This window comes from Cygnus atratus, chromosome 11, assembly GCF_013377495.2.
Source record: "Cygnus atratus isolate AKBS03 ecotype Queensland, Australia chromosome 11, CAtr_DNAZoo_HiC_assembly, whole genome shotgun sequence".
Taxonomy (NCBI): domain Eukaryota; kingdom Metazoa; phylum Chordata; class Aves; order Anseriformes; family Anatidae; genus Cygnus; species Cygnus atratus.
In genome coordinates, this window is record NC_066372.1 from 3644115 (window position 1) to 3932472 (window position 288358).

Consider the following 288358-nt stretch of genomic DNA (forward strand, 5'->3'; position numbering starts at 1 on the left):
CTTCTCTCCAGGGCTATGGATTTGCTGAGCAATAGCATTTTTCATGGATAAATGGCTGGCTGTGGATGCAGGTTGGGTGCATGCATGTTTAATTTGAAGGAGCCATTCCAGTAAAACCTCCATTGTGGGTCAAATGCTGGCGGGGAACACCCTAGGAGCTCATACATTTTCGGTGACAGTGGTGAATTAATGCAGTGTGTGTAAATATAAGAATAAATAAAACAAAAGGAGACATGCAAGCTTAATGATTTTATTCACACAGGCATTATACATTAAATAATAAAACAGAATACATTTTCTTACATCCCTGAATGCACAACAGCTGTCTGCTGTATCAAATATTTTTCGTATAACGAGTGGATGGAAATCAATTCATGAAAACTGGAAGCAGTGTGTGTGTGTGTGATTATATTCAGGGTTTTGTGCTCAAGCGATTTGGTTTTTATATTCCTCTTATTTTTTTTATGTCCTGTATGCAATTCTTCATCGCTTTCATGGCCACGTTGAAGCATGCAGAAGAATGCTGCCATCGCCATCTGGCACCTAGCAATTCCCCGATTGCTGTGGTTGGTAGCTGACCATATTGATGTTGGTAGATCAGCTGTCAGGGCTGTTAGCGTACAGATTTACAGTTGTGCTGTGTGCTCTGACAGAGCCCAGAGGTCACTGATGCCTTTGTATGAAGGGGTTCAAATGCCTGCTCCTGCCACTACTTGGTGACACACCTAAAAATTCTCAAGGGGAAGGGTACTCGTCCGTAAAACTAATAGGTGTGTCAATTGCAATAGAAAATTCACTGATTATAATGTGACGGGAAAGTGTTTTCAGGAATTCAGTCCTGATTGTTGGAGTTCTTGCTTGTGAAATCACTAGCTCCTATATTTCTCTGCCATCCATCCTATCCATTGCTCCCCAGGTACTGAAAACCTGTTATATTTGAAGAAGTGAAAGAAAAAAGGGTAGAACAGTTGCAGACGGCAGTGGCACTTCAACCTTCCATGAGCAAGGAAAGTACTGTAGTGTCATAACAAAGCTGAAAGTTTTTTCATTTTTGTATGAGTTGTGTACCACAACTATGGGTTGAAGCAGGAACAGAACCAGAGGTATTTTCTTTGTTGCGAATGAAAAACTAGTAGTTGTCTGAGCCAGCAGGTTTCCGATGGCTTTTCATTAGATGTTTTGAAATGTTTGTAAAGTCTCACTTAGTTGTATTTTCTCTAAAAATCTGCAGTTAGCTCAAAGCAGAGAACTTTTATTTTTTCCTTTTCTCCTTTTTTAATGTTGACCACATTGGTTTCTGTTTCCTTATCTGTATATGCCTATGATAGGATAAGGATAATGTAATGCATTAATTGGTTATTTTTAACCTAATATCCCTTGCAAGGAATAGGAGGAATTTAGAGGGGCTGGCAGAGAAGAAAGGCTAGTAGGTAAGCAGCGGCTTGAGAAAGGGGTTGGAGATTGAGAAGAGGTGAAAGACAGTATTATGTGGATGTAGAGTATTGTTCCTTCATGTTTGAGTGGCCTTGTTATTTTGATCAATTTTGAATAAAGAGGGGTTAAAAACTGAATAGGTTAAAGGTTCCAAATCTGGCCAGCATGGCAGAAGACGTTTGGTACACAGGAAAAAATAGGTTAAATTAGGTCAGGCTCTTAGTATGTTTTGGGCCAAAGCATACCTTCCGTGAGGCCTTGAGTACTTGCTGTCTGGCATAATTTCTGGAAACTTTATGTTCTGATCGTTGCAGGTGTCTGGAAATGAAGTTTTTTGAAGAGAGTTGTCAACTCCATAGAGTTGCAATGCAGAGGAATGGCTGCTATGAAGTGAGTTTTGGTAATGAGCATGCTTGGTGCCAGCAGCTGCATCAGAAAGTGACATTTGGACCAAAGAAAATATCTTATGGGGTTATATATATGTATATTTTAAGCGTACATCATGGATTATGTGGATGTATTATCTTCCACTCAAATTTTCTAACTACAAATAAAAGCCTACAAATGTGAACTGTAAAACCCTAGGTCTGAGGGCAAATAAAAAGTTCTATTTTTTGAAAGTAAGTTTTAATTTTAATACAATTACACATCAGTACAAATAATTGTTGGCATTATTGCTTCCAATTCATTAGATTTAGTCAGTTTTCTAATCAATGCTTGTGAATGTAGCAGCTGTAGCAATTGATGCTAAGTACCAATAGTGGTGTGTTTTCAAATGTAGTCCTTGGACAGAAATATAAATATTTTCACTGTATATAAGTAAGGTGTCTTCCTTGTAACAAAAATGTGTCAGATGAGTCCTTGTGAAATATACAATGATTGCTGTCGTTGGATGAAGTCTTATTTACACTACAAAGGGAAAAGTACATATTTATGTTCCTCAGGGGCACAGAGAATGGAAGGCATTGTGTTGATATTTTAATACAAATTGCTTCCTGCATTTCTAGGTGACAGATCTATGAATATTCAAAGAATCACAAGGCCAGATGATCATCCAGTATGTGGCATGTATGTTAGGAAAATGGACGAAGAGGCTTGAAGGCTCCAGAATCTCCATTTTGCCTGGGGGTGGTAAGTTTGGTCTCACCCTCCCCTTCCTCCGGAAGATGTCACGGTTGGGATCTGGGGATGGGAAGGGGTGGGCATGGGGCTGGGGAGGCCCCGTGGGGCTGTGCAGCCTGCTGCCTCCCCGGCCTGTGGAGCTGCCAAGCGGCCTGGGAGAGATGAACACTTGCACACAGCGTGCCTTTCCTTTCCGTGCTTAATGTCTCCCTCAAGTGTTTTAGGTTCTCCAGGATTTTAGGAATCCCTTTTCACTGCCATTGTGTGTTCTAAGTCCCCTTGCTCCAAAAGAGTAATGTGTCAGTAGCTTTTTTCTTTCTTTCTTTCCTTTTTTTTTTTAATTCTTCCTTTTGGACAGGAGGGTAGGTAGCCCTCAGTAGCTAGGGTCAAAAAAGACCAGTGTTGTGGGGAGTAGAGCAGGCCAGGACCCAGGTGGTGGCAAGTAGGTGCCACCTGGGGGCTCTGCAGGCTTGAGAGACGTGTGTTTGTAGCGAGCATCAGCCCGTGCGCGGGCACCGCAGTCCGTGCCGTTGCGGACAGTAGTCGCTTCGCCGGGCCGTGGAGCCGAGCAGCTTACCTATCCGAAATAAACTTCCCCGCAGGACAGGCGGGCAGTGCTGCTTCGTGGCGGAGGGCCGGAGCGCAGCAGGGCGGTTTATGTGTAGCAGTGGCAGGACCCAAAGGCGAGCCCGGGCTCTGCCCGCCGGTTGCCGTCCCGGCACGGAGCCCTGGGGGCGGCTCACCTCCGGCAGCGCCTGGCTGGGGGCTGCTCGGTGCGTCCCGGTGCGCCTCGTCTTCCTGCGTGCGGAGAGGTGGTGCTTTACTTTCGTGCGTTTAAGAGGAAGCGGCCAGGGAATGTTTAAAGCTTGGAATAATTCACGTGGCTGTTATTTCGCAAAGAATGTGTAAGGACATTAACATCTGGGCGTGTTTCGGGGCGCTGGGTGAGCGCGGTAACACATCGCGGAGCACGTGCAGTGCTGCCAGCGCCGCGCTTCGAGGGCTGTGCGCTGCCCAGCTCGGGGAGGGCACCGGGGGGGCCGGCTGCGGTACCGGGAGGCTGCCTCGCGCTGCCCCGCCGCTCCCGGGGCCGCCCCCCGGCCCCTGCCGGTGTCCCCGGGCGCTGCGCGGGGCCGGCGGCTCCTTCAGCCCGCCCCCGGCGCGGCAAGGGTTAAGGCGGCGGCGCTCGGCGCGGAGGGATACGGCGCCGGGGCCGCGAACGTGGTGCTGAGGCTCCGTAAGCAAAAAAATGTCTGCCTGAGGGAAACCCACAAGTTCCTTCCAGCGGGGGGGGAGCGCTCGGCTCGCCGCCGCCCGGCCCGCCCGCCCGGCCCCGCGCAGCGCAGCGCCTGGGGGGCACCAGGTAAAGCCGGGGGGGGCCGGCACAAGTTGGCGGACAGCGGCGGGGGTAGGGGAGCGGCGGCCGGGCGCTCGGCGGGGCTGAGGCGGCGGCGGCCGGGCGGGAGGGAGGGAGGGAGGGAGCCGGGCTGCCCGGGGCGGGGGGACCGGGCCGCGACCGGGGGCTGAGGGGAGGGGGGTGTATGTGGGGTGAGCCTGAGGGGCGGCGGCGGGGCCGCGCTGGGCGCCGCGGGGCTTGCAGCGGCCCTGAGGGGAGCGCGGCGGCCGCGGCCCGGCCCCGTAACTTGGAAAGGAGCGGGGCCGCCGCTCCCCCGCGCCGCCCGCCGGGCACAAGGGAAGGCGCCCCCCTTCCTCCCTCCTCGCCCCCCTTCCTCCCTCCCCTCCTCCTCGCCCCCCTCCTCCTCCTCCCGCCGCGAGCGCGCGCACGCCCCCTCTCTCCCGCCGCACGCGTATTCCGCTCCCGCCCCCCCGGCGGCGCGCGGGCGGAGGGGGGGGGAGGAGGGGGGGGGGGGACCGGGAGCCGGCGGTCCCGCTCGGGCGGCCATGGCTCTGCCGAGGCCCCGCCGGCCCCGCACCGCCGCTCCCGCTGCAGCCCCATTGTTGGCCGCGCCGCCGGCAGCGGTCGTGGCTCGCTGATTGCCCGGGCTGCGCCGCGTCAGGCGCTCTGCGTTGGGCTCTCTGCTTTGGCTCGCCCTCGGGGCAGCGGGTTCCTGCCGGGAGCCTCCGCGCTTGGGGGGAAGAGAGAGCTGCGGGGAGGGAGGGAGGAAGGGAGGGAAATGAGCCCCGGGAAACTTGATAGGAGCTGGGGAGTTTCGGGAAGCCGCCGCTGGTGCTGACCTAGTCGGTGTGCCCGGTAAAGGGGGGCTGCCCCGGCCCGAGGGGTGCTGTCGGGCCCTGAGGCGAAGCTCTCCCTGTGCCCCTTCTCCCGTGCCCCAGGACGCGATCGGAGCGGAGGAAGATGAATTCCCAGCAGCAGAGGATGGCCGCGATAGGAACTGACAAGGAGCTGAGCGACTTGCTGGACTTCAGTGCGGTAGGATATGCTTCCACGGCTTCTTGTCACTGCTCTGTGGTAAACTAAGGAGTAAGGACAGCAACGTGCAGGGCTTGGCTGTGTTCGTCTCAGCCAAGTTGGACACCTGAACTTTGATGTAATGTCTAGACGTTCAGATTTAATACTGTAATACCAGCTGGGTCAATTGGTTTAACTGGTTAAAATCAGGCTGACCCAGTGATGGCATAATCTAATAATTAACATTTGTTAAGCTGGCGTGTGGCACCGATATGCCTTCTTTCTTGTGGTTTGTTTTTGTTTGTCTTTAAACCAAAAGAACGTTTAATGTCTGTAAGTAACTTTGTCTCAGAAAATTATAGATGTTTTTTTCTTGATGCTTTTGTTTTAATAGATCTTGAAGAATGTTTGATTTATGAATGTAATAGAAAACTACTACCTTTCAAGAGTTGACTTTATGTAGTGACTTTAATTTCATAAATGTGCAAGAAATATATTTTTATTAGTAAAATTTAAGATGAATAGATGTTTTAAACTGTCATGGTAGTATTAGGCCTCTATTTTTTATTTTAAGCTGTGTTCATGCACAAAAGAGTGTAATGGTACTAATAAATTGCAAGGAATACTTTGCCTTTATGGTTCTGAATGTGCATCCTACATTCTGTTTATTTTCTAGCAGAAATAGGAATAAAATAATTGTTTCCTATGAACTTTCTTTTAAGTCTATGGACCAGCTTAATAATTCAACACAGGAGTTCAAAGCCAGCTTATGCACATCTTCTTGTTTTGCAGATGTTTTCCCCACCTGTTAATAGCGGGAAAACCAGACCAACCACGCTGGGAAGCAGTCAGTTCAGTGGATCAGGTAAGATGCATCTGAGATACATAAGAGTCATGTAACCAGGATTTGATGTTTTAGGTTACTTTTAATGTGCTTGAATGGTAATCTTTCACTTGTACGTATTCTCATATGACTTTCAAATTAGAGATGTCCTGTTTTGATCTGACTTCATAATACATCTTGTTCTTAACTTTAACCAGTTTTCCTCTGTGCCCTAGCCTACGCATTCCAGTACAGCGAAGTGTTAAGTATCTCTAGTCATAGTGACATGCAAATTGTTTATTGATCTATTGCATTGCAAATGAAGGCTTTCTTTGTTGCTGTTTGATGAAAACCCACCTGTTCAATAAGTATTTCTTAGCACCTGTATGAAAAGGGAAAATGCTCAAGGAAAATACCAGGTAACAAAGTACTCCTGATGCAGGAATATATTCTAGAATGCAGTTCTTAAGGAACATATATGATGTAGTGACTAACTTCTTAAAAAGAAACAAGCAAAACAAACACACACCCCAACCCAAAGCTTAGAATTTTAAGAATTACTAGCTAGATACCACTAGTTTCTAGATCTAAGTTAGATCTGAATTATTCTACTGTATTATTGTAGTGATTTGTCAGAAGCTGTTTACTGGCACATGAACAAGTCCTCGTTGATCATAGCATCATGTGTGTACTTCAACAAAATAATATGTAAAGTAGAAAACTCATGTATTTTCGTGTTCTTTTCTGCTCTCTCCTCTGGGAGCCTAGTTCAGTACACGATAATACAATTTTCCAGTGCTGTGTAGTTGTCAAAATTTTGACATATTTTTCTCACATTGAACCTCTATCAGTGCATCATGAAAACGAATAGCTGTAGTTACGTGTTGCATTTTGTTGCCTGCTGTTTTCATTGAAGTACACTTGATCTCTGTTTTCAGAGACTTTTAGTCTGAGCCTGTAGTACAAAATAAGAGTAATTTTTTAAAAGATGCTTTTTATTATATTATTCTTTTTCAAGGTGTATTTATATTTATTAATATTTCTAAAAGAGAAATTTAAGAACTAACACCAAACCACGTTATCAGAAAGTTCCTTTATTTTCCTTTCTATGTATGCATATTTTGTAGGAATACAATTAAGTGATATTTTTGTTTTTATGAATACAAGGAAGTGATGGTTGTGTTTTTAGTTAAGGCTAATGAAAACACTTTTAGAATGCTGGTAGAGGAATGAAATTGCTTCTCGAGGTTGTGCAGTACCATTGCCTGTTTACTTCATACGTTGTCAGAATTGTTCCTTTGAGAGTCCAAAGGATACCTTGAAGTTTAGTGACACACTAGAATTTTTATTTTTAAAAGTATTTTAAAACTTGAGTTGTATAATTTTGCAGACTCTTCAGAGACTATCTACCAAATTTGATTAATAAAATTACGTAGTAAATATGACATCTGAGGAAGTATTTTACTTTTTTCTCCTGAAATATCTAAGTGGTTTCCACTTGCTCTTTACAATTAAGTTTAAATTACTGGTAAAAGTAAGACAGCAATTCCATATGCATCATATTTAATCTTTTTCAAGCAAATATTCTAGACTTATTTTTCAAAGGTGTGTTTTAAAGGATGTCCAGACAGCTAAAACTTATTGTGCAGAGCTCAACCTGAGGTTTCCACCCCCCATCCCCTCCTATACCTTCCCCTTCCTGAACAGGTAGAATAATGTTTTCCCTGCTTTTCTTGGCTGGATCAGGAAAAGAGAGAATGCCAAATACTTAGCTTTTGGTGAGAAATAGTAAATTTCCTTAAATTCCTTTAGTGATACAGTATATCATCATAGATGCTGATAATGAGCAATATGCTGCAGGTGTCTCACAAGCTACAACCTCAAATGAATTCCCTTTGGAGAAGATAATGGTATATAGCCATGGGTTTTAAATCAAAACATTTCTAGTTGTAGAGGTTTAGTGCTTGGTGGAATTATATACCCTAATTCTTGTAAAGTTACAACAACTGAAGCCTTGACCTATGGCAATTGCTCTGCAGGAGTGAGAAGTGACAAACTTCTATATTGTGTTCTGAGTCAGTGTTGAATGTTATAGAAAGACCTTGATGAGCTCTCTGATGAAGTACAGGCATTTCCAGCACTCTGATTTAATTGTGATCTCGGTTTAATTTCAAGTGTTCTGTAGCTTATAGGATGTTTGAACACTTTATTTATTTATTTATTTTTAACTGCAAGAGGCCACTTTTTAAAGAGAAACATGAAAGGAGAAAGTATTTATTCCTTAGACCTATCTATTAACAAAATGCACAGCATGCACAGATTTCTTCTTTGACTACAGGGTGATGTAGTCTCTTCTCTTATGCAGACTTTGTGATTTTGACAGTAGGTGCAGCTGTGCAACTTGCTTCAATATCTTTCCTGTTAAACACCACTTTTTGATTGTTGTCTTTAATGCCATCTTTGCATACGAAAGGAAAGTGTTTTCCTTTTCCTAGTTGGAGTTTATTTCTTGTTACTGTAGAGCCCCCTTTTTCCTCATTTAAACTTTATAAGTAGTAATAATAAAAATTATCCAGAAAACAACTCTTCCCTTCCAAAGCTATCAGTGCTTTGAGATGCAGCTTAGTGGCCCCAATTAAGTAGTTGAAAATCAGTTGCTTGTCTGAGTGGCATTTAAGACTGTATATTTCTAGGACATCTAAATTGGAAAGGAATATTTGTTACCTTCTCCTCCCCCCCCAGCATAAAAGGACAAATTAGTTACTGTTTAAGGATGGTTAAACTGTGTTTGTGTTTAAGGTGTGGCTTTGTGAAGTGTGGAGAATACTATGGTGTACAGTACGAAGTCTGAAGTAACAAGCTTGATCTGGTGTAAATCAGCAGTATTTCTGGTGTTTATGCTGTAAAATACATGTCACAGGATTGCATAACTAAAGCAGCTATTGTGACAGCTACAGTTCATAAGAAAATGCTTGAGTGGATTAATATGTGAATGTTGTGTTTAGATAGAAAGAGAGGAAGTCTTCAGGAATTTTTGGTGTTGGGGAGGCTGGCTTTCTACTGGTCAATCAGTTGTGAATGAAAGCTGCAGATGAAATAGATGAACTAATCTGATGTATTACAGTATGTTATGACAATAAGTCACGAAAGCTGCTGTTAAAGTCAAATAACTTGGTCAGAGTACTAGTGAAAACAAATATATTGGAAAAGTAACCTGATACGTAGGTCTGAGTTAAGCCACAAACTATTCCTTGTTGTTGCTGTTAAAATTGCATCTTGTTTAAAACAGAACTTGCCTTTTCTTCCTCCTCCCAAATCAACTTGGGAAGATAAAGTGATTTCTGTCTTAGAAATTGTGAAAGCAGAAGGCAAAGGTCAGAGGTCCTCTTTATCAGGTTTTTAATTTAATTAGTCAGGCCTTCTTGCAGATTTTATTTAAAATGGAGAATTTCCATGGTACTACTATGATTAATAGCAGCATTTATGATTTACGTTGAAATGTTGCTTTCTTTTGTTTCTGTCAAAATAATACTGTGTATGCCCATACAAACCTGGATAGTTACCCATTTTGCCCTATTCTCTTTACTTTTTACACGAGTTTGATTAAAATCCAGTTAGAATATTTAGATGCCTGCCGTAGGCAATAATATTGTGGTTTTCATGTGTTTCCCAGCAGGTTTGACTTACCTTTCATTTTTTCATGATTGAATTTTTTTCCTCAGGTGTGGTACCCTACAATAAAACCCATTTTACTACTTCCGCACAGAACTTCATAGATGTTTAAAAAAAAAAAAATTAATATCTGAGACAATGTTCTCATATATGGCTTACTATCTTTAATTCATGTAGCTTCCTCGTGCTAGCAATAGCACTATTTTTGTGTGGATGTGTGCATGCGTGTGAGGTATCAGCCCAAAAACAGAAGTAAGGTAACGTGGATGTCTAACAAAAAATGAAGAGTTAAGAGTTTGAGAGGAACAGTTCAAGAGCTGAGTAGTCAAAATATGATGGTTCTGCTGCCTGTAAGATTCTTCTGAAGTACTTGAAAAATGAGTACATGCATTTGTGCATGGACAGTTTTGGGCACAAATCTTGTGTGTGTTTAGACATTTCCCATGCTAGGCTTATATGCAAAAAAACCCTTCAGGATAAATCTGTTTAGATACCTGTCTTTATCAGTTTGGTCCCCTTATTTGCAAATTCATGAGGTTGCCCTTTCCACTTGTCTACTAATCTACACAGTTAGTGAGGAATGTTCTGGGATAGTCCACTGATTACTGGCTGGATGCTAAGACCATTTCAGTTGATAGCCTGCCATTAACCTGAGTGTCCCTTCTATCTTGAGACTGCGCACAGTGGCAATTCTGCTTTAGCAGGTCTGTTACCTTATTACCAAACAATGTTCCCAAAACTAGTGAGACTTGGTTACTGTTTGTCAGTTCTCTCATTTTGTTTGTAGTATTGCGTGAGCAGTTCCTTCCTAAAACAAACAAACAACACAAAACCGAAGTCTTGGGAGGTACCTCAGTAGGCAGTGTTTAAAATGCTGTGTACATTAATCTACAGCAAGCGTTGAAGATGGTAGGCACTCATAGATGTGATAATCAAATTATAGTCAAGGAGAAAACTACAGAAAGATAAGGCTTTAGGGTATGAAAAGTAGTGCTCCTAACCTTTCAGAGTATAGTATTTTATTTTTGTTTTTATCAGTACGTTAATTCATCAGAAGAATCAATTCTCTGATACATTATGTGTTTCTGGTACAGTCTCCTTTTGAGGCACAGGAAATTCCTAGTGCCTGCTCCTAATCCCTGAATTAAGGTGTTGACAAGAGATTCTATGTAGTAACACAGTCTGGTCCTGCAATAATACATGACATGACATTTTTTTATTCATAAAAGATGAAATAGAAGGCCTGTATTTGAGAGATTTGATCTGTTCTTCTGGTTTTGTCATCAAAAATGTGTTGCAATCGTGTTTTTTTTGTTTTGTTTTGTTTGTTATTTGAAACAAAGTAAGCTTACTGTGTGTTAATGCCAAAAATCTAGAGTGCCCTGTTAAAATAAACATTAGATCATGCAGCTCTGTAGCTTTGAAATTGTTTTTAATATCTAGTTTGTCCGTCAGCTCCCTTAAAAGTGAGCCAGCGGGTCTAGTAACGTGGTAGTTCATGCTGGGTCTGAGGAGTGCCAAATTAAAAATGTTGGACAGACAGAGGGAATGGATAGCCCAGCTTCAAAGCAGACAGTCTCTCACAAAGGTGTTTATGGTCACACTGTGTTTTTTGTGATTTTTTTTTTAAAACAACAACAACAAAAAAGAATAAAATTACTAGAAAGGTAGGTGTTCTCATCTAGCCTGTTGACTGGCTAAGTAGGTGTCTGTCAATCTATTGCTGTTAGCTATGTTTTTGAAAACATGGCTGTTATCACTTAAGGTGGTGATAGCATCAGTTGGTCAGAAATGCCTTGCTGTCTTCCCAGTAACTAGTTCTGGGATTTTAGTAGCATTTGGCCTGTCTTCTGTTTAGAGAGATACTTGACCTTGTTAATAAGGGAAACTACAACTTGCTGTATTGGCATGTAGAAAGCGTTCCTTCAAAAAATGAATTTGGTATTTCCAGCAGTTAATTTTCTCTGGATGAGAGCAGTGATGTGACGACTATGTTAACAAGCGTAGCATATGACTTCCAGTACATGTATAAACATTGCTGTGTCACAACACAAGGAAGATGGCTGCGGTGTTATTTCTGTCTGACTTGAGAACTTCAGGACTCAGAGCAGTACTTTACCCTTTCCTGATGTGGAAGTACCCAGTGTGGGACACCTCCTCTCAACCCAGCTAGTAGCTCTTCGATCTGCAAAATTTTGATGACCTAGTCATTAGTAAGTGATGAGAAGTATCCAGATGGTTTGGAGAGTGGTCTTTATGACATGGTGGAAGGAATGTGATTTGAAGTGGCCTGTTGTATTTTAGATTTATTTGGACAGCAGTATTGACAGAAATGTAAACACGAAGACAAAAGGTGTGGGTCAAGTGGAGTAAGAGAGCTGAAAAGGGTCTGAGGAGAAATTGCATGTTACTTGAGTTTTTTTTTTTCTTTAAAGAGAAGTTTAGATGAGATTCTTACATATTTGTGTGTTCTGTAATCACGGTTGAACTTGTACTCAGTTCCTTAATTACTGAAGAACTGGTGTAGCTGCTGCTAAGTTTTTTTTTGGGTTGGTTGGTTTGTGGGACTTTTTTCTTTGGTCTTTGAGAAGAGAATTTGATGTTAAAGATTTGTTAGTCATACATAAAAATGATCAAGTTCCCCTTTCCCATAACTTCTTTCCAGCTGTCACACCAAGAGGACTTAGCCCCTTAGTAATTTTGCTATCAAATCAATGCGACAGCTGTTTGTCTCAGTTCTGTTTTATCCATAGTTGAGAGTATAGATACTGTTACGTTAATTTCTATGAATCTAGTATATATTACACTATAAACTTCATATATAAGCTTTTTTCCCTTGAATTTTCTAAAGGTAGAGTGTAAATTTTTATGGTTGAAAATTGTGCGTATTTATGAGCAGAAGAACAAGAGCTGGCTTGTATTGACCACGAGATGCATTACTTTTTTTTTTTTTAAACTGTAGTTTGGAAGGACTATATTGTTTGGGATTAGGATTGGGTATTTTTAAAGACTTTGTAAAGCTTCTTAAATTACCTATAGAGCCTGATGTAATCTATATGATATACTAAATCTCCTATCTTAAATTTCCTTCAAAATAAATATTAAGTTATTAGGTTTGAAAATTCAGTTTCAATAAATAAATTTAATTAATATAAATTAAGTTCTCTAAAGACCTCTTTTAGAGCCCCTGTCTAATTTAATGTAGCATGTTGCTTCTTCAGAGGTACTTCTTACACATCTTCAGAAGTATATAGCAAAATTTGATTAGTCCTGTGAGGAGGAGTCACTGAAGTAGGAAATACAAAAAAAAAAAAAAAAAAAAAAAAGAGGCATTGTTTACTTCTGCATGTGAATTACTTGATGCAGATTTATTAGTGAATACTCTTAAGTAGTATTATGGTGTACATCTTAATCACTGGTTTTGGTATTAAGCATTGTAAGAAAAGAAAAAGTATTATTTCAGTGCACAATTACTATTCTAAGGAAGGACGTGTATTTTTAATCTTCTTTTGTCTGTCTTAAGAAGTAAAGTCCACTTGAATTTATGTTTTTTCTTTCTTAGTATGAGAGTCTGGAAGTTCAGAGTTTTATTGAATGCCTCAACGTGATGATTTGGAAGCACTTGTAGACTTTTTAAAATGCTACAATCAGTTATTTACTAATGGTTGTAGGACCACGTTTTTTTTTCCTATTACGAGTCTAAGATGAGATAATGATAATTTTTTTTAATGTCTTGAATGAAAGCCTTGTTTTTTTCATTTGTGAAACAAAGCTATGTTTGTAAACACAACATTCAAAAACATAAAGGACATACTTCTTTGGTGAAGATGTTAACTGAATACCAAGAATGATCAGAAAGAGCAGCTTTTGTTATATTTAATAATGTCCCACTGTTTTCAAAGGATAATCAGGCTAAAATGTACCCAACCAATCTTTAGGACTTTGTTAGTCTTCTATGCAAGGGATGTGATTTTATTTTATTTGTTGTGTGTGTGTGTGTGTGTGAAGGAGCTGAAATCGCTGCCAAGAAAACAGTGTTCATGTTCTTAGTGATATAATGCAGGAAAAAAGTCATGATTGATCATATTGAAGTCACCATTGCTGGTGTTCCTTTTAAAGAAGTACTTGGAGTGGAAGGTGGAAGAGGAAGAGAGTTGATAAAAAGGGTTTCCTTTACAGACCAGTCACTAGTGTAGTGCTCTCTAGGAATACTACTAAAAACCTAAAAGTAAGATTTATCTTGGTGGACAGGGAGGTTTTATACTTCCATAGTAGTACTATGGGGAACTTTTAAAAACTGCTCATACCATAGAATTGCATTTAAAAAAGAAGGTAAGAAGTGCACAAAATTTTGGTGTTACACAAAATTTCTCTGTCTTGATAAGTCAAAAATAGTGTGGAGTTCTCATAGCAAGTTTAACTGCTTGCTTTCACTGTTCTGCTTTCCTTTGAACAAAACTGCATTATACCTTTTGTTTGTCCTGTCTTAGACCTCTTTGCTGTTGATGAGGCTGAAGCAGTGGTAATAGAGAAACTTGTTATGCAGAAGTGTATTCTGAGCCTTGTTTTTTCTGAAAATAACGTTTTAATATATTCCCCCCCTTTTAAATATGAAGATAAATAGACAGCACTAGCTGTTAGGAAAACATCCAGTAAAACACAGCAGATTCGGTCGCTTCTAGCTGCGTACATTTTGTACACACGCTGATTAATATGCATGTTCTGTGTGTGATTCAATGTAATGTGCATGTTTGGTGTATGATTCAACGTACTCCAGTATAAACCAAAGTTTACACTTAATTCGATGCAAAGAAGAGCTTAGTCTGTAGCATTACCCAGTATCTGTTTTTATTAATTGTAGACTATGACCAAAATATGTTGTTAATTTTTAGTATGTATATCATTGTCTTTGAAGCAGGAATTGATTTTTAATCCTCCTGTCTTCTACCTTGTTCAGGTTTTACAGTCTTTAGTGCATTGAGTGGTTCCAGGACTTACCTAACAAAAAAACTGTATGCAGATTCGTGTTTTCTATTTTTAACATCTATATATAAGTACAAGATAAGCTGTTCTTTTACTTGAATGAGGCAATTAGAATGGAACCGGACAGAAGACTTAGCCAAACATAAATCTTAGTGTGATTCTTGCTTTTTAGAATATGATGTGTCAGCAAACTGTAAAGAATCTCATTTAAAATAATGTTGCTTTCCAAACTTGGTTTCATCTAGTTATGTTGGGAAACATAGTTAAAGCCTAAAAAATACAGGTGAATCCAGGATGAAGTCACTTAATGTCACTCTTTGCATGCTGTGGGTACTTTTGCAGCTTGTAATCAAGTATCTCTTGAATTTTCTACTTCTGTTGCATTAGTGTTAGTATGATGCTGGGGAGATGAATATACCTCAGAAAATTTCGAAGTGTTTTTAGTTTTCTGTAGGAGACTGGAATTCACTGTTTAATTTTTTATTTGAATGCGAGCTGCTGTTGTGGCTACTCTGAAATGTTTAAAGCAGACAGCTTTGTTTGTTGGACCTTCTTTATATTGTGATGTTTTGATGATTTTCAGTGTGACACCTCTACCTGTTCCAGTTTCTTCATGCACTGACATCATGAGTCATAATCCTTGCTAAAGAACACAGCTTAAAATAATCACTGATTGTTTCTTTGCAATTCCATTCACTGCCCACTGCAAATAAACAAGAGCTGAAATGACGATATCATTTAATCCTTTAATGTTTGCTTTCGACATGCAAAACATTTTCTTGTAATAGAGAAGTAATCCATAAGGAGAGTAGCTGCTCTTTCATCTCTGAATGCTAAATGAGGCTAAGGCTTTTATGAAGAGATGATGATTTAATGAAGATGACCGAGTTTTGGAGTAATGAAAAGCTTTTGTATATTCTGCAAATGATGCGTGGTGCTTACTACAGCAGTTCCAGTGGCTATATTTTGTAGTATGTCTTTGCAAGATTAGCACTTGTAATGCTTAGATGCCAGGGTGATTGAATGATACAGTAAATCAAATATTTCTCTCCTTAGTTTGATTTATAAAATAAATGCACATCTATGTCACTTTATTTCTGACATTACATGTGATTATACACACGTATTCTCTGGTCTGTGTAAGACTTTTATTTTGGTAGTATTTATTTTGGCTTTTTATTTGGTAACCTTGAAAATATCTCTGATATTGTATTCACTGTCCTTGCTAGAGGATAGTGAAAAGCACACAAAAAAAGGAATGTGAACTTTGTCAATATTCTTGTGGCAGGAATGTCCAAATAAGATATTTTTCTTACAAGTGCATGTAAAATGCTGAATTTAAAAAAAAAAAAAAAAAAAAACTTTTCAACTGAAGCAAATTTAGCTTAGAACAAACAAACATCATACCACAAAAAAGTCTTTTTTCCTGTTTGTTGTTCATTTCATTAGTTTACTTTGATTTCTTAAAATAATGTATTGTATTACTCCTTGAGTAAAGTGAGTTAGATATCACCTGATACTTCAAAAGGAAGTAGAGGGAGGCTTTAAAGGATGTGAGACCTTACCCTCTCCAGAGCATATTCTCCCATGTGTCTTTCAGGCCTTCATAAATCAACAGAAGGGACTTGATTTTTTCCTCCTTGTAAGCCAACCCCTTTAAAGTGGGCAGTGGTGAAGTTCTGTAAAGGTTCACCTGATCTTCTTTCTTCCATCAAAACTTAAGGGAAGTTGTGATTCTATAAAATAAAAGTAGATTTTTTTTTGTAGTCTTTACTATGAGCACCGGAGGTAAATCTTAAAGTTTGCTCAGCTATTTTAGGTTTGCCACGGATGTGAAGAATGTGATCATGTTGTTACACTTCTCCTTATATTACAGGAAAGATGTGTCTGTCCATCTGGGATGAATGATCTTTGGTGAGCCGCAACAGGCTGGTTTTAGTCTACTTTTTGTAAACTGTCATGTAATGAAAGTGCAGAAGTGGATATGTAACTTACACTTCCTTCTTATCCTTTTTAATGTCTTGAATAACTGGCTAGTTCCTGTGTAGCTGTATACAAAGTCTTGCAGGTATCAGAGGAATGTAAGGTAGTGCAGAGTCTTCAAATCACATGTTAGGTGCAAAAAATTTCAAGACTCGTCGAGGCTGTTTGTGCATGAATTCATTTCTGGGTAAGTGGTGAAGAATTCGAAGTTATATCTTTAGAGTGATGCAGTACAACCAGAGTTTGTTTGTGTATGTCCTTTATATGAATTAAATCCACTTTCGTTTTCAAGATACTTTTTGAGTACTGAATGGCAACTTCAGTCGTCCACTTACTACGCACTAATATTTCCATTTTCGTTTTTTTCCCCATCTTGTTAGGGGGAATTGGGAGTGAGGAGGAGATAGAGGCCTGAATATGGAAGATGCTCTGTAACATGGTTTTTATTCTGTAATGGTTATATTCCTTTTGGCCTTTGAATGGTCTGTATTTGTTTTACAAAGCAGATGGCATTTTCCTCCTTAATGCTGCCACTTACTTTTAGGTAACCTAAGTGCTTTATGAACTACCATCAAAAAACCCTGTTTCATACCTTATATTACCTTATATTTCTGCAAGTGAAAATTGGTATGTATATGGTAATGTGGCTTGTGCTGCAGTGAGGAATCAGTCAGAGTTTGGACATCTCTCATGTATGTGTCATAGGTTGTCTCTGACTCGAGACTGAAGAACATGCTGTTGCCATAGCAATGCAAGTCCTTTTGAAGGCAGAATTCTTGGCAGAGCTGTTGCATCTCCTGAAGTGCTTGGTGTGTTGATCTGAAAGTACCTTGTCCGTATCAGCACATAACTGCAGTAGAAAGAATGGGAAGAACAGATTTCTTTAAATACATGAATTTCTGTTTTTGCAGCTAATAGTTGGTTAAACCCTTGTTCATCAAGCTAAAGCTTTTTAAAACTTTATGCTGTGAACGATTCTTACATAGAATATTTAGCTTGAATGCATATACAGATGAGAACTAAGCAAACATCTTATTTTTTTCTTCCAAATAAAATTACGAATGAAATAATAGTTGAAAATAACTTCTTGTCTTCTGTAGCAGTTGTGTACATGTCATACTCGTGATCTTCAGCTTGTTTTTGTTTGTTAATCCTTGCCCACTCTTTCCCCTTTCTCAGAGTAGGAAAGAAGCATAGCTCCAGCTTGGCTTGGCCTGGCCTTGGGAAGCATTACTGAGTTGCTGCTCTAAGCAGTTTAGACATGACTTGTTGCTTACGGTTTTTGCATGTGTTGGTATAACCTGGATAGACAAGTCATGGTGTAAGTGACCTTGGCTGGCTGACCGCATACTGTAGCAAGGAGAGGTCAGTATTGATTATGCTGAGAATGTGAACCAAGGGAATTACTCTGCAAGGTGTCTGTCTGTTGTTTTCCCCTTTTTAAGCAAATTTAATGCTCCGTCAGCAGGTGTATACTGCAGCTCTCTAGCCATCCTTGGGAACAAACATAACATTAATAACCTGGTTTCCTTTAAGTGTTTTGCCAGTTGGGTCTCAAGTCACATTTGGGGAAAAAAGCTCTTTCAGGGCTCCAACAGTTCTATTTATGTGCCTCTTAGCCTCGAGTCAGTCAATACTGATGAGTAGGCACCGTTTTTGATATTGTGGCAATAGGTTAACTAAAATGCACTGGGATAAACTCATTCTGAATATGTATGTATTAATATTGGCCTTGTTTCATCAGGCTTAGCAAAGATAACATTTAAAATGACTTCAGTGTGAATTGTTAGGTAGTTATCTTTTGAAATTCTAATTCTGATTTTTTTTAATTGGCTGACTGATTCTAAAACCAAATGAGTAGCTCATGTAATTCATGTAACAAGCTTCCATCTTGAGATAATCAATACTCTTCAATATCCACTGGTTTTGTTTCCAGCTACACTGTTTTATCAGATCAGTTAAATTATAAGGGTATGGAGTACTGAAATCATGAACAAAATGTGAGTTTCTCAAAATGTTTATCTTAGTATTTTTCATGAAAACACCTGATTAGTTATTTTTTTAATTAAAATAAGCTAAACCAGGCAATATCTCCATCTAAATCTTTTGCCAAGTTTGTAATATTACTTAATGAAAAGAGAATAATAATGAGCTTTCAAGGACACAACTAAGCAACAAAATTTCTGTTCATATCTTACCGCGTAGTTCCTGTGTCCCTCTTCTCTCCCCCCATTTGTAGGTTTCCTCAGCTGTACAAGGAGGGCTAATGAAAACACTCTTCTACACTGAAAACTTCCTCAGTTCATGGAGATAGTAGACTAGGAATAATAGATTAATAAGAATAATTTCATATGACTTAAGCAGTGTTAAAGTAGCTTGCATGTATTTTAAATTCCTACTCCCTCCTTTTGTGTATAATTTCTATGGCTTTATGAACTTCATTTATTTTTTTATTTACATCGATAATTTTCGGGTTTTTCTTTTTCAGTTTAGTTTTTACTGTATCTACATCTGTTCTAAATATTGTTTGAAAATGAGAAATGCAAATTTCAGTGTAGGACTTGTAGCAATGTTCTAGAAAAAAGGGCCTCTGTTATTTCAACACTGTTTCTGCACACCTTCACAAATTACATATGCTTCTTATTTCTGCAAATTTTATTTGAAGCTAATCCAAATAAGAAAGCGTGGAGAGATATATTTGCCTACATTTCTTTAAGGAAGAAAATTACTAGCCTAAAACGTTTTCCTGGTAATATAGACAGAAAACAGCCCTGTCCGTAGCTATCCTTTGTATTTAATGGATTAAATTCACTTTGACAGCTAGATATATGTACCAGTGTCTAGCCTATGGCCATGATCTAATAATCATGCATATGGTAACAAGTCGTCTAAAAAGATTCAGTAATCAAGTGTTTTTCTTGACAAAACATACTGTGACTGAAACAAGAAATGAGGCTGTGTTAAATGTGACTAGATTTGCTACTGTGCTTGTATTCTGAATACTTAATAAATACCCTTTGGGATGTAGACAGAACCTACGCTTTAACAGAAGTGGAAAATCTGATTGTGCTACAAAAGCATGTATTTTAAAATAACAAAACAAATTTGATCTAACCTAATGATCACAAAGAGCTTAGTTTCAAAACATTAATTTCTCCTTTCCCTCAAGTGCTTTTTAACTTATTTCTTCTGTCGTAAAAAGAGTTGTGTACTGTTAAACAGAGCCTTCTGTGCAATACACAATTCCTATATCATGATTTTGTTACCTGAGGTTTAAATAGTTACTGATGAGTCAATACATGTCAAAGGGAAATGCTTAAAGTGCAGCAGATATTTTGAAAACAAATTCTTTACTGTGTGCTGAATAGAGGGCTTTGATCTGGACTACGTTTGACTAGTAAAACCTGCACTGAATGTAAATATCCTTTAACAACAAGATAATGCCTTGAAACAGTCCGTTGTGACATGAAGTTAAACTAATATGCTTTGCCAAACTGCAGTGTGTTGTATTTGGCTCCAGCTTTGGGGGAAAACTGATTTATATAGTATAAACTTCGGTAAAGTACATCAGATTGAGATAAAAACTAATATTCAAAAAACTATAACTTTATTCTCCCTTCTTTTTCTTTTAGATAGAATTTTTGATACAGCTGTTAGGAATGATGTTTTAGGAAAACACTGAGGGGGAGAGAGTGGAAACCAATTTAATGAATTACACATTCCTTTAGGATTAGCTGTTCACCCTAATTTATAGCTTACGTTTCAACAACATCTGAATGTGATGCTTGTTTTGAGGTATGTGTTTTTTGTATTATCTTTTTGTCTACTTTTTCATGTTTTTGTAGTTCAAGTGATTTGACACACTTTAAAGTTGACAACGTTTTTAGTGAGAATTAGGAGGTTGGCACTGAGGCTTGCATTCGAACAGATACATGAAGCTGGGGGAATCAGAACGTAGAGGTATCTTTGGGGAGAGCCTGGATTATTGATTCAGATGAAACTGTTGCTGGAGTTAGGTTATTCACTCTTCCACCTGCTTGAAATGCAATAAACTTTAAGGGATTCTTAGCTACTTTATTTGCTGCTGTGTGCAGTGTGTATGTTCGATTGTGTTTTTGTAATGATTTTGCTTCTCATATTAAATATTAATGTCTTAACTCAAATTTTCTTAATATAATTGCAATGGGCTAGTGAGAAATCCAGTGAAGTTAACTTTTTTTTGCATAAGGTAGATTAGAATTTGGGTGTTCAGCTAAAGCTTAATATTTTTTGATTTTGATTTGGTCACTTGTGTTGCCTTAGACTTGCTTTTCTCCATGTCGTTAATACAGTTAACTGATTCTAGGAGCATGTGATTCCTCCACGCATTTATACAGTATGAACCAAATGAATGCCAGACCCGAATGCTGTATTCTGTGTTGTGTTTTTCACTTTCAGTTAATCTTTCTAACACATCTTGATGGACAAAATGTCCAGGGACAATTCAGGAACTTATTATTTCATTGTTTTTCCTGGTGCTGTGATTCTTGTTAAAATGATGTCTTGCAGAAGAGGCTTTTTATTTTTTAGTGGATTGGACAAGGAATGAGTACACAATACATGGAGCAGTAAATATTATGGATAGTGATTGTATCCTGATGTAATTTTGATTCACATTTTATATATACATATATATATATACGTGTATTCATATACACATATACATATATATGTGTATACATATGTATACACGTATACATATATATATATATACACATGTACGTGTATACATATATATGTGTGTTGTTCCAGAATCTCTCAAACTAAGATTGTTACATATCAGGCCTTTCAGTAGTTTCAAACCTTTTTCTTTTTAAAAAATCACTTGTCACAACATCTTATCACATGTATTTCTGAAAATGTGCAACTGAAAATGTAATGGGAAGCACAGCATTGTCTGTAATTGCCCCTGAATCAGCGACGAGTTCAGTGTTTTTTGAGATCATGCAATCTTAGGAGGCTAAAATAGGCTTTTAAATATGTTTTTTTGTCTACTTCTTTTTCCTCAGAAACTTCATAATTGATTTAACTTAAATGCAGGCAGATCTTAAAAATAGGAAGTTTCCAGACCTTTTGGTGCTATGATCCTCGAAATACACAAGGTATGGAATTGCCATGCATTTGGAATTACAATATTAAAAATACTTCTTCTTAAGGAGTTTGGGTCATCCTAATAATAATTTCTGCTTCATTATTTAAGAACTTAGAAATATTATTTTACTTCTTTTAAAATCTCCTGGTCAACTTCATGTTGCACTTGCTCAGAAAAGATGTAACTGAGATATGGAATGACTTAATTTCTCAGTTATCTGATGCCCAGGATTTTCGAAGGCAAGGTAGCTTTGCAAAACATTGATTTGGTAGTGCCATCTGCTTTGTTAGAACAGTGCTTTTTTTTTTTTTCCTTTCCTTTAAAAAGAAGAATATCACCCACTTAATTTAAGGCATGCTTACTCTTCTGAAAGTAGTCATAATGAACCAACTAGGAGTGAAGAAGCACTAGAAGCATTTCTGTCCTGTTTGTATTCAGAGTGAAGTATTGGCCGCCCTTTCTCCTTGGTACTGTTCTATCACAGCATGCAAATGGCCTGAGGCTGTGATATGGGTTGCTAAATCTTTAATTCTCATATAATCTCTTTTTTCAGGAGAAGTAATGTCTCCTTTTCTGTTATCCAAAATGTTTCCAGTCTTTGTGATTTGATTATTTGTAGACACACAGAATTTCAGTGAGCATTTGCTACTTCCGTGAAATTTGCTACTTTTTGATAATTTTGCTACTTCCACCTAGATAATCTGTAGTGTTATCACTGAAGTATAATATGATTGTGAGGCTTTCAAGTTCTTTTAAATTTTGCCAGGTAATGTAGTGTTAGTATTCTCAGTAGAGTTTGGGCAGTTAGTTTTTCCTTTGTTTTCCCAGACAGATTCATTGACGTTTAATTCAGTTCAACAAAAGTTTTGTCTTTAGACCACTGAATGTGTCAGGAATATCATTTGTATGGTTAAAAGTCAAACGCTTACCTAAATACCTGGTTTAATTGGGGATTTTCATTTGAACCATAGACTGGAGAAGAAGTACTGATGTTGTAAAAGTTCCTACAAGCTGGTGAATGTTATAGTTGGTTTAGTACACTCAGTAGTGTAATTACCTTTATAGAACTGGTTATCATTGTTGGAGTTTGGTTTGGATGCTGGATTTACAGTTCCATACTATGTCTGTATTGAAGACGATTGCTGGCAGTTCTTACTGTTCCCTTAGCAAACTTTTATATAAATTCTCATCGTATCAGCCATTTGGGGAATATTGCTGTGTATTCAAATTCTCTCTCTGCTTTAACGCTTTCCTCTGAGGGAAGGTAACTGTGTCGATTACTATGCGTAAAATAAAAAAAAAAGTCAGTGAACAGAGGTTATTGGCATAATAGCTCCAATTGTGCAGATAAATCTCACAGTGAACAAGGCCTTGCTCAAAGTGCCCTGCCTGATTTTCTTCCTGCATGAGACCAGTAGGAGTCAAGTTGTCAAGCAGCCGTTTGCTTGTGCAGCTAGTACTGCGCATGTGGTGGCTTGAGCTTGGTTGTGTTTGGCTTTCTCTGGATGTAATGCATTTTGGCCTTTTTGTCTTCGACCTTGCTCTTTTGACTTTCTTTTTTGTGTTTTTGACTTCCCTTAGTGTTCCCTAGTATTAGAGGTCATGAAAATAGTTCTCGGAAGGCTCTTGTTGGTTTGTCTGAAGTAAAATTTAATAACAATGTGTCTTTAAAAGAATACTGTCTATAAAATGTAACTGGAGCTGGGAATGGGAAAGTTTTGAATTAATTGTCGGGTTTGTTTGCCTTTTGGTTTTATATAATGTCCCGGGACAAGTTGTGAGTGTTTAAGAATAAAATAGTCTTTCAGAAAGGAGTTCTGCTTAAAATTCTGCCTTTAATATGAGAGTTACTGGAAATGGACACTAGCTGTAGGTTTATGATCTACTGAAAGGTCTGCATGTCTTTTGAATGCAAATAAAAAACCAATATTTTTTGCAGAACTTTTTTTTTATTTAAAAAAAAACAAAAACCTTTTAAGTACTTCAGATTACAGAAGAGATTCTTTTTAATGAAGGTGTTAGCAAGAAAGTATAACTAGCTTGAGTACGAGTATCCTTATTTTAGGTCTTCTTCCTTAGTGTACTATATACATGATACTTGCACAGTGACCTCCTGGTACCTCCTTTAAATAGAACAGAATTTCTGTGTTTCTGTGGTTTGGGGCTTAGAGAATTAAAGACCTTAATTGATATTAACTTAATTGATACTTCAAATGGACAGACAACCAGGTGTGAAGTCGGATGATGTTGCCTTTTGTTTTATACTTTTTGTATATATAATTAAGCGTGGAGACAACTAATAACGAGATATTAAGCAATACAGTATTTCTTGTATGCTGAAGTATAGCTATACAGTTATTTTAATGTAAATTTAGTTATGGAATGAATCTAGCTAAGGGTAGGATGTTAGTGGAGAAGTTCATAGGCTGTTTCTCCCTGCTGATAAATCTGCTCTGGGAAATTGGTGTCGTTATTAGTTTAGGTTATGTTCCATAGGATTATTTTCTTTTCTGGAGGAATGTTAAGTGATGGTGATAAAGAATGGCTGTGTGTGTGATAGTGGTGGGGTTAAGCATGCTGAAAGATACAAAATTGCAACAGTGAGGGAAAAAAATGAAACTGAATTTGCTTGATATTTATTATATTATTATTGATATTTATTGATTCACTACAGTACCTACTGCTGTGTATTGGTAGAAAGCTTGTGTGATTGGAGTGCAGGGGTGTTGCGTTTTGGTTTCCCTCCTCTTTTTCCAGCTATTACTGAATAAATTAATGGATACTGTTCTTGATATTTATTTATTATGCCAGCTTGCTTTTCCCTTAGAAGATCATATCACCCCTTTTTCATGGCCTTCAAGAAAAATAGACTAGTTTGTGCAGGGTCAGACATGCATATAATATTACTGATTTTTTTGAAGTGTGTTAGATGTACATGGCTTAGATTTTTCCAGTCACATGCTATTATACTGTAAATGCTCTCTCAAGTGAGATTTCTAGGGAGAAATAATATTCTCCACTAGAATAAACCTATTATTATATATGTTAAAACCTTTACATGAGTCATAGTAGCTAGAATTCTAGTTCTACCCTAAAACTAGTCACTTGAAAATGGCTTTTATAACCTATGTAAAGTTTTCTGCTACATCAAAAATGCTCTTCGGTTGGTGTTTCAGGTACTAAGCTTTGTCACAATACCTTCGTTAGGAGCTTAGGCTGGTCTTCTGGATCATATGAAGTCATCAGGCTTTGCATTTCATTTATAGAAAATGCTTATGAGCACCTTGTAATGTTCTGTAATCTTATTAGGTCAAGTTGCTGGTGTTTTGTGTTAGGTTTGTTCTTTGTATCCCTTCGTGCCAAAGGGTATTTTTGATCATAAATACAGTCTTGAGTGTTCTTGATTTTAATAAAAGATTTAGTTATAGCTTTAAATACTTAAGAAGCATGCTGGTCTTGCATTTGGCTGGGTACAAAAGGTAACGTGCTATTATATACTTACAGCATCTGGCTCTGAGTTGTACTTGCTTTGAATTAAATATTTTGGGGAATGTTTTGCTAATAAAAAACTTTTATAGGGTAATATCGATGTCTCTTCTTCAAAGGTACAAAGAAAATAGTTTGACTGATTTTCATTTGAATACTTTTCATATACATCCTTGAGACTTCTCTGTAAAGCTTTCTTTAACAGTTCTTGACATTGCTACCTCAAGGCATTGAGCCAGCATGTGCAATCGCAAGCAAGCAGACCCAGCTTTCGAATCCCAGCCTGCTTGCTCAAATCCTTAGGGGAATGTTGACCTTGTCTGCTTCAAAAAGTAGCACCTGCTGGCTAACCAGGAGGGGCATGGAATGAATTTGGACAAGGGTACTTTGGTCTTGCTAGGCTGCAATACAAAACTTCGGGGTTAGAAGGGCTGAAGAAGTACTTGACTCTGAGTAGATAGAAAACAAACAGGACTGAAGATCGTTGTGAGTGAAGCAATGTTTTTATCCATACCTGATGCTCTTTATTCATGTCTTAGCACTCATAGCATAATTTTCCTCGGTGTTACCTGTTACTCGTTTCTTCTTTTGATTGTTTTAATTAATATCACCTATTTGAGGCACTGATTTTGCACAAAAGTGGTCCAAACACTTTGCAGCATAGTGTGAATTATTTTGAAGGAAATAATTACTTTCTTACAAAGCAGAGTAACGTGGAGGGATCTCAGCAGTTCTTTAAGTTGTTAATTTTCAGTTTTGTAGAACGAAAGTAGAGCAAGGAGAAACTGATTTCTGTTTGCAAGGTCAGTATATAAAATGCTATTCGCAGCTTTTTATCTCATTTTGTAGTTTTATGGTCTGTGTGTCTAATGAGAAGTAATATATTTGTTAGGGAGCAGCAATGAGATTTCATGCTGTTATTTCCAGAGGATTGCTAATACAAAAGAAAACCAATGTTGTTGTTTTAGCTACATTTGCATAGACTTAATCACAGCTATTGTGCAGTTTTGAGCTGAGAGTTAAAATGCACAGTGTTGTGTTTAAGCCGAGTTCTTTTCTCTTCATTCCTTCACCAAAAAAAAAAAAAGCCTTCCATTGCAGGAAAGAAGGTTATCTAGAAGGAAAAGAAAATATCATTTGTATTATATATGGCTCCAAATCAGCATTTTTTAAAATTAAGTTATAGAGTTATTGAGTGTTAAATTCTAGACTGCATTTAGTAGGGTAAATTGCTTATAATTCTGGAAGCACTGATCCTGATAGGAAAGGGTGATAATTAGTTTCTAATATGGACAGAATTGCTGTTATTAGCTGTGCTCCACATGTTTGCTTTCCCCGTGGCATTCCTTGGGGTGCAGCAGATGGATGAACAAGGGGCAGAGGTAATGTGTGCCATGATCGGCTGCTGCTTACCCCCAGGGATACTTCTAGAATGCTGATCTCTTTTTTTATCATCTTTTCTCTATTTTTTACCTTTTTCAGCAACTTTGCTGAGATGTATCAGAATTAATTTATGATATTGTTTCTTTGTAGTCCATTGATTAATCCATTTACTATTAATATATTAGCTTCTTTAAAAAGAGCAGACTTTTGCATGTGTGACTTCGTAAGATTTAAGATAACAGCAATGTCGTGCTTAAATACTCTTCTCCTTTCTGTGAGGTTGTGGCATTCATAAGGTGATGTTGCCTGCAACTGTTAACTTGATCTTCTGTAACATGTTCAGCTCCTTTTAAGTTGGAAAAGGGATGTTATTGTGGCACCTGAATCATACAGTGGAGTATGCTTTTGAGGAGAATTGTCCTTTTCCTTTACATCTATCCTAGTCAAGTCTGCTCTAATTTTCCTTTCTTTCTGCTCTTGACTTAAATGCGTGAGGTGTGTGTGTGTGTTTTGTTTTACCTCTTAAAGCCAAATCTATTCAAGGTTGTAATGTGACCACCTTCCTTATTTGTCATCCAAATAAGTAGTCTTGCTTGGGTAGGAACAAATAGAGGCTGACTCTCCCCATATTTCAGTTAGGAGGAAGCCCAACATCCATGTAGCAGCTCCCACCTGGTGGCATAGCTGCAGGCTCTGAGCTTGCAGGGAGCCCTGCTTAGTGAAAGTTGTTTGTGGGCCACGTGCCTGCATGCTCGAAGGCAGGGCTGTTCATCTGAAATATTACCATGGCGCGTTCACTGAAACGGTCAGGAAGAGGAAAGGGCAGGGAGCTCTGTGTGTCTGTGCGTGTGCATATGCTGATTATTAGAAAATATTTTATCTTTGTCAAGTTCTCTTAAAGTGATACATACCTACTCTTTGGTGTTCAAATTTTTCACTTTGTTTATATCTGGCCTTTATTTTTCTTTATCCTTTACTTGTTTGTTCTCCCATCCAACACATCTCAGTCCCAAGAAGTCGTCTCTCATTTGTTCTGCAGTCAGTAGTTCTCTTCCTGCGTTTATCATTTTGTTTCTATCAGTCATTAACGAAACCTGATGTTTTCTATTTATTAGTCTAGCTGGGACCTTTACATTTGTATGAAAAAATATCTGGTGAAGTGATTCTTATCTTTTCCCACTTTGGTTCAAAAGACAGATGCATTAGATGTAAAAGTAAAAGAGAACTATATAAACTTAATACATTCATTGAAAATGTTTTCCATGCAAAAGCTGCATATAATATTTAAAATTGTACTACGGTGACACAGATATGGCACAGGTAACTGTTAGTTTGGAGGTAAACTTATATCCATCAACATAATCAAGACCAATCTTTACTTACCATTTTACATATTTTATCATGCCTGTGCTTTCCAATACAAATGCTACAGTTACTATCATATTAAAAACAATTATGATAGCATAAACCAGCATGTGTCCACTGAAAATAGCAAGTCCACATAAAAATCTGTATACAGTCATGCATTTATTTATTCCTTTAATAAATGCTCTATGTGGAGATCTAGAGACTCCACATCTAGAGTCTGTCCCAGCTGAAAGTAACAGGTCTTAATTATCTCTTTCAGACTAGGCTTTAACTGGTGAGAAACTTTTCATGTCGTTCATGCTGGGTGTTGTTTGCTAGGGTAGAGAGGTACTTATCTTTACAGAGGAACCATAGGAGGGACTATTTTTGATCGCTGTTGTAGGCATTATTTATTGGAAGATTATAATTCTCATTTGCTGTTAAGTAGTGCTTGTGTTTTAGTTTTTTCAGGCAGTTCAATGGAATAGTTTCCTGTAAGAAGCAAAGTCTGAGCTTCAAGATTTGGCTGTAAACTTGTGGACAAGATTAGATCTTCTTTACCTTTTGAATTGCGCAATGTAGTAGTTCTAAGCACTGAGACCTGTCTGTAATATTACAGAGCTCTGTAATATTGCACAATCTTGTGTACTGAAAGCTGTGAATAATCAGCTCCTTGATCTCTGCTATGTTTCAGATTGTTTAGAAATGGGATGCGGAAGTGACTGTTTTGCAGATTGACTTCTTTCTGCCCCTAAAGACTGCTTCAGAGAGTTAAATTAAGGAAAAACTGCAGTTTTTACTTTAGTTCTTTAACTGATAGCTAGTTTTTGAAATGTCATGATGCGGCAGTTCAAGCTGATCATATGAAGGTCATGCCAGTGCTGCGAACATCCAGAAGTCAAACATCTATTTGAAGTAATAACTTCTTTTGCCATTGTAGTATAAAGGTGGCAGAGAAGAGTTAGGATCCTGTTCTTGGATGCAGTGGTACGAAAAATGTAAGCACTGCTGCAACTAATATTTAACTCCCGATTCCAGGGTTGAGGACATACTCTGTGAAGTATTGCTACCTCATCTAGTTATTTGATCTCACATCAATCAGAGTTGAATATCTGTCTGAAAAGCATAAGAAAATGCTGCTTTTGCATACCTGTGTTTAAAAATTTTGGTTTGGTTAGTTGTAGTATCAGTGTTTAAAATAATACAATTTCTGAAATAAATTTCCAATTCCCGTAAGTATGATTCAACGCAGATACAGGTAGGTCAACCTTGAAGTAAAAACCAAGTTGTACTTTCCCGTGTCTCCTTTTAAAGGGTTGGATGTTAGTGTCAGGCATCTGGAGTGCTGGATGAATACCTCTTGTGCTTTCACTCCCTTAATCTTATCCTTCTTCAACATCTCAGCATACACGGTTTGTTGTCTACCAAAGTCGTTCACATATATATATATATTAAAATAAAGCATACAGAAGAATATGAGACATTATGCTTTATTAAACACTAATACACTGCTGTAGCAGGTAATGAAAACTTGCAGTTGTTTGCATTTCTCAATCATAGGTAACTGTGTTTATCTGGAGAATTGTATTGTGAACATTTTGCTGACTCTGTTGCCCAAATGTTAACGTTCAGTGGGAATATTTTTTTTAAAAAAGCTCTTTCTGGAATTAAGTGTCAGTGTCACTTGATTCTTCAATCATTTCATCAGCCACTGGAGGAGTCTTGTTGCAGAGTTATTTTCTTTTCAGTATGTTGAAGTGTGTTTCTTTTAAAAAAAAAAAAAAAAAAAAAAAAGTCTGATAGTCTTCTAGTTTATGACTTCTGTTATGGTTAAATTGCTTCTCCTGAAATTTCTAGCTAAGAAGTCAGAAGAAATCCTGCAGTGATGCAGCTATCGATTTCTCAAGTGAGATTTTTCCTAGTATGCCATATAATAATGCCTGTTGAGTGTAACTTAGAAATGAAAAAAAAAAAAATCGGCTCACAGTATCTGTAGATTCTAAGTTCAACTTTAATGTGTGTTTAAAGTAACTTTGCTTAAATGTTTTTAAATTGTTTTTGTAAAATTGTTTTTACTCTTAACTCCTTTCAGATGCTTCTTGATGCATCTGAGTTAGAAAATTCTTTGTATGCATTTGGGAAAACAGTGAAAAGAGTAATAGAATTTTACTTCATTGTGAAGACAGTCAGCTTTTCTAAGCCTTTGGTAGAGGTGGCCTGATTGGTTTGGATTGGTTTCAGCAAAATTTACCTCTTTGTGTCAGTCTAGAGCTGCTTCTGTAGAGAAGATGCTTAGGCAGGTGCACTCTTTCATAGTGCTGAGACAAACATAGCAATGAAAGTTTCTTGGTGGCACTGTGCTGGAACCCACAGCATTCTCAGAGAAATTAGTGACTTTAGGATGAATCTCCATGGTTAACTGCCAGATTGTCTCCATGGGCATCAAACCTACTGAAACGTGCTCTGTTTGGCTTGTGATGTTGGTTTTGTATTTTTGACGTTGCTGTCTAATTGTAATAGAAAAATATCTCCTGCAGTTTTAGAATGACTCGTGATTTTCAGAGATCTTTTTTTTTTTTTCCTTTCTGTTTTTACCCAGAATATTTGAACTTGAATGACTAAAGGAAGAAGCGATTCATTTTGTGACTTATTTGGTCAATAGTTCATATACACGTGCTTATATTTGCTTTCTGGACTGTGGAGCCATTTCAGGCTTTTATGTTTTCCTCTTTTTTTTTTTTTTTTTTTGCTTGTCTGTCTTTGCTACCACATATTACAGATGTGGCCATGCAGTGAAAATCTGTTGACAGGGAAATTGCACCTTCTGTTTGAGGTTTGTGCCATTTCTAGCACAGTGGCTGCAAGTATTTTTCAGTTTAAGACTTTCAGTTGAAGAAACTTCAAATGACTTTCACTTTTACTCTTCTTCCAGTGGTATGGGAGTTGGACACACATTTTAAGCCCACTTGAGAGAAGAAAGTTGTTTTTTCAATACTTAACACTTTACACTGGCTGCTCAAAACAGTCATAGTGCTGATTAAGGCTCTTATAAATTTCTTCAGAACCTGTGAAAACTCGAATCTCAGTCTATTTCTCCGAGAACTTCAATATTTCTTCTGCTAGCTAGTCTTAAAAATCTTATCTGCCATTTATAACCAGTAAGTGTATACCTAGATGCTGCTTCATCAAGTTTTTATCCCTGTATATGATTTTGCCATGTCAAAGAGAAACAGTAACGTTACAGTAGTTTGACTTAAGGAGCTATTTGAGCAAGTATGCATTAGAAAATTATTTTTATGAATCTTAAATCTCTGCAGTTCCATAACAACTTCACGAGTTTGATCTAGGTCTGCTTACAAAAGACTTCATTTATAAGATAGGATCCCAAGGAAGTTTTTGAAAATCCTAATCCCCTTGAAGATCAGAAATGGCAGAGTGCGTCCTAATATTAGAAGGTACTGAAGTCGTAGGGAAATGGTTTCTGTCACTGCCTATGATGATCCTGGCAGTGACATTGAAATATAATGCTTAGTTTCTTAACTATAATGGTGATTTTTCTAAACTGGTAGACAATTCAAAGTAGTGTGTAGGCTGACACAAACTTGAGGATGCTGCTGTTTTGATATGTGGGATGGTGACAGTCAGCAAATAAAGCTTTGCTCTGAGATAGTTACTCCGTTATTTGATACCCTCGCTTCTGCATATGAACAGAGTGACACATTAAATACTCTGATCATGTACTAAAGTAATTCCTTCATGCTCTGACTAAGTAAATAGGCTGAAGAGTATAGAGTTCCTTGGTGCAGGGAGTTCTGCTGATAAGATGTTTTTCAAAGGTTTTGTTATTCAAAGAAACTTTTGTTTTCTTTGTCTCCATAATTGATAATGTGAGTGTTCTGGATTAGTAGATGGATTCCTTGTTTTTAATGCAAAAACTTTCAAACATCCAAGAATATGACTTGTCAGAAGCAGGTTCCTAAACAAATGCTTTGTTAGATCAACCCATTGACCATTACTGCTGGCGTGTTGTGTGAGTAATTAGATGGAGTCTGAACTGTTTGTATAACTGACAGGTGGATCCACATACAGTACCTGGATATGTACTGAAGAGGATGAAAACTTGGAGAACCTCAGTGAAAACTGTTTCCCAAAGGGAAGTATTGGCATACAGGAAGTAATAATCTGTAGCATATCCTAAAGATCACATAGAATAGCAAACAAATATGAGATAATGACGTTAAGTATTTAAAAAACAGTGAGTTTGTTGGAGCCTCATTAGATTTTTATTTTTTGGCTTTTTTTTAAGCATGTAAGAACTTTCAGTTTCATAACTTAAATTGATTTGTTGCTTCTTCATTCAAGGAGCAACTGCCTCTGAAATGTCTGGGTCGACATACCAGAATTACATGTAAGTCAAAGAAACAAATCGTTTTATGTAGCAGGTGTCTTCTGTTCTAGTTTCTTGCTGAAATCAACAGAAAGTTTAGATTAAAACTGATATCTTGTCTGGTGTGTCTCATACTGTCAGAGGACAGATACAATGATATTAATTCTCATTGTCCTTTTCACTGTGTAGTGTATTAATACATATTCTTTTACATCTGACTGATTTTCATGTTTTAACAAGAGATTTGAATTGTAGTATAGTAAGTATTTTAATTTTTTTGAACTATAGTAGACTTAGAGTATCTGTGATTTGTTTTGATAAGTAATTGTATGTAGGAGTTCTTGATGTTAAATTTGTTAAACAGCTGATCACAGTGGTGGATCTTTTCTGCCACAGAAAAACGGTTTACTCAAGTACTACTCCTGTGATGAAACAGTTATTTTTTTAATTATAGATGGTTTTCATCTGCCTCCACATTACATTAAAGCAAAATCATTCCTGTGCTATTGGTCAGGAGGACAAGGAAGAATATGCGTGTGTGTATAGCACGTTAGATTATTGCCTGTTCAACAGTGTGAACTCATGGTTCATCCTAAATAGAGAACTTGACGTATGCAGCTTCGTTTTTGCTGATACACTTTTAGAATACTGACCTCTACAGGTGGTTCATTCTTCATCTTTATACTACTGGTGACCTTGAATTACTTTTATTTCATATACTTCTCAAATGCAATGTATTCTGCAGAGAGATTTTCCTTTCAAATGAGGCTGACACCACCAAAGAGAGAAGAAGAAACTAGTAAAAAGCTACCTAGAGCTGTTGGTTCTTACCTTTACCATATTTCTTGTCAATAGTATATTCTGTCTCTCCAAACTTTTCAGGGCTGCAGCCATAACTTGTGATCGCTCATTTCAGGCACAGCATTAAACTTCAATGCATTTTGTAATTTTAGAATGTTCATGAAGTTGATTTCTAGATTTGTTCTTGAAACTTCCGTTGTTTTAATAAATCCTGTCAGTGGAAACGTTGTTTTATATTCTTTTAGTATGTTTTTAGGATGAACTACTTGTACCTGTGCTATGAGCTGGTTGATATGATTTAGTTTGGAGCTCTCGGCTGCTGTTAACAATTGAGCTACTCAGACCTGCTGTGAACTGGGTGCAGTCTGGAAGCTTAACTGAGTTAAGATTGCTGCAGTTACAGACTAATTTTGGAGCTGTTTTGAAAATGGCTGCCTGAGTGATTTTTCTTGTGTAAAAAATGACATACACATAATAAGTACACTGTTATATTTGTAGGATTTTTCTTAGACCAAACATTGAGTCTGAATATACCTGTTTGAGGGAGAGATGTGTCCTTCTATTTTTTTTTGATTTTCCGTTCAGTAGAAAATTCATTAGTAGGATTTAGAAAAACTCTTGTAAGCCTCATATTAGAATGAGGGATGTGGGTATAAAAGAGATGTAGTTGAGTCTTACTTGAAAACATGTTAAGCACAGCACTAGATCAGTACGGGCATCACATCAAATTCTTCTGTTATTTGTGGCTAGCATTGTAGATGGCATTACTCTGGATTTAATCAAGTGCAGTGAGTATAGAATTTAGTCTTCAAATGTATTTCATTGCTAATGGAAAAGAAGATGAAGTAGCTTAGCTTCATCTATACTATCAGAATCTTTTGTGAACTGCTAAACTCTGGTTTTACAATGAAAGAGTTAAGAAGCTGTTTGATTGAAATCCTGTAGGAATAGGATGCATTGGTGTCTTCAAGTTTAAAGAAGTCTTAAAAACTGAACTAGGCCTGGGACAATTTAGAAGCTTCACAGATTTTAAGAGGTCCCACCATGTATGATATTTTGGTTCACTTTGAACTCTCTTAACAGAAAGCAGGTATAGATTATTTCGCCATGCTGTCTTTTATATGTTGTTCTGTAGTCTTTTAGATGAAATATTTCATGGTATTTTTTTTCCACTTGTTTCTCCCATAATGGGTTCAGCATTAAGATATTGTTATACTTTTAGCTCTTTAGGAAAATGAAAACTATGCTTAAAGAGATCTTAGGGGCTGAAACATATTCAGTGTTATGGTTTCTTGGTAATTGATTAAGGGTTAATATTCAAGGCTTAAACAAGGATGTTTAAAAATTCGGTGAAGTTGAAAAGGTAAATGGATGCAGCTTGAAACTTACTTCTTGCATTTTAAAGTAAAACCAACCAAGGAATTAAAATCCTGAAGGCAATCTGTATTCTGTAATACTGAAGTTGATATTATAATCAGCAATAGACTTCTAAGTCTAAATTGCATATATACACACCTGAGTGTAATGTATGTCTACTTCCTTTTAAGCTTTATATCTTAAGATATATGTAGTGAAGTAGAGAAGAATTGCTACTGAAGCTTTTTGTAGTTGAGTTTTTCTATTCAGTTAACATGCATCCTGGCAGGTGCCTCAGTGTGCATTTGGTTAATTTGCTAGGCTTTTATGTCACTTTTGAAAACTCTGTGAAGTACTTGTGAACGTGTTGGTGCTGCTGTCTGAGGGAAATCCCTGGTAGGTCTGTGGAAAGGCACAAAAGGACATGAACGTTGTCTAGACCTTCAGTTATGTGTCTGTCACTTCACATCTGTTTGCATTAATGTGAAGAGTTTAGTTATGAATTCACTTCATTTTACAAGTATTCCTTCATTTTCTTAAAAGTATGAGCCTGCTTCTTCTGAAGGAATATGCTCTGCATGCTTAGTTCATGAGAACTTTTTTCAAAGCTGTGTGTGATATTTATTCTGAATTCCCTTGTTTATTATGTGAGTGAATCTTCAGAATGCTATCTAGCAAGTCAGTGTTTTTTTCTGAACTTATGTCAGTAATTCTTCAAACATAAACTGTGTGGAGAGACACTTGATGCCTTTAGAACCCTCAAATAATGGAGTCTATAAAAAACATTTTTTAAAAGTAATTATGTTCTCTGTGATTGGAATACAATAAATTCCTTCCCAGATACAAAGTCATGGTTGTCCCTTTCAAAAGGCACAAGCTGTTTTTTCATTATGGATATTTTGAGTATTAAAGAGAAACTGAATAGTCTGTCTTCTGTAAAAATATTTGACAATCCTTAAAAATGGTCATGTTTTATTTTCACTGGCTTAGCAAAAGCTGAGCACTTAAAAACAGATTTTATTGTATTGGAGTGTTGGAGTATGCAAAAGTAAAGTACAAAGTGAAGTGAAGTCTGAAAGTTGTTGTCAGACGTAAAACATAAGCAGTAACATAAAGAGAACTTAGTGCATGATTTAAGGCCAAGAAAACTTAAACTTGAAGCCACCACCTGGAGAGGTGATGTTTTCAATTGGCTTGTTTTGGCAGTACTTAGGTCATAAAACACAAAAGAGAAAATGGGCTATAATAATTCATAAATACCACTTGTTTGGTACATGGAGCCCGAGACTTGTTTTGGCTGAAATTAACAAAGTACTTAAATTTTTGAATGAACTGCTTTTTTTTTTTTTTTGTCTTTAATTGCAGAAAAAACAGAAGGAAAATTCCTGCTTTTGGTTGCTATTTACCCTGAAGTAACTTACTCTTCCTCTAAATTTTGGCAAAAATTCTAGCGAAAGAACAGAGAAGTATGAGAGTGAGTGTCCTGGTGATGGTGAACCTTCGGGTAGTCTGTTTGTTCCCTAACACTGAGCAGTTCTATAACCTTTATTAAAAAAAAAATCCTAAAAATATCAGATGTTTGATATAATTCAAACGTGCACTTAGTTATTTTCTGACACACTATCCACTGGTGTGGTAAGAATGGCCTGATAAAGCCAGTAGTCCTAAAGTAGAATTTTATGCATCACTCCACAGTGAGGTCTTGCCCCTGTCCCCCCACTCCCAAGCAATCACTCAGGTTTCAGATAGGTTTCAAATCAGTTTAAATAGTCAGTCTCACATTAGCAAATGCTCAAAGAAGTGAAGGGCTTACTTCCCTGGCCTTCCCGCAACCCTGACTTTGGCCTTGCCTCACTTTTGTGCTCTCTCCCCTCCTTTTCTGCCAGCACTGGTATTCTTCTGGCCCTGTGGTGAGATACTTCTGTGAGCTGATCTGGCCAGAAACTAACCAGGTTTGTTTTTCATGGTTCTTTTTTCTCCTAGCTTCTTTCTGAACCTACAGAACATTGATACCAGTATGGATGGAAGAAACATACCCAGGGATATGGGCAGTGGGGACAGCGAAGTGTTAAGGGAAGCAGCATGGCCTACTTTGGGTGACAGCCAGCCCTTAGCTGTTAGTAAGACATGCTTGTGTTTGCATACATAAAACTTGATTCATAAGCTGTTGTTTGGCAATGGTTCCTCTATCAAAATCCCTTGTGAGAAGTTGGTAAATGTTACTGTTTGAAGGCTTACTTTGCATGAGGAGATTTTGTATTAATATTAGTTGCACATTGGCTAACAGCTCTGGTTGGAAGCTGTGCTTAGAAGACTGATGGTTACCTGTTTTCTGCAGTGCTAAGGAATTGTAGGTTTTTTAATATCCTTTCAGTTCTTATTCTTGCTTACTTGTAGTATTAAACTGTATAGTATTTGTCTTAATTTTAATGTAAAACCATTTTTTCTGTGTTCTCATTAAATATCCCTAGAAATCTGGTTTTAATTTTGAGTGCAAGCTTTATAGGAATGAAATTGTGAGAATGTTTTATGGCTTCATAGAATGAAAGACTTCAAAACATTCTGGGAGGAGAAATTTAAGAAAATAATTGGTTATTGATTGCTACTTGTGGCTTGACTAGAGAATATGCAAGTTAATGTTTGGAAGTGTTTAATGCTGTATTATTACCTTAGGAAGGATAATTACCTAATAAGGTAAGGATGCTTTTCACCACAGAAAGGCTGTCTTCTGCATTTCGTTGGCTTTCAGCATTTTTCAGCTATAACCTACAGAACTGCTGTAACAGCATACTTTGAGAAGCTGCAGCAAATTTTTTGTTTATTCAAAGTGCAACTTGTCCTCATTTAAAAAAAAAAAAAAAAAAGGGCATTGACTACATTCTGTTAACAATAACAGGTATTTAAGTTCCAGGTGTAGTGTTAGAAAGAGAAGCCAATTAAAAATTGGGTTATTTGAATATAAATTCCAGTTCTAACGTTTCCGTTGAAGTTGTACTTCTAAAGTGTGTATGGTTTCTAAAGTGCATTTTATTAACACTATTTCAGCTCATAGAAAACTTGTTCCAAGAAAAGCATTGAAAACTCTCATTTCTGTAGAAAGTATGATATTTAGGATTTAAGCAATGAAGAAATGCTGCACAGTCCAGCTGATCTATGGAGTATTGAATGAAAAGCTACAAGGAGAAATAGGAAGAAGAGTAGTCAAGTCTTCAAAATGGAGAAAAAAATGTCTGTCTTTTGGGTAAGAACTCAAGTTAGAGAAATCTTCTCTTTGCTAGAAACTAGGTATTTCACGAGTCAGATCCCATCAGATTTGGTAGTTATTTTTGGGATAGAAAAGTAAGTTATTTTTGTAGCTAGAGTGATAATACTTTGTTCAGTTCAGGATATGTGGGTGTTTCTTCTAACTAACAACGTTAAATTGTTGTAATTACTCTTAGACATTTAAATACCACAGTGCTGAGCAGGGAGTTCTGACTATTCTGGAATTGTTACTTCTGTGTTACTGATCCTCTAAAGGTGTAATTTTGTTTTCAGAAGGTAATCTTCACAGACTTAAATGCTGTAGCAACATGGATATATTAGTAGAAAAATGTTAAAACTTGGATGATCCTGAAGTACAGCAGAAATTAGTAGGTTGCTTAAATACCTGTTAGTTATGAAGGAAGAAACCAGTGAATGCAAGTATCATGCAACTTACTACTGAGGCGATTCATCTTTGTTAAATGGGAGGAACAGAGTTTTAATAAAAGGAGCTAGTGAAATCACACAATGAATGGAAACAAATATTTTCAGGGATTGAAGGTAACGAGGCTCCCTCAGACATTTCAGTTGCTGAAGTACTGCTATGTACTGGTGCAAGGCACATTAACATCAGAGAGCAATCATCTTTCCAGCTTGTCTGTTGATGTAGGAGACTGCACTGCATCACATCAGCTTTCTATCATTGTGGGCATGCCATCATTGAATGCCACTCATACTAAGGGAGCTGTCAACACAAAGCCTGTCTGCCTGACTCGGCAGGCAGCTAACAGCCCAAGCAGCAAGGAGCTTGAATTGGCAAATATTTGGGCAGATGCAATGATACCTGTGAAATTTCAGGACAGATTTCTCTCTCTCCTTTGATGGATAACATTACATTTTCTTACCTTGAGAACGTGTCTCAAAAAAAGCAATAAAATCCCTGTCAAACAAGTTGGAAGAAATGTATGTTTCTATATTGAGGTAAGAAAAAGTGGTGGGGTTTTTAGTTTGTTTAGTTGATTAAGTGCCTGAGGGCCCTGCTGGCAGCACAGGCTGTGCCAGATCTTCATAGTTGGTTCAGACTGGAACCTGACTATGACTTTTGGAAGTAACAGAATTATTGAGAATTGTTGGCTTTGAGCCTCTGTGAAAGGAGAACGTTTGGCAGGAGTTCAACTACATTCCAGGTAGCTTATGGAGGAGGAAGTACTAGTACAAGATCCATACTGGAAGAAAGCAATATTGGATACTGATAGGGCAGTGCTGACTTCGTCAGCTAAAGTTTTGGACTGTATAAACGCAGGAGGAGAGGACTTTTGAAAGCTTTTAATAGTTTACTTTAAGCCTTTTTTTTTTTTCTTCTCCATGCCTGAAATAGTAGGCAGAAGCAGCCACATTTTGCTCAGGCAGATTTTTTTGCTGTGGTAATAGATGCTATTATCAAGCACCCATCAGGACTTCATTGTGCTGCAAGGCCAACAGTGAAGTCCTAACCTTGCAAAAGCTTTCTTTCTTGGATAAAAAAAAAAAAGATCTTGATTTTTTTTTTTTTTTGTGAAAAAGAAGGGTGCTAAATGAGCCTATATTTGCTATATGATCCTGTATTTTTCCTTTTGTTTGTTCACGTGTGTTGTAGAGCTAGTCTACCACTTCTCTGGCTTAGGGGAGCAGATATGTGCAGTGCTTGTATTTATCCGTTAACCTTTCTTCACTGTTTAAATACTGAACAGCTAAACTTTGTTTTTAGAGTTACAAGATGATGATTAATGCTGACATGTTCGTATAATAGAAAGTACTTCCCAGATGAGTTGTCAGAAACAGAATTCTGTTAGGAAGATTCAGTACTGAACCTAGGTTCAGACAGCCTCTGCTACATAACTTCTCTTTTGTTCGGTAACGAGAGTTAAGCCCTCTCTGAGAGTGAGTCTGTTAGATGTGCTCTTCAGAGCAAGTAGGTGTAATAAATGTTATAAATGTTCTTTTTTTTTTTTTTTAATATGTGCCTATCTGAGGTAAATATGAAAACCTCTTTAATTTCTTTGTGTTCTGCTTGTTCTGTTGTATGAAAAGCTGAAGGTGTTAGCATGCTGCTTCGTTCAGTATAAGATGCTGTGCTGCTGTTAATAGTTGGTCTTCAAATCACAGAAGTTTTGGATAGCATAAAAACTTAGATTAAAATACTATGTACCTTGGTAAAGTATAAGTTTTCCTCCACGTGCTTTTAGAAAAAGGACTTTGTTTAGATCTTCTAAAAATCAGACCCAGACTTCTGTGATCGTGACTGCATGTCTGTAAATATTTTAAATCATAGAAGTGTAAATGTGGGATTGTGTTGGCCTCTTCTTTGTGGTACTATATTCTATACCTGTCATTTTACTTAAAGCTCAAAATACTGAATCTCTAAGGTGAAAATGTTTTGTCTGATATTTTTCATTTGGTTCATATACATGAACTAGGAAATTGAAAGCATGCTATTTTGTACAAATGTGATTATTTTTCAGCGTGGCTTCTCCTTTGCTCTTAAATTGTTTTTTCTTTTTTCCTTCAAACATTTGATAATTAATGCATTATTGATCTTCTAAATATCAGCAGATCACTTCGAATTTGTTGCAATTGGATAATTTAAATTGTGTTTTAATTGTGCTTGTTTAAAAATGTGTGACAATAATCTACGGTGTGAAAGGATACTGACCTCAGGTTGATCTTAGTTTGTACCACTCCAAGAACAGCACCTTTGGTCTTTGTGTTCATGATTAGTCTGTTTACTGATACGTTTTCAAGAGGATCAGTTTGCTGGATGCTGTGTGATAGAGTGAATGACTGAACGTACTTTTTCTTAACCTTTTTAGACTTACTTTTAGAAAAGCTGTCACACTTGGAGTTCTCTCTTTGCTTATTAGAATTAGCATCTCAGTTGTACGCTGGGCAACTTAGATTGTTTTATGCTCTGTTACTCCAACTGGCAGTTTTGGGAAATGTTGTAATGCAACCGGTAACAGTAGCTGCTGACTGTGAGACTATATTTGAGTATTTTTGGCCTGGTGTGCTCGATCTTGTGACACTGGCCATGATTTGTTTTGTATATAAATACATATATTTTAAAGGGTGTGTGGTTATATAAAGCTGTTGAGACATAACTGAAGTAACCACAGGCAAATTTGCCAGTAGAATAGATTATTCTGGTAGCTCGTATCTTAAGACGGACTTGCTTGTTGGAGCTGTTCAATCTGCTACTGCATGGTTCAATATAGGGAGGAGAATAAGCAGCGTGATGCAATTTAATAGCAGTTTAACTGTGTGTGTGTTTGCTGTGAGCTCTGGCTTGTATCCCTGCTAAAAGCTTGATCTCTGAGCTCGTTTGCTTTGTTCACGTTTGCAACCAGGGAAGTTTCAAAACATAGTCTGTGTGCACACATGTAACTATTATTTATATACAGGATATAATCTGTAAATAACAGCATTTTTATTTTTGTTTCAGAAATTTAGGCTTAAATTGGATGGAGGAATTGTGTTAAGGCTTGTCGTAGTAAATGGTAATACTTATTCTCACGGGCAAAGATTAGCTTTACTCCTTAGTTCCCCAGGTACCTCTAGGGCTTTGTAAAGAAATTGCATTTTTTTCCTCTCTAGTTTAAATGGTGTTATTTGTAGTTTTTCCTACTAGCTTGTGTTTGTACTGTTTGAGTAAACATAAATAACAAATGTTTTCTTTACATTGTATTACATACTCTATAAATATGCTCTCGTCTTTGAACTGAACCTGGTTGATTTTTTTTTTTTTCCTGGTAAGAAGGGTGTAGCAGTATGCCACTTTCTGTCATAGGACAGTTGGGTGGGAAATGCCAATTCCAATTCTGTCTTGAGCAGGCTGTGTTGTATCTGAAGTGTCTAGGCTATGTCAGGGCATTTGGTTTGTTCAATGACTTGATTTAGAGTCTAGGAAGTGTACAATATAAAGAAAGAAAAGTAGACAACAAATGATATTTCTTTGAGAGTGCTGCTACTACTGGAATTAATAACCTAATGTTCTTCTATGTAGAGAATACATGGGCATTATTACAAGGAATGAATAGAGTTGTTTGTGAAATTAAGTTAAAAGTAGTAATTGCTTTTTTCTTTTATATCCTATATCAAATTATATTAGGTAATTAGTGGAGGGGAAAAAAAACACAAACAAAAACATACTTGATAGTTAGACAGGAGCTGTGTTGCTGGTACCAACTTACAATTTTAATAGACATTGTTAAAATCAAGCTTTACACCAGTTTTTAGAACCAGATTTTTTTTTTACCAATTTATTCTGACTTTATACAGTAAGTATTTTGTTGTTAGCAAAAGTTGAAATGTACACTGTGACTTTGTCTTCTGACCTGAGAATATACCATTCTTGCAAATTTTCTCTACGAAAGTACATATTTTTTAAACAGTTTTCCATAAAGAGAATTCAAGTTGCTGATAGTTCTGAGGTTACAACTCATTTTTAACACCTGTCAATACTACTTTTGGTCCAAGCTTTGGTTATTACCCAGGCAAGTTGTATGCTTGCTGTATGTTACTCCCATTTGATTAACTTTGTTCTGAAGTTTTAATTGTGGTTGCTTATTCTGGGGATGGAAATTAACTTAGTGTAGACTTTCCTACCTCTTACTCTTAAAATAATTTCCCCAATAACTTGCATAGCAGGAGCTTTTTCTTTGCTGTGTAAGGTAATCATATGCTCTTGGATTCTTCAGGATAAACAATGTTTCAAGCATGCAAATTAATTTATTTACTACTGTTCATGATTACTGTTGGTATTTGAAACTGATCTTACAAACTGATCTTTGCAAATAAAAATAATCAAATGGAAGCTAATATTTTATGGGTCATAATTAAGATGTGTGATGCCGATTCAGGGTAGCATCAATCTCTGCAGTGCCTCAATGTGCTTTTGAATTTCTGTCATTAAACGTTTGTAGCAAACAACCTTTACTCTCACGCTTGTAAACCTGACTGGGCAGGTAGGTTAGGATATTGAAGCAGTTAAGTATAGGAGAACCTCACTTTTAGACCACAAAATGAATTAGGTGTTGAACTTCAGACTCTATGGTTCAGTACAGGGGGGTCATGCATCATAAAATGATCCCAGGAAGTTTCCAAAAGGAATTGTGGTGTCTAGAGTTTGTACCAGGTGATTTTGGTTCAAGATTCAGGGTGGTTTTTACCCTAACTTATTCACACCACTTAATCATCTCCAGAACAGAAGGTACAAAAAGGGATACTTTTGTACTACCCCCACAGGTGCTTTAATAAGTAGAAACACTGGTTATTATGTTACCAATGAGAAAATTTCCTTTTGATTTGAAGGGATGGAGAGAACTCCAGGATCTGATCAGGAAAATCACACTTGGATCAAAACAAATCAATCAAAATAAAGCTCTTGTATTCAGAGCACAAGTCAATTTTGAGATAGATGTTTGAGCACCCCTCTGGCTGACTTAGAAGGCTGGAATTGTTTGAAACTCTTTGTAAAGGGTGGGACTGACTCAGTGTACCGTAATGGGATCTTCTCTGTTTTTCTCCAAGAACTATCAGTGAGAAAGAGTACTGAAGTCCACTTAAATTGGGGTGTTCTATTTAGCTTTCAGTTATCATTGGATCACCTCTGATCATTACAGATTGAGATTTGAAGTTTCTCATGAATATATTTTCATGCTTGAAATGCTTCCCCTTGCCTTGCCTTTTTGGCGTGGGGGGTATAGAGAAAGCTCTGTAGTGTTTGAAATGAAAGTGTTTTGCCTTCTACCTAATTAGTGTTGCATCTGAATTTATCGAAATGACACTTAAGTATCTATGCTGCTCTTAGCTTGCCTAGGTTTCATTTCTCCTCTCAATTTGATTAATGCCCTTAGCTTTGTTTATTTTAAGACCACCAAATGACATGTATTGTCAAAGCTGCTTTTGTTTTTAAGTAATTTTTATGGCAATATGTGGAAATGTATTTTCTTTACTTGTTTATCTGACTTACGAAGTCTAAGTGCTTTCTTAAAATAATAAAGTCATGTATATTCTATTAAAAATATTAAGTCTACCATTAAATGAGAAATGTTTTCTACTTGGGATCAACAAGAAGAGGCTAAGAGGCTGAGAACTACTCTAACCTATTGAAACTTAAAATTTTTAATTGAGATTGCTTTGACAAAGGAAAACTGATTTCTCTTTGTGTCCACTTACCAGAGTCTAAAATTACATTTCAGGTCATAATTTGTATCATGCTTCACAATAGACTGGTGCAGTATGGGGTCTAATAGTAGATCAGTTTGCTTGGGTGTCTAAGATGCAAAATACAATCTGCTTTTACAGTTTGTGCAGGTATTTTTGCAGTTGATTTCAGTTGCTGAATCTGATCTGGAGGAATATCATTACTGTGAGACAAAATTGGATAAAGAAGCTATAAAAGATAGAAACTCATACCTTGAGTACCTAGTATAACAATCTACAATGTGATTTTTTTTGGGTCAAATCATTTTTTGAGCAACATCGTAGCAGATGGTAACGCTTTAAAGAATATTATCTTGCTTACACATACATTAGAGCTTGAGTCTCTTGAAATAAGTTTAAATATGGTCATCTTTGTCTTAAACCAGCAAGAACACCAACTTTCATTTCAGTTTATTTGTAAAATCAATTTTTTTATTAAATGAATGTTTGGACCTGTTTCTTCAGTATGAATACATATGTTGAAGTAGTAACACAACAGGCTTTTTCAACTTCTCTTCTAAAAGAGCTTGAAATGCTCACACTGCCATCTTAACAGTGATATTAACCAAAACCTTAAAATGTTTTTAGAGTTCAGTTTATAAAGCTGGGGTGTATTCTTGCACCTGTTTGGCCTGGTCTTGCTGAGGTGACTGAGGAACATGCAGCCTTTCCTGGGGCCCAGGCTGCGCTTGCAGGTCGCAGAGCTGCACAGACCACTTCCTGGGCAACTGAGGGCAGGGGAGGCGTTCTGCCCCCCTGCCCTGGAGCAGAGTTAGAGCATGAAACGGAATTGCTTTGTGAGCCAGAACCAGGCCACCAACTGCCGGCTGAATCATCTGGAGCAACTACAAAAATCACTGAATTATTCCCTAGTTAAATTATGGCATATCTGCTACAGCAGTAACTGATTTTGGTTGAAGACTATGAAATCAGCGTGTGAGTCATTTTCAGTGCCTTACTATCCTCACTGCCTAGTGCTCTTTAAAGAAAAAAAAAAGGAAGGGGTAGAACCTTGTTATACTTCTGCTTGCTGGACTGCATATATCTGCATTATATATATATATATCTGTATTATTAGGCCTTTACAACAGACAATTGTTGAATTTCCCCCTTCTTTGGATTACGTAAACAGATAAGAGATACTGGAGCATTTCCATGTGTGACACATTTTTCAGTGCTCTCTGAACACTCACATCTTTTCTGAACCCGCTAACATCCTTGATGAATTAGTAGATGCTGGGATTGGTCACCAGGTTTCCTCGTGGCAGGGGTTTTACAAAGATGATGGTCTGCCCAGTTTGGCTCTGTCTTGGGTTTCCCAGGAAAATGCTTGAGTCCTTTCAATGGCACCATTCCTTTGAGACATGTTGAATTGATATTACCAAGGGTGATTCCCACATTCTTTTTGGGATTACCGCTCCTATTTTATATCCTCTGTGTCCACCTTCCCACCCCAATCTGGAAGGTTTATCTTACGCTTCTGGTTCATTCATGCATAACTACCTTTGGCTATATTAAAGTATGCAGTATATATATATGCAGTTTATACCCAGCCTGCTAGAGTTTATCTGGGTCTCTGACTCTTGCAGCATATGACATTTTTTTCTTGTCTATATCGTCAGTGGAAAAAAAAAATAGTGTAAAAAGCAGAACAGGTTCCTTAAGCACCAGCATAAATATGCATCTGATTTCCTGGCTGGGAATTCTTGGGTAGCCAGTTCTTGTTTGGCATGTGCTATTTTGCCTGGGGGGCCAGGGGGCAGCAGGGGTATCATTCCAAGTGAAATCAAAACATCTTGTAGCAGGAAGTCACAGCGTATGTGTTCTCTGTGCGGTATATAAAATTCTTCCATGCAATCTTCAAGGAGGTTTAAAGTGAGAATGTGTATACCTCACATGCAAATTCTTATTAAACAGTTGATCTAGATGTAAGCCTACTTTTGGCTTTTAGGAAAAGAAAAAATGATCCATGAAAAAATAGGAAAAAACCACTGGTTTAAAAAAAAAAAGTTTTGATACTCCTGACTACTCTAGCTAACTGTACAGGCTTTTTTAGAAAACGGAATTCTGTGAAGAATTTAGAACATAATTTTCCTCCCAATCTTAAATGTTATATTTTTGTTTTAGAGATGTTTGTTTAAACAATCTATATGCATACTTCAAATGGTAGAATGAAAATATGGGAATTTTTAGCTGTGCATATGCTAATTAGCAGAACCTTAACATAAGTCCTTGTGTCTCACTGACACAAGTTTTTAATTTTTAAGTGAGTAACATGTTTTACTGATCAGGGGTCATGCATCTTAACACTCCATGCATAACCATTATCTACTGACTTGTTTCCTGTATAGATTATTATTATGTACTGTCTTAACTTTCACACTTCATGTGACAGTAAGATTTTTTTTTTTTCTCCTACTATATGTCTTCTGCAACTAAAGCAATGGAGGACTTGTTGTGATAGTCATAGGATTACTAGTGCTGTTGTTTCTGGCAGAGAAGAGTCACTTGTGCCAAAAGATTACTTTCGCCTTTGTCACTGCCAGCCACGACTTTTTACTCAGCTCCTGGATCAATTACAATAAAACAACAATGATGCTGTCAGCTGCAAAATGCAGCAAACTTCCACAAACTGTTGGCTCAATATAGGGAAATTTTTGCATTTACAAAGAGCGTTCTCCAGGCTTGAGGGTTCTTCCTGCAGTACAGGAAAGGAGTCCATAGTTTTCATCTGGGTGATTGGACTGTACTTTCAGTTTAACATGCTTTCTGCAGGCTTTGTTAAAACAGTATTTTATAACTTCATAAAACATGTTTCTTAAGGAAATAATGATTAGAATACTATCACTGCATAAGTAGCTACTTAAATACCAGCTTGTATTTTCTTGCATTTTATTTTGTAATGTGACCAGATGGAGATACATTAGGGAAAACTAATTTGCAATATAAAGTTTGGACTTAAGAATGATGGTGTGGAGTAACTTGCACTTAAGTCTTATTTCTAAATTGTGGTGCTATAAAGCTTCATGATTTATACCATATATCACATTAGGCATTTATGATATATTATCAGAACCCTTTATAGGATAAGTCTGGTTGAGAGGGGAAAAAAAAGAGTAATTAGTTGTGTTTTGTAGGCCAAAGTGCATTTAGGATGGAATTGTTCCTTCCTTCAAAAATAAGAAGTCTTGTGCTCTCTCTTATATGATCAGTGATGTAATTACTAGAATAGTGATCTTATCCTGTGTGAATGAATTTACTGTAGGAATACTATGGCAATTAGTTGTTTTGGAATGTGGTTTAAAAGATAGTTTAGCCAGTTAACTTTGAATAGAAAGTAATTGAAGCAAGTGCTGGCAACAGTATTGTTGGCTAGATAATACACAGGATATATATTCTGATGCTGATTTTAAAGCTCTCCCTATTTTTTTCTTCCCCTTTCTCTTTTGAGCTGTAACCTTGATTTGCATAAAGAGAACTGATTCTAAAAGAACCGTTACAGAATTAAAAAAGATTCCTGTTTTAGAAGAGCAGACATCATGAGTCTTTGTGGTTTTTCTTTTTTTGTTAGGCAATTGAAATATAAAGCACTCTGTCTTGCCTTTTTCTCCCTTATGCTAAAATATCTTGCATAGCATATAATGTAAAGACCAAATAGTGGAAATAATTTCACAGGTTTTACAATACTCAAGTGATATGAGAGCAAAGAGTAGATAACAAGTGTACATTTCACAGTATGTACTACAATATTCTGTGCTAAAGATGCAGGATAAATCATGCTGTGCAAAAAGCCAGGCTAATGTGGCTGAGCTTGTTTTGTTACTTGGGTTAACTTCTTACAGGTTATGTAGGGCTGGCACTGCAGATCTGCAAATCTTAACTTTTTCTGCTCCTGTTTTCAGCAGCTGCAGGTGTCTAAATGAGTAGGTTGCTTTGTAGCCAGCTTCGTTATCAAGGAAATTGTTCATGTTAAATTTTGCTTTTAGAAATACTATGTTAAGAGATGGAATTTGCTTTCAGGTTACATCAGAGAACATAGCTGACTTTGCTATCTCTTATTATAGGTTTGTGCTTTTTTTTTTTATTGTTAGGTATGGATGAGCGAACAGGTGCCACATCATGGGGAACAAGTGGTCAGCCAAGTCCTTCATATGAATCTTCAAGGGTAAGGTTCCCACATTATATTTGATAATAAAAGTTCATGAGAACGTACAGAGAAAATCAGCAGATGATCTGGCAATGTTTTTAAGGGTAAGCTCCTTTAAAAAGGCTAGCATCTTTTCAGAGATTATAATGACTTTGAAATGCTGCAGTAGCAATTCAGATTTCTAAGGCTAAAAGATTTGTATGTTGAGTATTTATGAAAATAAACCATGCATATCTGTATACTTGAATGATGAACATGCATTTTATTTACCGTATTGTCAGAAAATGAAAATAGAAGTCAAGATACTTGTTCAGGAGCAGAGATGTATTGGCAAAGTATACAGAGCTCTAGCCTTTCCATTGACATTACCCAGTTAAAGTATGTGCTGCGTTATGGTGTTGGAGAGAAGCTTCACTTTTTAAATGGCTTTCTTCTGTTCCTTTTGTAGCTTCATCCACATATTGATCCCAAGTTTTTTGGTAGTATCTTGTATCTGACAAAAATACTGTCTTTTTAAAACCCAACTCAGTGGTCAAAGGCAAGCTTTTCCTGTAGTAAATCGCATTACCTTTAATCTACTCAGTTTTCTTTTTATGAATACGTACTCCCTAAAGAGCCAGTGAGCTAAGTACCTAATGAATTAATAGAAATGCACAGCATAATAGTTAACCCTGATCTAAATAATCTGTTCTGAATTCAGTAGTGTCGACCCAGAGAGCTGTTAGCAGCTTTCTCCTGCTGTGGAATGTAGTGGGTGGGCTACTATGTCTTGTCCAGGTGGATATTGCTAAAACCTGCATCTGACTTTAGAGGAGAACTATAAAGACTCACTATGAAGTCTTATTTTTTCCCCATTGATCTTCAGTAAATAAGCTACAGTAAATGGATAGAAAAAAAAAATTTGGGTTGCAGAAGTATTTCTGTGCAATGTAGAAATCTGGTATCCTTAAAAACATCCTGCATTCCTGAGGCAGGAAGCCCAGCCTTTAGATGCCTTTTCTTTGTTTGCAATGGAATCTTATTATACAGCTTTTACTATTTGGTATTCTTACTGTAAGTGTTTAGTGTTTTGGCACTCATCTATGAAATTGCTGATCAACATTAATCAGTAATGAGTCAAGCTGACCTAACCGGAATTTGAGTTATGATTCAAGTTCACAACTAGGAAAAATTCATGCACTGTCCAAAAATAAAACCACCAGAAATCATATTTTAAACTTGGTTAAAAAAAAAAAAAAATGGTGTTGGTGCTTTAATAGAGGTATGCCAGAAGCTAGAATCATAGGAAGAGGTTAATAGTGTTTGCATCTATCATTAAAAACAGTAAAACAATTGTCAATGTAAACTTGTCTTGATCCCTGTGGAAGGATTCAGGAAAAAAAAAAGGTAAATTTTTATACTTGTCACGTATCTCCCTACTCCCAGCAATTGTAACTTTGGACTTAAAATAATTTATATTAAAAAAAAGACCTCTCAGCAAGCAGTTATTGCTTGTTGTTGAAAGTGAAGTAATCCTGCTCAATAAAAAAGGCTTTGTTTCTTAAACTGTTCATGTACTTGTAATGTTGAGGTGGTAATGTTTCTTCCACTTCATTAGGGGATTTTTCTTTTTTAATCTTAAAAACAACAAAAATCCTGTGTGGGGAAAAAGTACTGAATTTAATGACAGACTCCGGTACATTGAATATTTTTACAGACGTTTTTCTCTACACTACCTTTCTTTTCAGAAAGCTTGCTAAATTATATAAACTTAAGGGCAAGCCTTAGGTTAGCATGGAACATGATGTTAGTCTGTCCATGAATTTCTTCATGGAACGACCGTATCTGTGAGCTGTTGCCAGCTGTTGAGCTGGTATGGCAGTGGCTCCTGGCAGATCAGAGATCAGTTGGTGGGCAATGGTAGGTTTAGGTTTTCCTGTGGGCCCTGTATGGTTGGTTGTCTTAGGAGGCTTGTTTGTGAAAGACTGCAAAAAATCTCCATCTCCTTGGTTTTATGGAGTATATCATCTTCAAACACAGAGTAATAATAAGGAGGGCGTGTCCCACAGGGTTGGAATAGATTTTTTGCAGAATTGGTGTGAAAAGGATATCCGAAGGAATTCAGAGGGTTTGGCCAATGTGTTCAGATCTTTGTCTGGGTTTTCAGTACACCTAGAAGCTAGATAATGGGACAGGAAAAGCAAACTTTCTGTAGAGCCCTACATGAAACAATAAAGAATGGTTGTCCGGGATGTCATTTAAATAACAACTTTGTTTTAAAGAAAAATTGAATTCCTCTTGAAGGAAAACACTATTCTTGTGTTTTCCCCCGAAAGGTCATGCACAATAGAAATGTATGTTGTCTGGATATAGGATTTGTAATGGTAAAGAGGTACAAATCAATTCATTCCATGGCCAGGTTTGTCTGGAGGGAAAAAAAAAAAAAAAGTAGAACACAGGAAATTGTCTTTTGCATTGAAATCACAGGAAAAGCACCAGACTTCATTTATGAATCTAAACCAAGTTTGCGTGCATATGTTTTGGGTAAGATTTATTGTCTTTTATTTCTTAGTTTTCTTTCAACTAATAAGGCTCTCGATGACACTTGTTTAGAATTTTGAATATGGATAACTTCTGGCTACTACTTCATACTCTCACCAGAATAGATAAAAATGAGTGCGGGGGTCTGTATTGGAGGAATACAGATCATCAGAGTTTCTCAGTCAGCAGGGCAAGTGATGTGCTTTACCTTTTATGTTCCTATGTTATGTCTTCTGATGATTAACATTTAGTTTTTAAGTAACTCAAAATTATCTTACTAATATGTTTGGCTGTAATGCTTCAGAATCCAGTGGTTTCTCATAATCTCAGTATAGAATGGTAATCTTGTCATAATTGTTCTTACAACTTCCTTGTTTACAGGAAAATGGCAGTCTTCATGGAAAAAGCTCAGACCTTTCCACGGACATAGAAAAGTTAAAACCACAAGAGGTACCAATTTCTCTTTTTTATATTGTGTATGGTGGCTTGTTTATTTATTTATTTATTTATTTTAAATCTGCCTGCAGCTGACTACTGGAGTTTTTCCCTTAGAAGTCACAGTACAGTGACGGAATTGTTTAATAGTTTAAATCATTGGCAAAATACTGGCTGGAATTTCCAGAGGCACATAATAGATTGGGAATTTAATGGTAGTTAAATGCATACCTGTTACAGGATCATTAAGTAAGATGGTGGAAGACTGGGTAAAGGGAGATCTTCCTCTGATCTCCTTTCTCCCCTCCTGCTAAAGGTCTGTTTGTATCTAGTAGTAATGCTTAAGGAAAGAGTATAAATGCAGGGCAATTATTTTGCCACCTTTACTGATGTACAATCCTGGTGAAGCCCAGCACCTAGGGATTTAGGAGACTTTCTGGACAGAGCCTGGACAGATCTTTTGGACATTGTTCTTATAGCTACTGGTGGACTTGTTCTCTAAGAGTTGTGAATTTTTTTGACCATGATTATAGTATATTTTGGCAAAAATAACAAACATTCTGTGGCAAAAATAGCGATGTTTGTATGCTGACCAGTGATTTAACTGATTTCTACCATGTTCCTGCATTTTGATGAGTGGTGATGAATTGTTACTTACATACTTCATTTTTTTTTTTTTCATGAACATCTTTGTTCTACATGCCAGTCATATGTGTCTCCTCCACCAAACTGAGCAATCATAATCTACTGGTCTCTCATATTGTAACTTTACCTAGCTTCTGGTTAGTTCTTGGTATCATTCTCTGAATTTTTCTGCGTGTTCTGCAAAACTTAGAATTGGGTTGATTACTGCTGCATGTGCTAGTCATGATGAGGGTATGCTGTCAGTTTCTGCATGACATAATGATACTTCTGTTCTCTGTTCTTTTCTTACTTGTTCCTAAGTCTTGTGCTTTTTGACTGTCACTGGGCTCTGAAGAGACATTGTTTCAAAAACTATATAGAACGCCAAGATTTTTTCCTTATACTCTGCAATAGTTCCCACCTTGTTCTGTCACAATTATTTCTTTAAGCACGTTTCTCATGTTTCTTTTGTGTTTACACCAAATATTATTTGCTGTTTCATTGCCAATTTTGTAGAGAACTTGCTTTGTAAGTCTGCACTAATATTTAGTTAGGATGTTTTAAAATATTTTTTGTGATCAACAAATTTTACCATCTCTCTGTTTACCCGGTCTTCTCTATTTATTCATGCAGCTGTTGAAAAATGTTATTCTGAGTACAGCTTTTTTGGGGAAATGGGGAAAACACATTGGTAACTTGCTTTCACTATGAAAACTGGGCAATATTCCTCTGCTTGAGATGGGGTGTTTTGTCTTTTAATCTATTGATCAGTGATAAATTCACAAAAATCCTTCTCATATCCCATAACAGTTTAGTTTACTTGACTTGGAAAAGTTGGGAAGTCTGAGAATCACTGCAGACTTGAGAAAACCTTATATAATAGCCTTGTTTTTCATTGCCTAATAATGTTAAATATCCTAGCACTGAAGGATTAGTGGGTATTTGTGTATTTAGAATCGGCTGTGATGATCTTAAATTCATGAAAAGGTATGAATTAGTGACATCTGTGTGCGAAATCTCTTGCATAGACCGAATGTTTTGCTAGAAAAATGAACCACTTGAAAATATATCTATAGTGGAAAATAAAAAGTAGGAAAGCTTTATTTTTAGAGGAATAATTCAGGGAAGCTAATTAGCAGGTCAGTAGAATTCTATGAAATGCTGATGTCTGCTTTAATCTTGAATGAACGTAATGAAGTCCATTTACAATACCGTGTCAAATTTTCTATCAGTTGGGTTGATTTTTTTTTTTCTTCCGACTATTCAATCTTGATTTTACCTTGATCTGGGCAACTGTGGTGGTTTTCGGAGCGCTATCTTTTGATTAGTGTATGTAAGTCTCTCCCTTATCTGAGTGATGTAGAGCTAGAGATTTTTGCATGTGTTCGTAATCCCTTGCATTAGAAGGATAGCTGTCTCTTAGCATATGTTGCAGAGAATTGTAAAGCTGCTTTTTAAAGCCTTGCTCTATTGAGCTCTTCGAAGCCAATTCAGAGGTACTGAAGCAAGTAGCAGTGTGATTGTTACATGATAATGTCTTGCCCTATAGCTTTTGAAAATTTTGTCTTCCTGGTGTGAGATGCCTCCAAACTTCTGGCTTTTCCACTTTGTCCGGGAGTTGCCATTCATTTGCATAATCTAGCAACAAGTTGGTATAATTAGTTTTTTTTTGATAAATATAATCTTTTAATTAAGTTTTTCTTTCATTGTAGCATGGTTAATAGTGGCTTTTATTTTGTGAATAATGATGCTCTGGGATTTTCTTTCATATTTTTGATTTTGTTATAACTCTTTGTAAAATGAAAAAAGGAGCAAGGTTTTAATCTCTTTAAATTGCTCTCTCCAAAAGAGGAAAATACATAAAATAAATTTAAAAAAAATAAGACATTTCCTTGTTGGATATTTTTCATTTTTTTTCTAATACATACATATGTAGTAATTTTAACTTTTTTTTTAATAAATAAATTAGCAGAGATATTTTTGTCGCAGAATTTCTACCATGGGTGCTTTAAGTATTTTCCAGCATTTATATTGCGATGAAAGCTGTAAATGTACATTTTGACCTGTTTTAGCATAAAATCAAGTTTCAGCACCGAGTATACAGTTTATTCTCCTCTCCTTTTCAGTTGTGTAACTCTTCTGTATATCTATTTGAAGTCAGAGTTGAACCATTCAAGGTACCACTGCTAGACATAGATAATATTGTAGCACCAGTCAACAGGTTATGCCCTCTATGTATGTAAAAGACTTAGATATACATTGGAGCCTAAAATATTATATGCCCATTCTATTCTTTTTACACACCCCCCACCAGTAGTACTTTTAACTTGCAAAGAAGTCAAAAAAAATAGTTATGAGATAGCAGGTTTTGAAATAGTATTTTATACCTCTTAATCTCAGGTACATTACAAGAAAGGAAGCTGTTAAATAGCAAAACAAGACAAGAGGGACACAGAAATACAGTAAGTGTTATCAAGTCTGTTGTATTTGTGTCCTTTTTGTCCTCTGGTTTCTTTTTGTGTTTTTTTTTTTTCATTTTTATTTTTTTTATTGTTGTTGTTCGGGGAGGGAGGTCGTTGGTGGTTCTGCTGATTATTTGCTTTTCCTGATGTATTCTATAAGTAAGCAGATGATACAGTGTGAAACCAAAGCCTAAATTAAATATCCCGTATTTAGTGCACAGGATGTTTCCACAAATGCAGCTTACGTTGTAATTTAACTTATGGGCAGCTCTATTTAAAACAGGTTCCAGAATTTTAAGCGCACTCTCTAGATAGGTTTCTTAAGTATTATCTTCAAGCTTTTTACTGTTAGTATGTTGGCCTTACTTGTGTTATTTCCTGATTTATAGTTTAGATAAGAGCTAGAAAAATCTGTTTTCAGTCATAAGTTATTATTGAAGTGTTTTTTTTATTTTTATTGCATCTCCCTATTATATTGAAATTAGTGTTGGAATATGATTTCAAATTAGCTTTCTGCGTGGCCAAGGAAATGTCTTATTGCATGTTGCGTTGATATTTGTCTCACAAGAATTCAGAGAGGTGTAATTGGCCATTTGGTTTAGTTGTTTAAAATCAGATTCGTTATTCGCTATGTTAATTTCCTGGAAATGGATTTAGAACTGGAGAAAATGCTGATTATTGGAAAATAGATTCCTTGTTCAGTGTGTTGTGTTCAGTCACAAATTCCGCGTGTTCACAGAGAAGTTTCTTCACTCTGGCCCATAGAATTGTGAAACATGAAGTGCAGTTGTGGTTGCAGCATCCAAGTTAATAGTCTACGTGTAAATAACTTGATCAAGTTTTAAGATTTGTTCTTGTAGAGTTGATTGCAACTTCTGCGTTTTCAGACTTGGTTAATACAATTTGCGTGATTTTATTGTAATTAAAAAATGAAAGACTGAATTCTTAAAATGCGTTAGAAATTTCCCATGTATGTTTGGGAATACATACCTTGTGTTCTCTTGCTATAGTTTGCCTTGTTCTTAGGTGAATACTTGGTAAAATTGTATGGATCACCTATGGAAACAATGTTGTTCTGAACTAATAGTTTGCTGCAAGACTGTTAGAGGTTTAAGTTGAGCTGCGCCATGACCTGTGCTAGTGTGATGTTTCCTGGTGCTCAGTTGAGATGTATGAACACAGTGCAGGTTATTCTTGAGGCTAAAAGGAGAGGGGGCACACTGCTTTCAGAAACTGATTCTGTTATAATTGATTGGTGGTCTTACAGGTACTACAAGGTATGGCAGTAGGGTCCATTAATTAAAACACTACTCATGAAACTGATATTATTGTTCGTAACTCAGTTTTTGGTGAACCTGAATGAAAATTTAAACCACCATATAGTATACCATCATAAGGATAATATAAATTGAAACTCTCTTGTAGTGGGTACCTGTTATGGTATAAGAATTTATTAAGAATGCTTACGCTTTCAGGGTGAATTCCGACTTTTCTGGATCCTTGAAGCACTCCTTTCAGAGAATAGTTTTTTTTTTTTGCTTTTACTCTTCTTTGGATTTATTTTTAACTTACTTTCTTTTCTGTAAGGTTCATTCTTAGCTGTGTGTTCACATCTAATTCATAGTAGACTCAGCAAGGTTTTGGCTCTGTAGTCTTTCCTCTAGGAGCCACTGACAAATACGTAGATTTGATGACTGAAAATACTCTTTCCAAAAGTTTGTTTATTTCTATAAACCTACATGATCACATAGACCATAACCTTTCAAAGTAGGTAGGACACATTGGGATGTCTTCCAAAAGCTGCTTATCTCACTTTCTGTCAGTGATCACAACCACAAAGCTCACAGGTTCAGTCTGTCTGTCTCTCTCTTGCTGTCTCAACATCTCTGTAACACCCCATCCCTTTTTCCCCCTAATGTTTTTTTTTGCTTTAGTTTATTTTAGAACTCTCAAATCAGTTGGAAGAGCAGATAACCCAAACTAAAGTGGATTTCAACAGTAGATCTACTGTTCATTTACATATTATACATTCAGGTGGCTTCTCTTGGATTGATGGGATAGCAGAGTTTAGCTTGGAAGGAACCTCGAAGTTCATAGATTTTAAATGATTAATATTTGTTAGCTAAGGTCAGCCAAACCATAAGATGTAAGGAATCAGAAGCAATATTCATTAAATTTAATCTTTTAGTCTGTAACCAAGTCAAACTGTGAAGTTAACCATTCCTTTTAGTGGAATTTTAAGTATCTTAACTTTAGTGGAGATAATTGATCTGTATTGTAAGTTGCTAAATTGCAAATATTCACTTACTGATCTAGCAGCTTGCTTATGAGCTACAACTGGGTCTGATCTTTGGTTTGTTCCCAGGTACAGGTACTTGCATTGGAGAGAGGTGTTGAGGATAAGGGAAGAAGAACAAATTATGTCTGTTTTTTCTAGTATAGTGGACTTGAGCAAAATAAAAGGCTGTGCAGTACTTACAATACAGGAATAAATTATTTAAGGAAGTCATAAAGGCATAGGAAAATCATGTTGTTATGCTGCCTAAAAGCTACCATGAAGTTACAGTGCCTCCTTCATTTTTCAAAGAAAAACTGTGAAGTAAAAATAGGATGTTGTGCATTACTTAAAAAAAAAAAAAAAAAAAAAGTATGTCTATACATAAATATATATTAAAAAGTAGTTATATAAATAAACAAGCCCGTGACATGAGTTAGTGTTAGGAGTGTGGTTTTGCTTATGCATGGACAAACCGTGGTGTGACTTCAGACAATAATTATTAAAGGAGAGTAGTTTTTTGTTTCTGAGGTAGAATGAAAAGGGAGAGGATGAATCTGTGTCTGCGTTCTTCTTTTCCAAGCAGATTGAAGTTAGTTGTTATTCTGCCTTGTGTAAACGAACATGAATTGTCTTTTAGCATATGCTTTAGCAATTTTAACTGTTTTTTCCTACATCTCTAATCGTGAAGTACTGACCTTATTGAAGCAGGTAATGAGGCAGAGACTCATTGTGTTGGGGTTACTTATGGGTTACTAGGATAAACATGCCTGGTATGGAATGTTGTTTCTTAGTTGTTGTTTTTTTTTCCATTTTCTCTTTCAGGATTACCAGAACAGTTAATTCTATAAGATAATTTTCAGGTGTCTTGTATACTATTACATATGATTTTTGTAAATAGTCTCAGATTTTTAGTTGGTGTAGCTGTACTAGCACCTATGTAGATGGAAAATCCTCTTGGTAACAGCCAAAGCCTAAATCACTTGAGGAATCTTACTCAGAAAAGGTGGGAATGAAAAGTGTTACAACTGATTATATTTTTTTTGTTTTAATTGATAGAGTTCATTTACTGGAATGATTAGAGAACTTCACTTTAATCCAATGAAACGTGAAAAATGAATAAAATGTTAGAGCATTCAACCTTGAGAGTGCCTACACTCTGCAGTTAAATTGCAGCACTAATTAGTAATAGTCCTCCAGCTGCATTTCATGCCAGGCATTATTAGTTTATGATACTTGTTGCTTTTGTTTGCAGACATATCTGATTTTTGTCTTTCTGAATGCAGACATACAGTGAGACTGAAGTTTGGGAGAGGCAAACAGGCATTTTGCAACAGGCAAAATGAACAGTCTCAATGTTAGAAAATGCTGTAAGGGAACAGTTAGCATTAGCTTCCATTAGGACTATAATAAAACAAAAGTTTTGTCTTCCTTTGTAAAGGGTAAAGCTGTCTTGGGTATTACTTGTGTAACAAGTTGGAACAAACAATATGGTTTGGGGTTTACAGCTATGGCACACAAACAGTTTTACTCCAAACCAGTTTTCTTTGTGTAGGTAGAAAAACGCCCTATCTGAGCTATTTGCTGTCCCTTTGGAATAGTGTGGTCATAAAAGAAAATAAACTGTCTAATAAGTCTATTCTGCATACTTCTCACTAGCTATTTGCTAAATACTCAAACCATGCCCTCTGATGCATGCTAATCCTTCGGTAAGCTTGCTGGGGAATGAAGGTGGCAGAAATAAGGGTGTGTACTGGAAATGGAAAGCTGCCCTCCAGCTTTTCTATGTCAAACCTGCCTCACAGCTAGTGGGAGGTAGCAGGAAAGCCACCTATGGTCCAAAAGATGGTATCACCAACCTGCTCGAGGAGAGTGAGGTCAGAGTATAGATCATTGAATAGTGCTTCCCAGAGGGAGAAGAGCTTTTGGCATAACTAGTTAGCTACTGTTTATGATCGAAGCTTGTATCAGTCAAACTGTGATCAACTGAGTCCCCTTCTGGAGGCAGGTACAATAATCTTCAAAATTGCCATGTACTGGAATTTCTTTCCTGCCTCAGAAAGAGAGGATGAAGTGGAAACACCCTAGGCTATCCTTTTTCACATTTGGGGAGTATATATTACTGAGTGATTTTTTTTTTTTTTTTTATTATTTTCTTAAAACCATAATTCACATAATAAGTCACTGCACCAAGCCTTTCGGAATTTAAGAAGCGTTTGGACTGTGCACTTAGTCACATGGTCTAAAATTTTGGGTAGACCTGTGCGGTGCCAGGAGTTGGACTCGATGATCCTTGTGGGTCCCTTCTAACTCGGGATATTCTATGATTCTATGATGAGTTGAAAAGAGGGCTCTGGTATAGGTTTACATACTCCCTCTACCCCTCCACCTGTTGCCTTTGCCATGAGGGATCCATTCAGTTGACAGCTGCACGGTATTTTCTCTGAAATACAGGTGGGATGTACCTTTTAATAAATTACTGTCTTTTATTGCCATAGCAGACAGACATTTTAAAGCTCTCAACTGCATTCTTCTTTTAAGCAGTAAATACATTTTCAGTTTGCACTATCATATTTCCCAAATCTTTAAGCTCTGATTGTACTACTAAAAGCTTCCAGTAGCTTTTTTAGAAGCTATTGGAACCCTCAAAAACTCTCATCTCTGACTAAAGTTCTTTCCAGTAGAACTTTATGCTATTCATTATGTAAGTTAACAGTACAGATGTAAAAGCAAGAAATGGTATCAGGAATGCAGTTTTATTTGAAGCACAGCTTGAATGTGAAGAATGCTCTGAAATAACTCTAATTTAAATCATTGTCCTTAGCACTGTTCTCATTGGCTTAATTTGCTTTTGTGAAGTGGAACAGAAGTTTGGTAAATCAAAACTGTGCATGTTTGTGATTATTTTGTATTCCTGTGGGTGGGTTGTATGTGCGAATCAAGGCAGGATTTCTAGTCCCAGCCAAAAAACTGCTGCTTGAGCTGATACTTTGTAACTCATAATGAAGACTCTGAGGAACTGGTGTCAAGGATGGTGGCCAATATCAGACCTCTGTATGTAGGTCCACCGTAGGAGGTGGAGAAGAGGATACACTTAGCATGAGTGTACATTCTGCAATGCATGACAAAGACTGAAAACCTATCTATAGTGCTTGCATGTGCGTTAGTAATTTTTTTTCCTCATATAGTAAATGTTCCAATGTTTCCTGTGGCTTTTAGTGTTACGAAGGTCATCTTAGAGCTTTATCCACCTGAAAAAAGTAGTTGATTTGTCCACTGGTGTAGAAATACAGCTTGGACGCTTTGATAATTTCACACAAGTGCGTTCTGGGGAACGGAGAAGGTGTATGAAAAGAGTGTGCTGTAAAGGGTTGTTTGAAGGAAGTCTGATGGTAGGAGGGTGAGCATTCTGTTCTCTCATCCACCCAGTTCTTGAATCCCAATATTTTTGAGGGGAATGAGGGAATGTACAATATAAACTTGGGGAAGAGCATTATTAATCCTGTGCATTAGGTAGAGTGTGTTGCATGATGTGTAACCGTGTGTGAAATGAGTCTTACTCTTGTAGTATATTCAGTAGTTTAAATATTTATTTTGTAAATCAAGATCTCCTGAAGACTTCGGTCTCTGGGGCTCATCTAGGCACTGGTTCACGAATGCTTGAGATACGGATTCTTTTACCCCTCACTAATACTGTCCTTCTTAGTTTGTTGGGTTTTCTTTTTTGTGTGTGTGTGTGTGTGTTTTGTTTTTTAAATAAAGTTCTCTGTTTGCACCCTTTTGTTCCTTTATTCAGCAGGTTGAATTTCTTTTTTGTTTCCTTTCAACTTAAAATCAATGCCATGTGGTGACCTTAGCTAGGAGCCACTCCGTCTCCCCATTTCCTAGGCAGCTGCTACTACATGCTGCCCGTCTGACAGACGGGGCTAGGTTGTGCTTACCAGAGGACACCCTTGTGGTCATAACCAAGTTGTAAATGTCACTAAGGCTGTTCGTGAATGCCTATCACTTGTGTATCACTGATTCTGAAGTAGATAAAGTCAGCCAAAGATTCATTTGGGAGCTGGGACTCCCAGAAGATTACTTTTAAAGCAGAATAGTGGGAAGAGTTGTGACACGCATCCGTAAGCAGTTGGTGATGATTTGACAGTTATTTAGCCCTCAGTTACTAGCCCTTTGGTTGAACTGACAGCACGCCTGCAAAGATAGTGAGGCCTGTTTCAGCCCCATTAATGTTGTCTTGAATGGGAGCCTGCGGTCTGAAAAAATGATAAATGTTCAGTGATTGATGATTTTATAGTCCCGGGGGACTTGGGATGGCTTCTAGTAGCTGTGAGCCTGAGCAATTTTCCCCTGTCCCTTAATTAGGCCCCAGCTTTGGATTTCTCTCTAGATTTTAGTCTAAAGAGGCTTAAAGAAATGAATTGTCAGGAATTGTAAGCTAAGGTTTACAAAATGTGGTTCAAAACTTAGGTTACAAAGGAGGTGCAATTTTCAGTGCTAAGTCTGTCAGGTTTTGATATAAGTGATTCAGTGCACATCTGAGCAGTCTTAAGTGGCAAATACCATATTCATGCCTTTATACACAAAAGCTGAAAGCATTTTGAACTGTACAAAAGAAACTTTAATTGGTTTAATTAAATAATATGCATGTCCTTGTGCTTCTGTGTTTTCTATCTGTCTCTTCTGCCAGTGTTTCCAGACTGCCTAAGGGTCATTCCAGCCTTTTAAGTTGGCTATCTCAATATTAGAAAAGTGCTAAACAGTCTTTCAGTTTGAATGCTGCCTTGAAAATTAGATGGCAAAATTATTTGATCAGTATTTGAAAGTAAACCTGTTGTCAGAGAGCTGTGCTGTTTAGTAATGTGATAGTGTTAAAATGTGTATTAATCTGAAACTATGGAATTTCTATGCATTTGCACCAACGTTTTTTCCTAACATCAGTGACTCATTTTGAACTTCTTACTGTGGTGTTTTGTTAATGCAAACAAACATTTTAAAAAAAGAAAATCACTTGTGACTTCTTCAGACCAATTTTACTCTCACAATGATTAGTGACTTAACTCTAAGAGGATTCATATATCAATATATCTCAGTATTATTCTATTTTTAGGAATACTTTCTATGAGGACGCAGCTTGCTAAGAAATGGTGATTTATTTTTGATGGAGAGAACGAAAAGAGGGATATAAAGTAAAATGTGGGCAGAGAGTGATTTCTGAGCGATAGACCTCAAAGCCAACTTGTGTGATGAATGACCAATTGTGACTCTGCACATTTAATTAGGGAAGTGTCATTACACTCAATTAGCAGGGCTGCCAAATAATCTGTTTAATACTCTGGTCTTTTTTTTCTCTAGGGTTTTGCAGACAGTCCTCATTACAGTGATCACTTGAATGACAGTCGATTAGGGCCCCATGAAGGATTGTCCCCGACACCTTTCATGAACTCAAATCTGATGGGTAAGTAGGTAATTCTTTACGAGTATCCCCTCAAAGCCTCTTTGGTCAGAAAGAGACATTTTTCATCCCCTTGTCTAGGCCTGACATGTCAAGCATCTGGAAGTTGCTTTGTTTCTCACGGCAACACTGACTTTCCTGTTGAATTATTTGAATGTTGGGCAAATTCTTCATAAAGGCCATTGTCTGATGTTCTAGAAGAAAGAACTACCTACATACTCTCAAGTTGATCTAGAAAGCTAATATACTTTACTTCGATTTTTGCATTTCTCTACTGAAATTAAAGTGATTTTAAAGCTGTTATTTCTAACTTTTGCTGCAAAGACACCAATAGTAATCTTTATTTTTTGCACCTCAAAAAAGAGAACCCCCAACTTTTTAATTCTTTACATCAGCTCTTTTCATTTACATTTTCCAATTTATTTATTTTTATTTGTTTTTTTTAGAAACATTGTCACTTCTAAGAAATAGTTGCAAACTCCTTTTTAGGTGGGCAAAAATTGTTACTGCTTCTAGGTCTTTGGGTGCCCAACTTTTTTTTTTCTGCTATTGAAACAGGAAAAGCAACCAAGCACCCCCCCCCCCCCCCCCAAAAAAAATGTATTAGATGGTTGGCTTAGATATTGAATGTTTTTTCGGTGCTTCTTTGCCTGGATTCTACTGTTACCTGAAACGTATTAATGTACTGATGGTTGTCTGAAACTCTCCTCACCCTTATTCCAGTGCGGGGCATAAAGCTGTCAGTTTCAAAATATGTACTGTTGGGCAAAATGTGGTCTAGGTATGCTCTTTCTTGTATTTTAAACATAGCAGTGGTCCTGAATGTTTGTTTTGAATTTGTAAACTTGAAATTGTTTCACTTATATATTCTGCTTCTTGCAGACATGACCTATTTTGTGATCTTAGTATTGTCCTTTTAAGACATAGCCATGGTAATCTAAGTGGATTACCTAAATCCAAATCCTGGTGGTCTGTAATTTCTTTTGGAAATCTTTCTACTTTGCTCAATCTTTGTTTACTACTTTAATTTTCTCTGAAATGGAGGCAAAGTGAAGCTACTGCTGAAACCGGAATTTCATTTAAACCTTCCTACGTGAACCTGAAAATACGTAATTTAAAATGAGTGTCTCTGTAGTCTGTATATGGAAAGAGTTCATGTCAATTGATCAATGATTCTTATATCTGAAGTAAGGTTAAAATGTAGTTTTTATTTTAATAGAGTTTTCTTCCCTGCCCACCTCAATGCTATTTCAAATGTTGTCCTTTTTTTTTTTTTTTTTTTTTTTTTTTAAATAAAGGAGACTAAAAAGACAAAGTATCTCAACTGCCTTTCCAATATTTTGATTGGTAGCGTGTATGGAATGGCTCGAGACTTTGGAGGTGATACTGATTTTGTTTTACAGAAATAAGTACCACAGTTGGATTTTTGTGTTATATTACCAAAAGCAAGCTATTTGTTCTTGCCTTTTGAATAATTTCTAACCCATATATGTTTTAAATAGAAAAAAGAAAATCAGCGGTGCAACTATAACATCCTAGTTTTTCCATTTTATTGAAGAGATGACTAGGTGATTCCATTAGGCATAATAAAATTACATCATTAGTAGAGATTTGCAAAGAAGCCTCCATTGAGATTGCTTTGTAGGGAGAATTAATGAATTGCAAGATGTGTGTATGTCAATCACTTGCCTACAGCAGCTGTTAACTGAAATGGTATTGTAATGCTTTATGGCTAGCTGTTCTTAAGGATTTTGTTTTGCTGAAGCAATAGCACGTACTTCCTCCTCTATGCAGCAAAAATTTAGAGAAAGCTTTTATTCTATACCTCTAAGAAGTTTAGCAACTCAAAACTCTAAAAGGTTAATTTAAAAGTATTTTGCCCATCATTTTTTGCCTTGTCATAGCAAAACAGTTAATTTTAGTTATGTTACAGCATAGTATGCAGCTTTGTATATTGTACTTTGACATTATGAATTTTGGCGAAGTATCTGAAGGTGAAAGTTTGGAGAGGGGAATAAAAAAAGATCCATAAAAACAGTGAGGAGTAGTTTCCTATTTAGTAGCTGTATCTGTTGGGTTTTTTTTCCATCGCTGAGAAGAAAAAATTTCCTCATTAGTTATTTTAGACAAAAAATGTTATACAGCTCATATTGAGCTGTAGACGCATTTCCTTCAACAGAATGAAAACATCTATTTTGTTAGTTACTGGATAAGTGCTTTGATTGATCTTCATTGAATCTTCAGAGGCTGAAAGGAGCTGGAGGCCTAGAATATAAACTTGATGACCTTACAGGAAATAGCTCAGTAGGCTAATAGGAGTGATGGAGTGCCTGGGGTTCCACACTGAAGGTCTAAGACACACTCCTTCTCAACATTTTATTGTGACTGAAATGCATCTCTGGAATAGTTAAAAACTATTTATATATATATATATATAAAAAAAAGTGAGCAACAACATATTTCACCATTGCTGTCAATGCTTAAGAGCACCATTAAAAGAAAGAATTGTGTGTCAAGGGGATGTTGTTATTTTGTGTATTATGTTCAGCCGTAAGCATATTTGCCTGAAGAGATAGCGGATTATGAAGTGCCACTGTCTTTCATGATGGAGCTCTCAAACATTTTAATGATCTTGTACATTGCAAAAGAGAGAAATTTTGTCTAACAAGAGTTGATAATGATTCAATAATGAACAATTTGCCACAGAAAGATGCATTTCCATATTCATTTAGATATTTTTGAAGTGTTTTGCGGAGGAAGTGAAGCTATTATGTTGGATTGGTTAGTGTTCTTCACTAATGAATTCCAGAATTATCCTGTTGATTTGTTAGTATGAAAAAGGAAGGGCTGTTGCTTGTATTTTAAGTAAAACCACTGAATTCTCTTGGCACCAGCATAGTCTGTTAGTATCCATAGAGATACGTAGGAAATCAGGCTAAGATATATTGGTTGTATTGCAGCTCCATCCAGACTTGATAATCTTTGCTTATTCAACACTTTCTGGTTTAATTACATTTTAGAAAACTGTTCATGAGGAGGCCGGAATCCTTCCTCTGTAATTATGCTGCCTTTTTTTACTTTGTACTTGCAGAGGTCAGGTTTTGCCAGGACCCTTCAAGCGTATGATACTGTATCTTCTGTTGCGCTGTTCCCTGAACTTTGTAATATTGAACTCTTCTACCTTTGCTTAAGAAGAAAGGAAACAGATTGCTCCTGAAAATAGCTTTCAAGTGTTTTTATGTTAGTTGTTCTTGAAAATTAGAAGTGGGCAACTTTTGTTGTGTGTTTGTGTCTTTCCACAAGGAATAGGAAGAATAAAAGCGAAGCACTTACATGCTGTGCTCCATGTCCATTTTTTGTGTACTGAACAGTTCCACAGGCCTGTACATGACGAAAAGTCATTAAAAAATTAGTTGATGGCGAGTGAAAAGGTGGTGGTTGAATATAAGCTTGAATTTAAAATGCGGAATTCTCTCTCTGTGAGTTGAAAGAGATGATTCTTTCAAGTTTTCTTTCAAGTGTACTTCCCTGTTTTCCCATTAGTTATCTACTTGTTCTACAGTTTAATTGGATTGAATTTTAGAAGATCAGTCAACTGAGATAATTTGCAACTGTCATAATCAGAAATTCTGAATGTGTGGGACTGGCACATACAGAATATTGTAGATCATTTGCAACTTCCTGACCTTACCTACTCACTGTCACTAGTGGATCCAGCTCTAGAGGTTGTAGTTAATAGTGTATTTCATATCATCCGTTGATGTTGTAGCACTTACCTTGTTAGTATTCTAATGAGGTGGTGACTGTGTTCCTCTTCCTAACAAACTGCCTTCTGTTTCATGCTAGCTATAGCCACGATAATTTCTTTGACCACTATGAAGAGTATGGAGGAGCTGACAGTGCAGAGAAATCAAGGCATATATCGGGCAGTATTTATGATGGAGGGAGTAGAAGCTTGTTACAATAATTAGTGTCATAAGTGGTTCAGATTTTGCCATGCAAAGGGTGGCAGGAGAAGGAAGGTGCTTGATGGGTTGAGGCCAGATTCCACAAAAGTTTCGAAGGTGTTTTTTGAGTTACTGTAAGACTAAAGACTCATTTTGTGGGTTATTTATATAACAAGCAATCAATATCTGGATTTTGATGGGTTTGGATTTAGCATTGCTGTTCAGTTAATTGACTTGCTTGACTCATTCTTCAGATGTGTAAGAATGGTTGTCTCTGTCAGTGCTTCTTTCAAACTAGTGAAATTACTATGTCTAATTTTTATTGTAAAATCTATTGCTTGACTTGTAAGCACTCCAGTTGGCTTGGGTAGAGTGACAAGCACTTTACTGAAGCAAATACTGTGGCAAATAACTGAAACATCTGTGAGCTTTTGAGTATTGATACTGTTCTGAAAGGGTGATGCAAGTATTTAAACCTTAATTTTGGGAATGGTTCTCAGTAAAAGGAGATGGTTTTGAACTGTAAAATGCAATTAAAAGAAGGTATACACCTGAATTCTTTCTCAGTTAAGGAGCTAACCAATCTTTTGAAGTGCTAGTTTGGTTTTTTTTTTTTTTTTTTTTTACTCAGTAGCACTTCAGTAAAAAGAATTTTGAAATTGTAGAGAGTCTAAGATGAAATGATTTTATGTTGGTGAAGGCAATAGAAAGAAACCAGCAAAGGTAAATTATTATTAAAATGGCAAATGTTAAGAATGATGCCATTACATTTTTTTGCTAAGAATCCTGTTTTAACTACCTTTCAGGAAGGGAGAGGGCAGGTGCAAACAGTGAGTTGGCAGACCGTGTGTTTGTCCGAAATAATAGTTAGGTTTCTTTGAACCATCTTCTGTAGTCATCACTAATCTAACACATGGAAAAAAAAAAGGCATCATAATGGAAATGATCTCTAGAGACATGAGTAATGGCAAGATTGATGTGAAGTAATTTATACACATCATTATTAACTTATTACATTAGTGTTAACTTGGAAAATGGTCAGAAGAATATTTTGTATAATTCGAAGAATTCACTAGGAAGAAAGGCAAATGTTAAAAGAAGAAAAAGACAAAATAAAGACATAATAAAGATTATAAGTGTTTCAGTTCATTCTGTTTTACAGGAGCAGGGCAGTATGATGAACACAGCTTGTAAAATGATAGCTAATAAGCTTCACATCATGCATAATTATCTGTCAAATATTACTGCAGCCAAGAGTGCAGCAAAAAGTTGTTCTTAGAGAAGATGTAGCAATTGACAAGGTCATCCGTGGGTACAATAGTTAGGGGTACAAGTCTCCCGCTGTAAGACACAGGCGCACCACAAGCCAATAGGCTGTAAACTTCCCCTGCTGGAAAAGTTCTTCTAATTTTGCTTCACAGTAAGTGGCATCAGTCAATTTCATGGCATTATATTTACATTTTATTAAATCACTTAATGCCTTGATTATTGAAGCTAAAAATACGAGGACTGAACATGCTTCCATTCTTGGGTTATGTAAGTATCCTCAGTTCATCTGTAGAAGAAGAAAATATTAGGAAAAAAATCACCCAGGCTATTTTTATGCACGTTCATCTATATGTAATTCATCATGGCTCCTTTTCCAGAGGTAAATCTTGCCATTGCTTCACGCCAGTAAAACTCTGTTTTGTTGCTTCAGATCGGCATGTCTTCATTGTAAATTAGTTTTTGTCCAAAGTATTACATAAAATGAATTGGTAAATGTAAGACTGATGTTTAATTTTCCTTCTAAGAATGTCTGCTTTATTTTGGGGGCATGTCAGTGTGCTTAACTGCTTGATTGGCACTGTTTTTTATATAGTGTTCTAGACTAGCCAAAATCAAATGTGAATCTTGTAGTATTTTGTTGCTTATGATGAAAGCTTAATGTTTTAAGTTAAATTTTGGTGATTTCTTCCTTCTTCCAGATAATTATACTTATCATTTAGTTCAAATCTGAATATATAAAATCTCCACAAATAAGTTGAGGGAAGATATTTTTAAGTTGTTCAGGCTGTCCCCTTTACTCTTCCTTTTTTTTTTTTTTTTCTTAATGCTAGGGAAGCGTGTGTTCTTTTGCTCTGGGGTTTCCGTGCAGCCAGCTGGGTTGTGCCTGTGGCTGAGCATGTTGGGCAGAGACAGCTTCTTGTGATTGTACCTGTAAAAGCTCAGGTGTGGTGTCCTGTGTGCTGCCAGCACGGAGCAGCCTGTGCTGCCATAGTCTGCAGCTTTATAGAGTTGTAATGTTTCATATCTGTTGGTTCAGTTTCAGATTATTATTTTTTTTCCCCAGGTATTACATTAAATAAATTCTGCTCACACCGAAGAATTGCTCTCATCTGCTCTTCATTTTCCTTCTGTGAAAGCTAATGGGTTTCTGGGAAATTAAATTACACAGTCATTTAGTGACAGTGCTAAGTGCAGGGTATTTTTACCCTTGGGTTTTTGCTCACAAGAGTGTGTGTTAAGCTTGATTTCCCCTTCTGTTTACAGTAATATTTCAATCAAATAGCCTTCCTAACACTTCTTTAAATACACTAATACCTCAAGGCTTTCCACAGATGCAGCAGAGCGCTGTGTCCTTTGTGTTCCGCTGTAGCAGGTGTCCATTCGTATTCTCTCCCCCTCGAGATTTCCATCTTCTTCCTAGCCAGCAGCTGTGGCAGCGGGGCAGGAGCGAATCTCCTCAGGTGGTGCTCAGGTGTGGCTCTGCCAGGTAGGTGCGTGGCCACAGCTGCCTCCCTGCCTGGCTGGGCTCACCTCAGCTGCGGCCGCTCGTGGGAAGCGGCATGCTGGGCTACTGGCTGCCTTCAGCAGTGGCGAGGCGCTGTGCTTCGAGGGCAAGAAGGTGAAGGGGTGAGCAGGTGCAGAACTGGCTCCCTGTCAGCGATGCACTGAATTTGCAAATATGCCCGAGTGCTCAGGCAGTTTATCCTTAACCAGTAGGGTTGGTATTGTGCAAGTTGAGAAGATGAGAAAATCTCTAAATCAGTGTGGGAGTCGTTTTCAAGCTTAGTCTGCAATGCTGTGGTTCAAGGGGAAATAAACAGGTTTTCTCTCAGGAATGTGAGGAAGTCTGTCCTTGAAAATCCTTTGTACTGTTTAACGCTGTGCTAGGAAGAGATGGTGGTGTCTCTTCATTGGATGCTGCCAGTGCCCAGGTGCCGTACCAGGACTCCGAGTCTCTGCAGGTCTCCAGCATCTCCCCCAAGCAGAACTTGGGGTTCTGGTTAGCAGTTGGCAGTGGTACTGTGCATATGATACGGTAACGGGAAAAAACTGTGACCTAGTGTTGTGTCAGAGGAAGATGAAATGTCATCTTTGAAAAGGTTTCATTTACAGCTAAAACTAAAATTTCTGTCATACTAACTGTTTCTGAATTGCTGGTCTGGGAATTTAAATATGCAAGTCCATGGTTTTTAAATGTTGAAATATTTTAGTTTAGAGAAAATTATACTGAGAAACGTGGTTTTTAGCTAACACAATCTGATACGTTGAATGTTCATTTATTCACAGCGTACTCGGACTCTGAGAAGAGGAATAAATAGTAATCTGATGAAAATTTTAAGTGTTGCATTTCCTCTTTGTTATAACATGTCAGTTGAGCTCCTGTAGGGTATGTTTATCTGTTACAAGGCTCATCAGTGCATGAAATGCTGAAAGGGCATATTTCTCTCCTGTGATTCTTGCTATCCCTGGGCTCTTGTAGATGTGTTCCAGTGGATGGGATCAGCTGGGTGAAGCCATAGGATTTTAAATTTCAGTCTGTCTGAAGGCGCCAAGCTCCTTTCTAGGGACAAGGGAGGAGGGGATGTTTCTTTCCTGTACTGGTGATGTAACTTCCCCATGAGGCACTTGCTTAGGGATCTACATAATAACTATTGTTCTGTTCAAACAGGAGACTGTAGAAAGCTCATTGGTGATTAAAAGATAATTTTGTAATTTTTCATGGCTTGTCTTTGTCTTGCAATGAAGATGTTTGTTCATCGCCAGGTGCATACAAATCATTTACTTGATCTCTATTTCATGCCATTATTTTTTCATTCTCGCGTGCATGTAGCTGTAGCCTGTCAATTGCTAGCAGTCCAGTTTTTAACAAATTCAGCAGCCTCTGTCCAGCGATTAAATTCTGAACTGATCAACCAAGATGGTGTAACTAGGCTGCTTGTGCCAAAACAAGTGGCTTTTGTGATTTGGAGCATTATAGTATTTGCATTAATATTTAAAGTTGTTAGTAGTTTTCTTTAGAGACTTGGTTTTTGTGAGTCAAATGTTTGTTGCTGCTGGAAACCTGGCTTTGTTTAGATACATAGATACCTCAGAGGGAAAAGCAAAAAGGATGAAATTGACCAAGCCATTGGTCAACAGATAAAATTTTATTTTTTAAATACCTTTTGGTATAGGGCCTGTAATATTGTTGGTTTTGTGAGGGGCCACTGCACTTTTCTCTAGAGATATAAACCAGTGTAGGTGTGCAGTGCTTCAAATATAATGTCTGGACACTTCCACTTCAGTATTGCACCAAAGTTTGCTTTCTGAAAAGCAAGTGCAAGATTTTCATACAACAGAAACATGCAGAAGACCAGAGAAACGTGCATCTCTTCATGCATCATCATCACTTGTGTTAAGTGACGGTGAGATCTTGCTTTATGTGCAAGGCTTTGCTGGTTGCTGTCTCTTTATGATTTTCTGAAGGCGAACAGCACTGTTGCTTTCAAATGAGCATTTGGCTTCTGTCACTCTAATGCATGTATGTATCTCAGGTAGTCAGCTGAAAATTCCAAGCAGTCGTTTCTTAGGCATCCAGATGCAGGGTCGCTTTGAGAACTACAAGCTTTGTTATTTGAGAACTACAAGCCTCGTTATCCTTATGTGTAGAAGTTTCACCAGGATACAGGTGAATATACAGGATTAAAGAAACTGATGGGATTCCTACTGCTGTGATTCCTTTAAAGAAACCAGTAGCCTTATGTTCAACAGTGAAATAAATAAATAAAAATTAATTGAAATGGGAAAGAAATGACAGCACTTGCTGTAGAAGCAAGTTGAGATGGACTCTACTGTCTTTGTTAGAACTGCTGAGCTCTGGCCATGAGTTCTTCGTAAGTTTTAAAGATAGCTGAGAACAGAGTTCACAAAATCATCTTGTATGTTTACTACAAACAATTCTTCCTTTGAAGTTCTTATTAATGTTCCCATTCAAATGCTGGGTGCAAGTGCGAACTATTGGTTGACGTTCTGTTGAGGAAAGCTCTCAGGAACAGCATTCGTATGTACCTTGTTTCACATGGGGCTTTTTAAGCAGTAGGGTATGCCTCAGCTGCTCACTGCCTCCCAGTCACCTGCTGAAGGAGAGCAAATGATAAGCTTGTGGTTTCTGTCACGTGTCCTGCAAATTTTTTATCTGTATGGAGTCTTGCTTTTTACTCCTTTGAGTTTTTTTCTCCTGTTCTTCCTTAACTTTGTCCACAAGAAGCATTTTTTCCTCTTGGAAATGACTGTCAATCCAATTGTCGTGTATAGTATTGTCCTCAAGTGGCTGGAACTCCAGGAGTTGGACTCGATGCTTCTTGTGGATCCCTTCCAACTCAGGATATTCGTGATCCTATGACTTAAACAGCATCACACTGCTGGACAGCAGTGGCCATGATCCAGTTGTGGGAACTGAATCACATCACCATGCGTTTTCTTAGCTGTTGAACAGATGATGGAAGCTGTGTATCTGTTCCTTTCATCTGTGTATTTCAGGCTACCCTTAGAACACACCCATGTGCTTCTGTTGGGAAGTCTGCTTGCAGTACCTGCGACCTTCTTCCGCCACCACCTGCCCTCCTTTTCTGATCTGCTGCTGGTGGCTTAGCTTGTGCCAGGAACCTGCAGGGGGCTCTCTGGACTTTCTCTCTCCTGTCCTCTCATCTACCTGCTGTATGTCTGGCAGACAAGATCTGAGATTCGATGGCTGGGATTTATGGTTCCTGTTGTTTTCCTGGGAATGTTTCTTTGTGCTTAGTATACAGATGAGGAAAAAAAAAAAACAAACACAATCCTGCAGGAAGCGGGGAAAATATGTTCCCATTGTACTAGCAAATCCTGCAGGCAAAATCCCAAATAATTTGCTGTGTGGTTAGTCAGATTTGTCATCTAAGGAATTTGGATTGTACAACCCATGTGCAAAAACAGTACTATCATAACAATAGCTGTAACAAAATTTAGTTTGCTTCCCAGTGTGATAGGGCCCTGTATAATAAACTTGGCACTTAAGCACAAATGCAGTACAAATAAAACATCTTGAAATTTCTCCTCTTGCTAAAGGGGCAGAGAAGGCAAAGGACTCAAGAATAAAGCATGACTTGGTAACGCTGTTGAAGTTATAACTTCAAGACTGATCCCTGGGGTGTACGTTGAATACCTGAGTTTATGACTGCAGCATAAATACATTCATAGCACATTTAAAAAGTTCTGAAGAGATATGAAAGAGTGTACTTGTACGTTCTTTTATCATGGTACTACAGTTTTAAGTAGATTTTCCGCATAATGAGAGCAAAGAAAAGTTTTGCTTCATTATTCATCTCGGGTAAATAATATTTTGTATCTAGAGTCAAATCTTTTTCCTATGACATCATTTATTTGTTTCATAAATTGCTAGTCCATTACAAGCTGTCACCTTATTTACTTTTTTTTATTTTATTTACTTATGTACTTATTTGGAGTCCTCAGGTATTTCCCAGTGAAAAGATAAGCTACAGGTAGGTTGGCCTGCTTTAATAGAAATTTAAGAAAATGAAGTTCATTACAGAACCAAACTTTGAAATGTCCTTTATCGTAAAAGTATCATTGTCTTATAAAATATTGCAAAGAATATTCTGATCACATTGTCTTAACACTTATGAGGAGTTTGCAGCAGCTCATCTGCCTGTTAGACCATAGAAATCATTTAGAACAGCTTAATATTCTATCTACTGGTCAAAAAAAAGAGGTTTTTTTCCATATTTGTAACTTCCTCGAATTTTTGTTTTTCTTTAATTTTAGAGGCATTTTTATTTCCAGGTAATTATGTTGTATTGTTACAGAGCTTCAAGTATGGAAAATAGTGAAATTCATACAACTTCGGAGGATCAGAAACTATACTCTTATTTTCTGTGATAGTTCTGTCTGTATTTGTACTTGGAAATGTCATCCTTTTGCCTGAAGTGAATCAAATCTTTCCTCCCAATGACAGGAGAGAGGTTGGCTTTTTGGGAGTGCTGTGTTCTGTGGTAGAAGATCTGTTCAGATATTTTACAATCGCTGAAACAACTGCTCTTTATATCTTCTGGGACTGATGCTTTTAGGCTTAAGATAAATGTCACTAGCGTTACTAGTGTTTAAAATATTACTTCATAAAAAACAAAGCTGAGAAGTCCACGTGCCAGTTTTTTGGTTTTTTTTTTAGGCATCTGAGTTTGTATCACATTTTTGCATTCAGATTCTTAAGCTATGAGAGCACAATCTGAATCTCCTAGTTGATGCCTCGCTCGGTTCACCTTGCGCTGCGACGTTCTTCTTGCCCAGTGGCTAATGGCTTGGGGTGTTATTTGATAATGGAGAGTGGTAGCAGGAGGAATGATGATGGGCTTGTCTTTGTGGTGCTTGGCTGCATTTCCTTTAATTTTTTGTTCTCTGCTTTTATTTCTCAGTGACAATTTATAAACTGCACGTTTCACAATCATTTCAGTCTGGAGTGCCAAACAACTGTATGATGTTGTTCCATTGTTTGACAGCTATCTGGCACTAAGCCACATGCACAGTAGTAATAAATACTTCTGTCCAGTATATGTGTATTTTCTGGACAGAATCATGTATCCTCAAATCTATACAATATAAATTTTGTGGTAGCTGTACTGTGCAGTTAAACCTCTAATGTTTGTCCCTTGGATCCACTTGTCTGGATCCGTCTGCTGCTTCCATCTCAGCGGTCCCAGCAGGCTCCGCAGTCAGGTGCCCTTCAGCATTTTTCCTGGCTTTACCTGGCTTTGCTTTCCTCCTTTCTTCTTTTTCTGACTTCTAAGGGCCTTTTTTATTTTTGTGCAGATGTATTGCTCTTAGTAGGTATATTTTCTGTTTATTTCCTTCATCGTAAATATAATGAAAATAGTTGTAAATCTGATGGTAGTGTAATGTTATTACTTGCTGCATGGCACTTACTTGGACGTAACATCTGACGTGAAATTCAGAGCATATCTGGCATTCTTAATGTTCAAGGATTTTTTTTTCTCTGTGCCCCTGTTACTGGTCAGTGCTGTTGGTGGGTTATGTAGATAAGTCTTGCTTCTGTTCTGGCATAAGTGTTTTTGTGTCTTAGAAGTGGTCATTAAGTACCTGTTCTGAACAGGGGGCCGTGTAGAACGGTAAGTGTCCTGCTTGGAAGGACAGATGACTGCAGGCTGGATCTGGACGACCAAAGCTGTTTGTTCTCATGTTGCAGTGGAAGTGTAATGATGTGTTGTGTATTAGAAAAACTAGGGGATAATAAAAGCCATTATGGGAAAAAGTTTTAAATGGGAAAAATGATCATTTATTGATGGCCAATGTCTAAACAAATGTGCAAGGCTATGGTGTAGTAACACTGGAGGAGACTGAAAGAGTAAGTTTGACTGCAAAAGGGGTAAAAAAAAAAAAAAAAAAAAGCTTATTTCTGTGGTTAGAACAACAGCATGGGTTCACATATGCTGAAGGGGGATTTCATACTTTCCCACTGGAAAAAACAAATTTACATAGGCTTTTTTTAGTGTCCAGTATTTTGTTATTTAATGCATGTCCTTTTTACTGGGGCTTCAGAGATGTGTCGTGGATGCTTTTTAGAATGCGTGTGATCCCTTGTAGCATGTACCATGCTGCTCAAGGCAAGAAGCTTTAGATGTCACAGTCATCTTGCCACACATGATGAATCACTTTGCCTCAAGATTTTCTGCTCACAAAGCCTCAAGGGTAACTCTGTCTCCCTAGGGATGTTTGGTTTGACTAGCCATCTGAGCTTACTGTTGTGTGACCAGTTTAGAAAGTACTGAATCCAAAATTTTTCACATTTTATTTTTATGTTTAGAAGTAAAATTTGAAGAGGAGGTGCATCATATGAGTACATATGCCAAGGTTACTGCTGACCAAAATCAGAAGTAAGGCACAAAAAGGATCAGTTTGGCTTTAAAAAGCCAGTATCATTTTAAACTTTTTTTTGCTTAATTTGTTACAAGAATCATGTCAAGTGGTTGTAACTGCAGGATGCTATCTAATACATGTGTTCCTACCTTTTTTCTCTTTTCTGTCTTGAAAACAAAACACACACAAAAAATAATAATAAAAAAGTACTAATTTTCTTGGCTTTCCTGACTGTGTCTGAATTTGGATATTCTTTGGTTGTATTGGCTTATAAGATGGGGTTAGTGACTGCTGGTGATACAAACTAAAGTTTCAAGATGCTAAATAGGTATCTGGTCAACAGTTTCCGTAAAGTGTTCCATTAATTTGGTATAGGGAGCCTGGGGGACCATACAAGCAAGATTTTTAAAACGTAGCCTGATGTTTGTAGTATTTAATGCAATTTATGTTTTTTAAATGGATCAAAATTTGTAACAGGTAAACTTAAATTAATATTCAGTTCTTCAGCTTTCCCATTCAGTGGTCTAACACTAGATACACTAACTGTTTTGTTACGGTAAGATGCATCTTTACTATTTTTGCAAATTTTCAGAAACAGTATGTCAGCAGCAAGGCTTAGGAAAGAGCAAGTAAACATTGAGTTTTCTTCATTTTTTTTCTTACTTGTTCTATTTGTTTTCCTGTCCTTCCTTCCTCTTTGCTTTTCATTGTCTTTTTGATAATATGTATGTCTTTTTGACAATATGTATGTGTTGTTGTTTTATCATTCATATGTGATCAGTGAAGAACGGTGTCTCTAACTGCCTTTGTAGCATGTTCAATATCTATTGTTATGATGTTTTGGAGGAAGAGGTAGCTGTTTGCCTTCGTTACTCCCTCCCTTTAAGAAAATCCTCCTATTCTTCTTGACTAGACTATTGCAGTGACTTAAAAAGGGGACAGAAATGTAACTGTGAATTACTGGATGGCTGTATTTCATCCACTTTAGCACACAGAAAATCTCGTGCTGCCTTTCTCCTTTCTGTCCTGTTACCCTTCTTCATTTTTTTGCTTAAATAAGCATTGCCAGAAGAGCTGATCACTTATTTTCAGGTTTGAAAGACAAATCTAAATAAACGTTTTTCCACAGACTTTTTTTTTCCTCCCTATTTTTTCAGGGCTATTACTGTTTGTGTTTATTATTTTCTGTAAGAAGGATAGTTATTCCAAAAAAAAAAAAAAATTCATTACCAAGAACAGCCTTCAAATAGGGAACGTCTCTGAGTAGCATAGGTACCATATCTATTGTAATGTAAAAATCCTTCTTTTTGTTGAGAATATAAAAGGTATCAACTCTTTTTAAGAACCAGCTCAGTATATATTATAATAAAACATTAAAAAAACGCTCCTTGTACTTTTTACTTTTTTTTATATTAGTCTCAGTGTAATTTCAACTCTTCTTTGCAATGAGACTTTAACTGATGGAGGATGCTTTCTTAGTCCTTTTCCGGAATGTTTCTTTCTCATTAAAAGTTTTTGCTTTTATTAGCTTTTTAATTTTTTTAAGCTTTTTTTATTATCTGCTACTTCGGTTAGTGGCAGCTCTTGAGTATGTGTCATTTGTGTTACACTGAAGAAATTGTATTGGTATGAAAATTGTATGTAATACCTGAAAGTGCAGTGTGATGAGTCATAGAAATACTTATTTTGAAATCAAAGCCCGTTATGCCTGCCCAAGATTTAATACTCTTATTTTGTTTTTGTAATGAATTTAGCTGTGGGGCTCGAATGGAAATCAGACAGATTGATACTAACAGCTGACTGTAAGGTATGCAGTTAAGTAAAACAAAGTGGGTAGTTTCTGTTGACCATGGGTGAAGTTGAGTAATGTTGGTATAGATGATAAGGTAAAAGGGACCAGTGAAGTAGTAGCTCGTATCTGAACTTAAAAGCATTAGTTTTAACTGGGTTTGTATGTTTCTGTAGTAGTTAAAGAACATTCTTAGTAATGTTACAGATTTTCTTTGGATGTGAATATTTAAGATTTGAATTCACTGAGGGAAATGTATATGTAATTGTAGCTATGGTTTTGTTTTGTCATTTTAATTGTTGTATGTATTTTGTAAAGCTTTTTTTAAATACCCAGCAAATGATAATCTTTTACTTATAATGGTAATATATATGTTGACCTTGTCTTATTAACCTGTTTGTAGTCACAAAATTGTAAAATTCTTTGTCTTAGCTATCAACTGTCATAAGCTAGTTCTGGCACATTTCTACCTCTATTATAAATACTAATTTTGCTGTATTTCTGGTGTTGTAAGTGAATGCTTCTTACAGAAAGCTGTTTCGTGTTAACTGTGTAGCCAGTTACCATTATGCTCCCATGATGAAATTTTGGTAACTGTTTTACTCATTAACTTGTGTCTCTGTTTTCCAAACACAGTGCTGCTGCTTCTCTAGTTTTACTGAGTGAATAAATCAAAGCAGCATCTTAAAAATAGTTTTTATTAATTTATATATGATACACTCGTGAGTTATATATCATGTTTTGCTCAGTTTTGTTTCTCTATATTTTAGGGATAAGAATCATAGTATAAGCACATCTTCACAGGAGCCCTTTACTCTAGGAAATGTCTCAGGAACTGTGTGTTGTTTTGTTTACAGATTAAAATTCCAATCCAGCTCCCTCATTTATTTGAATAAACTAGTTAAAATCCTTTTTTGTTTTCTTGATGTCCTTACAGTCTATGCTATAATTTGTATATCCTGAATATTTGGATTCCTGGTACTTGTGCCATGCATTTCTTTTAAATTGTTTTCAGAAGTTCACTTAAATTCTTCTCCGGTGCATTTCATGCCTTTTTTTTTTTTCGTAGAAATCCTCTTACTAGCAAGTACTAGTACCTTTTGCTATCTTATAGAACTCTTTCTTTAGAAGTTTCTCTTACAAATCTTATCTTTTATGCTCTAGTTTCCGTGTGTTGAGCTGAGCCATCACCTTGTCTTAGCTTTTTTAGGTATAATATCACAAGAAATAAACCTCACTCCTTTCCCACCTTAGTAAGTGAGAAAAGAGGCTCAGTTTTGTCTAATGACCACAGGAGGTTTAATATCTGGGTGTACCGATGACTGCTGACACAGAAGCAATAAAGCACAGGGATTTACAGTTTGCATGTGCTTCCTTGGGTTTGCTCAGGTAGTGTTTCACACAGGGAAAACAGGTGAGATGCGCAGACTGGCCTGCACACTTGTGCTAACTGTCCCCTTGTTCTCCCTAGTGCTTAATGTTGACAGGTAACTTCAAGCTTTCTCAAGCGTGGTGTGTTTTTTTTCATTTTGGATGAGATTTTGTCAAATTTCTCCTAGTCCTTTCTGTTGTGAATGTCTCCAGCTGTTAGGTTTCTGTCTTTGAAAAGGCAATGTCAAGTCTTGTAGCACAGCCATCAGCTTGCATATCATCATGTTGCATATGAAGTGTGACTAATATTAGTACTTAATTCATTAGATTGCGTTTTTGATTTTTTTTTTTCCCCACTGGCTTTGAAAATAAAAAGCTGAATTTAGTCTAAAACTTACTGTACTAAATAATATATTCTGGTCTTAACACTGTGTGTTCCCCCAGCTACACCAGTAATTAGCATTCTGTAAGTGCCCAGAATAGAACTGGGCATCAGGCCCCTAATTTAATGATTTATTGATTAATGGGCTTTGTATTCTGGTGAGAGGGAACACTTCCTGAACTGCTCTTGGTCAACATATATTCTGCAAAAGGAGGTGAATATTTCTTTGATGTTACTCGTGTTTGTTCTTTAACCCTTGTGTGTTCTGCTGTCCAACAGCAGTGAGTCTGAATCTGCCTTTTTGTCACGTGCAGTTTTTGGGCTACAGGACTCAGTTATTTCTCCAAGTAGTTCTCAGCAGTTTATGCCTGAAAGCATAAAAGTTGATGTGGTTTGCACATCAAACTTGCATGATTTAAATGTATAATTCAGAGTCTCTGCTGTTTATATACTCAACTTAATAAAAACAAGGCTAAGCTCTTGGCTTTGATATCCCATGGCTGAGTCCGAACTACCTCGGTGCTTGCAGAATTCTACACCTGAAAACAGCACATTAATAGTTCAATTTTTTTACATTTCAGTTGTAACTCATTGGACTTCTAGCCCCAAAGCAAAATGTAATGGCAAGAGGTGATGCACTCTATCACATCTGTTTCCTGAGTATCTTTTTAACAGTGACAGTATGTAACGTTACAGTGTGATAAACTCTGGCCAAAATCCCTCCATATCCTTTTCTCGGTAATGTGTATTATGCTCGTAAGTCATCAGGAATACAAATGCAAATGAACATTTGTAATTTGCAAATTTTCCCAAAATCTACTCAAAAACAGTGCTCGGATTCAAGTCTAAATATGGCCTGAACATGTCAAATTGCGTAATTCTCTGTACTTGCTTTAAACATCATCTGTGATGCTTGCTTCAAAAAGAAATGAAACCCTTTCTTTCATTAGGCATATTGGAAAGCATGTAGATTTTCTTCATAGCTTTAACTTTGATTTTTTCATTAATGGGGGTTCTGCTCGTTGCAGAATTTTATCTAACACATCGCCAAATGCAGAAGCACATTCTTCCATTGATTTTCCTCCTGCTATGTCCTTTTTCTCGGCTCGCCTCCTATTGTTTAACAGTTGCTGTGCGGAAGGCGTGAGCATTATACACAGTTTATTTCAGCGAGAGGAGCAATGTTGCCATTGATCTTGGTCTGAAGCAGAAGTTCTCAGCTCCAGGTTGCCTCCTCCTCACCCGCCCTGCTCGGGCTGCAGCAGGAAGGCAGCCACAGCTCTCCCAGCGCTCTATTAATATGCGCGACGTGGCAGGTTCCAGGGAAGGTTATTAGAATGCTGGTTCGTATCCTCCAGTGAATGAAATGATGTGTGATTATGAAGTCATCAGGCATGGACCAGTAAGGCTCGAGAGAGCCCCCCCAGGTCCTCGGGGTGCCATTGATTGGTGACCATGTGTTTGTGCCCGATAGACTGTGAAATGGTGTGTTGCTCCACGGCTGTGCTGCACCTGCGCCCCACCGAGGTGATTGATTGGTTTGGTCATGTGGAATGTTCCCATCTGGTCTGCAGTAATGTGGTTTTTTGTTGGCTTTTTTTTTCCCTTCCTTCCTCTTCTCTCCTATTTCCCCTTCATCCGCAAATAGCGAGTGCTGGCTGGATAGTTAGAGCAGGCAGTTGCAAAAGGCAGCTGAACCTTTGCCTTCAGAACAAAGTGGAGTTGCTGCAAGTCCTCGCGTTCTTTTCATTTCTGGTAAAAGACCAGATAGTCTGTGTTGTGCTTGGGGGGGGGGGGAAGGGGGGAACACAAAACCACCCGAAAAAAAAAAAAAAAAAAAAAAAAAAAACAAAACAAAACAAAAACCGAGGGCAGACCAGCCCCCCAAACCTGTGTATTACTCTGCAGAATTCTTATTGCTTTACAAAAGCACTTTGCTATTGTAATTAGATTATCAAAGTAGCAGTGCATGTGGAAGATCTTATTTAACCTCAGAAAAGTAGTAGTTTATTTATTGAAAACTACTGATGTTGCACTTTAAATGCCAAGAAATTATTTTAGTTCCTTTAAAAAAAAATTCTATAGTTACATTGGGCGGTCTTGTTTGATATTTCTTAATCTCACTCCTTTTTCATAATTGATCTATTCATTCCACTTAATGACTAATTACATATCAGAGCACATCATCAGCAGCATTCATCATTGTAGAATGTAATAATCAATGACATTTCAACAAAGGAAAAAATAAATATGCAAATAAGGACTCATTAACATTTGCATGAGCTGTTTGAATAATCACGTTGCTGACAAGGCTGTAATTAACAGAAATTGATGCTGAGTTCAGTATTTGATAGTGTGTTTTCTCAGCGTTTTATTGTTGTCACTGCGGGGGCTGGAATGAAGTTCTGCTCTACTTGTACCTTGACTTAGGCTTGATGTGATGGGTTGTGCCAGGTAGCAGAGGCTTCTGGGAGTCCTTAATTCATCTGTGACCTATGCTTAATGCATAGAAAGATATTTTAGTTAAATTACTGTATTGTTAATGAAGGATTGTTAAATTTGTAGTAATTATACAACAGCTGAAGGAAAACCTTTTCTCCAAAGTCAGGAATAAAAATGATTCAAATTTTTTTTTTTAAATTGAGAATCTTCATGTGAGTCAGGCACTTTGAAACTATAGGATTTCTTAAGTGCATGGAATATGAGGTATCGAGGTGGGGTTTTCATTTATTTGTTAATCTGGTTCAGTGTATCAGCTCAAGGCTCCTGACACTTCATTGTAATTGAAAATCACTTGCTAAGGAAAATGTGTAATTATGAAATGCACAGTCTCTCTCCCTCCCCCCTTTTACTACTGCAACTTTACCCCCCCACACTCCTCCCTTCCCTCTTCTTCCTGAAGCTTCCTCTTTTTGTCATGGATATCAACTGAAATGCACAAAACACAATAAAGCTGTTTATGTCAGTTTTTTTGGACGACTGTAAGTGCTGATTATAACAAGTTTAAGGAATTTCCTTTGTTGAGTGTGTACCCACGCCATATGGCTCAACATGGAACATTAACTTGACAGGGATAATGGATTGTGGTATATGGAGACAATTTTGCCTGCAGCTTCACTATAACTCATTCCGGTTGGGGATCACAAGTTTATAATATAGGATGCAGCAAACATCCAGATGGATTTACTTTACATAAAAGAGTTGCATTTCTTTTTATTTCCTGCCTGTAATAGGGGGAGGAAAAAAAAAGAATAAAAAGTAGTAAACAAAGAACGTGTCTTATTCAGGCAAGTAAAATCTCAGTCAAACTGCATATACGCAGGTGAACTGTTTTGGATATACTAAAACATAGGTGGAGTTGTTCCATGTGCACACACGCATACATGATTGTTCAAATAATACCTAAACTGGTTTCACTTTTCAAAATATTTTAGTGTATCTCCAGTTCTAGAAATACATAAGGCTCGAAGATAATGTGAAAAAAGCTCTTTGAAACAGTTCTGTTGTTTTACTGAATAATGATGGCTTTTTTTATCATAAGCAAAATGAATGCTTCTCTAATTAACATTCTGCTACTTTGGTGATGCTCTGATGATACCGTTTTCTTTTAGAAGGGAAAAAAAATGAAGTCTTTTGTGATATAAGCAAGTAAAATGCTGTTAAAATGGTTTAATTTGTTTATATCAGTAATTATCTGATACAGTGGGAATTGTACTAGTTTTGATTTATGCTTCATAACATTTGCACAAGTCTGATGTTTTGTACTTGAATGATCTGTGTGCCTAAGTTTTTTCTCTGAATTTTACAAATACTTTACCATCTATGAGACTTGAAGCATGCATAATCCCGTTAAGCACGTATGTAGCTGTATGAAGGATCAGGACCATAAATCCACATTTAGGATTTCAGATAGAGCTACAAAGGGTGGCTTCGTGTTCCTGTGTGCTTGTGATTGAGTTATACTCCAAATAATATCAGGTGGTTTGCTGCCTGAAAAGCAGGCATCTTTTGAATATCTGTTTGGGAGAGTCATTTAAAACACCTGTCTGGAAATCTTCTATAGTTGACCTTCCTTACCCAAAATAGCTGTTTGTTTTTTTTTTTTCCTTTGAACCGCTATCACATGTGTATGAATTTGTTAATTATTTAATTAGCTTTTGAGGTAAGTACCTAAGCACATGGAGAGGATGTGGTTCCTGACTTGGGAAGAGGGATACTGGCTGTGTTTATAGATACTGTGTGTCTGTCCAGTCTACGTGCCCCACTGCCAACTTCACAGGTTGGCATCCCAGTTTAATGTCTCTAATTATCATCCAGAGTTTCAGCAGGTAAACAGCCAGGAAGTAGTTCATTTTGAGGAGGGAGGAATAAAAAGGATCGTTGACTATGGACCTTTTAAAATCTGAGTTAGCTTAAGATACAGGGTTTCTTTTAGTTTTTCATGCTGCACATCATACTGCGTAAAGCTCTGGGTTCATTCATCTTCCTCCTGCATAACAGGCTCAGTGTGTGGTAATCACAGCCAGGTGGGAATTTTCTATGAACTTAAAGAAATTATTGGTTGTATTCTTATTATGAAGTCTCTCATTTACCACTGCAGTTGTGGATGGACAATCCCAGGAAAACACAGGATAGGCTTTCAATGTTTAAAAAAATCAACACCGCTACCTTCTTCCATATTGGAATTAGGAGAAACACAGCATCATATCTAGTATGCCAGTTGGCTTTTGGATCCCTCTAATTTATGGGTCACTGTTCGGAAACAGTAGGATAGGGAAATATGTACCAGTGTTGCTGTAAATTTGAAGAATTAAAACCTGGAGTTGAGGAAATTCTTTCCAGGACCAGTAAAGGAAGTTGACTGTTTCTACCAGCTTCTGGACTTCTCATCTCCTTGTTGGCTTCACAAGGAAAGTAAGAGTCAAAGCCTCACCCAACACTTAATAAAATTGAAACGTTCAAGACAGACTTTATGTTCTGTATTGGTATTTGCTGACCCACCAAGGAATTTCTACAGGACTGTATTTACAAAATAGCATGGTTGTTCTTCCTAGGTTACAGTAATGACTACCTGCATCATAGGTTACACTCCAGTTAGTAGGATTTACAGTTAGTAGTTACACTGGTAGTAATATTCTGGGAATCTGCAAGTACTGCATTGGCAATGAGAAAACTGTGTGTTTGGTTTTGATTTATCTTCTGGAAAAGCTCCAAAAGCAGGCATCGCTTTTCTGATGGTTGTGACCTGTGGTGGCCTGTAGGGAGCACGCTGATGATCCAGTCGTGTTAATGCTTTAGTGTAAGGGTGTTGCAGAAGTCCAGCAGGCCTTCAGTAGAAGGGCCATCTACAGAAACGTACCGAGTAGAGCTCGGATGTGCCTGCCCCTGGGCTCTGAAAGGAAGCCACTGTAACGCTGATCCTGAGGGGCCTGCTCAGCCTCAAGCTGCAGTCAGAGGTTTGGGTGTAAAGAGCGCTGAGGCTTTCTTTTTTTGGTTTGCTGATACAATTCATTAATGAGTGTTGCTACAGTCCATCTATCATTTAATAGCTCTCACTATTGTTATGTATTTTTGCAGAACATGGTTGGGGGGGAGTCTTTTCCTCTTGAGAGGAGGAAATGCCTCTAGCTTACAGCTCCCATTGGTTTATTTATGTAACGATGGCGATGCTTTCTCTGGGACCCTGCGTCTGTTGTAGTGCCTGTGACGTGCTCCTGCCCCACATGGGGATGGCCGTCTGGGAGGCAGGCATAGCACTGCATGGGCTGAGGAAGCCCCCATGCCCGCTCCTTCCTTTCTTTGGAAAGTTCTTTTCACCATATTTCAACATTACAGGTGGAAATTTTGTCCCCTTTCTTGTTCTTGAATACACATGCCGCCATGGTGCGAACAGGACTCTGTTTCCTTGCTTGAGGAGGGTACGTTATTACTGGGTTTTATGGCAAAAATGGAAATGGATTTTGGTCTGTAAGTTTTTAAAGCCATTAGTTTCTGTCTTAAATAAAATAGCACTTCCCTTAAGTTGTAAAATGGTTATTATTGATATGTTACATTGAATTTTTTAGAAGTACCTTGAGTAGACTTAATGAGATGATACATCCTATTTTCCTGCCAGATTTCTCTCTAATCAGTCAGCAGTCCACCAATATTCTCAGAAGTGGATAGTTTAAATGATGTGAGCTGTCCCTGCTGAATTTAGTTCATTCATATATTTGTAAGTACGTAAGTGCTTAATTGCTTTACTGAATTGGTGCCTAAAAATACTTGTAATAAATATGGAGAATTGTTTAGCTCCTGTTTTCAACATGGTTTTTAGAATCAAACAACTGTGATTGAGTCAAGGTTTGTGCTACATGGTGTGAAAAGATGAGTCACAATGTACTTAAGCTAAATCTACAGCAGATGAAGAGCTGTATGATGTGGAGTAGGATTAGATTTTTAGCTAATAGGAGTCTTCTCCAAAGAAGCAGACTGTCTCCTCATGGTATCCTTCATTCTGAAGATGTGTGTGCACTTCAGAGCTCCTGTAGGGGAAAGCAGCAGGACTGAAGGCTGAGTTCTGTTCCCAGTTGCTGAACTGCCAGGTGACTTGTTCCATTTACCAGATTTAGAATGGTCCCCTCAATATTTTTATTCAGCATTTCACTTGAAACAAGTGAATTTGAATTGCAGTAGTGGGAATTTTGTCATTCTTAGGCTAAAAATTCCTTCATTACATTAGGGGCAACAGTGCCTGTTACCCAAGTTTTTGATTCTGGTTATATACTTTGTTCAGCAATTTGGAAAACTTCACATTAGTATCACTACTCACAGAACTGAATAACTCGTCATTTCGAGACAGAATACCAGCAGGGTTTGAAATGTTTGAGTTTGGCAAGAAAGGCCTTGTCTGTAAAACAATGAAATTGCGTTGGGGAAATACGGTGCCTCTGTTCACTAGAGGCGGGTTGAGGTACACTGTGAGCTGTTGTGAGCTGCAGCTGCGTTTACCGTCAAACACAAAGTTGGTGCCGATGAGTGTTTTGTTTTTAGTGTCATGGAAACTGTGAGCTAAAGAATGGCTATTCTATTCATCTGGGAAAATAGCAGTTCGCTGCATAAAACATCAGTTGCTTCCAAAGCAGTTCTTAAAATAGACTTTGTGAATATAACCCTAAAAGTAAAAGTGCAACCATTTAAATGACCTCAGTACTACTTTGGTTTTGTATTAGAATACACATGTGAATTAAATTAATGTAGAAGTAGTGAGAGTTTTAAAATATAGTTGTAGCATGGAATGCCTCTCAGTCTGTTTTACTGTGCAATTTTTAATCTAAAAATGGAGAGGCCTACATATATCAGTAACAGTTCTAGTCCTGTCTGTTGCCTTTCTTTTTCAGATGGCTTGCTCTGAGCAGAATAGTTTAGGTCATTATTCAGTGTCATTTGCTGTTCCACACAGCATAGCAGAAATGACCAAACTTGCTGCAGAGAATGGATATTCGAGAGCTCTCAAGGCAGAAAAGGAACATGGAGCTGCAAGTTGGTATGGTTTAATACACAAGTCTGGTTTAATCCACGACTGCGTTTGCAGAGTCAGTATGAGCAAGTTATATGGTGTAATGAAGTAAGGGAATTAATTCAGTTCAATTGGAAATCTTAAAATTCGCTTGGTTTTCTTACATTGTATTGTTGAGGAAAAATTAAGTACAGGATTTGAGGTAAAGAGAAAATAATACAGGAACAGAAGTATAAAGTCATTGTCGGGGCGGAGCTGAGAAAAGGAATTGGAGGAGCAGAAGAAATTTGACTTGAGTGAAAGGAAATTGGAAGGATTTGCCCGTTGCAGGATTTCAGAATCAAGGGTTACAGGGTGGACGAGATCACTTACAAAACGGATGCGTCATTGCAAGGCCCATTTCAATGTCTAGTGAAGCCAGTGGGAATCCTTCTTGCTGACTTCTTTGCTTTTTATTGTTTTAAGAGAAGGTGATCACAGCAATCATAAAATCACAGAATCATTCGGATTGAAAGGGGTCTCAGCAGGGCTCCAGATCCTTGTCCTGCTTAAAGCACGGTCAAGTTTGAGGTCAGATCAGGTTCTTCAGGACTTTTTTCAGTCATGCCTTGAAATTCTGTAAGGGTGGACTATGCACAGCACCTCTGAGTTTATAGCAAGTCTGAACTGCTCCTTGTTTTCATTTGTGTGGGTTTTCTTGATCTCCCACCACTGTACCTCAGTGAAGGAGCTGTCTGCCTGTCTTGTAAGCTCCTGGTTAGGTACGGAGGCTGTTGCCATCAGGTCTCTCTGATACCGTTCCTTACGCAGGTGAAGCAAGCCCTGCTTAAAGATACCATTACCACATGTTCCTAACCCCAAGTTAACCATTTGAGCTTTCCTGTTCAATGCCTGGGCAGACTCCCCGTGGGATTTGTGAAAGCTAGTATGCTTGTTGAAGGCTTCTGAGGTTTGACAACAGGAAGCGTTAGGGAAATGCTGGAACATGGCAACTTCATGCAGGCACCCTCCTCCCCAAGGTAAATCTAGCGAGAAAACACGAGGCTGTAGGCCCATGGCTCTGTCCTGTGCGTGTCTTTTTGCACTTGGCTGAATAGAAAGGCACCTTGCTTCCTAAAATGCAGTTCAGAACACTGTATCAGTCTTCAGTTGTTTTAATCTGCCAACCACCTCTGAATTTACAGGAACTCATTTAAATCATCAAGATAAACAAAACAAACAAACCAAAAAAAACCAACAATGCACACATGCCCTGACACACAGCCCCGAAATATCACCACAAGTTTTGAGTCATGCTTAAGTCACTGAGAAATATTTAGTGATGGTTCTCTGTTCACAATTGTATTCTAAAGCCTTGTCTGGTGCCTGACTGTTAATCCCTTAATGTATTATTATTTTAAAAGAATAATGTCTTTATTGAGTCATTCTTTTTTATTTTTTTTTGGTAAAAATATTTTAGTGTATCAAGTCAGGTACTTTACAAAAATCTGCTATGTATGAAGTTTTATTCTTTAGTACTTTGAGCAGCACACCATGTTCCTTGGTGTTTTTAAATATGGGACTTGCTTTCACCTTGGCTATGTCTGGATCTGGGATTTTATTGTTAACATTTCTTCAGTCACATTCCCATGACTGTTATGATATCTTATGGAAATGTTTTTTTCTTTCTCTATCAAGAGTGCTACTTGTCTCACCTCCCAGAATAAACAGTGAGCACATGTTTTCCTTCAACTGTTTGATATGATTTCAAACAGTCTTTGCTCCTCCTGTTTTAACAGATAATTTGCTTTGTGGTGCCTGAAGAACTTTTCTTGTGAAATAGTAGTACTGGGGGAAGAGTTGAATTTCTTAAGAAAACTGCATGCTATTTTAGCATGGGTGCTTTGTTTGTTGTTGTTTTTCTGCTCTTCTTTGTTGTGCATTTTTTTGTGTGTGTTTTGTTTTACAATCCAGCAGCTACTGTTAATCTGGAGACCACGATCTAGGAATACCCAATTTATAAACCTCAGTTTCTGTGCTTGGATTGGATTTATTGCTTGTGATGGGTGAAGCATTGATAAGTTGAGCAAGTCATCCAAATAAGTACTTTCAAAACTTTTGTACAACAGTATGCTACTGTATGTGTTTGCCCCTTGTCATATGGAAGACAGTTATAAATGCTTACTGTATTTGTGCATGTGTTTATGGAGAGAGAATGGGGGGAGAGAAAGACTCTTTGTTGACAAAGCCAATTTGTCAAGTTTAATGAGAATGAATAGATCTTGGATGTGAGAGGAGCTGTAGATACCTCCAGGAGTAACTCTTACGTTAAAAAAAAAAAAAGAAATTTAGCAATTCATAGCATGTAGTGTCACCAAAGTCTTTTAATCAAAAACAGGTGTAGCATTCTGTTGTGAAGTGTGGGTTCTCTGTTAATTTCCAATTTAGAAAAAAAAAATGTTTTTTAAGTCCTTTTCACTTTAGACTTAAGAACCTGCCTGATGTTCAAAGTCACTGATGGAAGCTGAGTAAGTTTTGTCCTTAGATCTGGGACAAATTCCATACCAGCAGAGAAGGGAGTGCTTTTCAAGTTAGCTGTAGGTGGTAACTTTGTTAGGTGCCTGAAAACTTTAAATCAATTCCTTAGGAATGAGATGAGGAAGATGGCAAAGGGAGAAATACTTCAGTAGACAGCATGCAGATGTTTGGATATTCTAGAATACATGGGGTGGCAGATGAGGTGGGTACAAAACACCTTCCTGTCACTTCTGTGGAACGTATGTGTATTCACACGCATACACCATTCAGTTATGGTGGTCTGGGTGTCGTACGTTCCCGATTTCCTTCATTTTGAGTAAAATTTTAGCGTAGTAATCGTTAGTGTGTTTCTCCCACTGGATGATATGTCTATGAATAGCATATTTACAGGTTAATAGAGCGGTAACATTATTTAAGATAAGGCTTAGGGTAGGTCTAGTCGTGGAGAATTGAAAGTAGATAATGTTGAACAGCTATTCAAGAATTATTTTGTTCACAGATAGCACACATGCTCAGGGGAGAAGAAGAAAGCTCTTTCTTCGTTTAAGAGGTTTATACTCCCTCTTTTCCCCCTTGTTTTCAGTTACTCTTGTGTATCTTCTTGCCAGACTTCAGTCCCTTACAGCATTGCAAAGATTTGATTTGTTGTTTAGCACAGTGTCAGCCTCATGAGTGGAGGGATAGGAGTAGTGCTGAGGAAGGAGCCTTCATACATAAGCCACTGATGGGACAAACATTCTCACTTTGACACGAGCATATGAATTACTAGTTCACAGGGTCAGTCTGAATACCGTGTGTGATTTAGTCCGCCTTTAGGTCTTGTGTATTTGAAGTACATATGAGCGTTAATAAATAGTTTTTGTAGCATAAGATCTGTGCAGTGCTTTTCAAACTGACAAAATATTCCATCTTTTCTTAGAAGTACTTACAAATCAATGGGATGAAAGTGTCAAAGGCATGTCTTTGTGCAGCAGGTTCTTTAATGCCACTTCACACACTGACATTATTTCTCTTTAAATTATTGCATTAAAGAAGTTGTGAGAAATCCCTTGGTTTCTGTGCTTAATGTCTCAAGTACCCAGACTTACTGCCTGGTCAGTTCCATCAGTACAGTTCTTACAGTGAAAGACATCTGCAACTGCCCTCACAATTGTAAGTATAAAAACTTGTAAACTTTCCTAAGCCTTGGAAAGCACAATGAAAAAAATGCTTTTTTTTTTCCAGATGGTCCATTCCAAATGTCTATGAAAGCAGTAATTTAGTTTTTGCTATCTAAAGCGTTGTTCCTGAATTACAGCTGTTATAATGGGAAGTTGACTCCAGGTAACTCCAGCTTCAGATTCTCCATACTTTGCATCATGGAAGGTATCAAAATATTTGCTCCAAATAAGACAAGATAGTAATAGAACTGCATAATACAAGTATAAAGCTGTCTTACAAAAGAAAATGTATGCCATGGAGAATCACAGGAAACTTCTGGCGGATCTGAGGCTGGGCATGTCAATTTAATAAATCTCATTGCAAATCATAATCTTTCACTTCTTGTGGAGTATTACAGTTGTTCTGTAGGATCATGGTCCTTTAAAATTTCGAGCAAAGAAAGAAGTAAGGGGCAAATCTGTAGTATTAAAAACAAGCTTTGCTTAACCCTATCACCTCCCTTCTGGGAAACTTGGTTTCAGAAGACGTTACAGTGTAAGGAGAAAAAGGGGAAAAAATCTAAAACATATTTTTCCCCTAGTTACAGTCTGATAAGCATGCAATTTGCTTATCCATTGTTCTAAACCATGTAGACCACCAGTCTTATGATTACCTGTATAGACTGCAGTGCTAATCATCACTTTGGCATGGCATTCCTGCTTAAAAATGTTTGTACTTTTCCTCTAATCTGCTACTTTATTATGAGATTTTCCAGTGAAGTGATTTTGTTACATATGAAAGGCTTATTAATCTTAACTCCCAATACAAAGTTTGAAATTTTTCAGGCAATTGATGTTTTGTAGGTTTACTTTATTAAGAGGTAAGACAGTGTGGATGTGTTTGCCAAGAGTTCAAGGATTATTGATTGGGAAGTTGCTTCCAGTCACAAGAAGACTGAGTTAAGATGGAGCGTGTGATGAGATAAAGGCTGGGTTAGGAAAGTGATTACAAGCGGGGACCTGCTAATCACTGACCTCTGCAGGGATCCTGTAGTTTATCACTAATCTCACTAGCACTTGGCATTTTTCTGTGTTGCTGCTTCATTGTTCATAGCCGAGTGAGTAATTTGGCTTGGGATGAACAGGAGGAGGGTGCTGCAAGTCCAGCAGCTGCACTTGTTGGCACTGGCTTGTTAAACATCTTCAGTGTCGCCAGCAGTGTGCTTGGCACACGTGAGCCAATAATACTTGAACAAATTGTTGTGACGAGAATAGGAGGTCATTTGTTGCAAGCACTGTCTTCAAATTGTGTTGCTTTAGATATGTTTCATTTCTGTGAGCTTTGGTCACAAGCATTGTAAGGAAAAAAAGCTTGTAATCTTTGTGTACGTATATGTAATGTGTACTTTTAAAATATTAGGAAAGAGATTGAAGATGGAATATAGATATTAGAAGTGTGAAATCCTCTAAGGATGAGGAGGCCTGTGGAAAATGAAGAAATAATTCCCCCAGTGCTGGGGGAAATGTCTAGATATGTAGTAGTAATTTTTGGCTGCAAGTGTCATTCTTACCTGTAAGAAGAAGGCAGGAAACAAAACTTTAGGAGTGGGGCTGTTTTTGTGTGTTTTTTTTTTTAAATCAAATTTAAATTTTTTCACCTTACTGAAATAATTCTTGAGTCAGAATCTTATTTAATGCTAAAAAAATAAAAATAAAATTTAAAAACTGTATCTATTCTGTAAGCAGCAAGGATGGCATTCTATATATTTTTCATACTTTATTTCCATTTTGTGATGAGTTGGGAATAATATTAAGTGTGGAAACTGTATTTAAATATTGTGTTGAACATTTTTCTTACATCATCCATATGCACCTGCCAGTATAGTTCCTGCAATTTCTTGCTTGTTGTGGATCTGAATACAAAAAATGATTTGAATGTGTTAATTCTGTGGGTAACAAAGACACTTAGTTACTGGGCAGGGAGGTGGGAGAAAGTACTGTAAAAATGGATTTCTCTCTGAATCTACCAACACCAATTTGGTAACATTTTAGCCATGTCGGAATCTTTTAAAATTCAAGGTAGTGAATGATAACGATGAAATTCTTTTGGGCGTTTCAAAAGCTGTCCTTTTCTTTATCCTTGCAACCAGGAAGCTGTTGTCAACATAGACCTGAGATGTGCAGGCATGTGTTTGTATGAAATACTTCAGTGCAGAAACAAAAACAGTGTTCCAGATAGGGGGGGATTCTCTGAGGTATTGAGAATGTTCTGTTAGAAAGTGGCTTTGGGACAGGCTGTCTGCTGTGACCAGTTAAGTGTTATCAGCGATGAAATGATTAAGAAGCGTGATTTAAAATGTGTTTCAAAAATCACCGAAAACTTATTCTCTGTACAAGGTGGGTAGACGTGCTTCTTGCCTGACAAATGGAGCAGCTGCCAGCTGTGGTCACTGTGGCATTCATTTCATACTGGATGACAGACGTTGCTTCATTTAAAAAACGTTGGCACTTTACATGCTGCTGAGCAAATACATTCTTTTGAAATACACAGATCTGTAGTCTCTAAAGGGTTAATTCTGTGGGAATGGAAGTAATTTTTTGCAGAGTTATGTTCTGTCATCCTCTCGTAAACCAAGCATTATCTAGAAACAGTGGGTGAATGCCGTTTTACTACTGGCAGGCATTTATAGCACATTCACTTGGAGCAGCCCTCAGCTGAGTTAATGTAGTGCTGTCTGCAGTTGACTGTCACTTTGCATCTTGCTGTTTCAGTTCATTCGGTGTTAAGAGTATTTAGGCTGCACAGCTGTTACACAGATAGATTTATGATGGACTGCAGTTCCTTGTGCAGTATTCAAAAGCTGTATGAAGTTGTGAGCATATCATATTTAAACAAGCAATTGCAGGAGGAAAACAATTATTTACTAAATGCCTATTAATGTTGGAATTGGTACCGAATGTGTCACGGTTTTAAGTTGATGACGTTAGGAGATATGTGTGGTTATAATACTTAGTGGGATTTTCTTGGTTTAGTTTCTTTTAAATCTGTAGTTCCTGGTCTGTAAGCCTGTTAGGTAGCAATTAGATCATGGAAGTTTGGGTTGTTGAAAAAGCAAGAAATTTACTAGAAAAAAATAAAAAGGCAAACTGACACCAAGTTACTGAAAGAGTCAAATGCCTTGTGAGCTGACCTGGGCGGTTTAAGATTTGTATATATAACCAACTCAATTATTTTGAGTTGGTTATACATACAGACAACTCAACAGTGTCTCTATCATTCAAATCTGGATGGAAAGCAAAACTCTGGCATATAGAGCCCACGTGTATGTAACCTGACGACAAGCGAAGCAATGCTGCTTTGTAAGAAGGGCATAGATTTTTGCTTCTGCAATGATGGCACAGAACTGCTGCAGGCTGGAGTTGTACCTGAGTGCTTGTACTGGGCATGTGTTTGGGATGCAGTCTTGTACTTGATCCTAGGTTGCTTTCCAAACTAATAATTGAAAAGGTTAGCTGTTGGAGCACAGGTTAAATGTTAACTTGCTCTAGCAGTAATTCTTGATAAATATTTAGGCAGCGCAGCATCTGGGAGCCTTGACATCTCTGGATTATTTCTTAGAACCAAGTTGATCATAGATAGGGATATTACAGTCAGCTTCTTTCTTTATAATGGAGCTACCAAACTTGTAAAGTGGTAAAATTTAAATAACATGATTTTGTGTGTTCTTACCTAGCAATTCCTGTCTTGTTACACAAATGATAATTTAAATCATTTTTTTCTAATCTCTGTAATTGACTCTTGTACAAATACTTGCTTTAAAACCTGCCTGGAATACTGCATACTTCAGTTGAAGTTGTTTATCATGTGATATAAGATTCTCATTTTCTGGAAAGAAAATGCTGAGTTTGGTTAATATGAACAGCATGATTCATGCTACTGATATAATTTTGCATGCTAGATATTTTATTTGCTTGGTGCCCGGTGGTTGTTAGAGGCAAATCGCTTCAGCAGAAAAATGTTCACTTTTTTCTTCCCTTTGTTACAGCAGTAATGCCGTTTTTTCGAGCAAGCTATTGTTGACCGGGCTACCTGTAGTTAGCAAGATCAGAGTCTTGCAGAGATGTTGCTCTAAGGGTGCCAAGTTCACTGTAACTCTCCACTTACCCAAGCTGTACTTTTTAAGTGAACAGTAAACATTTTTAAGTAAACAGTAAACTTTAGCATTACCACTTATGAAGTGACAGGAATTTTTGGCAGTAAGATAGAAAATCGGGAAAAGAAAATGAGGCCCTGTTCTAGAAGTGCAAATGCACTAGGACAGAGCTATTTATCACTTCAGTGGACGTGTATAAGAAAGGTTGCTTGCTCTTCTTAGGAGGACTGGGCAGCATACATAGCCATACATATCCAGGAAAAGGGAATTCCTTGTTGGCTAAGATGGCATTCATTTTCAAATCTTTCAAATATTTTTGCAGTTTTGAATAGATAGGTAGCATGGTTTATTAAATGCTTACCTTTGGGTAAGACTCGGGGGGGGGGTGGTTCGTAGGTTCAGTGTCATGATTGAGGACGTTATATGCAGTTGGTATTTTCTGTTACATGCATGTTTGATGACTGCCTGATTTCTTGACATGATTGAGTGGAGAGTTTAAAAAAAAAAAAGTGAAGATTGATAAACTTGTGAGCTCTACTGGAGAGCTTTCACACTGTAGTTTAATATACAGACATTTCAGTTTGGTGGCCGAACCAACAAGTACAGCACTAAGTAGTTTTTCGAAATTGGCAAACATATTACTGATGTTTTATAATCTAGCAACATCTGAGGACAGCTACGAATTTCTTTTACATATGATGAGATTTTCGAGGATTTAAGGGGTATGAGTATTGAGAGCTCAATGATTCAACCATGGTTTAAGTTTAACGTGATTTTCATTCTGAATTTGGTTTTGTTCCTTGTTCTTGTGGCTATGTATTTTTTTTTTTTTAATTTTATTGCTTAGGATATTAATTGCCTAAGATGATACTGGCTATGTGTTAGTTTCATGGAGGAAGGAGAAATGTCTAAAAGTGTTTCAACCTTTGCTCATTGATATTGGAAGTCAAGTTGTATTGAGCCTTTGCCCTTATTATTTCAACATAGTGATGGGGTATCTTAACAACAACAAAAAGATGGCGGTAGTTTGTTCTTACTGATTGGCTATGTAAGAAATGGAATCTGGTATGTAGTCTACTACAGTAGTGCTGTTTGTGATAAGCACAGATCTAGAAGCCTACTCGTATTCATGTAACATAATTTTTGTAAAATTACTATGATACTAGCAGATTTTCTAGAATATACATTTATACTGAATTGCATATATGTATGCACAACCAACTTTAAAAGGATTCTAATTTCAAATGTCTTTCTTTTATAGGAAAAGCCTCAGATAGAGGTCCATTTCCACTGTATGGTAGAGATACGGGGTTACCAGGCTGTCAAGTAAGTATGGTGATGATTGAAAGCAAATGGAATCGTTTAAATTAAAATTCAGATTACCAGACATAAGCAAGAACATGTTCCATGAATTGCAGAATGAATTTTCTGGGTTCTGTGTTGTCAAATTATCTTATACATATATGCATCCACCTATAGGAGATTGTCTTGCTGTGTGAAAGTATAACTATTTCTGTATCCGTGAGAGTGAAATCCTTTTTTTTTTTTTTTTTTTTTCAATAAGAGAGATTTTTGGAAGTGACAGTGTTTTTATCAGCTGTTGCTCTCCTGATTCTTAACACCATAGTGTCAGAACATGGTGATGGTAGAGATAATTCATCTCAAAGAGAAGAATTGGCACTGTGTCTTGTCATGATCAAGTCAGTAATGTACTAATGATATTAATTCAACAAGTCTTTCTTGTTGAAACAAGGAATTGTTTATAGGGTAGATATAAGAATTAGACTTATTTTAATATGAATGCATTTGTAAATCTGAGGAGTTCAGGAGATGCTTCCAAATGTGTTGTCTGATGGAAATGTCTAACAGGAGCCTGTCTTTTTTGGTGGCCTCTCTGACAGAGGCTTATCTGTAAGCTCTCTTTGGATACAGGAGTAAGCTGCAAAGACTACCATTTTGCCAGGAGGGACAACAAATCAGTTGCATAAGAGAGACTTACTGTGTTTTTTTTTAATTTATTTTTAATATTTTTAATTTTTATATTATTATTTATTTTTTTTAATTTTTTTTTTAAATTTTTTGCTTTTATTTCTTTACCTATCTCGAGGGGGGGGAATGTCATTAAGTTGACTATTTTTGAATAATTGTTCGTGTTTCATTTTAATTTCAGTTTGTATTACTACTATTAATTATTTTTCTGAATAAAAAGATATTTCTCACCTGTGAATGATAAATCTACTGATACAGTAGAGACTAGACACTTTCATATACACTTCCATTTCCATATCCAAAGAGTAATAGAAAGAGTTCCTATTTCAGTTACATGGACCTGTGGGGAGCAGACAAGAGGAGAGTCAGAAAACCATGCTATTTCCTCTGCTGTCTGCTTCCGAGCAGGATACTTGCTGCAATGCAGTGAGAGAGCAGATTTTGTGCTTGAACCGTGGGAATCATGAGGAAGATGTCACTACTGAGAATTATTTTCAAGCATCTTGGGGAGTGCATCCAGAAGTTGGTGTTCAGAATTAGTAGTTTGAAAATCTCTGTCTTGCCTTTTTTTTTTGGTTGTTGTTGGTTTGTTTTGGTTTTAGAATTCACCTGAACAGATTTCTCTGCATCATTAGACTTTGAAGTACGAAATAGTTGAGCTTAGACACATCTACCAGGCTCATTGTCCCAGACTGCCAAGAAAAGGAGAATATAAGTGTATTTTAGACTCCACTGTCGTCATGAATTTAACTGATTTGGGAGCTGTTGGCAATAAAATTATGCAGATAATGTGTTCTTCCTGAATTATTTTGACATAGTGGAGGATTACAATCAGTTCTGCCTTGACAAGTTAGACCCTTGTCTGGTGGTTTTCCAGCACTTTATGAAGAGACAAGAGGAAGTTTGTCATGGGCTTGGACTAGGAATAAGAACAGAATGTTTTGGAGGGATAGAGCTTACACACTGTCCACCAGGGATCAGTGCTCCTTCTGATTCGTGGTTTCTTGTGTGTTGCTTCCAACTCTTCCCCTTGTCTTTCAGGCAACCACTCTTTCCTTAGCAAGAAGTGGCTTTCCAATATGCAATTCGCATTTTTGCTGCTAGTATAGACCATGTCTTTCTGACTGAAATGACTGGATGGCTTAGTTTTTCATCTTTTTGTTTCTCAGAAAACACAATCACTGAATATAGTTCACTAGGGAGCTGTGTTACTCCTACCGGAGCTGGTGTGCATCTTTTAAGGAAAACTGTTGGGCTTTCAATTTTTAACAATTAAGCTATCCAATGTAATAACGTTTTGTGATTTTGATATGTTTTTTAAATTAAGAAAACTTTCTTCTGACTCTAAGTCATCAACTGATATTTTCAATAACATCATTCTTCTGGAAGATGAAACAGGATTTGAGTTTGCCATTTTGTTTTCAAGTCTTTCCACTGATAGTTTGGGAAGTGTGAATGGGCAGCACCATGTGGTAATGCAGGTCCTGACATAGCTTCCCCTATTAAGGAATGATTATCTTCACAGCCTTTGTAGCTCTGACAAACCAAGACCCCTTTGCAACTGTACAGGTGAGCTTTCAGTATCAAGAAGTCACAAAAAGCAGTGTAGCTCTTTCAGTATGAGTTAAGGACATTACATTATTGCCAATCTAGACAGTGAAATACTGTATTAATGTTATTAGCGTTGTTCAAATAACTCCATGTGTACTATTCTTAAATGTAATATTATAAACTTGACATTAGTTTGGAAGCAAGCTCATTTCCACATTACTCCTTCATTAAGTTCATGTTCTGTATTGCAAAGCAGGTTTATGTTAACTTTGCATAAAATTCTCTTTTGATTTGTGGTAATGAGCGTAATTTCTGTTGTGTAGTTTCTCACTGAGGAAAGTGCTTTTATATCTCCTAATTGCTTATACCTAGCACCATTTAATATATTTTTTACATGTAGTTATTTCAAAGTCAAAATCTTGCATGTATTTGTTTCTATTAACATCACTTTTATTTCTGTTTAGTACTTTGATATGCTCCCTACTATTTCTGCTCCTGCAGTTTATTCTTAAGCATTCTTTGTATATGGGAAAATATTACTGTAGGTAAACGTCACTTGGTTTTATATTTAGGATCATGGAAATGTGGGTGGAATTAACTTTCGATTAAATTTTAATTCAATTTAAAATTAGTTTAATTTGATCTTACCAGTCATATTTGGCTGCTTGAAATCATTTGCTAACTAGGAAGTGGTGGGATTTCTGTTTTTTTGTATGTATGTATGTATTATCTCAACAAGAAAGTTGATTGGTTTTTCAATATTTTGGTGGTAGGAGCTTAAGTTTGATCAGTTTTCAGTGTAGCTTAGAAATCTAAACAACTTAGGCACTTCCAGAAGTTTTAGTGTGAAATCAAATATATAGAAATTTTTTCATAGAACTTCTACTGCCAAATAACGGTGCTACTGTTATAACAGTAGCAAGGATGTGAATATGGCTAACTGAAAAATATTTTATCAGACAGGAAATATGTACTTGCAAAACATATTTCCATCAGGTGTTTTAAACAAGTGAAAAAGAAACATCCCTGGATAGCATTTTACACTGGACCCATTCACGCAAATAACACTGTAGAATAAGGAGTTTTATTTGTCTTAAGCTATGTTTATGCAATTTAGTGTTTTTAATGGTTAATGGTGTATGTCTGTGTTACATTAAAACTTGTGCTTGTCTGGGGCTTTGCCGTCAGGTTCTGAATCCTCTTTTTTGTTTGGCTTCATTTGTACCTTACTGCATACTCTCTCCTTCTGCCAGGTCATCCCTACATCCTGCACCTTTCCAACTAGTACTACTTTTGTTTGGTTTCCTTCTAATGATTCATAGAGTATGTGCACATTAAACGGATGGGTAACATGATGAATTAAGACTTACACACACATTGTTTAGATGGAGGTTAAAAATTTGTACTTGCACCAAGAATTGGCAGCTTTTAGAAGAAATATAAAGGCCATGTTTTGCTGTCAGAATGAAGTGTGTGCATTGTGACTTGATGCAACATCTATATTTGTGTCTGAATTGGAGGCTGGAGGCTTGTTAGTGGTTTTTGCGTGTAATTCCACCATTTCTGCTGGCTGTATAATTGAAGATTTGCGAGGGGCATCCTTTAACAAATGTTAAACTGGTTATAGATTAACTTTTCAGAAAACTTCTTTTATAAAGAGGGTTTTCTTTGCTATGTAATTATAATACTGAACACTGTAGCTTATGTAAAAGGAATGAGATTAGACTTTAGATCTTGAATGCATGACTGTTTACGGTATCATCCAAAAGTTATCCAGCTGTCGTTGCACTTTGCTTTGACAGCTCTGATCTGTAAGGATGCCAAGAATCTGCGTAATATTTTAAATGAAAATGATGTAAACGTGGAATACTTGTATAACTGTTAGACTAACTTCTCTGATAGCTTTTGTGAAGACCACAGTAACAAACCATCCTGATGAGCCTGATGTCTCGAAGTTCCCAGCCAAATTGGCAGACAGACTCCTTTAACCCAGCAGTGGCTGGTCTTCTGTGCCTTATGGGTCAGTCTCTCGCCACTGACTGTAGAGGAGGTGTAAGGAGATGGGCATCACTAGGCTGAAGATAGTAAATTGTTTGTGACTTCCCCTTAATGTTCTATTTTAATTCTAAAAAATCATGCATAAAAAGTAGACATTATATATTTTTGGACATGCGGAAATAACACATTTTCAATCCCTTCATGGTAATTTCAAGTCCACATAGTATCCAACGCGAGAGAAAATTGAATGCTAAATATGGTGGATGTTAGGAGCCCATGAGGGCTCCTGTTTTTGTTTGAAGTGTATCTTTTTCATAGACAGATTTACAGTAGTGTGTATATTTTATATGATGATAGGACACTTCAAATGTTACAAAACTCATTTAGAAAACTTAATTTACAATAAACCTGTAAATTACGTTACTGCCGGAAGGAGTTGTGGATTATATTTGTCTTAAATACATTTCACTTAATATATGTAAAATTATATACATAATACTGCATGAAATGTGTACAGCTCTATAGCGTATGAAATACACATACACTACCATATATTTCATGCAATGTGAAATATAGAGTACTATGTGAAGAGTATATGAAGTATTTATGTTACAGTGTGTGTTATATATGTATTTAATTCAGTAGTAGCAGATAGCTTTTTAACTCATTTCTGGCTCTTACTATTATTATAAGTTTTGTGTCTATTGGTAATAAATATGGCTGCTTTAGAATCTTTGTTTTTGCATGAATAAAAAAAAAAAAGTAGAAAGATGATCCATCAATGTTTCCAGTAATATTGCTACACCATTTTCCCTTCAGTAGCCATCATCTCTGCTATTTTTGTGAAGCTAATGCGAGGTGACTCATTTAGCAGCGTATTATTGCATCATTGGAACATGATGTAAGGCACATCAAGCATTATTAAATTAGCCTGAATTTTGCAGGATGACAGTAACTTTTTATGCACATTATCACCATATTTGGTGTTCCTTATGGGAATATATTTCAAGTAAACATAATACGACTATTTCAGACTGCTTTTCAGGATTTCCCACTTTCTTGTATATCAGGAGCAAAATATATGCTTCAATAGAATATCGAGAGATATAGTAGTCTTTGTGCATCTTTAGAGCATGTTTTGTGTTTCATAAATAGAATTAAATATATGCTGTTACTTGAGTAGTACCTTGGCGAAGAAGTTGGCTTATTGTATCATTGCAAGCTGACTTGAAACAAACGTATCCATCTTTCACCTTTGCTATGATTCAACATAGAAACATTCTCGTCATCTGGATACCACTCAGAGCTAAATTTATATATGCCTGACTCACTTGTGCTGTAAAGCATTACAGAATTTAATATGGTGTAGGGCTGAGCAATGGCAATTCATACTGTTGGCGGTTTTGGGGTTGTTTTGTTTTTACAAAAATTCATGACCTTTCTGTGTTCATTTAAGAATAACTTTCTTCACAATTCAATGAGACTTTAAGAGGTTTGCATCTTGTCTGCAAGTTTTAGCAATGTATTAAAGAACAAATGTAGTTTTTCATGATTGGAAGTTTATGGTATTTAACATCCTTCACACACCAAAAAGGTAGTTTTAGTTTTGTACCAAAAAAAAAAACCAAACACAGTTATGATGGTTCTTACCAAATGCACTACAAGAACCTTGAAATAAATCAAAAAATGCCTTTAACACCTATTTTTGGACAATTTAACGGATCACTTTGGCAAAAGTAATGTTTGCAAGTATATGTTACTTTGCATTTGCATAGAAAGTAATTTGCCTCTTTCAAATTTAAAGAGTTGAAAGCCATTTGAGCAGAATACATGCCTGAAGAGCAATACAAGCAAGAGTAATACAAACATTGTATTGCTATAGTGCTGCACAAAGTAGTGTCTCACAGGACACTCCAACAGCTATCTTGCATGAGAAGGAAGTGTTATAAAAGTTGAGCAACTCCAGAAAGTAATATTACTGTCAAGGCAAAATTAATGTAGAGAGGAATTTCAACCACAATAAAAATGAGAAAACTTAAAGAATAAAAGACTATCTGAGAATGTGATGTTCTCATGTTCTTTCCGCATCACCTGTGATTGCCTTTGGTACGTGAATATTTAATTTTAAATCCCTAGATGATGTAAGCTGTTGTATTACTATTATTTGAAAGTAAAAAATCTAGTTAATGGGAAGAAGTACCATTGAGCAAAGCTGTGCATAAGTCACAAACTGGAGAGCCTGTGTGATGTAAATTGTGACTGTGAAAGTAAGTTGTATACTGAAAGTTTTCCAGCATTGCCACTCACTGCCTAGTTATTGTGATGGGAAATGTAAGTTGTTTGGAGAGAATGTAAGAGCTCTCCCTAATGTGTGTAGGCAGAAAAGCCAATTTGTGTTACTGATGAAGTGGTGAGGAATATGCAAGCAAGAGTGAAAGCAAGTATCTATAGAAGGATGTAGATGCTAACTTGCTGCTTAAAGAAAATGAATAGAATTGTGACCAGCACAAACTGAGAAGTGCTTTTAATATATTCATGAAGTACGTAATTATAAGACATGTATATAGTAAAATGCAGATGATTAAACTTTTTTAGTAAAGCGTCGGGTAGCATGGAACATCTGGAAGAACAAGACAAAAATGTGTGTATTAGAAGTTCAGAGTGAATATATGTGAGTCAAAAATCAGGTTTACTGACAAAAATGGAAAAATGAACTTTATGAAAAATGAAATTTGAAATACACATTGTGCAAGAACAAAACTTGGAATGAGCAAGAGTGAAAGAAGTGAGTGATTGTGAATAGTGGGATAGAACAGCGTTTTAGTGGTATCTGATGGCTGAGATGTTACTTAAAATGCGTGAGTCAAGGAAGAAAAATGTGTTTGGAGCAAATCACAGTTTAAAATGTGTGTTCTTCACATATGTATGATGGTCTCCAAACAAATCTTTCTGCATCTGCAGGTGTAGCTCTCAAATAGCAGTGTGACTGTCTCTCTTTGCAATTGCTTCTGAATTTTGTTTGCCAAGTTTCTAACAATTCATTACTCTAATACAAGGGTTGTTGTACCAGACCGCTAACATGCTTCACCTTGGCATTATTTGTTAAGGAATACTGAATGCTGGCTATCTTGTTAGAAGATGACAAGTAATGGACAAGTGTGCAGAACAAATAGGTTAGGTGTATCTTCATTGTCCTAGTGAGTGCTTCTTAGTTTCTTCTTGGTAACCTGATGCATGTCTTAAGTTTGCATATGCAAGCACTGTCTTCTCATGCACACTAACAGAGTTTCAGGAGTTTTCATTTCTTTCTGCAGGAACTCTCTTCATATCCTGAAACTTTTTTTAATTGCTTGTCTGTAACACTTCCGTCCCTCTTCAGCTTTCTTGAGAGAAATAATCAGATGGTTACTCTGTGTTGAGGCTGCACCATCTGCTCCTATGGTGCTGTAGTGTTATTGAAAAGATTTATATATATATATATATATATATATATATGTGAACTAAATTAAAGGGTTTAAATTAATACAAATTTAAATAACTGTCTCAGGAATAAGAAAATTAGGCATATTTAGAACACACCTAGGCAGTAGAACGTAAAGGAAAATAATATTCTAGGAAAAGGGATGCTAGAATATGAATAATCCTCTCTGAAGAATGTTAAGCACGTTGTGTGTATCAGATCCCTTGTGTTTTTTGCTGTTTTTTTTTACTTCCAAATTTTGAAATAGCTACTGGTAGAATGAGTTACTAGTTGTTTTTATTAGATATTGAAAAAAATATATCGAATATACATATCAGTGTGAGTGTTTATAATAAGACAATATACACACTTTAAGGTAATGAGAAAGCACAGGTGCTGCAGAGGGGCTACCATTTCATAATTAAAAATAAATTAGAATTTAGTGCTAATGAAAGATGTCAAATTGCATCAGCTATGTATACCAAATGCTTTTAGTCTTTTTTTTTTTTTTTTTTTTTTTTTAAATCAGCATATATGTAACAGCCATAAGAAAGCTCTTCCTACTCACTGTTGGCAGTGTGTTTGAAGCTGCTTTAGATGGATCTTCCTGAGAGGCAGGGAAGTACGTGATGATCTGGATCTTTCTTATTTGTGGGGCCTTACAAGACTACAAGTAGTAATGCTAGTTACTTTTCTTTTTACCTCACATGGTTTAAGGAACAATTTAGAGACCATAATGTCTGTTTAGATCCAAGTAATACAGAGTTATGGAAGCATTGAAAAAAAAAAGTTAGTGTTGTGGGTTTTTTTAACACCAAAATAACTTTAAAGCTGACAAACTGTTTTTATTTTGTATATTTTCTCCTTTTAATCTCCTCCTCTCTGACCCCTTTGATATCAAGTGTCTCCCCCAAACAGATTTTTACAGCTGAACTGTCAGTTTCCTAGAAACGTGGCTTCTGAAGGAAAGGCAGATGCAATGTTAACTGAAGCAGCAGCTCTGGGTTCTGCTAGCTGATGCTGACTTAAAAGGATATGAGATGGGATATATATGTTTAAGGGCAGGTAGGATGTCCAATTGTGAGTTTAATTTTGCTCCATTTTACTTCTCAAGTAAAATCAAGTGATATTAATTTTCGCTTGATTATGATTTATTAGAACTGAATTATTTCTTGTGCTACTGGGAAAATATTTCCTGCCTCTCAGCAGATAGGGAGCCTGCTTGTAGGCAGAACCTAAAAAATGTACTGGACACAAATGTAATTTCTTTTTCCAGAGCTAGAGGTGACCACCTGAAGTTAATCAGGGAAGACATCCCCTCGAAGGAACTGGGTAGCAGGTGTTGGGAATCAGTTATGGGTGGGGGGGGATGCTATTTATAAAAAGGGAACAGTTTGGGGAGGAATCATTTTGAATGTTTTAAAGCAGACAAACTGTTTACTTGTTTGCCTTTCTCACACTATTTATCATTGGCAAATTTTCTTCCTTCCTTTTAATTTTTGATTGTTTGATTATGTTTGAGGTAATTAATATCCTATACATCAATATGTATAATATTTTATATGTTGCTGCATAAGGAAGAAAGGAGCATCCAGTTAAGTCCATATATGTATTTTTTTGTCAAATGCTATTTGCCTTTAGTTGTCTTACTGCTGAAGTTGGGTGCTTCTCAACTATGTGTTTATGGTATAATTGCAGGATTGGGAAAAGATGAGCTCACTTGTCTTCTCCCAGGCATTCCTCGATTTAATGAGCTGGAGTGCCCTTTGGATTTTCTTGCAGCATTTATTCTTTCTGTCTAACCTCTTGAGCCCCCATTTACTTTTCCTTTCTTTCTTCAGAGAGAAAGTCCTGTCTCAAACTCTTTATCTGCACAGATTACTGCTCTCAAGATGAACACAGGCCCTGAAAGGAACTGGGAAGGGGAGTTAAGAATAGTGTAAGCAATGTGTGATTTAGCATTTGCTGCCTGGGATGGGCTAGCAAAGACTGGAGCTTGAGCAGACAGGCAGTCAGCGGATGGAAAGAAGACATACAGATTTGCCATTTTGATTCCACTTCTGTGGAACTAAGCCATCCATCTCAGATTGGGTTTCAGATGTGTTGCAGAGTGCTTTTCAAGATGATAGTGCTCCTAATGCCACGGCTTTCTAAATAGCAGGGGGAGAAGGACAACATTCATTAAGGAGTGGGAGAGGGGGCGGGACTGTAGCCTAAGATAAATATTCACAGGGTTTGACTGTCCATTTGGTAACCCCTGGCTGGTATAGGGATTAACTTTGGCTTGATCATATGTGAAAACATACAGGTCTTACACGTTAAGTCCTAACAGTTATCTGTTTGCTGTATTAATGATAGTTTCTGAGCCATTGCTGTTTTACACGTTTTCTGACTTTCTGGTGTCTGAGACATTTTTCTCTTGTTTGTGTGGGAGAGGAGATAACACAGCTTCCACACCATATATACAAAACTATACTAATCGTATAAAATCTTTTATAATAATTTTGCTGAAGATGCAGGGAGAGAAGCAGATGCAAGGATACTTTGAGCTTTATAGTATCCTTTTTAGTTTGGCTTCTGTAAAATAAGATTCAGCATACAAGCTTTTATTATAATATTGATTTCTCATGCTTGTATGTTGTAATCATAGAAAAAGGCAAGAAGGCTGGTACCAAAAAATAAATAAATAAAATTAAAGAATAGATGAATAAACCCTCAGCTGCTTCTCTTCTGACGTTTTGCAGTTCTCCACAAACCTTGTGCTTCTGTATAATCACAGTAAGGAAGCTGTTCAAATTACTGTTTTCATAATGTAGCGAAGAGATTCAAAGGCAAAGGGAGGGGAGCCTGACCTGCAATCACAATGCTTAGCAATGCCTTCCTAGAATTCAGTGAGCAACGCAAAAATACCTTGCCCCGGGGAATGAGCCAAGACAAGCTGAGCCAGCATAACCTCAGGGATTGGACACCAACATCAGCAGGGTGCTGCTTTTACAAGTGGAAGACAGAATTTGTAGTCTTGCCAATATGTGGTGTTAGTGCGGGGAAACCGCTGTCACATAAGAGGGAAGAAGGTATTCATTCTACATTGTTGTATTAATTGGGTGCTTTAATTCCATTTGGATGCTGAAGAAACACACAGAGTTTCCATCCCTTCACATTCGATCTTTACCTCTCCCACTGCCTAAAAAAATGTAGTTGGATTCGTATATAACTTCTTCCAATGATATCCTCTTCTCCCTCCCTGTCCATGTGATCAATCTCAGTAACACTATATGCACACAAACAGAATTAGCCGTGGTAGCAGATTTTGCTTAGGCATATGCACATAATAAGCAGCTCCTGATGATCCAGAAAAACCTTTATTGATATATTATTGCAATATATCAACAAGCAATGTATTGATACCTTGATATTTTTCAGTGTTAATGTTAATTAGGAAGACAGTTAAACTAAATGTCTGTTATTTTGTTTACGATGTTGCATCACTTTGGTGTTTAGTACCCTAGGTAGCTGTTTTTTACTCCAGCGAGCTAGATTAGCCTGATTACACTGGCAGGATGCAGTTGATGGATGACTGTCATTATCTTCTCAAACCTGCATGATACTTTAGGCATAGGAGGTGATAATTAAATTTTCAAGAGACTACATTAAGATTATAAGATCTGAATATTTTTTTAAAATGAGAAATATGTTTGCAATTATCGACACGTTGTTAGAGAATCCTCTCCTGAGATGTTTTATTTACAACCCCTGATTTCCTTCAAATTGATCAAGAAAAAATGCCTAAGTTATATAATACTTTAGACAATTTTTTCTTAATTCTGATATGTTGCTACTCCTGAAACAGACCAAAAATGCATCTGATCAAATCTATTGGTAATGGCTTGAAGAGGTACAGGTTAGCACAATATATTTAATGAAACCTTGTTTGAGACAAAACACTAGAGAGGATCATAATTAATGCCTCATTTTCTGCCAGTTGCTATTGATTACTCATTCAGGGTCCCTTTGTTCTCAAGATGGTAACACTGTATTTCACGTAACTATTTGATGATATTCTCAGGATGAGATTCTTTAGTAACATGCTGATAATTGCAAACATATCTCTAGAATTTAAATTTAAAATGAATTTACATCGTATGTCAGTTTTTTTCCCAAGTTCAGCTCTATCTTGAAGTGCATATTCATTACAGTTGCCAAAGATTGCAGAGTTGAGTGAAGTGCAATTCAACATTTCATATCTTGATTATATTTATGGCTTAAACTGGATGACATGAAACCTGGATGAATGGTCTTTCTGCAGCCCAAACCTCTGTACTGTACCAGTATTTCACAGAGCAATTATTTCAGTGTTTTACTTTTGTGCTAGCTTTTCCTTTGGCATCGCAGTAACCATGTGCACAACTTAGGGGGGGACCTTGCAAGTTTGGCAGAGTTTGACTTCTCCATTTTGCTGTGTTCTTTGAAATTAGTCCATGCAAATTGTCAGGCTTATCCGTAAGATGACATTTAAAACAGTAAGATACATTATATATGTTCTTCAGTTCTTCATAAGTCTTCACCCAAATGGCTTGCTGAATAAAAGCAACAGAACATTAAACTTTTGCTGTGCCAGTGCAGGATTTCACGTGTATAGGCAGGCAAGGAGTGCACTTGCTGCCTGTTCTGTGTAATTCTGGGAAATGCTGAGGGAGTTTGTCTACTACAAGCATGTCATAGTGTATGTCTCTTTCACAGAATTGGTCTAGTTGCCTTCTGCAGGCTAGTCAAGAAATGGGGGGATTAGGTTGAGATGAGAGCTGCTGTGTTATTTTACTGTAATGAAGTAATGTATCTAAGCCCCAGTTGTTACCTAAAGACTTGGGTTAATTAAGTAGTTTGGTTGTTTGCCCGCCTTAAATAGGGGCAGCCTGACTACTGGGACTAATTGCATAAACTTGTTGAAAAGGAAGCTAATTCCAAAGCTAGGAAAAATGCTAACTAGTTGGCAGTTTTTTGGGGGTCCGCAGGGGAAGGAGGAGGTGTCAAGACCTAAGCTTGTTTGTAAGTTGTAACTCTTAGTTCACTTCCACAGCAGAATGCATTTTTATGCTAACACAAAGTTCCTGTCATATCCGGTTACATAGAATAGTCTAATGCTTTTATTCTCAACCATATTATTCTTTTGATAGAAAATAATAATGTAAAGGCATGAAGTTGTATTTGGATTGCACTAGTGCATAATTTGGCTATAGCTACATTAATGAAGTATTTCCTAATGTGCTTGCATTTAAAAAATAAGATGAGCAAGATTTAGACTACCAGAAATGCTGATTGCTTGAGGGAATCACAAGGCCAACTGCCTAGAATACACTGATTTTTTTGAAATGGTAAAGCCTTCCATACAGTAGTGAAGTCTGTGGAGAGGGTTCATTAAAAATGTTCATGTAGTTTGCTTTAGTGTATCTGGGCTTTCCTATATGCATATAAACCAAGCATTTGAGAGCTTCAAGGAATATTGTATAAGGACATGTCCACATTTGTTTTCGTATATTGAAGCAAGAAAATCGAAGAACTGTTTACCAACATGATAGAATTCTGCTGGCTGGTGTCCTGGAAGTTCATTGTAAGCAGAGTGGTATTTTGGCATCAGATTGTATCACTGGGATCCTAGAGGTTGGAAGAGTTGGGCTACATAAAAGACAACTTCCAAAGTAGTCAAACTTTCTTTTATTCTGAATTTCTTTGAAAGAATGAATTTATAATAATTAATTAAAATACCTTGAGCAAGGAGCATGCTCTTTTTTGTACTCCAGCCATACCATTTTGATATATCTTGTTAGTTTGAATGGAAGCTAACTTTGCATACAGGCAAGGGCAGCTGCAATGCAATATTTCTTGTTTTCTGTGACAAAGACGCATAAATACACATGGACAGAGCCATGTTGCCCCACCATCATATGAATATATGATTCTTCTTCCACCACCTCACCATTGCAGCATTCGCATACGTGTCTTCCCTGCAGTTCATTTTTCTGAGAATACTTTTCAGGAAAGGCACCCCTTCAAAGCATTTGTCTAGATACTGGCCCTTGTAGTTTTTGTTTGTTTAAAAAAAAAAAAAAAAAAAAGCCTTTTATTTTTGGACTCAGGTCATGCCATTTCCCCTGAGGCTGTCAAAACTGTTTCTTGTTATTTTGCTGCAAGAGATGAACTTGAAAAGTAAAGCAGTCATGTTTACCTCTTTTCTCTGTTCCAGCCTCTTCAGAATTAGGATTGTTGTGTTTGTAGTTGATTGTAATAAAAGCCTTTTTTATTTTTTTCTTTGGATTGGTTACTGAACACACATTCCCTAGGGAAAAATGCTGCTTTAAATAAGTTCCTGTCTATTTTGAAGTTGGAAATGTCTTACTGAAGAGGCTTTTTTTTTTTTTTTTTTTTTTTTTTAGGAATGATCCCCGTTTGTTTATAATAGTAATCCAAACAGGACTGGGCAGCGTTCAGAATAACCAGTCATTGATTATTCAGTAATTGGATCTGTGCTTGGCAGATGAGGTTCGGCGGAGTGAGAGCGTTCTCCATGGAGAACGTCGCAGCCTACGTGTGTAAGCGATCCGCCTCTGCGCAGGGACCCCAGGCAGTTAGGCAGAAGAAGCCTGGTGCTGATAATACAAAGCTTTTTTGCTATCCTCAGTGGTATTTTGTATTCCTTTCTTTATCAGATGCCCTTAGGAAAGGATCAGTCCTAATCAATATTGCTTCTCAATTGGTTCAGACAGGCAGAAAAATCAATAAGATGAACTAATGACATCTATTTTTATTTTATTCGGGGAGTCTGAGGAATAATTACGAAATTTTAAACAGATGCCTCATTTGATGGTGGGAATGGCAGACCAAGGTTATGCTTTTCTTGGGTGGTGTTTTTGTTTGTTTAATTGGTTTGGCCTTTTTTGTTTGTTTGGAGTTTTTGTCCTTTTTTGTCTTCCTAGAGGGAGAGGGGGGATAAAAATTCTTAATGAAATAGGTTATAGGCCAGGGTTGCACAGTTTGGGATGTACTGGATATGTATATTATCTGTGCACTTATTTTATGTTCATACTAGCCATATTTCTTTAAAATTCGGGTTCCAATGGAAATGTGGAAATGTCAAGAACTGGAATACATAGAACAAAAGCAAGGGTGGCAAATGGTACGAGGTGAAGGCTGGTGGTTAAGTTAGGAAAAGGCACAGATACGTGTCTTTTGGAATGGCTTGGTAGAAGTGAATTGAAGACTTTTTACTGTTTTTGTTGTGTCCATCCCTGTCCTTGCCTGCCCCTTGTGAATATAGGAACTAAACCCTCCTACTTCCTTTTTGGAGGTCTCTGTATGGATCTCATTGTATTTCCAAAGTCCCTCCTAGTGCTGGGAAGATGCTGGAAGGGAGTGTGGAGCGTTGTCTTCAGTGCGAGTGGGCTGTAGTTCCTAATTGTGTTTGACAGCTGCTCTGAGCAAGCAGGGGCTGGACGAGGTGACCTCCAGAGGTCCCTTCCAGCCTCAGCTTTTCTGTGGTGCTGTCAGTGGGGCCTTCTTTCTGCAACATGAAATAACTATCGCAGTACTTTATCCCCAAGGGCCATGCAAAGAAGCTTTCCTTCAGTCCTGGATATTCCTGGGCTGAAGGTCAAGTTTTACTTTTTGGTTAATTCTTAGGATAAGAACAGAATTAGTTTCATATTTTCTTTTAGACGGTGTTGGTTTGAAAGCAACGCTTTTCACAAGATAGTGTTTTCCTATTTAGGCCTTAATATGAAAGCTGAGGAGAATCAGAAGGAATGGTGTCTGCTCGTGTTGCAGAGAGCTAGCTACTGCAGCCCTAGAAAGCAGCGGTGTTGAAGCAGTTGCTGCTGTTACCCAGCTTGTAGATGTGCCTGTCTGATAGCGTGGGGAACCTCCTGTGTGCATCGACTTTTATCTTCATGAGTGGTTTAAGAGGAGGAGGAAAGTTGGCTTGGGAACCGCTAGTGGGGCTGAAAGGAGATGACACTTCAGACTTATTTTGGTGTAAATGTTAATCCAGCCAGAAGTTTTTGTCTTGCACCATTTAGTAATTGAAATGTTAGCGCAGTTGGAATGCCGGCAAACACAATTGTAATACTGCCATCCAACAGCTACATGTTTTACCTCACCCACAATATGAGGACTGGACTGCGTAGTGACCCAGTATGAAGAAATGAGAATCAAATTATTTGGATCTGAAGACTGCTGGTTCCATGGCGACCATAAAACACCATCTGATTTTTCTAAATATATAAAAAGCAGAATAAAGAGACTTGAGCTGTGTGTAATACCAAATGGATGCTGGTGTAGGAGGAAAGTTGTATGCAACATCTAGTGCTAAAGCTGTAGTAGATGCCTTTTTACTGCTTGGTAGCATTATATTCCCTGTACAAACACTTCTCTGAATTTTACCCCAGCTTAGGGGATTTTTCGACTAAAACAAGGTTAAGTATGGTATTGACCATGGAAGAACCTAGGTTCCCATAAGTCACCAGCAGTCATTTTAGTTTCACAGAAATCCAAATACCATAAGGCCAATTAATACATAATGCACTTGTTAACAGTTTAGGATGTTTTCATATTTACTGCATGAAAAGGAAACAAAAAGCATTCAACTACGTTGTTGAAGTTTTTAAAATGTCATAATGTTTTATATTCTGTGCATTAATCTGTTATCTCCTTTGTTTGTTTGATGTTTTGGGATGATTCTTCCATGTTTTTATGAATGTAATATAACTTTGAATTTCTAAGTATGTGCTAAAACCTAATGTCAAACCGTAAACTTCTAGCAGTTTTTATCAATTATGTTTATATTGTATAATAGATGGTGTGACATTGCAAACTAAATGAAGTATTACAATTTTTGTTTATAATTTAAGTATGAATTGTTTCTTTCAGACATCTTAAACAGAAATGGTTATGTTGTTTGGAGGCTCACAGCAAAACTCTCTCCACCTTTCTGAATTACACAGCAGTATATTTTCTAAATGCTAATTTTAAAAAGTTAAGTCTTTTGAATTCAAAGGCCTTAGCTGAAAACCCCGTAAATGCCTATAAATGGCAAGCATAGTATGTACAGTGAATAGTTTGTTAGCCTGGTATATTAACAGCTTAATTATTACAGAGCTTAATTTTACTTCTGTTTGTGTATTTTGCAGTCCAGCCTGCTTCGGTCAGATATGGGTCTTGGAAGTCCAGGTCAGCTGTCATCCTCGGGAAAACCTGGAACAGCCTACTACCCTTTCTCTGGTACAAATCAGCGCCGAAGACCACTTCATGACTCACCAGCTCTTGGTGAGTAATATAGACAGTTCTTAAACTTTCATTCGTGATGCGTTTCTGCAGACTTTATTATTTTCTTTGACAGCTCAGTTTGTATACCGGTAATTGCTCTTTACTGAGCAATTCAAATTACAGCAAACTGCTATATAAGAGAGAGATAGCAGAGTTATAGAAATTTTCTTTGAGATGCTGGTTTGAATTCTATACTGCTCAGTATTGCTTATAAAACAAACAAGAAACTCCAATAAAAACCTTAATTGCAAAAGCAATAATGACAGATGGATAGGAGTTGATGACCAGCTGAGTGCCCTTAACCCATGCCATCATTAACTCCTGGAAATGCCTGACCTTGAGGTCATTACCATTATTTAGTAGGGGAAAGATACAAAGGGGAAACAATTATCCTTTTATATGCTAAAAGTAACTTTATTTAGGGCAATACATAGTTCATTGTAATTGGTTCAACATGCCTTTAAAGTTCTTAGAAACTGGAGACTAGTAGTTTACCCTAAAATCCAACTACCTTGCAAAATAAGCAGGCAAGAACTTGCTTAAAATAGTTATACTATAACAGTATTTGTATTCTGGAGATACTTTTGATAAATAAAGCTTTCCTTTTCAATCGTAGTTACTGGTAATATTTCATAGCTTTAAAGTCTTTCTGTTGAATTAGGGAATCAAGAATGAGCCAGCTGTTCTATCATTTCTGCTGTAGGAGTATCCTAAATAGTTGGGTATGCATGTTTAAAAAAAAAAAAAAATTACAAAAAGAGAGACTGTAACTTGATATTCCAGTTCAAAAGCTACCATCTTTCAATGTTGGCATTTTATGTCATTGTGATTGCTCTAGTTCCGTGTATTTTTTGAATGTCCTTTATTCTGTGTAGCACTTATATTTGTTATGAAAATTTTGCTTGTTGGAACCATGTAACTTAAACCATACTTTACCCAAAATTTCGTTTTTATCAAATGCAAATTGTTTCTTGAAGTAACTTGAGTATTAACTAGAAATTGCAAACTCTCTGGGCATTAAAATAGTCCTGAACATGCTTGATTTTTTTTTTTTTAATCTATAATTATAAAAATGTGACTATGGAACTTTACCTATATGTACATATAAATACATTTTCATGTAGTTTATTTAACCTCTTGTCAAGACAACCACCATTTAATCTGGGGTTGCCTTTCTTTACAAATGTGTTTGAAAGTATTCATGTTCCTTAGAATATGAGAACCAAATGCAGACATTCTTCAGATCTGTTTTAGAAGAAGAATAATCTAAGGAAAGTTCAGTGAGATATTCAGTGAAAGTTAAGTGAAATGTTTTGTTTGCTCTTTGGAAGGTTGATTAAACTTCCATAGAAAAGACTTGTAATAACACAATAACAACAATAAGTTGTTCTTGTTATTAGCCCCCATTGAATCAGTTTTAGTGAGAAACTAATGTAATAGTAACTTGCTATGGTTATGGGTAGCAAGGTGTCTGTTACACAGTGACTTTGAAGGCTGAACAGAGTGACATTATGTGGGAAGAAAAGTTGAGGAGGTGTATGAAACAGCTACATATTAAAGTACATAATAGAAATTAGACAACCTGGTTTAGGATTCTCCCTCACTGATTAAGTTACAATTTCTTGTGCAAACTGTATAGAGTTTAAGTTCCAGGTATTAAATTAGACATAATGAAGGTAAGCATGGTGTTTTCAGAGTAGTGCTCAAGTTTATTTTTTGTTGAAGGAGAAACTCAAAGTATATTACCCTTTTCAAACTACCAGTAGTGTAACATTCCTCTTTCTGTCAAGGCTGAATCTGCCAGGCTGTAACTGGGACATGGGAAGGTGGATCTTACAAATTTATGAATTTCAAGTTTTTCCCCAAGTCCCAGTAAAGTGAACTTGTATCTCGAGTCTCATTTCATTTCCAGCAGCTTGAGAAAGTATGCCTGAAATACTTTTTGCTATTTTTTAAACGGAGTAGTTAAATGCTATAAAACTGCTGGCTAATAATTTAAAGAAAAGTTGAATTAGGGCTTGTCCAGGGTTTTTAACAAACTTTCTTTAAATTTGCCACTTGGAGATTGTTGAAATCAACCAGTGTTCCCTTCTAGGTCATGCTTTGTGTGCAGTGTAAATACCTCTTGCAAAAGTGTTTTTTCTTTCTTTTCAAACACCTCCTGTGGCATGATCTGAGTGTAGATATCCAGCAAATATTTTTCCAGCAGTTGTGTGGGTTTATTACACATGGGAATGAGTAATTAATTTTTATCTTGTCATATCCTATACTGAAACTGTGATTATACTCTTCTGAATGAATTCTGAATGAAAATAGAAAAATAGGAGTTCTGTATTTTAATTGAAGACTCAATCAGTCAACTGTAGAAACGACAATGCTGCCAGATACTCATCACAGAACATCCGTTAACTTCTAATTTGCATGTATAGTAAGCATTCAGATTAGTTTCATTAGCAGCTAACTAAACTGGTTCAGGTTCTTGATTCAGATAGTGCAATTGCTGACTACTTCTGTGTTGTTAAAATTATTATTGATAGAAGGAGGCTGGTTACATATCTATCTTTAATGTAACATGAAAAAAATGAGTTGTATTAACTTTTGCTTAAGTATTTAGGTCATTACATATCCTATTATTTACAACCTTTCCATAGTCTAAATGCTATAGAAATTTACATCATGTTAGTATTTTTAGCATGTAATGTTTCATAAATTCCTTTTTCATAGTTCTATCTTTACTCTGAAATGCAGAAGGGGAAAAAATGTTTATTGCTAATCAGTCCAGTTTTCTTCATAGTTATCTCAAAATCTTACTTTGTTTCTTACCAAGTGTATAATGGCATCAACATATCCTGCAATGCTACTGTTCTTAGGATTTGAAAGTAATCATTTAGGAAAGCTTTATATTAGAAAAGATCACTTGTATGTTACCTATTTAAGCACCTTCTTGCATTGATGAGAGACGCAAATTTCATTGGCACAAAATTAAAAACAAAACATGAATTTAAAAAGCAATCTGTTGTGGAAAGAAACTGTATAGAGTGGATAGTTATTTTCCATCTGCAGCATAGATGCTTGATCAAATGTGTTGTTCCTCTATGTACAGATCCTCTGCAGACAAAGAAAGTAAGAAAGGTGCCCCCAGGTTTGCCTTCTTCTGTAAGTATGACATTTTTTACTTATAGTAAGTAAAGTGGGCTCAAACTGGGTTTTATGTACCTGACGCACTAATTATTCAACTTATTGTTAGGGAGGGTATCTACTGGACATGAACAGCTAGGGTAGGCAATTGGGAGTGGTTCTTGAGGACTAAATACACATTTGATGTGTAATTTTTAGATTTCATAGCAGTGATTTGTAGCTTGCTCATATGCTCCTACCCACTTGTCCCTGTCATTTGAATTCCTCTCTTGGGAAGAGAGCTGGGCCAGGAGCTGTCAAAGAAGATCTCCTGTACAGGTCTTTTGATGTTTAATTAGTCATTATGTTGCTGAACAGGAGGACAGACAGAGATTAATAGCTGAGAATCTTAGAAATTTACATTTGTAATAATCCCAGTGGAGCTGAAGACATTAAGATTCGGAGGACATGTACAGCTCAGCTTGCCTCAGTAGGACTGAGGTTATTAATATGCATAAATCACCGAGTCAGATGTTCATTGTGAAGCCCTGGTGGATTTTAAAGCCTTCATTAAGCCTTTCCTAACTTCAGCCTAGCATCAGGAAAGCTTTCAAGCAACTAGTTTGTTGATCCCTCTTCGCTTGAAAATTTATCCTTTGAGAATAAAGGGCTTTGATGAAAAAGGTTGGAAGGGTTTTGGTGGAAAAATCATTAATGGCTGTGATAATCTAATGCTATAGGGGTGTTTTGTGGTATTAAATATGCTTTATTCTTAAAAGGAAGAAAATTGTTTATAAATGAATCTGCATTTAAAGATCCACGTGAAGTGAAAAATCCCCAGTGAAGTGAAGGACAGAATTATTTTTCTCCCTGCTCAGAACAAACAGGAGGGGAGGGGGAAGTGCTGCTGCCTTGCGGGGTACATCTCTTTGTTGTGTAAATGGATGTTGGGCTTTTATTTGGCAGTACTTAACACATGGGCGCAGGTGCACTTGGATGAGTCATAACTCAAAGCCGGATAGGCTGAATAACGCACACTGCACAGGCAACAGTAATATAGTGGGAGCGAAATGGGTCTGATCTTTTTATTTTGAATTAAGGCTGAAGTATGGATGGTGTCTTCCAGTCCTTGCATCTCCCCCGTTCTCTCCTCCCTCTCTTGCCCTTCTGCCTCCCTCTGCTCACGGTGATGCATACAGAAACCGGGATCTGAAATCCTATTTTAACCATACTTCCAGATGGAGCTGAGATAGCGTAGATATCCTGGGGCAGCTGTGCTCTGAACCTGCAGCCTACCTGGAAGCCAGGATTGCAGCTGCAGGCACTCTTAAAAGCTTTTGCTTGCATAAGCACTTGGGCCCCCACTAGAGGCTGAATAGCTGCTTGATAAACAAAATGAACACAATGCCTCAGATCATTATTCCCGAGGCCAGGAATATTCTTCTTCTGCCTTTTTTTCTCCCCTTTCTTTCCCTCCTTCAGCAGCAGATAAAAATAGTTTGGCAATTTACATTTTAACAGTTGTGTGTTATGTAGGGTGGCTTTACAGTCTAGCAGATGATTTCTGCTAGATTAACAAAAATATATTAAAAATGTCAGAGAAGCTAAAACACGTAGCAGTGCAGTTTCCATGTAATTTATTACTGTAATTCGAGGAGAGTAATAAAACTTGCATTACATGTTTAATATTTAGTAGCATTAGCCAGGTAAAGAGATCATTTTAGTGAATGAAAAATTTATCTAATTTCTCTTACTAGGCATTAATTTTAAGAAGCAGTATTTTTCAAATGTTTTTCATTTAATTTTTCTTATGAATGAAGACAACAAAATGCTGATTAAATTTTGTTTGTATTAACACTGTACCAGTTGGAGCAGTGAAGCGCAGTTACTGTGAAGAATCAAAGATTGCTATGCTGCTTTTTTAAAGCACCGTTTCTCCGTTTAAATGCTTTCAGTGCTGAATAGAGCCTTGAAGAAAGATGACAGGTTATGAAAAAAGTGCTCTGAGATGTTTTGTTTAGCATGTGGCACAAAACTAAAATTTACTGACCATCATAGCAAATTTAAATTGAGTTGATAATTATTCAAGTGTTGTCTTTACTTATTTTAACTATACTTTGGTAAGAAATCAATGTATGGTGGCAAAGATAAAATTGTTTTAGCTGATAGGCAGTGCAGAGAAGTGTAATTATAGTATGGGAGGTCACAAGAAAAGATAGTGGATTCTTAATGTTACACGATTTTTTTTTATTTTACAGTTTTCTCTAATGTTTTTGTGTTAGTATGGGACTACTATGTCAATGGGTAGTCTAGTAATTGTCTAGGTAACTAATTCAGTAGCCATCTTCTGAGATACGATTTCTTTAAATCTACTTTGTTTCTTTTTCTCTTGGATATGCATGGTATTTTCTGAAATTGCTTGCTTTGAGATTTACCTTTCCTCACGTGTTTCTGTCAAGGCCTAAAGTAAAAATAGGTATATAGAGAAGTGCTAATTAATTGTTTAGTTACTTTCTGGAATGCGACTTGGAATCCGAATTTGTCCTTTTACCATGAAAACTAATGACACCAAACAAGTGTATTTTTAAGTTCTGCTATCTTAAGTTGGCTAAGTGGTGAGTCATTGCCCCAAAACATTTTTGATGTTGACATGCAAGTGTTTGTGTTGAACTATTAACTACTAAATGTAAAGCTTTGGGGGAAGGATAAAAACTAAAAATCAGTGATTTACTTTCTTAATTAGCTCAAGTCAAGCTTGAACAGAGATTTTTGAGCTGTTTATGTTTTACTAACAGATAAAATATATTTTTTTTCAGTGGCAGTTCCATTATCCTCAGAAATTATAAACTCTTGCGGTATTTCTGAGAATTTCTCGGACAGTAGGAGTTGTCTTAACTAAGTCAAGAAACAGTAATAACATCATGCGACTCAAAAACAATTGTAACTAATTGGTGGGGGCACCAGTTACCTATAGAGAGCATACAGTCAGTGTTTACAAAGAACTTCTTGATCTGCAGAGGGAGAACAGTAAGGCTTGCTTGGAAACGTGCAACGAGTTTTTAATCAAATTACCATTGTGCTATGAGCAGAAACATGGTATTGTTTACATGTGTTGTCAAAAAATATTTCAGACCAATATTTATCATTAGCACCATGAGCAATAGCTGTTGTGTCATAATTGTAAGAGAAATAGTGTATATATTTGTCATTATTCCTTTGCCACTTAATTGGTCTTACATCAGAGGGTAGAAATACTTGTGTGTTGATTTGTTACAGAAAATTATGTGACAAATGTTTACTGTGTAGTGCCATTTCTAATAACTATTTTGAGCATTTTAGATTTTCCATAGCACCCAAGGCTATCAGTTAATATTAAACTTTTGATTGCCACTTATTTAATCAGATTGTCAAATGACCATTTTCCATCGGCAGAGATCTCTCTCTAAATTCAAACTCTTTACTAAGCACAGAAGGAGGAAACTTGGTTTTTATATGTAGAATTACTTCTGAAACGTGGAGTTCTTTTTTTTTTTTTTTTAATATACTAGCCTTTTAAAGAATGAGCTTGAGAAGTATAAAATAAAAAAAAAAAAAAAGAAAATAATACGTCTTACTCCCTTTCGTAATCCCTCCTACCTCCACTCCTCCCCAGGGTTAAAAGAGAGTACTTGAAGTAGGGGGTAGAAGTGATCTGGTTGTCTGTTTATCTGAAACCCAGTTTTTGAGATTTTAATATTTAGCGAATGTTGTATTTTTAATACAATCTAATGTGAGCAAACTTCCTTTAGAGAATTATCCTCACAATTAACAAGTTCAGCATGTATTGAAGTAGCCTGGTGTAAATAAACATCCTTGGAACAGTTTTACGAAATCAGGGTCTCTTTTCTGAATAGTATGTCTGAGTAAAACCTTCGGAGCATCCTGTGTGGATACGGTGTTGAACTGAATGTGATGTTGTGTTTACTTGTGTTTAATTTGCTTCATAAGATTTATTCCCACAGAACACTTCATGCTGGCCAGAAATGGTGCCAAAATGTAAAAAGTGGTATTTAGAGTTTGTTCAGAGCAGTTCTGAGCTGCCTGGTGCAGTCAAGTGATGCATTCAGCTGTCTGTCTTGTGTTCAGCATGTAACACGCGGGGACATGAGTAACCCCGACCCTTGCCTCTGATGCTGTGCTGTGTTTTATAAGGCATTTTAAATAATGAAAGTGAGCAAATGAATCCCTATGGATAATGCAATGCAGAACTTGTGGTTTCTTGTGAGTCAGTCTTCCTTCTGCTTTATGCTTATTCTTTGGCCATCAGATTCAAAGTCTGATGCTTTTAGGGAAGGGACTTACTTGAAATAGACCTGAAAACAGCAGTGACTTAAGATTATAGCATCCCATCTGCCCTTTGCTGTACATGAGAAGTGAAAACCATTCAGCTGTCACTGAACAGCTAAGCTGCCCATTGCCGAATCTTGCTGTGAGTGCTCAGGTGGCGTTCTCGCTGCATGAGGGTGAGGTACGTGTGTGACCCTCTCTTCACAGCAGCTTCTGACTGCAGACACATCGTGTGCCTGGGCTGCTGGCCTGGTCCTGGGCTGTGGTATAGGCCATTGCGAGGTTGCTTTACTGAGATGTCTTTCTTCTCTGTGAAAGTCCCTCATACACACAGTGGATTTACTGGTAGATTTTTTATTTTATTTTTCTTTACATTTTCACAACACATCAAAATGAGCATAGTAGATGCTCCTAAACTAGTGTAGGTCTGCACAGGAGAATCTAAAAGCAGCGCACGGCTGTAAGGCTGTTTTCTGAAGGGCAACGTGACAGAATAGCAGCTCGTGGAACTCCACTGAGAAGTTGCACGAACTGCTGCAACTTGTGCTTTACCTGGAAGACGAACGCTTCCGTTACCATGAACTAGCGTGGCACTTCACACAGACAGCTCAGGAGAACGGCTTTTTTTTTCCTCTCCTCCCTTCGGCGGGAGCAGGGAGGGCCGCCAGCGGCGCGGCCTCCGCAAGCTGGGGGAACCCCGGACGGGCAGCAAATGGCGGCGCTGCGCCGCCCCACGCGGCCGCGGCTGCCGCGAGCCCGCGCAGCGCCGGGGGCGGAGCCTCCTCGGGGGGCCGTGCGGGGGGTGCGGTGTCGGCTGCGCTGCGTCGGCTGCGCCAGCAGGTGGCGCCTCCGCCGTGCGCCGCGCTCGGCAGCCGCTGGGAGGGGCTCGGGGCTCGGCCGCGGCCCTGCGTGCGCAGCCTGTCGGGTATTTGGGCACTGAACGTTTTCGGCAAAATAACGAAGCTTTCTGAATTGGAACAATATTGATGTATTGCTTATCCGTGTGTTGGGAACAAGCCTTAGCCCCCTTTAAATGCATTGGTTTGGGGCTGATTGTGAAGCCTCTGATACACAGCTTTTTTCCCTATTGTTTCCATTCTAGTAAAATATTTATATTAAAGGAATGAAGCATCCGAAGTTCACTGTTACATGGGGAACTACTCAGAGAGGAACTCCATAACTGCAGCGTCCAGTTAAAAACATTTTTTTTTTAAACTTACAGCTAACGGGAAGTTTTTGCTAAAATCAGCAAGTAAAAAAACTCAAAAACTTCGTAATATAGCTACATAAAAGTAATGGGTAGGATTTAATATCAATTACATTGGTATTTGTTAGTAGTTTTCTTGTTTTGTTACCATGTAATTAACAATGTGATTTCCAATTAAAGCAGTAAGGACTGATTTTTGAGGCTTTTATTGTCTCTTGGAAGAGCTGTGTTGTGCTTGGTGTGTGCAGTTACAGATCATGCTGACACTGGCCTTGTTTTGGTTAATCCTAATGAATGTTTGGCTGTAAAATACATTCTGCTAGGAGTCCTAAGATGCCTAGAATTTTTTCTGAAATATTGCAAGTGGCTCGAAGTTGATATTTATATATTATACACACACGTTTATACATACAGATACGTGTGTGTGTGTGTATTTTAATTAGTAACTGGTTGTTCAGTATCAGATGACTTTCCAAGAATTTGTCTTTTATCCTTTATTCCCCATTCCTTGTCTTTACTTCAGTGAGGCGTTGGTTGGGGTCAGTCTCCTCTGTCTCAGTTTCGGGTTTTCTTAGAACTGATAAGAGCTTAATCACTTCTGAAACATCTGTGCCTTTTTCAAACGTGGTTGAAGTTGATAAAAACTTCCAACCCCGCGCAGAGTAGGGATAAAGAGAGAGCCTTCTAGGGCAGTTGTCTTAGCCTTATTTCCAAAGGCAGCAGGTTAACCTAGCCCCTCAGAAATGAAACAAATTAGGAAGAAGAACAGAATTGGCGTCCTCATCAATAGCAGGTTTCAGGTTGTATTAGGTTACCGTTTTTCAGAAGGATTTATGCCAGCTCTCTGTGAGGAAACTCAAGACTTACACATCACAGTTGCTTCTTTTGGTGAAAAAGGAACTTTGAATTATGTCTGACTCAAAATTATTGTATAAGTTTTTGCTGCTTGTGTTTGACCAGACCCATTTAAAATAATAAAGCTGTGATTAAAAAGCAGTAACACTTTTCAAGTATTATGATATTCCAGTGTTGTTATGGCATATGTTTGACCAGAGGATGGCTCTTGTCCATTGAGGCACTTACATAATTACCTTTTCTGTGGTATGAGGATAATTTTCGGTGATCTGGAGCAATTATGTTTATTTTTTTTTATAGACTCAAGTGCTGGGTTACATATGCTTACTGTGTACTTGCTTTGTGGCTCTGACAAATTAAACAAAAATGTGTTTCACAGAAAAGGTTGATTTTAGGAAGAATATACAGTTCCTTCACAAAACCTTTTATTGTTAAAATCTGTGTTCTTACACAGGTAGCTTGGTTTATTATTAGGACAGTATTTCACTTTGCATCAGATTTCATAATCTCTTTATATACTTTAGAAACAGGCAGCTTATTGTTTTTGACACACAGTACAGGGTCATGAGTGGAAACAATTCGGGCTACAAAGTGCATGTCAGTTCAGCGCTCCTCTGCTGACGGCATGTCTGTCTGAAATCAAGTTTAAAAAATTGGCCCTGTCTCCAGCTGACTTGTTTTGTCAGGCTGAGTCATCAGATTAACCCTTGACTTGTCACCAAGGAAAATGGAGTAAACAACTGTACTGCATACAGTATCACTGATCCAGCCCTGATTCATTTCATTGTAATGTCTCTTAAGAAAACAAATTTCAGAGCAGCTGTTGCTTAGCTTAAATGGGGATTAAAAAAAAATGCGACCACAAAACACAAACTTACTTGGGACTTCAGAAGTTCTTGGAATTGTTATCTGGTTGGAGTTCCTACAAATACAGAGTTAGTGGTAATGATATCGCAGTTTTGTGCTCAGCTTTTCAAATTAGTCCATTTTAGGTCTATTTTTCATCTGTTCTGGTCTAAGTAAACATCTGAGGGTTAGTTTGATGTGCATGAATTATGATTTGAACCTGTAACATGAACTGACCTAACAAAGTACTGTGAGGAATAACGTAGTAGTAAATGTAGAACAAGTACAGTGATGAATTTTAAGTATTGGACACGAAAATTTTATTCACATTGATGTCACGGAGGGTAGGACAACTAATTTGCTTTTCAGTAAAATGAAATTGGTACCCGTTTGATTTGTGGGGAAGTAATTCCAGGAACAAATTTGTTTATTGAATCATTATGGAGGTACCAGCCATTAAACTAGTTTGTCTACAAACAGCATTTGCAGTGGCATAACTCAGTTTTATTGTTATCCTTGTTGTTGTCGTCTTAACCATGTGATGGTGAACAATGTCAATAATTCCTTTGTACTGATAAATGTTAATTGTGTTAGTAAACATTACCAGTTACCATTACCTATGCACTTTTCATTACAATTGCTCTATACAGGTATTGGATGGTTGTAATGTGAAGTATGCACAGCAGTGAGTGCCACATAGAGATGTTAGTTTTCCTACTGTATGTTTTAACGTTTACCCATTTATTTTTAATACGGGTGGATAATGCTTAGTCTTGGAGAGGGGTCTTTATCATGCTCTTCTCAAATACACCTATTTTGAACATTGAGCATGTGTATGTGGAGGAACGGTAGCAATTACAAAGATGTTGACGACAGCCCTTACTTGAAAGAACTTGTAGTCACCTGGAAGTATATTTTAATGATTTAAAAGCTTGTGTGCTTGATTTATTTTAGGGGAAAAAAAAGGGGGGGGGAGTGTCCTTACTTCTCCACCCCTTGAAAGCTGGAAGTGCATTTTCCAGTGTTTAGGGGTTTTTCTAAGTTATACACTTGTCTAAATTAATTATATAAATCCAGTGCACTTTGAGAAGTAGCACATGCAAAGATCTGAAGATCTTTTAGCGTATCTCATCTGTAGAGTCCCGAACATTAGCGAGAAGCTTTAAGGAATGGCATTGTTAGTTGCAAATCAAAGCTTCTTACAGATTCTCTAGGGGCTGAAATGGGTCTTTGTGGTCCCTAGGGGAAGAAGGAAGCCGCAAGTCATTCTGTGGGCCTGGCGCTTTAATAGTCTGAAGTACAGGGATGTTCTTTTTTGCAGCTGCTGCTGTGCCTTTTGTACTGGAGGAGAGTTCGGGTGTCATTAGCTTTACTGCATAGCTAAATAGTTCTGGATGTATAGTTTTACTTGCAGTCAAAATGCAAGTGTTCTTCAGCAGATGTAAACTGCAGGATCTGTAGTCTCCTAACTGCTTGGGGAGTTCCCTGCAAAAGGATTTCAGCCTGGAAATGTGACTATTTTCTGTCAGTGTGTGTGTTTTCTGTGCGTTTACAGACACTGCAGTTGCCATGTCCCGAGATAAGGCGCATTGTACAACAGCCTACCGAGGTGTTTATCTGATGCTGATACTCTGCTGCAGTCAGTTTGTCACCCCCGCAGATCCTTTTAGTTGGGATTTCTGTGGCCGGCGACCCCCATGGCTGCAGGTTGCTGCTGCCCTGGGCCGGCCCTGCAGGTGCGTGTGCCCTGCGGCTGGCGGCGGGGAGCTTCGCAGCCCCGGCGTGAGGGGGGAACGGGGTGGGGCTGGAGCCTTTCTCGTCCCGGAGCAGAGTCTGCGCCGGCCTTGTTGGGTGTAGGAGCAGGGCGGCAGGAAGCGCTCGTTAAGAGCTAAGGGCCAGTAACGCCGCCGTTCGGCGAAGGAAGCCAAAAAGCCCTGTCGGGCACGGATGAGGGACTGTTGTGCCGGGAGCGCAGCGGGGCCGCTCCGTTGCACAGTTCCCCCTACTTGTGACACGACCCAAAGTTTTCCGTCCGCTTTCCCCCTTCCTTCCCCCCGCGGGCACGGCGCCGGCCGTCCTCTCAGCAGCGGCAGCCCGCGGCCGCGTCCCCGCCGCCCAGCGCTGCCCGGGCCGCGCCTGAAGCGACGGGCGGCGGGGCTCGGCGGGGCTGGGGGCAGGCTGCGGCCGCCCCCCCGCGGGCCGGGCGCGATGGTTCGGCCCTGCTTTGCATGCGCCGCCTCGCAGCGGCTCCACGTGCGCGGCGGAGGGGAGCCGCGGGCGGGCGGCGGGCGGATGCGGCGGCGGCAGGCGGGAGGCGGCGCACTTGGGCTGCAGCCCGGCGTCGCGCCAGCCTCGCCATGTACTGCGCCTACCCCGTGCCGGGCGTGGGCAGCAGCTCCCTCATGTACTACTACAACGGGAAGACGGTAAGGCGCCCGCCTTTGTTCCTGCTGCCCGCTCCGTTCCCTGGCCGGGCAGCCGCGGCTGGGCGGGGAGGGGGAGGCGGCCCGGGGGGGCGCCGCCTCAGGACTGGGAGCCGGGAGCCGCGGTCGGGCCCGGGCTCGGAGGCGCCCCCGGCCCCTCAGGGCGGCTCCGGGCCCCTGGTGCCGGCGCCCGGAGGCTGGGAATCTCCCTTCGCCCCCAGGGATGAGCGCAGAAGGGGGGCGATTCTCGCAGCCCGCCGGGCCGGCCGCGGCTCGGCATGGGGCGAGAACAGCAGAGTGAAGAGGATAAGGGGAGCTGCTGCCAGTCACCTCATGTTTTTATTAACTCGTCTCTCTCCTCTCGCGGGCCGCCGAGAGCTTTGTCTTCGTTAGTAAACTTTTTGCCCGGGTTTTTGTTCAACGCTAATTAAGCTGGGGATGTTTCTGTTCGTTAAAGCTGCAGCGTGTGAGCTGCTCGGGGAACCGTGAGGGTACCCGGGGGGAGATGAGAGGGCTGAGGCAAATTGCACGGTCTCTATTTCATTTCCTTTGGTATAAACGCCAGCTGTCTTTCAAATATAAAATTATTTTTCTTTCATGTCTGCTCCGAACCTAAAACGGTCTGTTTGAAGTTTTATGTGAAGATATATATAAGGCTTAAGTAAAATTAACTGTACAATACCCCTGAAGCAAAGGGAATATAACTTGCGTGGAGTTTTGATTTTATTCTTTCTAGAGCACAGATCACTCTATTACAACATTTCTCTTTGTTCTTGTAGCAGGAAAAAAGGCTTTGATCTTATTAAGTATTTCCAGGCATATAGTAGATGGAAGTGCTGGTACTGTAGGAGAGCATGGCTTGAAAATTGATAGCATGTGCCTGTTACGGGTCAGAGGTGACCTTTATGAGCTTGAAGAGTTAGTAAATAGATGACAAATCATATGATGATCCTATATCATGTTGCCCAAGGTTTTATTTAATTTTTTTTTTTTAACTTCTCGCTGCCTTTTAGTGTTCTCTTTCCCAGGAATCCTGCAAGTTGGAACAAATTATTAATTTAAGTATATAGAAGGAGGATATATGAAGCTGAGGGGAGATTTTTGTGTGTGTGTTTTTTTTAAGCACACAGTGTACACGCCAAATCTTTATATGAAACTTTCTGTAATGGAAATACTATATAACTTAATTTTTATGTCTTACTGCTTTCGATTATATTGTTTGGTCAGTTAGTAGTTGATATTACGCGTCTCGTTGCTTGAGGTTTTGAGATTATTTGAATTACTCGATTTTGGGTACTGACATTCCTTGGTACCTACTGATGTGTACAAAATCTGATTCACTTATAGGCAAAACAAGTGGGAAATGATGTGTTAAAAATATGTGGTGTGTTTATACTTCTTACTGAATGTTTTGTTCCTTTAAAACTTTTTTAATTTGTAAGACAGAAGAAAGCCTAATATTAAACAACAGAATAACTACTCAAGCACCACAGTAGATGTTGTGCACTGGCACATAAACTTAAATTTTAAAAATTAAGTCTGATTAAAAAAAAACGTTATTAGGAGAAGTTCTTTTTTTTTTTTGTAATTTCTGTATGTTTTAGGAGGGACACTTGAAAGTGAGAAGTCATGTTTTAATGGAAATGCCTCATCAAGGAGTAAAATCTTACCGTTATGTGTAACAGAAGTTATTAAAAATATGTTTCAAGAATCCTCACCAATTTAAAAAGAAAAAAAAACCCTTAATCTGTTTCATAAAGGAAAATGAAGTACTTGTACTGAAATAGAAAATTCAACCCGATTTTTCTTTTTTTGTTTTCTCATCCTCCTTCACCTGTTGATATATAGAAAATATTTGTAGTTTATGGAAGGTTTATACAATTTTATTATGGAGCTTTGACAAATTTTGAAAATTGTGACAAAAATCACATTTATCTGTTCTTTGCTTTCACCTTTTCTCCACTTTCATTTCTACAAGAGCTGTGCTGTAGACAAGAAAACAAATTATCCAACCCTAATTTAAAAAAAAATAAAATAACAGCACAGATCTAAATGATTCTTTTTTCAAGTTTGAATAGTAAGTGAAATAATTAAGGAAACTTCATTAAGTGATCATCTTTGTTTAAATTTTGTAAAATGAAATGGCATCAAGATATTCAATATAAATTTTATATCTTGATTGCGCATAAAGAATATAGACTGAAATGCAAGTTTTTCCAATTTTTTCAGTTCACCTACAAGTTTAGAAAGAAATCGGTTATTTTCTAAATGTCCTTTTTTCAGGGATCTGACGATCATACTCTGTAATTATTTCAAAATAGATTGTGCTAATATTAGTTATCACCAAAATAAATCAATTTAAGATACAGTATTACTTATGTTTTATATCATCTATGAGTATTTCACATGAGAATAAATCTGAGTATTACACATCACTGTTGTATTCTGCACATTGTACAGGTTAATATGATATGCCAGTCTATGGATGTTTTATTGTTGAGTAAACATCGCTTTTTCTCAGCATAAGCTGAGATTTCAATCATCCCTTTACGAAGATGGAGTTACTGCATCTTTCGCAGTGAATTTTTGCAATACCTATGAAAAAGTGCAGAAAAAAATCACAAGATGCAACTTTTTAATATACGTAATGCTTTGTGATTGTTTTTTGTAAGCTAGCTTGTGTATTGAAAATTTTGAGAGCAAAAGGTTATTTATAAACATGTCTGTGTATATACATGTATGTGACGTGTAGATATGGACAAATACAGGTGCGAGTATGTGGACGTGTATTGAGTACTTTTTAGTGAAGAAGCTGTCTTGTAGCCATTGCTGTCAGAGTTATAACATCAAGAAAAGTATTTAATAATTTGGAAAATGCTTAGGTGACATGACAGCATGCCTCTCTGTTGCTGCAATGCAATAAGTAACGTACCATGTCTTTTAACAGCAATGGAAAATGTTTTCGGTTTGTAAATTTTTGAGTGACCAGGTGCGAAGAATTATTATTCAATTCTGCTTTTATTAGTATTGGGCCAGTTAGTATACAGGGGGAAAAGTACAATTAAATCTGTTCTGTGCCATATGCTGCCCACAGCAACTTAGACAAGGTCAAAGCTAACATTTGTAAGTCAGGATAAATAGAAGATCATCTGGAAAATCTCTAGGGGTACGCTGCTATGGACATTGAATAAAGAGAGGTAGGAAACGCTGGTCAGCTGGATTTCTTCTGTTCCTCACCCTTCCCTTTTCCCCTCCCCTCCCCACCCCTCCAAAAATGTACCACGAGTTCAGCGCATCAGCCCGAGAGTTTTCTCTGCTCCACTCCGCTGGGTTAAACTGCCAACTTACTGAGCAGTGGTCTCCTGCCAGAAGGGGGTCTTGTCTGCAGCAAGCCTTATCGATGCTGTGGAGCATAGGCTGTGTCCATTTCCTTGGGCCAATGAAAGCAGCTAGGGATGGGCTCAGGTGCTGGGTTGGACGGTTCTATTTTTCGCAAAATGTGAGCACACCCATTTGTTCCGTGGCTTTGCTTTCATAAATGACATTCATGTTGAGGTCCATTTGTAGAAATGCAGCAGTCTGTCACAAGTCCAGAAACTGAGAGTACTAGCGAGTTCCGGGAAAAAATCATCAAATACAAAAGATACGATTGTATCTCTACTGCCGTATCTTCCTGTGGTCACTGGTGGTGAGGGGGATTCCTAGCACAGCTACAAAAGCTTTCTGAAATATAGGGAACAGGTTAAGAAACAGGCTATTTGTTTTAACTTTTTTTTTGTTTTGTTTCTTTGAAAATCTGTTTTTAATAGGAATTTTTGAAGGCTTAGTTGTATGCATTCTTTAGTAAAAGTATAGTTAGAAAAGTGTGGGGAAGAGGTCTTTGCTGTTCTAGTAAATGGAGAAGGAATCTTCAAGCATTACACACACATTTATTTTTGTTGTTCCCGTCGCCTTAAGTTTTTTTCCTCCCCCTGTCCTCACACTACAATTTAAAAAATAAAAGAACAAACCAAAACGTTTCTGTATCCTGACTTCGGGATTTGGGGTAAGTTGGCCTATTACATTTTAACATGACTTCAAAATTGTCATTTGCTGGGGAAGAAGCTAGGAAGCCTGTGTCATTGCAGTAGGATTCTGCATTTCAAAAATACCCAAATAGGCATGTATAGCACGCCTAAACTGCGTAAACATTTATTTAAGATGGAATTCAGTTTAGCTGCTTCAAGGAGTTTGAATTTTATACCATCCTTAAAAATTACAGTTGGATTTGCAGGCGAGACAGATGCTCTGTTCTCTTTGAGGACTGTTTTATTTTCTTTCTGGGTGGTGAGAAGAGGTTTTAAAATATATGAGCCTTTACACCTGGTATTGGAAACAAAAAGTAGGATTTAGGATGTGGTGTACTGATCTTGTTTGTGTATTAGAGCTCTTCTCCATTTTATCATCTTGCTTAAATATCAACTAAAAAATTCAGCTGTGCTTTTAGCAACTTCTGTCTCGCTGTAAAATAGTGAAGGGAAAAGTAGTTGCTGTTCTACATTCCTAAAGTTTTAGTACGTGGTTCTGTCAGAAATATAATAAACAAGAAAACAAGTCTCCTTTTTTCCCAGAGCTGCCTTTCAGCAGAATTAGCTTTTGTGGCAAAACCTGCAGATGATACACTGTAAAATTTTGCCACATGTACAAATCATTCATCTGCACACACTTGCTTAGTGCATGACTGATGCTGATGGAATGTAGCTGGGCTAGTTAGCGGAGTTTACAAGTTGCAGAGAAGGTTATCCATTTCTACTGGATTCAAAGATTGTCTCTCCTGCAGCTTCCTAAATATCTCCCAGGACTTCCAAGAATTGTTAATAAACAGAATTAAATGAGTAACATAATTTGTAATTTCATAAATAGTAAGCATCATGGGAGACTTGGTCCTGAGATAGCATGAGCTCATCAGAAGTAAGCTTTGATTGCTTTGTTGCTATTTTTTAATCTGCTTTTAACATTAATATTAAACATTGATAAATATTTAAGAATTTGAAACAGATTAAGGGAGAATTGCCTGAGAAGAAGTATGCCAACAGGAAGACTCTAAGTGTTGTATTTGTTAAATGCATTTATAGAACGAGACTTGGAAGCTTTACTTAGAGTAAAATTTGCTAACCCCAAATTTTCAAGTTAATGTTTGTTTACTGGCACTTGTAAATAGAAGCACGTTGTGTAATCCTTTGACTTCTCTTAGATGTATTAGGTTGGGGATAAGTTCTATGGCAGTGTTCGTTGAATATGTTGAGAACAAAGGCAGATTTGAGAACTGGACAGTGCATATGCTTTGCCTAAACTGCTGTTGTACAGATCCAGCCTGCTCAGCTCTATGTTCTGGAAGTCAGCTCCCCACCCTCAAAAAAATCTTTGTCGTCATCCTGCGTTTCCCACTGAAGAAATGCAAAACAGTGTCGGGTGCGGAAGAGACAGAAGTGGGTCTATAATTTGATGTTCTTTGCTGCTTATTTGTCCTACTTCCCTCTGCGGAGGCCATCCAGCCTCCAGAAGTACTGCGCTGTTAGGATTAATGTGTATTCTAGCACAGCTCCAAAAAGAGTTGAGTCCTCCACTTGATAAGTCATTTAAAAAACTCTTTTTGGCATGTGTTTATTGGAAGGGAATTTCCCATTCATAATCAAGAGCGTTGTGCTTGTCAGTCGAGAGGCACATCCTGTGCCTTCTGGTGTAGTGCATTTAAGGGGATTAGAAGGTGGGTTCTTCTCCTACCTGCTGGGGAGCGCCAGCTTCCAAGGAGACGGGGTGACCTTTTAACAGTATTCCTTGTCTTTGGGGGAATGTCAGCCAGGAAAAACTGGCTTGATGCCTCCTGGATGTCACTGTTATCAGTTTAATAGCTAGAAGAGGCTGTCTTGAGCAGCCATGTCATATTTATAACTGCCTTACTCAGCTGTCGCAGAAGAGAAGCCCTTTAAGTAGGGCACAGGCTGCCTCGCTGCAGAGCAGCTCGCCAGGCCTCCGGCAGGCTGTGTTCTGCTGGACTGGTCCTAATGCAAGTGGGGCTTTGGGAGTCAGCGAGCTGGTCAACCTAATACATCGCTTCCCAACTTAGGATGGCATTTTTTTTATCATCAACTTTTTTTTTTTTAAAAAAAAAAAAAAGTTATTTTGCATCTGATGGACTTCAGGTTAATCTTAGTAAATCCTCTCCTTTGCTTTTAAATTTTGTTTGTAGTAACACAACATAAAAAATTATGATTAGGTCATTAACCAGAAAAAAACCTGGTGCTCATCTGCAGGTGATCAGATGACATCAGAGGCCTGGTTTTAATTTGTGGGTAGTTCTGATTGTAACTAAAAGAGACTTGCTCCTTTTGTGGAATTGGCTGGCTATTTCCCCACATCTGGAGTTAATGAAGTCTTTGAGACCACATCAGTTGTGTTTTGCCGCAAGAGCTCTTTGATCTGAAAGATCTAGACTGGCACAAGTGCAGCTTCATAACATAGCAGCTATGTTTTTGCAATCTATAGTTAAGATACCAAAACAAGCAGAAACTCTATAAAAGTTGTGTGTCTCTGCGAGGACTTTCATGTAGCTGTTTGAAAGGGCTTCTCTTACTTTGACACAATTCATAACATTTTTGTTATGTTAATGGCTTGTACATACATATCTGTAAATGATACGTTTGTACAAGGTTTTCAGCTCAATTTGCCTCTTGAGGTGGTGTTTGATCAGTTTTTGGAAATCAAATTAATGTAAAATGTTAAAATTTCAGTCTGAAGCTTATGTTTACAAATCTCATTGATACCATGGTTTAAAAGTATAATTCATAATTGTAGATTATTTCACATTTATCAGTGTACATCTTCTTGTCAGTGCTAAATGTCATAAAGCTTTTGTTTCTACTGCTGTCCTGTGACAGTGATAGATTTTCCATCAGCTATAGCATATGCTGCGTTATTCTGCACAGCAGAACTTGTAAATTAAGCCCAATTTTGCCTAATATGTTTGCAGTCTTACGACTGTGAGTATTTACAATTTGACAGAGTGACATTTCTGTTAAAATATGTCAGAGGCAGGGAATATACATGCATTCATCATATATAGTAAATACATATGTACTGCTAACGTTGCTTATAACGTATTGTCATTCTGTCACTCAGATTTGATGAGCATCTCTATTTTATGCTTATTCGAGAAATCTAAAATTTGCAAGTAAAATATTGAACAAAAGCTCCTCGGAAAGGCTTTCTTTCCTAAAATAGCTTTTTTTCCCTCTATTTTGATTCAAAATTCAAATTTAAAAACAAACATGCAGCTCAAAGTCCCAAGTTTTGCACTTGACTCCTTTTTATCAGGTCTCTTGTTACCTGCTGGTTTCACTGCATGGTTTGTATCGGCAAACGTGCCCTAGCTTAGTTCTCTGTGCCCTTGCGCTGATGCCATCATACTGCAGCTTGATGGGTTTTATTGAAATTCTGTTGATGTAAAACGAGAGTGGTAAAGCAGCCCCCTAATATAAAGGAGTGCTGTCTGCAGGCACATGCCCAACCATTTGGTCTGACAACAGCAGGCTAGGAAAGCATTTGGGAGTAGGGAGGAGGGGTATTGGTATGCAAATGAAGGCAGGGACTTACCCACTTCACTTTCTAAATATCCGTATCAGAACATTCACCCTTCCAGAGAACAATAGTTCTCTTTTAGCAGACTTAGCTTTTTTGTTGGCTGGCTTGTTTTTCCTATCCCTTCTCTTGCTTGGTAAACACCGTGTACCACAAAGAAAGGAGAGAGGTGAATGTTGTAGATGCATACGTAGGCCTGCATTTGCATAGGAATGGATAAAAATGTGCACTGCTGAGTTTTAGGGCAGAGCGCGCTATCTGGGTTTTGAAGTTTTAAAATTATTCTTAATAAAATGTGTTTATTTTATCTGAAGCATTGTGTTTACAAGTAAGGTGAACGATTTACAAATAGAAGTCCTGCATTTTTTACTTTGTAGCAAAAAATGATTAGGGTTCCATGTTGCACTTGGATGTTCTTTGCTATCACGTTTATTAATTTGCCCTTTTTGAATAAATCTTTTCAGCTTATGCTAGTCATATTGCAGTATTTGGTATATTGACCACATTACTGTTATGGAGAAGTAGCATTGCTTAGAAAAAACAGGATTGTGGGTAGAGTCCTTGAGACTGAATGCCGGCTTTGTTGATTAGAATTACTTAGTCCTGAATATGCTTTACACGCGCGTGCACACATACATATATTTAGAGTCACTACAGTGGAAACTTCTAACCGTTATGCTTATTTGGCTTCTTAAAATTTTTGATTTGTTAAGAAAATTGTTTGCAGGTCGAGATTAGTCATTCCAGTGTGTTACACTGAAAAAAGAACGACACTGGCTTTCTTTAATGCTAGGCCAGTGTGAAAGAAGAACTAGCTCGGTGTTGCAGTTAGAAGATTATTCTGCAAGTCTTGCCTGACGTTTATTTTTGATGACTTTACAAAGGAGTGCAAGTTTTTGAATGGTTGGTAAAACAGTTGTGTTAAAAGTCCTTCCATTTGTCACTGGATGTTCTTTTTCTTTCTGATTGTTGGGATGCCAACTAGTTAAATATTCAAACAGGCATTGAGTAGTTTTAAAGTAAATTTGTTTGGGGCCCAGTTGTTTTATCTTGGTGCTTTTTTTCTTTTTTTTTAATCTTGAGCAACAAGTCTGTGCGAGTCATGCACTTAGAAAGCAAAATCAGCATTCAAGCTTTTATCAGGCCACCTGGCTGAGTTGGCACACCAGAAAGCGTGTTGTTGGGATCATTCTACTGTAGTTCCACTGTACTGTGGCAACCTGCTAAAAAGCAAATAAAACAAGGGCAACAAATGCTGCAGCTTGCTACACTGTTCTTTTTTTTTATTTAGTTTTCTGCGTGTGTATGCTGTTCTGGGTTTCTTAATGCATGACACCCAAATATTACTGAAGTGCTTTTATTGCTTTCCAATATTTAGGTGTATGCACCATCCCCAAGTTCTGATGATTTCAACAGAGAATCTCCAAGTTACCCGTCTCCTAAGCCACCAAGCAGTATGTTTGCTAGCACTTTCTTTATGCAAGGTAAGTAAAAAGATTTAAGTATATGGGTGAGGTATAACTTGTCCTTTAGGCAGAAATTTGAAGTTAGCCACTGTTACACAGAATGAGTGGGGAAACTTAAAGGTGATACACTGTTCTAGATCTTACAGCTAAGTTTTGTATACTTCTAAAACAGTTAGATGAAGGGAGCTGTCTGTTGATTTAAAGTTTTCTCATGACATTAATTGCTGACTGAAATTTAAGGGGATTATACACCAGGCCAGATGGACAGAATCCCCCATCCTTTGATTTGTAGGGGCTTCAGAGCAGCACACTGGAGTGATAGAGAAAAATGAGGTGAGGGCTTCTTGACTATTCTGGAATTTGACTGTAGAATATCAGCTAACAGTCCAACTGCTCAAATGCTTGTGTATCCAGCATGCAAAAAAAAAAAAGGGGGGGGGGAGGGCGGGGATTGAATTGAACAAAATGAGAGCAGAATTCATTTCCTTGGCCTCACGTCATACAAGTAGCTCATGCTGTAGTCTGATGGGGTTTTGGAGCATATTGAAAGCATGGCCTCTAAGTACAGGAATTTACAGAGCACTTCAGTTTGTACTGCAGAAGGAAAGCTGCATTGATATGACTGGGTTTAAGGCTTACGTAATGTAGTAATTTCAGTTGCTTAAATCTGCTATTATGAAATGTTTTCATATTTTTATGGTACTAAGGTATTTTAGACTATAAATTACTTGTTTTAGATTAATAGATGTTTTGCACTGTATGTTTATGATGAGCTCTGCTTAGCCAAACTTCTCTCCCTTCCACCCCCTTTTTATTATTTCTTCTAGTCTGGAATTTTTATCAACACTCTTGATATAAATCTGGCCCTACTGAAGGTCTGTGTAATTAGCAGAAGTACTTGGTATTTTCTCAGCTGTGGTTGGATTGCATTTCAGCTGTAAAGCCTCTGCTGTTTTTTTTTGTTTTTTATAAATATAGCAACAGTGTGGCGATAGAAAAATAGGAGACACAGTATAAACTAGCCACCATTTTCCTGCTGATGTTTGTCTGAGTATTCTTTTAAAATAATTTTGTAAAAGAAAGTAGAATTCAATACCCCTCTTCATGAAATGTGTTCTTTTTTTCTTTGTTATTAAATGTGTGTATGTATTTAAAAAAAAAAAAAAAAGATGGGACCCACAACTCTTCTGACCTCTGGAGTTCATCCAATGGCATGAGCCAGCCTGGCTACGGTGGAATGCTGGGAGGCTCCTCGTCCCACATGTCCCAGTCCAGCAGTTATGGCAGCCTGCACACACATGACCGTTTGGTAAGTTATGCAGTGTGGGTTAATGTAGTTGTGCTTGTATATGGAGATCTCATTTACAGGAATTTGTTTTTTGTTTGCTCCTCATGTATATCAGTTAAAAACTTGGTTGTCAGAAAGAAAAGTCATTTTTCTGACTTACTATGCCAGAATAATGTTCTTTTATTTATGTTTGTTGTATAAGTAAAAGTTGTGTCTATATAGTGGTCTGTTCAGAGGATGGATAAGTCCCTTTCTTTAATAAGAGCTGGCTGTTGTGTATTTAGTATCTTAAAATATCAACGTTTATTTGAAGACGACTTAATGTCTTATGTCTGTTTCTCTTTTCTCTAGAGCTATCCCCCGCATTCAGTCTCACCTACAGATATAAATGCCAGTCTTCCTCCAATGTCTAGCTTCCATCGTGGCAGTACCAGCAGTTCACCTTATGTAGCTGCCTCACACACTCCACCTGTCAATGGATCAGATAATATTCTGGGTAAAAAATTCTTCCTGCATTGTTCTTCCTGCTTTTTTTTTTAATTTACAAGAAAATGAAATTTAGGACTGCAACATGCACAAAGTTAATAAATTATGTTCATATAAGTAGTACTGGTGTTACAGTTTTCAGAGCTGCCATTTCCCCAATGTAGTGTGCTGGAAAAAGGCAGGAAGACTGTTTCTTTGGGCTTCAGGGAGCTTTATAAACTGTATCATAAATTCCTCCCTTAACTGATTTGGAGATTACTGAGTAGCCAGTATGGTGGCTGGTTTAACCTCTTCCGTGCTTGCCTAGAAAGCACGAAATATAGTAGGATGATCTGTTCCTTGTACTTACTTAAATATGACATGTTTTGATCTCTTTCCCTCCTCATCCTTTTGATCAGCTTGGGAAGAGTTAGCAGAAATGAAATATGCCTCCTGTATTCACAGTGTGCCTTTTTTTCTTTTCTCTTTTTTCTCCTGAAGATTGTAGATGTAATGATGCACTACATCTATTTAGATACAGATGTAGAAATTAAATGGTTGTAGGTGACCTTTTTCAGTTTGATGGGATTTGCACTAGGCTTCATTTAAACTAAGCAGAATTTAGTTAGAGTGACTGTATTGGCTTGGATTTGGGAATACATTTTAAATGGCAAGTGTTGGATGATTTGGATTTCTGGTTTGAATGGTTCACATTCACATCAAATACAGCTTTTTGACATTAGAAATTGATTATTGCAGAAAGGAGATTCACTTTAAAGGGTCTATCTTATACAGTAAATGAGATTTCAAAGGATTCAGGTCCTTCCTGTGTTTATAATGGTTAGGTCTTCAGACATTCTCTTGTTTTGGTGTTTGGAGCAAAAGGGCACATCAAGCTGCTGACGTGCAACTAATGACAGGAGTGGCAGAAGCTTGGCGGTTAAGATCTTTTCAGGGATTTTCTAAAATAAACATGAGAGTATAATATAGCGAACTAGAACAGGGGAACAAGGAGATGTGCAAGGAGCTATTCAATGCATTCAGCTTCTAGAGTTAATGAAATGTGCAGCACTTCAGTGATAGCAGTTTAGGAATAAGCTACAATGATATAATTAGTATTTCTGTTTTCTCTTCACATTTCATTGAAATCAGTCTGTGATCTTAGACAGCAATTTTGGTCTTTTTTCTAACTACGTATGCTTGTTGGTCCTTAAGTTATTATGGTGATATTGTGTTTGACTTTTGAGAGGAGAGCGTATATATTTAATTGTTCTAATGAAATTTTTAAGTACAATGAGAACTGGTTCTATTCACACTGACTTCCTCAGAATCTCCATTTAAACAGTGGTTGCTCAACTGTATGTGATGAATAAAATAAGAAGGAAATAGATTTTCAGCTTGAAAAATAAGTGTTGGTTTGCTTTCCATGTTACAGGAAACAGAGGAAATGGTGCTGGAAGCTCACAGACAGGTGATGCGCTTGGAAAGGCATTGGCATCTGTGAGTAAAAGTTAAATATTCAGATCTTAAATGATGTGTTTTGATCATAGCTTCCATTATTTGTGTTCATTTTGTATTATCAAATGGGCGGGGGGGGCGTCATGTGTGAAGATAATGTTCTATGCTATATATGAGATAATCATCCACAAGAAGGCAAATGAAAAACGATGCTTTTATTTGTAGACGACGAGTTTTGACTTATTTTTAAACAGCATTTGTCCTAGATTTTTTGGTCTTCTGAAAAAAGAAAGTTGTTTATACAAAGTAAAAGATAATCATAAAAAAGTTTAGATTTCAATTTTCTTTTCTATAGAGTTCTAGTTAGACATATATTTCTAACGTTACTCTTACAGCACATCTTGCCTCAAGGTTCAAAATACATTCTCAGTGGCCTTATAAACCTGAGAGGTTTTGAATGCTGTCTTGTATAACTATAACTTATGGAACAGGCTTTAAAATGCTGTATGTGCATAAAGTTTGAATTTTAACCCTTGCTGGAGTCATGTAAAACATTGCAAGTGTCTCCAGTCTGCTAACAATGTAATGCTGTGTTTACATATGCATGTTTACAATGGTTATTTCTGTATTAATACAGTTAAATGAAGAAATAATTTCTTTGAAACGGTAATTAATTGATACAGATTGTTTTGAAAATAGGTCTTGTATTCAGTATCTGACTTAATTCTCATTATATGAGAATTTTCAGACTTATAAGCGGTGACTGGGGAAGCGCTTTGTACTACTTGTGCTTAGCAAATGGACTGATTCAAAAGAAATAAGTGACTACTATGCAGCCCCAAAAGACGGTTCCTGGGTTGCATTCTGCTTCTGTTACCTCATACCAGCAAATGGAAATGTGCATAGTCGTAAAGATCCTATTACTCTGCATCCCTCAAAGGGTCAAATGTTAAATGATCACCAGATCTGATAATGGCTGTAATGTCCATATTGGGTAGGAGAACTGTGACCTGCTGGCTTCGAGGATAAAAAGGTTGTCTCTGTTGCTTTTGGGGCTTCAGCAAGTATACAACAACACACAAGCACAGAGGGCAATTAACACTCCTTTTTGTCTGAGACCTGTCAGAAAAGAACTGGGATCAGTTTGGCTCCTGGAAATGCAATGCTTACACACTTTAGGCTGTCCATTACTGTACAGATGTTTTAGGATGTCTCTTGTTCTGCAGCCCGACCAAAATTTGTGTTGACATGTCGGCCAGCAAGACCCGTGGGACTTTGTGATGTTTTCCATTGCTCTCCTTCTTCTAACATTTTTTTTCTTGTCTTTTTATTGTTTTCCTATTTGAAAGATCCCCAGGTATCTTTGCCCAAGTCCCTAGCTTGAGAAATCTAGGATGGTGTTTTGAGAAGAATTCTAAATGTATTGGGAGTGGAAGTCAGGGCAGAAATGTTTAATCTAACTGGTGGGTGGGCTTTGGTTGTCATAGAAACTTGTTTCTGTCATCCTGTGTTGCTGCTTGGCAGGAGCAGCCAGGTCATTCCATAAATCATTTCTGTCGGAGCTGATGGTGATGCATTCCATCTGCTCTATCAGTGCATGCCATAGTCTGCACACTTCAAATCCCTCGCCTCATCCATCTGCTCCCCCCGCGCCCCAACACGCACGCCCCCAGCACACTTCCTGAGCTCCTTCAGGAGGGAGAGCAGCTCGCCCGGCCCTGCTGCGGGGAAGGAGGGAGCTCCTCTGCCCCTGCCCAACAACTTAGCCCGCATCTGTCTGGTGGGTAGTAAGCCTCGGTACTTGTCCGGTTGGACAAAGTTTCAGTTAAATACTGCAGCTGTCTGGACTTCTATTGGAGAAGGCACAGTACGGCTTTCTGCTAGGATTTTGAATGCTACCGCTGCAACTGCTGAGAGGAATTTCTAGTTCTAAAATTCTGTTGGTGCACATCTTACAATTGGCCTTTCATGTGCGAAACATCAGAGGATACGACATTTGTTCTTCAGTTTAGGTATTAAAGACCATACAGAATAGTATGTGATTAAACATGTAAGGCCTGATAATACATTTGCAAAGGTTCTTTTATTTTAGGTTTAAGCCTGGATAATTGTGGTCTTAATCTCAGGGTAGGCAAGAAAGAGAATTGTACATGAAAGTATTTACACAAAGTTCCCAAAGCCCTGTGGATTATGCATTAGTTTGGATAATGAACTAGTGTAGATAGAAAGAAAGGAAAATCTGGGTATTCGTGCCATTTCTAATGTGTTTCCCTGAACATTTGCCAGACAATAACCCTTTAAGATTGTGCCCATGGAGGGTTATATGGCAGGAGAAACATCTGGTTTATTTCATTGCCTAATGCCAAATCAAAACACTTGGTCTTTAATTTAGAGGAGATCAAACAGGAGGACTGTTTAACTTTGTTGATGATATCAGAGCTCTTTGTGATAACTTATGTTTTGATTCCTACCTCAGAACCAGGGTAAAGGCCTTTGTACCATCGGGTAGTTAAATAGCCACTGGTCCCCTAACAAAAGAAAAGAAAATGTAGGGAAGTTGACTTCTAAAAGTAATTCATGAATTAAGTTTCTTTGTTGCTTTAGACTCAATAACATTAGCATAACAAAGCCTAACTGAAATGTACACTGTAGTGTTTAAAAAATTGGACTAACGGCTCCGAGGTTTGGCTCTGCAGGCTCTCAATTGTGTGGCTTTTGTCTAAGCGCCTTTTCATTAGACCCTGGCATATTGGCACCCTGCTGATTGGAATGGACCATGACTGATGGGAGGAGGAGTCTCATTTGTTGCAGTAAAATGAGTCATGTTACCGTTTAAGCCTGGCAGAAGGTGTCAGGGTTGTTCATCATTGGTCATTTAACAGTACGGCAGCCAGGGACCGCATGCAGGATGAATTCTGACTTCATGTTTTATTTGTGCCTTCTTCTACTGTGGCTGCCGCTTATAAAATACAGTGAAATAAAATGGGCAGGTGAAGTGCTGGAAAACAATCAGTTCCAAACAAAGCGTGAGCTCCTTTGTTATTCTGACAGAATTTTATTTTTTCAGTATTTTTTTATCTGTCTGTGGAACTTGACAATTCTCAGACTGGCACTGAGTGCCTGACCAGGGCTTCTTTTATAGTGATGTAGTTTGTTCTCCTAAGTATGATTTTTGTAGAATATATGAAAGGGATGAGGTGTTTTATTAAGGAGGCGATGGTCTTTTCTAATGTGTGATAGGCCAGGACGAAGCAGGTGGTTTTTTGGGTCCCCTGGTTGTCACTTCACAAAATACAATATGCAACTTAACCAAGTCCCAGTTTATTGTCGGCTAAATGTTGAACTGTCATATTGTCTGTGTGAAGAGACATCAGCCACACTGCCAGTGAAGATTTTTTTTTTTTAACTGCCATCTGATGACTAACAAATTCCGGTCTCTGCTCAAGTAAAACAGGTTTGAACTGGTGACCCATAAGAAACATGTTCTGAAGTCCATAGCTAGCTTCTAAACCTATTTAATTCCCTTTGCAAAATGATTTTCTGGAGACTTTTGAAATTTTCAGATTAAAGCTTTGAATGTTGTGTCTTGTATTTTTTATCAGGACTTTTTATGACATTAATAACAAGGAATAAATTGTTGCAGTTGGAGATTTAGTATCTTAAGGGAGCAATTGATACAGAAATAAGAGAGAAAAATTGTATGTGCTGCAATATGTAGAAACAGCAACAACATTTCAGGTGCTTTTTATTTGAGAGGCACCAGTAGTAACGAGAGCTGAATGCTTTCCCCCCGTTTCCTCTTGTGAAGAATTAATTTTTAATTTTAATTTTCAGATGAATGTGACTGATAAAAGTCTCTAAAGAGTCTCTCTCTTAAGACTGGGAAGTTGTTTTTCCTCATTTTGTGAAGGTCTGTTTGTTGTAATTATCTGTGTACTGGTAACTCATTTATAATTCCCCTTCTGTGATTAAAAAGCTGTAGTTTGTGTTATTGGTAAAGTAGGAGGAAGTTCGATTTTGTGTCATTATCAAATACGGGCTATGATTATTTTGACAACTACCTTAAAATTAAAGTTCTCTAGATGTTTTCAGAACATAGTAAAGCACAGCTCTTTTACTGTGTATTCTGACATGTACTGATATAAAACCATCTTGTCTGTTCTTAGATTTACTCTCCTGATCATACCAGCAGTAGTTTTCCATCAAATCCATCAACACCAGTTGGATCACCATCACCTCTTACAGGTAGAGACTAACTATTTGTCAATAACCTGTTTGTTTTTTGAACACAGCCTCCTTGGAATCACCATGAAATCAGCAGTAGCTTCCTTGAGTAATTACTTCTATATTTTGTTTATTTTTCCATTGCACTGGATCTAAATTTCTAAATATTTTGTTACGGGCATTCACTTAGATCCTGGCAAGTGGCTTTGAAAATTAGCTCTACTAAAACCATCTTTGAAAACATTGAGTAACCATATACTATCATAGCTATGATAATGTTTGGACAGGTATGTACCATTGGAGAGAAAGCAATGAGTTATTTGTTGTTTCCGTTGCTGTTTTTGAAACTATATGTAAAAACTGTGGCAACTTGCACTGAGAAACACAGCAGGTGTTTGTTCCCTCTCTGAAAAATAGAGTAGTCTGTGAGAACATCCATTTTTTACACAGGATAGCTTTTCATTCATATCTTTCATGAATGCTTTCATTCCACAGGAGAATTTCTGGCATTTTTCAAAATAAATGTGCTGTATTGCAGCCACCTCTGTCACCTGTGCTTTGTGTGTTACTGGTGTGAATGTGGAAAGAAGCATTCCAGCGTGGAGATGAACTGTAGGCAGCTGCCTACAGCTATTAGTGGGTTGTGCAGCTTTCACAGACACTGTGGCCTCAGCTGTCTAGTAAAAGTTGAACAGCTGTTCTCCATACAGAGAGGACTGTGAAAGCTCCATTGACTTAAATTTGTTGTTTAACAAAGAACTAGAATTACAAGCAAGATGATGTAACTTTAACCCTTTTTTTTCCTATAGTTCAATTCAAAGTTTATAAAACATTTCCCATTCTCTGTTGTTTAGCATATTCCTACGGATTCCTGTCTGTTGGTCACTGTTTTGCAGGAGTTGTTTTTTGTTTTCTTTTTAATAAAATTAACTTGTAGTGAAGGATGTACACAATGAGTGTAGCTGAAAACTTATGTAATCTAGGTGAATAAATCAGTAAAGTTATTGCATGCAAAGTACAGTCATATGCATACATATATGAATATGCGTATCTGTGTATATAACATCACTCAAAACTTGCATCATTTGTATTTCACCAGTGTTTAATGAGGACCGTTCTGGTTTTCTGTGGACTTAATGGATTAGTGAATATCTGACATGGCATACCTGAACAGCTGCTTTTGGCATTTTTCCTGTAACTGGAAAATCCATGTTAAATTGAGTAATGATGGGATTAATGGGGTTTTTGATTTAGTGATTACCGTTGGCAAAAATGTCTTGTGTATCCTTATTGTGCTGAAAAGGCAGGTCAGACCAGAAAAAAATTATTCTTTTCTTGCTAGCATGAAAGCAAATGTTGTAAATAGCTCTGTGGCTGGAAGAAAAGTTCCAACATTTCAAAGTATTTGCAAATTGAAGCTCCCAGTTTAAGTTTCCTGACTAGATACCACACATAAATTTGAGCATGAAAGAGCTAACTAAATTATGTTTTTAGAATTTAGACCTCAGGTTTTGAGGTCTCTAAAACATGGGGTTTCCCTTTGTCTGTTGATGTGCCTTTGTTGGAACCTTTATCAAACATAAAACTCAACAATTTGCACATTGATTTGCATTCTTTACTCTGGATTCTGGTGGCTAAGACAGTAGTTTATAAAAGCAAATAATACTGAAATCCTTCTCAGCCACAAACTTAGCATCTGCTTTACAATTACACACACTCCCCTCCTCTCTCCCCCCTTTAATTTCAGTGATACAGAATTTATCAAGCCTTTGGTAAATTGCTCCAGTAGTTAATTACCTTCATTTATGAATCTGGACTTTTATCTTTATTCCCAAATGAGTCGCTAAGAACACAGTGAAGCACAATGTAAAGTAATTACTACTATATTTATTGTTATTTATACTCCTGGTAGCCATTTTCTGTCCTGACCCAAAAAATTGTTGCAGATAAAACAAATGTTCTATGTATACTAAAATAATATATTTTGGAGCATTTTGTTCTTCATGGTGATTTTCCTGATTTTACAGTTAGTTCTTTGTTTACCTGGCATTCTTAGTATTTTCGCTTTGACTAAGTCATACTTCATTTATTCCCCAATTGTAAATTACAATAGGGAGATAGTAACTTTGTGAGACATTTAAGTACATAAGTTGATGTTGTAGTATTTAGCAGTTTTGTTACGGATTTTTTCTTAGCATGCATCAGGACTAACAATTTTTTTTATTAATTGAAGTAAAAGCCTTGAAGACAGCAGGATGAAAAGCCCCAAGTACCCTCATTTAACTTCTAATTTTACATAAGCACGCTTAGAGCTTAACTTCTTGCATAGTTTTAATGATCGTGTAGTTTCAATGATGCGTATGTGAAGTTTATATACAAATTGGGATGGTGGGAGCCGTGGTATTCTAAGAATCCTTCTCCCAGGATCAGAGGTATTCAGGAGGGTTCAGGCAGTTTGGAGGATGCAGAAGCAGCCCCTTGCCACCTCTGCTGCGTGTTTGTTTGAAAGGGGAGCGAGGGGATTAGGGCTAGGCAGATTCTGAGGGGTTGAACAATACTACAGTGATTACCATCGATGACCCCTGTAAATCCTAGCACTTGCCCGGCTTATTTGTTTTTTTTTCATGCTGCTATGTTGGTTCTGCGCTAAGAGCTGCAGTTGTTAATTGCAGGGCTTGTGGTGCCAGGATGCTTTTTAACATAATTGGTGGATTTCATGCACAAACTTCTGCGAGGGGGAGTGGAATGAGGAAAGCAGGAAATCAGTGCCATCTGGCAACCTGCACAGACGTGGAAACAGAATCTGCCACTGCTTGCAAAGAGCACTAGCGTTACTAGAGGTGTGATGAGAAACTGCAGGTTGCCATTGGGTTTTTCGTTTGAGAGGAGTTTGGGGTTTGGTTTGGATTTCTGTTTTCGTAGTGATAAGTCCTACTCAGTTTTCTTCTGTACTTTCCTTAAGGAAATCATACCTTTTTCCATTAAAAAAAAAATCACCATCAAACTAGGTGCACAGGCTTACTGTTGTCAAACATTGCAGTGAGCTAACGTATTCTTAAGCTATTTCATTACTACTTTGTAAAAATAAGCTGGACTCTAGGCAATATTTCCAAGTTCAGGATTGACAATAATGCAGAGGGAGACTGTACATCCAGACCCTGAGTAGCTGTGTGAAGTGAAAATTTGTAATTATAACCTTACTCACTGACGTAGTTGTATTTTAAGAGAATTTGAGTGCAGTTACGGCAGCTTTGGTCTTCTATGAAACTGGGGAAGTTTTATTTTTATTTTTTAATTGGAAAAGAAATATTTGAGTATTTTAATGGCTATGCAAGCTTTATTCCTTTTCATAAGTAAACCGCTTTCTTTAAAAGGTAACTACTTGCAGCTCTCTGAACAAAGGAACTGTAATGTTATTAAACCTTTTCCCAGTTTTCCAGACATAGAGCTCTGGCTGTTATTGAAAGAACAAGCCCACAGGCTCTTCCTTTAATGAGCTGCTTTGGATTGTATGTCCATAATTTATTAATGTAATTGCTTTATTATTACATTTGTATGGCTGAAAGGAAGCTGTCTCTAATGGACATAGAATTTCATGTAGTATCCTTATAAAAGATGCATTATTAGTTGGTGACAAAAATACATGTTATACTACTTCAGGCTTTTTTTAAAAGTACTGCTTTATTAGTTATTGTGTTTCACATGTAATTATTTCTAAATTTTACATGATAATAAGTTTTTTTCAGATTAGAATTGATATGTATTTGAAATTGCAGTGTATAGGTAACGTATATAATTATGGCTTTGTTGCATGATGATTCTTAAACTGAAATGAAATCTGTTCCAATTTGCCTCGCGTATATCTGAAATAAGGAATGGAATTAACTTGTGTGTACTTTTACTCTTTTAACCTTGGAATGCATTATGATCTAAAATTTATTTTTCTAAATGGATAAGTAGAAATCATACAAAAGAAAAGTAAACAAGATAGAGAAGCTTTTAGATCTAGTTTTAAGGTTTCTTCTTTCATAGAGGATTGTCACGTGAAAATGTTTTTTCAGTTATTCTTGATTCAGTGTCCATTTGATTTCTTTACATATTTTAAATGTAAATTGTAATGCTGTTAAAGATATACTTACATATACTGAACATAATCTGAAGAAAAAAGAAATCAACAGTCTTCCTGTGGTGAGATTTGCAAAAGACAGGTATTTAAAGTACTATGTGTTGTTTACTCCATGTTTTTTAACATTGAAGTAGTTTGAAGATGTCACTGCTTTGTCATCAATAATGTGTCTAAGTCTACAGATGCCAGGATATAAAAAAAAATTATCCCTTAATAAGGCAGAATGAAGGAATTTGTCCTCCTCTGTAAACCCATATGTTGGCTTACCTTTATGCAGAATATGTTGGTTTTAATTATGTGAAGAAATATAGCATCTGTTTCCTGCTTATGCTGCATAAATCTGTGACTTAACCTAGACAATTTTGACAGGTGCCAGTCAGTGGTCTAGGAGTGGAGGACAAGCCCCCTCATCTCCAAACTATGAAAACTCTCTACACTCCTTGGTAAGAGTTGTTGAAAGCAGCATAGTACTTCTTACTTAAGAGTTGAAGGCTTGTTTTTGTGTAAATCCTGCATATCATTAAAGGAAGCAGTAGGATAGCATTACAAATGAATTCTTTGCTAACAAATGGCCTGTTCAGTTGAACAATATAAGACGTGCAGGGTGTGTCTTTCACCATCTGTTCCTTGGGCATGAGGCTTCTGTGCTGAGGACAGCTGGTGCTAAAGCACTGTTAAGAGATTCTGGTACCTTTTCACAAATCCATAGCTAATTCTTATCTAAAGTTCGGTCTGCAGAAAAGATAAAGACTTCATGCCTTCGCATTTACTTGTCCTTCCCCCACTCTTCTTGAAATGGTAATCCCTTGGGCTTGTTTTCATTACACTGTCATTAAAGTATTAGTGTATTTTATTATTATTATTATTGGGGAATGTTCATTTATTAACTAGTGAAACATTTTTCAGAAAAAAAAAAAAACAGGAAATTACACTATTGTAAACTATGATGGATTTGAAGATTCAGCAGAGGATTTAAGTTACTGACCAATTTCTTAAATTTCTGATACAGCATCGGGAAGAAAAGGGGAAAATTTTGAGGGAACACTGAGAGGTTTTAAATACCTGTTAATATTTCTAGTTTCCACAGATAATTTTTTTTTCTGCCTAACGAGAATAAATTTAAGCTAAATCAATTCTCAATATTTTTGCAATTTAATATAATTGATATGTACATCTTAGAATCCTAACACAACTGCAGTGTTAAATATTAGCCTTTTCTTATCCTGATATAATCAGATTTCTGTTGCATTAACTTGACTAACAATTTATTGCTGACATGCACATCAGCTGTTTCCTCACCTCTTTTTTGAATTAATCTTAACCTGTGCTTTGCTTCCTGTTCTGTCTTGACTTTGCCAGAAAAATCGAGTTGAACAGCAACTTCACGAGCATTTGCAAGATGCAATGTCCTTCTTAAAGGATGTCTGTGAGGTACTATTTCACTTTAGATGGTGCCTTTTTGTGTTTCAATTAATGCTTCCTTCAGATTCCCCATTAAAACTTAAATTAGTGTAGCATATGACCCATCTTTTGACTCCAGCATTCTGCTCTTTCAGTTTCTAGAGAGCTGCAATGTCAGAATCTGTTTTGCTTTGCTTTTTTTGGGTCTTTTTAAATAAAAGTAAATCGAAGACAGAGACCTATTCTGCAGTAACATATAGAACTTGGTTTTATTTCTGAGATATCTAATCTGTTTAAAGATCAGTTTTAGAAAAACAATAACTTTTGTCCAGTCTTTTTGTAATACAGCTTCTCAGAAAGCCACTGACCTCTCCTAATTGTTACCGATGTGATGAGGCTGATTTTATGATCATTCTTTCTTGTCCTGTATTACACAGCTTGTTTTGTAGTACTTCCTTTTTTCTTGTTCATGCCATGTAATAGAAGCTAAGTAACATTAACCTTATAATAAGCTTCACTTTAAAAGCTGCCACCTATTTGTGGAATGAATGCTATCTCAAGCAAAATCTCCAGATACCTTTTCTTTTTTCTGTTTGTTTGTAGTGCTGGTAGGTGCTTTTGAAGTCTTTTGATACTGCTTTTCATCTTCTGTCTTTTATGTCTCCAAGGTAGAAACTGTTCCAGAGTAATGAATTTGCAGATTTATTCAGTAATGACTGTTGGTGTTCCTCTTCAATCCCAACAGCAGTCTCGAATGGAGGATCGCTTGGACAGACTTGATGATGCCATTCATGTACTACGAAATCATGCTGTGGGGCCTTCAACAAGTCTATCAGGTGGCCATGGAGACATACATAGCTTATTGGGACCATCCCACAATGGGCCAATTGGGAGCCTGAACTCAAATTATGGAGCGTCTAGCCTTGTAACAACCAACAGACAAGCATCAATGGTAAAGATGTTTTTAAACATGTATATAATTGTGCAGGGCAATTACAGCTGATGCTTTCAAGTTATCGTGGAGCCTGTTGAGTTAAAACTGTACTGTTAGATTAATATCTATCAAAAAAACTACTAGGGATTCTCATAGAGGAAAAGGTGGCAGGCAACCTGCACCTGCTATGGGTTTCCAATTAGAGGGTTGGGTGAGGGGTGGGCAGAAATGAGGGGGAGGAGAAAGATGCGAAAACTTAGGCTTTGGCCTGGTCAGTGGTCCATAAAATCCTGCTGTGACCATATGCAGAAAGCTGAAACTTTCTGCTGAGAGCATTTCAGCTTATACATGCATTTTTTCCAGATGTGTAATAATTGGCAGAACAGTTTTCTCCTTGAAATGGTGAATAGGGAGATTGAATGGGAAAAGCAGTCAAGAAGGACTGAATTTCAAGTGTTCTGGTCTGGAAAAGCTGTTTATTGTAAATTGGAACTAGTCTTCAATAGCAGATGCTGGCAGAGGACTGGGAGGAAGCTGTTGGAATGTGGAACCATAGTGTGTGCAGGCTCAAAATTTAAACTTCTTTTTCTAAATGGAGTTTGAGCACAGCTGTAGTGTAAGTAACAGTGAAGAGGAAGCAACTTTTAGATTAATTCCTAAGAAGAGTTAAATAATTCAGTCCATCTCTTTTAGTTTCTTTAAAAATGTGAGCTATTCTGGAAAAATATAGTTAATCTTTCCGTAGATCAGAAATATGTTAAAAGAGTTATATAGTAAATGAAATCTCTTTGTAGAGTTACTTACTTCCATTTTTCTTCCTTTTCATTCAGCCCTTCTCAGAATGCTTACTGGAAAAAAAGCTTTTTAAAAACATGCTTATTTTAATGGTGCCATGTGTTTGCATGTTTACAGTGTAATTTTAAAGACCAGTTACATGCTGTGAAATTTTCTGTTATAAAACATATTCACAGCTGGGTACTGTGTGATCAAGGGAAAATTTCACCTATCATCAAAATAATTAGGTACCCCAATTGCTGAAGGGTTTGTATTCTATAAAACAGAATTAGTTCCAGGCTCTCCTATTCACACGTCACACATCTATTTATATTAATATCAGAACCGCTGCAGTAAACATCAAAAAGAACTGGCTACTTTCTATAAGCTGTGTGTGTTTGGGGACATTTGGGAAAGGAGGTACTTTCCAATGGCATATCCAGCTTTAGGTTTCTATGCAAGTTCACAGTTGCTTTTAGTAATGAAGGAAATGATATGTAAATACTTCAGAATTTTTTTAGTGCTGCCTCATAGTTAGTATTTAATGATGCTATTAAAGGGAAAGTTTTTACAGTGTTCTGAAATTTAGTCATACAAAAGAAAACCTTTTTTTCCTAGGTCTTAATGGTGTGGGGTAAAATGAGTGACTGAAACTTGCAGTGACAAAATTGTTCTCTGGTTTGTTCTCTGGCCTCCTCACACTGCTGCTAAGTCAGATACACATAATGCCCAAATGTACATAAATTTCTGTTTCTGTTTTAGACTAAGCTGTGGTAATTTTTTTATCAAGTCAGTTTTGATTGAAATAGGTGACAGTAGGAAATGACTCTCCAAAACAAATAAAGGCTCCTTGGCCTGCTGTAGTTTAATGTAGTTGTGTAATTTAAATGTAATGTAGACTTGATTTATCATGTAGTGATTGATTTGCAGTTTTGATTGAAGGATGCTTGCTGTGTGTCAGAAATATACTTATGTTAGGAAACTGGAAAAAAAAATTGCTTTTGTATGTATCCTCACTGGGTGAAACAAACTTGCAGATCTGTTTTATCTTAAAATGTGAGTCAGCTGAAGAATTTCTTGGATTAACCTTAATTTTGTTACATCAGAAAAATTGGCTCCAACAGAAGGCATCCTGTTGTGGCCTTTCCCAATCCCCAAAGAGAGCCCTTTGACATCATTTGCAATCACAGGATCCCAGCACGATTTAGGATGGAATCCTGAATTATGTACAGAGCAGAGACTGGCACAGCTGGCTGTAGCGGTAACTGGTTTTATTAGTGACAACTGCATTGCAGTGATGCCCCAGAAGTATGAGGTGTAATTCTCCAAGTATTCAGTTCTTAATTCATTTCCAAGTACAGTTGTTCTAGTACTTGCTTTTCTTGAGATTGAAAATGTAGAAGAGCAAAAAATTTGACACACAAACAGACCTGTAGGAGATTTGGTTCAGAAATTAAATTCCTCTTTATTTTAGAGTACATACCATGAAGTTTAAGAAAATACTTAGTATTGGCTAACAGAAATTTCAACATCGATAAGCTTGTTTCCCTGTTTTTGTTTATTTGATGTGCATGTAAGGCTTTTCGGTCAAGAAGTGTTTAGTGGGATTTAGCAATAAATGAAACTTCCTTGTTTGAGGGGGAGATATCTTTATACAAAACACTTTTGTTTTTTAGCAACAAGAAAATAGAAAAATAAATTTAATTTCCCTTGAAGAAGATGATCTTGGCAGAAGGAGCTAGGAAATGAGTAATTTAACTCCTTTTTATGTAATTAGTGTAACCAGACATGGTTTTATTTTAACATTTGCTTAATTTTTGAGCCAGATTTATTTTAAAACTCTAGTTGACTTCATTTCCTGTTCACTCTGAATGGTCTTGTTTTCTTTTTAGCTGGGCTGTCCATTAGATTTATTCAAATAGATTTTTAATATCTCAAACTCATCAAATATTTGCTAAGTGGCCTTTGAAGTTGATTTGTATTTTATTTCGTGTATTATTGGAAAGTTAAGTAGTAATACTGTTTTTTTCTTACTCAAGCAGCTTTTTATTTGTCATTGCAACACAGTGGAAAAAGAACAGCCTGAATTGATTAAAAATAAATAAATAAAGGGCCTGGAAACTCAGTTAAGGATGAAACTCAATCCTCAAGTTAGAGGTTTTTTTTCCAGGTACAACAGGAATCTAAGAAAATTGGTGCTCTCCCTCTGCCTGCCCCTATCTGCTGTAGCATAAAGTCACAAAGGGAGAGTTCAGCTGCTTCGCCCCCACCAGCCTCTGCTCGTGCCTCCAGTGCTCGTATTTCTCTGCAGATTGTGCTCGTACTGAACAACTTAGAGCTGCCCGAAGTGTGAAAACTTTGGTTCCAGAGCCCTTTTGCTTGTCTTCCTGGCATTTGCTGTAGTTCAAATGACGTTTATGACCATGACTGATTCTTTTTGCCAGTTCACAGAAGCTTTAATCACTAAGTTTAAAATCGGTAATCAAACAGAAGCATGAGCTGCAGAGCTGATATTAACAGGAGAAAGGATTTCATTTTGCCACGTCACTGAGTTCTCCTCCGTGCAGTAGTGTGTCATCAGTTGCTGTGTCCTCTCCAGTTTTTATTTAATTCTCCAAAACACTCAGTTTTCCGGTTTAGATCCCAAATCTTACTGCTTAAATCAACTGGAAGAAGTTGTGCACTTCTTAAATTTTTTGTCTGCGTTTCTGCAGGTTGTCTGATGTGCTGCAAGTCTTTCTTGACATGCATAAAAGTAAACACAGCTCACCTAGTAAATTACAACAACGTGATGGTCTTGCCTACAGGACTACTATTTTCCTCGAATTGTGACTTCCCTGACGGGGATACAACTTCGCTAGTTAGCTTTGAACCCTAAATAGGTGTGAGGCTGTCATTACGTACAAAAAATAGACAGTGGTGAACCCCGAGTGATCTACGCATATTGCAATGGGTGCGGTTTCTGCGCTGGTTGCTTCTCGGACTTTCCTAAACCGCTACAGCTTTGGCTGTATCGGGCGGGACGGGAACGCGGCTTCTCAGCGCGCCTTCCCTGCTGGGCCCGAGGGGTCGGGGCAGGGATTGCGGCAGAGGGACGGCGGGGATGAGGCCGGGCGAGCTGCGGTAAGGCCGCGGTGATGCCCGGCGGGTTGTGCAGGAGCGGGCCCGGCTGTTCACTGCGGGCTGTGCCGGGGGTGGCGGCGCGGGCCGCAGCTGTATGCAAATGGCGGCGGGCCCGCACCTGGTGCTGCCGCCCGCGGCCCTGCTGCGCGGCGGGGGAGCGGCGGCAGGAGGCGGTTGCGGGGCCTCGGGCTGCCGGCAGCCCCTTCGCGCTGCCCCTCCGGCCGCGGGGCTCTCCTCCTGGCCGGCCTGAGGGGAGGAGAGCCCTGGGGCGGGGGGGGGATTTTTTAGGACATTATAGATTGGAGTTAAAAAAAAAAAAAAAAAAAAAAAAAATTGACGTGGTGGTCAGTTTTGTAACGTTGTAGCTCTTAAGGTTCCCGTATAAATCTTATTAATCTAAACTGTATGCTTTGAGTTTGTAAACCTCTTCCAAAGAACTGAGACGTGGACTTGAATTCAGTTTTTACTTCTGATCTATTTTCTGCCTTTATAAGAATTGATTTGCTAATCTGTCACTTCTAGATTAGCTCTAGATTTGAGAGTTGCCAGGGTTCTGGCAGCTGTTAGGTTTGTGCACAGCTTTAAGAAATTTTTGCCCCCCCCCCCCCCACTAAGATTTTGGGGGGGGGGGGGGGGGGGGGGGTGGAACTGCCCTCAAAGTGATTAATAGTTTGTAGCTTGAATAAAAGCACCCTCATGTGTTAGGACTTAAGCGTGACCAGAAGAACAAAATAAAACGCAACCTGAAGGGCAGAACTAGCAAAAGGCTGGGTTTTGTAAGTTGCAGGGAGTGTGAGTTCCACCTTCCCCTTGGAAGGATTTTTCTCGTAGGCTGGAAGAGTCAGGTCCTGCTCCTTACTCTGGTGAACTCGAGACACTCACAAGAACTGGGAGGACCATATCCCTTAGAAATTCTCACAAACAAAGCTTATGGCAAAAAGGAAGATAAAACATACTTTAAAAAGCACAGATACCCTGCAGTATGCAAGGTTTTCCACAGAACTGCAGAATCTGTAGCAGCCCAGAATGATCTGATACGAGTTGTGGGTTGGCAGGGCTGGGAGGGGGTGGTCCCCCCCTTCCTTTCTTGTTCGTGTGTGTTAGCTTACAGGAATGAGTGTGTATTAAACAAAGGATAAACTTGCATAAGGGTATTTATCTCTCTCTGGGTAAAATCCATACTAAGACATGAAAGGTAAAAGCTGCATTAATTACTCAAGAGGGATTCAAAGCTCAGCAGTTTACTAGGATTGAAGGATTTATTGAAAAACAGTGGTTCTCATGTGTAACTCCAGGCAATAAACCTATTTAATTAAAGGCTTAATCTTCTAGTTGACATGTTTGCTACTGTTCCAATAAAAAGCTTCATCTGTAGCCAATTTTTATAACTATACAAATAATAGTATCATCTTTGTTCTTTTTTTTTTAACTGTTTAATTGCATTATGTTGGTTATGTTATAAATATTTAAAGGACTTTTGTCTCTTTAGGAATCAGAAGCTTTAAATGGCCCATATTCCAATTTATTTAAATTCAGGCAGTTTGTCTTTACCACCTCCATTTTCAGACTAAAGAATAGTATTCTTTTAATAGATGTTTGCATCGATAACAGTATTCTGTATTGAGCAGCAGGGTTGTTGCTTTTTTTAAAATAAATTAGCCTCTTCAAGCTATGTATTTGCACTCACAGCTACATTACATAAGTATAATTTATTAAAGTTCTTGCAAGATTGAGATTTTTTTTTTACGATTTCTTCTCAATACTTCTTAAAAATTTAATTGTGTTGTATTATGAAAGAAATTATGTATTACATGCAGGGGGTGGTAAGAATAGTTCATACGATAAGATTCAGTAATGGAACTAGACCCAACGTGTTTAGCTGAGGAAAGATATTAAAGTGAATAAAATAATATTTTGAAATTAGATGCATTTTTCCTAATCCTGTTTTAGCAATCAGGAAGCGAGGAGATGTTGGGTTTTTTTGTTTGTTTTTTAAATATGTGTGTCTATATTTAAGTGTGTGTGTGTATGTGTACATATATGCACACACACACGTTCACAAGCAGTGAAAATTACTATTCCCTGTGATTTTCATTAAAGGATCAAAATTTTATGAGTACTACAGTTGATAGCCATAATAGCTTAAAGCAATCTAATGTTAATCAAATCTTATAATCAGGTATAAATCAAGAATAAAGTTCTGTAGTGATCTGTGGGATAATATTGAAAAAAATTGCTAGGTTGCTACATTATTCCAAACAGGTGTTGGTCACTGTTTGAAGCCCAGCTTAATCCAATATGCTGTAATCAAGTGGTTTAGTGTAACAGCATCTTTCAACTAAATATTTCCCTTACTGAGGTAGAACTTGAACTCTGGTCTCTAATCCAGCAAATACTTTGTCTTTTAAACTTCCATTTTGGACTGTTTCTTTGAATCACATATTTAATTGAATTGTTTGCTTTGTTTTTCTTTAGGTTGGGACTCATCGGGAAGAAAGTGTCAGCCTCAACAGCAACCATTCAGTTCTTCCCAGTTCAGTTTCTGCTCAGAGCACAGAACTAAATCATAAAACACAAGAAAGCTACAGAGGTAACTTTCCAGCAGTATTAAATGCTCAATGGTGTCAGTAATAATCTAGAGCCAGGGAGGCTGTAGATCTTGGTAAATGTGCATCAATAGAGAAAGGGGATAGGAACATAAGTAGAGTTGAGAAATGAGAATTAACTTCAATTTTAAATCCTATAAACTACTGCTGTTAGGGATTCCTGCAAAAACTTGGAAGGCATCCCCATGTTGGATTGGTCCCTGTATAGTTTCAGTAGAACACTTTGCATTACAGCTGCCTTATAGCTTAAGATGCCATAATGCCATTTGCAGTGTGGCAGCCATTTCCAAATCAGCCAGGGGGGTTGTAGAGTGAGCTGATGACTGATTTCAATCCAGCCAATGAAAGGAAGTCTCTCCACACAACTGTTTACAGTTCGCTCAATTTTTAGCCTAAAGAAGTAAGCTATAGGAAACAGAAGTCAGCTTATTCATTAACATGCTTGCTCCATTTAGGGATGTGTATTGCAGATTTGGCCTAGCCCCAAGCCTCTGTCAGTGCAGCTATGCCCTTAGATTTGCAGCCCAGACCCGAGGTGCAAATTTTCTTACTTTGCAGAATGACCTTCCGTATTTTACAGTGTCTTTTTCTGGTCAAGCTACTCTTGACTATTACAATTCCTTTACAACCTCACAACACATGTCCAAGTACAGCAGTGTTACCAGGATATCTCTTTTATTTCTGTTACCAGAGCATGGTTCCTTGTGTTGGCTTCACAAACTTGCTGCGTTCTGGCCTGCCATCTGCAATATCTGCTTGAGGTTCTGTTACAGGGAGAAATATTCCACTCCTCTGATAGTCACACTGATCTGTTTGCTTGCAGCATTGTCAGGTGGCTTGCAGAGCCAGTCTGTGGCTATAGGTCCAACAGAAATCAAGTCTGAACATAAGGAGAAGGATGAAAATATACATGAACCCCCCTCATCGGATGACATGAAATCAGATGATGAGTCCTCCCAGAAGGATATCAAGGTTTCATCTAGAGGCAGAACAAGGTGGGTCATTGACGTGAGCTACTGAATTTGTGCTTAATTAACGCTCTGTGTAAGTTGTAGATTGTCTTTAATAAGTTTATTTCAAAGCTTTTGCATTACCTCTGTGCATATGAAATATAAAGACATAGCTTACAGTAATTGTATCTATTTGAATAGAAGATTTTTTTTTCCAGGAAAATCACCTGAAAATTATGCATTCCATTGTGTAAGTGCCTTGCCTATAGTCTGCCTATAGAGATAACTAGCATAAAAGACTGAGACAGTCCTGTCCAGTGTAGAGGATGGAAGTGTCCAAGACATGTAATCCCTGTACCTAGGCCAGGGCTCCTCTTCTAAATGGGAGCCAGTAGTTGTAGAGAACCGTGGCCTGATAAACTGTGGACTGGGGTGAATATGATATGTACATACAATTTCAGAACTCTTTTTCCCTTCTCAAACCACAGACCAAAAAAACTGGAACTCACACCAGGTAAAATGGTTCCGGATCTGCCTGATAGGCCTGACACAAGCATTGAAATTTGAGATAACAATGAACAATCTGAACCTTGCAACCACAGGCAGTGGAGTCTATACCATCACAGCTGCTTAATGACATTTTAGTATATTAATTTTAGTGGAGGAGAGGCTTTGTAGCAGTTTTGGACTTAAATGGACAGTCCTGTATGTGGGGGAAAAAAAAGCTACACAACTTAGTGTAATAATTTTAAGTGAAATGAAAAAAATCTAAATGTAACTGTTCAGCCCTACCTTGGACATTAGAAGAAAGAAAAGTTTTCAAACTGACCAGGTAGATCTTTAACAAAATTAAAATGTTTTTAAATGAGCGCATTAAATTGAAAACTACTTGAATACCTTTTTGTATAAGCTAATATATTGGAAACCAGCAAAAGCTATTGGTTGAAAATGATTTATTCTTCACCTGAAAAGATGGCTGAGTATCTCTAACTATTTGAACATGTGTCGGTAATTGAATAAAGCAGTAGTTAGGGTATTTCTTTTGGTTCAAGGGGACAGCACATTCCCTGTACTTTCCTAGAAGCGTTTACCATCTGTAGACAATGTTGTGTGGATATTCTTCAGGCAGAAGCCATTGAATGTTTATTTTCTGGAAATTACGGGAACGGCAAGAATTACTTTGAATACTTAAGCATTAATTTCTAGCATTTTTTTGCTTATTTATAGTTCAATATACAATAGAGTAAATGGGAAGAAGTTTTAATTTCATCAGCTGAGAATTTTGAACTAGCAGAGTGACTTGTTTGAAGTAAAAGTGAAATTTCAATATACTTCTGTTTACACTTTCTTGCAGCAGTACTAATGAAGATGAGGATTTAAACCCAGAGCAGAAAATAGAAAGAGAGAAGGAGAGGAGAATGGCAAATAACGCTAGAGAACGTTTGCGTGTACGAGATATTAACGAGGCATTTAAAGAACTTGGCCGAATGTGTCAGCTTCATCTGAAGAGTGAAAAACCACAGACAAAACTCCTTATTCTTCACCAGGCTGTGGCAGTCATCCTCAGTCTAGAGCAACAAGTGAGAGGTTAGTAGCCTGTCATTGCGCTGTGGCAATTTGCGGGGTGGCTTTGTTCATGGAACAGTGTTGGTCTCTTGTAATCTGCACAACTCAATGCAAATCACTAAAGGCATGTTAGCTGTTTTGTAACTCTGTTGAAGTTCTTTAGGAAAAGCAAGGAATTGCTTTTAATGAAAAGAAAGGAAGGATGGGAGTGTTAGGTTTATACTTTTTTCGTATGTATTTTCCTAGCCATCTTGCTATCCAAGTTTTCTAGGCAAATCAGTTAATTAAAACATTGACACGACTTGCTTTAAATTGTAAAAAGTGCTTATTTAGTAGTACAGAAACTTTATCAAAAATAAGTGATCTGATTTAAGATGAACCCCATGCAACTGAAATTTAAAAATGCGGCAAATTTAACTGCATTTACTTAGCTTTTTGCATTAAGCATAGTTTGGGGAGGAAACCTGCAGCTATTGAGTAGAGGTTGGTTTTGCATGTATATTCTTTCCCTGATCCCTTTTGATTCTTCCAGGGAAGAAATAGGCTTATCAATAGTTGCAGAAGGAAGAATTCTTTTTGCAGTTCACTTTCTTTAAGGAAAAATGCTTCCTCTGGGAATCACGTTTAGATCTTCAACTGTTCCGTTTTCATTTGTTGGTGAAGCTACTGATGACTTTTAATCTCACTTAATGACAGGTGTTAAAATTGTGAGACACCTCTGTCCCTCAGGTAGCTGTCACTAAAACTGGTGAGCATTGTTTTACTTTGCTCCCTTGGACTATTGAATAACTGTCTTCCTTTGGTACCTCACTGATGTAAGCGCATCAAGAACTCGAATTCTTTCAGATGTGGATGATGCCAGTGGTCAGTTGCTTCATGTGCTACATCTTTGAATCACTGATGTCACTGAAGGATGTCAGTGTTTTATTTTTATGTACGTTACATTCATTTCCAAATCTGTGACTTGCTGTAGGTAAAAGCAATTGTTTAGTCTATTGGAAGCTACAGAGTATTCTAATGCAAGCCTAGCTACTTCACGGTAAGGATGAGACGCAAAGGGTTTTCAGGCAGAGTTGTACTGATGGAACTGTTAATAAAACGCGCTGTCTCCAGTCAGAGTTCTTGCATGGTATATGCAGAAACTGTGATTATGCTGCAGATGAATGAGATTAAAGTTACCAGAGCTTTGTGTGGCACCAGCTAGTCTTGGCATCTCTGAGACTTTGACTTTGGGATTTTTTTGGTCTGAAAATCCTTGCATTTCTCTGGAAGATAAGATTGACTATTATGAAGAAGTCGGAAGAACATTAATGAAGCATGTTTTAAGGACTAAATAACATCAGGTCCATCTCCCTACTCTTACAGGCCATGCAAACCATACAAAGCTCTGCATTAAAATTAATGAGATCACTTTTGCCTTGGTTGCTTCCATACCTTATGCCTGTATTAGAAATCTTTTCCTAAATGTAATGGCAGTTAATTTGGACTTACTTTATAGACAGTTTAAATCAAGATTATTCCTTTCCTCATGTTTACATCTCACCTTGTACTTTACTCTCTGCATTTGAAGAAGACTGTCACAAGCACACCGTGCCTCTTGTGAGAGACTGCATTCCTCATTTTCTTTCGTCTTTCTTTGCACCTGTTCCAAGCTCAATTAAGTATCCTAAAACTGAGTGACCAGAGTTTTGTGTGTGGTATCCAGAGCTTTTGCCAGTGCATTATATAATAGCATAAACAATTTTCTCTCTCTGCTGGTAAAGCATCTTCTCATTTTGTGATTAGCGCTATTCAAAATGAAACATTTCAGATGTTAAGCTTTAACTGTAGGCTAGCATTTTTATCTCCGTTTCCTAAATCACTGTAAATTAACTTCCTTTGAAAGTTTCCCTATAATTACATCTTCTTTAAAACTTAAAGGCCAGCCACATTTAAACTAAGAAAACTGTAGTTCAGAAAAGTTACTTTTTTTTTTTTCCAGCAGACTCTCTGTGAGCGATCATCCTTAGGAATTCCAGTAGGAGGCTGTTGATAATGGTTTGAGTGGAAGTACAATTAGCAAGTCTGTGCAAAATTGCCTCTGTCAGATTAGCTAGAGGAACACCCTGTAAGATGAACAGGGTTCAGCAGACTGCAGTTATTAGTGGGGCATCAGTGCTGTAGAAGGGAAGGCCTAAGAGTTCCTGTACTGAGCTCCTGCTGTCTGCTCTGTTTTGGCAGTTTCTTTACAGTTAAAAACATACTCGCAATCTTAAACTGCAAAACACAATTCACTGATAACAAGAAAAATACCTCAAAATGCTGATTAAATTCAATATGCACTGAGGAGAAAAATCACTTCTTTCAATTGATGGAATATATTACATACCTTTGTGTGTCTTTCTGGCCAATGAGATTTGTCTGTTGTCTTTTGGTTCATGAAAAGCTGTTTTGAAGGACAAACAGGTGACTTAGAAGCTGTAAATTATTTGAAAACTAGATTCAAATCTACATCTATGAAGCTAACTGGGGAAGTAGAAACATACTGATGGAAATATTTTGATAGTTAGTCCACAGCTGGCTATTACAAAGTAATGACTTTATAATGTGAGAGGAAATAAGGTTTTAAAAAAAAAAAAACTTTTTGCTCTGTATGACTGAATTGGAAGAATATAATGGATAACCAAGATGGGTGGTGGATATAGAGAATTAGTGACTTCAGAAATTCTGCCTTCTTCTAATGAGCTAATACGGTGAATAAAGAAGCATTAGCATTACTAAAAGCAGGGTGGTGTCAGAAGGGTTGGTATGACTTCAACATAAAATGCAAAAATGTGTTTTATTTCATTGTAAATTGCAGACATTTTTTTCTCAGCTTGTACTTCTAGCTACTTTGTGTAACAAGGGAGGCAATTTTTTGTTCTTCAGTATTTTTGAAGGTGTATCTAGGCAGGTAGTAAGTCGTGTGTTTTGTTCTTGTGTTTATTATTACTATTATTTGTTTGCTTTAAAATACTAATCTATAAGTTGGACTTCCAGTAGGGCTTGTCTGCAGCTTTAGGCACCTGGGCTTTAACACAGGGCTGTAAGTACTCAGGAAAGGGAAGCTGCAGTGCTATTTTTACTGCAGTGATTAATGTGTTGATACTCCCTTTGGTATCAGCATACAGGATGTTAAGAATCATTTTTCTGTTACAGAGAGAAACCTAAATCCTAAAGCAGCCTGCCTTAAGAGAAGGGAAGAAGAAAAAGTTTCTGCCGTATCGGCAGAGCCGCCAACACCACACCCAGGAAGCCACCCTGGCCTGAGTGAAACTACCAACCCTATGGGTCATATGTGAACACCAGCCAGGTATGTCTCGTCTAGAGCAGGGTGGCTCTGGTAACATTTGTTCTGTTTGTTGCTTTTTATTGTCTAAAATTCGGAAGATCTAGATACGTTTATTCTCAGCTACTGAGCTGTCATTAGTACAAACTTCTTGCTAAATACTTCCCTATTTCTGAGCATGAGCAAAAGCGTGCAGATTTAGGTAGTTTTTATAATAAAACAGAAACCCAGGAAATTTTAGTGAAATTCTCTCCATTTGCATCTGTTTTTACTGATGATTATATCTCTTGGCTCAGGTGGCCTGCTTGGCATGATATCAGAGGAATAGATAACAGCCTGCTAGATAAGCCAAGAATAATAAGAGATGAATTATACATCTTTAAGTGGTCTAAATATCACCTCAGTTCATTTAAAAATCCGTGCATTGTATCCCAGGGCTGCTAGAAGCAGTTGGAGGTACTTCTCATCTGAGAGAGGTTTGCTGTCTGGCTTAGGGCCAGTCATTTTCACTCCTATCACTTGCTCAAAAGAGATGGCGAACTACCTTAGCTATCTCCACTAATACAGATCGTGAATTAAGATTTAAAAATTTAAATTAATTTAAAAAGCAATGCTAGCAGCTTTGCAAGACAAAACAGTGTTTCAAAATGCTCCAAATAGTTCAGTATGAGATGGTTCATTTAAAACAGGCTTGTGGGGAGGCCTTACAGGAATGAGTCTTTTCCTTCTGAAATTGTTGATTTGGGTTTTATTATGCGGTGTTTATCTTTCTTTGTTAAGTGGGAAAAATTTGTCTTTAACAAGAAAAAATGCTAGATATTCCATGTTTTTAAAACAGTAGCGCTGTTGCCAAAAGAGTTATCTACACAGATCTGGTTCAGTGCTGTTTGATGGCCTGATTTTCATCTAAAATCATCTGAAAATTTTATGCTTTGGGAGGCGCACTTCTGTTGTTTATATAGACAGTTTCATTTCTATTTTAGCTTAAGGTAAGAGTATCTTGCCAGAATGTATCCCATGGAAGTGTATTATTTCCTGGTATTCTTTACAAAGCAACAGAATGGCATTTAAATCGAGCCTTATTTGAGTTAGTACTTCCCCCATTTTCTTACAGGCAACTTCTTTCTTCATCAGCTAAATGGATTTATTTATTTATTTGTCCTATTTTTAAGGAAAATAAGGTGATATGAATTGCTTTAATTTTTTTTTCATACCAGAGCAAAAGGCTGTTTTTGATTTGTTAGATAATTCTTGATTTATATATTTTTGTATTTTGTTTCAAGTGAATCTTGCCATGTTTCAAAAGTTTATCTTTGCTTTCATATGAGGCACTTTCAAAAACACAGCACTATGAAATAGCAATAATTTTGCAAGATGACTAAAGCATAAAGTTGACATGAGAAGATTGTTACAGGCTCTTTAGGTATAGGGTAATGCCTACCTTCAGCAGAAGTGATTTAAATTAGGTACCGTCTCTTGCATATTTTACAAATACAGGAGTCAAAGTTGAATGAAATTGTGGTTTCTTACATCTGAGTTTCACAGATGATAATCTTTCTCCTATACCCAAAGAGTCTAAATACGCAGTTTTTCTGAGGGTAAGCTCAGTAACTCTCAGAAAAGCAGACCATTATCTAGCTTTTATTTGTGGTCTGGTTTACTTCATGCTAGTTTGTCATCCTTATTAGTTTGAGAGAACCGCAATACAGCAGTTACATATTTTTAACCAAACTAAGTTGTTGAACTTGGGAATTGTGGTAAAGGTTTTTAACTGCTTTTACAGTAGAAAAGTAACAAGTGTCCTGTTTTTATAACTTGTTTCTAGTATGTGAAGGTTTTAGTAACTGCTCGGTTGCACAGCTAAAACTAGTTTGTTGATGTAAATTTGGTTCATAGCAGATTGCCAATAATTGAGCAGGATGGAGATGGAGCTGCCTTTACCTTCCCCATCAGGAGATCAGAGATCTGTTAGCTTCTATGGAATTGCTGTGTGTGATGGATATGCTTTGGGGAAAAAAGACTTTGGACCCCTCAATGTGATTTTCTTTTGTACTTAACTGACTGAAAATGCCCTAAATTACATTTCAAATTCATTCAATAGTGTTATATTATGCTTCTTTTCCTAATACTCTTTTCTTCTCCCAAATCTCTTTCTAGAATTCCAGAATTATTGGTAGGATACACAGAAGGTGACCTTTCTTCACAAGGACACAGACAACTAACGTTATATGAAGACAAACCTGACAGGAGAAAACACTTGAAGCAAGAAACCCAAATGCAATCTTATGATCAAAGCTACTGGTCAACACCTGCATCAGGATTGAAGATACAAGATCTTCAGATAGAATTTCAGCCCGTGAAATACTCTGAACATATCATTCTGTTGCAAGCAGTGTGTCGCTTCTGCACAATCAGAGACTGTTGTGATCTCTCCACTCATTGTGGAAGTTGCCTTGTGCCTAAACTGAATTGACAAATGCATTGTAACTACAAATTTTATTTATTGTTATGGAACTGTAAAGGTCTACATATAAAGGGAAAAGTTAACATGTTAAAAGCTGATAAAATTTCAGCTGGATGCCAGCATTTACTAAAGCTGTTCACATTCAGAGAACAAAGCAGTGACAACCGTCGACCCGTAGCATTCCCAGCATACCTATTAGTGTCTTAAAAAAGGAAGGGAAAAGTCTTTTGTTGTCCTTTCCTCTCCTTTTGCCATATGACTAGTGTTTTCCATGCAATAGGAAACTATTCCTTGGTATAGCTTTTTTTATGTTATTTTTGGTCTCTGGTAATCTGAACAGTTATGGTCATAGTTCCCCTTCCATGCTGAGCTCCATGGTTCAAGCCAGTAAGAGGCCTCCTGAAGGCTGCATGCAGGCAGGAGCAATACTGTGACCATAACATTTCTTAGATTTAAAAATTGATTTTTATTTTCCCTCAGACTTTCCTCAAATGTTTTTTTTCTAATTATAAACAAAAACTTTTTAGGCTTCTAGGCTTCATAGTAAAGCTTGTAACGTGAAGTGTAAATTGGGTGGGGAGAATCTACTTTGTTAGAGTTGCTTTGTTTTCCGAGCAGTAAGTACTACATATAGTACATGTAAAGTGTTAGCTGTACGTAAGCACAAAATGCATTAAAATACAAAGGAGATTTTTTTCAGGCTGCAATTTTGGTGAATGGTAAAATCCTAAATTCACCGTGGCAGGTAGTGTGATGATATAACCACCAGTAAGGTGGGCTTATTTAACTAATGGAATATAAGAGCAACGGTCACCAACTTTTCCTTACTGTATACATCAATTAGCTTGTCATTTTTGTATGGCTTGTCAGTGGAGAAAAAAATCCATGTGAATCAAGTGCAAACAAATGACCCCTCCCAAGCCATATTAGCATTAAAATGTTAATCCACCAGAACAGTGTCCATAAGTATTCCTTTGTCACAAATGTGTTGAAATGGTTAAAATCCCTTTGAACTTCCATGGAAACTGTCTTCCACTGCAATGACCATGGGAGGAAATTTCCTAAGCCAAGGTTGTCTGAGCTATTGTTATATAGTGCATCTTTCATCACTGGCAATTGGTTCACACACAAACCAGGAACAAAACAATAATTTTCATGAAGTCATTTAATTTGAAAGAACAAAAGCTGGATTGTTAAAATAAACTAATGAATTTAAGCTCATGTTTTGGATGGTTCCTAACAAAACAGTTTGTGAAATTAGTGGACTCATTTCTATTACTTTAATTTGCATATACCATCAATAACACCTGATTATATCTGTGGCCTTGTTCTTCATTTCAGTGTTTATCAGCTAAACAAATTTGTTGCTTATGACGTGTGAAAGTGATCACGTGCCACTGCCTGGCCTTTTTCCTTCTAAGCTTGTTGTCTTTTTGGCTATATTAGACTTTGCAGTATGCCCAGAAGCTTTCCTTCATAAAATAGAAAGAAAAAAACATTTGGCTTATTTTTCACTGTAGCTAGTCTTTTATACAATAATCTTGTAAGAAAATTTCTTGAATTCTAAATATTACTCTTTCTAGATTTTTGAAATCGAAAAAGTTTTCAGTAAAAAGTTTCTTACTTTATTTTACTATATTAGGTAGTAAAAATGTAGGGTTATTTACCATAACCTGTTCATTAATATCAGAAATTTACAATAGCATTGTAAGACCATAGTAGGGTTCTAGCATACCGTGTAGTACCTATGGAGTATTGTAAGAGCTAATTGTCCGAGATGAATTGCTCCTCATCTTGTTCTCCAGTTTCCATTGTTGGTTTATTGCAGATTTGTACCCTGTGTCAAATTTCAAGGTATTGCTGATAAACCTTTCCAACCAGCAGCAAGAAGTTCAAAAAATTTCTGTCAATGTAACAGAAAACACTATGTATATAACATTTATGTAGCAATAAATGTGCCATTTTTTTTTTAACATGGTAAATCAGTGAGTTTTTTAAATTTCTCTCTCCTCATAGGTAATGTGCTGCTTGAAAAACACTGGCAAAGCATCATCTGCCTTTATCCAAATAAAACCTAACATACATTTTCAAAGCACACAGTGTGAGTGGCCAGTGTGAAAAGTGGTCTTGCTGTTCTCCTTGAAGCCAATGCAGAAATTCCCACTGAGCTGAGGAGGAGCAGCACCTAACCTGCATGGGCCACTGTTCACAAAAGGAATTGCACAGGCAGATATCAAACAGGGCAGAAGCCGCTCCCGTAGGTGCGTGCCTACTGCTGTCTTGCTCCTTTACTTTGCCTATCCTTAAGATGGATTTCTAAGATCTAAGCTCCCTTTGTACATTGAAGTTCACAGTGCTGAGTTGCTTCTGAATTGTTTCATGCACCTGTGCAGATGATATGAAAAAATGTCTGTGGCTTAATCTTGAAATTAAAATGATCATATTTCTTACCATTTTTCTTCCTCCTAGTGCAAATGAAAGAAAACGGAAGTGTACAATGGTCAAAGCATACAAAATCAGACAGTGAAATCTTCATGCAATTTCTAATTAACAATTGTTTAAGCTACAAAGTTAAGTAAAAAGCAACTCCAGTTCTGTAGAATCTTCGTTTTTCTTCAACTCCCCTCTAAAGTGAATATCCCTGGGAAAAACTCATCAGACAAAAAGGCAAATAGAAATGCCATATATATAACTTACAGTGTTTAACTGAATGTGGTGTATGCCAGTCAGCATGGCTACCGTGTACTGCCTCATTTCCCATGCTTGGTAGCGTCCTTTCTCTGCAATGATTGTAAAAGGCTTGTCAGCGTAGTTATACTGGTAAGTCTTCCTAATATGTCAGAATTTCTATCACAGGCACATCCCTAAGGTGGTCTAGCCAAATATGGGAGATGAGGCCCAGCCAGGTAAGTGTCCTTCAGTTGTTAACCTTTATTAGTAGCTGTGGAAGAGATGCCTTGGTGCCCTCCCCAGCTCAATTTAGAATCTTAAATTCTAAAGTACTCCAGTAGTAATTCTAAATCCAGCCTTTTGAGTATTCATCATCACTCCTGTCCTCTTATTTTTGAGTGAGTCTTGCAAGTCTGTCACATTTTCGGACAGTAAAAATGGCATTTTCCCCTTCTTTCTTTTCTTCACCACACTTCTGCTATCTTGTTTGCATATATTTTCTGATCACTGATCATTCATTCCTCTCTTTTTACATTTCCTTCTTTTTCTGCACTTTATTACTTGCTCCCTTTTTTGACTGGAAGAGATGCATGTTTGGATACCCTTAAGTAGATAAGATTATGCTAAGAATCTCTGAGCATCTGAAATACTGTGGGTAAGTTCTCCTGTAAACTTAAAGCATCGGGAAAGTCTTAAAAGGGACTCCATCTTTCTTTATCCAGCACTAGGTAAAAACTGTTAAAAGTACGATTCTAGATTCTTCGTAGAAGAGTTAACATTTTCGCCATTAACATCAGGAAATATTGGCAAACCAAAACACAAATCTCTTTTTAAAAGACAGCCTAGGTACTAGAAAGTAAAGTTTGCTTTTACTTTTCATTGGTAACACTCATACCTTATGTATTCTAGTATAGGTAACCTGTTGACAGTGAAATGTCCTGTAGAAGGAAGAAATAACATGTCCCAATTTTAAAGCCTAGCAGCATTTCCAGAATGGGATGTAAGAAGGCCCAACAGAGATGATTAAGGCCAGGTGCAAGCAGAGCTGAGCTCCTCTGTGCAGCTGCCCAGGTCCTGGGGCATCGCCATCCTGGGGATGGAGCCTCGCAGCCCAGCACACGCCTGCAGAAGGCTGCCCTGCTTCCTGCTGCTCGCCTGCCCACTGCAGCAAGGCAGTGTTGCTGAAGCGGTGCCGCATGCAGAGTATGGGACCTGCAGAATGTGGGGAAATGGTGCTAACAGGGACAGCAACAATCCACCTTTCTTCTCTTCCCTCTATGTCTCCTCTGTCAAACTGCAGATAAGTCAGATGCCATTTGCAGGAACAGTTTTGTACTGTTTCAGCAACATTTGTTTTACTGAGTGGTTAATCCCACCATCAACATGGATGCCATAGCAAAATCATGAGAGTTTATCCCCTTGTGAAAACATGAATGTCCTGTTCAAGTGATACCCCAAGCAACTGCATGTGCATGTTCGGCATGACTTCAGCTGGTTTAGATGTTTGATTGCAGCCACCTGGGAATGTTTGTATTGGACATAAACTGCACAGATCAGGCCTAAGGCTCCGGAACTGCAAATCATCTGGGTTGTAAAAGGAATCCCTATCAATTCTCCTAATCCTGAATTTTCAAACTTTCCAAGGCAATTAACAGTGTCTGTTAATACTGTAAAGGAAGAACTGAGGGCAGATCTGTTAGAAAGTCAGTGGCTGTGCTAAATATTTTGGAAGTCCAGTTATTTCAGTTAAACAGAGGAACAAGAACATCAAAGCAGTTTCATTTTCAGGAGAGATCCACTGGTTTTTTTTAAGAGTATCATCTAAACAAAATAGTAATTTTTTAAAAAGGAACGAAATATGAACTACATCAGTTAGAAAAGTAACTGTTGCTAAATGTGATTGAGCAGATGAGAAAGTAATTTCCAATTAGCTCAGAATTTAGTCAACATTAAACAGACTCCTGCTAGTTCTGGATTTACAGAAAAGCATGAGAGACATCAATGCAGATTATATAGCTGGAGCAAATTCTGCGCTATTTCTCTTCCCCTCAAAGCTCTGAATAACATATTAAGTTACATTTGTTTTGGAAAACTCAACAATTCACATCTTTAAAAAATCCAGGAGGAAGTAAATGGGCATCAGAGTAAAACTTTTCTACAAAATGAATGCACACCATCTTCTTGCTAACCTGGTAACATAGATTTTTGTCCATATTTTCTTACTTGTCTGCTGAGGCTTTTTCTGTCTGCCTTTGCTAAATGTTAGTGGCTAAGACTTAGGAAATGCCAGAGCAGATTGATTTAGTTTGCTAGGTCACTTATTTACATACAAAGAAATTCACTGGTTCCTTACACTCACAGAAATTCTGACACAAAATTGTGCACTTACTCGTGTCCTCTCTATCCAGCCCGCAAAGAGGAAAAATAAATACTGGTGGTGGAAATGTAGAAGTTTGGTGTTTCATATTCAAATATGACCAAAGAACTTTGATCAACATGAATAACTGTAGCAATCATTACAAAAATAAGTTCTCCAAATAAAGTTAAGAATCCAGCTCTAGAATGAGAAGACTGAGTAACAGAACATCACTCAGCCTTTTACTCCCCAGCACTCCTAAATGAGCAGAGACAAACAGTACTGGAAGCATTAACTTATCACAGAAGCAGGAACAACCACTAGCCATAATTTGTGTTTATTAGAAAGACATCAAATAGCCAAATAGTTTTCCATATCTGATCATTTGCTTAGGTCCACACTTCCAATCTACTATATTTCAAAGAACAGAGCAGGTAATTTCCAAATTGGTGAGACTATTCCTATGCTACTTGCTCCTGTTCAAATTGTGTTCCATTCAGCTTTTTGTTTGTTTGTTTTTCCTTCAACTTTTATATTAGAACAAGCTTTTAAATAAATCTCACAAAAAAGAAATACCCATATCAGCATCTCATCCCCTTCCTCCTGGCTTAATTTTGTTTGCTGCATGACCAGAATAGGTGCTACAAACTGCTCTTGAATGATGTTCTCTGATCATTAAAACACTGCTTTCAAAATCAGACGAGTCACTGGGGGGCATTTGTGGACTTTATGTTTACTGTACTGGCCTCATTCACTCAAACTAGAACCTCAGTTTGCTAGAACAAAAAGTACCCATCTCAAAAAAATTTTGAGCATGTTTTGAGTTGTCATCAGAACAGTCAGTGGATGCTTGCAAAAGCTGAAGAAGGTATCACAATATTTTCTTTTAAAGGTGACGAAGGAAATAAGTCTTGCAGATACACTTTAAGTTGTGTTTGTACAGTACCTAGCAGAAGAGAACTCACAAATGATCCTATGTATGATACAAAGACGTAAATGCTAATGTGTTTAATTATAAATATAACAGCTAAAGTCCATTAATTCTTAACACTACCTAATTAAAACAAACGCACACAGTATCAATTTAAAGTCCATGGGCTCTGTTTCTAGCTTTAGAAGAGTAACATTTAATTAAATGTCCATTTAATTTTTTTATATGATTAATTAATAGCTGAAAGTGTAATTATACACAAAGTTTTTTAAATGCTCATTCCTCTTCTAGCACGCAAGAACAGTAAATGTGTCATAAAATTCAAGTACAATAACTACACCCAATATAAGTTAGTGCCTGTCATTATCCTGTTATATAGAAGTATAAAAAATGTATCAATAGAGCTGTCAATATAAAGTATTTTTATATATAGATATATAAACACAGAAACTGCATTTATAGGAGCATCAGGGGTGTCAGGGAAACAAGTGTGAATGAAACCAAAAATAGCATATGTCCGCTGTACTTTGCTGTCTATTTTTGTGGCTTAGTTATTTTACATATCCAGGATAACTGATGAAAAATAACCAAAACTGCACACTGCTTAATTCTACTGTTTCTGTAACTGTTGGCTTTTTAACTGCAAGGTTGTACAAACTGAGCTTTCTCTACACGCTTCCATTGGTCTTCCTGGACTACCACCTTCCCTTGCCTCTGTCCCGTCCCCCTGCCCCTGCACTGCCAGCTTGATTCCACTGCCTCCAAATATATTCCCTAAATCATATTGGTTATGAGAAAGCTTCAAACTTTCAGTTTCCTGGTACAAGCCACTGCTGCTTACCTAATGAAATGATCAATGTAGTATAGGCCTACCATGCCAATGTGAAGAGCAATGGTGAGATTTAACAATACTAGGTTTCTTCTAGTTTCCACAGGTGTTAGAGGCAGTTCTACCCCTCATACCTGTGCCACTTCCTGCCTGGCCCCTTGCCCATCTTGGAGGGTTTGTCCCTTCAGGCTTACAGCTCTAGGTCCAGTCGTCTTCACTTCCAGCCTGATCCATGCTGACCGCTGTTCCTTCCAGGCCCAGTGTTGAGGCTGCCTCCGTCACACTTTGTTCCGGTAAAGCAGCAGTTGGCTCTTCCTCCGCAGCGTGCAGAAGCAAGCAGTGGGGACAGGAAAATGGAGAGCAAGTCCTTCTCAGTGCCAGCATGCAGCATTACACTCACCTTGGGGGCTGGCAGGAGTAATTACATGGGAAGTCTCATTCAACCCAAATCTAATAAGCCCATATTGAACATAAGCTTACTGAACTAGTAGCTTGGTCAAACAGGCCATTTTCAAGGAAAAAGAACGTTCCTGACTCAAGACCCTAAACACACATATCGTAACAGACTGTTACCATTCTCATTTGCAAGCAGTAATTTATGGGCAGTAAAAGTCTGTAGTATTAGTAACAAAGAAATATATACAAACGAACAGTTCTTAATCAAATTATCAGAAAGGCTAGGTTATTTTTGCTGCAAAACCTTAAAGATTTCAACACAAATTCTCAGGATGGTTCCCATGGTTAAATTCTGTAAAGTAATAGGTGCTAAAAACAGGAACTAAAATTAGAAAGCAACAGGCAACCTGTGTAACCATCTCTAACTCTACAGATAAGGATGCCATGCCAAGACACAGATGAAATGATTTGGGGATATGGAGGTTGTTCCACTGTTGGACCCTGCATGCCCCTCTTACTGACTGCCTTCCTCTTACTCTTTCCTAGTCACGTCACACTTGGTGTGCTTCATATAGCTTGTCAAAAATCAGTTCCTAAACTCTTTAAGGTATCTGCTTCTTTCGTTTTCACAAATACAAATGGTAAAAGATTATCAATAACCTGTTCATTAGAAGAAAAAAAACACACCATAATTTAGCCCACATATGTTTTCAATTTATTTCACATTATTCTGTAATATTTTAAGCTCCATATGGAACAATGAGAAGGACATCTGAAGGAATTTTCATCTTAGATCTAACTTGTGGTATTATAACCATATAATTCTTCCCTTCTATATGTTTGCCGGAGTAATTTTTAGTCACTCCATCCTATTAAAATTCCCTCCGCCCAAAGGCCCTTGATCCCATGAAACCATATGCACAGTTTATGCATAGTCCCATTTGAGTGGGCATACTTTTGTATTTTGTACTGAGTTCATATTTTTTCTTCACAGGTCAGAAATTTGAAGCTCACAGACCTTTCAGGGTGTTCCACAATTCACAAGGTAAGGATATGTGCAACAGGTCAAATTGTTAAGCTTCACTGCTGCATTTTTATTAGAGAACTGGAGACAGAAATACCAATATAAAGACTTACTTTACTTCTCTCTAAGTGAAGAGAAAACTGTTTGAGAGCAGGAGGGTGGGTGTGGTAAAGTAAGTATATTGCATCTGTGATTTTATAAAGTGATTTGGAGACATCTATTTGACAACAACTAGGAAGAAACTGGGTGGGTGGTGTAGAAGAGGGGGAATTGTGAAGACCAAATGTTTAGCTGTATTCAGTTGTAAACAGAGTGATAGTCAGTAAACAGCCTCTCTGAAGAGAGTAATTAATAGGCACATGTGAAGAGATGGAAAAGAAGATGTATCCTTCTTCATCAGACATCAAAGAGCGGGCTGGACAGTGAGAAATTAAGCATACTCCACGGAGGCCACACAGCTGAGTGCACATTCAGCTAGGAAATGTAATGAGCTAGGAAGAGGAGGAGTGAGGGGGGGAAGATAGGCAGTAAGAAAGGAGCTGTAAAGTAACAAAGGACAGAGCAACTTGCTCTGCAAGGAAGAGAGCAGGAGTAGAGAGCAGGGAGGTCTAAGCAGGTCAGCTCTTTCTGTGGAGGGGTCAAGTTGCGGAGTTTTGCAGGATTATAAAGAGTGATAAGATAACTCAGTAGGTAGCCACAAAAATAAGATAAGAAAACAGAGGAGGAGCCACTGACATAAATGGCGCTTCACTGTGATTACTCTGCCTCTTGCTATATCTGAAAGCAGAAACCTGTGGCACTTGGCCAGTTTGACAGGGAAAGCGATAAAAATAAATTACATCCTCTGTTTCCAATACAGACTGAGATGTTTCCAAAAGAGTGGGGGAAGGGTTCCTCTTTACAGGGAGGAAAGGTACTCACAAGACCCAAAACTTATTGTCAGTTCTCTATAAAGTGGTGTCACAACTGACTCCATAACATATGTACTCAGCTCCAAATGGGGATTTGGAACATTCCAACTCTGGGACCGGCTGGTTTCATGAACATTCAGCTGAAAGAGAAATCCAAGTTCAAAATGAAGCAAATGTTCCTTTTTGTCTCTCAAAGAGCACACATGAAGCTGAGAACAAAACAGAGAACCTGAGGCCAAGCAGTTTGAGATTCCCAGTGTGTCCTGGGTGGTCTTTACTGTTAAATTCTATTAGTGTCATGTGTGAAGAATGTTTTCCTTCAAAACCTGACCAAAACTGGGATAAGATAGATTTTTCCCAACTATTTTGATTTACAGTTCAGCATGAGCAGAATGCATATATATACTAGCAGTATTTTTTTGGTCTAAAGTTGCAAATCAGGTTTTGTACCCCCAATTTAAATGGAGTCTTAAGAAGCAGGTCCTATTTGAGTTTCTTGGCACAAGTTGATGTGCATTTTTGCTGAATAGGCAGCTTCAGAAAGATTAACTAACCTCAGACACAGCACTAGAAGAGTATTTTTGCAAGGAGGAAAAGAAACCCTGTCCTCTTGCATAAGCTATATTCTCAGTTTTGATATGTTCTGTGTGGATCCATAGAAATTGAATAGAAATTGAATCCATGACTTCTTTACACCTTTTGGTAGATGTATACCGGCAGGTGATACATGGAGGAAAAAGGTTTCTTGTCACCTATAGGAATCACATCCGTGGGTCACGTAAGGCAGGGAAGGACTTTGCATCTTAGCCAGCTGTCCTGTGTTTAGGACCATGCAATTGCCCTGTTAGTTATCTTCTATCACCTTCCCACTCAGAAAGCAGTCCAAGTTTTCCATTTAGCCACATATTACAGACTAAGCCATCAGTTCCATGTGAACTAGAAATCAAAAGTGAATCTGGTCTGATGAACCAAGAATAAACATATTATTCATCTTACCTGGCTGATTTGTTTCATACCACTAGTGATTTTCCCAGAAACTGATTCTGCATATGACTAATGGAATTTTTGGAGGGTCAGACATTCCAAAGTTGTCTATTCAAGGGAAGAAATTTCATGTTTCAGCAACTGCAAAATGTTGGCTGCAGTTACTACAAAGAATGGAATTGCAATTAGTCTCCTACAATCTTTATAGGCATGCCTGAAAAACAAAGATGTCAATATTGCAAGTCTGAGAGGTCAGTAAGGCAGTGTCCTTTCCTGACAGACAACAGACTGTGCATGCCTCAGTACTCCCACTTGCTGGGCTGGTAGAAATAATGTTTATTGTGTGGCAGAGCAGCTTCAGTTTTAGGGCAGGGGTGCTGCCTCTGTGGTTCTTTGGAATCCTCTTTGCCAGAAAGCAACCCTGTATTATCCTCCAGAGATCAGCCGGGGCTGGTCTCCCATCTGTTCATGGATCTGCACCTGTTTTTCATTTTTACCAATAGTGGCCACATGGCCTAAGACTGTGGGGAATACAAAGAAGAAAATGAATGTGTAGTTGAGGCACTGGGGGGTTGGACTTAAAAGTTCTGAGTTCAAATCCTGACTGTGCTGCATAAACGTGGTGAGTCCTTTAATTTCTGTCTGCCTTAACCTTATCTGTAAAAGAGGGAAGGGAATGATTATGGGGCCTTCTCTTAAACTTTTTAAACAAGGAATTGGAGTAAATTGTTCTTTCCTCTTTGCTTGTATTTCACCTAGCACAAAAGTCTTTTACAGAAGTGAAAACTCAACGAAATGCATCATTGATGATTATGAAGACCAAACATGTCTCCCATCCATTTCCTTTGCATTCTGAAAAATAGAAAGGAATTTCCTTAGAAAAGTTGCTCAATTTCATGTGTATATGGCAATACATCTTAGACATAGCTCCAGTAGCACAGAACTGGCACAAGGGTATTTTGAGTGTTTATCTGCAATTGCAATGTGTAAATCCAGTGTAGTCATTCTTTGTTGATCTGAAGCTGAATCATAGTCCAGCTGTAGAATCTTATTCAGCTTCAGAGACATACAGAGGTAGCATGCATATCAATTCCATGCCTCCCTCATGTTTTGCACTGAACATGTCTTTAATTTGACATTCTACACTTCTTTATACTCCTTACACTCGCTTAGAAAAGAGAGAAAACATTGCCCCTTCTGCCTGCTCATTTTATTATTGCTTCATCAGCCACACTGTGTTTACACTCTAGTACAACAGTTTGGTTGCAGCTTGTGTTGATAGCCTGTGCATTGCTTGAGACTAGATAAAGAGGGTAACTACTGTCAGGTGCCATGAAAATTCTCAGCAGAACATGGTAATGTCATGCAAACTGGGGACATGCTGACCTTGCTGAACGTTGTCAGCTTCCTTAACGGTCTCTTAAAGTGCATTGTATCAGAGATCCTTGCAAGTCACTCTTTGTGAATTCCCACCACAGGTACCTCTGATGTGAAGTATCCTCTCCCAGTTTTTCTGTCCTAACTGGGGATTTAGTTGACTACAGCTGTTCTTAGAGCTGTTTTTCACCTTTAGCTTTGCTCAAGTTCTTTTGAAAGCTGCTAGGATTTGTCATTGACTTCAATGGAATTAGGCTTAGGCCTTTATCAGAAAGTTTGCTGTTTGCTGCAAGTTTGATTTCCATGTGATATATCTGGAATCTTTCAATTATCACAGTGCCTTTGAAATGGGAAATTGACAAACTGTTATCTCTTAGAGCTGGTCGGATTCAGGTTGGTTCCATCAGATCACAAGTAAATTTGTGCCCAGTGAAGATGCTATTGAGTTTTTTATATTTGATCCTTATTTCAGGATTCTTTTTTTTTTCTTTTTAATTTCAGTCATACTGTCCCTTTCCTTATTGAATAACTCCTTTACATTTTACCTGTAAACTCCTTTGCAGGTAAGAGGTGCAGGATTATGCAATTGCCATTTGAAAAAAACACTGTTGTGTAAAAACTGTAAAATTCTTTTATGGTCTCCTCAGCATCTATAGCTTCTGCTACTTAAGAGACAAGGCAGAAGTGAACTCTGGCTTGATTTTAGTTCATGAAATACAGAGTCAATGATGATGCCAGTACCAGCCACCAGTTGCTTATCTGTAACTGAGTGCCCTGTTAACTATCAAGAAACTCAAAAAGCAAATTCCAAGCAGCATTACTTTTTTTTTATACATCCATAAATACTTTGTTAATAAATGTCAAATAAGATTGTCCAGCTATTGTTTTCTTGCCCAAGACCTTCCCTTTCTCTTTGTGTATTGGTAACAAATTATTTTTGCTTCCCTTTTAATTAAATGCAAACATTCTTAGTTCTTCAGAAGCACTGGAAAACATATTTTAGAAGAGTAGATCGCTTTTTGATTTTTGCAGTGATTTCATCCTGCAAAATCATAGGCCATAGCTTATTTGTAAATGTAGCCTACATATTTATTTTTTCTTGCATTTTAGAACTGGCCTTTAGATCAGGTTATTATTTTATTTAGAATGATGAAAGATGAAATGCACCCACATATGTGCACATCCACACCCTACAGAGATAATGTACTTGGCTAGGAATCAGCTACTGATTTAGCTTGTGGCTGAACTCCTACCAATCCTTCTAGTGTGATGGAGAACATTTTCACCTCCCATGTTAGACTCTTCGTATTACTATGGAACAGTTTTTCGTTCCCCTAGTTTCACATTTTACTTCCTGCTGCATCAAGGGACTAAACAGGCATCATTAGGCTGCAAAAAGTGAATGTGGCAAGTGAGAGTGAGGAAGGAGTGCTGCATGAATGCATTCAAGGGTAGAATCACAAAAAATGTGAATATTAAGGCAGTGTCAGAATGCAGCTGCTACTCTGGGGAAGGCGGTAAAAGAGGAGAGAGACTTGCCAGCCTGCAGGGTGTATACGAATAAGGTGTAGCTGTAGTACATGAAGGTGGTTTTGCAAGTGTACTAAATGCTGAATTTTGTCCTTTAAAAACTCTGCAGTGTTTTGCACACAGGCATCTTCCCTCATCATTCCAAAAGCCAGAAGGGAAAAAGGAACTCCTCAAATTACACAGCCAAGAAGAGCCATGTTTATACTGTTAAAGATCAGGAAGTGGAAGGGTATGGGGTTTGTCACAATCACAGGTATTTCCTATCGGCTGAAAACAGAAGGGAGAAGTTATATTTACTTTATTTCTTTCTGCCTAGCCTAGCCTTGCCTATCTACATTTGGAGGCCTTTCTTTCTATTTACTTTAACAAATAGAAATGAGCATGGCACGTCCTCAAATGAAGGTGAGAAAATGTTATTATTGTTGTAATGAGGTATCTTTGTAACAGGTTAGATTATCTTAAACTTTTATTCATCTGATTAAATTGCTTGCCATGTTATCTTGTATTTTTAACATGTTATAATCAGGAAAAGAAATTTGGTAATTCTGGCAACCAGAGTGATAGCTGATGAATGAGTCTCTTCACTGCCAAAAGATTTTGGATTTATAATAAAATATGTAATTGCACACAGATTCAACATTTGGGCAGTATATTTCTGTTAAAGTGCTATCAGTCCTATCTCTATTAAAGTAAATGGAAAATCTCAATTTTTTTAAATCAATGGAGATCTAAACATTAGGCTGATATGAGGAAGATCTGTCAGACAGTCTAATGGGGGACTTGACTGTCCCCCCTCTCTTTTAGCATTTCACAAAACTTTTGAGTGGAATAAATTAGGTCATTTGGTTTTGATTTCTAAACATCAGGTAGCTCAGTTTGAGATACTGCCCAACTTGGACAATTCAGGAGCCCTACATCCTTCACGACATGCCAGTGAATCATGCAGGATCTTCAGTATATAAGATTTATGGTAAAGAAATAAGAAAGCAGACATCCATGAATCTGTATTTTTTATACATTGTAAGGAGCATAATACCATAAATCTAATATGTCACTGTGAACCCAAATTAAAATTGTTTTGCACTTGAGACTTGATGTCTGATTTTGTCTGAAATTTGCAATAAGGAAATGGGCAGGCATTTTGCATTACTCATGGATTAGGTGTTTTGTGTCAGTTTCAGAAAACTTCAAGAGACTCGAGATACCATGTTATCCTAGACACTACCTATTCACAAGTGCTGTGGCCCAAAGAGGCTATTATGGTCATTTATTGTGACCTGCAAGCTACAAAGCACCTCCTATAGTTGTTACAGGGGTCCATACCTCTCAGTGCAATCAATACATAGTTATTAGAAGTCAAGGGTATGGGTCAAGGTACTACATTGAATTATGGAAAGCCCACTACAATCTGAGGTTACTTTTCCTCAGTGTTTAAAATTTGTTTGTCATCTCTCATCTGAACTCATTTGTTTTTTGTTTTATGTTACCGGATGTTGCTCTGTCTTCACCTGTGCCTACTGTGAGACCAAATACCTCTATAGTATCTCCTTGTATATTCTTATGCACTGCAATCAACTTTTTTACTTTTTCTTCTTAACCACACTCAAAGTCAATTAGATCATTTCTGATCTTCATTCATTCCTAACTCTAGAGTTTGAATTTTCATGGTTTGGATTATACCAATTCATCTAGCTGCTACTGACCTGAATCACCAATCAACAAGGTGACTTTTAAATTTTTCTTTAGCTACATGTGTTTGTATTTTCATTCTATGTCAGCAAAGTGATTACGAACAATTAGTTTTCCTGCTTTTAAAATGATCTTAGTAAAATTAGGCCTTGGATGGAAAGATATTTGACAGAAATTTGTAAACATGCTTTGTTTTGTATATAAAATGCTGTTGTAACATTTGCTTTTCTGGTCTTACTCTTTATTTACTGCAGTTTTTGACATCTGTCCCTGTCTCTTTTCACGAAATATTTATCTGCAGCAGCTGAAAGAGTCTCATTTGTTTTAATTAAAAATAAGACCACCAAGCTGGGATCACTTCCTCAGCTCTTCCATGGCTTGCAGAGACAGACAGTAGATCTTGTGAGGTTTTCCTGAGGGTGGCCCACTGACAGGCTTTCCTCCCCTGCCTGTATCTTTCTTTTTTGCACCGTGTTTATTTTTGGATAGAGAAATGTAATCAGAGCCACATTCTGGACAAAGAAACTTCTTACAGTTAACATGCATGAGAAAGAAGGAAGATCATGTTGTGGTGTGTTTGGTGCTACATTATAAAAATCCATTTTTTAATTTGAGTCTTCTGGAATGGAGTTATTGCCACAGAAACATAGGAATTGTCATAGCAATAAAGCCTAAAAAGCCTAAAAAAATAATAATAGAAAAATCTTCAGAACTATACCTTCTATGCCTTTAAGGGGAAAAAAGCCAAAAAAGTCAACTGGCTTTCTAGAGCCAGTGGTACACAGGAAGAATCAATTGACATAAAGTTAGCAGTGGTTCTACTGACCCCCAGAACACATGCAGTTGGTATTATGCTCTTTGGGAATAATACTGGGGCATTTAGTGAAAGCACTTCTTTTTGATAGAAATCTGTCACCAAAGAAGGAAGTGATAAACTGCTATCTTTTTTTATTCCTACAATGTCAGTTTGAAAATATGACGCTATCACTACATACAATTCTGTTAATTCAGTTAAATCCTGAAAGGACTGTCAGACCCAAAAGGCAAAACTCTGGCCTTGTGAAAGTCAGTGACAAAAATTCCAGTTGATTTTAAAAGATGCCAAAATTGCATCAGAGTATTTTTTCTTTTACTCCAGAAAATAAGAATATGATTTATCATACCAATCCTACTGTTCAGACAGTCATGATCTACATCACTGGGATACTTTTAGTGTTTTGGCTTTTATTTTGAATGCAAATACTAAGTGATACAGGAATATGGTACTTTGAAGTGCTGATGGCTTTCTGTTAATGGCTTGGGAATACGGCTAGCACAGCTGCCTCCATATTGCTTGTGAACTAAATTCCTGTTCTGTTTACTTTGCAAAACTTGGTGACAGAGTATTAGTAATAACTTCTGAAATTCTTTCATTTGAAGTCATCTTTCTAAAAATTATGGAATCACTTCAGGAAAGATCAACATAGCTAGTGCATTAACTGTCTCAGTTGAAACATCTGGACTCTAAAACTATAGGTTCAGAACTCTCAGCAAAGTTCACCAGGTATATCTGCTTAATATTGACATGACCAACTTCACAGCATTTTTCTTAAGAGGGATTTGGACCAGAGCCCAAAGTTTCCCTCCTTGATGATAATCTACACATCACTGTGACGTTACTTTTCTGCTCAAACACACACATATATACAGCATATACACAGTCTCGCTTGTGTTTTTCATCATTACAGCTGCAGTAGGCACAATGTTGGACCAAGCAGGGAGAGCACTAGCAGCTGCAGAAAGCTTTACTGCAGACACTTTAAGGAGTGAAGTGCTATGTCTCCCCTGGAAGTGAGATTAAACTAGAACGATAAAGCAACTTTCTGTGTTTGTGGAGACTGCACTTGCTAGTGAATCCACTCCTGCACTGACAAAAAAAAAAAAAAAAAGGAAAACCTGTAGGTCCCCATCTTTGGGACCCCAAAATATTGTTTAACCAATGTGGAATGCTCTGATGAAAGATTGTCTTGTAAATGAAAGAATGCCATAAAAATTGTAGCTGTGCTTACTGATCGCAATGTAATTAAGTGATTAACATCCACTGAAAGGTGAATGTCTGGTTGGTATCAGGATTCCTTTAATAACATATGGACAAGGAAGCTTAGTGATTCACAGACCATGCCCAGAGCGACTGTAGCACCCATGGCTACACAAAAGTTGGTAACTGATTCTCAGGGAGAAAGGACAAGTTCTTTAAAATTAAAAATTGTGTTAAAAAAAGAGAGGGAAGGAAGGAACAAAGAAAATATAGTATCCCATCGTCCTAGCATGAAAATATCTTTGAACAACTACTACAGCAGCTGATTCAAACTGAGGTTTATAGAGACAGTGTGCTCATTCATGAGAAGCCTTCCTTACTTTACCTGGTGCTCCAAATTAAGATTTCCAGGCATCCCATTTAATCTTCTAATCCAATAATCCTAAAATCCAGCAATTAAAGAATGTTTTGACAAAGCAACCTGAGGCTCATTCCTCTAATTATGCTGCACATTTTAAGCTCACTGACTTCAAATACATAGGTTTCCCCTGTAAAACATATACACAATGCATCTGAATTTACTAATTGAGACACTTCTGCAGAATGCAGCCTATTAACAGCTTGAACAGAGCTGAAACGAGATCAAGACATTAATATCTGAGATCAACTACTATTTTAAAAAAATACTATTTAAAAAATAGTATTTAATAAACAGCTTCTAGAAATCCTTCTCATTCTGTCATGTGGGTTGGATTTCTCTTTAAGCTCTGGTGTTTTACATCAAAATGTGTGGAGTCTGATCATTCAGAATGAGAGACATGAAATACTGTTCAGGTAGAGAAGCCATGCAGAGACTGGAAAATTCAGTGATGCAGAGAATTTATATTATGTGTTGGTTAACTGAAGATAGTAACAAAAATATTTCTACATGTTCTTCCTGTGCTAGAATTATGCTTTGTCAAGCCCAGTTAACACTCTTTCCCGCTCTGTTCCTAGACATTAAATCATTCCTTCCTTTATTGAGCTTGTTTCTTGATTTGGTAGCAGGTATGGCCATTAACAGAGATCTGACTAAATCCAGACAATCTCTCTGTCATAAAGGACCTGAGACACTTTCCCTAGACAGTAGTTTGACAGCTTGCCCCTTGCAGTCTTGCCACTATACACAAGAATCTGCACTGCTGGAACCAACCTAGACAGACCAACTTCCCATGTTGGACTCACTCTCCGGAAGGAAGTCCCAGTGACTAAGACCTACACCAAGTTCTTCCTTGTGTTCCACTCCATGTTCTGATTGTCAGTCTGCTTTGCTTGTCTGATTGTAACGGTTCTGTGGGAGGATCTTTAAATCTGCAAAAACAATTCCCTGAAACAAACTGACGAACAAATTAGGAACTTGACTACTAATATCTGAAATGGCTGGTAGATGTTACTGGAGGGTGGCTGCATTTCTGGCACCATACCAAAAAAAAGTAGAATGAGGAAAAGGTGGGGAGGAGCTTACCAGGCATCAAGTGATAACCCAAATTCTTTTCTTTTCCTCAGTTGAAGATGCAGCTGGATGAAGATGGAAAGACTGGTGAATGACTGGGAATAGAATTACACAGCAGGCCTGAGGTAAGCAAAAGAACTGCTGAACTTGTAGAGAGGAATGCAAAAGGATTTGCACTACTTGGTAACATATGAGAAAAAATTGGAATGTAACGGTTTGCCCCAGTAGCTGAAAGAGAAACTAAAGGATGCATTGAACCTGTTGTAGCAGAAAATATATAGCAAAAATGTATAGGAATATTTATATGCTATAATGTATAGGAATAAAAATGTTAAGGAATACAAAAAGTAAATTGTAATCTCTAAGCAACAAAGGCCCTGTAAATGATGTTCTGGGTGCCTAAAGTGGGTTCAAAAGGTACACATTTCCAGCAGGCCTTGAGATGCCTTTTCAGAATTCTAAATCAGACTTGGGTTAAACATAAAGCCTGCACTATTGCAGTCTGATGCAGCATGTCTCTGGCAAACTACTTGTTTGCTAGCGAAACAAATTACAATATTTTCTTTGTGAGCTCTGTTGACCTTCAACCTAGTAAGAGGATAAAATGTTAAAAAGCACAGAAATAGACAAGAGCATTTTTTACAAGTGGAACCTTCATAATAGCAAGACTATGTCTGTGTGACAGGAGGACTTGGGTTGTTTGCTGTTTGTTTTGGGGATTTAAGAGGGTAATGAACAAAGCAATTGCAGGAGACAAAGATATGCAGCTTTTTTGTTGTCCCAACAATCTAGGGGAATTGAATCCACTGGAGCGCCTGCACTTCATTCTTATAATCCTTTCATTAACCCTTGCATTCAATGAACCCTCAATTTTCCACTGGATGTGAATTGCTTTTTGCTTGTGTCTGCGTCCACACTTTTCTTTCAATACAATGTTGTGTAGGTTCTTTGTAGTTTTTCTTTCCTTTCAGATACACCTTTTTATTATCAGGCCATGTCCAGTTTTTCCAAGGTTGACAGCATTACTATTAAGAAATGCAAGTAAAGTGATATTATTCAAGTGACCACGCTGAGTCTTTCCTCTTCCTGATGATCTCCCATAACTTCTCTGACTTGTGATTTTTGTGTTCTTATTTTATACACACATTTTGCAATTCTTTAATCAGAAGCTAGGGGGTTAATTATTTTGTATTATATACATATTGTACAGGCTGAGAGGAAAGCCAAAGATCAGCAATGTTACTCTTGGGTAAACACATTTACCAGTATCAAACACTCCTCATTCTAAAAAGGTGTTGCTATGCACCTGCTGTTTTAATTCATACTACCTTATTAAAATCAAAACAAAGTGTCAGTTCTGGAAACAGCTAGACGGAGGGAAGACAATGACTATGTTCCAGTCAATGCCAAAACAGTCTGCTGGGACCAAATCCCTTCCTGTGAGGCACTGAAATGGACTCTTTCTGCCCATATTTACTCAGAGAGAACTTTGTGTAAACTGGTAGTGCTTCAAATGTTCTGTCTGCCAACAGGAGAATCATACATTTTGTTACCTGTACGGTGGGGGGGATACAGTTCACTGACTGGACACTTTACAGAGTGAAAAGGAATTATTCCAGGAGGTACACACAGCACCTGTTTTAATTTCATGTTGCAGTGCTGCTGATATCCTGTTCTGTGTCCCAGAATATGAGATAGCAACATGTATTACTTCAGCTTGGAAAAGATGAAAAAGAAAACATTGCTTATCAATAAACATAGACCAAACTGTTCCTCAGAAATCAGGTGACCTGAAACTGTTGCTGTAGCAACTCTAAGTCTTTGGAAAAAAAGTGTGCATTAATTTTCATAATTTGAACAGCATGTAAATAGAGATTTTTGAAGGTTTAAGATGGACAAATATTTTTCACATACAAGTCCATCAGATGCTTAATTGCAATGAAGAAAAAGGAATGAAATATAAATGTCAAAGTACATACAGAAGAATACTCCAGGAGTATCTGCAACTATTTAAAGAAGGAACTGAAAAGATCAGACCTGCTTTCCAAGTCTAGAAATTCTTTAGTACACAGATGGTCTAGAATTCAGTGGGAACAAAAGTATCACATCATAAGTCAGTTGTTTAACATACTCTGTGTTTATATATAAACTACGGGTAGACATAGCATTACTGTAATGTCATGGTTGAGAAATCAGGCACTCAGAGGTCAGAAAATGCAGCACAGGTCAAACCACAATCATAATTCTTCCCTTTTTTTGCTTGTGCATGAAAATATGAGATTGGATGTTCCACTGACTTATGTCAGGGCCCTGAGTGCACTAATAGGACATGATGGCCTTGACCAGACTCACCTGGGGCCTCCACCTCACCCATGGCCTCAGGGGCTTCATTTAAGCTCAGCCTTTGGCTTTCAGTCCCTGCTTGAGCTATGCTATAGGTGTGCTTGGTATCTGGATTTCTGATTAGCCCTTGCTGCTACTCCTGAACCTTCTCTGCTCTGTTGCTGTGGGACAGGGCCCTACCTGGTGAGGCTTCTGCTGTGCTGGCTAGTGTCATGTTTGGCTTCTTATGCAGGTACCATCCCTCACTGTACCCTGACGACTTGTGCTTTATGTTACCGTTAATGCTTCTAAAGAGCGAGAGTGTGACTTACCTGCGAAGTCCTACCTTCACCAGAAAGACTTGAAGGCTAAGCCTGGATTCAGACTTCGCAGGTATGGTTCACCAGTAAAGGCACGAAAAGCAATTATTAAAATAACTACTGCAATAGGATGATAATGTAATGATATTGATGAATTGTACGTTTAAAAAACATCTTTAAGAAAATGTGATTTTTCAAAATCTTAAAGAATATTTAAGAGTTAAAATTTGTATAAGATCTTACAAAACCATTTTTACTGGCCTCCCAAAATTAGGCTTTCTCTTTAATATTTGTTTTCAAGAATTTCTAGCGTTCAGTTATGAAACCTGAAATTCTTTTTAGCAAAAAGACAAATTAATAATTTGGTGGTTATAAACTTGTGTCAGAAACACACAAGTGCCCCATCGCTGCTATTTTTTTTTTTCTAAGCCCAGCAGTTTAATAGAAAAGTGTTTTAAAAGCCAGGAGGTAAAAATTTTGGCATCTTTGAATTCAGTGGCTCCTGGTGATTTCAGGTGGGCAAGACCTTACCCAATAGCTAAAACAGAAAGATCATTCTGCCAAATGAAATGTTTCCAGAGGAGGGGGGGGGGGGGGGGAAAGTAGGAGATGTCTCCTGGCAAGAATTACAATGCACAAGAGAACCTAACTGACAGAAGAGATACTGCTCAAAAACATTCTCATGGACAAAATATGTGCTTACTTTGCACAGCCAAGGAAACTTGAAGTATTTGAGAAAGGGGGGGGGGTAGGGGTAAAGCCTTAACCTGTTATGTGTTAGTGAGGTATAGCTAGAAAGTAACAATCAGTGGCTCTGGGATCAGCAGCGTAAAAGCTCAGGTCAGTACCTAAGCAGTCTTTACTCTGTTAAAGTTCATTTGCCAGTTCCAAGATGAAATTGTAAAGACTTTTTCAGAGTTGGAAAAATCTGAAATCAAAAAGAGACTGAGGGGAAGAAAAAAAAAAGCATCAAAAGAAAAAAATAATGGTCTTTTGAAGTTTTATATTTAAGGAAAGGGCTGGATTTGTGCCTTTAAAGCGAACCTTCCTGACACTACAAATCCAGAAAACTCACTGTGGCCAAAAGCCACGTTGCATGTACTTATATTTGAGAGGAAGGGGGAGGGAGATCAGTTCACAAGCAGGAAATGGCTTCCATGTGTCTTCTCTACGCCGGCACACAACTCGATCAGTACAATCCAGTGATGCCAGGCTCAATACTCCTAGCTATGTTGCCCTTTCTCAGGGATTTAGTCTATCTGTGCATTATCACTGCCCTTCTCCTCATGACAAAGTGTAACTCCGGCACTGGAGCTGTACTTGAACTGCTTGCAGGCTACAGGTGACTGACAAAGTTACAGGTAGGCTTTCACCATCGAATATGAGCATGTGGAAATAAGCGGGGTACAAATACATATGGCTACATCTGTATATGCACTCATACCCTTGTGCGCAGAAGTTGAAAACACATCTATTTCTGGATCTGGACAACAAAATCAGGCACTCTCCTTCTTGTTGTGTTGTAGAAGGAAGGAAGTAATTGTATGTGGCACTCTTTCCCTCTCAGCACTCTGTACAGCTCGTGAAGGTGGAGAAAAAGATCTGTTTCATTTATTCTATTCCAATGTCTCTCATCTGTCCATTGCCTCCCCACCCCCTTCTCTAGTAGCAGAAATACTTTCTTGTTGGATATTATGCTTTCATTGTGCAAATATTGTAAGAAGAGTTTTCTGAATCCTCATTCCAGCTTGTTAGTTAAGAATGTAACAAAAAGTTATGAGTTTAGATATCTGACACAGAAGAAGTTTTAAGGTGTAGTCTTTAACATTTTGTTTTGACCTTTTCCTCGTGCAAAAGTTTGAATTTGTAGTATTAAACAGACAGAAAAGTGCTGCTCTCCATTCTACAACATTATTTACATTAGTGTGAGACTATGTCATGATGCAGTAAAGTATCCTTTTATTTGAAGTCGTATTCCGTGTTGGCTAACTTTTCTGTCTTTCAGTTAACCAGAATCAATTAAATATTCATCACAGACCATGACATGGGGGGGAGGGGAAGGGGGGAAGAATAAAAAAAAAAAAATTTTTTTTTTTTATTGAATATAAGGTGCTTCCAACCAGAGAGCATTTATTTGGCTGCAGAAGCAATGAATAGCTGCATTCTCAGTGCTGATGAAAGCTTCTCCATTGTCGTCTCAAGAGATACTGTTTTCACTGCGTTCCCTAGAGGATCATTCTAAACAAAATCCTTAAGGTCTGCATTCAAGTATAAAAGTTTTAGTGACTACTTTATTTTTAAAGTTGGATGAAAGTATTGCAGTTCCTTAGCTTGGAAAAGGATATACAGAATGATAGCTCAAAGACATTCTCATGGACAAAACGTGTCCATGACACAACAGCAGCTTCCCAGCATAAAAGAAGGATTAACAGAGCAGCAAGAAGTTAAACCTTTTTTTTTTTTTTTTGAATATTTGCATGTAAAAAAAAAAGTCTGAGAAAAAAGTAATCTGAATAACAGGAATTGGCAACATATTTTCATGTCACTGCAAAAAGCATTATACCAGCCAGCACCCTTCCTACTCAGACAATGTCTGTAAGTTGTGGAATAGCAAATGTAACAAGCCTGTATTGTGCAATTTATTAACATTTAATGTGGCAGATCTGTAAGGAGTCAATCAACAAATTTCTCTTCTGTCATTGTGTTTTCTGACAGTAACAAACATGCTGATACTACAATGCTCCTACATCATGTTCTGTGTCTTTGTATGCCAGCACTGTATATTCAGTTGCTGTTGATTTTATGAAGCTCTGAGACATTTCCACATGGGAGCAGGGTCACATTTCTGTTTTTATTGTTCCACTATAGCTTTTAGTACTGTAACTTACTGTCTTTCCTTCTCAGTTCATGAGACACCCTGAGAAGCTTGAAGCTGTAGCCTACCAATTCTGTTGTCAAAACCGGAAAATCGGCTGACAAGAGTTATCTCTCTGAGTATCTAGTTACATTACCCACTTTTTGTCCAACTGTTTAGCCTCTTCCCAGATCTGACTGTTTCAAAATTAACCATACTACTCCTGCACCATATGTTCAGATGCCCCAAGGGAGAACGGAGTTGTTTTTCAATTGGCTCACTGTCTTTTAATGAGGCAGGGGACTTGTGACCTCTGTGCGTGGTGGCTGATAAATGGTAAGATGTACCCACACATACTCACAGAAAACCTGCAAACACAAATAAGTTGTGGGTAATCTCTAGCATTTACTAGGGAAAAGCAATCTTGTGTGCAAACACTTAATCAAAAAGCTAATGCCTAATAGTATGTGATTTTAAACTGTCCATGCACAAGTCTGTCAACATTTATTTCCAGGTTCTCTGATCCTCTTTATTAGTTTCCCGTCTTGCCTTCATCTTAACCAAGTCACAGAAAGTTCTTGTTTTTGTATATTTGTTTTTAACCTTTTGTTAATAAATAACCATTTTTCCTGTTCAAATCTGTTTGCATTTCTTAAGAATTTGAACAGGTTAAAGATGTTGTTCATGCTACTGAAGGAAAAGCATGTGCTTAAACAAAAAGTGTTATGTAACTTATATAGAATAATATCACATGCTAGACCATTATGTTAGGATCTGATCAGATAAATGAGCTTTGCCTTCATTAAAAGCTCTAATCTTGATTATAGTCAGGGCAGCCTTTAAATGACAACTCCAGAGTTTTCCTCTAAAGGATCTCTTATGTTCTGGTCTGGAATTTTTCAAATAACTAAGAGGTTTTGTTTTGTTTTGCTTTTTTGGGGGAGAAACAAAAGCAAAATTTTCTTCCTGACCATTTTTTTAAAATAATGGGGTGATCATGGAAAAACTTCCCCTTGGCTCTCAGCTGCGAGTTATAAATACCCACCAGCCAAATCCTAGTCTGTGTTTATTTCTATTTTCTTTTTCCAAGATCTCCTTTCTGGAGATGTGTTTGAGCCTTAGATCTCTTGCCTGTATTGTTACAGAACTGATGAAAGTCTGAGATCTCAATCAAAGGCTTAACAAAACAATAATCCTCTATTGCCCTAATTCTTCTCAGAAACATCTCTCTCTGACAAGAACAGTCCTTAAGCTTTTACATCTTTTTCTGCTTAAAATTACTTTCCTAATTAGAAAGAATTGTTTCCTTCCCAAGTCTTTGTGCCTGAAGAGCACTGTATTTATTGGAAAGCATGTCTCAGCTCTTTAGCCTCCCTCTCCCCCAATATTGTGACAGCGATAACACCACATCCCTCAAAAATTCCAACTTCCTTTTTTAATACGCAGAAGAATTCAGTAACATTCTTTACAATCAGCCTAATTCCATTTGTAGCAATAATCAGAAAGAGGAAGAATCACACAGATTTCATGCTTAATGTAGTCACTTTCAAGGAAAACATATGTAAAAATAATTATCTTTTTCAGATATATACACTTTATAGACCTCTATACTTTGACACTTTACGACATTATTTAATGGGAATTAGAATCAGAATGTTTGCACACAGTATACGCAGAATTAGTTGAGTATTACACATTAAGTAGGGAACGTAAGACAGATTTCCATACCAGAGGATTTGTTTACTTTTTTCCAGCTCAGCAGCTGTTCATCCTTACAGGTGATGAGGCCCCATTTCAAGAAGTTGCTTATGCAGGAATAGTACTAGTAGCTTCAAGTGTCTAAGTAATCCTGCACATCCTGAGTTGGACACAAGCTCAGATGCCAGCCTGACTAGGCTTCAGTCATAATAAATTTACCTGCCAGCAAATTTTAGTATGTTAACTGCTGACATCGACTACACCCATGGAAGAAGCTCCTGACAAGCTGCAACAAGACTTAGGAAGGTTCTGAAAAACTTAGTCATAGGGCATAAATAAATCATTGTGTGCTATTAAAGAAGATGAATTTGAGTCTAGCTCAATACCAAATAATTCACACTGAATGAGATGACTCTATTAACTGCTGCAGTTTTGAATAGCATCTGAATGAAATTTGTTAGTGCCTTTACAATGAAGTCTGCAACGTGAAGATGTGATGATGGCCATGGTTTATATGACTAAGTGGTTGTTATACCAACCTAGCCAGCAGGCATGACTGCACCTGATTTGACTGCCTTTCTTCAGAAGTGAACAGAAACAGCTGTTCAAACAGCTGAAGGTGTTTTCCTATCCCTGTGACTACCATTGCTTTAACCTGAGAAGAGTGGTTGAAGCTGGAGTAATGATATCTTCTGCACTTACCAGTAACCCAGCATAGAGATGCCACCAGTGACATGTGATAGGGTCTTCAATTCTTCTCCCTTGGAAATGAACCATTTTTCCTCATTCGAATTCCCATCTCAGTAAGGATACTGCAATCACAGAAAAAGTCCAGAAGTTAAGAGTGATTAAAGACAAAATGGAGAGGCTTTCATGTGACAGATGTGTGAAACCTGGTGCTACTGAGCTGAGACTGTAAGTAACAAAGATCATGAGGTTGCATAAAGCAATGAATATCATTATAAATATATTAGCATTGCCCTACTGAAAAAGAAGACAGCATATAGTAAAAAAGGATTGGATAAAAAAAATGAAGTTTTACAAGATATCTCTTTCACTCATCTGGGTAACTAAATGCAACAGTATTTTAATCTCACTAGATTAATATATAGCAAAATAATTAAATGAATTACAATATCTTCTTATATTTGTTTGGCCAAATATCATTCTCTTGAGAAAAAAATGTTGATTATTAGTTGGGAATATAAAGAAAGTCTTTATGTACTCTGGGCATGCACTGTATTTTTAATTTGAGGGAAGACAAATGTTCTGAGAAGTAATCTCTTTATTCTGAGATTACTTACTCTTTATAGTGAGGTACTCCTAAGATTGCTTCTGAAAACCTTTGAATGTGTGGATTTACATTTTTGGAATTCTAAGTGTTGTTTTTGTGACAGATGCTACTTACGCCTTTCTTTTGACACCAGAAGATGAATGTAGAATAAGTTATTTCTATTTGCTTTGCTATTGCTCGCAGTTCTACATAGAAGTTTTATATTTCTGACTAAAATAAAGTTTTGTATATATCATTAATGGTGAACACAGGTGTCTGTGCTCTAAGATCTTTTAAATGAAGGGTTATCCTGTAACAGCTTATATAGTTTGGTAGGTATGCTATTGGAACACAAGAGAAAGTGAAGGAAGGTTTCTTTTTTTCTCAAAGTCTCAGTCTGCTAGAGGCCATTTGTTGTTCTAATGAAGATAGCAGATTGAGAAGAGAAACTTGTGCACCTGGGCAAGTGATAAGATCAGAACAGAGAAGTGCTGAACTTACCTGAAACCTAACAAAATCTATGAAACAGATCTGATCTTTCTGAAGAGCCAGTGCAGACCAGCAGAAATGACAGAGTAGAGAGGCCATGGAGAAAACTCCAAGTGCAAAGTGACTGCATCAGCAGCAGTCACGGCAATGGGAAAACTCTCTGGATTGACAACAAATAAGCTGATCAGGGAAAATAAACTCAACAGCTTTATAGGTCCATATGAAAACTTGGAGGAAGCTGAAATGCACAGCAAAGCTAGCTGGCTGTTCCTGAGGGTGGGCCCACTGCCAGACAGCTGTGACAGGAGGGAGCCAGCCCCAGTAGCCACCCCTAGATGACCTGGGCTACCCTGGGATTGACTGATATTCTTTAATGGTAAGGGAGAAGTTGAAAACACTTTGTGCAAATAGCCGCGGACTCTGTTATTCATTATCTAAAGATATTTAGACAGTCAGTGTCCCACAGTCTATTGTTTGTATTCCAAAACAATCAATAGTAGAAAAACCTCTCTGTAAGAGCACAAGAAGAGGTGTAATTCATTTTTTTCCTCCTCGAGAGAAGTTGGAAGGGGAACTCTGAGCAAGAGCTTTGAGACAGCTTACCAAAAAGAATCTCAGATCCTCTTTGCTGCTAATTTAGAAATTGAGGTTTTGAGCCTCTGCTGTGATTACTTTTTTTTTTTTTAATTTTCTAATGTGATTGATTGTTTATTTTCTAAATAAATAATGCCTCCTTTAATACTCTAGCTTCACATATGTAAAACTGTATGCCTGGATCTGGCTGGTTGTAATTTAAGGACATGTTTTAAAGACAAGCTAACATTCTGATCACAAAAGCAAGCTGTCAGAGGCACTGCATGAAAAGTACAGGTTAGAAAATTTGCAGAAGTAGATATTTGTCTTTCTTCAAAGATTAGGGATATCTCTTTAGTGAAGTGTTAGAAGACACACAAATGTGTAGACACTGCCAGCTGCCCCTGCTGTTTCAACAACACTAAACAAATATTTTCATTGTACTCTGAAAGAAAAACATCACTGACCCCCCTACCACTCTTACATTTTATTATGGGTTGTTAAAAAAACAAGCAAGTGTAAGATATGTATGTTAGGATGCCATATGACCTCACATTCATGGATTTCAGAAAGGAAAAGATGAGTGTTTCTACATATTCTTTTTTCATCCTAGTGAAAAGAGTGAAACTCATTTTCAGTATCCAGAGTGTCTACACCTGGGGCCTAGATGAAGGGAAGTAGGTAAATAGTTCCAAGTAATTAATGTAATGGCTCAGAGGGGCCACAGAAGGAAAGAGGAGTTTCTTCATTTTAAATGTTTGCCTCCATGTCTTGCCCAAAGCAAAACAAGCTATCTGTCTTCTGGTTTGCATTCTCCCAGTGAAAGGTTCCATTTGTCGTATTGTCATTCCAACGTATGCATCATTTACAGCTTTCACTGCTTAAAATATGTAAGTACTGTACAATGCAAGATCTTTGTCTGAGCTTTTAAGTTTTTCTAGAATTGTAGACTATTTTTAAAAAAGGAACCAGTAAAGGCAAGTCCCATTTAGATAGCTGGGTAACTTTCGTGAGTGGCTACAGGTTAGGTAAGGAGAGGCTTTGGTATTGTGATGCTTTGCTCCACAATTAAATGGCATCACCTCTTTCCGCACTGGGTGACAGAGGATCTACCACAGAAATGACCAAAACTGATAGGTTATACCCAGACTGGCCATTCTTAAAGACTGAAGAAAGGGCGATGGGTCTTGAGTTCCATGTTTCTGACATTCAAGTCCTTTAATGTGAGTTGTAGAGATGTGAAAATCTCCAAAATATATTTATGAACTCTCTCCTACAGTTAGAAATGTATGCCAACCTTTTCTCACAAATATTTTATCTAGTAGCTCAGTGATTAGAAGAAGTCTGGTTCAAGTCTTGACTCTTACTTGAGGGCATTAGATTTGTGTTTCTAACTTCCTATTTTGAGAAACCCAGTATATGGGATGTTTAGGTGATAGCCTTCTAGATTCTCCTACAGAAGTGAAAACATTACCCATGAGAAATACTGCAATGGAAAGAGAATTAAGCATGACTATTTATCTTAATAGTACACTCATCAAAGCTGGGGGAAGCCTAGACATCTGTTTCTTCAAATTAGTACTTAGTACTAAATCCTGAAGAAGGTAAGCCCTGTAAGACAAACTCCCTGTCTTCAGTCCATTTTTGTGTTCCCTGCAGTTGCATGACTTGTATCAGGAGTATTTTCCAACACAGGACCTCAGACAATGTCATTTCCTCTATAGAGGAGACTTACCTGATGTATGGGGTAGTTAATATTGCCAGCTCTCACAAAGACATTTCAAAGAATTTCATTTGACTATTCACATGGCAAGCCTGTAGTCACAGTCCTAGATAACATAAAGTCCCATTTGTATGATGTAATACACAAACACGTTAAGGGACATGCCCTAACCCCCAAGTTGATAGAGTGATGAATTTGATGTGGAAACTGGGTTGCAACAGGCCAAGATCTCGTTAGAAGCCAGCAAACATTTGTTAGGCTTGGTTTGCATTTGAAAGGTTTCCTAATGTAGTAATCTTGGCAAAGTCTCCCCAAAGTAGATGGTGCTGAAGTTATTCAAAAAAGCTTAGAGGGATTCCCTAGACAAAACAAGCTGCACTGACTTGTGTGCACTAAACAGAGCTTATAGTAGAGCCTTTTTTTTTTTAATAAAATAAAAAAAATGCAAAGAGTAAAAGCCTTTGTGACACTATAACTATAACAAATATCTTCTGCAGACCTGGTCTCAAATAAGTGACCACCTGTAAAAGTTCAATTAGCTAAGGCCATATCTAAGAGTACCTTCTCAGGATAGGTATACAAATCCAATATAAGAAGGGAAGTAATTGTTGTTAGGAAAAAAATAGATTAGGAACACTGTGTTTCTGCAGCATATGTTTCATCTCCTCCAAGCATAATTGCCTATACAAGAGAAAGAGTAGTTTAGCTGTTCTAAGTGTATGTTAACAGTATAGTCCTTTTTTTTGAAACAGTCATGTCAGTCAAAGATCACACCTCATCACCTACATGACTGACAGGGCAGTGGTGGCAGAAGCCTGCAACCTAGTCATGGTCTCACAGAAAAGGTCCAGACCTCAGAAATATTAACGTAACTCTAAAGCTGGCTTAATGCAATTCTTATTATTGAAGTCACATTCTTATCTTTCCATGTTTGCAGGCTCTACCCTCTCTGGAAAGAGGTAACATTTCTCAAGCGTATAGAATTAACTAAATAATTCGTTGGGTGTAATGAGGGGAACTTAGAATTCTATATTGAAATGTAAACATATATATGTGTGTGTATATATATATATGTATATAAAAGGTTGAAGAAAAAAACAGCACGACAAACTTTAATTTAGTCTGTTGCATCTAGGATATTTTTCCCTGGTAATTCAGTTAAAGGGGTATAAAAAAAACATATCTTGGAAGAATGGTGGAGCAATCAACCAAACTATGAAGTAAATCCACCAACCAAAGTAAAATAAAATAAAGTGAAATTCTTCCCAACAGAATTCCAGATAGCACAATGTGGGAGCATCAACTTCACTTAACTAAAGAAGTTTTGTGAATATTTAAATGACTTTTTTGGAACTTTAAGTTCTTATCCAGGTTTGAATGGCCTTGCAACTAAAAATACACTCCATTTAGTATTTTTTTCAACTTGTTTAAGACAGCATCAATGGTTTTCTCAGAAGATACTATCATTGTTTGGCAAAAACATACCTGCAAAAATAAACTAACTCCAGAAAAATTGCCAGGGATGTATTTGGATACAGATGTGGACAGTGACTCTTGCCCACATACAAAATAAAACAGACTAGCAGTGTAACAATTTTCTTTGCTAAATGTAAGCATCCTAACATTGATAAACTTTGAAGAAAGAGAAACTGATTGCAGTATATTACTACCATCACTAGTACTTTAAGAGCACCCTCTACAGTCACAAAACGCTATTTAACCAGGAAAAAACTTATGCCAACAGTAAACAGTATTAACTGAAAACTGGAGTATTGGTTTAGGTTCTCAGCACAGCATCAAATCTTTATGAACAGATCTTTATGAGTGTTTGAAGCCCTGGTAGAGACAAGCAGACTTTGCAATGAGTGTCAAAGGTAGATTCTATTTCATCACTGAAGCCTCTGTGTTTGAGGATACCTTAAATGTTCTGGGCTGACTCACAATTAGGCTGTGAAGTTCTTCTCTAAACGATGGATGATTGTGCGATCTGAAATGGAAACACAGGTTGGTATTTGTTATTTCAAAAGAAAGCAAGGAATAAACCACAGCAAGGGCCAAGAAGAATTAATTTCCCTGAGTCTGTTTCATTTGCTTTTTCTTGGTTTTAGTTCACAGAATACTTTTTGTAAGAGTTGTACAAAACAAGTAATTATTTCAGATCACAATCAAAACTGAAAAAATAATAATAGAAAAAAATCTCCATAAAATGCTTATACAAATGTACATTCTACTGTACAAATACTTACGTCTTGCTTTATTTGGAGGTTTGATTAACAATTCTCATAAAGCACATTACAAGTCCTCCCTGGAAGTACAAATTCAGGAGAGAGAGGCTAGTATGCCTCTAAGATTTTCATATACTACCATTCAGCAACCTTTCAATTTCACGCAAACCCTTCCACCTGCTCCGAACATGGTGAATCTGACACTATGGTGATATTATTTGTTGTTATTGCAATGTAACTCTTTTTTTATAGATAAAATCTTTCATCTGTTGCTTATTAATTTTTCAAATACATACAGAATATATTTTTTTCAGTTAGGAGAGAGTAGACTTTATTCTGCTATGGCTTTCACTGTCCAAGTGAGTAAAAAGAAATTTGTATGTCATTACTTCGTTTTATTTTTCCTTGAAAAAGAAAAAGCAAGGGGCTTCCAGATCACTCACTCGTTTCCCCCATTTCCTTTTCCCCCTCTTTAGTCTCCAAGTGGTATATTCAGCCCTAAGTATTTTTCCATGTTAAAATTTGAATAACTGTTCATGTCATATTGAAATGAGTGGGATTGAAGAAGGAATTTTAAGTTAAGCACATGCTTGAGTGGTCTTCGGCATAAGATCTGACAAGAAAAACCTATAAAGGCTGAAAATTCCAGTCCTCTAAGACCTGTATGTCTTCCTGGTTTTGCCTAAATTTGCAAAGATGCTGATATTTTCTCATCTTCAGTGCATTGGTAGTTAAGATACTGCATGAGAATCAGGAGTGATGTGTAACCTCTAAAATAGGAGGACCATTAACCTTGTGAGTAGATCCTTAATGTTTCTTATATTGGACATCTCTGAAATGTTATATCCCCTCTGAAATATTGATTCATAAAACTACCTATATTGTCTTCCTTCACCTGATTAAAAGGAGTAGCTAGAGATAAAAAACAATCTTAAGAATATTAAAAATAATACTTTTTTTCGGTCTTTTTTGTTTCCCTAAATTAATCAGATACGTTTGTCCAAGGAGCAGAATGGTTAAAATGATTACACCCACCAGGTGGTGCTATTGCACAACATCATAAAAGTATACTTGCCGACATACCAAAATAGTTACATCAGAAGGTTTTAAGTCAGATGCTTCCATAGACTTCCATAGGCTTGAAAATGTTGCCGTATTTTTGTCCAAAAGTCGGGGAACAAAACGAAGTAATTAAAATATTCATGAATGCCTATAAGGGGGGAAAAAAAGTGAATGATGTTAGCAACATATTTTTACATGGGTTATAGGCAATTTTCTCTCTGTTCCAAAAGTTACTTGAATCTAAAGAATATAGTTAACGTTTTACCTCTCTATTGAAATAATTTAATTTCAGTGGAAATTAAGAGTCTTGTCTGGATATTGGTCCTAGCTCTTATCAAAGGCACATCACATCTTTAAGATAGCTGAATATGATGCAAATCCTCATGTGACTTACAGGACTAATTCATAGATACGTTATGTAAATTTAACTTCATCCTCTTATAGCTAGGGTACATTTTAAAATATGAAAGTAGCTATTTTTAATTTATGTTCTAATTTCCTTGGTATGCTAGTTATGTTTTAAAATGCCTGCATACCCTAAAACAAAATAATCTTCTATATCAATTGCAAACAAAAGAAAGTTACTTAAAGAAAGATGAAAATACGATTAGAAATTTGTATTTCTGAGAAACACAGAATACATTCATTCTCCAGAATGTAATATTTGGATGCCAGACTTAAGAATATAGACCTTAATTCTGAAAACATTTAAAGTTTTGTCTAACATAAATAATTAAATTTTCTCAACATTAGGCATATGAGTATTATTTTTTGTATTATGGGCAAAACTCTTAAATTCCTCAGAAAGTCTCTGCATTATCTTGCTATGATACGTTTTTATTTCAACATAGTACATTCTGTATTCTTTTTTTGTGATTAAATCTTTTGTCTACTTAAGTTGAAAACCATTTTGAGATATGGATGTGTATCTGCTTGGAGCTCAGTAATGCCAAGTAAGATGTCCTAATAGTGAGGGCATTATTATAAAACAGATAAGAGCAATAGTTTTTGAGAGCTACACCCATAAAGAGCATTGGAGCCATTCAATTTACTATAATGCCAATTCAGTGATGAAGTAACCAATATTTATGATTGCAATGACTGAAATAATGCTGCATTTAAACTTTCTTCATATAAAGACACTGATAATGCTATCAAATTATTAACTTTGCATATTTGTGCAAAATGGAAGCCCCATCTATGCTACCTGCTAAAAAAAAAAAGCTTCTGTAGCATGGGCTCAGCTGAATGCAGGAACGCTGACCTTGTCCAAACAGGGCTCTGTACACAACAGGAGAGCAGGTAACAGTTACAGTGGTTTCTGGAACTTTAATGTACATGCGCTTGGTAGTATCTAGGATTTCTACAGGCTTTTCTTAGAAACAAAGTCTTTTGTCTTTACTAGGATTGCTTGAATGAGGCTAGTGGGTCCACTCGTGGACCCACCCATCATTAAGGTACAAGGGAAGAAAGGTACAAATAGCCAAAAGCAGTCAAACGAGAGGAATGGGAGTTCAGAAAGCCTCTCGGTGGCTAGATACAGAAGTGTCAAAAAACTTCAGCTGAAGTTCAGATCAATACTGATTATTCATTTAATGTAAAAATTAACATATAAACTAGTGATTAGGATTGAAACTATCACATGATCAAACTTTGTGTTGTATTTTCCTGTCAACAGCTTTTAAGGCTGTTTTCTTTTCACCTTCCACAGACCTTGCACCCTTAGAAATCAAGAGAGAGACACTATATTTATGTGCATAAGGTTAACGATTGTACAGTCTTGTATTCAGTAGGAAGAGTATTCATGGACTTCAACTAACTAAAATGAAATGAAATTCTATAGATGACAAGTTACAGGTTAAATCTTCACTTCCTAACTTCTTCCTCAGCAGGGATTAACTAACATAAATTAAAAACTTGCATTTTCCCCTCCTGAAAACATCTGAAAATATTAATCTCCTGTTCTACAATTTCATCTATAATTTCAGACATTTTATTTGCCACGTTTTACTCTCCTCTTAAGAAAGTCCTGCAATGTAAATATGTTTTTGTATAGCTGCCCTAATGGCTGGGATTAGTCAGGCTTTTTTAGAATACTGTTGCACACCTCTCCACATCGTGTGCCTGGGTTAGAGGCAGAGGGAACCCAGTGCTCTGGGTTGTATCAGTAGTACCCTGACAGCTGCATAGGGCAAAATAAGAAATGACACATGTAAAAGGCAGGGAAAATAGCAATAATAAAATAAAAAAAAATAAAAAAAAACTCACCACCGAGGAAAGAGGGGGGAAAATAAGAAAGGTGGATAAAGAAGAATGGCCTTCCTTTAGTCATCAGGAAGCAGAGGTCATACATTAAAAACCATCTGGTAAAAGTGTAAAATTAAATTTCTTCAAACAACCCAAATTCTCCTCTGGAATTAAATGTATACCAGAGTAAATTTAATATTTTAAATACAGCTGTTCCTCGGTGTTCTGTGCTAACCAAAGTGGTCCGATTTTTATAAAAGCATATTGTCTCATGCTCATTTCACTCAAAAGTGCCTTAGATTTGTATACATGGTTGAGAATAAATATAGATATAATTTTAGAATCAACTCTGCAAACATTCTGCTTAAGATAAAATGTTAAGTCAGTGAAAGTAATGTTTGAGATTAGAAAGAAGACATGAATTTTGACAACTGTTTCTTGAAACAAGAAATAGATTAAAATATCTATTTAATATCGAATACACTAATAACAAGGATAATTTTGCTACTTCTTAAGCAATAGACATCTAGACTTTTATAATGAGAAAATTTGCAATATATATTGTAAAAGATGAGTCAGAAATGGTGTTTCAAAGTACTTATATACTGTGATTATTGAATCAGATCCTTTCCTGTGAGAAAATCAGAAGACTGTAATAAAAAGTCATAGTTCAGTTCAATGTGTAGTCTAATGGTAAGAGATAGAAGTGCATATTACTTGGAATCAAGCATGGCCCTATAAAACCAAACTTACAGTACAGTCTGACTGTAGAGAGCAGAGCTGAATTTAGTGAGTGCTATACAATACCTGAGGTGTGCTGGAGTAGCTAGCAGCTGGAATTAATCTACAGCACAAGCTGCTAGAGCATTACTGTTTGTTTTTGCTTTAGCTGCATACTCCATTTTGTATTGTATTTCACAACTGCTTGATAATACACTGCCTGGACTGAGAGACATTAATCATGGTGTTGAGCCATTTTTGTAAACAAGGACCAAAGCCTTTATTTAAAGGAGAGGAAAAGTAAGTGGCTGAGGGTGGGAAAGCAAATGGTAGCCTGTACTGAGATGGTATTCTGTATATGACCTAACTCCACCTTCAGTACAATTTTACCTTATTACTGTATTTGTATGCATTCCTTCAAAAAATTCTTACCTCACCAGACAACCCTGTGTTTTTGCAGTATTCCAGCTGGACTATAGCTCTTACTGAACAAAGTCATAATGCTTTTGCAGCGTTACTACACCAAGTGGTCCTATAACTCATGTTTGGAGTATGCCAAAGATCTGTAAGTAACTGCTTGGCAAAACGTTTGACTGAAACTAGTGTCTTCATGGACATTTAAAAGTTCAGATTAAACTTTCCGCAAGGGCATATAAAGTTTAGGATAGAATTTTGAGTCAAAATCCAGGGAAAGCTCTCTTTTTCAGTCTGGGATGCTCACAGTCTAAATGGGAGTTTTAGCAGTTGTCCTGGTCCCATCTTTGACTTTTTAAAATAGAAAATATATAATATGAAACAACTTCCATGAAACTCAGAAATGCAGAACAGAAGGATACTTTCCTAAGCACTTTAATACTGAGCATTCCACATAGCAACTGCATTGCCTGAGCTGCTAGCTGATACGTAAGGTATTACGAAAAAAATAATTATTATAGACTCCATAATAATGGCTACTAGTCATCATAACTTGGTTGTTTTAGCTAGAAAATAATATTTTATGCTGTTTTCTGGTTTGCTTCTAAGTGCAATGGAAATGTATTGTTGTATAACACTGTTGATTAGCACCTGTTCTAATTAACGTCTAACAATAACCTGAAAATTATAGGTGTATGCACCTCTTTACTGAAGCATTTTCTTGTCTATACAGTTCCGTCACACATTACAAAACTACAGTAAGAGACTGAACAAACTGTCAGCCTATTTCTTCACACTTTAATTGTAATAAAATACAGACATATGTATGTGTATCTGTGAGCTCAGCTGACTGACATCTGCCACGTAGTTCATGTAACTCTGAGGAAAATGGTTTAATTACTTTTGTTTCTTTCCCATTCTTTGATTCTCAGTTTTACCAATTAGAGGAGGGTTGGAGGGTAAACCTTGTGTACATTTTGAAAACAGCAGTGAAAGGAGCTAGGCAAACTATATCAATCTTTTACTTAAATAGCTCCAGGATTAGTCATTGGCTCTGGTTATGTGAAAAAATATATATGAAAGGCAAGTGCCAAAATACATTAAAAAAAAGCAAGGTGGCAACAAAAGTTCTGGCTGTTCTGGCTCATATGCATTTTCTGTCAGATCAACTTAATACATCAAAAGCAAAAAAAATCTGAAATAGTACAACTATGGCTTTCCTTTTAACAAACATTTTGAAGGAGAATGAATTTAGCACATTATGTATAGATGCATTTTTCCACAACAGCAGTCTATATAGACCCTGTCACCCTAATACTTCCATCCTCTTAGCAAAGGAAAACATTTAAATGTCTGCAAACACGTCATTAGTTGGTTCTTTAGAAAATTGTTTAGAATTTTTCCAATTACCACAGTTCATAGTTCTGTCTACTGATTAACCATCAGTATAGTATTTTATCACAAGCTACTGCTGTCATATTGCTACTTCTTTATCAACTTATTTTGCTTTATCTCATTTTGCTGTTCTTGCAGGTACAAATACAGACTTAGAATACTAAAGAATGTGTTTCTTTACCTTCTCAAAGTGCACTTATTTTTTAATGTGTTGTAGATTTGTGTGAACTTTAGGATTTTTTTTTTCCAGCACAGAACCTAAAACTGGATCGGGTGCCCCAGAAATGCCTTTATTAATGTTGTATTGGGAGTAGTCACTTTTCTCGTTGAACCTCTTCTCTTTACACATCTTAACTAAGATAGGGGCATTCTCTACCACAAATCCATACGATTCCTTAAAGTTTGCATTGACGACATTTGCTAACTAGGCTTTTTTTTTTTTTGACATATATGTAACAGCAGAGCAGCTGTGGCATAAATGTGAGGAGCAGTGATCTCCTGTACAGCTGCATTGGAAAGACATGTGCCTATCCATGCTCCTCCAGCAGAACAAGTCTGTAAGTGGTTTTCATGACTTAAATACTGAATTTTTCTTTTTTGCGTTCACTGCCCTGTATTTCTCTGTCTATTCTTGACACAGACCTATTTTATTTTTCTTTCCCTGTACATTTGCTATAACCTTTTTTTTTTTTTCTGGCAATGCTGCTTGGTTTAGGTGGTTCAAATCTTGAGAACAAATTTCTGATAGTGTAAAATATTAACTGAGGCCAAACTTGCGAGTTGCTTATGGTCACTTGAGGTTTTCTTGTTAGTTTTTTTGAAAGACACTTACAAACTAGGGTCCTTAGCACTGAGCCTTCCTTCACATACGGGTGAAGGGGGACACAGTGCAGCGAATCAGCGCTTCGGTTCTCACTCCATGTGTAGAATGTTCTGAAAATCTGCACATACCTTGTTGGGCTATTTCCAGTCTAACCGAAGACACTGTGAAAATCACCCAAAAGACAGCAGCCTCGGCGTGCCCAAAGGTGGCGGTGCCTGTGCTCTCCCTGCCCGCTCCAGCCGGCGGCCCGGCCCCCCGGCCCTTCCCTCTCACCTCCACCCGCCCGGCCCGGCCTGGCCCTGCGCGGAGCCGCCTCAGCTCCTCCCGCTGAAGGGGGAGAACAGCCCCGGCCGCCGGGTGGCCCCCAGCAGGCGGTACCTGGGCCTGGCGCTGGGCTGCAGCTGCAGAGGATTATTCTAGCCGCCTCTTTTCGTTCTGGCACCGTTTCCCGCAGCCTGAACAAAGTAGGAGCTGTTGCGCGTGGTTTTGTTTGTTTGTTTTTGTGTTGTTTTCCGCTGTTTGCTGTTTATAGGTATGCTTCGGGCGGCTCCGGCCTGAGGCACACCCCCACTCCCCTCAGGGAGCCCAGCGGCCGCCCGTGGGCGGGAAACGGCCGCGCGCGCCCGAGGCCGCCCCTCGCTCACCTGAGGAAGCGCCCCCGCAGGGCTCCGCCCGGCTCGGCTCGGCACGGCCCGGCACGGCCCCGGCCCCCTCCCCCGCAGGAGGGGGCGGGCGGTTGGCGCTCGGCTCTGGCGGCGAGCGCGGCGCGAAGCTGCTGGGGATCCCGCTCGGAGGGCAGCGCCTCGGGACGGGTGAGGAAAGGCGGCCGCTCGGGGAGCCGGGGCAGGGGGGGCGGCGGCACCGCGGATCTTCTCACGGGGCCGGCACCGCGTGGCGGGGACGAAAAGCGGGGCTCCTCCGTCGCGCCCCGTTCACCACCAGCGCTCCGGAGGCCGAGGGCGCCGAGCCCTGTCCGGGCGTGAGGGAAGAGCGGTGCGGCTCTCCCCGAGGGCCGGCAGGGAGGGCGCGGGGCGCCTCAGCGGGAGCCTTGCCCTCAGGTGGGCTGGGGGGGCCGGGGGCCGCCCGCATTCCTCGGGGGATTCCTGGCATTCCTGAGCCGGGGTCACTCGCACTTCTTCGGCTCCCTTTTACGCCCCGAATGAGCGTATTTTTGGGAAAGGGTGTGTCCACGCTGTGTGTGTTCGGCTCCGTGGGAAAGGCTGCGAGTGGCGGTTCAGCCATCTCATTCTTCTTCCCAATTAACTTCGCATCTGATACAAGTTATGTCCCTCCCATGCGATGACAACTTTATGGGGAGATCAGTACTGCGATAAAACTTTTGTGGTGAATTTGGATTAGCATCTCCAGTTGACAAAAGAATAGTTGTACAGCTTTTTCTTCTGTTTTTCGCTTTTGTATGTAAGCTTGCTTGAGTGTCGAGTTCTCGATTTTTTTTTTTTCCGAGGCAAAATATTTAAAAAAAAAAAAAAAAATTCCCTGCATTACAGTTGGAATAATTATCAAGGTAGAAATAGTGGAAACCTCTCCTGGAAAGTGGTTTTATTTATCCGAACATCTACTTGCATGCATTCATACAAGGTGAATCCTGTAGATGAATCAGAAGCCCCCTAGGATGTAATGATTTGTGGTATCTGTACGGAAGATACTTATGTGAATTTGGGGGATTCAGTGTCTGATGCTTTTTGTGACAACAAATGGTGTCACATCTCACCGTTAAGGCTCACCTTATAAAGCTGGTTTTAACAGACCTTTAAAACTTCGATAAAAGTTTTATGAAAATGGCAAAAACAAAGCACTGATTACTTTTTTTTAAGGTGCTTTATGAGAACTTGTTTTGCTAGCAATTATTTTGTCTAGAAATGCCATTATTTTCTTAAATTCTCTTTTTTTCTCTCACTCAGAATAAATACCCTTATGCACACAGTGTGTACTAAACCAGGTGTGATTACTGTTGATTAATATAAGGGTATACAATGTAGCTAATGCAAATTTTTTTGCCTTTTTTTTTTTTTTTACTGGAGTGTAAGTTAGAACTCAGTTTTTTTGTGAAAAGATTAGAAATGGAAAGAAAACTTGCATACTTGGGGTGTACCATTGGTAGTGTGGTAAGCAGAATGTTATACCGAGGGATTAAAAAAGTGTCATGTTATGAGTGGCAATTAAAATACTTTTTATTGCATATTATTATTTGCCTTAGAAATAGTCAGCTATACTTGCATCTATGATCTTCAGCAGAGTATGATATCTGTGTAGCTGTTCACAAGTTTTAAACAGAAAACTCAGTAATATTAGAAAACAATATTTCCACTTCTGATTTAAAATTGATGTAAGATAGTAAGATGGATTATCTTTCACGTAATAGAAGATAATCATTATTAGAAGATTTTTTTCAGGTTAATATTGAGATTTCTTACAATCATCTGGTATTCTGCATGTACATTTTTAAAGTATAGAGGTGTTTTTCAAATGTATTAATCATTGATTAAAAAAAATACATAGTTCATTTACATACACCTTAAGTTGCAGTTGACAACTGTTTCTAAGCCCGCTTCAGAGCAAATGCACACTGGAAAGGATTATTTTTTGCTAATGTCCGTTATGTTATGAAAGTAATGAAAAAGCCGGGGTAATCATTGCTAATCTATGTGCTTACAGAATTCGTGGTGATATCCCAAACAGGCTGTTTTAGGCTGACTGAATTGCCTTCAAGCAGACCAACTTAGTGTAATTTCTGTTAATTGCATTATTTAGATTCTCACTGTCACTGGTAAAATGTCTGAGAATGCACTTAGGTTTCCTCTGATGGGGTATACATGGCGGGTGTGGAATTTAATTTATGGTAAAAATGTTTTGTGATGCAGTGGTGGAGTGAGGTACTGAGGTAAAATTCCTGTGCGGGGAATTTTACCTCAGTAAAAGGATGCCAAAGCAGAAACAAAGAATTTGTGACAATATTTTGTTTCTTTTGTGTTGTGTAATAGGAAGTCGATCTTTCTGGCAGTATTGGTGAAACTGGTTTGTCTAGAGTGTGCAATGTCACCTGAAATGTGTAGGTGAAATGGTGTGACCTCAAACTTGAATTTTTAAATTGTTATGGAGCGCTGTGAGATGAACATACTTGCAGAGCTTTGTTGCAATGAATTTATTAAGCCTGGACTACAGTGGGCGGGTTATTAATTTAAAAATAGCTACCTTAAGGATTTGGGGGCCTAATAATTCTGCTGATGTTAGAAATTAACCAAAAGTAGTCCAGCATAGTTTCATTCTGCACCCTGGTGTTTTACCACTTCTGCTTTTTTAAAGACATAATCGTAGTGATTTTGATGATGTTATTATTGGTCATTTTTGCTATGTTGAAAGCTGAAATTGTGTGTTTTGATGTCACGCATGCAAACCTGATTATGTCAAATGATGTTCAGCCTAGGGTAGTAAGACAGGTCTACGTTACTTAATAGAGGGGGTGTATTAGCAGTCTGGTCAAGATCACTGATGCTAGCAGGTTTCTGAAAAATGACAATGAACACTAAAATTGTGGGGACATTTTTCCCACCTCTGCACTATGTCTATGCTGAACAGCAGCAGAAATGACAGAGCTGCATACTGTTTTGGTGTTCAGATAAAGCAGGCTTAATGACCAACTGTGTCTTGAATGGCCAGGATGTGGTGAAGATACTGGAATTTCTAACGAACTGTGTACTGGGGAATATGGTGGTCTTGATGCATTCTCAGCTTAGGTTTGGCATTTCACGGGTGTTTTTTGCATGTCTTGAATGCTGTGTTGGTAGTTTGTGCTTTAAATTGCTTGAGGGAATGTACTTTTTGTATTCATGGAGTGATTGTTTCAGGCATGTTTATCTGGAAACATTAATACCTTTCAGAAACTGCTTTGACCTCGATTCTCAGAGTTAGTTAAATCTAAATGGTAACATTTTTCAGTATATCTAAGTATGACAATTTAATGTTTAAGCCTGAAAAATTAACACGTTAGGAATATATGTGTTATAGATCTAGTGAAGTGGTAGTCATGGAGTCACTACTGTTTGGGATTAGAGCTCAGTGTGTTTGCTGTGACCTTGAACCATCTCTGCCAACAGAGTTGGCAGCCTCCTTGAAGGAGTTTATCCAAGTGTAGCCTTAAATCCTTCTGGTTTATGTGAAACAGAATGAATGACAAAATCCACAGCCAACCATTTTAAGTACCTAGTGTAGTTTTTCTTTGTATGCCTTTAACTAAATTTTTCGCCAAGATGAACTATGCTTTTTAAATGAAATTAATCCATCTTTTGTATTTCCAAGATCCAATAACCCCATTGTCAGTAACAGATCTAAAACGAAAGTTCTATAATAATTTTCTCAAGTTCTACTTTATTTTGTTAAAATCAGAGAGCAATGAGGAATAGAGGTGATTGGAAAAATATTTTAGAAAGCACTTCCACTTAAAAAAAAACCAAAAGCACAACAACAACAAAAAAAACAACCCAAACCACCAGCAAGACCGGTAAGACTGGAAGATGTCTCATTTATTACTGCCACTGCCCCTTCTTTGAGGGTCTCTGTGCTGTGAGGGGCCGGCACGCCAGGAGCACTGCCAGGAGCGTTACCATTCAGATAGCCACATGCCTCTCAGCAGTCTGAGCATAACAAGAGTTTGACTCCAGGCATCTGCAGAGCTTAATAACTCTTCAGTTATATGTAAATTACTTACACCATTTTAATGTAGCTAAAATGCCACTCTGGAAACTATGAATATACTATGGACAGGTTGGCTAGGCTGGCTTTGGTTACGCTTTCATATGTATGTGCGTGCATATGCCATTTTTGTGGGTGTGCACGTGTGCATACATAAAATGTCACAGACACCTGCAGATAGTGTATAAGCAATTCTATTGAAGGCTACCTCTGAGAGCTGTTGAAGTTCAGTGAAAGGGGAACGTGTGTTTTATTCATATAAAATCTCTCAGAAGTGGGTACTGATTTGTGATCTGTTTCAACAGAAAGCATAACATAAAAGTGGATAAAATTTGAGCTTTGATATAGAGGTTATGTGAATCAAGCTCAGAATATTTTGTTAGGCCTTTAGAAGCTGTGAATGGGTTGGGGTTTGCCTTCATGCAGTCCTTTGCAGACCATTAGCTGTTTAGACTGGTGGAACAAATGTCTGGTATTTGCTCCCCTAATTGGTGCAACAGCAGCAGCCTTTATTTACAAGAACAATTGGTATGTAATGCTACTACTTTAACCCTCATAAAGAAGCAGGCCTACCTCTCATTCCCCCCCCAGCTTCACATCCTCCTGTGGGAGGGCGGCGAGAAGAGCGGAGGCTCGTGGGAGCTGATTAAGCTTGAGCTCAGTGTAGGAGCACGATCTGCACTGGGCAGCTCTGGCCGTGTAGGCTCTGTAAGCCTCCGAAGTGATGTGGTCCTGGCGGAGCAGTCCAGCTCGCCGTGGAGCTCTCCCTAGTCCCTGCCTATGCCTCTGTGACCGAGCGTGATGATATCATCTTGTTGTCTTGTGGTGGCTGGGCTCAGCGCCCACAGTTCTGACTGTGTATTTAAATTCTAAAATGCATGGTTGAGTTAGTTGAAAGAAGCTAGATGGGTATGAAGCCAAGTGTTTAAAGAATACAATGTAATTAAGACAAAACTTAACAATAGAAATATGGGAGCCATAACCGGCTTGAATACACATGAAGCTGCGGCCATGTGTTGGCTGGGTAAATCTGACTCCGAAAGTCTACTTTATATGTAGTTTTTGTACTTAAATGCTTATGAATATCTTCTTAGAGACGAACCTCTTTGTGTATGTCTTCATATAGGTTAGTTAGTGCATCTTGGTCTCTGCATGCAGTTTTACTAGTATTGTGCCTCCTTAATTTTATTTAGAAATAAGCTATGCTCTTGAAATCAAGGTTATGCTGGTTGCATCTGTCGTAGATCAGTTGTATTGCTGTAACTGTGATTTGTACAGTGAACGTTATATTTTTTGTGTGAAAATACTGAAGGTGATCTTGTGATATGTGACATCTAAAGACAAAGAATAATTTTGGAGTAGGAGAACACTTTTTTAAAGTAATATTAAAAATAATTTTATGTTCTTGAAGCACTAGCAAAACTTTAATTAAGGTTGCTGTCTTTCCATTTTTTGAGAAAGGCTTTCTAAAAGACACTGTCATTTTAAGAGTTGAGTTTTTGCCTGAGACTGTGCAAGCTATCAACAGGATACCCTCTTCTATTTAAACAATAATGGTGTCATTGGGATGTAATAAGATAATTTCCTTTGGAACAAAATACAAAGTTTCTAACACTGACAATTGGAGGAAAATGTAGTGAAACAACATAGAATCTCTTGTAGAGTGAGTCTAATCACATCAGATGTTTGGATACAAACCAGCTATTGTATTTGAAATCACAAACTGCTTTTAGAATCTATAAGTATCCTTGTGTTACTCATCTGTTGTTTCTGTCAATTCTTCTATAGATATGAGCACTCAATCTGATAAACTAGAAGAGACTATATAAAAGTTCAACTTCTTGACTTTATTTTTTTAACTTTTTCTTTTGCGAGTTTGTCATAGAAACAAGGAAAAATTGAGTGTAGTCATATCATGTGTATATAATTAACTCTGAGATAAGTATTTACGAGGTTTTGTTGTTTGCTTTCTCTCTGAATTTAAAGTTTATAAAAGTTAATTGTACTGCAGTGGTGTCAGGATACTTGTCAAGCTGATAGCCCCAGTAGATTGGATTCAGTGCTACTGGCAAAGAAGAGCTTGTACAGCTCTGTTGGCCTCTGTGGGACACAAAACACTATAGTGGTATAAATGCACTTTTAGGCCTATATAAAGCTTGTACAAACATAACTATTAAAAAACAAGTGTAGTGCTCCATCTTTCTCCAGTGATTTTACTGAATACCATATTGTACATGACCTGGGACAAGCTGAGACAGCAGACATGAATTGATTTCTTGAAACCATATTTCAGATATAGGTTGTCTTCTGCGTTAGTAGCGTTTTAACGTGTTTCTAGTTTCTGATTGATTGCTTAGGGTTTGGGAGAATCTAGAAACTTATTATCTCAGTAAAGAAAAATACAGCTTTTTAATTAATGATACAGAATTTGTATTGCAGTGGTAATACAGTTTATAATAGTGAAAATAGAGGAATTTGGAGTTCTCTTAGTATTTATTGTTGTTAGAAATCAAAGCCTTGATTTTTGTTATTCAGCAAGCGAGGTTTTCAGGTCATACCATATTTCTTTTGGGGATAAATCCTGTGAAATTATAACTAACTGAATTCATACATGGCAGATTAAGAGATAGGATATATGCTATTTCCTTTTCTTCTTTCAAACTTTGACAATTTATGAGACCTGAGGATCTGCCAAAATATCTTTTTGTTGACTCACAGCCACTGAAGCAGATTTTCCTTTTGAAAAAAAATAATAAATAAAACCTGCTAGTTGTCACACAGTTCAAGCATTTAGCTGATCTGTCACATACTTTCAAAGGACTAACAATATGTTGTACATTTGAGACATTGAGACTTCCTCACACACAACATTTTTCAGCCAGAGGGAGTATGAACCAAGTGGTAAGCAAAGGAACAGTGGTGTTAGGCCCAGCCTTTGCTCTAACGGCTATTACTCGTTTTTTTTCTGTTCACAATCTTTCTTAAATACAGCTCTCTTCCAGTCCTTGAAGGGGTGGCTGTTATATTCTGGTTTATTGGTTGAGCATCTGAATTAATATTTGGGCAGAATTGTGAAACTGAAATCCCTATCTCTAAGGTAGCAGATCTTAGACTTACCAACGTACTACACTGCTTTCCAGAATAAATTTATAAAGTAATACTTGTAGTCCTTGCTAGCCTACCCGCAGCTGCTTGCTTCCACTAACAGCTGTGGAAGAAAAGTGTTATTTTGAGTTTTTCCTCCTGTAGGGAAGTCTGGCATGGCATCCCTAGGCTGCTGTCTGAAATCTGGACAGAGAATGATATTTTCCATGGAACAGAAATGAAAGTAATAGATTCAGAAACGTTGAAATCCCTCCCCCCCCCCCCCCCCCCCCCCCCCACTAAAATGTATTGCTGTGATAGCATATTTCTTTCTGTCCCTCGCAGTTCTCTGTGGCTCAGTTTTCCTGGCTGGACTGTAGCCACAAACCTATTTGTACCCTGGTTTGGAGGCTGGAATTATTACTTTCAAGGGAGAGGTTTTGTTGTTGTTTTTAAGGTCAGAAGTGTGCAAAGTATTTTGAATATTATCAGTTTGCCTCAGAACTGTGTTTCACTATCTGATTTTATAGTCCCAAATCTAGAACTTTCAGATTTCACTTTTCTCCCTTCCACTCTCCTGTAAGCAGGAGACCAAGTAAACTCAGCTACACCAGTTATTTTCCCTATAGACTAAAAGGAACAGACTGCAGCCCAGGCCCATTTTCCTCTTGCAGAAAGTCTCAAATTATAGGCAGCATTGACAGTGATGTAGTTTCCCCTCATGCTTGCAATGTGTATTTATGAGATTGTGTTCCACCAAGTGTAAAAACATTACAGTTTTGATCTTTCCATGAATTATCCTGTCTGCTTCCTTTGCTGTACCTTCACAGTATGCAAGTTTTCCTTCCTCTTCTCTCCCGAAGTTATTTCCTGTCCTTTTTTCATAGCACTCTATTGACCAAACACCCACTTTGTCTTTGTCTGATGTTGATGGTGCTTTCTGAACTGTCAGCTGGAGAGCAAACTCAGTGTTATGTAAAGCTGGAGTACATATTTTACAGTTCCTTCCTGTCTTTTTGCTGTGCATGTGTGAAAAATCTGAACTAAGCATCCATCAACTGTTACATCCCTCGTTTTTTTTATGGTTAGGGCTGTATAAGTTCAAGTTTTTCAAAAGTCATTCTACAGCTTTAAGATTCTTCTTCATTCATCCAGGAGCAAGAATTAGTAAAAAGCCAAATAACTCAAGGGCAAGGGCATTTAGCTAAATTTATTCCTCTACAAAGAAGATAATGGTATGCCCTAATCCTCCTTTAATGAAAAATCTTTAGCTGATTCAGTTTTAGGAGTCTTGGGCTTATAATATTGGAGTTCATGTATTTCTGTCATCAAGAGAGCCAGGGAGGAGCCCTAGTGCAATGGGAAAAGTGGAGAAGTGAGATCCCTTTTATTCTTCCATGTTTCTTCACTGGATGTATGTAAAAGGAGCACACACATATTTTAACACAGTACCTGTGAAGGATCTGTGGCTCTTAGACAAGGGCAGGGAATGTATCTGGTGGTGGGACCAATAGTAGTGTGCGCCCACATGCCAGTCAGCATCCCTGGGTTATGTCCCAGGAGTCCTGTCTATCCAGCGCAGCTAGTTGGCTCACCTGCTGGAAGCAGAAAGTGAGAGGCGCTTTGTTGTGAATATGCTACAGGCATGCTTAGTAAGGAGGGTGTAGGAGACAGGAAATAGAAGAGCAAGCTTCATATGCAGAGCATGGCATTTAACAGGTTTGGTAAACCACACTTTTGGATAAATCTGTCTTCTAGATTTTTCTAGAGAAGAACTGAAATGGATGAGCGGACACATTTCCATGCCTTTGTGATGCAGTAACGTTAGAAAGGCTGCGGAGCTGCTGGAGGAAACAGCCATCTCTGGCACAGAAATGTGTTTCTCAAAAGCACTCTTTTCGTGTTGGCAGGGAGAACAGTAGGGGTTCCAAATTACAGGGGTTTTATTTTGTAACATTGATCTCAAATAACTCCTGGTAGCTAGCATTAAAATAGGTGGCATTAGCTGTGAAAGGACATGTTTTGGAGGCAGTATAAAAAACGTTTTTGACAGTTAAATCTTCAGTGTTCCTCTCCTGTGGTACTTTGCAAAGTATCGTATCACTGAAGAACAAACTGCTACAGAAGAACATTCACAGTATTGGATTTTCAGATGTTAGGCCCTCTCCTGACAAGTTCCCTTTCTGAACAGCAAGGTTTCCATTTTTGGCAAAAATAAGTTGTTAAGAAAAATGAGACCATTTCTTAGAAATGATAAAATATGGGACTTTCATACCAACGGAGACCAGTATTTAAAAAGATTGTTTAAAAGTCTTTACAAAGGCTTCTTTTAAAAAGAAATCATTAAAACTGAAAGGCCTGAACAGCTTTGAGTGCTACTTTTTTGTTTGTTTGTTTGCAGAAGCATTAAGCTTGAGCTGCACCAAGGCCACGTTGTTGCCAGAATAGGTAATCTCATTATTCCCTCACTTGCTGATCTGATTTTTTTCTTTCCAGATCAGTAAAGCTGGTCTGGGTCAGTGTGCAGCTGCATGGTTGTTGGCTTTGTCATAAAAAGAACGGGGTTTGTACAGCTGAGATAACGGGATGCCAGAACAGCAGCTCTTATGGGGTAGAGTGTCGTGGCCTGTGTTGTTCTAAGCCAGCTGCTAAAACGCAATGTTGAAATGAAGTAAGCATCCTTCACAGCAATGTGTTCTGAACTTTTCATGGAGATACTTGATTGAAAATGACTCTTCTGCTGAAATCTGAAATAAAGGTAATTACCTGGGAAATACAGTGAATCCTCTCTGATGACACGTGTAAAGCATAATGCATGGAGCAGATTTGCTTTGCTTGTGTCTGACTGTGATTCCTGGATCTTTAATTCTCTGTTCTTTTGGACTTGCTTGAGATGCAAATGGCTTTATTGAGCTTGTTGATCAATAAATCCAGCTGCCTAAGTGTATATGGTGTAACTGGAGGAAATTAGACTTTCTTTTCTGGACTGTTTGCAAGTTTTCAGGTAAAACTGTGTTGCTCAATAGTTTGACTTGGTGTGAGCAGCACATAAAATTACCAGGCAGATGTAAATACATTTTCACTGTTCTGAACTGCAACTTTTCATCTCTGAAAGATACTGGTGGTTGCATGTCCTTGACTATATTCTCTGTCATTTTAGCAAGTGGAATATTTTCAGAATAAAATAATTTCTTGAAGTAGTTATTTCATATTTCATATTTCCTGATTAATTTGTAGATGCTGTTGTGACATATAGGAGATAGGAACTGATTCTGTAAAATAATAATATGACAGTGTCCTACTGAATTAACAACTTATGCATAATCATTAATTCTGTTTTCCAGAAAGAAAAAAAGTCTCTCATTTCGCATTCGTTTTTAAAAATCCTTTGATACTGAAAATAATTACTAACAAGATGATATAATACAAAATTGAAAGTATTAGTGTGGCAGAAAACCTGGACTCAAAATTTGTGTCTCCCTCAATAATAATAAAAAAACACTTTCTATTTTTGATAAGTAGTTGCAATGAAATAACAAGCAACCACACAAATAGGAAAAATCTCTTCTTAAGTACCGTTAAAATATCTAACCTCTTTTCATAAGCTTAAGAGTAAACAGACTGTTCTGTCATAACATTTGAGAGCTTTGGCAGCCTTAAAGAAGATTAAAACTAGACAGTTTTAGCTGTCAGTGCCCCCAGCGGCCTGCCACTCCCCTCTATCACATCAGAATTTGTTTCATTTGTAGTACAGAAAACAAGGCTGATTGCATTTACCTAGTGTGCCAAGCTGCACATTTTCATGGCTGAGGTGTGCACACACAAATGGTTCAGGAGTTCCTGTTTGGGAGATGGTGACGTCCATCAGAGGAGTGGGGTAGACAGATGGTGGTGGAGTCACAGCGTCAGTCCTCTCATCCTAATCTATTGCTGTAAGCCTGCCAAAGTCTGGGATGCCAAATATGTGATGTGTGCGTAAAAATGACTGTAACTATAATTACACAATTAACATCATTAGAGGTTTTAAGTTTTCTTTGGAAAGGGTGTGTGTTAGTAAACATGCTAGACTTTTTTAATTAAAAAAAAAAGTTTACAATATTGGAAAAAAACAGTGTTTTCACATATTGTAAAATAACATCTTTATATTAGGTAGTTCATTCGCTGGTTGGACATTAAATAAAACAGGAACTCTTAAGTGAAGCCTTCAGATATTTGAATTATTGGGCCAGCTGTCTTATTTTCTTGTATATATGTTTTTCAGTTATGAAAAAATAAAATGTTTTATTTAAAAATGTTTTAAATCTTTGTTTTCTATAAGGTTTTATCATTTTATGTAATAAAATGAAGTATTTTAATACTCACAAACAAGACAAATGCACTTACTTCTTTGCAGTTTTTAACAGACAAAAAATACTACTGGTTACTTTTAACTAGATTGTTAACCTAACTACTGTTTCCACTATTTGCCCCAGGGATGGGGCATCCACAGCTTCCCTGGGTAACCTGTTCCAGTGCCTCACTGCCCTCAGAGTGAAGAATTTCTTCCTTATTTAGTCTAAACTTAGTCATTTAGTTTAGAAACCCCTTGCCCTGTGTCACTATACTCCCTGATAAAGTCTCTCCCCAAAGAGACTTTCTATATAAGAATGGAAAGCATAAAAGCTTCAAAATGCTAACTTTATTTGAAAACAACTTTTGAACTTTAAAAAATACATATTTTTTTTTTCTGTTGCTTTGAGCAAACAAAGAACAATTTTGAGGCATTGATAAATGTAGCTAGATCTCAACAGGTTAAAGAACAGAGCGGAGAACCTGGTTTCATTTCCAATCTCCAGTTACCGTTTATTAGATCAGCATAGCCTGGTTCCTTTATAGTGTATACACTGAGTTGCTGATCTGTATTGTCCTGTTTCTTTTTTCCTCCATTGTTTTCATAGCTAGCATCAGTGCAGCTCAGTAGCTGATTTCAATGCTCTGGTCAAAAACCCACCAAATCAATGGAGATTACTTCATTGTCTTCTGTGTGTTTAGAATAAGCTCTTGCTATTTTACTTTGTCATTTTGTCTCTGCTTCTACACAGAAACAGTGTAATTAATGTGAGCTGTTACAAGTAATCATAAAGGAAGGTCAAATAATATGGAAAAATGCAAAGAACGGAAGCCCAAGATAAGGAAATGTATTGGTACTTGTGGTTTCCTTTCTGTGTTCTCCCTCCTTCATTTTTCCACTTCTTGTAGTCTTTGCTGGCTCATCTTTGCTTTTCCCTTCATTATGTTTCTCTTCTTACTCCAAGAAGTCTTAAATAGAGATCAAATTTGTAGTGTCAATTTATTTCCATTTACTAAGTGATCTTAACCCCTGTGATAACAAGCTCACTAAATCTTTTTGTATCTAAGAAAAACTTCAACAGTGAGAATGCTTTTTATTTCCTGCATCAAAATAATCAACTATTATGTAGCATTATATTTAGAGAAGCATATTTCATCGTACTTTCAGATGAAGTGAGCCTGCTGTTGAGGAAGAGCTGGAGTTGTTTTTATTGGGAGAAGAAAAGGTTTTTGAGGGGAGGAAATAAGAAATGGTTAGAAACTAGCATACTATTAATATTCAACCAAACTTTCTAATTCGCTCTCAGGAAAAACAAAAAAATCTGCTGTTGTTTAGAATATCTGAGGGAGATGATTCGCACTCAGATGCATAGGTGAGTGAAACTTGCTGCAGAGGCTTGTTCTTTTTTCAATGAGACATCCTGTTGTTTCAGTTTCCCTTTGATTATTATTCATTGTCATTTAGTAATCTTGGTTTTGTCAAGCTTCAGTGATTACTCAACTCTCCGGCTCAGTTCAAAAGTTTATTCCTTTCAGGTTTTGCATCAGTCTGACAGAGTCTGGAGTTCCATTCTTCTAAAGACACAGCTCTTACTGTGTCTGCATTGACTCTGCTACTGGTAACTACTAAAACACTCGTAATGCACAACAGACAGTGAAGTAAAAATACCCACAAAAGCAGCTCTTACAGAAAGGAAGAATGGAGTTTAGTATTAAAAGTGCAGGTAACATTTAATTTTATCGTTTTCTAGAACTGAAACAGTTTTGGCACATATGGCCTGGACTTCACATTCCTGTTGCTTCTGAAAAAAATGTACTACCAACCTTGGAAATACAAGCATTATTTTTCCATTTTTGTTGCACAGCAAAGTATCTATTTTAAAATATCAGCTTGTTCTCTGAAACCAGGCCACAGCTGGAAGACCGTTAAATTATTTGTAGCAGAATTTACAGTTATGGATGACTGAGAGACAGATGAAAAAGTTTTTATTTTCAAATGTCTTTAGAAGCAAATTATATTTTTTACTGTGAAATGGGATAGAGTGACATAAAGTTGCCATGGGGTGACAAAGTTAGGGGAGACAGTGACCTTTCCACTTCTAAAAACAACTGTTGAAAGCAAAGTACAAAGTACATGCAAATGGAACTCTAAGGCATGAGGATATTCACTTCTCTTGCAGTGCTTTAGGTACATAAAACTCAAAACCTAAAACTGCCTGCTTGTGTTCTGCTTTCCTGGGATTATGTTTACATATTCATATGGCTGATACTAACTTTTGGCTACAAAATCAACATTGGCTTGTGAAGGGTGCAATTTTTCAGTACATATAATGGCAATACCCAAAATAAAAGCTGTCTTGACTGAAAAAAAAAAAAATGCACTAGGATTGGTTATATGTGAAGTCATTTGATTCCAAAGCAACCAGCAGCAACTCTGCAAAGGTAATCTTAACTGTTGTTATTTCATAACATTTACATTAATAAAATAACATTATCTTTCACCCAGAACTGGTTAGTCAGTTGTCTGTTTAACATTGTGTATGCTTTGGGCCTTGTATAGCTTGTAGATTGATTTTATTGCATATTACTGTTGGTCTTCAGAGTTGTACTGAATGTCTGATTAAAGTAATTAATGAAATAGTCTAAAGTATTTAAAACAATTGATTTTGGTAACTTTTTTCTATTCAGCTGCAATCCTCAGACAATCATGGAGCCGTATTTTCCTGGTTTTAAGCACATGCAGCAGGACTATGAAGTTACTCTTGAACTTACAAGTGAGGAGACTCAGAAAAATAGGAATGCACAGAATTCTAAGACGGGATCTTATGGTGTCAGTATTAGAGTTCAAGGAATTGATGGACATCCTTACATAGTACTAAACAATACAGAAGGATGTTTGTCAGAAAATCCTCCTCTTGGAAAAGATCAGAAGGTCATTTCTCAGACTGCAAGCAAGCCATCCACAGAATCCAATACTGCTTTTAAATTGGAGAACAGAAACAGAGAACATACACAGTTCCCTGGAACACAGCTTGTTCAACCCTGTATGTTTAAAAGCCTCAAGATAACTGATCTGGATGAAAAGGAAAATGGAGTATCAGATTTTAGAGATGGATTGCCAAAATCCTCCAATTTGTTGAACTTTCAAAGACATCCTGAGCTTTTACAGCCTTATGATCCTGAGAAGAATAACTTGAGCTTGGATAGTTACCAGTCTTCCATGTGCAGTAAATCTACATCTTTTGCAAAAGAAGATAAAAGTGAAGCAAAGCCTTGGATTTCCTCATCTAAAGTAGTGTCCCTACAGAAAACAAATACATATCTTGCAGAGTCAGCCACAGCAAATTCCACAAAAGTACATTTAAACAGGGCGGTAGACATAGAAGACCAAAATAAGCAGGTGTTGGATTGTCGCAGTAGCACTATCAGCCCAAGTGAAGTGCATGTTTCAGAATTGTTTTCATCTACAGGAGGATCCCCATGTGCTAGTCCTATTGCTTATCTGGAAACTAGAAAACCTAGACCAGATGTTCTTCCCTTCCGCAGACAAGATTCAGCTGGGCCAGTGTTAGATGACTCACAAAGATCGTCGTCCTCATCAGCTACTCCCACTTCTGCAAACTCCTTGTACAGATTTTTACTTGATGACCAAGAGTATGCAATCTATGCAGACAATGTTAATCGGCATGAAAACAGAAGATACATCCCATTTTTACCTGGAACTGGTCGTGATATTGATACTGGTTCCCTTCCAGGAGTAGATCAGCTAATTGAGAAGTTTGATAAGAAAGTTGATCCTCACAGAAGAGGTAGGTCAGGAAAAAGGAATAAAATTCATCCAGATGATCGTAAAAGATCAAGAAGTGTTGACAGTGCCTTGCCATTAGGGTTTGATATAAATTCAAATAATTTAGGTGAACTCAGTAAAAGCTTGGGTAAGTCAGCTGAGCACTTACTAAGACCATCTAAAGTTTGCCTCCACAAGCAGTTATCCAGAGAGCAAAAGCCACCTTCCAAAGACATGAAAATTTCTGCTCGAAGTATTGGAAAACTGCAAATGCCTGATAAAGACTCTCAGAACAGTCATTTCAGTTCTTTGCAGTATCATAAACAAAATGGAGCTAATACTGAGAGCTTCATGTTTAGGTCATCCACACTTCCAGGACAGAATAAGAGAGATGAAGTTAAAACAGTAACTTCTACTCTGTTGTTGCCAAACCGAATCACAATTCCATCAGATTCAGGAGCCAAGAAGATTTCTGTAAAAACATTTTCTTCCGTCCCTAATACACAGGTAATTTTGAATTTACTCTTTAAGTTATGTTTTGCATTGTAGCATAATAAAATTCTTGTATCATTAGATGCATATGTTTCTGTTGTTCATTAGAACAAAATCCAATCATGTACTATTTCTAATTAGTAAATACAAAAATTATTCCTGTAGTTGAGGCTATAGAAAATGTGTTTTGAAAAACAATTTTATTCTTGTCTGGGTGAAGGAAGATGGTGGGGATAAGGAGGATTATTGTAAATAATGTTGTGATGATTCTTAAGCAGAATGCTGAAATCTGTGGAACTTTATACAAAATGATGTTCTATCTTTTGGTGTAGTGTATACTTCCTTCTTGCAGTAAGCTAAAACTCCAATGAATCTTAGAGAACTTGAGGTCCACGGTACATAAACTTCTTCATAATAGAACAGAATGGAGAATTTCAACTGGAAAGGTTGTATTTACAACTCTGTTAGGATTATACTTTTTGACATTGTTTCTTGTCCTTTTAGGCAACTCCTGATCTCTTAAAAGGCCAGCAAGATATTGCACAGCAAACAAATGAAGAGACTGCAAAACAGATACTTTACAATTACCTTAAAGAAGGGTTAGTAAACATAATTAACTTCTAGAGGGGAGGTTATGTTTTCTCAACATTTATTTTCTATTATATTTAAAATCTGAAATTGTAAAATCAAAGCTATCACTAAATAGAATGACTGTTTCATAGCTTTGTATCTCAACTGTGTCTTTTAAGGCATTATAGGATCTCAGAATGCCCAGCTAGTCAGGATATAGTATCTTACAAAGATATTGTTCAAGATTTCATTGAAAGTACTTGAAATCTGTGAATCAGAATATGTTTTGTCTTTTAAATACTTAAGGTGTTAAACTTATGTGGTATGGATGTTCGTGAAGAATTCAAATCATGCCTGATGGGAGTTTAAGCTTGTGGTTTATAAAACAGAAAAAAATAATAATTATATTTTAAGAATTTACAGAAATTCTCTTGTTGTGCACAGAATACCTTCTCCACCAGGATCTTTATGTTACTTGATATTTTCTAATGATAACTTATTGAAAGGTGAGGAAGGAAGGACAAACGAATTAAAATACACATGATGCACTCAAATTTCTTTGCATTGCTGAACTTTCTTAGGTACCACTGTACTGATGTAGCAGTTTTTGGCAGCTGTTTAAGAGAGTTTTAATGGTGCAGTAGTCAGGACTTGAAAAACCTAGTAGTAATTACTTTTAATTTCTGTATGTTTGTTGAGTAATATATATGCTGAATACCTGTCTTTCCACAGCTATAGTCTTGTAGAAGAGAGCTGCAATTAAAGAGTTCAGTGATACTTTTAAAGAAAATATTTGAAATTTAAATTGTTAACAACCTTCCTTCAGAAGATTTAATGAAATCATAGTTGAGATAATTTGACTTACTTTTATAGTAGATTTTTATGGTTGTGATTTTCAGTAGTTTGGACGCTTATTTTGAATTTGTTTTGATGTTAACGAAATAGTGCCTTTGATCACATCATTGCTTGCTTCTCTGTGTTTTAGAAGTGCTGATAATGATGATGCAACAAAGAGGAAAGTCAACTTGGTTTTTGAGAAAATTCAGACATTAAAGTCAAGAGCTGCTGGAAAGACACTGGTAAATTTTTATTTATTTTTTAATGTTTGGGCTTATTTCATAGTGATGCAGTGTTCAAGCAGTGCTTTAGAAGTTTGAATCCCCTCACTGACTTCAATGAGATCATTCTTGTAGTTTCCCAGTGGTGTAGCTTAATGTTAATCATGTACTGAAGTGCCTTACGGGAAAGATTTTTGTTAACAATTTAAAAAAGAATGTAAAGGAGTCTGCCATGAGGACTGTCTCAGGGTTCATTTATTGGAAGAAAAAAGAGATGCAAACTCAACAGTAAATCTCGCAGACATCAAAAGTCTGTTAGATCGAAGAAAAAGCTAACGTATGTAGCTTTTAAGAATAATCTTGGAACATCTTCTCATAATGATGTAAATAGATACCTAAATAGAGAGTGTTTTAATGTGCAATTTAGAAAACCAGTAAGCTAGGATGTTGTTTAAAAGCCGTATTACATTAATATCATTTGACAGTCGCCTTCTTAAAATGTTTTTGTTTCCTGCCATGTGTTGCACTGCGTTTTCAGTTTTAAAGCAAAGGGAAGAAATGTCCAGTTGTTGAAGTGATAGCATAAGAAAGACTAAATGCTTACTTTTGGTGATTATTTCATTCTGGGGTATAATTAGTCAAAATGAAAATATAAAACACATTTTTCGAAGTTACAGAAAATTAATTTGAAAATCTGTTTTGACACATGAGCATGCATCCCTTTGATGTCAGTTTTGTGTGGTGGTATCTCAGTGAAATTTGTCCCCAACTATTGGTGATTTAATTTAGGTGTTGCCTAATTTGAATATTTTTAGGTTTGTAATGTTTTCTGTGTTGTTGGCAACCTACCTTGAGCCATTATTAAGAATTTTAATGAAAATCAAATTGTGGTTCTTTTGAAAATGTTAGCTTGGTTTGACCCATATGAAAAGTCAAAGATGAGCTCAGGCAGTTGATGCCACACTTTATTAGTGTTGCTTGTAATTTCACTTTAGATTTTAAAAGGAAATTGTCAAAGAACATCTTGGCTTTGTGGGAATAAGTATCTCTATTTAATTGCAGGTTTCTGATTCTTCAGCTGAAGTAAAAGCATTGGTGGAGCAAAAAACACAACTTGAAAGGAAAGTGGAAGAATTACAGAAAAAACTGGATCTAGAAATCAGGGTACTGCCCTTTTTTGTTATAAAGTTTTTGTCAAATATACTTTTCTAAGTAAGTGACAACTGATCAACAAGTTGATTTTTTTGTATTAGAAAAGGGTATCTTTTGTCCAATTTTCCAATGAGTTTCTGTTTGAGATTTAAATATTAGGAATGTTTTGTAAACTGTTGTTGCTTACGTAATCATAATATTTTTGCAGTGCTTGTTGCAATGTGCAGTGCAGGTGTTCTAAAATGTTCTGTATGAAAGCCAGTAAGTTTTAGATAAAAACCTGTTAATGTTCCTCTGTGAGTGGCCGAATGTGTCTGGGTATATCAGATAATTGGAGCTGTTTTGTTTCATATTCTTTTTGTCCAGATGTACCTATGCTTTTACAGAAGACTTTTGAAGTGTCATTGTTCATAACAGTTACCCTTTCTAGGAAATCGCTTCCTTCTCAGTAGTACTTGAGAAGAAATTTGCGCTGTGAATATAAATACTAGGGAGACATACATAAAGTTTCTTAGGTATCTGCTGAGGGAGATTTTAATCTGTTGACTGGGAGACCTATATGGAGTGGGAGACAAAATATATTACTCAGAAGCTGTGTATTAATTAAAGCATTACTTCAGTGCTGAATCCAAAGTAATTAAGTATAGCCATGCTCTGAAGACATGGGTAGGACACACTGGTTTCTTTCAATTTGCATTTTGAGTCCCAATAAAAGTCAATATACTTGAAACTGATGAGGAAACTTTACATTTGTTACAAAAATTGAAAACTGTGGTTAGTGTGTTTTAATAACAGTTTCAAGATTTTAATATTCATAACAATAAGTACTTCTGCAAAAGAAAAATATCAAAGCCTTGAAATGGCTCCTTTCACATAATAAAAAGAGTTTAATTTCTTTATGCTTAGTATATTATCTTGCTTAACTTTTGGTGTACAAAAAATAGAATCAGCAAAATTCAAAAGAGGAGAGAGATGCTACACGAGCAAGCCTGAAAGATCTTCAGTTCCAACTTGATGAAAGTATATGTGAAAGAGATGCCTTAAAAAAGAAGCTGGAAGAAAACGAGAAGGAACTCCGGCAGAACCTAGAGGAGTGAGTTCATTTTTGAGAACTTATTAGTTGGAATTTATACCTTTACTTAAACTTTTTAGTTTAAACATACCTGTGTCTTCAGAAGATATTAATGGAATTAGACAGTGACACTTGCTATTGTAGGAAATGTTTCTACTGTTTAAAAATAGCTTATTTTTTGAATATCTTGAATGAAAAGAAAAATTGCTGATTTATAGTCGTCGTCTTATTGCAAGTTGCTTTTAATATTTCATAGTCATAGTATATAGTTTTAAACTTTAAAATACAGAAAAAATTGAGTGTTTTAATCAAGAATATTGTACCAGTTTTAAAATATAATGCAAGTTTCTGTTTAAATATCTACTTAAAAGAGTTTTCATTTTTTCCCTCTCTGACATTTCACTGTTCTGCCTCATGTATCCCATTCCCTTGTGGGCAACATGGGAATAGATACTTGTATTTTTTTAGTGCTTGGAAGAACCAATCAGTATTTCTGCCATTAAAAGAAAAAATCCTCTTTGATTTTTCCCGATGAGGCTTTTTCAAGTGAAGATGGAACAGGAACAACACCAGACTGAGATCAGAGATCTTCAAGACCAGCTCTCTGAGATGCATGATGAACTGGATAATGCAAAACATACTGATGAAGGGGAGAAAGAGGTTCTGATTGAGGTTAGTTATAAAATACTAGAAGTAGGATAACTTACTTAATGTAACTTACGTAAAATTAAAATAAGTCCATGTCTGATACAAAAATAAAGCCCAAATTCTAACTATTTGGTTCTTTTTAGTCAAGGCTGTAATTTCAAAACTTGATGACAGCAGGAGAAATGGGAAATGCATTTGGTGCCATGGCATGTTATAAATGCCATATATTGAATTAAAGTATGGAACAGTTTCAAAAATACCTGTTTAAAAGACAAACAATGGATAAAAGGGGTGGGGTAAGTTCTTAAATCCAGCTGCCAACAAGAAGAACTGAGAGAAGGGAAATGAGAGTATATAGGCTGAGGGTACTAACATCAAAACTAATTGAAAATGCACTTCTAAATGTGAGGGCATGGGTGTATACATCATCGTGAGAAAGGTATGCTATGAGCCAGCTTCCCCCATGCTGTGGATAGCTAGAGGGACTTTGACTTTCCAAGAGAGCCTCTCCTACCTCTACTCTTCTGGTATCTAAATTTACCAGTCACCCAATTCTCACCACTTGATAGAAAGCGCTTCCCCTGCTTTTTCATAATTTGCTGGCAGGTATTGCACAGTTTGCAGTCTGACACTTCACTTTATAAGTAAATTTGGAATTCTCCAAGAACAGAATACTACTGCTTGTTGTGTCACTGGGAGACCTTCCTTATTGCTAGATAAAATCTAAATGTATCAGGCTTTTACATTTGAAATAAAGGGTCAAGAATCTGGCTAGTGAGTTAAAAATAAAATTACAGAAATAGAAAGCAGTAAAGTATGTTACCAATAGCATATCTACGTAGTGTTCAATTCTTCTGGCATTTGTTAAGGAACTTAAGTATTAAGGTAGTGCTTTATCTGGTGGTCAGCTGGAAGTTTGAGGTGAGCCAGGTGCAGCAGAAGTGAAGGCTGTCCACAGCAGATTTACTGACTACCCACTTCCTTCCCAGCAATGTGATGAGGGGAAACGACTTCTGGGGAGAACACTGTGGTGGGAAAAAGGGTGTAAAGGTATGGATTTGGTTGGGAAGCACTTATTTTGCCTTCGACCCCTCCAGGTGTTCAACTGTTCTAACTTGCAGAAGCAACTTTCTTTAATCTTTCCAACAAAAAGTCAACAAGGAATTATTGTGTTCACATCTATTGCAGTGTAGGAAACAAAGATTTTTATTTTTTCTCATCTACCTCCTTGCAACTGAAGGTAGGACTGAGGGATTTGTTAAAATGCAACCTTTAGGTTTACTCCTGCTTTATTTATAGGAAGTGTAACATCGATCTTTTTACAGTTCTGTAGCATCAGATACATAACTGATGTTTTATATAATGGGTCAATGTGTTGCACTTCTAATAATCTTGGGTTCTAGTAGATTTTTAGCATTCTATAATAAAGTTGCAAACAATATATCGGTCATAAGAAATGAAGCTGGCCTGGGAAGCTTATTCTTAATTGCCTTCCCTCTCTGAAACAAAAAGAACAGTCATCAGAGCCATCCATGAGACAATTGTGTTTATTTTTGATTTTAATGATCTTTAGGAGCTGATGCAAATGAAGCAGGATCTGCAAGAAGTATTAATAGCAAAAGAACAACAAGAAGAAATTTTGAGAAAGAGAGAGCGAGAGCTTACTGCTTTAAAAGGAGCACTAAAAGAAGAAGTATCTAGCCATGACATGGAGATGGATAAACTTAAAGAGCAACATGATAAAGAATTGCTCGATCTACAGCAGAGCCTGGAGAAAGCAACAAAGGTGAAAGAAGTGATTACAATTAATCTTTACAGGGAAAAATACCTATCACAGATGTCCCATAGTAGATGCTTTCAGATCCTAATATTTTTAGTGAAATAAATAGGTATATTTGGGCTAGGAGATTCTTTGCTGCTGATAATGAGTTTTATTTCATACACTTCAGCTGCGACAAAAAAATCAAAACATTGCATAAGTTGTGACCCTTTCTTCAAAGTTTTTGACTGTTTGACATGTTTTTTGACATGCTTAATTTTGCTTCATTGCATACTTTGAGAGAGAATGCACAAGATTATGGTACAGAGGGCCACTTGCTTGTCTTGGATAGAATGGCATCATCAAAACCTTGAGGATGCCCAGAAGAGCACCAGAATGCCTTGCCAGTGATGCTGGTGAAATCAGTTTTGAATCTTCTAGCAGTTATCTGCAGTTCTTTACAGCCTGCTGTTCGTACCATCAGCTCCTTGTGTCATGTTCTGTTCCTTGGTTGCATTGTCCGACCCTGCCCCTTGAACTACTTACTAGTATTTTTTTGTTTTATTTTGTTTATTGGATTAATCTTGTTTACTGGGTGGCCAAATGTGTGTCAGCACGAGGGAAACAGCGGGGAGTGGGTGTTTCGAACCAGCAAGGGAGAAAAGGGACTGAATGAATTCCATTTCACCATCAGCAGGGAGTCTTTGTGAGCAGAAGAGTAGGAGCAGTTTTCTGAAGTGCTTATCAGGTACTGTTTTTCAATATATGTCCTTTGTGAAGTTATCATAGCTGAAGACAGCAGCTACGAACAGATATGTATTGTTTTTTTTTTTTTTGTAAGGGAACGAGTCTTGTGAAATTTTGAGTATTATTTTTACAGTGATAATTGTCTTTTCTGTATCTCTTTCATTTTATTTGTGTAAAATATTTGACAAAATTTCTAAAAGCAAGCTGTGCTTGACCGATGTACCAAAATTGGAGGCCCAATATTATGCTTAGAAGTGTCCGTGCTAATTTATACCTTTTTCTCCCACCTCAGTGGTGTTGAGTGAGTTGCAGCTACTGTGCTAGTTATGGCTGTAAGCATAGTGTAGAACTGAACTCAAATTAATCTTGAAACTTGAAAGAAGTTTCCAAAGCTTTGTGTGCTTTATGAAAAAAATGGGATCTTGTGTAGAAGATGCTGGATAGATAATGCACAACTGAATTCAGAGAGAGAGTATTCTTAAAATTGTTTTAAAATGTCCTGTTTTCTTTAGCAGTTACAGAAATTTATATGCACTGGTTTGTATATGCTGCCTAGGACTTCTACTTGAGATTGTTTGACTTCGCTTAAATGTGTTGTTTCTCTTTGTTTACATCATCATGAAGATATTTGACTCATCCGAGCTTGAACCAAATTCTTTTTTTTTTTCCTTTGAGGAAGAACTAGAACATTTAAATTAACTTTTTTTTTATTATACAGTAATTGTAGTGACAGCTTAACCTCAATGAACCATCTTTCAAAGTTACTGCTTGGTGATTTACTGTATTTCAATTATGGAACTGTAATTATGATTGACAAGAAATGAAAGAGTAGTCTGTTAGGCATAACAATAACAGTCTGGGAAATGGCTCAATGGCTGGGTTGTTGTAGCTTAGATAGTTTTAAATAGCGTTTCAGATTTTTTTTTTTTGCTTGCATGTTATAGTCTATAATAATATATATAATCAGATGTTCAAAAGTTAAATTTAATTCATTAATGTTTCTCTAAGCACAAGTTTTGCTCTTGCAGTTCTACTTTGTGATCTTTGGGTTTTATTCTAAGAAAAACTTCAGTCATGCTTAATAGGAAGGTTTTAGTATCCTTAATTATTTTTGAAACCCAGCACTATCTCTATGCCTGCTGGCTGAGATTATTCATTGTGTTTGATAAATTATCTATCAGGAAAGTAAAACTGGTCCCTACAGGGAGTTGGATGAGTGATCTGCAGTGATCTTACATAACGCATTAATTATTGGTTTTATAATTCATCTGGAATACCAAGCACTGTGTGAAAATCATGGGTTATATAATTGAAGCTGATTGACATGTTAAGTACTTTTTTTTTTTTTTTTTTACGTTATTACAAGATGGAAAGATTTATATTGGGTGGTGGAATACAAGAAGTTTACATCAAATATAAGTGAAAAGTGCCATTCTGTTTTATTTAATGAGGAAAACTAGAGTGTAAATAGTGTTTCTTATACAGAAAATAATGATACCAATATTTGATAGATGGTAGTATATTGAAGTCTGTATGTACCAGGTTGTTAGTTCCTATGTTACTTCTATATTACACAAACTGGTACACTGAATGAAGTTGTTTTGTGATGTATGTTAGGCCTAAAAGGAAATATTTGCAGGGAAAAACAAAGTAATTTTTGTGCCAGTGTTAAATCAGCAGAATTTTTCAGCTACTGCAGGTATCAGGTAGGTTGGCCAATGGTGCAGAGTGTATTCATTCTGTATGATTAGAATGACGCCCAGATCTGTTTAAAATCATGTTAGAAACATACTCATGGTTATGTGATGAGAGAATTGGGGGGGGGATGTATTTGTCATGTGCAATTCTGTCTCATGCTCAGTGATGTGGTAGTTTTTTGATTTTGTTTGCTTGCTTTTACATAGAGATAGTTACGTAAAGCCACAGATCTTAAGATCTTCATTTTGTTTGATACAATTTACCAAGGTAACTCATTTTTGTGTTATGCCTTCTGCTTGTGGTCTTTTTGAAATAGCTGTGATCGTTCCTAACTTCATTGCATGTTTATTAAGACTGAGATCAGACTATTTCCATTTAGTAAAAGTTTTCCGCTTCCTTAACACACCTGTGTAGGATAACATATATCTCTAATTTAGTAAGAAATTAAAAAAAAAATAATATATTTCTAAATAACGAGAGATGACATCATCACTTCAAGTGCTAGAGAATAAATGAGTATGAATCTCCACCATTGTAATGTAGTACAAAAATTTATATTATTTAATCTGAACCTCCAACACAATAGGACAGAATTGTACTACTTAACCAGGAGTGCTGTGTCAGTGGATGAAGGGCCACTGTTTCAGTAAAATTTGGAAATGACTTCTGGAATGTAACACTGTAGGTAGAAAGTAGTAGCAAACTGCAACCAGCTCAGGGAAGTGCAGTTGCAAGCTACTCAGAACTGTGGAATTTGAAAAGCAGGTTGCACAAATTATGTTGTTCCAAAAAAGCTGTAGCCATCACGTTATGACTGCCTTACAACAGTCTAGGGCTGACCTTGACTGATTTCTTCAGGGTTTGTAATACTTCTGACCTCATTCACAGTGTTAGAACAGACACTCAACCTTTAGAAGCAGATTCCTTTATCAACACGTGTAAGAATGCAGTGAAGCTTGTGGTCATGTGAGCTCTAACTGACACACATGTGTTAAGCTGTGGTATGATTAAAGAGAAGACGGAATTTTAGCAGAGCAAGTGGTAGGAACAGCAAAAGACCGTGGTTATTTTCTTCCCAGGTTACAAACTAAATGCTACTTCTTTTAAAATAGGTAAACACAAAATCATAAAATTCTGCATGTCACAGAAGAGATGAAGCTTTGGTTTTTTTTTTTGTTTTTTTTTTTTTTTTCATCCATCTGTATGAGTGGTTGTGAGTTTAGGCAAATTTAGCACAGAGCTGTAAAGAACTTTGAAATGAAAGTGAATAGAGTATCTTTTCTACCTGACCTGATAATATATTTCTTCTGCTTTATGTGCAAGAATTGATTAGCTTTAAAGAAGCTTAAGAAAAACTAGATTAAGTGTCGTGAATGATACTGACATATAGCATGTATGCCTTTCTTGTAGAAATGGCTTGGCATATGTAGTATAAATGTAAAATAAAACATAATTTATTATACTCTCAGAACCTCTTCTGGAATAATGCTATACAAACACCACATGGTGGTTGTCCAAGTGACTCAGGGTAAAAAAGAAGACATCAGCTGATGGTGGAGCATCACAGAGACGCTTTGGTCCATAAAGTGATAAGTAAATTTATGTAAACTGTCAAATGATACACACACAAAATTATTTCAAGCTCTTCATATAAAAATAATAGGCTCCCAACTAAGTGGTGCCATGCTAGGGTGAAATCTTGGGGTTATAATAAATAGCTCTGTAAACGCATCATACTGATAGCAACAGAACAAATTATATAACAGGAATTACTTGGACTTAAGAACATTGTTGTGCCCTTGTATTCATGTATCCATAACTCATCTCTAGTCTGCATCCGGAATGTTATGTCTAAGTCTCAGCTGCTCACCTCAGACAATCTGCATAACAATTGGAAAAAATTTAGAGAAGATCGGCTAGGATTCCAGATACCACTGATGGATTTTTCTTTCCTTTGCTTGCCTGAGGCAGCCTTTGCCATGTTGAGATAATGCTGGGTTTGGTTTATATGGTAGAAGCCAGCTGATAGAGGCCAGTTATTAACTGCTCTAAACTGTATGCAGAGTCAAAGGATAGTGGAGCAACTGGTCCTAGTTAGTATTTCCTCTTTCGTGACCTGGCTTCTCCCCTTCCCACTCTTTCATTTTCAGCCTTCCTTTACTAGCCCTCTAAAAGCCTGGTATGTTTTTGATCAATTTCCAGTGTGGTTCTGCAAACGGTTGGGATGGTGGGAAAAAGGAGAATGCACAGCCAGAAGTGTTATGGTATAAGGAAGGGTGCAGGCACTCCTGAAATAGGGATGAGCGTTGGAAGCATCCTGATATATGGAAAATCTGGGAGACAGATTCGAGTTGTTTTGTTGTAAGTGTCTGTTCTGTGCATGGAAAGGAAGTTGTTTGGTGGTAGCATCATGCATGTTTTTAGTCATCCATTAAATGAAATATGAAACAAATTGACGACACAGCCAGTATTCCACAATAAGAATAAGAAACATGCCTGTAAAGCATGCCAAAGATGGATGTTTTTATACTGTATGTAGAGTCAAGAAAGCCTCTGACCAAAACTGTCCTGTAAAGTTCTCTGAGCTGTATTGCTTCATATCTAAACACAGTGGAGGAAAAATCTGTCTTATCTACAGTAGTCATTTGATAGCATTGTGAATCTGATTTGGTCAGGACCATTTCAATTAGTCTAGGTTGGGAACGGGTAGGTTTTGTTTTGTTTTGTTTCGTTTTTCTTTTCTTTTTGAAAGTTGGTGAGAGCCTGTGGGGTCAGATACTTTTTTAATACCATCAAGAGAATCTATAATCCTTACCAGCAGAAGACAGTGTACGTATATTCAGGTGGTTTGTCCTGTAAAAGTATATGTTTCTTTATGTACGTGTGTGAAGTGTTGGATTGTGCAAGTCCATTCAGTGTGGTAAAATATGAACGCCTAACCAGTTAATATTTTACTCTAGTCTTTGCAACAATTTCTGACCTTGAAAAAAACTGCTAGTATAAGCCAGTCTGCGTATGTCATGATACATAGCTAAGAGGATAATAGGACATGGGTATAGCTATTTGTTGAAAGGTTAATGCTTTCCTGGCTCTGGATATTGTAACTGTGTAAACGTTAGGTTGTGCTTAAATTGGGAAATCTTGTTTAGTGTGTTCTCTGTAAAAAGGAGTTTAATTCTCAGTTTTACAATGTAGACCTTTAAATCTTTCTTTATATCTTATAAATCAAAACTGAAATAGTTTTGGAAATAGTGTTAAGGACATTATACCGTTTAGATCAGTGAAAACGGCCTGGCAAGAAGGAAAGTCTTGTCTCTAAACTGTCACAGGTGAATGATTTTTAACCAATTAATAGAATGACTTTAGCTGAAATGGAAGGAAAAATAGCCTGACCTGTTTATAAATTTGTACATTTCCTTACTGACTAATCTCTTGAAGTACAGTTGAGGATTCAGGTTGGTTGCAGTGTAGCTCACTAGGAGATAAAACCACACTGAAACACAACACTGACCCTTTTAATATGTAACTAATGATAGTTAAATTCCAGAGGCTGAGCCATGTATTACAAGTAGGCTAAACCTCCTTTTAAAATTATGGAAAGAATGAATATAATCAGTTCAAGGTAGAAAAGTAGTAAGTAAAGCCAGTTAGGCAATTTAGTCTCTTCCAAATTTTTTACTTTTTGGTAGCCATAAAACTCCATTTTGCTTTTATGGCTTTCATATTGCATTTTAAGAGTTAAGAGATTTTATTATTATTGCTAAACAATGTTACTGTATCATTCATCTGAGGGACCTCCAACTATTATAAGAAATAGTGTCTTCGGTAAAAAGAGTTGCCAAGTGGGAAAAATACCTGAACTACAAACAGAACTACAAATAGAATTAAAGACCTGTTATTTACATTCATGAGCTTTAAAAACTAGATGACCATACCTGAATAACACACATTTCAGAAGTTTTCTTTACTGAAGAGGTAATAAGAATTAACAATCAAAGGGCTGTCCCTGTGCTGAGGCTCATTCTTGCTTAGACCCCTTTTCAATATGTCTTTTCCCTTGGTTATATGTTTTGGGGTATGGTTGCTTTTTTTTTTTCTTTTGAAATCACCTCCATGTTAGCTAGAAAAAACAGTGTCTAGTTGTTTTCTTTAAACTTGATTCCTTTACACACAAAAAGGAGAGGAAAGGACAAAAGAAAGGGGGATTGATTTCTCTGTAACTGCATCTCCTTCAGCATCATCTGAGGGAACTGGGTAGATCTGAATATGTGAAGTCACATAAATCTTTCTACATGTAGTTCAAGAAGCTTAATAACTTATCCAGCACCAACCTGAAAAGGTGGCCCACAAGATTTTAGAGTTTTCAACAGAGAATATCTTCCCTGATTAACCTTAAACATTCCACACCAGGAACAAAGTGGAGGGAGCAGCCACACCATTCCCTTTTTTTCAGAAGGTTTTGGAAGATTATTGTGTCATTTACTTTGATTCCACACATATAACGTATAAATATGAAAAGAGTATCTGAAAGCCTGTTACTTCCATTAGAAATTTGTGCTGTAGCTCATTTTGTATGGAGATTGATTCTTTAGATTTGTGCTTCAAGTATGGTGATTAGAGAATGAACAGGTAATTGGTTGAATTCAGTTTTACTCAGCCGAACTTTATTCAAAATATAAAATTTTGAAATTTTATAAAATATAAAATTTTCTGAAATTTAAGTGTAGTCAGAAAATTTGGCTAAGTTGTGCCTAATCAACACTGAACGTAGACAAAATGTAACAGTTTTAATAAGCTGTTAATGAGACACTTAGCTTCCCCTCATTAGCCCCTTCCATATTGTGTATAAAAGGTCTCTAAAGGTCCTGCACTGCACAGTCACTGCTGAAGGGGAATTTCACCAGCTGAAACACCTAAGTCAGCCAAAACCATTTTTTTTTAATGATCAGTTACACAACCACTCATGTTTTTGCCAGTGTTAAGGGTGTGGTAGAAAAGAAGGTGTGGAGCCACAGAACATTTTCTGCATTCCTATCAAAGAGCTTTTTTTCTCTGCTTAGATGGAAATAGAATATTTCATTTGAATCTCCAGAACCACCTTTGTGTGTTCTGTCCAGTTTCTTTAGGTTTGACATAGTAATTGGTGGTGGGAAGGATTTTGGTATCTTTTGTGCTGAGCTCCACCTCTGATACTTTTCACTGCTTTCACCAAAGTTGAGGGTAGGATGGTATATAAATACATTTGCTTTAACAAAAGTGTTCTGACTTTTTTGTTACGCAAATATTTATTGCTTTTTTTGTACTTTGTCTTGACTAATTTTAATATATTTAAAAATATTTCTGCACATGCATACAATTATATGAAGGGACACAAAAGAAAACTTTATTAAACTCATTTTTTTGTCAGGCAAAACACCTGAAAGAAGTGAGGAAATTGAATTCCACTGCTGAAGTTCCCTTATGGAGAGTAACTTCCTTAGGCCCAAAGCTGAAAACTGAACGTGGCATGCATATGAACTCCAGCAGTTGTGACTATGTGGACTCAGAAGAGCAGACCTAAGCCAGGTTAAACTTTATAAATCAGGTGTACGTACCAAATCAAATAGTACACATGTGCATGCATTCTCATATTTTCTTCTCGTCAGCTACAAGTTAAAAGTAGCTTTGTACTCCTGAATGAAACATTCTAACATCATATTTTATCAACATCATTCAGACTTTGGTCTGTTCCTCCACTCAGTACATACTAGTAAAAACTTGTTCAGTAGGCAGAAAATTATGTCAACTGTTTCACAAACTTAAATTCTCCACGTAGCTGCAAGTTCAGTGAGTAACGTTTTGCTGTGAAACCCACAGATCCATTCAAATGCACTTGTCATTTAGGTTAAAATTTCTTGATGAGACTTTCTATATTTAGAATAGCTACCTTTAATCCTACTGTGTGACCGAAAGAATCGTTTAGAAGTCTCTCAGTCTACATGATGACTTAATTCAGTTTAATTTCAGAAATTTTAGAAACTGAGATAAGCAAATTTAAAATTAGGCCATACTGGCAGGTGTATGAAGAGGTGTTACCCTGATCAAGATATGTGTGTTAGAAATAGTACACTGAAGTTTACCAGTATATCTTGCTTCCCTTACTGTGAGGTGAAGTGAAACCAGCTTTAACCACAAAAGCACAAGTTTGCCTGTATAAAACATGGGCTGTGCGTCCCAAGGAAATTTAACAGAAATGTGTAACTTGCATTCCTAGTTTTCAGAATCCTTAGCTTTGTCCATGAGGTGGTTTTGTAAATTTCTGTTTTTATTACAAATGTAATGTCTGTATTTTCACAGAATCACAGAATCGTCTAGGTTGGAAGAGACCTCCAAGATCATCTAGTCCAACCTCTGACCCAACACTAACAAGTCCTCCACTAAACCACATCACTAAGCTCTAAATCTAAACGTCTTTTGAAGACCTCCAGGGATGGTGACTCAACCACTTCCCTGGGCGGCCCATTCCAATGCCTAACAACCCTTTCAGTAAAGAAGTTCTTCCTAATATCCAACCTAAACCTCCCCTGGCGCAACTTTAGCCCATTCCCCCTCGTCCTGTCACCAGGCACATGGGAGAACAGACCAACCCCCACCTCGCTACAGCCTCCTTTAAGGTACCTATAGAGTGCGATGAGGTCTCCCCTGAGCCTCCTCTTCTCCAGGCTGAACAATCCCAGCTCCCTCAGCCACTCCTCGTAAGACTTGTTCTCCAGACCCCTCACCAGCTTCGTCGCCCTTCTCCGGACTCTCTCGAGCACCTCGATGTCCTTCTTGTAGCGAGGGGCCCAAAACTGAACACAGTACTAGAAGTGCGGCCTCACCAGAGCCGAGTACAGGGGGACAATCACTTCCCTAGCCCTGCTGGCCACACTGTTTCTTATGCAAGCCAGTATGCTGTTGACCTTCTTGGCCACCTGAGCACACTGCTGGCTCATATTCAGCTGCCTATCAACCAATACTCCCAGGTCCTTCTCTGCCAGGCAGCTTTCTAACCACTCATCTCCCAGCCTGTAGCTCTGCTTGGGGTTGTTGCGCCCCAGGTGCAGGACCCGGCACTTGGCCTTGTTGAACCTCATACAGTTGACCTCAGCCCATCGGTCCAGCCTATCCAGATCCTCCTGCAGAGCCTTCCTTCCCTCGAGCAGAGCGACACACGCACCTAACTTGGTGTCATCTGCAAACTTACTGAGGGTGCATTCGATCCCCTCATCCAGATCATCGATAAAGATATTAAAGAGGACTGGCCCCAGTATTGAGCCCTGGGGGACTCCACTAGTGACCAGCCTCCAGCTGGATTTAACTCCATTCACCATGACTCTTTGGGCCCGGCTACCCAGCCAGTTTCTAACCCAACGAAGCGTACGCCAGTCCAAGCCATGAGCAGCCAGTTTCTTGAGGAGAATGTTGTGGGAAACGGTGTCAAAAGCCTTACTGAAGTCAGGGTATTTTCTGATACCTCATATGATTTCGCACGCTGCATATGTGGCTTGTGATTTATATTCACTACTGTGATACTCGATATAAGAGTCAAATCATTACCACTTGAATCTCTTTTATCTCTCAAACTTCCTTCCTTTAAAGAAGCTGAGTGCCTATAACCATGATAATACAGTTGTAGTTTATCTTTAGGCAGTCACAGAGGACTTTGCATTGTGGGACATCGTTACAACTCTCTTTACTTTCTTCTAGACAGGCTTCTCTTTTTTTTTTCAGCTTTTCTCGGAAGTCTGCAATCCATTTCCAACTTTTTACTTAATGTCTTTAGCTTAAATCTGCCGATAAGGCTTGCTCAGTCTTAAATCATGAGTTTAAACATGATAAAACTACAGTTTGAGAAAGCATAATAAAGTGAGAGAGTATAATAAAATGTTTCACGCATTCAGAAATATGAATGAGAAGGAGGTATGAATGTGTGTAAGAAGTCTGCAAGTAACAGGTATTAAGATGAAGGTGCTTTTCTTTCAAAGATAGAAAAGATGGGGATCTGGGTGCAAAACAGCCTAAACATAGTGAGTAGAAGACACTGAATGACCTGAAAGACTGAATGAGGATAGACAAATTGGAAGGAAAGACGATGAAAATGCAGGCAAGCAAACACAATGAAAATGCTGTAGAGTTTTTACCTTACATAAATGTAATGATATTGCACTTATTAGTAAGACATTTGTTTATTAAAATATACTGCAAAAATTGGTAAGGGGGAATAAGAAATCATAAGCGTGTTTTATATAACATAAGGAAGAAACTGTAATCTTGGATCTGAGATGTGATAATTTTAAGATCCAAAAAAACCCACTTCGATACTTTTAACGCCTCCCACCTCTTTTTTTTTATTATGGCAAATATTCCTGAATATACAGTATTTCCTTCCAGCTTTTGTCATGAAGAATCTTGCTTAACCAGTTTTATCTGTTTTGTGCTCTGCATGTGTTTACATACATAATCTCATTTCAGCTCTCTGAAGAGGGTCATCCACAATCCAGCGAACAAAAGATCATGTTATGTTAACAATACGTTTGTTAATGTTTCATTTTCACCTTAAATGAGTACTTTCTGACCTTTACTCTGTTCTGTTACCATAGGCTTAATTTGTTTAAACTTTAGTTAAAGTGATTGACAAAACTTTACCAACATCCCCAAATATTAATTATAACGATTCTGAAGTCTTGACTACTGTTGGCATGCATGCTTAATTCATTGATATAGTCATAGGCTTTTTTTTCCTATCTAAACTCACCTGTGGTTTGGAGAAGTGATGCTACATGTGCATTTTCTACTCAAAGAACATCTAAATTCTATTTGTGTAGTTTGACTTCATTTAAATTTCACTATCAAATTGAAAATGCTCATATTGTTGATTTTTTTTTTTTAATATCTTCCTGAATGTTATCCCAAAGGTGCTCTTTCATGCCTTACATGTACAGTTGTGTAAGGTAAAAATAGGATAGGATAAATACTGTTGTGTTCCTTTTCAGGCTTATCTGAAACTAGTTGAAAAGATATTGAAAAATAATGTATCATGATAGTTGAATTTTGAACAAAATGTCTTTCCCCGAAAGACACGTAAGAAAAATGACCACTCTGACTACAAAGCAGTAAAGCTCCCCATATATAATAAGAGTTTTCCTAACATTTTGAAAAAGTATGTGTGTGTATTTATTTATTTATTGTTGGTATCTTTCAAGACATACCCTTTCAGGGTAAAAGAAAAGAATTTTGTAATTAACATGTCAGAGAGTTTGTCTGGGAATAGTATGTTCATATGAAAGTGTAATCCTTGTAATAATGCCAAGGTCATTAGAGTTCTGTGGAGATGTGCCAGTTAAGTACTGGTCACACAGGCTGCTCAAACTTTAGATTTTACATATATATCCAATTGGTTTCCAGGATTTTATATGAGGCTTATGGATAATACTTGCAACTTGTTCTACCTGTATTACTCTACCTTTTATACAGTCACCCTGTATCTTGGGATCTTACTGAAATACATCATGAAAAAAGAGGAAGAATACCAGTTCAGTTTAATTTTAGTGGGTATCCTCAGTGCATACAGCAAGACAGGGGGAGCAGATCTCTAGATATCACAGTATCAGTGTAGGCTGAAATTAATTTTGAACCTCTCAGGTTAAAAAAGATGTGCATGTATGTAGATTTGAAGGGGCTTTCTTTTTTTTTTTGTGTGTGTGTGTACTTCTAAGAAAATAATGCTTCCTGTGTTGGGAAATCAGATCAAAATGGAGTAGATGAAGTATGATAGATCAGGTACAGCATGTGTCTGCAGTCCTCTTCCTGCGCAGCCTTGCGTAGGCGCTTGGATGAAAAAGAACAGACAAATCAACATTCCTTTCCCTGAACTCCCCAGCATGCCTCAGCTGCTTTCACTCAGCTGCAGAAAGGGGAAATCAGACAAAAAGGAGCCTCTGGTAGAGTGCTTGCTAATTAGTAAAACTTTGCTGTATGCAAAAAGCAAAAACTAAATTAATATATAAATGCTATTGAAAAGGATGTGAGAACTTAAAGCATCAGCAGAAACCTATTTTATAGCTTTTTGACTGTCATATACTTGGAGGAACAAGTTTTTTCAGTATTTTCGAAAGACTAGAACTTGTCAGCCTGCTTATGCTGCCAGTTTTTGTATAAGTTCATTGACCCTGTAGACAGTCTTGAGTGTTTTCTGAGTTACTGCTTTATCAAACTAATTTGCATGTTTTTAAAGCTGTTGCTTGCTAGAAAACAACCTAGTGAGGGCATACTTTGTAAACACGCTTTTACGGAACTTTGCTTATCCCTTTGGAAGGGAGGAGGGGAGAATCAGGACCTACAATCAAAAGTAGCATAACTGAAAGAGATTTTCGTGCTTTTGTAAAATATTTCACAAAGTAGTGTCTTACCAAGCTACTCTGGAGGATTTGTTTTCACTCGCATAAACATGACTTCACATGCAAAAATGCTATGCTTCAGTAATTAACATGTAATTACCTAATCACCAGATAATGTAGAGGCCAAAGTTATAAATGGATTCAGAAAAGATGAGAGAAATTAATGGATGATGCATTCATGTAGGGAAAAATAAGATGTGTGAGTGTGTGGTGGTTCTGCTTATAGTTGTTCCATTTTTTCCCATAAACATCTGCTGTGGCCACTGCTGGAGAAAACACTGGTCTAGACTGAATCATATGGTTGTTCTGGTGTTCTTACTATTATTTAAAGTCTTCATGCAGTAGGTGGTGAGCCTGTACACAAGAACCAGATCTTTGTATGGAGTTATCGCTTTGTTTCTGACTCTGAAAGCTCAAGAGTAAGAAGGAAAAAAGCATCTGGTTCTTTTTTTTTTTTTTTTTTAATGGGATTCTTACTAACAAATCAATGAAGAGCAAAGAATTAGGGGTTTAGAAGTACATACCTGGTCTGTGTAATATAACAGCATAGGTAGTATACCAATGTAGATACATACCTTGACTTACAGTTTCCACAATAGTAACAAATGAAATGTACAGCCTTTTAAATGGAAGTGTGTGTTTTAGGAGTGGGTAAGTGGTGAGACAGAGGTGAAAATTCTGAGAAGTTGCATGCTGCAACTTCAGGCAGTTGCCCTGCCAAAAAAGACTGTAACTGCATGTGATAAATTGTGATAAGTAGTTTATTTTAATTTTGTCTTTGTGTTGTGTATTTATTCCTGTTTCTGAAATAATACACAAGGTGTATCTGTTTGAATATAAGGTGAACTCAGTAGCTAAACTCCTTCCATCCTCAGGCAGTGACTGGAAACCAAGCAGAACTTCTACTGAATAAGCATAGCCCCAAGTGTGGGTTGTAAGATATGCAGATAGAGCTGCACCAACACCACTGTAAGGTACTTCCAGTCTCTGCTGCTTCTTCATGCCTGCTCACTGTCTGCTGTGCTGTGCTGGCATAGACTTTTGTAGAACCATGTTTTGAGATGGATTGGGGCATTTCTTCCAGTAACACCTCTACCTGCCCCCACCCTTTTATCTCAGTCAAGATAACTTCTTTATAAATAAATACATTTGTGTATTTATATACATATAAACACATACGTGTTTATATGTGTATCTTAAAGTTGATTCTGTTCCCAAAGCTGATTCACTGTGCAGCTCCAGATATAGCTGAATGTAGAATGCTGTACATTTGTGTTTGGAATGGGCAATGGGGCAAGACTGCCTAAATTTTGTGCTGCTGTGGGAGACGCTCCTCATCAATATGTTATTTCTTCGAGGCCCACGTCTCTTGATATCTGTTTGAGTTTTTTAGATTACTTGTAAATACTGAAAACTGGGATGTGATCATGAAAGTAATTTAAGGCAATAAGGTAGTTTAAGTAAAAATATGCGATGGCAGGCATGAGATTGTTTGGGTACTGTTACTTCAGCATGTAGCCATGCCAGAGAAAAAAAACGCCTTCCTTGTGTGTTCTCCTACAGTAATCTTGAAAATACATTTTTGTAATTATACAGGTTTTAATTTCAGTTCTTTGACGTTTTAATGCTATATCGTAGCTACATTTGCTGTGGTGCTATGTGAAACTTCTATCGGAAAAGAACATCCATTAATTTTGCTCTTTTAAAAACATTGCATAATTTGTTTTCACTAGAATGCTGCTGTCCTTGCTAGTGAAAGAAACGCTGCAGAAGAGATGCGAAATAGTATAGAAAATCAAGTCAAGGAGCTGACGAAGGAAAATGAACAGTTGAAAAGAACAGTTGATGAGCTAGAGAGTAAAAATGAAGAGTTACATAAACAATTTGATAATATGAAAGGAGAAGAAGATTCAGTGAAGGAAAAAATAAAGAGATATGAGGTAAGCTGAGAAAACAAGCCCCTAAAGTAGTCTCCTTCCTGTTGTCATGTAGAGAAGTGTAAATGGGAAATATAAGGAAGCCAGTGAATGTTTTGTAGTTTTATATGCACTTGTTAAGTAATACTGGTTGTCTGTTTGTCTTTAGATGTCAGATTAGAGGCCTTGTATCTATCTAACTATATCAAATTATATAATTGCAGGAAGAGAAGCAACAATTAGAAGCAGCTTTGAAACATGCTGAAAATGAGGCAAAAGATTTGGTGGTGTTAAAAAGATCTTTGGAAAGCCAGCTAGAAGATATGCAGGTAAGAACAAGAGCAATTTGGAATATTGCTATTTTCTATTTGCCTGAGTCACCATTGCTTTCTACACTGACATCTCACTAATTTTCTGCACATACACATCTAGAATTAATCAAGCCCAGAGAACTATTAGCCATTATACACTTTCCCAAGGAGTATGATTGTGCTCAGAGTGCACATACAAACCGTTTGAATGTAAGTTGAGAAGTGGTTGCTCTTTGGTAAGAAATGATAATGCATACATACACCAAGATATAATACGTACACCAAAAGCTTTTGCTTTCTTCAGTCACTGAAAAAGGTAGTCTACCGGAAGGATATTCTGGAAGGTGACAAGTTCTTTACTGGGTCCAGGAAATATTTAGTCCTGTGATTTTTATGGTACATCAGCTGGCTCAAGAGATGATGATTTACAGGATAGACATGGGCATGAGAGATTTCAACAGATGTGGGAAAATGAGAACATGGACACCTGAAATTCAATTCCCATGATATTCTGAAGCAGAGTTGCTACTGTAAGTTCATTGTTGAACTAACTAAAAGCAAACTCAGTGAAATGGAAATTTCTCCCTGGAATAGGTCTGGTATCTAGGAATTGCATTTTCTATTAGTATAATTATGATTAAAACTTCACAGCACTCTCTAATTTTTAGTAATGTACTTAAGATTTGTTTTCTGATCCTTCTTAATAATAAGTAGTGAAAATAAAATGAGGATAGAAATGGGAAGATGCAATACATGAGAAGTACAATTTTTCTTTTCAGGACATCAGAGTATAAGTCAAAAGACAAAAAGCTATATTTCAGTCCTGGGGTTCTCAGTCTGCTACATTATCTGGAAATCAGGCAAAAGTTAGCAAGACCTGACGAAAACTGAGGTGACCCACTGTTTGCGTCAAGCCTCCTATTATTATTTTATTTAAATATTGTCATTATTCAGATCTATACTTTGGTAATTGCCCTAGTTAGTAGAAGAATTTTTTTTCTTGTATAAGTAACTTTTTTTTTTTGTAACTCTGGAATAGAAAGACTGATCAGATTAGCTGTGATGTTTAAAGCCTTTTCAGCATACTGTAAATGCAAAAACTTCCCATTGGCACCATTATTCTGCAGCAATATAGTCCACTGATCTGTGCCTGCCCAGTTTGTTTCTCAAGGATGTGTAAACAAAGAGTAAAGTTAAATGATCTGTGAAAAGCTGATGGAAGGGGCACATGATGTTTTTATAGCCTGCTCTAATATGGCATGTTAGCAGGGTCCCAAGAATTCAGCAGCTTTTAGAACCAAAGTGCTAAAGTTCAACCTTTTCAGGGTTCTTAAAATCCTTTGGTGCAATCTAAAGTAATTCTGTCATAGATTTAGGCTTTGTAAAACAACATCTATTAGCCCCCAGCATGTTTTAGTTTTATGCATACACTCCTTAGGCCCCTGACATTAATTCCTATTTGTATCAGAGGTGACTTTGTTAGTAGATTATATAGGCAGGTGGGAAAGAGAACAGATTTAAAGAAATCTCTAACTTTTAACGTTTGATCATGTACTTTCTTTCGTCTTATAACAATACAATTTTATTTGTGATTCTGATCTGTCTTGCCTACGGAAATGCTAATGTATTTGCACATTTAAAGCTTTTTGAAGTGTAAAGCTACTTGAAGTAAGCACCATCAATGTTAGATATTCAGCAAAACTCTAAATTTCCAATAACAAAACTAAAATTTAAAACTGTGTTTTGGAATGCGTTTTATAACTTACAGTGATTTTAATTATTTACATTTTTCCTTTGGAACAATTCAAACTATTTGTAATCTGGTTTCGGTCAGTTCAATTGTGCCTCTCAGACTTCGTAAAAAAACAAACTCTTTCCTAATCTTGTAGTTTCTATTTACAGTAGGGCCATTAAGGTATTTTATTATAAAGGGAGAATGAAGAAGTGAGGGTTCCAACTTTTTTTTTTTTAGTTAAGCTTTGTGTTAAAGTTGCAAGAGTGGGTGGTATTACTGCTGCACAGGAGTGCTATATAACATCCCTTTAAAACCTTAGAAAAGGGGGTCCATTTTCATTATATGTATCTTTTAATTTACTGCAGGAGAACATTCGATGTATTTCGCAGGAACGGCAGGAGTTAACCCAACAGTTAAAAGATGAAATTCACCAGAAGGAACAGCTGAAGAAGATAAAGAGTGAAATGGAAAATGAACAATGGCAATTGAACAAGACCATTGAAAAGTTAAAGGAGGAGGTATGAGCTCACTTTGAAGAGGCTGCTATTAGTCTCTTCAACCTAGGAACTATCAATACAAGCTCTCGGGGCTGGAACAGTAGTTGGAACACTTATCTCAAATACTGTTGTAAAACAGTTCTGTTTTGTTAAAACAAGATCCTAGATTTGAGTTCAGATCTAATATATACTACAGACCAAAGCCAGTTCTTGGTCAGCTGTATTTCAGAGACTGACAGCTGATTTTCAAATTACTTCTGCATTAGAGCCTTAGTTTACCATCTGTGTGTAAATCGTACAACTTAACATTGATACACTGAAGTGTGACTATATAGTTCATTTCTTTGTGAAAGTTTATTTGAAGCTGGAGACAAAAAACATTTGGTGTATTAATCATGACAGAACTTTTTGTAGCACTGTTTTAAGGAAAAAAAAAGTGTACATTTTTCACAGATGGCTGGAGTGGTAGAGGTCTCAAGAACATCAACTCTGGAGCTTCAGAGCCAGCTTGATGAATACAAGGAGAAAAATCGCAGGGAAGTTGCAGATGTGCAGAGACAATTGAAAGAGAAAAACCTTGAGGTAGAAAAATTACGTCTGACAACCATGAGAATGCAGGATGAGGTAATGACTCATAAGTTCAGTGACAAAGTTTAACCTTTGACCTAAAATTCTGCTCAGATAATTTTCAAGACAATGACTGTTTGCTGCCACTCTTTAGTATACTTCTCAGGAGGGACTGATCTCAATCAATGTGCTTTTGTGTTTTGTTTTTCATAATGGTGATCAGTGTATTACTGCCAGTGAAATGGCTTCCTAGATATGACAGATAACTGCAATGTTTAATGGATGAATGTCTCCAAGTGATATGACAGGGATTCCATTGATGACCTGCTGCTCTTTTAATGCCTGCTGCTGAAGGAATTGGGAATATAGAAGTATTTTTAATTTAAAAAAAAAAAAAAAAACAGCACCACAACAAACCAGCAGCTATGTTACACTCTCCCCTTAACAAACTTGTTTGAAATTCAGCTTAAAAGAACAGTAAGAGAAGAAGTAGAAGTAATAGAATAAAGTGTGGTTCCTGTATATTATTGTCTTCTGTATATATTCCATTCAGTGATGGAGAGCTTTTGTAAGAGGATGGAGAGTCATAATGAAATGTGAAAGATAAAATTGGGATATTGAGAACGTCTCTTCAGTTGAATAAATGAATGCTTGAAAGATACGTACATGTATGTGAATATATATATATGAATGTATATATGTATACACACTATTAACAATTATGAAAAATACTTCTAGTGTTTTCTATTATAGCTACAGGACCCATTACAAAGAAAAAAGGTCACAACAAAATGAAACCTTCATTATTTGATTAAAAGATCATCAGAACTATAGAGGACAAAATATTGCTGCTCCTTAAGTTACAAGAATAAGGAATGAATGCAGTCTCACCTAAAAACTCTTCTGCTACTTTCATTTTTTCAAGTACCATAAAAGTACTTCAGATAACTTTATTGAGTACATGATCTTGTTAGAATAGGAAACTTTTTTTTCTCAGCAAATAGCCCTGATACAACTAACATATCTAGGTATGTTAGTAATTGTGGCATTGGTTTAATGTTGTCATTGACATACCTCAGACAGAATAAACTACATATTTAAAAGCTGAAATATTGGTAGTCTAAAAAGGAGAAGAATAATGTTGTGAAATTTCCAAACATATAGCTACTTACAAAATTGTAAAATTTGGGCTTGCTGTAATTGGGTATAAATAAATCAATAAATATACCACTATGCAGAACTGCGACTGTAAAACCTGTAGTTTGAAACATCTCTTTAGAACTGATACTTCAATCTATGTTTATTTTCTTGGTGCCATCTTGTGGATACAACAAAAATTACTGTGAAAAGCATGTCATTTGATGCAATTCCAATTACACTTCTGGATATGTCGTGATTGTAGTCAGTCCCCTTTACTGACAGTGCTTGTTTACTGAAAATGTAGTAAGTAGCGTGTTATTATGATATCTTTTTGTTTCAGATGCGTCTCATGGAAGAAAACTTGAGAGACCACCAGAGAGCTCAAGATGAAGCAATAACAAAAACTCAGCTGCTGGAACAGACTGTGAAAGGCTTGGAATATGAACTGGAGGTCAAAAACCACTTAAAAGACGATCGGGCAAGACAAATCAAATTAATGGAGGTAAAAGACCGTATTAGAGTTGATTAAAATAATGTTATTTCATATGAATCCTGTCAGAAGGAACAAAATAAAGTTGTGGAAAATTCATAAAGTATTAATACAGGATTTTTTTGGTATATTCTGAAGGAGATCTGTTAGCAAATTCATCATAGCATAATGTGTTCTAAAATGTGTTGCACTTGTTCTTTCATTACTTTCTTTAAATTGCTTTTAAACTAATTTTCATTAATCAGGCAAAATTCTAAAATTTTCATTCATAGACCCCCCCAGAACTTCAAAAGTTCTTAGAAGTATAAGTGCTATTTAGCATTTAATACTGATTCATTTCATGAGCCTAAATAACATAGCTATTCTAATTATGTTGTTATGGGTTAGGTTCATAATTGTCCAGGTTAATTAAACTGTCATTTAACTTTCATAAACAAATGTTTTTATACATTTTACTCATTGTGATTAATGGAAATAAATTTGTCTTCCAAATGTGTGATATAACTTAAGTCTAAAAACAGTCTCTAGAAACATGTCTTTGATTGCAAGCTTTTACTTTCTTGAAATTGTTTGGAGTGATTAAAAAAAAAATTTGCTTCTGTCAGAGAAACAATTTTGTTTTAAAGTCTTATCTACTACCATCTCTTTTTCCCTAGATTCTGTACTTTTCTTCAGAGACATTTTCCTTTTCAAGTCTATTCTTTCAAACAGTTTTGAGTCCTTAAAGTTTAAGGAAGAATGGTTTGGTAGCAATCCAAAGAGGATGGGAGAATAGTATGTTGAAATTACTTTTCTTTGTTCCATTTAGGACAAATTATCTCACCTGGAACTTGAGCTTGATGAAGAAAAGAATAATTCAGATTTGTTGTCTGAGAGGATCAGTAGATGCAGAGAACAGGTACTCAAATGAGTTTACATTGTTCAAGGTTCATAAACATGATTAAATATACTCCTCTGTATCATCACAGAACATTTTTTCCTATTTTCCTAACTGGAAAAATGAAACACGTGAGTTATTAATTGACCAGGATCCATCCACAAAAGTAATTTCATATCATAAAGAGAACCCTGACTTACTATTTCTATTCCTGTAAACATTCATATTCTGTACATTCTTTGAAAAGTATGTAGTGTTTTACCCATGCCATTTCTAGCTCAATCTATTAGAGCATTGTAAAATAGAAGATAAACTTAATTTGAGCCTGTACTGGGCTTATATTATGAGGGCCTAGAAAATGTTCTGTGGCTTAGTTTAATTCTAAAAGATATTAAACTGATGCATAACTCATTAGAGCATGTCTGTTACTGTAGCTTTGTATTAAGTATCATATCTCATTAGTGATTTCCTAGGAGTCTGGAAGACAATATGCACTGAGGTACAACCCATGATTGTCTATTCTGTTTTCATTTTTCTTTCTTTCTGTAGAAAAAATAATTGCTGAAATTCTACAGAATAGCTTTAATTTCAGAGGGAGAATAGAAAATAACATCTTAGTTTCAGTCTTTTAAATGAAATTGTTTCTTCTTGTGAGTTAGAGATAGTTCCTTTCGTGCATTCTTGAAACACCGAGGCACCCATACTACTCTGTTGGGACTCAGGTTACTGAGATTCTGTTTGTCTGCAGTAGTCTTTTGATATTATTTCACTGGTATTGTACAGACTCAGAGTTAGTGGGTGAAATAGAATGTGAAGGACCCGTAATAATCTGGGGTCATGCTATTGTTAAATTAGGAAGTCTTTTATGCTAGAGTTTTTGCCTGGGTTGTAAGCCTGGGATAAAAGAACCTTACTGATAGCTGCACTAGTGAGTACCATAGTAACTTAATTTGCTGGCTAAATAGAAACCTAAAATACAGATGGGTGACAAAAGTGTTACATAATAAGTAAAATAAATGTTTATTTTGAGGTCTGGAGTTTCTCATTTCATGCATGAGTTACAAAGGTTGCTTTGTTTTGATTTAATGCCAGAATGACTAAGTAGTCAAATTACTAAAGAGTATTTCAGGGTCTGCTAAGCATTTATAATGACATGAGAAATGATAATGGATTTGTTTTGGTAATAACGGTGTTTCTGTAACTTTTTTTTCAATTTTAAATACATTTTTAAATATACCGATAATGAAGTATAATACTCAAATTTCTACTAAAAACAAATTGAAATGACTACTTATATTTTACATAAAGCTAAACATTTGAATAAACACTGCTAAGGCTAATGGTTCACACTTCATTTACTGTGAAATGTTATCCCCTTTCTTAATTCAAATACCCTTCTGAATCTGGGAATGGCTGCATGGGATGTTCTCATCTTCCCTACCTCATTCTCAAGAAGTACCACAACGTTGTGGAAACTTCAATTTTTACTGGTTTCCTACTTTAAAAAAAATCCGTGAGCTTCACTGAAAATTCATCTGATCTGGATTCATCGTTCCATCTTTCTGCTTTTCTTATGCGATTGCTGATACACAAGGAATCCTGTTCTTCAGCTGTAATCTGTTTATATAAGATAGGAAAGTGCTTGTGGGAAAGAAGTGGTCTCCATCTACCTCTGTGAATAAATACTCTTACTAAAAATTCTCTGGAGTGAGTGCCAGTAACTTTGCTCACTTCTGCATTGATTTACCTTAAGGGGGAGATTTTCAGTAACTTTTAGTCCTTTATATATTAAAAAGAAACATGCCAAGGAAGTAAAAATTCTTATCCTTGTCTTCAATACTTCAGTGTCCTTTTTATTGCAAAACTTTATTATAATCTTTAATATCTTGTAGCTATTATGTTTTGAAAAAAATCATAACTGCAGAAACATCATCTTGATCCTCTGTTGCATCTTCTTCAGCTTTGTAGAAGTTGGTCTTAACTTATTCCTGGCCCCTTCTCATTACTGAAGAAAGCATTAGATCCTTTCTGTTGCTGGGAGGAAGTCTTTAACATATGAGATTTTTCAAGAAAGGTGGATCATATCCTGTTGGTTTTTAAATAAGTTATTAGCAGCTCTGGAAAGAGCAGCATTACAAACATGCACAGAAAGCTAGAGTCCGAAAGGAGCAGAAACAGAACGCATCTTAATACCTGATGTTTTTGTCCACAAACAAGTGAAATGAAATACCGTTTTGTTTTTGCAAACAGAATTGAAAAACACTTAAGATAGCCTCCAGCAATGAATGTGTTCTGTGGAAATGCAAACATGAATCTATTGACTTCAGAGTTGTTTCCTGGAAGTGTGAAATATGGACTATTTAGTTTCCATGGCAATTTTAGAACAAATTCAGGAAGGTAAAGTTGCATTGACTTGGATCATCCACTTTATTTTAGTAAAGCATTCCCTGTGGATAGCTAGCTGTACACCTGCTCCTTAGCTGGCACCAGGTGTGGGAGGCAAACAAATGAAAAAGGGGAAATGAAGGTTGCTTTTCAATTTTGAAGGATCAAAAGGTTTTGTTTGCCTTCAGCCTCTTTGTTAAATACCTTTTATATACTTGCAAATTGAGCTTACACACTAGGTTAATATATATATATATATATAGGCATATATATATATACATATTTTTTCCTACTAACAAGAAACATACTATGTGAACCAAGTGTGAGATGGTAATAAAATCTAAAATATTAAAAATCAAATTATATTCACTAATAATGAAATTAACAGCTGCTTCTAATCCTAAAGCTGGCACAAAATGCTGTTATGTCTAATAAAACTTTGTAGAGTCTGATGCTCCTCTCAATTCTTTGTTGTTAGCATTCTTCAAATCCAGCTGTGATAACTGTTGCCTTAAGCTACAGAGGTAGTTTATTCTTTTAACATAATTAGAATATATTGAAGGTAGAACGTGAAGCACAAAGCTGTGCATGGTACATAATCAGAGCCTGTCTTAACGGCTGTGAAATAAGTGAAATATTTGATCACATTGTAGCAGACAACTGTTTTTCCTTGGTGCATGTTAATAATGTGTTTACTAAAGAAAAGTACAAGGAGATGACTGAAAACAGTTTCCATCTCCTCCAGCAAGAACTGTCCTGTTCCTCTTCTCTTTTTACAAGCTCTTTTATATTTTTCCACCTAGCTTTGTGATCCTAATTAGATATAGTGCTTTTTCACTCTACCCATGCTTTTTCATGAGATTGCTTTTAAAATAACGTGTCCAACAACAGCAGCAATCTTCTTGGAATTATAATTGTCCTCTAAATAATTCCTTAATTTGAGGTCTGGGGAAGGTTGCACAAATCTGTCACAGCTTTTGAGCACAGTAAGAGCACAATAAAACGTAAGAGTTGTCCATTAAATGAGTTCCTAAGTATAACAAAAACCCTTTCTTCAGTTTTTAATTGGTCATTCACTTTACTGCAAATTTTGCTTTATTTTTTCTGTGTCTGTCTTCATTGGCTAAAGCAGTTTCAGTAGAATAATGTCTACATAATCCCTCACATGAGATTTTTTTCTGTATATATGTCTAGATCTACATGTACATGGAAAAGTGTAATACGTTGATATGGAAATAAGCTCTGATGTGAGAGTTTACCTACAAATGTAATCTAATCTATTATATATATATATATATATATATATAAAATACACACACAAAAAATAAATAATGTATAAGAGCTGCGTTTATTCATTAAATAGTCTTTCAGAATGTGTTGGTGCTCATTCTCTCCCATAAGTGAAATGCTGGATCATATCACCACAGCTCTTGCAGATTGTCTAAGGCTCTTTTTGAAATCCTTGTTTAAACTAGATGGGTTTATGTTATCTGGAAGTTACTTGATCCAGTAATCGCCCCTTTAAAGATATTTTCATAGAGCATAGGCGAGTAAAGATTTATGCATTCTGTCATTAAATAACTTTGCTGATATTTAATTAGTGTATTTAAAGAAAACAAGAAGTCAGTGTCTCTCAGCTTCTGGGCAACAATGAAAGCTTTTAGGAAATTAACCAGCTGTTGCCAGAGCACAGCCATGTGCTAACATTTGTGGTCCAGTATCTGGTATGACCTTAGTTTTCAGGAATGCCTTCTACTGCTCTGGATAGATACTGACATAACATATGCAACTGCATGCATTACCACCATTATTTGTATTCGTATATTGGTTTCAAAGCTATAGAAGCAATGTAAATTACTTCTTTTAAACATGTTGTTAACTGAAAATATGCCTTTTAATGCAATGTTTTTGTTTTTTTTTTTAAAGCCTAGGGTAATACTTTGTGTGCTCTGTTTATTTAACCTTCATATTTTCAGCATTGCTTTTGTTTTGTTTTGTTTTTGCTTAGTGGAATAAATCTGTAATTTAGAGCTATCTAACTGGTGATGTGTTTATGCAAGTTCCTACGTAACTGTTGTAAAGTAGAGTAGAATGCTGTGGCTACTGAAATTTTGGCTAATTTTTTTGATGTTACAGTAGCTGACATTCACTGAGTTCCCTAGATGATACTTACCATAGTAAACATTGTGCAGGGAACAGCACAAATGCTTTGATAACATTAGCTGTGCCTGTAAAGGCATTTGTGAAGACTTGAAGGCAATCTCAGCAGGAATGAGAGGGAAGAAAAGTATTTCAGCATTGCAGGCTTTTTCCGTTAGTCCAGAAGTTTCAATAACAGGTGTCAGGCAGTTTAGAGTTTCTCTCTGATCTTCAGATTATTTTTTTCAGTCAAGTCAAAAGTGAGATAAAGCAAACAAATTCTTTTGTATGTTGATTCTGTATGGAACAGGTAGGTTTTTTTTATCATCTTCCATAGGGAGAATATATTTTCCTTTTGGTTATTGAATATGCAACTGAAATATTTACAGAAACTGTAGCAAAAGATGTTTCTTTTTTTGTTGTTTGTTTGTTTGTTTTAAAACAAATAAGCAAGCAACACTTCACCCCCCAGACCCAGAAGTCAGTGCTTTCCTGGTATATGCAAGACACACAACTGACCATTTAAACGGGGGGAAAGATGTTAATATCCGGTGTGCATCAGAGCCTGTTGGAAAAGCTTTTTTTAATTTATTGATTTACACAGGCATAGAAAACTAACTGTAGAGTTTTTCTGCGGATACCAGTTTATGTGCTTAGTAAGGTCAAACTTTAAAGTAGACTTGTCAGCAGATTAAATGTAAGATGCTAATCAGTGCTTTAGACTTAATTATGAGGAAAACAACTGTAGAAGGTGTTTGAACACTGATGTGATATTCTGGAATTCAGCACCCTGCCACATGACTTGTCTCTGTGATATTTTAGAGTTCAGTACCCTGCTACAGAATATGTGTATATGTGTATGTATGTATGTATGTATATCAGCAGCAGTACCCCATATGGCTGGAAGATGCCTAGAAAAACAACTGAGAAATAACACAGGCTTCTCCAAGGGGAAAAATTTTGTCCAAGATAGTAATTGTAAACTTCATTTGAAATCGTGCTTATGTCTTGATTTCTAAGAAAGAGCAACATTTTTCTCTTTGTGTAGATATATGTAGTTTATATGCACACTTATATATATATATGTATATACACACAAATATATACACATTATTGTATAGACATATATAAATTAAATCTTTTATTAAAATTTCCATCTTTTCTTTCTGCAATAGATTGAACAAATGAGGACAGAGCTACTTCAGGAAAGAGCTACAAAGCAAGACTTGGAGTGTGACAAAATTTCATTGGAAAGACAGGTAATTATGGCTGCCATACCATCATATTAACAAGGTAACAAGCCAGGTGGCTGTCTTCATTAGGAAATTCAAATAAGTGTTTAAGGAATGCAGTATGCAGTAGCTGGCACTATCCCACCAGAGTGCACTGCTGGAAGTATGCGTTAGTAAACATAGATTAAAAGCTATGAGTACCTTAACATTGATACTCAAAAGAAAATATTATAATCCTAAATGAATTCTGTCCTTAGTATGTTTTCTTCTTTCTGTACACACCCTTTTTAGCTTGAGGTTTGTCACAGCTTATATATTTTATGTACTAAAGACTTGTACTATACATTCATCTATGTATGCAATCTAATAGACCGTTGTGTTGCAGTAAGTACAGGCATCTCTCTACTGCACAAATTCTGTCTATAAATTTGAGGGTCAAAGAAATTAAAAATTGGAAATGTGGCAGTTGTTTGGTATACTTGTTTGTAGAATAAAAACGTGTTATCAACATAGAAACTTTAAAAAAGAACATATGCAGAAAAGACTATAGAATGTCAAATACACTTACCAATTTAACTATCAACTCTTTGACTGCTTTTGGAGGAGCTGTCCTTCAAACTCTTAACAGTACTTCAGAAACACTGTTGAAGGTAGATTGTAATTTCAAGCAAACCTTTGGCTGAATACTTTTTTTTCTTAAGAGCAAACAAGTGAAAAAGTGACATGCCTTTTAAAGAAAAGATACAGATTTGATAGAGAACTGCTACTCTCTGTCTAGGAAGGAACAGAATTCGTATGTTTCAATATCTGTGATGGAAAATGTATTAAAATACTTTTTAGCTTTTTGCAATATGTCTATTCTGCAGCTCAGTGGTCTTTGAAAGCAAGACTGTCACAGCCCACAGTGGAGATAGAGAGGAAGGGTATCTTAGCAAGTGATAGTTTTATTGACAGTCTCAAGAACAGAAAACAGATTGTAATGGGAACATGTTTATACCAAATTCTTAACTTGGTGGCTTAAATTCTGTGAAGTTAATCCTATTTTAATTAATTATTTGAGAAGAAAGAATGCCACCTACTGGTATATCCCATTCACATTCTTCTATTTTTATCTGTGACTTTTTTATCATAGCTTTTTAGTGTTTGAGATCTGAGATCACAGTTTGAAGTTCTGTAAAAAAAAAAAAAAAAAAAAAAAGCTTTATTTTCTGGTCTTCAGGTAACTATTTTTTTTGCCCTGAGACTTTATAAGATACCCACTGAAAACAGGGCTAGGTCCCCCATGCCGTATAAAGATTTAAAGTGCAAATCTGAGCAAAAAATCTGCCTTCATGAATCCTGCACCTTTCAAAGTTACTTTTTTTTTCAATCAAAGATATTTTTTTTTCAAACTACTTAGCTAGTAGGAGAAACACTGGATAGAAAGGAAAACAACAACAACAACACAGGAGCAGATTTGATACAGTAAAGTGCTATTGGATATAAATAATTTATTTGTCTATTTGTTTTATCCATACAACAGGTGTGGAATACAAGATCTGAAAAAAGAACTAAGCTTGGAAAATAAGACAGGTCTAAAGCTATTTGAAAAATATTAGCGTATTAAAAATGCAAGTGGAAGGGGGCTTAGAACCATCTGAAGTTCAAGGGGCCCGTTAGGCCTAAAATTTTGTCTCAAGCTTGACACTAAGCTCTTTTCAATAAGACAATAAAATAGAGGATATGTTGACTCTTCACTACCTAGACCTCCAGTAAAATCTCCTTGGTTCTCCTTCTGTATTCACTAAATCAAAAATTTTCTTATCACTTTGTTTTTCTGAAGCAATTTGTTTTGCGTTAAGATGGTATTTCTTAATATGAACAAGTATGTAGTAATCATGTATGTTCCAATTATAGAACAAGGACTTAAGGAGCCGAATTCTTCATCTGGAAGGTTCTTACCGATCCAGTAAAGAGGGACTTGTTGCTCAGATGGAAGCAAGGATCACAGAGCTAGAAGAACGTCTTGAAAATGAAGAGAGGTAAAGCTAGTTCTGTTAAGATTAAAACATGTATGTTTGTGTATGTTAATATGGCCTCTTGCTAATATTAGATATCTAATACAACTAATATGACTTTTTTTCACAAGCAACAAATTAAAGTGGTTACTGTTTCATGTAAGTGTTGCAGATTTTCTTTTTGAAAAAAAAAAAAAAGACTAGAAATTGCCTTAAATTTAAAACTGTGCACGCTGATAACATGGTTACATACCTTATTATTATATCAGTGTCTGCTGTCAGTAACAAACTTAGAAATACTAACTATAGTTGAACATTTCAGTTGTCACATTCACTTCATTGTTTAATCTTGGAGGAATATATTCTTTATCTAAATATTGCAAGGCATCAGTAAATCAAAGCAAGGGTCATCAGTGTTTATTTAACTCTTATAATGTTGCTAAGAAGTTATCTTGGCAGGATTGGAAGTATTTCAGCTCCTTTTCTTACAAGGTTGTCTGCTGTTTGTTTTTCCAGGGATAGGGCTAATTTCCAACTAAATAACCGCAGACTTGAGAGAAAAGTGAAGGAGTTAATGTTGCAAGTAGATGATGAACATCTCTCATTGACCGACCAAAAGGACCAGGTAGAGGGAAAGACTAATATGCTACTAGGAATAATATCAGATATTTGCATAAATCATCATATGTACAAGATATTTCAGAAGAATATAGGTAGATACTGATTGTTCTGTTCTTTATGAAGTTCCATTTAATGAGATATGCAGTTTCCATTGTCATCATGTTCTTTTGCCTAGTACTAAGTTACTAATTTCTAAAATTACAAAAATGAAGCACTTGCAGAAGCAATACTGTAGTTCTTTTAAGAAATTAAGCCAATAGCAGTCAGTATATTATCTGTATGTGATAGGATGCAATATAAATATGATATGATATTGTTTATTTATATATTATATATTGTGACCATAAAATTTTGTTTAAAGAAGCTATTTATTATTACATACAGTCTCTAACTATTACATATATAGAGATGTTCTAATAGCAAGGTGTTGTGCCATTTCTGTGGTCTTTGTTGATTCATTGCTTAAAACATGTTTTGTTTCAGTATCTGAGTCAAGTAGTAAATATTATGCCTAGAGAATGAACAGTGTGTTTCAAAAAGCAGACATCTGTTGTGGGAACAATCTTGTAAAACCCTCTGGGCTTAAAAATATGTATTTCTTTATATAGTATTTGTCTGGTAAAGTTGCTTGGCCATCTTGCTGTTTTACTCTATCAAAGCAATATTTGTTTGTTATTTTTTTCTTAAAACAAACAAACAAAAACTATCCCATCAAAACTTTTCTCAGTTTAATGCTGGCTTTTGAATATTTCTGAAGCATATTATTACAGTGTCATTACACTGGCAAAGTTGTGTCTTTATTCTCCCTCTCATAGATGCTGGAAGAATAAAATTCCTTTATTAAAATAGTCCTCTAATCAGCTGACATGTAAATATTTCAGTTGAGTTTGCGTTTGAAAGCAATGAAACGTCAAGTTGAAGAAGCTGAAGAAGAAATAGACAGACTGGAAAGTGCTAAAAAGAAACTTCAGAGAGAACTGGAAGAGCAACTAGACATAAATGAACAATTGCAAGGACAACTTAATGCTGCAAAGAAGGAACTAAGGTAGGGTGATTTGGCAGACATTACAATTTGTGTTACTTGCTACTTGATCTCTTGCTCCTTTAGTCCCCGAGCAGGAGGCTTCCTGTAGCAGACCTCAAGTTTGTTACAAGCAGACAGAGTTTGAGGCAGAGCTGTGAAACTCTTCCGTGTTTCCTTATCCTACAGATATTCTCCAGTTCCTTTCAGGGTGCTCTAGGTGACCAAACATTTTCTCTGTCTGCTGTATAGTCACTGAGGCATGGGATAAAAAGTAGAAAAAAGTAGTAGGACTTTGCACTCCTGTCATTTGTAGTGACAAAAATTTCCTGCTGATGCCTGGGAAGAACAGCTATCCTGTGTTTAGTTTTTCTCAGGCATCACTGAACATCTCAGTGTGCAAAGTGTACGGTTTCCCCTGGCTGTGCGTTTAGTTAGACGTGCTTGAAAATATGATTGACTGATCTTCATTCTCTTGCATGTTTCTTTTATGTAAGATATGGTCTGTGTTAAACTGCCTTTATAAGAGCACAAGTCTCTGACATCCTTTAAAAAAAGCAAACACTACCTGTCAATGTTATATGCTTTGCAAAAGTGTTCTGCATACAGATGTGCAGTTTACACACATCTGTGCTATTATTTTTGTTTTCGTAGACGAAAGAAGTCACCAAGTAAAATGCTGACTGATTTTGATGATGATGATGATGATGAGTTCAGCACGGATGGCGATAGTCTCTGTGAAGTGCCTTCAGGACATAACTTTTCAAAAGATGATGACACAAAATACTAAAGTATTGAATCTATGATTCCTTGAAACTAGTGGAATAACCTAAATTATCAAGAAACTGAATATTCTAGAAGCCAAATGCCACAAAGGGATGTAAGACCTGCAAATTTAATGTTTCCATTCATACTGTGCCATTTTCTTATTTAGATATCCTCTGTTTATTATAGAAAACAGGATTGCATTATAAAACAGCTATAAAACTTGGTTATATATAACAGCTACTGAAAACATGGGGATAATGTTTCACATTGGAAATGTGATTTTGCTAAAATTCGGTTTAAGTAAAGAGCCATTTGAAAGTAATTTAAAATTAGTTTGTAGTTATTAAAATATTTTCCCTAAAATTAAAGAAGCCACGGACAATTATTTAGTAATTGTAAGTACAAAGGAATGATGTATAGAATGTAAATATTTTAAATCTGATCTTTTTATTGACTACTTTAGTACTACCCTGTAAAGCTTCAAAAATTATATAAATCAGTTTCATATGTAAAAATATCTAAATGTATGCTGAATATTATATTTGGGTTTTAACAAAACAAAAGAATATATTTTTGTGCATTACAGAGCAGATTCACAGTTCCTGAACCAGGAAGTACATTCTAATTTTAAAAACAGTGCAAGTTTTATTATATATGTGTTAAGATCAAGTGCTAATTCTGCCTGTTGACTTTAAAGGGGCCATCACATGTGCATGACCAGTGAGGCTTGCCTACTACTTTCTTGTAAGCTATTTGGGAAGCTTTCTGTCCATAGGAGGGAGGGATGAGAGTGAAGTCAGTTACTACTTGGCATTTTTAATTTCCTGAAATGGACTCTATGCTGCAAGGGGCGCACAGCACTGTAGGCCTGCTCATTTGAGGGCACCAGGACAGGCTAATCTTAAAGTCTCTGAGGAGTCCCACAAGAAATTGCATCCAGGAAACAAAAGTATGTAAGCTGATTTTTCTTTCTAACCTGTTCTTGAGCATCTATTTGTAACATATTGCAATATATGGCCATATATGCAGATATATATTAGTATTTCAATTTATAGTAATATCTGCATTTTGGATGATCCATCTGTTGAACAAACTTTGTGGGAAATTAAAAAAGAAAAAAGGCATTGAAGATTTAATTTAAAAAGCGTTTTCCATTTTATTGCTAAAAATATTTTTGTTGTTTCTTACATCATTTTTGCTCCTTTGCAAATCTAGAATTTTAAGGAAAGGCACTGCAACGTTATTTTATTAATAAACCATAGCTATGTTCTCTCTTGTTATTAGTATTTGTCCCCAGTTACATATAACTGAACACTTTTTCATTGAATGTGCTCACTACTAGTTGATTGTAACTGTAAAAATATTTAACCTGGAGTTCCTGGGAGCTTCCGTTACTCCCACAACAGTATCTACTGAAGAGGACAAATTTAACAGCTCTGAAAGTAAGGCTGATAACCTTGCTTAAGGCAAAAGTTCTGACAATGGAGCATCCATTTTCATATGATTATGTGAAATGAAACTCCTGCCTGGCAGATCAGAAATATATTCATACATAGCAGATTACAGACTCTGTTGCCATATAATTCCCTTCAAATTGATTTTGATGGATTGAGATATATGGGAACTAACATAAACTGAGTAGTTATAACCATCTGTTTCTGAATCTTTTACATCTTTTCAGGTAGTTTAGAGCCTACATCGTGTAATTTTTCTGCAGTAACAGCTTTACTATTGTGGCAACGTCAAAACAGCCCTTATTCCAGGAAGATCTGCACTATACTGTATTGACAATCATTGTATAACCTGCAGTGTGATTTATTTTATGTTTCATTAACATGTTTGTGTAGACTTAACTTTAATCAACTGGCTCCAATTTTCAGTTCTGTTCCGGTACTCTGTCCTAATGTTCATAGATAACTATTATTTCAAACCACTGGGAGAAAATCACATAATATTGCAGCTACCTCCAGTTACACTAAACTGTAAAAGAAAAATTCACTTCAAATAAACACTAAGACAGCTCCCGCTGTTCTTTGTGTGGTGCATTTAGCTCGATAGGACAACTGAATTTCATATGGAAGATGTGTAAGTTTAAAATAGAACAAGAAAATAATTATCTGAGAAACACTAATGCTCTTGAAAGGGTTTCAGGAGAGATTCTGCCTGTTACACCTTGCCACTCCCTGCCATGTCATCATCAAAAGAACTGTCCTTTGCTTTTTCCTTTAGACTTGGAAATGGCATTTCCTCTAATGAGTTCTCAAATGGTATGACTAAAATCAAAGAAAATCTTAAGATATTGGAAAGGGCATTTCAACTCATTCGCAAAACAATCTGTTCTGTTTCAATACATGATGCTCTCTGAAGTGGATCACATTGGTAATTTGGGCTGGTTTATTTAAAAAGTCTTTCCAAGTAAGTCAGATAATCCTACTGTATTCTGTTCTGGAAGTTATGCTTTGTCACCTCTATTTGAAGTGCCTCTTTTTTACTTGTCAGATCATTTGTTACCAAAATGCAACTACCATCATCCATTCACTGACCTACATTTTGTGTATGATAAACATTTGTCAGGACAGGGTCTCAATCTTGACTGCTACAAAAAACATGAGTAATAGTTCAAGGAAGTGTGTTTTATTCAGTTCATCTCATGGCAGTTTTTGATCCAAATCATCAAGGCTCTTGAACCATAAAAGCTGGAAATAGGAGAATGTGTGAAGAACCATGGATTTGAAACAGTTCCTAGAACACTGTATAACATCAGAGCTTTTGGTGTATTACAAAATCATTACTTGAATTACTAGCTGTAGATGCCTTCCATTTTCTTTGACAATACCATAGTATCTTATAAACGAACAGACCTGAGCCTGATCATTTTTGATGTGAACCTAACTTGATGCCTGATACAGTGAATACTTCTCTTTCAAGTGTAAATAATCTGTGATGAGCATTGCACATTGTGTCCTCTGTGGAATTAATGGCCTTTCATATCCCACTGAGATTATGACCACTAGTATGTGGTGAGAGAGAAACCTTCTATAAAAATATTTCCTCCCATTAAAATTCTATTCTGCTTGCATGAATTCTGCATGTTGGACTATGGTAGGCCTAGAAAAGCATGAGGCTCTAGTTTTGTAGTTTGGAGAATAGTTAACTTCTACAGGAGTGTTTTGTTATTTTAAGTCACTAGAATTTAACAACTGCTCCAAGATCTTTCAGTGGCAATTGATATACAATGCAAAATATGTAAATGCAAAACCAAAGAAGCAAACAAAATTATCCTGCCCTGCACAAACTTTTGACTCACTATACAAGTAATGAAATCAAGGGTATTCTTCATGTGTAATGGATTTTAATGCATTTGAATTTGGAAGGCCTCTCTTTTCATAAAAGAATTAAGGTCTTTCAGAGTTTGTCTCTTTTTTCTTGCATGGAAAAAGAAAAAGGAAAAAAGCCTTCTTCCTCATGCTGTCCTCTGTACCTGCTTTCCTGCGTCTCACCTGATTTAAGGAAAACCCTATACTGTACAAATACTTTCATAATTCAACATTATTAGCTGCTTTTTGTTGTTCAATTATCAGGCAGTTCCCCTCCCCCCCCCAGTACAATCTCCTGGTGATGAGACTGTAACTTGTTGATTAATCTGCCTTATTCCTCTGATTTATACTCATCCTTTTCAACTTCCTTTTTCCTAGTTAAATAATCTGTTCTGATTTATAATTGATTTTCTAAACTATTCCAAAAGCCATGTGCATTCCTCATTTTTTACAGACCAGCTGTATGCTTTGCTGAGTGAGCTACACAGTGCAACAGTTGCAGCGTTTTGGCATTTTCTGCTTTACACAACATATTTCAATAATTAAATGTTGATGCTTTTAGCTTATTGAAGCTTTTCTGATCCTGCGACTGAAGCGACATAAGTCAGCTGCTTCATTTCTACCAACTGCAGTTATCAAGTAACATTGCAGAATATTCAAAGACTTTGCTGAAAGAGCAACATTCTATAGAGATTGTCGGGGTTTTACACATGTAAGTTGTTCTTATTTGTAAAAGAGGCTGATTAGGTCATATGTTTAACCTACCAACCCCACTGTGATATAGTGGGGAAAACTTGTTTGTTATTTCAAAAACTTATTCCTGAGGACTGGTTTATTGAGAAAAAAGATATAGAAATGTTAACAGCAAGGTTTTTAATAGTAGATGTTTTTCTCTTAACATGTAAGAAAGGAAGCACTTAGGAGAAGAAAGGGAGTAAATTTCAACAGACAAGGTCAAGGGCAGTAGCAAATTGGGCCCACCTACCTCCACAGAAGTGACAGCTCTTTACTGCTTAGTACCAGTGAACTTCATGTGAGGTCAGCAAGGGACTGTGTGCATTGTGTAAGAGGAAACATCCAATCTTTTCTCTACTTCTAACAACAATTTGCTGTTTTATTCAGATTCTGAAGCTTTATGACATTAGCAGAAAAACAGGCAAGGAAAAAAAAATGACTTAAATTCTGAGCACAGGTGGATGATGGAAGTTTAAGGTCTCCAAGTTGCCAACAGGAAACTGTAGGAACACTTACGGGTGAGTGCTGAGGAGGGGCTCATTACAGGTAACGAGTTTTTTCTATGCTTTCTCTATGCTTCTCTTTCTTCAGCAGCTCTGTGAACAATGATATATATATAGAGAGAGAGTTACAAAGCTATGTTTGCTAGCATCAAGCAGTTATTTTATTTAGTTGCATGCAGTCTGAATAGGATGAAACCTACCAACAGCATAATGTGAAGTATAGGAGAAAATATAGATGGTGAGAAAAATCAATGCAAGATGCAGTTCTGGTCCGTTGGATTTTGACCTTCCATTTACTCCCCTTAAAAAACCTGGTACTAGAAATAAATCATTTAAGCCAACTTAAACCAACAGATACCTAACAAGTTGGAATGGATGTAAGATTTTGTTTCCAGGGAAAACCCTGTGAAGTTTCAAGATTAAGGGACGGTAGGGAATATACTGAAGTATTGTTAGGAAATATCTATTTCCTGTATGCCTTTGTAGTAAAGATTCTCAAGAGAGTGCAGGTAAGATGAATGATAGTGCTGAAAATGGAGCAGCATTTTTTTTTTATATATATATATATTTCTGTGGATTCACTGTTAATGGAGACTGATTAACCGCATACTGCTGTGCAGTGTGGGTATTTCTGCAAAGCAGAACTCCTTCAGACCTTGGGATACCGAGGTGCCTGCCACTATCAGAAGCACCTAATTTGCACAGCTCTTTTTGTATCTTTTTTTTTTTTTTCAAAAAGAAAATGTGTGTATAATTCTCTGCTTTTTCTTGAGTTTGGCTTTTGTTTGAAGATGGATGTGTTTACTGCTTTGCTTTTCTGGGCAAAGTAAGGAAAGCATTGCTGCCCTTGAAGTGGAAAGAGAAAGAAGACCGTTTGGGACTCAGCCCTCTGAAACTCAGTCTGTGCCAGAAAGGGGCATTAACTTTCTAGAAAGCAGTTCCACTCTGCATATGAGAGCAGAGATGTTGATTAAAAATTCACTTAACAGACCCACAGAGTTAGCTATCCTCAGCTCAGGCTGGCCTTTGTTTTTCTGGGAGATAAGGACTGAGAACTGGAACTTGACTTGAGTGAAGCTGCCAGCATGTGATTTCTGTACTATAGACGAGATTGAGCTTGGTATACTTTTAATTTTGTTCTTCAAGTCTTTTGGTTAAAGTAGAGCAAATCCTATTTAAGTAAACAGGGCTAATTGCATATACATGTAAACAGCTGTAGCATGCAAAAGCAAATGCACACATGCATACTGAAGGCAGAGAGCTAGGTGTGCATCTCTGCAAGTGCTGTAGCAGTTGTTTTGATGCCTGCTTGGAATTCAGTAGCTACCGTCACACTACAGTTAGCATAAATCCTTTCCGGGGAAGAGCACCTTCAGCTGAGGCAGATTCTTGGATATTGTGTATGTAAAAGAGTCCCAACAATCCTCTTCATTTGTCTTTTAAACACTTATCAAAAGGAAAAGAAAGGAAGCTGAACCATCCAGAAAAGACAGCATGGCTTAATAGTTGAAGTGGAGCACTGGGAGCCAGGAGGATTTTGGTTTCTAATCAATTTGAGCTGCTGGTTCACTCTTTGACCTCCTTGTATTTTTTGTAAACATGCCTAGAAGATGATGTGCAACACTAGACCTCCTTGAAAACTTTATACTGTGTTTAGGTTGAAGCTTTGTGGATAAAAATATTAGGAGAAAATGCCAAGAATCTTATTATTCAGTGAATCTGATTTTCCAGCAAATCTGCTTGCTGTGCTGTTTAGCCTTTTGCCTTGCAGACTCTTATGCTGCAATGCTTCCTAAGTAGGGAACTATATCATTTGCCACGCATTTGAGACTGAAGATCTTGTGCTGGCTGTGCAATAACCAGCAGGATCTGTGGAATGTCTTTGCTGCAGAGGTAAAGCCCTAAGTCTAGATTTCCTTGCTTTAGGGGCAGTTTCAAGTTTGTTTTTCTTCAAACAAAAACAAAATGGTTTATTCTGTTACAGGCAGAATGGTTATGAAAAGAGGGAAGGAAAAAAATAAGTGTAATAAAACTATGTAAAAGCTGTAACCTTAGCCAACCAAAGCAAGGATGCTTCCTGAATTGAGCTATGTTTACTTTAAACACGCCTTACTGTGCCGTGTTATTTCAGTACATATTGTGTGTGGTATCCAGCTATTTTAAAGATAAGATCAGATTCACAAGTCAGATCAAAATATCTCTCTCAGCTGTGAACTTCTGAAGCATTGCTAAGAGTCACAATGGAAGGCTGTGGTCTATGCGGTGCTGTATGACTCTGCACACGGATAAATATTTGTCAGGATGTCCAAGGCAGCCTGAGCCTCCTCTAAAGATCAGGAGAATTCATTTCATCAGTTCACCTGGCATCCTTTGGCTATGAAACTTTTTCAGATGGACTTAATTTAACAAGCACAGGGGGATAAGCAAAGAAGAGAAAAGAATGAGTAAGAAATAGGGCCAATACAGCCCCTACCCATATGAGGGGAAAGGAGCCTATGCAGGTGTGTGCCCAATAAATCTCCTGTATGCATGCTATGGTATACTTAATCAACCACCTTTCCCCTTCTGCTTCTTGCTAGCTTCTCTGCTAAGAAAGTGACCGATAGTGGCATTGGGAAATACCTACTCACTAAGCTAGAGTCCTTCATATCCTCTCTGCAGGAGAAAGGTAACCAAGTTTGCACATATATAACAGACCAACTCAATATGCTTACACACTCAACTATTTGTTTTTAAAATGAGACAGTTACCCTTTAAAGACAAGTATATATCAATAAATGTGTTTGCAGTAGGTTCCATGAAGGCATTGTTTCAAAGACAAAACTGGCTTTTCATCAGACCTGCCCCCATTTCATGGCGGAAATCTTGACTACATGTATAGGATTTTATTTTACTTACGCTTTTAGCTTGTGTCCACAAGTGAAATGAGAGGCAGGCAGTATCTGTGATCCAGCCTGACATCAGAGCAGTAGTACTGGAAATGTCCTGATGCACTGTGATGCATTCAGCTTGTTTGAGCAAAATAATGAGCTTTTTGTAGTCATGTAACTACCACTTACCTAGCTTCTTGTTGCAATATGTTTGTATTCACCTGGAGGAATTTTACTGCACAGCTTCACAGTGCTGTTTCCAAGAAGTCACATGCTTATGACATAAGCTTCAGGATCCCATATATAAACTGCAGCATCTGTTGATGTCTGTGTGCCATCAAATGAATGATATTAGCAGTTTTATTTGAAGGGTAGGGGTAGGTAGTGCAGGTGGCAGAAGGCAAGTGAGCATCTGGAAGCCCAGTGGGGCAGGAAGTCTGCCTAGATTTGTTTTGTACAGCGTCAAGCCTACCACGCAGGATGAGTAACTCCTGGGTAGAGTATGTCTACCCACTGAGTAATTAAATAAACCCCTACCTCCTATACCTGCCAAGCTGAGAACATCAGACTGATTTCACAAACTCTTATAAATCTTGCAGTTTTAGTTTTTCTTCTCAAGAACATAAGGATACCAACTAGCCATGGGACGTACTGGTGATACCCACGACACAAACTGCAAGTGCACTTTCCCAAAGCATACAGGCAGTGACATGCTGCTGATCACAACCTGAGTGAGCTGTTTGCTGCCCCAGACGACCTGTAAGGCCCTTTGAGAGTACTCTGCAGCAGTGCAGAGAATCAGATAAAAGCAGCACATTTATAGCTCTGATTGGCACTTTATCTAGTCAGTGCAATAGTTCTCATCACATTTATAACTTCTACAAATTTAGAAATAATATGGAGGAAAAAGGGGAGATTGATACTCATTAACTTTGCTGCTCCTCTGAAACTTTTCATTGCTCAGTAGAGATTGACATTCTTGGCTCTTGAGAAAAATGAAACAAAACGCCACAGAACAGGGAAAGCTTCGATGTAAGTTTTCCAGAGAGAAGTCATAAACGTGGGAACTGCAGTCAAGACTGCAAGATGCTTCCGATGGATTGTTCTCATCAACAAGGAAAGGAGCCATAAACCTCAGAGAAAAGGAAGCCGAGAGTAGGGGAGCACACCCCGCAGGTGGCAGCAGAGAGCAGGCAGTAATAGTCCCAAATGTCCTGCCAATGCAAGTCTTAATCCCAGTTTGCAGGTATATTTTAATACATCATGAATTGTATTTAATGACGTAATGCACTCTCTGTACTGTGAGTGTATGCATTTGCCAAAATACAGGATTTTGTTGCAAAGAATCTCACACTTGGATATGTGATGCTGGTGGCCACTACCAGCGGCAGTCATAATTTGCCCAGTGGCACTGCTGCCTTATTTTGTTGCTGACATCCTTCAGTATAATGAGGGTGGTAAAAGTCATCCCTTAGCACTGCTAAGCAGCCAGGAAGTCCTGCTGTGGCTGTCATTTCAGATGAGGTATTGCATCCTCTTTGATGACTTCTGTTAATTGTGGTCTAATAGTATACATTTTGTCCTGGTTTCCTAGGCAGAAACTCATGTGGAGCCAACTGTTATACTCCTTCTGCAAAGAGGGTTCATATATAAATCAACCTAAAGGAGGTCTTGAGAAGCTAAAGTGTATCTTGAAGCTTGGGAAACTTGAGGTTGAGCTCCAGCCACGGCAGATTTCTTGCAAGCTGGAGGATATTATTTAATAATCTTTCTTGGGTATTTAATATTCTCTTTGGTTATCAATCCTCCACCAATGTAGCACAGGACAGAAAAAAGCCAGGCTGCCATTCTGAGAAATATGCCCTACAGAAAGTGATCTGCTCAACAAAGATCCTTTTCAGTATAGAACTATAGTCAAAATAGCATTTAAGATATTAAGGTGCATGAAGTGACTAAAGTGAAAAGGGGTGTGATGCTTTCCTATAAAAGTGCTGCTGCTGTAAGAAGTACTCAAATGTACTATTGCATTGCTAGAACAGATTCACAGAAAACTGATGATGGTCCCGGATCTGGAGAACTTAATTTGAAGAGCACCTGGATATACTGAACTTGTTCAGAGGTTTGTATTATGTGATGAAGGACAGAAAGCACATTGATCAACATCTACTCTACTCTGTCTTGTAACACTGTGACAAGGAGACAATCACTAGAAGGGAGTAAGGAGTATCAAAACTGGTGCTTTTTTATACAGCATAATTAGACTGTGGAACTCTCTGGTGCTGATGGTGACAATTTAGCAAGAAGCAGAAGTTTCATAATAGGTAAGAATACCCACTGTTCATGAAAATGTGTCATCAGGCTTTACTAAACCTATAGTTCAGAAAGTAAGCTAATTTGTAATGATTAGAAATCCAGGGAAATATTTGGAGGGAATGGGAAGATAATTAATATCTGTCTCTTGGGGAGTTCTTACATCTCTCTCTCTGAAACAGGAAATCCTGGCCACTGGCAAGGTAGACAGCTCTGATGCAGTCTGAGCATCTGTACTACTCTGTATAACAGCAAGTGATGATTTGAGAGACAATGTGAGGTAGTTAGTGACTAGAGCTGGACTACAACTTGAGAGAGAGAATTTCTTGGAAACTGAGTTGTCTTTTGCCTAAACACTTCAAGGTACTTTCAAACAAATGATTTCCAGCATCATTTTAGATCTGAGTTCATTCCACCTAACTTCAGGCACTGACCTAGAGAGGTGTCAGCAATATAATAAAAGTATGAGTAGGTATGTTTGAGCTTTTGTTAGGGGATATTTTGTTGTGATCTTTCTCAGGAGTTTCCCCTTTTTTCATCTGACATGACAAGATTCTAGTATCTCTCCCTTTCACAGAAACCAAGACCTGTTTGATGTTTGTTTACTGGGATATGGATCATCACCAGTGACCAGTCCATTTGCAAAGATACTGCTTGTGATGTGCAGAACATGACCTGTGCAGGCTAGTGAATTTTGAGGGGTCACCATTTCACTGTGTGGACCCTAAAAGTTACTCCACTTTTCTAGAATTCACACAAGACAGTAATGAACTGTGGTGAAATGAGTATGATTTATTTACAGGTTTTACACTAGCCATCTCATCAGGAATTTGTCATGTTTAATAGGTGTTTGAGATCACAGTTTCTACTTGAACAGGTTCCCCTGTTTGTATCATGGAGTTCTGTACAAAATCATGCTCTTCTTGTCCAAAGGAAAACTCAGAATTTCCACAAAGCTAAAAGCTAATTTTTTTTGAAGATTTTACATTAAAATGATCAGATGGTGTTGACCAAAAGACAGCTAAATTTTCAGTCAAAGCAATTACAAGTGTCTAGATCATATGTGGCTACAGAAACACTGGAATTCCAAGTTATATCTACATAACAGGGTAAGTCACTGCATTATAACCTTTGTGTTGCTGTTGCAAAGTTGTTGCTGGTACCAAAATTGGGTAACTTAAAGGTATTCAGGGAACCTGACCTGTATACTTCAGCTATTTCTGGTACTGTCAGACAAAGAGCAATCCAACCAGAGGCTGAAAATCTTCCAGAGAACTTGATGGAATCTGTGGAAAATACACGGAGTACATGTGGTATTAGTAGAAAAATAATAAACTACATCAGCTGGAAAAGGTTAAAAACTAAAGGCTTGGTATAGGTTCTGTAGATCAGGGAAATGAAAGACAATTGACCTGTGCCAGCACAAGTAGATTCCAAATAATCTTAAAGTTATGTGGTTGTCAATATATGCTCAAGGAGGCTCTGGAACTGGGCTAGTAGCAAGTAAATAAAATAAAACAACAACCACCACCGAACTTATTTCAGATATCCTTAGTGCTGATGTTAATCTGTATCTGTTTGTGCTTGTCCTGCACTGCAAAAATCCAGCCTAGAGATGAGGAAGTTAATGTCAGGTTCCCACTGGGGTCAAAACTTCAGCCAAATATCCAATTATGTGTTCCAACTTGCTGTTTTTCTAGGTCCCTCTGTTGCCATCAAAGGATCACCTTTATACTTAAATGATTCTAAATCTCGGGGTGAGATACTGTTTATGGTTACAACAGGTTTATATAGAGAAGTTATTGTATTATACAGGAAGATTTGGACAACTGTCGTAGTACCCCAAAAGTGTTCTTGATATGTTTATCTTCAGTTGTGGTTTATGAACACATTGGCCACAGTCCCCTATCATGAGTCAAGGAAATGAAAACACTATTTTATTGAGAAACCTGTTTCAACATTGTCACCTTAAGGATGGGGACAGAAATGCTCAGTGGGCATACAATTCTAGAGGTTGTTTCGATCACTTTTGTCTAATGGTTAATTCTGTAGAATCTTTTTGTTTAAATATATTCAACAGAACACCAAACGTATATTAACACAAGAGAACCCCAAAATTCATAGATACTATAACTCCAGTAATATGAGAAGTTGGAAATGTACCAAAATTCTTTCATAAGAGCCTGCTAGCCTGTCTGCAGTCAGAATATTTTGGTGTATTTTGCATTCTAACACTTTAGCAAAAGTAAAGTGTGTGTCGTAGGATAGCTGATTGAAGATGATTTCTGGTGTTTGTTACTTCCCCTAGGTTTACTCAAATAAACCAAGCTAGAAAATGAACAGACAACAGTTGCTTTCTATGTATCCAGTATATGCAATTAATGTATTAATTGATTATAGCCTCTGTACAACGTCTGTAGAACTTACTGGGAATTTTGCTATTGATTTTAGAGGCAGGAGGATTGGGCCTTGTGTTACTATCAGTCCTGTATTAAAAGTTAGAAATATAGAAATTTCTAGGGACGGAGTGATGGTCTAACATCCTGTTTTCAATAGTGGACAATTCTCAGTGCCCCTCAGGAAGGCAAATCCCCCACCTCTCTTTCCCCTGCATAGTCTAGAGTCAGCTGTGTCACAGGAGACTAGTATCAGTCTCTCTAATAATTGCTAGCCATGTGGGTAAACCTAACTGATAACTGACTGAATTCATGCTAGCTAGTTCACTGTTTTTGTCTGACCCAAACCTGATCCTGTACATACATACGTACCTCCTTCCTTCAATACCTGCAACTTCTTTGTTCAGTGACCTGCAATGGCAGTGGACCTCCAGGTTAATTATAAAAGGCAATAAGATAATTCTTTTGTACTACTTTAATTCTATTAACCCACATTAATATCCAGAGCACCTCCATTTACTTCTTGGTTATTATCAGGCAGATGCCTGTAAAGATAAGAGTAGAAGTAGGGCAATTGTCTTTTAGTGATATTTTGTGTCTTTCTATTCTTGTTCTGCATCAGGGAGAATAGGTGTTCCAGACAGGGCTGTTCTAGGCATTCATTTCTCTCCATACCCCTCTTTTACCAGCTTTCTCTGCTTATATTAACACTGCAGTTCTAAGATCAGCAAGGTTAAGTTGTACTAACTAAAAGATGTCGTTAATCAACTGTTACACATATGACTGTGTATGTGTGTATTAAGAGAAAATAACCTTTGAATTAGACAATTTTAATGGGAAAAGAACACTCCTTGCTGAAGGTGCATTTTGTTATAAATACAGAAGCCTTCTAGCGATAGTTTTCCATGCTGAAATACTTCTGCAAAAAACAAGTGTGCAGCTGGGAAGAATTTAAAGACACCTCTTGAAATGCCCTTTCTGTTTCCTTCTGCCAGGTGAAGATGAAATTCTGCCTGGGCAAGCTATAGACCAACTCAAGGAGGACTAATAGATTCTCTTGCGTTAGTTACGCAGTCCAGATGGTTTGGTAGCTTGTGAAGCTTTCAGGTAACACCTCTGGAAGATTTCCAGAGTTGGGGATGGTGCTCTATTAACCTATAATAAATAAACGTCTTGAAGAAATAATCTGGATAGGCCAGAAGTACAACAAAATGCCTGAGCATGAAGTTATGAGAAAGGGAAAGGATAACAATTAATTATGGAAATTCAATTTTCCAGTCAACATTAATCATGCTTTTATAAACACCGTATATCTACAAAATTAAATATATATTATTAAAATTAGGTTGGGGAACTTAAAGACTTCATCAGTAGACATGGTTTGAAATCCTTTTACAGAAGCATGGTGGAAGCACTAGAGACAGGGCTCAGGCACTTGAATAGAAAGAGTAAGATAAAATTGAGATGAGTGATGCAAAAGAGGAGTGGCCTTCCCCAGAGCCTGCAAAGAGTGTCATAATATAGAGTCACTTACTGTGCGCTCCTTTCTGCATATTTTTTTCTGCATTTCTCTTGGATACAAGTAGAGGTAAAATGTAGGCCCATTTTGAAACATGGGGAAAGATTTTTGTGGAGATTTCCTCCTTCCAAATCTCCTTATTGGAATAAATTTACAGAGTAAGTCAAAACTCCATGGAAATTAATGGCTCTTTCAAGTCATTTCCAAGGTCTTTTGATAGAGTACTCGCTACATTTTTTTTGTGTTTTTCTCTGCAGAGAGAAACCTGATAGGAATAAATCCACCGAGGAAACGGTTTAATTTCAGAATAGAAACTTTATTTCTGAATTATGAGCAATCTTGCAAACTGGTTAATTTCCTTTTGTAGACCAGCCTTTATCACCCAAAAGCCACAGGTTTACTTGGATTTCACATTGTCATCAGACAGGCAGAATGTCAGGAAATCCTGCTGTACTGGTTCAGGTCACTGATACCGGTTTCATCCGTTTTAAAGGCTGTAGTATTTCTTGTAAGTGACTTCCTGGAATAATTCACATCTCTTGCTCTGTGAACAAGACCCAGAACTATGCTTCTGTCAGCTGCATTCTTGCTAACTAGATGATGAACCATATGCAGGTGAAGGAAAATCCCCCTGGGCTGAAGAGGCCTGAAGGATGACATGCAAGAGATCTGAGGAGTGGCCATCCAGATTCACGGATACAGTGTATGACCAAATATATAAGTGGCTAGGTGTGTGAATCCATTTCCTTCCTAAGACTGGGACTCTTGTTAGAGGGGCATTTTCCTAAGTAATATTTAGTCACTATGATTGAGCTATTAGTAAGTGCCCTTAACTATTTAGTCCTCCCTATACACTCCTTCCTAATAACTTCACCTCAGTTAGGCCCAATGATATCTTCTGTATTGATTATAACTTTACTTCTTTTTTGATTACTCTAATGGCTTGTGCGCAGAGGAAAGTAGACAGTTCTTGATGGGATAAAAAATTTTCCTTGTGATGTAGATACAGATAGGTCCACTAGAATGTTTTTTAGGGCTGGAGGGACCAAAGTTTTCCTGATGATAGTTGCCTGATATCAAGAATCAGTATGATCTGGTATTTTATGGTTAAAATTCCTGCACTTCCACCTTATTTTCTTTTTACATGATTTCTGGTAAATGTTTTAGTAGTATTTAGAAAGAAAATAAGAGAATGAGATCTTCCACTTCACAAATTTTATGCATGGCTCCTTGTGCCAGCTATGGGTGTGACCAGGCAATGGGCTGGGAAAATCACTAATAATTGCTAAAGTGCCATGAGCATCATTCTGAGATGGGAAACGTGGAAGAATGAAGGCCTTAAACCAGGTCTAAAACCAGGCACAGCCAGACAACGAAGAACTTTTGTAGTATCTGTGCAGGTGCTCAAGAAAATGCCTGTTTGCTTTTATTGATTAGAAAAATATTCCATCATCGTCTGCCCTGAAGTAGGGCTGAAGTCTGCTACTTTTTATTCCAGTCTTCTATTATAAAATGGAACAGAATGTAGTTTTTGACCCTTCTTCCTCTTCTGTTTCATTTCCTATGGAGAAATAAAGAACTAAGGCAAAATCTTCCCCTTTGCAAATTGGAAGCAAAATATATGCATTGATTTTCTGTCTTTAACACTCTTGGTCCCTGAAATACGTCCATTACTCTCATCTGTAGAACTTGTACTTCACAGTTTGCCTCTAAAATTTACTTGTTTCCTGCCACAATAACAGTACTGAAAAAATAACCTTTTGGAAGAGATCTATCCTTTGATATTATCTCTAGGGAGTGGAATAGTTTTAAAAGCAACTACCCAACAATATAACTGTGGTGCTAATGGTGGGCGTGCCTGTTTTTTGCTCTCCTACCTACCTTAACCACTTCAATTATATGACCCGGCCAAGTCACACGCCTGCATGAGCAATGCTGCTACTCCTATGCTGCATTATTTTTACGTGATGTTTATATTGAACTGTCTTGCTTGCATAGCATAGGCTGACTAAAACAAAGCCTACTGCTGAAGGAAGAATGACAGGCTTCTAGAACTGCATATTTATCTCAGGGCACATTGCTATGGGCTGTGACCATATGCTAACTGAATAGGAGATTCATGTGAAAGAGGAAATGGTGAAGATGAATCAAGGGGTGGTACTTCTGCTGAATAAGAACTGAACCGATGCCCTACATGCTTCAGCAAAATGGGAGGTGGTGCTACCTAGAGACCTAAGAGTTAGTGATTGAAAAATGACAAAACTGTTTTCTTTCATTCATGTGCAGCCACGTATTTGTGATAAATGAAACTGTGCTATCTTTGTCTCTATATATTTAATATCTGTCTTAACAGTAGATTTCAGTAAACTGCAAGCCTTTATTTTAATAAAACAAAGGCCATGGCTATAGCTATGTAAATATTATGGCTTATAGACATGCTCAGTCAAAACCCCTTCCAAACAAAGCTGAAAACATGCCCCTCTAGGGCTTTGCACCTTTCTCGAAAATCTTAACTATAATTTTTATTTCACTCTAAGTTGCTTTTTAACAGTCTAAGTCTGCAATTCTTAGTTACTAGCTGTAATTCTCATTGTTCTCACTAACTGCTAGATGCACAAACAGCATGAAATACACCAAGATCCATACACGTGCATAAAGCTACACGGCAGAATCCTGTTGCTGTTACCATTACCTAATTAGCTTTGATGGCCGGTTCTGCATTCTTGTCCAGATATGAATTTAGTGACAAACCCATTCTCTTTTGTCCTTTCTGTCTCTTCTGTAGGAAATGATAGTTACCATTGCCTTGTATTACTTATTTATTGAGCTATCTAGGATTCTGCGAGTTCATTGATACATAGTTGAAAAAGTACTTTGAGAACATCAGCAGGAAGATGGATTGTAATTAGGAAGTAAGAAAACAGTTACAGACAGAAAGCATTAAAAGAAAAACTGTCACTGCAATGATAGTGATTGATGACCAGTAAAAGTGGAATTGAGCTGCTATTGCAGGTAACTCTGGCAATTTCTTTTTTGATTTAGTTCAACTGTAACTGAAATAATCACATAAAATGGGTACTGAAGGCTTTGCAAAATAAAATGTATATTCTGCATTTCAAACTCCCGGTGTAAGAATTCCTAATTATAGATGTGTGTATGTGAGATCAGCAGGGGAAGTTCTGAGCTTCTGTAGTAATCCTGTAGTAGCCATGTACTGAGAGTGTTACGTGACAGCAAACAGTTATGTCAAAAGGTCTGAGAAGTGATTTGATGCTTGTAGCTAAAACAAGCTGGATACTTAGATAGCTATGCTATGTCACTTCAAAAGGCTAACTGCAAACCAGACTAGCTCCAAAATGTAGCAAAGGCGTATTTGCCAGTGCAAGATACAAATATTGCTCAAGATCAGAACTGTACAATATTATACTTTGGTTTGTATACTGCATATTATGAGGCCTACGACTACAGAATTTGGAGGCTCAGTTTCAGATGACCATCCCCTAACAAGCTGTTTTATGTCTGTTAACAGGCCAACGTTTTCATGCTAGTTGTAATGCCCAAAAAAAAAAGTTTGAGAGTTACACGATGCTGAGCTAAGTGCGTATCTATAGAATACAAAGTTGAAAGCTAGCTGGGGGCGGGGGGGAATAATAATAAAAAAGAACAGCTCTGAAGAAAAATAGGTGATCAAGCCCACGGGTCTTAACAAGTCTGGTTCTGAAATATTTTATATGCATCTATCCATTTGACAGTCTTTGCTGTAAGTGGGTTTCATGCCTTCGGGATGAAGAAGGCAGAATAGATTTTAATCCCTCTGGAAAGTGAAGACTATTAGAAGTTAATTATAACACTTCATTTTTGTGGCAATACAAATGGGAATTTATAACCTTAATGACCATTTGTGTGAGTTCTTGCACAATTTGTAACTCCACCATTATTCCCCAGTCCCACAGGACTAATACTCCAGCTGATAAAGTGTTACTGGGATTTTTCCTCTGGACTCTGTCAGCTGTTAGTCTGAAGATAGAGGGAAGATATTGATGAAAAAAATGAGCCTTTTAACAGGGCCACATTGAGGCAATTTGTTAAGGTAAGGCCAGGCTGCCTAGTCCAACAGTATTGCTGACACAGTTTGCTGTTCTGTGAGAGGAGACCTATTCCCTACTCCATGTATTGTATGTCCTGTTGCTCATCTTGTGACTTGTAACATAAAGGCCTGTTGTTTCTGTGACATTGTTTGATTTCTCCTGCAGCATAATGGCCTTTTACCTCCTAGACAAGTGATGCTGGTGGAAAAAAGGTACTTACACTTCAAATTTGATACAGTTTCTGTATAATCACATTAGCTGTTTCACAAGTATTGCCCTAGATATTCACATTATAGTGTCAGCTTGTAATTAACCTGCTGTTCCTTTGGATCATTGCATTCACAAAGCACTGGAAGGTTTTGAACTAAAAGCTCATCCATCCTGGTCAGATTATTTTCTGCCACCACATTGTATAGAGTCTGAGCAGTCTGTATGGCTGTGTATACGTTTTATGCAGTCTGCACAAGTGTAAAAAATACAAAGAATAGTGTTAATTTAGTCAAACTAATCAAGTGGTGATTTACTTTCCATTCCCCCACCCTGTTTCTATAAGTTAGTGCCATGTCCAAAGCACAGACAGCAAGAAGTGCCTGCAGAAGGGTGCTATGACCCTTGCAGGGAATAAGAGCTGTAAATCCTGGCAAATCTACTTCAGACTTTATCAGAGCTAGCCAGGTAGGGTCATGGGTCCAAGCTGAAACCAAGCAGATGTTTCTCCCTCATCTCTCAGAGATTGAAAGAGGGAGTGGATTGTCTATGGTGTGTCACTTCTTGACTTAAGTCTCCATGGGGGGTGAGAGAGAAAGCAAACCTTAAAATTCAAGGACCTCCCGAGTCAGTCAGTAGTTGTATAGATATATTTGTGATTTACAGTCCTTGTAGCTTGTCTTCCGTGAGTTTATCCAACTGCTTTTTGAGAGCATTTACACCTTTCATAAGCAGAGTATCCTCTGACATTATTTAATTTTGTACATAGATGTGGTGCCTGATTCATTTCAAATCCATTGTTCGCAAAGGTAGGAAGTAATGAATAGCTATTCCCCACTCACTTCTGCATACCAGTCATGACTTTCTAAGTCTCTGTTGCCCTCTCCCCACTACTGTTTTTGTCTAACCTGAAGATCCCAAGTTTCTTTATCCTGTCTTCATTCAAAAACAATTCTGCAACTTTGAACTTTTTTTGCAGCCCTTATATGTATGTCTCATATTTCCGCAACATCTTCCCTTGAGCTTCTTATTTCATACCTGGGGTACCAGGTGTTCGTTTTAATACCAGCAGCTCCATCCGTAATCTCTGTAGTGTATCTGAGCTTTGGGGAGGGAGAAAAAGTTATTCCAAATGTTGCTTCCATGCAAAGAGATGTTTGTTTGGTATGGTTTGGTGTTTTTTGTTTTGTTTTGTTTTGGATTTGTTTGTTTGTTTTTGAGTCTCACTTCTACAGATTCTTTTCTGTCTTGGCAGAGCTTAGAGATTATGAGGCATTTTCAAATGTTTACTATGCACATAGGACCACACAGCCTGCAGAATGGCTGAAGAAACTATAGGTGGGTACATGGGATACACAGCCAATTAAATTATCAAGGTAGAAAGCGAGTTAGACTCTTTACTACCCTTGTGCAGCTTGCTGATTTGGGGAAAGGGAAGGAGATGATTCATAGAGCATCCAAACAAAAGCAGACTACTAACTGTGCATACAGGTTATTTTTTCTTAGAGGATTTTAATCTGGGGATATGCCTAAAAGCAGAAGATCCTCCAGTTGAAAGAGATATTGGTATATGAGGCAGACATGGCCTGCTGCTATTTTCTAAGAAATAGGAAAAGCTGCTAGCAAATTAGACAAAGCTAAGAAAACTAGATTTGTAGTATTGGTCTTTGTATTATCCATGGACAAGTCTTTTCTGTCCATCTGCACCAAAAAGATTTCCATCAAATTAATCATAATTCTCAAAGCTGATGCAGACCATGCAAGTTCTCCCAGAGATCCGATTATTGTACCTCACTTCATCATACTGTTGGACATGGGAAGAAAGGTCCTTTCCCATAGTGTGGTGCAAGTTCAGTTTCTGTGCCTGTTCTTGGAAAAGCAGTTCTCCTGTCTGTGCCTGGCAATGACTAGACAGCCCTGTGTACACACATTTTCTCAGAGGGGAATGAAGTTCTGAAGGCACAGCTTCTCACTAATAAGGAGAACTTCACAGGTATGTGAACTTCTTCCCACCTGAAACCACACGAAGGCCATCGGCTGGCTGCACACCAGCATTTAAGGTGAGACATTTCTGCTTGCCAGAATGACCAGGAGCAAGTAGTGACCGCTGCTGAGAGACAGCCCAGCAAGAAAGTGACATACTTGTGAAAAAGCACATCTCTGTTATTGAAAGGGATCCTCGACCTGCAACCCCCCTCTGAAAGCAGGACTGCTGCTGTGAGTTAGGACAATGGATGATTCATATGGAAATGTGATTGTGGGCATGAGACATCTTCACACAAAACAGTAGACGTAACATTCAGCCCAACTTGTGAGAAATCCAAATACCAGCAGTTGTGCTAGCTCATTTGCCTGATGCTGTATTACCTCCCTCAGATGGAGAAGAGAACAGTAGCTGGGAAAACAGAAAAGACTGGATCCTAAGTGCAGACCCTTCATTACCTCCTCCAGGCCTGCACAACACTTTCTTCCTCTCTTCCTCAGATCATATCATGTTGATGGCTCAGCATCTTGCCGTAGGGACAGGGAACTGAGAGGTGGAAGTGAATGGACACTGTATACTGAGGGTGAAGCACCAGTAGCTCAGTGGGTAGCAACTTCCCTTTCTTTGTCGTTCTCCGTATCAGGAAGCAGCACGTAGCCGCAGCAGTGTGCTCCTTAGCATCGTAGTGGGCAAGGACACCACATAACCATAAGTGTGCTCTTTCGTGGTCTTAATTATTTCAAGGTAATTACAGGGAGAGAAAGGATAATCTGTCTCAAAACTGCTGTTCTATGCATTAGTTCTGCGTTTTGTTCCCCACAAGTGTCTCCTTTGGCTGTGACTCCCCTGGTTCCCAGGGGCTGTGCTGCTGCTGCCAGATGCCCGGAGCTGCAGGAGTGTGGGGTGCGGGTGCACCCGGGGGCGCAGGGCCGTGCGGCTCGCGGAGTTCCCGTGGGGCAGGTCCCGGAAGAGCCGAAGCATCCCCAATGCTGAAGTCCAAGCCCAGGAGTGTAAATCGCCCGCTCGGTGCCGGCTGCTTCTGGCGCCCCACGCTCGCCTCCCTGCCGGCCCTCGCGGGCTGAGAGCTCGGCGGCGGGTACCGGAGCCTTCACCCCCCTGCCAGCCCCCCCGGGACTTCGTCCCAGGCGAGGGGATCGCCCGTGCGGCTCGGTAGCCGAGCGGCCGCCGCTCCGGGCCCGCCCCGCTCGGGGCAGCCTCTGCGCAGCCCGGCCCCTGCGGCCGCCCGCGGCGGGGTGCGCGGGGCGGAGCGGCGCCGCCGGCCAAAGGCAGCCGCAGTCAGCGCCAGCGCGGCGGCCCGCGGGGATGCTGCGCTACAGCTCCGGGCTCACCGTCACCGCCACCACCCCCAGGAGGCCGGGCGGGGACAGCGGCCGCGCCCGGCGGAAGGTGCGCGGGGCAGCGCGGGGGAACGGCGGGAGGTCCCGCGGGGCGAAGCGGCGGTCTCGCCCCCCGGCTCCGTCCCCTTTGGGGTTGCCAGCGGAGCGCTTTGCTTGCTCTTCACCTCCTCGTTTGCGGGGTTTTCACGCGGAGCTCGCGGAAACATCTTGCGCGGCTTTGCTAGGGCTGCGGTAGGTGCCGGGAAGGGCAGAGCCTTTAGAGCGTCCTGCTGGGCTTTTGTTAGCGCTAGTCAGTCCCTGGCCGTTCTGGAAACCTGTGGGGAAGCTGGGCATGTGTTAGAGACACTTTTCCTCTTGAAATGCGTCTTCCTATTTACAGCGGAGAACTTGCCCACCAAGACTTTCCATCACGAGGAAGCTTACTGTAATGATTTAGATGGTAAAGGTCATTTCTGTTAAAATCAGTTCACCAGATACAGAAATACGATTTACTAACTTGCTTTTTGTAAGTTTCGTAACTGAGATAAATAACACTGATGAATTGATCTGCTGGGAAACGTGTCTAAAAAGTTGTTAAAACTCTGGCAGATATGCCAGCAGTGTCTCTGCAGCCACCCTTCTCTAAATAGTCCCTTCGCGCTGCAGTAGCCACACTTATCACTGGGGCTGCACGTTCTATGGGTGCAGAAATAAATCAACAAAATCAAATGGTAAGCTCGTTCTTCCAAAGAATTCCAATTTTGTGATCATGATGCAGCTTGAAATATTTAGACATAGGTTTGACACTCCAAAAATTTGAGTTTCTCGGGGATGATAAAAACAGTGAAGAATGTCATGTTGCTGTATGTTTTATGTGGTAGCATGCAAGTAGGTTCTGCCACAGGAAAAAAAATACATCTCTGTCCTTCATATGGTAACTCTTAATTTAGGGAATTTAGGGAATAAAAAGTTAAAAAAAAAAAAAAATCAGGGAAGCTTAGGGAATAAAAAAATTCAGGTTCATAATAAAGTAAAATTGTTCATGTGTGTGGAAAATTTAGGATGACTTGGAAATTATATTTATGTTCAGTACATCTACCATGCTCCCATTGAGTTTTCTGTTTTAGTATTTCTTAAAGAAATTAAAGGTAAGATAATTTGTGTTCAGGTGTTAATTTTCTTATTTTCATCCCCAGGAAGTACTTGCCAAGCACAATGTAAAATGAACTTTATTTAATAAATTCTCTTAAGTAAACTGATAAAATCTAATTTGCAAATAAAAGCCAAAGGGAAACTGCTGTTCCTTCTGTAGGGAAATGTGAGCCCCTTACAATGAGTTGTTGAAAGACGGGAGGAAGACAGTTAGAATAACTGCAGAATAAATGAAAGATGCCTGTCACATTCCTGCATGCCTGTGGTCACAGGAAAAGTGTCCTTTAATTGCGTTGATGTGGGGAGTCTCACAGTGGAGTTTTCATAAATGAAGCAGAGTTAAAATCAGCAGATAAATGCCCAGAGAAAGTACTTTCTTCTCTGCTTTTTAAGACCGACTGGAATTAAAAACCTACTTTATTTTTGCTCTCACCTTCAAAACTCTAAAACTAATATCTGGTTTTAGGCAAAGGAAGTGATTTTTGGTCATTGAAAATAGATTCTGGTCTTGTTAACTCCAAAGTTGAAGTTAGATCAATACTGAACCACATCTTCCTTTTTGGGGGTACTGTAAAAATCTTAAATTGGGACTGGTTGTTAATAGAGCAGCTTCTATTTTTCTATTGCTATGCTAGTAACCTTAATTATTCTATCAAACCAATGCTCGTTATTTCAACATTAGCTTTGCAGTTATTTCAGGACATAGTTAACTATGATCAATCCCTTTCTGGGTGTTTTGGTTTTTGGAAAAAGGGGAGAAGAGTCTGAAGAACATTGCTAAAACTGAATCTGTCATCTGTATTTATCCTAAGTTGCACCCTAGTGCTTTGAGTAGGATGGTAAACATGAATGTGGATTGTGGATCTGGGCCATGAATTCTTAACATTTTTAACTAACCTAGATTGGCTTTTTCTTAACTGCCATATTGCAGCACCTCTCACTTATGCTGTCCCACTAGCTTCTTAGAAATTGTATAAAAGACTATGTCTTCACCTGTTAACTTCTAGTGCAGTCAGCAAACTTTTGCTGTCTGGTGTTGTGATGGGGTGAACCTTCCAGTCTTTTTTTTCCTGTCTGCATATTCATTTTGCAAATGATGTCAGATGCGCTTTGGAAATACTGCTTGTGGGTTGCTGGTGTCAAAAGCCAGGAGTGAGCGTAAAATGCCAGCACGATGAAAATCATGGTGTTGGCTTGTCAAAGCTACTGATGCTGTAAACCGAAGCGAAATTTGATAATCTAGAAAGCTTGATGCTTGAACGCGTTCTATTTTTTTTTTTTAAGTTGTGCTCACAAAGTTGCAATGTTGGTGACATAAAGGTAGGGTGAAAGCCACATCTGTCCCTCCGTTTTTCATCACTTGTTCTTACTGTCAGTTACCAGTTGAAGGAAATTGAATCACAGCTTTTTCCCTGCTAGTGGAGTTCTCTTTCATTCTCCTCCTGGGTTTCTCCCTACAAAACCCAATTGTCTCTGTAAATTACTGCTTCATCCTCAGTTGCACATTATTCTTCCACTGTTTGGCACTGAGTCGAGGCTCTTCCTGTTAGGATTTTATTTCCATTTTAAGGCATCGCTACAGCCATGTCTTACTGTTAGGGGAGGGCTAGCTGTGATTTCCATGTGAACCTGCTCATTCATTTGGTCACGTAAACTTGCCAACAAATGGTAGAGAAACACTATATAGCAAGAACACTATAGACACAATATCCATTGCTTCTGAAGGTTGAAGGGAAAGTGGTGCCTGTTCCCTTCTAATCTCCATAGTGTTGTTGAATTGCAACAGATTGGTCTGTAGTTCTGTCCTTAGGTAGAGTACATCATCTGTGGTCCAGGAGTAGGAGGAGTGAATTTATACATTTGCTGCTTTTTCCCCAGGGATGCCATGGAAGGGCTATTGTTATAAACAGTGACAAGAGTACAGCCTATATAAGGTTGTCCTAAGGAGGAATTCAAAACTGGGAGGTACTTTGCCGCTGCCACACAAGCCCTGCTGGGTGTGACTTCAAGCCTGGAATTCTCAGATGTCTGCTAATGCCACCCTCTGCTTGGCACTTTTGTGCAGCAGGCTGCAAAGTGAAGCATTAAATCTTCATTCTGTGCCAGAAATACTGCTGAAAATATGATACTTGTTCGAGGTGTTTTAATAATTAGGAGCTATCTTGGAAAAAAAGAAAATGGAAAAGGAATAAAAGTGTGCTTCAGGGAGTTAATAAGAAGGCAGTCCGAAAAGAAAAGGGCAAGAAAAATAGTTTAAATGATGATAACCCTTTGTAGGGTGCTCCTAGTCACAACAAGTTCTTGCTACTGCCTTATATTTCCAAGCTAGTTGTTAAAACTTGCTTGTTCTCTGTACTGGGCTTCTGTGGTTTCCTTCATGGTAACCCTGTAACACACAAATCACTGTAATGTGACAGGCAGTCATGATTCACTAACTGGTGTACACGCACAGGAATAATTGTTTATTTACAATCACTGCACTGTGAATCTATAAATGTGTTGGCTATAATTAGTCCTATACTGACTAACAGGCAATCCATTTGCCAGCTTCAGAGAATCTTATACAACTTCATTTCTCCTCACATTGAGTTGCCAGTCATTATCTTTTTCTGTTTCTTTGAGGGTATTTCTCATGTTTTATCCTAACAATCCTTTCATTTCTTTTAACCCAATTTTCTTTCATTGAAATCACTGTAAGGAAAATTTGGCCTCATCTATCGCTTCCTGCACAGCACAGCACAAATTCAGTCCTATTTCCTATTTATGAGTCTAGTCTTTGTTTGCCTACATGGAAGAATGCCAGACTCTCCCTTTTTGTTGTCAACACTCATGTTTTAGAGGAAAAAGCCCTGCTAAGCTAATAGGAAGAAAGAGCAAGGGGAAATTTAAATAGGTGAGAGAACATGGTATTAGTTACTATATGAGTCAATGAGCTCCAATATTGAGGAGTTTATTATTAATATATCTTGATAATTTAGTTGTAAGCAGGAAGCACTTCCTGCTTCTGTGGCTAAGGGAAGAATGGAATTCTCTTCTCAGCACACTCAGTCAGTGTCTAAAGCCAGTGTGCAAGGACTCATCATTTTTAAATGTGTTTTTTTGTTTCAGAATTCTTTGGGAAATATGAAAGCATAACCAACCCACTTTTATGCTAAGCTTTGTTTCTTCTGTTGCTTTCTATGAGGCTCCTTGTTACAGAGTTGATAGCATACAGCTGAATGATGAATTAACAGTGAGGAACCCTCTGCACAAAAAAGTAGCCTCCACATGTAACCTGCTAAAGAGTAGGTTATATTTCACATTGATCTTGTTTGGGACATTTTTGTTTCCTCAGCAATAGGATGACTTTTCTGAAGTCAGGTAGGAAACAAGACTTATTCAATTTTCTGTGACGCATTTTTATGTTTAGCATTTATAAGCAGCTTTGTATGTAACACATTTCAATAATATTTCTGTTTGAATTCAGTGGAATTCCAGTAATGAAGTATCCTAGAATCAAATATTTTTATATGTACTGAACAAAAAAGGGGCATCCACTCCAGAATGCACTTTTTGTTTCTAAATAATTCCTTTTGAAGATTAAAAGTATGCCAAATCTTCAAACAAAGCTGAGAAACTAGGAAATTATGTTCAGTGCTCTGATATCTCAGCTCTCAATGTCATTTATGAGTACATAAGAACATGTTGTTGATTAAAATGGATTTTTGCTATTTCAGGTATGTAATTATGGGGATGCCCTTGAATTATTTCTCACCAGCTAAAAAAAAAACTCTAGCCTTTAACAAATAACTTTTTTCTTTGTCAGCTATGTGACAGAAGGTAGAAAATAGTAAATGAAAACCTGAAAGTTAGTACAGTTCATTTTGCAAAACAAGTTATTAAAATTAATTTTTTGTACCTCTTAAAACTAAAAGCAAACTTCTGTTTTTCTTTCAGATGAATGTTTGTAGATTACGCTTAACAGTGCCACCTGATGAAGGCTCACAGCCTGAACAGGGAGCAAAGGAACCCGAAAGAAAGAAAAACGTAAGTTTTAACAATCAAAGTTAAAAGCTGTGTAAACGGGGAGTAAATATAGACATCCACAGAAGCTGATTTTAGTTGTTTTGGGAACCAGATCATCTGGGAATACTGAAGAACATACGGAAGCTGAGCAAGTCAGCTGTGAGCTTTGAGCCTGAGTTGGGGACAGGAAAACTGCATATAAAATAGAAGGACAATAGTAGATTAACAACACAGACTTTGAAGGTGACGTGTGACTGAGGTACTTTTAAGACTTGATTCTTTAATATTTATATAGCAGGAAGAGTAGGAAACTGCTGTCAACAAGCAGGGTCTTGTGTTAAGCAGGATCTTGATCCTAGACTGAATGCTGTTTCACATAAGCTTAACAGTGTACAAGATTTGATCCTTAACATGTAGGGGAGCTGGGGCTTGGATGCTTTGCTGTGTCAGCTGATTTTGGTAACGAGTGGTGTACTAATAAGAAATATAAAAAAAAGAATTCAAGATTGTTTTGAAGTGAAAGTGATTTGAAGGTCATTTATGTAGAAGAGTTTAGAAGGGCAATTCTTCATAGAAGCAAGTAGTATACACACAAAAAATCTTTCAGCTGCTTTGGTACAGAATTTTTTCTCCAAGAGCTGTTTCAGAGCAATAGATGATGTTTAATTTGTCTTGTTTAACCAGTAAAATGTCTGAATAGCAATATGACAATAAGAAGTAACACAACAATAGGATTTCTTTGAAATAATTTCTTAGTGGTACTCAGAAGCAAAAGTAACAGTAAAATGAATCAGAAAGAAACATTTTAAAACAATAAAAACAAATGCAAAGTAATATGGTCAAAATAAAGAGTCATTATCAGATATTTGTGTACGCACTCAGATCTTCATACAGTGCTCTGGCAAAGTAATAGGTCCTTGAGGATCTGTAGTTGTTATTTACAGAATGAAGTAAAAAGGCCTTCATGCAAACTACATTTAGGCCACCAATAAATTGTGATAATTAATTATATACAGAGGTGTTTAGTTGCAGCAGTTAGAGTATCTTTGCCCACCACTTAGAGTTCTCTGTCAGTTTGTATCTGATTGCAGAAACCCTTAGTCTAGTTTAAGCATATGCGCCTGTTGCCCTAAGAGCAATACAAGTTTGTTTTTGAGGAGGATAGAAATTGACTCATGACTTACTCACTTTACTGTGCTGAGTAGTGTAATAATGAGAAAGAAATGTAATTGATTAGGGCTTGGACAATTCTTGGGCACTTTCTTATGTGACTTATTTTTTTTCTCTGTGAGACTCTGTGTTTAATGAGAACTGTATTGTAATTATTCTATTAATATAAATAAATCCAACTGGGTTTTATATCAAAGAATGTTAAGAAGATATGACAGATAATAAATACATTATTTGGCTCATGCTACATTGCAGTATACTGCACGGTGGGTTTTAGGAGATGGGTCCTTTTAGATGAGAACAAAAAAGTTAAATATAGTTCAATTATTGCATATTCTGAGTAATTTTCTGAAGTTTAGTACTTATACAAAAGTGTGCATAAAGAAAGCCTTCAGAACCAGATGGGATCTAATTATTCAGTGTCATAGCAACTAAAAAATACAGAGTAATTATGCCATCTACTTATGTTTTACATATTTTATAAACCGTATAACCATACGGTATAGAAGCAGCCACAATAAATCACGATTATGAACTGTTTTTTCTCATGCCTCTGAAACAAGAGAGTAATTTATTACCTGTAGATTTTTATTGTCTATGCAATGTATTGCTTTATGTATTTGAATTAGTTACACAGTAACTTACAGTGCACACGAGATTCCTGACTAGCCATACTGTGATAGTTTTATCTTACTTCAAACTTGATTAAAAAAAAATCAACAAAAAAAAATCTCCTGAAAGCGGTGATCAGATATCTCTGCTGATACCACCCATGTTCAACTGACTCTCTTAATGAAATTCCATAAAGCACTATGAGAATAAGGAATTTTACAAATATTAGATAATCCTCACACAGTTCTATGAGAACTATGTCCCTCTTTTGGAAATAAGGATAATAAAAAGAAATTAGAGAACTGCTCAGTTTCTGCTTTATGCTTTACAATTTAATGTCAAAAAATACAGCTTCACCAAGATTCAAACTGAACAGCAGGACTTGTTGGAAGCTAGAGTTCTGTTCTGTCTTTAAATGTTGGGTATTAAGAAAATAAGTATAAAGGAAAAACTTTTGGAAAACGTTTTTGATATTTACAAAGCACTAGTGTGACTTACACAAATAAACTCCATAACCTGTGGGATCATCCAGTCTTTGCTGGAGTGCTCAGATAGATCAGGCAGTTTGCGCTTGGCTGCTGGGCACGCGCCTGTTCTGGCAGGACAAGTGCTGGAGAGAGAGAGAGAGACTCTTCCCTGACTCAGCCTGCTGCTGATGAGGAAGGAGAGCAGAGACCTTGCTGTGTCACAGGGAATGCCAGAAAACTATAAATATACCATGGTGTGACATTTGGTTGTAATCTTCTCTTTCTAATCTTTCATTGGAAGGAGGTGATTTTGAGCTGCCCCGATGTGACATTGTGGTGGCTCACTGGTGCATATTTATTAATCTTCTATACTTTCTGGGACTAGATACCATTAGGAGATGTGTCAGTTACAAAATCAGCTAGTGAACTGTACAGAAGGTCTTGCTAGCAGTGATTCTGCCAGTACCTTGTTTTGGAGCTCACTGTCAGTTCAGAACTGATTCTTCATTGGTTATGTTAGTAGATGTTAACTTGGCCTTTTTCATTGTAGTGCAAGTTTAGTCCAAGATACATGCTGTATTTCCTTAAATCTATATCAGTACATTATGTTTCTAGGTTGACTTATTTATTGCTATACTACTAGTAAATAAAAATGAACCAGCGCAAGCGATTAAAAGGAAGTGACGGAGCTGGGCAGTTGTGTTGCAAGAAAATTACTGCCGGCATTAATGCAGCAGGATGGCCTCTCCCTGTCTTCTGTGAAAGGCTGGCAGATAGTACACAGTTAGAGGATGATCTCAAAAAATGGAGGAAGAGAGAGCTTGTGCTTGTATTTGTCAGGCCAGATTTCTGTGTTCCTATTTAGGCTGTGATACCTTGAAAGAAATATGTGAGATTTGAAGACAGCAGTACAGGTTTGTTGGTTGGTTTGCTTTTTAGTGGTGAAAAGCTTACTGCTAAGTATCTCTGAATTGTTGTACTTCAGATAGAATATCTGAAACTATCATAATTTTGTTGTATTTCTTCTGTTAACGTTAGACAATGGATGGAAGTGGTGTGAGGCTGCTTAGTTCACCATGAAGTACAATGGAATATTGTGCTGGTCAGATTCTATGCAAAATCTGTGTGTCCTGAGGCCTGTATTGTCTTGCATAACAAAGAGCTACTAGACATTTGTATTGTCTCTGTTTGGGCCTGGGCTTATTTTTATCCATCTATCCCTTTCTTCGCTGTCATGCCTAAATTTGGAAGTGTCATTGGAAGCTGCAGTTAGATATTTGAGGGCAGAATATTGAGATATGTATAGAGAGATTTGTTTGTTTCTTTGTTTGTTTGGACACATTGACAAGATAATGAAAAATAAAAATTTGTCTCACTTTCCTGTTTCTGTGGCTTTCAACAGAGTTCGAACAGCATTTAATCTTAACTGTAATTGGTACTTTGGCTGTGTATATTCTCAAACTCTTTAATTTGCGTTTTTAAATCATCACATCCTAGAGGTGAAACCCTTTTTGCTTCTTGCGTAGGAATACAAAAGCAGAGTAAACATTTTTCTCCCAGCAAAAATGTAGGCTGTAAGGAAGCCAGAAGGAGAATTTGCTCCAGTGTATTATGCAGAACACCAAGCAGAAACTTGTGTCAGGGCTGGATCAAAGAACATGAGTGCAATGAACATGAGGCTGTTGTGCACTTTGAATCTAGGACAGTGCCTATTTTCTCTGCTGATCTGTGGCTGCCAGCCCACTCCCAGCAGCATAGCAGGAGTTGTGACATAACAAATGTGGTTCACCTGTTACAGGTGGCTGCTTCTCAGCCTCTCCAGCACAAATTCATTGTTTTTGGAAATGCTGTTTAAGCAACTCCTTCATTAAAAATAGCACTACATGAAGACCACAGAAAGAGTTCCACTGACCTCTGTGATTACTACTGTGTTTGTTGTATCTTATTTTTTTAGCATATAAATGCTGGTGTTCTGGGTACAGATTTCTTTGATTAGATGTGACTTTGTGTAATGCCTGTTACTTCTGTTTTATGAGGCAGGCACCTAAATTCTAAAAAAAATCAAAGAGTTTAAAAGTTGGAATGTGTTCAGTGATGCTTCTGATTTAGCATCAATGAGTTTAAGAACACTCGTGTCTATGTCTTGGCATATTTTCCATATTTTAATACTATTTATATATGAAACATCCCTAAATGTAACATGAGTTCCATAGGCTGTAGGGGAATATGAAGAAATATGAAAACATTGCTGCGTTTTGTAAGAGCATAGTAACTTTGCTTGGTGAACTCAGTATTGTAAATTTGTCACTTTACTCGACAGGAAATATGTAACCTAAGTAACGATATGAATGCTCTTCTTCTTTGTATACACAGTGAACACACAAAAGATAACTGGATATTTCAGAACCCCCTGGAATGCAGCAGATGAGGAAAAGATAAAGCCTTACCTAACTAATTTAGTTGTAGGTTAAAAGAAAAGTTTTCAGATGGTGCTGATAAACAGAAGATCACAGTAAATTTTCGAGACCGTGTGTGTACTACCTCTGAAATTGTGCAAATTATTATATGAAATGTCCTTTTTCCTCAAAATAAGATACCTCATCTATGCTTCTGCTTCCAACTTCTGGGCAGTGAGAAAGTATGAAGCATGGGGATACCTGACTTGCATTTAAAAAGTTGATGGAGACAGATTTAGAAGAAGTCACCCCTCAGTGTTATTTACATAATGCTAATAAAACTATGGGCGGTACAAAAAGCAGCTCACAAATCATATTTAAATATGAGTCTTTTTTATAGTATCTTTGCTTCATATTACATTACGTGCTGCTTGTGCTACTTCCTTGGACATAGACATAAACAGGATGCATGGCAATTATCAAAACTTTTGCAACCTTGGGGTGTCGGCTTCAGTGTTAAATAATTATTAATTAAGTAAACACAGTCTGCTTTTCATTAGGACATGCTGTGTGATGCTGCCAACTGCAACATGACTATTGCTACAACTTAGCCAAAGCATGTTCCTGGAAGCTGCTATAGTATTCATGTACAGCAACATGATGTGTTGTTGCTATTAACTTGGATTGTCATATAATTGACTGTAGCCACAAAAAAATATTCATGAGTTTCTTGAGATTCATCTGCCTTTTCAGATAAGCATGTCATATTAGAAGGGGTTTTCAGCACATTTTGGGGCAACAAATTGCACTTAGAAAAGGTCTTGTTCCAGTGCTATCAAGTGCATAGGCAGGTAGGGGGTAAGAGCTTTCCTGTACTCTGGAGTTGGCTGATATTCTGACCTTAAACAGCAATGGTTAACTAATCTAAAGAAACCTTCCAGCTTTATGTACTTTTCTGGTTAACTTTACAGTATCTACTTGCTTCTAAATACTTGCATGTATTTATTTATTCTGTCATCATCACTGAGATGCCTCACTGCAGATCAAAGTAGAGAGAGGCGAGGACCTTGTCAGAAAAATATGAGTAGTGAGAGTGGATATGTATGGGAGACAGAGGAAAACAACGAGAAGTTAAAGCAATATCCGGTGTTGTAAATAGCACATAGTAGAACTGGAAAACTCAACAGATGATGGAGATTCTTTTTAATCTTCTGAAAGAGAAATGACAAAGACATTTTGGGAGGCTTGTGCAGATATAGACTAGAGACAAGTGTATTATTATTGCTGGAGAAGTGAAACCAGTCTGGCTTTGTGCATACTTATGATGCTCATTGTGTGCCCATTATGATGTAAATTTAAGTCTGTTCATCTGTGAAATATTTAAGTGTCATGGGTGATTCTCTGGCTGCAAACCTAGTGGTCTGAATCTGCTGGTCTTTGCTAGAGGGGGAAAATCCTTTAAAGCGTTCCTTAGGAATGTGTTATGATGTTCAAAAAATAAGGAACTTGATCATAATCTTCATGCAGAACTCTGCCAATATTACTTTAAACAATCCTGCTAATGTTTTAGAGGCACAAAGGATCTTAGTAGTTGCTGGTACTCAGCTGCTCACCTCATAAAAAATGAATGAGAGTTGGTAAAGGGTATGGATTTATAAATTCAATATCTGGGGCCTTAGTAACTTCTAAGCAATCAAAGTGATTATTCATCTGGTTCTCTGGAAGATGGAAAATTGTATGTAATCCCTTTATCCAGATGCATGGGAGGAGCTGAGATGAAACTACCAAAGAAACTGTACAACCCTGGAAGTAAACAGACACTAAAGTTTTGAGTCATGTCCCCATCTAGTTCCTGTGTTCTTTACTCTCAAAAAATCAGGTCTAGGTTTTCTGTTTGTATGCATCCAAAGTAGAAAAAAAGAGGTACTTATGTAACTTTTGGTTATCAGGGTGTGAAGCTTTGCATATAGTGTTTTCAAACTGCAGAATTATATCTGTTATATATCCTGTAGGAATTATATCTGTTATATATCCTGTAGGACTGGTGGCCCAATATTTTTCCACTAGGTGTTTCTAACCGATTCATTTTAGATGATTACTTGTAGCCTTGTTGTTCTTTGCCTGAAACTGTCTTTATCAGGTGTCTGCTCCAGGATTGTTCCCCTCCCAGCCCCGCATGCACACATACAGAGTTTCAGCAAAATAGTTAAGCCATCAATGATACAGTAAAGATTTTCCAATGTTGAGAAAACCAGTCAGTGCCATGCAGAAGGGACACACCTTTCTTTTTTATCATGTATAGCAGATGTCCATCTTTAACCATTTCTTTTAATCCAAATAGATTTTCCTGTTCATTTTTACCCTACCCAAAGAAATTTTTATCCTTACATTTCTGCTGTAGTTGTGTTGGTTTGGCTGCTAAAATTTGAAGGAGCTACTGCTTGAGAATGCAGATACCACCGTTGGTCTTTGTCATAGTAAGAACTGGAGACTAGCTGGGGTGCAGTTTCATGTGGATACAAGATGATGAGTTTCATCTTTTCCTGCTTCTGTTTGGTGTCAAATACAGCATCTAGATGCTCCTTAGATTTACTAAAGACTCTCAAAGTCTGTAGGTTTTCATACTGTGTCATTACTGAACAACAAAGCAAAAACAAATATATTCAAATGCCAATGTTGCAAATATTATCAGATTTATCCACATCCTGCGAAATCTTTTGTGAGAAAGGAAGTTTAGTGAAATTACCTGCAAGTAATTTATCTCTATCACTGGACTTTAAAAGACAATGTGCAAAATTAAATAGTAACAGCTGTTTTTTGTTTGTTTGTTTTGTTTTGTTTTGTTTTGTTTTTTCAAGATTGTATCTTTCTAACTTTATATTCACAAAGAATCATTCATTTTAGGTTCCCAATTTGCAAACATCCAAAGTTAGGTGATATTATTTTTCCCCCCTTTTTAAAAAGCCATAACATGGATGTTTTCATCTGAGCTAGTTGTTTAAATTCTTCATAAACAAGAAGATAAATTAGTACTTATGGAGCCTGACTTATTTCAGGTGATTGCTACAGAAGTATATTTCTCTGTGTTGATTAGAAGGGAGGCTAGGTGAGTAGTCAGGATGGGTGGTTACATCTCATCTTGCAGATATTTATTTACATGCTGAGGGAAATGATTCCTACTGTTTGCATGAATATTTTTCTTACCTGTATTGATGA

At 37.4% G+C, this 288358-nt stretch overlaps 3 protein-coding genes across 20 annotated transcripts in view; all 3 read left to right on the forward strand.

The window, feature by feature from the left end:
* Nucleotides 1–3633: 3633 nt before the first annotated feature.
* On the forward strand, nucleotides 3634–164483 carry TCF12 (transcription factor 12). 13 transcript variants are annotated; one of them, XM_035554204.2, is made up of 22 exons: nucleotides 3758–3919; nucleotides 4852–4948; nucleotides 5720–5792; nucleotides 47854–47927; nucleotides 50811–50879; nucleotides 61584–61686; nucleotides 94916–94980; nucleotides 111832–111967; nucleotides 115071–115123; nucleotides 133737–133842; nucleotides 134994–135133; nucleotides 135464–135608; nucleotides 137013–137077; nucleotides 141202–141280; nucleotides 145755–145828; nucleotides 146745–146816; nucleotides 147532–147738; nucleotides 154093–154207; nucleotides 155047–155218; nucleotides 156528–156760; nucleotides 159917–160070; nucleotides 162204–164483. In XM_035554204.2, exons 2-21 carry the CDS (start codon nucleotides 4874–4876, stop codon nucleotides 160057–160059), a joined length of 2199 nt encoding a protein of 732 aa, XP_035410097.1. In that variant the 5' UTR covers nucleotides 3758–3919; nucleotides 4852–4873; the 3' UTR covers nucleotides 160060–160070; nucleotides 162204–164483. The 13 variants fall into 13 exon arrangements, with proteins under 13 accessions (XP_050569046.1, XP_035410103.1, XP_035410097.1 ...); XM_035554206.2 differs by having other exon boundaries at nucleotides 3783–3919; nucleotides 147535–147738; XM_035554207.2 differs by having other exon boundaries at nucleotides 3801–3919; nucleotides 156531–156760.
* A 37073-nt stretch (nucleotides 164484–201556) lies between these two features.
* On the forward strand, nucleotides 201557–255366 carry CGNL1 (cingulin like 1). The gene is made up of 20 exons (XM_050713091.1): nucleotides 201557–201666; nucleotides 214285–214350; nucleotides 215666–217271; nucleotides 217761–217855; nucleotides 218812–218905; nucleotides 219947–220048; nucleotides 220981–221129; nucleotides 221645–221780; nucleotides 223330–223542; nucleotides 238112–238318; nucleotides 238519–238623; nucleotides 240706–240858; nucleotides 241291–241461; nucleotides 242885–243046; nucleotides 243843–243932; nucleotides 249611–249694; nucleotides 251564–251688; nucleotides 252181–252289; nucleotides 253167–253330; nucleotides 253961–255366. The coding sequence occupies exons 2-20, from the start codon at nucleotides 214328–214330 to the stop codon at nucleotides 254094–254096; spliced, it is 3924 nt and encodes a 1307-aa protein (XP_050569048.1). The 5' UTR covers nucleotides 201557–201666; nucleotides 214285–214327; the 3' UTR covers nucleotides 254097–255366.
* A 3175-nt stretch (nucleotides 255367–258541) lies between these two features.
* Nucleotides 258542–288358, forward strand: part of MYZAP (myocardial zonula adherens protein) — a 73917-nt gene continuing 44100 nt past the window's right edge. For 3 of the 6 annotated variants that reach the window (XM_035554024.2, XM_035554019.2, XM_035554023.2), the window contains exons 1-2: nucleotides 275261–275410; nucleotides 280429–280518. In XM_035554024.2, the coding sequence (XP_035409917.1) occupies nucleotides 275327–275410; nucleotides 280429–280518 (174 nt within the window). In that variant the 5' untranslated portion in view covers nucleotides 275261–275326. Of the gene's footprint in view, nucleotides 258645–275260; nucleotides 275411–275480; nucleotides 275593–279748; nucleotides 279853–280428; nucleotides 280519–288358 lie in introns of those variants that run through there. The other 3 variants (XM_035554022.2, XM_035554020.2, XM_035554021.2) reach the window with 3 other exon arrangements.

Excerpts from the sequence above, each read along its gene's own strand:
- CGNL1 (XM_050713091.1), top strand. The coding sequence starts at position 214,328 with ATGATTCGCACTCAGATGCATAG. Across the intron at positions 238,319-238,518 it reads AAAAAATAAAGAGATATGAG|GAAGAGAAGCAACAATTAGA; the intron begins GTAAGCTGAGAA and ends ATATAATTGCAG. Across the intron at positions 240,859-241,290 it reads TTGAAAAGTTAAAGGAGGAG|ATGGCTGGAGTGGTAGAGGT; the intron begins GTATGAGCTCAC and ends CATTTTTCACAG.
- TCF12 (XM_035554204.2), top strand. The coding sequence starts at position 4,874 with ATGAATTCCCAGCAGCAGAGGATGGCCGCGATAGGAACTGACAAGGAG. Across the intron at positions 5,793-47,853 it reads CAGTCAGTTCAGTGGATCAG|GTATGGATGAGCGAACAGGT; the intron begins GTAAGATGCATC and ends TTTTATTGTTAG. Across the intron at positions 115,124-133,736 it reads CCCCAGGTTTGCCTTCTTCT|GTGTATGCACCATCCCCAAG; the intron begins GTAAGTATGACA and ends TCCAATATTTAG.